Source organism: Siphateles boraxobius, unplaced genomic scaffold (assembly GCF_051911475.1).
Source record: "Siphateles boraxobius isolate OS27281-9 unplaced genomic scaffold, OSU_SipBor_1 22, whole genome shotgun sequence".
Classification (NCBI taxonomy): Eukaryota; Metazoa; Chordata; class Actinopteri; order Cypriniformes; family Leuciscidae; genus Siphateles; species Siphateles boraxobius.
Genome location: NW_027508833.1, coordinates 2,405,529 through 2,693,886, shown reverse-complemented (window position 1 = coordinate 2,693,886; position 288,358 = coordinate 2,405,529). Strand labels below are relative to the sequence as shown.

Sequence of the window (288,358 nt, the reverse complement as noted above, 5' to 3'; positions counted from 1 at the left end):
TCGAGTATCTGATGTCATGTGACAAGTCAAATGAGCTTTTTCCACTCTTGCAAACAGAGGGAGTTTATGAGGTATGGAGAGTCATCATGTATCATTGGAACATGAACAGACAGGGTCCAAGTTGTAATAATTCTAAATAATACAATGCAATTAATATAAACTTTCTGACAGTGTGTGGGACATCCAAAAACCTTCCAAGAAGGAAAGAACTGATTTACAAATATCACGATAAATATATACAGTAATTGAGGCAGTAGCCAATGACAGCAGTAGGAGCTGCAGGATTATGTACGAGTATAGAAATATGTACGAGTATCGTACAAATTTGACAACTTATATGACAAATCTTATGAATTATTAAGACTTTGAGACTATGTTTGTACTGATTTGGCTATGGGTTTTGTAAGAAAAGTTTTAAGAAACAACAATTGCTTGATAAAATATTTGATTAAGGGTTAAAACCAACACACCATTGCGAATATTTGCCGTTGCAGCTTTTCGTCTCCTCTGACTTTTGGTCTTTTCAGCTGAAAAAAGAGAAAAGAAAATATCATTATGTATAATATATGCCCCTATATGATACTGATTTACCTAACAAATCTTGGATTTTTCATTATTAGGCATTAAAAGCATTCTAAGTGTTGTAGTTACTATGCAATTACAACAAATATCACTTTTAAACTACCAAAACTGTGGTAAATGCATGGTTAGTTTTGTGGTTACTATCCTTTTAATACACCTATCACAGTACAAATAAGGTTGCTGTGGTAAAAGCATAGTAAGTGTTGTTTTACTGTGCTTCTACTACAAATACCACTTTGGCACTAATTGTACTACTAACCTGATATGAATATGATTAACTGGTTGAAGGTCTATAGTACGTCACGTGACAGACATTGTTTAATCACCGTAGTTTAGTAAGGTGTTTTAAATTAGAAAGCAATGAAACGCAAGGCCTCTGTGGAGATGACAGATATAATGCAGTGACTGAACATGCTAATCTGATTAATATCGACAAACAGAAAAGACATTATAACAAACATTATTTGGACAGCGTATTTACGACTACTTACCAACATCTGGCAAACGTGAACTGATGTCAAATATCACGATGTGATCGGAAAGAGACTTCTTCAGCGCCATTTCCTACTGATAAAATTTGCATCTGTTGTTGACGCCACAGGTTTCCCATTGAAAGCAATGGAGTTCCATATTCTTCCATAGAGTGATGCAGAGGGGAGCCTTTGACATCTTCATTGTGACGCGGGAAGCGCTTGACCATGCTTCAGTTTTTGAATCCTTGGGAGTGAGAATGGGTTGGGATACATATCAAGTTAAAAATAGTGTAACCTTAAAAAATACATCTCAACACTTGTTTGTGTCGTCCATCTAGCTGTTTTTAAACAGAAGAAGGAGAACAAACAGAAGAAGCCCAGCGAACAGGAAATGTTCTCAGAAGGAAATGGGACAAGGTTCTCTCAAAGTTATAAACAAATGTCAAGGTAAATTAATAGAATATTTGTTCAAAGTCCTTTTATAATGTTCTCAAGAAAACAAAAACGTTATTAATATGTTTATACATCGTTCATGGCATGTTTTCCCCCCTGAAATGATTTTAAAAACAATTCTACTTGATTCTGAATGACCAGAATGACCCAGACCATTCAAATGTAACAATCCCATAGTGTTCAAAGAAATATCAAATTTAATTTGTCCTTAATGAAATAAGAATAAACTAATGTTTTTTAAAATGTAATAACGTTCAGAGAACATTTAGAAATTACGTTTTCATAACTTAATGGGAACATTAGCAAAACATTCTCAGAACATATTTGTGTTAGCTGGGAGCATTATTAGGCTATACAATGCTTCTCCAAGACTGCTTTACTCTCTGACTATAGTCGATTTTGAAAACTTTTTTTGTTTACCTGCAAAAAGTTCTGTTTCAAAGGGAAAATGTGTGAATCAGACATCACTATGTAGAAAGCAAGGAAAGATTTTCAAATTGAATTATCTTTCAAATTTGCTTGTCACACAGTGCTATATGTCTTAAGACGACTTATATAGGTTCATATCGCACTTACCTAGTCCTTTTGGAGCTTGACAGCACCAGGCCTCATTCACTTTCATTAGGGAAGACTTACATTTGGTAACATTTGTAATTCAATGTTGTAAGCGTGCTATATAAACAACTATTCCTCCATTTATCTGCTACAAATGAAAACAGTAGAAGTTCAAGTCCATAACTACCACATCCTAAAAAATAGTTCCTATCCTCCTTGTCTGTTCAGCCAGGATTTTTCAATTCAGTTCAGTTCAATTTTAAAACTGCAGTCCGCAACCCAGCGGTTAATAAACAGAGCTGAATGTGTCTTGCAGCCAGAGCTCATTCTCTTTTTTTCTGTCTATGACGAGTCACACAGGTACAGGGCTACTCCGCAGCGGTGCCAGACCAAACTAGTCTAAAATAGTCCAAATATAAACACTTATTATAGGTGTACCATAGTGCTTCAGGATAAGACAAAAACATGGTTTGGAAAATGGATTCATGATGTACTCGCTTATTATATTTGAACACACACAAAAAAGTTATGAACTGCAGCTTAAATTCAGTCCATCTGCCATTTCTTTACACATTGAACAGTAATCTTGATGACATTCTCTCATTTTTTTGTCTTATAAACCCTTCATATTTGTACAAAGAGACTTACACCCTCTAATGTCAGGAGGATGTTGGTCATTTATTATTTCATCCCTGTACCTATTCTCTAAGTTAAAACTTGTTGTTATATCTAACCCCTTGTTACAGCCATCTCCATCTCTATTATAAATTAAAAAGAGTGACCTTGTTATTCAACATTTGTGTTTCACAGAAAAAATAAGTAATGTGAGATGACGCAAGCCAGTTAATAATAACAGGTTTTTCCTTTAGGAAGCCTTGTTGGGGACAGCAGCACCAGAAGTTCTACAGTAAGCCTTCATTTAATAGCGTCTCATTGGTATTAGTTGGTGGTGTACATGTTCAAGTTTAGCATTCATGCTGCAGTTTGCCTCTGGCACTCTCTGAGAACAGAAGTTTCTCTACAGTAGGACTATGTACACTGCATGCTAATGTAAATAACTACACGTGTTGATCCTACCCAAATCACGTTGCACACATGTCATTATTTAACCATCTTCATTTTGCATGAACCCAGCAAAGCCCTGTGTTGCTTCGCCTTAAGTAAATGTGAAAGCACTCACAGGAGCAAAAATATGATGGAGCTGTAGACTTGCTTGAGATGGTGTAGTCCATTTTTATATTACTTCATCAATAAACTATTGGAGCTCTTAAAATGTTCAACGTTATTTGACTCTCTAAATAAACGTGATAATCCGCTTGGTGTCAATGCCGGTCCACTCATGGCTTAGATTTGGCTGTAATGACTATATGAATCACTTGATGGCACTGTTGGAGAAAGGATTTGAAACAGACTTGTCTGCACAAATGATTGCTAAAGGGTTCCAACTGAAAGTCTAATGATGTCCAATTATAAGTTGTGATGATGTAAATTCAGAAAATTGATCAATTTCATTAGATCAGAATTGGGATATCAGAGATGTCAAAGTTTGCATTCTAAGGATCCTAAATGTATAATTGTCCCCCAACATTGTGTTTTTATTTTTGTTGTGTGTGTGTGTGTGTGTGGGGGGGTAATTGTTTTTTAATTACAGTAGTAATGGAGGCTTGGCCTCTTCTGTTCAACAATCAACGGACAGAATTGAATCCGTCGCCGAAGAAAGTATAGTTCCACAAATAAGAATTTTTTTTTTTTTTTTAAGACGAACTGTTGTACATAAGTACTATCACACTTGCAGTTGTGCGATATGGCTCTTTATCAGCAGGCTGGCCAAATCACAGCTGCACTCCAGCTAAACCCCTTTACTATTATTATTTTCTAAATTACACCCATTCCCTATTGAAAATTCTGAAAACCAGTTACTGGTGGACGTTACACACACTCACAAATACTGTTATGTTAAGGGCAAGACGTGAATTTCATTCATACATCACATACTATACAGTATGCGCCTTTCCAAAAATGCACATTATACAGTAACATTCCCTAATTCTGTAAGAATTTTCACTTTATCCTCTAAGAATCTTATTGTATATTGTGAGACCTGTAACAGAACTCCTCTTGTTTTGTATGGGTGTAATGTCTTTCTGCTAGACAGGTAAAGGAAATCACATGGGGTTTTCTGTAAACCTTTTGATATCTAACAGATCTCTTTATCCTATCAGTATCATGATAGTCCCTTTGGAAACAATGTGTTTTGCAAGTTTTTTGTTTCTTTGTGTGCGCTATGCTGTGTTTTGTTGTGTTGTATTGAAATTCTATAACAATCATCATAGGGTTCTTAAATCTCATTATCTCTAAAACATTAAGTTTTTACCTCTGAACAGCACCATGCCTTGTTGCTTGACTACAGAGCAGAACAGAGCTGAGACTGACTTTTTAATGTTTATTCTCCTCATTTACAGTCTGTCAAGACTCTCTCAACACTCACATTCGTCTGCACTTTCATCAGGAGTTTAGGTGAAAGATCACTCACTCTCTACACTTGAGTGATAGTGACACGGAAGCCCATTGAAATGTCACCAACTCCCCAGGGTCGGGCCAAGGAACACCAAACTCTCGTTCTGCTTCTTTCTCTTTATCTACCAGCTAAATTTGTATGCCTGGAGAAGGGCCACTTCCTGTCTCATTCACACTATTCAAATAGACCTTCATTAATTCACCACTCAAGACTCGCTTCATTACTGAGTCGGTATTAAAAGTACACATAAAAGAGAGACAGAGAAAGTCAAAGAAACTTGATATCATTATAGCGACTGAACTGATGGAATCACTGGTTTGTGTTAAAGTTGCTTGCCTGTTTGCTGATACATGCAAATCAGTTACAGTTCTCTTATAATAAGGGTCATCTTGGGACTTGGCACCTATTTTGAGCAGGCACAAGTTGCAGTCCTAGTTCACCTGATCCCTTATGTAAGCTGTAAATATAAATAGATTTTTTTTTTTTTAACAGATAAACTTAATAGCCTATTGTGCTTTACAAGGTAACATGAAATAAACGGATTTCATTCAAGTCAATAATGATTATATCTGACTATATCAACCTGCCAAATTATATCAACGGAAGTAATTTTTGTGTTGGATTAATAACAAACATACTGTATTACTGCTATCCTCTCTCCACTGGCTGCCGGTTCAGCACAGGATTGATTTTAAGATTGTACTATTGCTTTTTATAGCACTACATATGCCCCTCAATACATTACTGACCTCCTAGAGTTTTACACACCAGCAAGGATGTCAAGGATGTCAGCAAGTTTTTACACACCAACTCTGAGATCAAATCAAATGTTGTTGGCTGTTCTAAGAAGAATCAAAGGGGGATCGAGCCTTTATAGTAGCTCCTAAACCGTGGAATGATCTTCCCCTCTGTATTCAGAAGGCCCCATCAATCAAGGTTTTTAGGTCTCTGTGGAAAATCTATCTTTTAACCCTTGCATTTGAAGTAAGGGATTCATGAGTATTAGAAATGTTTGCTTTAAAACTGATCTCATGTGGCATGCAGCTTTTTGTTTGTGAGTTATACAGTTTAACGTGTGTAATTATAGTATGTTATTTTTTATTAGTTTATATATTTTCTTATTCTTTTTAAGTACATTGTGAAGCATTTTGGGCAACTAAGTTGGTTTTAAATGTTCTATATAAAAGTGAAAAAAAGAAAGAAAGATGTATAAGGCACCATATATACACATATAATTAAGTATACAGAATTTATCAAGGATATGGTGCTTCTTACAGAGCTCCTAAAGGGACATGGTGACGAAAAAAATATTTTTAGCATTCTCGCAAATCTTTTGTGCTCTTTGAGAGTGAACGCAAAGTTTCTTGTGGAATGCAAGCATTTTGTGATAAATTTCCTTCCAATCTCATTTTCTTTCCTTCACCACTTCCCTTTAGGGGCTCCATAGCTGCTAGTCAGCTGATCTGGAACAACTTGTCATGGAGCTTGTAAAAGTCTATGGTGGCTCAAGCTGTATTGTGGCTTCAGCAGTTTTTCTCTTCTTGGGTCCCTCCTACTTGGAACTTGTGCTGAAGCTGCTGTATTATCAGCTGTGTTCACTAACCATTAGGCTATCACCATTCAATAAAGACAAAAGTGGGTGTATATGATGTCAAAACTGAAAATACATCTATAATGGAAAGGGCTGGGAAGAGCAATCTAGTGGGCCGTACAGGTCAAGACAACCTGTTTCATCAGCTTCCGTAAAGCATCCAGCTGTAATTGTGCACTAAGAAATATCAGACATGTCAAGGATTTCAGGTCGAGACCAACTGTTACATCATCTCTCAGAATAGTACTTCGTTCAGAATTTTCTAGGTTAGACACTGTGAAATGTCTTGTCAAACACAACTTTATGTACCATGCTAATATATTTCTTATTGGACGTTGGAACAGGACATATATTTAAAATCTCCTCCCCATTTTAATAATGGGATGGGCAATGTCGGTCCTAGAAAGGCAGTGTCCTGCTGAGTTTAGCTCAGACCCTGATAAAAACCCACCTGTCTGTAGCTTTGTAGTGATCGTGAAGACCTTGATTAGCTTGTTCATATGTGTTTGATTAGGGTTGAAGCAAAATTCTGTAGGACAGTGGCCCTCAAGATCTGAAGTTGCCCAATAGTGTTTAGTTTACGTCACAACCATGAGTCATGATTTGTTACTTGATTTGTTGCTACACTGAACAAAATTAACCCAGCACTTTTGTTTTTGCCCCCATTTTTCATGAGATGAACTCAAAGATATAAGACTTTTTCTATGTACACAAAAGGCCTATTTCTCTCAAATATTGTTCACAAATCTGTCTAAATCTGTGTTAGTGAGCACTTCTACTTTGCCGAGATAATCCATCCAACTCACAGGTATGGTATATCAAGATGCTGCTTAGACAGCATGATTATTGGACAGGTGTGCCTTAGATGTGGCAGTCCTGGGCTAGTGTGGTTACACATGGTCTGCGGTTGTGAGGCCGGTTGGATGTACTGCCAAATTCTCTGAAATAGCTTTGGAGACGGCTTATGGTAGAAAAATTAACATTCAATTCACGGGCAACAGCTCTGGTGGACATTCCTGCAGTCAGCATGCCAATTGCACGCTCCCTCAAAACTTGCGACATCTGTGGCATTGTAATGTGTAATAAAACTGCACATTTTAGAGTGGCCTTTTATTGTGGCCAGCCTAAGGCACACCTGTGCAATAATCATGCTGTCTAATCAGCATCTTGATATGCCACACCTGTGAGGTGGATGGATTATCTCGGCAAAGGAGAAGTAGGAAATAATAGTGTACACAGAGGAAATAATAGTGTACAAATATTTAGCTAAATTACTTATTTTCTCAATAATAAAATCTTCTACACAAGTTAAAGGGTTAGTTCACCCAAAAATGAAAATGATGTCATTAATGACTCACCCTCATGTCGCTCAAAGCCCGTAAGACCTCCGTTCATCTTCAGAACACAGTTTAAGATATTTTAGATTTAGTCCGAGAGCTTTCTGTCCCTCCAATGAAAATCTATTTCAGCATTGTATTGTCTTCCGGTTCTGTTGGGGATCCGCGTTCAGTGACGCTGCTGACGTAAGAAGCTGCTGACGTGTGTCTGGTGCGCCCGAGCTTCGTTTACAGTCTGAGGGAGACGCACCCTGGAAACAAAACAATCTTCACAAACATGTCTAAGGATTTCCACACAGAGGAAGACTTATTTATTTTTATATTTATTTGAACCCGAATACACGGACGCACCAGATACACGTCAGCAGCGTCTTACGTCATCAGCGTCACTGCGGACTCGTGAACGCGGATCCCCAACAGAACCACAAGACAATACAATGCTGAATAAAGTCGTAGTTTTTGTTATTTTTGGACCAAAATGAATTTCCGATGCTTCAAAACATTCTAACTAACCCACTGATGTCACATGGACTACTTTGATGATGTCTTTATTTCGTTTCTGGACAAGCACAGTATACCGTTCATACATTTTCAATGGAGGGACAGAAAGTTCTCGGACTAAATCTAAAATATTCTTAAATATTCTTAAACTGTGTTCTGAAGATGAACGGAGGTCTTACGGGCTTGGAGCGACATGAGGGTGAGTCATTAATGACATCATTTTCATTTTTGGGTGAACTAACCCTTTAAGGTTACAGGGGTCCAACTATACGTGACTTCACCTGATTTACATAATTGTACCTCTTTCATGTGTTTTTCTTTTTAAACTAAAGTGAATAGTATATATGCTTCTTCCTGAGGAGGGAATGTATTATCAGTATGTTTTGGTAGTTTGTCCTAATGATAGTTAGCTCAGGCCCTCTTCAACCTTGGAGAAACTGCGATTCCCTAGTGCTTTTGTGTGTGCGTTGGATGTTCTGTGCAGGTCTTGTATAGGAGCTATGGGACACTTCAACATGCAACAACAGACCCGAAGATGCCTTTCCCCGACCTCCGAGGTCACCGCAGACCTAAATCTTGGAATCGTGCGACAACTATCTTGACTAATGGCGACATACTCTCCTATCTATCCATGTGTGGAAATTTGCTTAGACTATGTGTTCTTAGCTAATCAGAAACTGCAACCTGAAGCAAGGACTTAGCTTAGACCTTGGTGAAGGGTATAATTGCTGTGATCTTTGTAACTGTAAGGGGTGCGGCCTACGAACTCTTACTGCTTTTTTCAGTCACTAACTAGCGTTTATCCAGAAAGTTGTCACATTTTCAAAACTCTAAACACAATTAGCACAGCATCGGTCTTTGGTGGCCATGTCATTCACACATTTCATGTTGTTTTCGCACGATATGCAGTCAGTGAACACATTTCTTGCACCTTGCCATTTCTTGAACAATGCTTACATTTTCTTAACAGACAAGCTATACCTCCCAACAAAATTATGGATTGTTTTTGTAGTATTTACAAATGTTAACACGCACCATCCCACAATAGCAAACACAATATTCCAAACCTTAGATACAATATAAAAACCTCTGCTTCTGCAATGATATCAGTTCAAAAACAATATATCTCAGCTGATAATAAACAAACAATTGAATAATTGACACACAGATGATTTATGTTGGGTAAATTGGGCCAACCATAGCTGATTCCAGTCTGGCTTAGACTCAGGCTGAATCCCAATTCTCTGTCTTACCCCTTCCCCTTACCCCTTCCCCTTCGTCTTACCCCTAGCCCTTGTCCCTTGAAACCGAGTGGTAAGCGCTAGTGCAAACATACCCCTATGAAATGAGACACCACTCGGTTACGTCATGGTGAGACGCCACTTGGTTGTGTCATCTTACATCGTCCTTAACCGGCGTCTGTGTCACCCGGGGCGACAAGCGTTTATCACAAACTTCTCAAACTTCTCGAAACTTTCAAGATGCCGCCTGCAAGTATGTTTATGTCGATTGCGTGGGTACTGGAGATTTATTTGCGATTGTCAGCAACAAATCGCAGAAATCAAGGGAGAAGAAGAGGTCTACGACGCCTACGAATGCTGGTGGATCCGCTTATGTTATTTATGGTATGTATGGATTGGTAACAAACAACGTTTACCGAACTAACCAACACAGTAAGCTGAGCTGTTAGCTAACGTTAAATATATATATTTTTTTATTTCAGTTCAGCCCTGCTAACGTTATGTGCTTTGTTTGATTCTTTGATGAATAGAATGTTTCAGAGGTTTCTGAAATAGAAAGCTTTTGTAACGTTATAATATAACGTTACTGTTACAAAACCTTTCTATTTTGATTTGTGTGTAATGTGAATTTTTTTGAGATTCAGTGGAAATGACATAGGCTACACTGTGAGATAGCCTACAGTACAAATATTATGAGTGTCCCGTATTTTTCTATTAAAAAAAATTACTATTTTGAATCTTTATCTGAAGTTGGTAACCCTGGAGACAATTCTATTCACTATGTGCTTTTTTTTGTTGACGTAGCTGTAGCCATTATGTTGTGGCAGACATAAACAGTTTGAAGGGGTCAAATATTTTTCAAACTCAGCCCATTAATGGTGTGAAAGGTTTTCTTTTCCAGACTGGTACTCCAACGAGATACTGTGCCATAAACCACAACATGCCTATACTGCGCATGTGGTTCAACGCTGAAACTGAGCTGAGGCAGGATTTCCGACTCACCAGAACAGCGATGCACAGCCTACAGAGGCTTTTGCAAAGGGAGCAGGACCATGGCTGGGGTAATGAGCTTGAAGTACTCATTTACACCTATTGGCTGGCACATGGACTCTCTTATCGGGTGGTGTCCAGTGCCTTTAATGTTCCGAAGGCTACAGTTCACCGCATCATCCACAGAGTGGCCCAGCACATATGGGACAATCTGAGAAGAGCAATCTTGCCATGGCAGAGGCAGAGGCAGAGGTAGAGGGTTCTGAACTGCTGGCTGCAGAAGTGCTGGCTGGGGATGAGGGCTCAACAATCTCCTAAATAGTCAAAATGTGTTATTCAACAGAATAAACAGTCCCTGGACCACAAAAATGCAGTACTAAAGTATTAGTAAATGTTGAAATTAACATGAACAAAGATTAATAAATGCTGTATAAGTGTAGTTCATTATTAGTTCATGTTAACTAATGTAGTTAACGTCTCGGTTACGTATGTAACCCTCGTTCCCTGAGTAGGGAACGGAGACGTTACGTCGGATGACGACGAATGGGGTTTCGCTTAGAAAGCCTATCAACTTCGAGTATTACAAAACGAGCCAATGGCAAAGAAATGCCATGGGTCTGCGGAATTTGCATGACGTAACTCCGCCCCACCTCGTGGGTATAAAAGGAGGACGCCAGCAACAGGCAGATATGTTTCTTCGCTGAGGAGCCAAGACTGAGCTCAGGCGATCCCCGCGGTACAGCGGAAAGTGGCAGGCAGACGTAACGTCTCCGTTCCCTACTCAGGGAACGAGGGTTACATACGTAACCGAGACGTTCCTTTTCGTTGTCACTCCGAGTTACGTCGGATGACGACGAATGGGGTTACCAGTCTAATCACGCCACCTTCTCAGCTGTCTTCCAGTGCCCTGCGTAAATCTGAGATCCCTGTCGTGAGACTGGCACGGACGAAGGACTCCTATTTAGCACAGGAATACCAAGGTACACTGGGGAGCATATCCCAAAGTTTAGGGGAAATATGCAATTACTGCCAACCCAGAGGGGGGGGACTTAGAGAATACACATATGACCCGAAGGAGACATATGGAGAACACTGGGGTGTCCAGCCGCAGGTGGAATATTTCAACCCCAGGGGAGGCAAGGTGGCTTGCCAAGGGAAAGACACATGCTCAAGAGGCTTACAGTGGAAATACACATGTGGGGGTCGCTCAGGGGAGGGACCATGCACACGGGAGGCACCTAGCCGACGCACAGGCAATAGACACTGGCGCCAACGTCAGGAGTGCTGGAGGAACTCAGGGCTTTTCGGGGAAGCTCACCTGAGGAGAATATCGCACGTATCCAGTCCGTGGAGTGGAATGGCGAGCAAGCGAAGACACCTGAGCGGGTCCAGTACTAGCTGGTTGAAGCGAGTACATGAGAGGACACTGGCTCCACTCGGAGATTGTAGAATCTGGCGAATGTGTTAGGTGTCGCCCAGCCTGCAGCTCTGCAGATGTCTGTTAGCGAGGCGCCATGCGCTAGAGCCCAAGAGGATGCCACACTCCGGGTGGAGTGGGCGGTCACACCAAGGGGGCACGGTCGACCTTGCTGCTGGAATGCCAAGGCAATGGCGTCCACTATCCAGTGAGAAAACCTTTGCTTGGAGAGAGCCTTTCCCTTCAGCTTCCCACCATAACAGACAAAGAGCTGGTCTGAGGTCCTGAAACACTGCGTCCTGTCTACATAGGCGCGGAGGGCGCGTACTGGACAGAGCAGTGCCAAGGCTGGGTCTGCCTCCTCCGGGGGCAGCGCTTGCAGGTTCACCACCTGGTCCCGGAAGGGAGTGGTAGGAACCTTGGGCACATATCCAGGCCGGGGTCTCAGGATCACGTGAGAGTAAGCCGGCCCAAATTCCAGGCACGCATCGTCAACGGAGAATGCATGCAAGTCCCCCACCCTCTTGATGGAGGCCAATGCAACCAGGAGCGCTGTCTTCATAGACAGGAACTTAAGCTCCACTGATTGCAAAGGCTCAAAGGGAGCACTCCGCAGGGCAGTTAGAACCACTGAGAGGTCCCAAGAGGGAACGAGAGGAGGACGAGGAGGATTCAGTCTCCTCGCTCCTCTCAGGAACCTGATGATCAGGTCGTGCCTTCCAACAGACTTACCTTCGACTGGGTCATGGTGTGCGGCAATAGCGGCAACATAGACTTTCAGGGTGGAGGGAGACAGCCTTCGCTCCAGCCTATCTTGAAGGAAGGAAAGCACGACACTAATCGAACATCTCCGGGGGTCTTCTTGAAGAGAAGAGCACCAGTTGACGAAGAGGTTCCACTTCAACGCGTAGACGTGTCTCGTGGACGACGCTCTAGCGGAAGTGATGGTAGCCGCCACCGTAGGTGGAAGGGTACTCAAACCTGCTTCGTCACGTCCAGGAGCCACACGTGGAGGTTCCAAAGATCGGGACGAGGGTGCCATAGGGTGCCCCGTCCCTGAGAAAGGAGGTCCTTCCTCAGGGGAATCGGCCAGGGAGGTGCTGTCGCGAGGAGTACTAGTTCGGAGAACCAGGTCCGGGCGGGCCAGTATGGCGCGACCAGAATGACCTGCTCCCCGTCCTCCCTGACCTTGCGCAGGGTCTGCGCAAGAAGGCTCACTGGGGGAAACGCATATTTGCGGCCCCGTGGCCAGCTGTGCGCCAGTGCATCCGTGCCGAGCGTGCCCTCGGTCAGGGAATAATACAGGGCGCAATGGGTCGAGTCGTGAGAGGCAAACAGATCTATCTGTGCGTCCCCGAACTGGTCCCAAATCAGCTGAACCGACTGGGGATGGAGTCGCCAATCTCCCGGGAGGGGCTGAAGCCGTGAGAGCTCGTCGGCTGCACAGTTCAGGGCTCCGGGGATGTAAATGGCATGAAGCAACCTCAGATGCTTCTGACTCCATATGAGGAGGTGGCGGGCGAGTTGCGACATACGGCGGGAGCATAGACCACCTTGATGGTTGATGTACGCTACAGTGACGGTATTGTCTGAACGGACTAGTACGTGTTGGTTCTTGAGCACGGCCCGGAAGCGGCGCAGAGCAAGACGTACGGCCAGCAACTCGAGGCAATTGATGTGCCAGAGGCGGCGGGGTCCTGTCCAGGAGCCCGCGGCAGCACGTCCATTGCACATGGCACCCCAGCCCGTGGAGGAGGCATCTGTCGTTACAACAACATGCCGCGAAGCTCGTTCCAGGGGCACTCCGGCCCGTAGAAAACTGAGGTCCGACCACGGGGTGAAGGTCTGACGGCAGGACGGAGTAACAGTTACTCGGAAGGTGCCGTGTTGCCATGCCCACCTCGGGACTCGGTCGCGAAGCCAAAGCTGAAGCGGTCTCATATGAAGCAATCCGAGCGGTGTTGCCACGGCTGCAGATGCCATATGCCCCAGGAGCCTCTGAAAGAGTTTCAGTGGAACCGTACTCTTGCCCTCGAACTGTCTCAGGCAAGTCAGCAGTGACTGCGCGCGCTCGCTCGTAAGCTGCGCGGACATGGCGACCGAGTCGATGTCCATACCGAGAAAAGAGATCCTCTGCACGGGGCAAAGTTTGCTCTTTTCCCAGTTGACCCGAAGGCCCAGACGAGCTAGGTGCCGGAGCACTAGGTCCCTGTGTTCGCATACCTGGTCTCGAGAGTGAGCTAGGATCAGCCAGTCGTCGATGTAGTTCAGGATACGAACCCCGTGTTCCCGAAGGGGAACAAGGGCTGCCTCGACGACCTTCGTGAAGACGCGAGGAGACAGGGCTAGCCCGAAAGGGAGAACCGCGTACTGGTATGCCTGCCCCTCGAAGGCAAACCGAAGGAACGGTCTGTGTCGAGGGAGAATGGAGACATGAAAGTAGGCGTCCTTCAGGTCGATTGCTGCAAACCAATCCTGGGGCCGCACACATCCGAGAATGTGTTTGGCAGTGAGCATCTTGAACGGCAACCTGTGAAGGGAACGGTTCAGCACACGCAGGTCCAGGATTGGTCGTAACCCACCGGTTTTCTTGGGGACAATGAAGTACGGGCTGTAGAAGCCGGTCCTCATCTCGGCCGGAGGGACGGTCTCGATCGCACCCTTCGCCAGCAGGGTGGCGATCTCTGCTCTCATGATAGGGGCGTTGCCGCCGACCAAAGTGGAGCGGACTCCCCTGAAGCGGGGAGGAGACCGCGCAAACTGAATCGCGTAGCCGAGCCTGATCATCCGTGCGACCCAGCGGGACATGAGGGGGAGCTCTAGCCAGGCTCCCAAAAACTGTACCAGCGGGGTCATACGGACCACAGACTTCCCACCGATGGTGCAGCAGGGCGGAATGACTGGCCCGGACGTGGACGGCATAGCGGCCCGGTGTGGGGGCACAGTCATTAACCGCGCCCTGACAGAGGAGACCAGGGAAGGAAGAACGTTCCACGGGGGTCTGCTCTGCCAGGGGGCTGGCGACAGAGGCGGAAGGGAGCGGCACGGTCCGGGGACGGCGCGCACTGCCAACCGGCTCTGGGACAGAGGGGGACGAGGGGAGCACGGCTCGGAGGCGGCGCACCGTGTCGTCCGAGAACTCTGTGTGCTCAGGGATGGGAATGTTACTTCTTTCTTTAACCACATTAGGGTGCTGCCCACCCGTGGGTGAGCAGCGGGGAGTGGAGAACAAAAGATTCTCCCCCGGCCCTCCACCGGGGGAAGGAGTGGTCCTGCTACCATCTCCTGAGAAGTAATTTTCAGCATCCCTGAGCAGCCCGTCTCAGGAGCGCCGCTTGGCCCGGCGTTTAGCGGGGGGCGGGGCTGGAGAGGGCTGGGACGCCTTCTTACGGCTTCCTCCGCGACCGGGCCTGGGTGGAGGCTGCTGCTTGGGCCGGGCGGGAGGGGCGGGAGCCGCAGGAGGGCGCCGTGGCGGCGAACAGACTGAGGGATCTGCCCGGTCGGCTGGGTGGAGGCAGCAGCGGGCCGTCGGGGCAGAATGTGCCTAATGGCCTCAGTCTGTTTCTGGGCGGTGGAGAACTGTTGGGCGAAGTCCTACACTGCACCACCGAATAGGCCGGCCTGGGACTTTGGGGAGTCGAGCAGGCGAGAGCGCTCAGCGTCCCGCATGTCAGCCAGGTTCAGCCACAAGTGTCTCTCCTGGACCACAGCTGTGGACATCACCAGACCCAGGGAGCGTGCGGTCACCTTCGTCGCCCGGAGGGCGAGGTCGGTGGCGGCGCGCAGCTCATCGAAGAGTCCTGGGTCCGTCCTACCCTCGTGCATGTCCCTTAGCATCTGCGCCTGATAGACCTGCAGAGTGGCCATGGCATGCAAAGAGGCAGCCGCCTGTCCCGCCGCTCTGTAGGACTTCGCCACTAGGGTAGACGAGAACCTACAGGCCTTGGATGGGTGCTTAGGCTCGCCGCGAGAAGAGGCACTCTGAGGACACAACTGCATCGCAACAGAGCGCTCAACCGGGGGGAGCCCAGTGTACCCACGGGCGGCTGCCCCATCGAGGGGAGGAAAGGCGGATGAAATCAACGAGCGGTCCCGGGAAGACATGGGAGTCTTCCAGGACTTCGAGATTTCATCATGCACGTCCGGGAAGAAAGGTATTGGGGCAGGCTGAGGACGGGAAGCCGCAGCTGCACCCAAAAACCAATCGTCCAGCCACGAGCGCTCAGGACAGGGTGGAGGGTTCCACTCCAAACCAATGCTCGCGGCCGCCCGGGAAAGCATGGCCGTCATCTCTGGATCAGACTGAGCCACAGCCGTATTCACACCCGAGGGTGGCAGCTGTGACGAGTCGTCACTTCCAGACGAATCAGACCCGCCTAGTGATGCTGCGATCGACATCGCATCTTCCTCTGGAGCGCCAAAGGACACCCGCGGGACCTCAAAGGACGGTCCCGCGATGATCCCCTGAACGCTCGCGGGTTGCAACACTGGAGAAGGTGCTGCGGGGCACGGACACATAGTCGGCGCTTTGTTCCACACAGTCACCCTCAGATCACCCTGGCCACCAGCCGAAGTAGAGCCTCTCGAGGAGGCGCTAGATCGGGGTGTGGATGAGGGGACTCTCACTCTTGCGAGATCCTTGAGTCTCGATCTAAGTGTTGCGATGGTCATGTTCCCACAGAAAGAACATGACTCATCCACGAGCGCTGCTTCAGCGTGATCAAAGCCCAAACACACCAAGCAGCGCTCGTGCCCATCAGAGTCAGACACCAGTCGACCGCAACCAGAAGCGCACGGGCGAGGCATCTTTAAAAAGACGTGCCGCGTGCAAGCTCTTTTTGTGAGAGAAACTCAGTGCTGAAGCGCCCGCGGAGAACACACTCGCTGGCAAACCACGCTCAGATAAGCAGGAAGTGTGCACTCGCCGGGAGATCGCCGTCACACCAACACTGGAGAGTTGCTCGTCTCGTAAGAAGCTGACAATCAGAGATAGCTTAAGGAGTGAAGAATTACACTTGGCTCCGAAGCGAAAACATATCTGCCTGTTGCTGGCGTCCTCCTTTTATACCCACGAGGTGGGGCGGAGTTACGTCATGCAAATTCCGCAGACCCATGGCATTTCTTTGCCATTGGCTCGTTTTGTAATACTCGAAGTTGATAGGCTTTCTAAGCGAAACCCCATTCGTCGTCATCCGACGTAACTCGGAGTGACAACGAAAGGGAACTAATGTCAACTAACGAACCTTATTGTAAAGTGTTACCATTTTTGCCTTTGTAGGGCAGAATGAACCATTCATTCATCAACTGAAAACAGGATGACTAATCGATTGTTGGGATTTAAGAATCGATATTGGTTCGTAAAAATGAGAATAGATTAAAATCGAGAAATTTGTATTTTTTTACCCAGCCCCTAATATATATATATATATATATATATATATATATATATATATATATATATATATAAGAGCATTACAATAAGAACATGTTAACATGTGCTGCATTACATACCATGAGGATTGTAATGGGATCCTCATAAAAGGATGCAACCACCACAGGAGGGTCCAGTGAGGGCCTGGCACCCAACACCTCATGCATATCACCATAATATTGCCAGGTTGCAGCGGTCACTTCCCCCCTGTCTGTACCTGACCCTGTTTTGGGAGTTCTTAGTTCCTGGAAGGACACACAACACACAAAAAAAATTAAATAATGCCTAGAACTAGGACTTTATTTAAGAGTATTGATTGGATACTAACAACCACATGTTTGTGTGTAAGCTATCTGACCGATTAGGCACTATCAATTATGTTATTTTCATAATTGTTGGATCTTATTTCCATAATCGTTGGAAGTCGAAATCTAATACAAAATACAATAATAACTTATACAGTATGCATTCATTGCCTTGCATTGAGATTGAAGATGTATGTTTTTTTTCTTTAACAGAACATCACATAAGTTACCTTGTATCTTTGCTTTAGATTTTCCCACTTCTTTGATGCCTGTTGGCCAGAAACCCTTCCCTCCAAACCCATTTCTTTCATCAGTGTCCTGTATCATAACCAACAACAATGTACAGGTGCATGAACAGGAATGAATTACAAATGATTAAAATAATACAATACAATAATGAATGGCTACAACATGAACGCATGACTCACTCCCATAGTTGCTTTGCAGTATATTTTGATCGTAAAAACTTCAGCTCGTTTTCATCCCGAAAGTGTATCAGCTGCCTGGTTTCCTCATGCGTCCCTGTGTGATACAGAACAGTATATGTAAAGCACGTATTGATGTCTCCAGGGTGACATACAACGTCTTCCTTTTCCCGGACATGTCGCCTGGATTTCGGGATCGCTCAAAATGTCCGGGATTCGGCTTTTGCTTTCTGCCTTCACTATTCATTATGTTTACATGCACAAGGTGTTGTTTCAATCGGACTGAATTCGTTCATTTAAATCGGTGAATCTGAATGTATTGTTTATCTAATATTCCCGTGTTGATCGTCTCCAGTCGGGATCCGTTTGAAGCTGAATGCATCACCTGATAAGCTGATCACGTACGTGTCATTTTCAAATAATGTACAGATAATGAATGGCAACTGTAGAAAGCAAAAGCTGAATCCCAGACATTTTGGGTGATCTCGAAATGTGGGACTGATTGTGCAAATCAGCAATGTAACGTTAGGATAGTCTAGCGTAGCAAACTAGCGATTTTTAAAAACGTTAAAAACGTTTCAAAAAACAACATAGTTGCAAATATATATGTACATAACTGTGTAGAGCACAAAACAAGACTGTCATACATTTTTTATCAATCATTTAACCCTCTAGGCGCCACGGTCGAGTTTACTCGACAAGATGCGGCACTGAATAAAACGGCCGATTTTGTCAAATTGGGTGTCAAATTTCATTCGACCTCCCCTCCACTGGATGGCAGACATGTCATACTTCATCCCCGAATCAAAAAAACGTCATGTTTCTATACAAAATGTTCGAGTTAGAGCGCATTGAATCAGTGCGATCAAAAGCGGAGCAAGTGTGCATTTTATCAGATCCTCTCCGCAATCGCGGCGACAGTATTGTGGTGGAGACTTAGTCTAATACCACTGGGTATGTTAGACAAGGTCGAAGTATTCATAGGATAGTTAGGAGACAACGTGGAGGCAGGGTGAGGAGTCGCAATGACAATGACAGTAGTCCGAGCTGTGCACACTCGGCGCGCGCGCGCGCGAGGCAGATCTGACCGCGCTGCTCGTATCATCTCAGTCATGATCTGTGCCTTGCCGTGGCGAGTGAGCGTTTGAACTAAACAGGTCTTGTCTACTTGTGTTTGTATGTCATATGAATAATATATATGTGCCCCATACATGGAATCAGAGTGCCTACTGTATTTAGTAAATGGAAAATCTCTAAAGCAAAAGGCCAACCACTACATGCATTCGGTTTGTTTCTACCATTTATTAGTAATGATTTACACAGTTTGTTTACTACTTACTATATACCTGAGCATTCAGTATTGTGCAATATAGCATACAGAAGGTGATGGACATTTTTGGGGGAAAGAAGTGCTGCATTTTATCATTTAAACATGTGACTTTTCATGAAAATTCTATAATCCAAGATTGCCACCACCATATGACGTCATAATATGCAAATTAGATGGGAAAATGTAATCCCTACATAAAATTTGGGTCATCGTTAATATTTCTCTAATTTACAGAAAGTCTCTATCTTTTATCACTTTTAAGATGTAGCCTTTTGAAATTAAGATGTCAAAATCGAACGTTTTAGGAAAAAACCTCTGGCGCCTAAAGGGTTAAGCCGAAAAAACTTACATTTATGAGACACTCTGGATGGTATGTCCGCCATTGTTGCCAGTTGCGCTGTGCATTCTGGGTACCCCTTGGTTTCAAGTAAGCTCGCGAAAATTCTTGGTCTTAAGGGGTAAACACCCCTTCCCCTTACCCCTACCCCTAGATCAAAATGAGAATTGGGATAGCCCTTACTCTCACGTGAACGTGCAAAACTAAGGGGAAGGGGTAAGGGGAAGGGGTAAGACAGAGAATTGGGATTCAGCCTCAGTGGCAGGGGTTATTTTTTTCTATTACATTGATACTTATACAGTAAAAGGAGGACTTTGAGGAGTGATGTTTTTGGAAACAGAAAAAGACAAACACTGAAATTCTGAATGAGGAAGAGTAAGAGCAAGGGGCCCAGGGAGAAGAGCAGGCCCAGTGAGAGATGCAGCGAGAGATGCAGTGAGAGATGTAGTGAGAGATGCAGGTGCAGTGAGAGATGCAGTGAGAGATGCAGTGAGAGGTGCAGGTGCAGTGAGAGGTGCAGTGAGAGATGCAGTAAGAGATGCAGTGAGAGGTGCAGGTGCAGTGAGAGATGCAGTGATAGATGCAGTGAGAGGTGCAGGTGCAGTGAGAGGTGCAGTGAGAGATGCAGTAAGAGATGCAGTGAGAGGTGCTGGTGCAGGTGCAGTGAGAGATGCAGTGAGAGATGCAGTGAGAGGTGCAGTGAGAGATGCAGTAAGAGATGCAGTGAGAGGTGCTGGTGCAGGTGCAGTGAGAGGTGCAGTGAGAGATGCAGTAAGAGATGCAGTGAGAGGTGCAGGTGCAGTGAGAGATGCAGTGATAGATGCAGTGAGAGGTGCAGGTGCAGTGAGAGGTGCAGTGAGAGATGCAGTAAGAGATGCAGTGAGAGGTGCTGGTGCAGGTGCAGTGAGAGATGCAGTGAGAGGTGCAGGTGCAGTGAGAGATGCAGCGAGAATGCAGTGAGGGATGCAGTGAGAGATGCAGTGAGAGGTGCAGGTGCAGTGAAAGATGCAGTGAGAGATGCAGTGAGAGGTGCAGGTGCAGTGAGAGATGCAGGAGCAGTGAGAGATGCAGTGAGAGATACAGTGAGAGATGCAGTGAGAGGTGCAGTGAGAGATGCAGTGAGTGATGCGGTGAGAGGTGCAGGTTTAGTGAGAGACGCAGGAGCAGTGAAAGATGCAGTGAGATATGCAGGAGCAGTGAGAGGTGCAGTGAGAGATGCAGTGAGAGATGCAGTGAGAGATGCAGGAGCAGTGAGAGGTGCAGTGAGAGATGCAGTGAGAGATGCAGGAGCAGTGAGAGATGCAGTGAGAGATGCAGGAGCAGTGAGAGATGCAGTGAGAGATGCATGAGCAGTGAGAGGTGCAGGTGCAGTGAGAGATTCAGTGAGAGATGCAGTGAGAGGAGCAGGAGCAGTGAGAGATGCAGTAAGAGATGCAGTGAGATATGCAGGAGCAGTGAGAGGAGCAGTGAGAGATGCAGTGAGAGATGCAGTGAGAGATGCCGTGAGAGGTGCAAGTGTAGTGAGAGATGCAGGAGCAGTGAGAGATGCAGTGAGAGATGCAGGAGCAGTGAGAGATGCAGTGAGAGATGCAGTGAGAGATGCAGGAGCAGTGAGAGATGCAGTGAGAGATGCAGTGAGAGATGCAGGGCCAGGGAGAAGAGCAGGCCAAAGGAGAGGGCAAGGTAGAGGTGTAAGAATGTGTGGTGGTGGCATTCCAAGGGCTGCAAGAACAATAGTCAGTGATGAAATTAGTGCCACTATCATTGACCATGTAATCAACCACGGTCACTAAGAGAGGCTGGTAAACAGTAAAGGACAAAAAAATATATGATTTGCTTTTTACTGGAATGCTTTTGAATGTGAACATTACTGTACATGTGGACATACAGTTCCCAACCAAGAAATTTAGTGTAAAAACGGTGGATTGCATGTTTTGCATGCAAATACCTGTAAAACTGAAAAACAAAAGTCTATGAAGTTTTTGTAATGTCAACAATAGCCAGTATTTTGCAACCTGGTGTACTTTGATTGACTGCATGTACCTTGTGAAGTGAAAATAAATGTGTTTCTTTGACAGAATAATCAAATTTCAGATTTCCAGTGTTTTGGTAAAGTTAGTGTGTGCAGTGACAGATGTGTAAAGCTGACTTCTGCTGATGAAACTGCAAACTATCTTCACTAAAACTTTTCTTCAATTTATTATAATTCTGACTTAGGGTCTTCTTTCAAAACATCTGGTCTATGGGTCCTAAACTGTTACCCCCTAATAGTAGGTACTAACCCTGAACCTACCCCTAAACCTAAACCCATGTAGTTATCTAATAAAAACAGTATTTTATTTCAGTGAGTACACATATACTGTAAAATAAATGCATCCATCTCAACTGCTCATTCTCTGAATTTTTTTCTTAAAAGACCACCAACTTTCTGTTAAGCTGGCAAATATGAGATAGAATATTTTAAATGTCTGTTGAATTAAAATGAACAAACCCATGAATCAATATGAATAAACAGTAGAATATATTGTATTCATATTAATATTACTTAATGTTCACGTTTTTTTGGGTTTTTTTTTTATCTATTATGTTAGATTATTGACCACACATCACCTGAGTTCAGGCAAAACAGATCCCAGCTGAGCACTGTGTTATTGGATTATCGTTTGCTGTTTTCTTGTCTACAATTCCTCATGCGGTTTGCTTGCTCCTGAATGAGAATAGCGTGAGTAATTACACTTGAGGGAATGAATGCATTTGAATGAGCAATTATATTGGAAACTAATGTGTTGATCAATAGATCTGCCTGTTGAGCGTTGTGTGCTCTGGTGAAACAATCCCTCCATTCCTCAAAGATTCATTGTGGCTTTGCCAGGTACTGATAAAATAAAATATGCTCTCAAAGAAAAGAGACATGGAAAAAATAAACCCTGCTCCCTGTGACTGGCATTCATTGCTTGTGGTTTGGCATTCCGATTTGGAATCATGTGTAGACAAATTATCTCATGTGGTTAAACGCATGCGTATTTCATCACTTGAACCAAAATGCCATAAAATTAATGTTGGTGATTGTGTGACTTTGTTAAATACACACCTGTTTCAGGCTGAATGATTGATAGCCAATGTTCATCTAATATTAAAGTAATTCATCAAATGAGATTAAGAAATCCACCAGTGTACTTTAAGTTGGATTGCAATTTATGAATTCTCATTTCAAAGCATTCATTGGATTTAATCAGGTAATACATATATGCAGGGCACATATATTTCATCTCCCCCATGAGTGAGCTCTGTATGAATGTTTAAAACATTCACAAAAGAACACAATCACAAAAAAACTAACATCATGGAGGAAAATATGAATTGCAGTCTGATCACACTGTGTTGGAACACAGATTGGAATATTTTGTGCATCTATTCCAGCTAAGCAAATTTGTGCGCTAAACCCAAGCAAATAAGATTGTTTTCACACAAGAGCAAATACGTGTGTTTGTGTGGACACCTAAAATCAATAAAAGCAATCCCTTCTCAAGTCTGACCAAGCAACCAGAAAATGTCCTACATGCAGTGTTTTTTTTTCTTTGATGACACTAAACAAGCAGATGACCGGATCGCAGTAAGTGTCTTTAAAATAAGTGAATGCTTTTGAGAATAAGTCACAAGTCTCATTTACTTAAAGGGATAGTTCACCCAAAAATGAAAATTCTGTCATCGTTACTCAGTCAAGTTGTTCCGAACCTGTATGAATTTCTTTCTTCTGCTGAACATAAAATCGTTCTTAAAGTGATTCCAACGATATCGTTTATCTGTGCCGTTATCGTTATACGGTAGCTGTGGTGTGGACTCTGCTATTCTTTAATATTGAGAACGATTTTTAGAACTACATCTGTATCGTTATATTTATAGTAATCGTCCTTGGTGTGAACAAGCCTTTAGTCTCATTGACAACAGTATGTAAAAAAATACAATGGAAGTCAATGGGGTCCATATCAACTGTTTGAACTATCCCTTTAATGGAGAATCATCACATCTAATCAAAGACAAAGATTGGTTTTATTAGTAAAAAAACTTAAAATACTTATCTACCATATAGTGTATCTACTGTTATGTTTGCATGTATACAGAAACAGTACACATACATTCATCAACAAAGATAGAAATTGCATTTTATAAATAATATTTTAGTGTTATTTTGGTTATAAAATCAATGTTTTAAGTCTGATAAAACTACTTATTATTATAAACAATGCCAAGGTTCTTTTAGCAAATATACATTTGATTAATCTGATTAATTAATAAATAAGCATATTATAAAATTTATTTTATTAATCGATTTATTCAGCATCCCTATTTCGCATGGTTGTGCAACATTCAGAAGTGAATTGAAAATGCCTTTTAAATTACAGTTTAATACTTATTTACAATTGAATTTGAACTGATACAGAATTGCAATTCAAATTTTACTGTAATTTGTAACTCGGTAAAGATTGCAAATCCAAACTGAATGTTGACAGTTGGCTCGAGAGTGGTTCTGTCATGATTGTAGTTCTGTCATGATAACTCTCAGAGTGTTTGGCATGGTAATGGATATGACTGTAACGAGTCAGAAGGCTGAGGCAGACTCATTTGCAACAAGTTTAATAACAGAAAGGGCAGAATAAAGGAATTCTTGATGGGGTGCGCTGAAAGCGGAGTCGAACCAGATAGTAGGTAGGAGGCAGGTGACGAGCGAGCAGAACCAGGGACAGGTTAGAGTTCAGGGCTGGCGGCGGGAATCAGAATCCGGATCAGGCGGAGGGTCGAGAGGCAGGCTGCAGACAATCAGAGAAGTAGGATAGCGAGGGTCAGAAACAAAGGTTAACTTGATCACAGAAACAGCTTGGACATGCACACGTAGAGGGGCAATACTTCGCACAGGACGCTCAGTTAATGAGGCAGATAAAGGCTTAGAGATGAGTAGTAATACAGAACAAGTGACAGGTAATCACCGCACAAATGATGCATACTAATGGGAAAGTATGCAACCCACTAGAACTCAGGAGAGGGCTCTCGTGATTGAGATATGGCAGAATCAGGAAGACTAGACGCCGTAACGATGTCTTCTGGCAAACCATAAAATCGGAAAACCATATTACAGAGGTGTTCAGCAGTCTGTAGGAAGTTTACTGAGGGGTATGAGGCGGCAGGCCTTGGAGAAGCGGTCAATAACGGTAAGAATGGTGGTATGTCCGTCTGATGCTGGCAAATCCGTAATAAAATCAATCGCAATGTGGGACCAGGGTCGTTGTGGTATGGGTAGTGGCTGGAGAAGTCCGGCAGGCAAGAGATGGGAACCTTTCTGAGTGTTCCAGGTTATGCATTGCTGAACGAACCGACTGGCATCCTGGGATAGAGTGGACCACCAGTAGCAATTCTGAAGAAGGTGGATGGTGGTGGTTATACCTGGATGTCCAGAGCTGGGCAGAGCATGAACATGCTTTAGCACCTTTTCTCGGAGGGCTTCGGGTACATAGAGTCTTCCTGGGGGACATTCGGGAGGGGTTTCGATGTCAGCGTTGGCCAGTTAGAAGCTCGGTCTCGATATCCCTTTGTGTAGGACTGACTACAATATCTGGATTGAGAATGGTCTCTGGGGTCTGGATGGTCACTTCTGAATCAAACTGACGAGACAAGGAATCCGCCTTAGTATTCTTCGAGCCCGGACGATAGGTGACTGAGAACTGGAAGCGTGAGAAGAACAAGGACCACCTGGCCTGACGGGGATTCAGCCTTTTAGCTGTGCGCAAGTACTCCAGGTTCTTGTGATCGGTCAGAATGATGAATGGATGTTTAGAACCCTCCAACCAGTGCCTCCATTCCTCAAAAGCTGCCTTCATGGCTAGTAACTCATGATCACCCACATCATAATTTCTCTCCGCAGGACTGAGCTTCCTGGAGTAATAAGCACAGGGGTAAAATTTGAGAAGTGAGCCTTGACGCTGAGACAACACCGCACCCAGGCCGGTATTTGAGGCATCCACTTCAACTATAAACGGTGACTCTGGATCGGGGTGATGTAGGATGGGAGCTGTAGTAAAGGCCTGTTTGAGACGGTTGAAAGCCCGAGTGGCCTCGTCACTCCAGGGAAGACGAGAGGTACCCTTGCGAACCATGGCGGTGAGGGGTGCCGCCATCGTGCTGAACCCTCTAATAAAGCGGCAATAAAACTTTGCGAACCCCAGGAAACGCTGCAGTTCCTTCAATGTAGAGGGTTGGGGCCAATTCACCACAGCTTTTACCTTCCCCTCCTCCATCTCCACGCCTCCCGGACTGATGATGTAGCCCAAGAATGAGATAGAGGTTTGGTGAAAGTCACACTTCTCAATCTTAGCGTAGAGCTGGTACTGGATGAGCCTCTGAAGCACTGCACGGACGTGCTGGACATGAGCTTCTAACGAATCTGAGTAAACCAGGATGTCGTCGATATAGACGATAACGTGGCGCTGGAGCATGTCTCGAAAAACATCATTAATGAAGGATTGAAACACTGCTGGACTGTTGGAGAGCCCGAACGGCATGACCAAGTATTCGTAGTGCCCTGTACACGTTGAAAAAGCTGTCTTCCACTCATCCCCTTCGCGGATTCGGACCAGATTGTAATCACTCCGCAGGTCCAGCTTGGTATAGTACCTTGCTTTGCGAAGCAGCTCCAGGGCAGCTGGAACCAGGGGCAGTGGGTAGCGAGACTTAACGGTACAATCATTGAGCGCTCTGTAATCAATACATGGCCGGAGTCCTCCATCCTTCTTCTGGACGAAGAAAAAGCCGGCGGATGCGGGAGATGTGGATGGTCGAATGAAACCCTTGGTGAGCTCCTCATCAATATATTTCTGCATGGCTTCAGTCTCGGGCTGGGACAGAGGGAAGATGCACCCCTTAGGAGGCGTGGCGTCTGGCAGGAAGTCAATGGCACAATCATAAGAGCGATGGGGCGGTAGTTCAGTGGCTTTAGATTTGCTGTATGTAGGAGGCAGGCGACGAGCGAGCAGAACCAGGGACAGGCTAGAGTTCAGGGCTGGCGGCTGGAATTAGAATCCGTATCAGGCGGAGGGTCGAGAGGCAGGCTCCAGACAATCAGAGAAGTAGGATAGCGAGGGTCAGAAACAAAGGTTAACTTGATCACAGAAACAGCTTGGACATGCACACGTAGAGAGGCAATACTTCGCACAGCACGCTCAGTTAATGAGGCAGATAAAGGCTTAGAGATGAGTAGTAAAACAGAACAGGTGACAGGTAATCACCGCGCAAATGATGCATACTAATGGGAAAGTATGCAACCCACTAGAACTCAGGAGAGGGGGCTCGTGATTGAGAGATAGCAGAATCAGGAAGACTGGACGCAGTAACAATGACAATGTTGATATATTTGATTTTGGTGGAATAGATCTGCTACACTTCTGCTAATATTATACTGTTAGCAGTACGGGACATGCTACTGCCAAATACACGTCACACTGCTGTGAGTAAGTAAGACATGCTGCTGCTGTACAATATAGCGCACATGAATTACTCATAGCAGATCTATACAAGTGGTGCTAGGGAAGGTGGGGGATTTCTGAAAGCGTGTTGCAATGCTACAGAAAATGCTAACCAAGTATTTGAAGGTTGAGCAGCGAGCTCATTGGCTACTGATACAGCAGGAACCAATCAGCTGTGCCCTGTAGAATGTGATTGCAAACAGAACATAATGGTTACTTCACATCATAACGGTTACTATATTGTGTTTTAGCATTGCTGAAACACTGTATTGTCCATCTGCATTCAGAAACAATGTATGTTACAGTAATATTCAACAAACTAATGATTCCTATAAGTAGCAATTAGCAAAACATGTGTCCATTTTCCAAATATGTATGTGTGCTAGTATAAGTGTATTTGTGTGTTCATGTCTGCACTTGAGAAGCTCCTGCTGAGAATAATTACTGATAAGGAACATTCAGTCTGTCAGTCGTCCATTCTATTAATTGAAACACAGTGCTTGGAAGCAATCACTTATTAGTGCACTGCCAAAGGGCTTTGCTGAAGCCCCACTGCCATGATCACTTCAAGAGTGTTCAGAAATACATTTAGCAAATAAAGATGATAGAAGATAAAGATGTCATAAAACAATTAATGTGTCCTCACTGCCTCTGCAATTAGGTAATACCTAAAGTAAGAGTTGAGTGCTTCAGGAGATTAATAAGCTATACTCCATGTTTCTCTCATTCTGACAGTAAACACAGCTAGGGTGTTCAGCTTCTAGGACGTCTTTAAGGTTCTGGGAAACTAGTTTTCTCTTTGTGGCTTGCTGTCAGTCAGCTTTTTCCACAGTCACACTTTGTCTACCCCTGCTGTGTCAAAGAAGCTGCAGAGTTTTTAATAGACTTGGCATTTCATAAGCGGCAACACATGGCCAGGACCTCCTTTCAACAATATAGCATTGTTTCATTTCTGTTTTGATGTTGACAAAAAATTAGATCCACCCTCCTCTGTTTTATTGTCGTCAGAATTTATTAGTCTGTAATGACCTATTTTTGTACACCCAAGAGCCTTTCACATTCTTTTTGAAAAACCATCCCGATTATGTGTGAGTGAGACACACAGAAATGTTCAAAATGCAGTCAAAGCTGTGAACAATTCATAGCTTCCATTGAACTCTAAAATCATACCACAACTCAAGCCCCGACGAGCCAGAGCTTCACGTCAATCACGACGAACTCGAGTTTAACGTCTGCCCAGCCGAGCCCGTGCTTCACTTCAGCCCTGCCGAGCCCGCGCTCCACTTGAGCCTTGACGAACCACAACCACATCTGAAGGTTCAGTTTCTCAGGGACTGTCAATGATGTGTGATGCTGTGGCATCTAAATATGCAAGACCATATGGTGTCTCTAACGTTTGTTTCAAACAGGCCAATATAATTCTCAAGAAATCCAAGCTCAAAGCAACAGCAGTTAACAGTGAATGCTGGATATAACGGCTTGCCATGTTTCACTACTGTATATCACATTAGTACTCTTTAAACAATTTGTATTCATGGCCAGATGGATGTTTATGAAAGTGATTATTATTAGTCCTGTTTCACACCACACGTAAGCACTGCATATTTATTTTGGTTCCTATATTAACAGGTTACAGTATTCACACTGTCCTCATAAGCAGCGAGGGTCTGTAGCAGGAACTGCTAAAGTGCAGCTGAAATTACAGTTTCAGCGCTGAGGTTATTTTTCCACATATCACTTTGAACTCAGTAGAAAACATGTTAGAAATGCTCTATTAACCTAGAGTATTTATCACCACAGTATTTTGCAACATAGGCTTTTATGAAGCAATATAAAATAATGAATTAAAATAGATTCATTTATTTAGTTGTTGTTGTTTTTTTCTCAGGATATTACCATAGGCCAAGTTGTTTGCACTGGTTTTGCATTCAAATGTGGATTTTTATTTTAAATTCAACACATTTTGAGAATTTAAATTTGACAGCCCTTTAGGCGCAACATGAGAATGACAGTCACACATACAGCACTTTCTTATCAGTACATATGACTTAATCCCGATTATTTAAGTAGTTTGCAGCAACAGTTTGCAGTGTATTAAACATTTGCTTACACTTTATTTTAAGATGATATAGTTACATTGTACTTGCTAAAATAAGTACTGAGTAAAATTAATGAATTAGGGTTTGTTTTAGGGTTAGCTACTTGTAATTATGCATAATTTACAGCTATTACTATAGTAAGTACATGTAGTAATGTGTAACTACATCACCTCAAAACAGTGTTAGCGAAAATGTTCCCAAAAGATGAGGTTTGTAATAGTTTTCAGTCATCCACTCCAATTTATGCATTTAGCAGACATTTCTATTTATGAATTTACAGCAGACGTTTTATCCAATGCGACTTACAACAGAGGAGCATAAGCAATTTGTCAAAGAGCCAGCAATGTTTGCACGGTGTTAAAAGCTCATTCCCCCATGAGAGGGTGAAGCTTTTGGAAAGTGACTCCAAAACTCCTCATTGAGGGTACATTTTATAATAAAGAAAGTACTCTATGTAGTGAACATTGGAAGCACAGCCAAAGCATACAGCACCACTAACACTACCGCTTATTCAGTGTGAAACAGGCCTTAGTGTCCGAACCAGACGTGAGGCCATATGATTTGTCCACACCAAACATGATCAGACTATGAGATGTAACAAAACCAATCAAAAACCACACCCAATCAGAAATGCTTTGTCTTAGAATATACTTGTTTTTTAACCTATAGTTGACAGTTTGAATTCATTTTTCCAATCCATTGCCATCTATAAAAAGCAGACACAATTCAATGAAATTGTAGCTTATACTGATAAGACGATATGGCCAATAACCAATAAATTGCCAATAATACAAATCTATATAGCTTTGTTGAAAAAATAATAATAATTAAACCACAATACAACAATATTTTAACATCCAAAGAGCAAATATTTGCCTTAATCAATTGTATGCATTTATAAAAGATAATTAACTAAATCCTAAAAAATTCAGAAACAATTACATATCCAACATTGGTCAATACTGATAAATCAATATCGGCCAATAAACAATATGCACTAGTTTCATAATATTTGTAATGGTTCCTCATGCAAATATATTTGTCTAATTTAAGCCTACATTTCTTTGTGTTGTGTTCGCTGTGATTTCACTAGTGACTTGCACAGACACGAATGAACAGACACATCCAGACTTACTATCCTAGACACCTACAGTGTTAGCCTCTTACCCAGACTCTCAAAGGGAGTCTCATTCGGCTATTCTTCCATTCTCAAATGCTTCTAAATATTGTATGCTTTGAAAACTAAAACTAAAAGTAGCAACATGTCTTGCACTAAATCCTAAATCCTCAATCCCAACCACTGCTCAGCAGGTTTCAGTCTTACAGCAGAGATGGTTTCCATTAGGGCCACAGATCCCCTGCTTTCTCTGAGGTGGCCTTCATGCTTTCTAATGGCCTCCTATGTTCCCACCAGCAGACATTTTTTCTTTGATTGTGTAAGTCTTAATTGGATGTGAACCACAGACCAACCACCCATGGGAGAGAGACCCATGCAAGCTAAACTAATTAGCCTTTCACATGACTGCTGCTTCAAACCCAATTGAATTTCAGGGTGACCACCTGGAGATTGCTCTGTTGCAGGACAGTAGATGTGATTTTGTGGGATAATGCAAAATCCACCTTTTTTTATGAAAACTATGTCAGTATTGCTGTAGCCTGCAGTGACACACTCTTTGCACTCCAGTTCATGATGCTGTTGTAAATGGGGGAAGCAATTTGAAGTACTTCACTTTTGGATGGAAAACATTTTATCAAAATTATTATTTTATACAGAATTATTAAAGTACACCTGTTCCACACGTTCAGTACTTAAAACTACGCTATACTTTCGTTTGGTACACATGCTGCTGAACCGAAAGACTCTTACCGAATATGTGTACCCTAGTGAAAAACATCTACATCTAACCTAACCTAATCTAAAAACATCTATACCAGAATGTATTTAAAATATATTTATTTCATACTAAGCATACTACAAATCCATTAACATATTTAATGACATGTTGACTCTTACTGATATAAATGTTACAATTAAACTTTATTTGGAGTACTTCTTTATTGCACAATGCACATTTCTCAATATTACAGGTTTTTTTTTTTCGATTGCTAAACGACAGTGAGCACAACTGGAGCTACATGTCCAAAACTCTAACTACAGTCTGCACAGCAGCAGTTCATGTGGACCAAACTCTAGTTCGTTTTTCATAGCTTGAACACAATTTTCAAAACTCTACACACTTATCCCATGACTTTAACCACAACCTGCACAACACTGTGGATTTACAGCACTTTGTTCAAATGCTAACACACTGCTGTCAAAACTGTGAACCACACATTCAAAACATTCAGTGTGTTCTGAGTGACAGTGTGTGTTATCTCAGTGAGTGTTGTGTAGTGTTTGGCTGCACTGAGCCTGTTTTGAGCCATGTTTTAAGAGTTGTGTTGCTTGGAATGAGTTTTGCAGGTGATGTGAAGTGTTTAGCTCAGGTGACTGTTGGTAGTGCAGACTGTAGTTAGAGTTTTGCACATGTAGCTCCAGTTGTGCTCACTGTCGTTTAGCAATCGAAACAAACTGTAAGTACATAAATATGTAAATGTATTTGTAGTATACTTTGCTTAAGATAAATGTTTTTAAAATACATTTTGGTATAGGGTACCATTGCACCCTTGCTCTATCATTAAATACTGTTGCATAGTTGTAATTGTCTTTTTTGGCATTTCCCCCTTTGAAACATTTGTGTCTGTTTGTGTGTGTGTGTGTGTGTGTGTGTGTGTGTGTGTGTGTGTGTGTGTGTGTGTGTGTGTGTGTGTGTGTGTGTGTGTGTGTGTGTGTGTGTGTGTGTACCTACTTAACCATATTTTGGAGAAAAATATTTTACAGAGAAGTGAGATGAAATTTTTGTCTTTTTTTAACCTCATTTGTATAAAATAAAGTAAATAAAGTTGCAGTCTTTGGAGTGAAGTCATCATCTATTCTCATTCATTTTAATACATTTGCTTATCCATTAAAGTGATAGATACGCCCAACAAATGAAAATTCTGTCATAATTTATGATCTTTACGCATTCCTCATGTTGTTCCAAACCTGTATGAATTTCTTTCTTCTGCTGAACACCAAAAAAGAATACATTTTGAAGAATGTTGGTAACCAAACAGTTGAATGGACCCTATTGGCTTCCATAGCATTTTCCTACAACCACCAATTTAATAGTTAGTTAATAGTGAGAATTGGACCCAAATGTAAAATATGACCTTTATTTCTAAACATAGCTTAAAAGTTACATTAACCTTTGTACCAATGAACAAAGGACAACACATTGTACATATAAATCAGACTATTCACTCTTCTCTTCATACATATTTCTGAAATGATCTTAAGCATACACCCTTATTTTCATCAGACCTGACTTAAACGTGTGTTTGCAAATCATGTCTGGCTTGACTAGAGTCGCTGCAGGTATTGCGGTTTTGTATTATGTGCCAAATAAATAATTGTTGTTTAAAGGGCACCACTTATCATGTTTTTTTAAATTATTTATTTTACATTTCCTTTAGTTTGTAATATATGTGTACATAAACAATCTGCAAAGTTACAAAGCACGAAGTCCACACCAAAAGAAAACAGTTGCCTGATATGTCTCGTTTGTAGACTTGCCATTATTTTTGTGACACAGCTACATCACCATTTTACACGTTTGCATAACATCAGCCTACTGACTTGGCCCGCCCTTAAAGAGCAGCTGGGAAAGTGAAATTGCTATGCACTCTCATTATAGAAATTGGGTTCAAACTGGTACGGCAATATGAACGTTGGTTACTGTAAATATAATACTGTATACAGCTGCTTATAAAGCCTCTGGAGCAGAGACCCCATTATGGTGAAGTTACATTTCCAAAACACGCTCCACTCACGCCAGACAGGGCCAGCTGACCAATCAGAGTAGGCATTTTCAAAGGCAATGGCTTTAAAGAGAAATTAGTTCAAACAGGCAGCAGTACAGTATGAGCAAAATGTTTTTTTGACCATTAAATCATGTAAATGTATTATAGCAGACCCCAAAAATCTAATTATGCCACTTCAAACAAATGTGTCTAAAATATTTTCAAAAGAAAAAATATAATCTCTAGAACCTGCATTCTGTTCCATCCAGTTTCTCTTTCTATGTGTTTGAATGTAAAAACATCCTGTGTGTGCTATGCAACTTGTTAAGTGCTGTTACTGCACCGAACTGAAAGGCACCTTGGGCAGTGTTGGGACGCAAAGTACAGAGTCAGAAGGCATGGAAGTTGCCTGACTGATGTGGAGAAAGCTGTTCAGTTTGTAGAAGATAAGCATTTTCTTTCTTATGTTTGGTGCATTTGCAACTACCACAAGAATGAGAGATTCTACTGTGCTTAAAGACTGTTAAGAATTTCAAGTGCCAGTTCAAGATTTTTTACTGCCACTGGACCATATATATCCACCTGGAGTAGTAATGGAGGAGGAAGTGTGGATTGTTCCCTGCCTGAGTCATAGTTAACTTTGCTCCATGCAGTATTGGGTTGACTCACTCGTTGTTGACTCAGTAGTAGCAAAAACACCACCCTTCTTTCAGGCATCTTACGACTTCATTGATACCATTTTAACCTTATAAAAATCATTTTCATTTAGTAGAGATACCAGTCTTCTACAGTAGTGGTAATATCAAGTACCAAGTAAGACTTCATGCGACATGCGCGCGTGCACATGTATGTGAGGGGCGCTTGTACCTTTCACTGTACCTCTGACACTAATGTACTGCAAGTAAGTCTCACAGTAGGTTCGTGTCAAAGGAATTGTTCACTTAAAAATGAAAATTCTGTCATAATTTACACACGCTCATGTTGTTCCAAACTTAACTGGCTTCTTTTTTCTTCTCCATTACAAAAAAATAACCCATAACGTTCAAGCTCCAAAGAGGACATAAAAGTAGTGAGAACGTAATCATGTAATCCTTTATTCACTCTCAGATCCAATCAAAACGTTGATCATTGTCCACATAGCCTACTACTACATCAAACATAGTGACATGAACCCCAGATGTCATGAGGTTTGGTCATTTAACATTCAAGAACCAATGAGGTTAGATGTTTCTTGACATTTCAGGTTTGTGTTTCCGTAATTTATGTGTTTGTACAAGCTTTGTGTTGCAGAGATGCTTCAAAACAGTAGTTCCCACTGATGGTGTAACAATGTTCCCTCATGTCTGTCTTATTCCCCAGGGTAACAAGGACACTGTTCTGAAACCATGACCGCTTTGAGAAAATACATGATGGAATTGCACCAAGTGGAAACATCTTGTATAATAGCATGCTTTGGGAGGCCTTGAATATCAGGTAGGTGGCTTTGCTCTGGCTTTGTTGGATCTCTAGATGATTCCAAATATTCTTTGTCAGACAGATGACATAACATACGCTCTGGCAAACTTTCAAGGAACTTGTTACCACTAAGTAATGTGCCACGCATCAGATGTGGTCGTAATTAGTCATGGCCCTGATCATATTGCTGGTTTAATCAGTTACAAAATACTCCACAGAGAATCTCGCTCTCATATCTGTCTGATAGGGAAAAATACCATCTGACCAATATGTTCCTGAATGTTGGCAACATGGTGACCCTCATTTAACAAATCCATTTGCAGTAGTGCTGTCATGTTCCAGCACCTGCCTCCCTGACTGCATGGCACAGTCGCCTCCTCAAGGGCAAATATGCATTTACGGAGAGTTTGCTTGTCCAGATGTCAGTTGTACAATAGACAGCTTGTCCCACCACAAATTCAATTGTCATTTTCACCTTATTGTGCACCTGTTCACTATGAGCTGGGGGACAAATCTATGTGCAAAGTGAGCCAGAGAGGGTATTTTGTTGTGGGGGAATGACAAAAGCATCATAACACACTAGAATATAGTCTTAAATCAGTACAAATCATATCATAGATGGCATTGGTGATTTGAATTGTTACTGGGTGATTGGGGAGGTATATGTTTGTGCATAAAATGCAGACATGATTTGGAAAGAGGCAGCACTAATGTATGACTATGTGCTTTTAGAGAAAGACCTGGGCGTAGAGACTGGTGAGAGGGCAGTAGGGTGCTTTAAATGCATATAATTATGTTTTGAAGTACTTGGATGTTAAATATCTTTGCTGTGGTGGTTTTGTATGAATTGATTGAACAAATAGGGCTTACATTTGTTCAGACTGAAAAAAAAATGACTGCATAGTATTACATGTCTTCTCACCAACTGAGACTGAATATGTGTTGTCTGCTGTGGATTGCTCTGCCTCATCACCATATTCACATGACATTGGAACTGTGTGCATCTAATGCCTGCTAGAGACATAATTATCATGCCAATTTTGCAAATGGAGCTTGAGTTAAGTAGTTTTAAGTTTTAGCATCATGTTGCAATGATCAATACACCATTTCATTTTTTATTGGCTAGTCAGTAGATGTTGGTCGTAGCAGCAAAAACTGAGTTGATTATGCTACTTTTATCACACTGACAGAAAATAATCGCAGACTACATTTGGTCGCAAGATCATGACAACTGCCATGTTTGAACCTTTCTCACTGTATGACGTTTAGGAGCCACGACCATCTTTGGTCATCTTTCATCTGGGACAGCCCAAAATGATACAATGTGTACCGGCATAAGAGGTTGGGAAGTCCCTTTTCCTATTCTAATAAAGAACAATAAGATAGTAGAGTGACCACGATGAAGATTTGATGAAGATGTTTATCGTGCTTTTTAACAAAAATATTTTATATTTTATATTAAAAATTAAAAACTGTAATCGTGAGATTTAAATGAGAAATAAAACTTATACTTTTAGATATAAAGTCATACTCTGAGATATGAAGGCAATATAAAGGGTTCAACAGTACTTGCCCACTTTTTCAGCGGTGTTGGTTTCGGAAGTATTTTTTCCTATTAATTTCTCCCATAGGGATTTTTATTTTTTATTTTTGTTAAAGCGTTATAAGCCATGAACCAAGCCAATCAGCAACAAGATTACAAACTTTAATTTGAAGCAAAAAAGTATTTGAAAATCGGACAAAAATACAAAAGGTACAAAAATGCGTACCTAACAGCTTTAGTGAGAAAAAAGAACTACAATCCCATTAAGCATTGCGTTAAAAACGATGTAGAAATATAAAACTACTCATTTAAAAATGTTGATTATAGAAAAAATATATTTTGGTCATTGCAAATATGCACATGCATACAAATTTAAGTATTTTGAGAGCGTAGGGAGACAGACTCGATTATTTCATTCACAGTGCCTCGTGGGAGTGGGCGGGGCTAAAGAGCTCTTTTGGAGGGTTTTGCTTTTTTTTGACTCTCTGATTGGTGTAATTTTCTGTACATCATGGGTAATATAGTTTTTCAGCAGGAATTTCACTGTTAAACACGATTATTTAAAAAATAGCCTGAAATAACTCAGGCTGAGTTATTCGAGCCCGTTCTCATGCCATATGTGACGCCATATGACAAAACGGCGAAATACTACGCACATGGCACCCTTTAGCGTGAATATAACACGCGAACCCAAGGCGTCATAAAGTTGACTGGCATCCTTTAGCGTGAATATGAGACGCAGACCCTACCCCACACCTAAACCTACCCATCACAGTGCGTGTTATAATGACGATAAAGGGTGCCATGTGCGTAGTATTTCGCCGTTTTGTCATATGGCGTCACATATGACGCCAAAGGATGAGAATGCGTTAGTTATTCAGAATAAACAAATACCGATTAAAAATCTCATAGCTCACAGTAAGACTGTGAATGTTTATAAGTTAAAGGTTCATAGGTTTATAAGTTATCATTCAAAATCAATTTAAATTAAAATTCAATTAATGGAGTTTTTACCTCCAGAACCCAACTATTGAACACTATTGTGATTTATAGTTTTTTTTTTCTTCTTTAAGGCAAGAATGAGCTTCCATAGTGTCTCGATGTTATGCTGCTATTAAAGAGGTTTAGATGTACTATGATTTATAAGCAGTTTTTCTCATGAGGACAGAGAAAATCTCCCCACAAGGTCAAAGATTTGTCCCCACAATGTAGGGAATACTTGAACCACACACACACACACACACACACACACACACACACACACACACACACACACACACACACACACACACACACACACACACACACACACACACACATAGTGTGGGTGTTATCCATTGGTCTGTGAAATCGGAGCAACTGAATACTTTCAGACCCTACGGCCTTCACACACTGTATTGTTAATTGGCGTTTTGTATCAGAGAAACACGGACATCTGCCAAGACATCTTATGTCAACCCATCAGCATAAATCACTGGGGACAAAAAAGTGGCCTTTTTAGTGTTTCCATGGAGATAGTGTACAACAGTTTCTTAGTCACTGTGTTCTGCTGGAAAACTGCTGAATAATTGTGAAGCTTCAGTGAACTAATGGGAAAATCATCATTATAACACATCAAAATAAATTACAAGGCATTGAAATGATCTAGTTGCAGGCTAAACGAACTGCTAAGCAACAAACTTAACCTGAGGAAATTACCTTGAAATTGAAATTTATGCTCAAAAAACATCACCATTGCCAGCCAAAACAATATCTTACACGGATGAACACAGAGAGATTTTATGTGCAACACCACTTGGAATGAATGTTTGAAAAAGTCAGTGTATTACTAAAATAATAACATTTGTTCAAATGTCTGCAGACAAATAATGTGACAAAGCTAAAGCCTTTGAGTTAACTGAAATGAATGAATGTATAAAACAAATTTGGGGGGAGATTTTTAAGGACATTTTGGTTTAAAAAAAAAAAAAAAGTCACACTTTAGGAATTAGGGTCCAATTCTCACTATTAACATTTTTTTATTTTATTTTTTTGCCTCAATAAACTCCTAATTACTGCTTCTTAATAGTTGGTAAGGTAGTTATTAAGTTTAGGTATTGGGTAGGATTGAGGGATGTAGAATATAGTCATGCAGAATAAAGCATTAATATGTGCTTTAAAAGTACCAATAAACAGCCAATATCATAGTAATATTAACGCAATAAGCAATTAGTTAATAGTGAGAATTGCACCCTAAACTAAAGTGTTACAGAAAAAATAAAAATAAAATAAAAACTCTTGCATCTCAAAATCCAGTAGCATCAATCTTAATAGAATGCAAATAAAATATGAAATATAACCTCTGTGTCCTATACATCTAGGGAATTTAAGATTTTTTTTTTCATGTTGCTTGTCTTCGAATTCTAAATGACTTAGCAGGAGATTTTTTTACTGAGTGGGAAAATATTTTCAGTGTATTTCTGTCACGGAAGGTACACACAAAACACGTAAAATGTACAACGAATCAGCACAGGACTGCAGACACAGGGAGATTAAAAAGGCCAACAAACGGACAACCAATAATGAGATAACAAGATGGGCGGGGTTAGACAATAGACAGGAGAGCACATGGCACAAGAAATAACAAGACAGTCATGTGCTCACAACAGACCAGAATAACACAAACACATGACAATGTGACAATTTCAGTTTAACCAGACACTTTTACCTAACTTGTATATAATTTCTTCTGCGAATCTGGCTCTAAAACGGCACAGGCAATGGGAACAAATAAACTGTTACGTTTGAGCTACTTATGCAATTAATAATATAATGAATACTAATAATAATAATACAATCCCTGAAGATTGGTTAAACACGACACCTGTTTCTTTTGTATCCCCATAGTGTTCAAAGATCTTAATAATAAGGATGCAAAGGAATACTCATTTATTAGAGTAAATACAGCTGCTCTGTTCTGCACAGTGCCCTGAGCATATGTGCAGTAGCTCCTCTCTGCACGCGTGGCCTCATTGGTGCTCCTCCAAGAAGCAAAACTGCATTGTTAATAAATAAGAATACCTCTCAAAGGACCTTAAATGCAAGATAGAATGTTTGCCTGTGGTTTAGTGTGATGGAAAAAAGCAGAACTACCAAGCCTTTTGAGTGTTCATTAGCAGGATTAGGCATTCTTTGGCATTATGTTTCCTCTGCCGTTAAATTACTCATCCTGTCAAAATAAATCATGTGTTTTCCACATTAAATAATCAGTGCCCTGAAATCAGAAGCATATTTACTTTGCAGAAGTGGTTTGTTTACTTAGTCTAAAGGGGATTTACTTGATTTTAACATGATTTATAGCTTTCACATATCTGTAGGTTTCTTTATACCTACATCATAATTCCACGCATATTTTAAACAACGGTAACACTTTAGAATACGGTTCCTTCGTTAATGAATAACTACACAAGAACCAATGAGTAACACAATATTAACAATCTAGTAACTATTATTAATTAACAAGAAACTCTGATTAACGAACTAGTAAGTAATAGCGCACAGATGAAAGTGGTAGTTCACTATTAACTAATCAATAACTACTATTTTTTTAATGCTTCCCAGAGAACTACTGAAAAAGTTTATTAACAATCTAGTAACTACTATTAACTAAAAATAAACTCTGATTGACGAATTAGGAAGTAATAGTGCACATATGAAAGGGGTACTTCAATAAGTACTATATTTGTTATGCTTCCCAGAGAACTACTGAAAAATTTCATAATTCATACAAAACTAATCAATAACCAATGCAGGATAAATGACTAGCACTACATTAACATTTGAACTGCTACTGTAAACGAATACACAAGGTTGTTTACATTATCAATATGTAATAGCACAGCAGACTGTTAATAATTGGCCTATGCTGTCTATTTATCAACTGAATAATTTTAAAGAAATTGATTTTTAAATACAGTAGTCTGGACCTTACTTGTCCTGTGGCAAATTTTCCTGCATTCCTCTGGACTGACATTGAATCACTAGAGTCACGGTGACGACTGGAACATATTGAGTCATCAGCCATCCAAATACCATATAGAGTGAATTTATTATTTAACTTACCACACAAAAAAATATGTTTTTATGTATGTCTCCTAGCTTATATATATATATATATATATATATATGTGTGTGTGTGTGTGTGTGTGTGTGTGTGTGTGTGTGTGTGTGTGTGTGTATGTGTATGTGTATGTGTATGTGTATGTGTATGTGTATGTGTATGTGTGTGTGTGTGTGTGTGTGTGTGTGTGTATCTTGTGAGTGAGAAGATTCTACACTTTATTGGCTTTTCATTAGTAACTGTAAGAATCATGGGAACAAACTAGTAATGACTCAAGTGTTACTACATACTTCTATGGGAATTACTAATTATTTGGATCCGTATTGTAAAGTGAAGATCATGGTAACTAACTAGTAATGACTCAAGTGTTACTATACTTCTAAAGAAATTTTCTAAAAGTATACTAAAGTTCACCAAAAATCTCAAACGCTTGAAATGACTTTTGTGTTTGGTTGCACAAATCATGACTAGATCATGTAGTAGCACTTGATTCATTACTAGTTAGTTTCCATGATCTTCACTTTAGAATACGGATCCAAATAATTAGTAATTCCCATAGAAGTATGAAGTTCCACTTTCATCTGTGCACTATTACTTCCTAATTCATTAATCAGAGTTTATTTTTAGTTAATAGCAGTTACTAGATTGTTAATAAACTTTTCCAGTAGTTCTCTGGGAAGCATTAAAAAATAGTAGTTATTGATTAGTTAATAGTGAACTACCACTTTCATCTGTGCGCTATTACTTACTAGTTTGTTATTCAGAGTTTCTTGTTAATTAATAATAGTTACTAGATTGTTAATATTGTGTTACTCATTGGTTCTTGTGTAGTTATTCATTAACGAAGGAACCGTATTCTAAAGTGTTACCTAAACAACTACTAGCATTATGCAACCCACATTAGCTCATCATTGTTATGTTTAATTAACCCTTAAATGCATCAGCAATCCATATTACATAGTCTTTAGCGACCCGGATGTCTAACCAGACTGATCTCATGAAATGTGCCTCTATAGCACGCATTATATTTTTCGTTTAATTTATACGTGAAAATAATTTTTTCCCGTGCATATGATATGCAGTTTTCGCGTGCGGGCACTTCATGCCGTGTAATACACACGTACCCCACACCACTAATCCTACCCAAGGGGTTTACAGTGCATATCGTATGCACGTTAAAAATATTTTTTGCGTATAAATTGCACGATAAATACAGTGCGTGCTATAGAGACGCATTTCATGAGATCGGGTTGATCTAACACAGATGGATCTCTAACTGCTGCAATAGTATACCAAATCTCTCCTCATATTTTAATAACAATTACGAAAAAAATGTAATAAAGCATATTTCATTACCTTTTGGTTCTAGGAAGGGTTCAGTGGTAGCAGATGTTTTCTAGCATCATCACTGTCATCACCAGAGCTATTTTTCCCATTATACTTAGCATCAATTTGGTTACGTCTTACTGTTGTTGAAAGTAAAACTAATGTCCTTTGTTTCAGTCCCTTTCAATATAAAAGTCTTTGCTACTGATTCACCCATAAAGACAGTCTTTTGTCATCAACTAAACTGCACTGAAGTCTCAATCACCAACACTAACACAGAGCGTTTCTCAATACCAAATACTTATATTAAATACTTCCATTATTTATATAAAATATGATTTATTGAACAATTTGTATTTATTAAACAACAATCGCCATTATAAAAGTTGCAAAGCAATTCAGTCAAAAGTACAAAGGCAGCGCTCTGAAACAGAATTAAAGCAATTTGCTTTAAACTATTTGCCCTGGAACAAATAAAAGATTGAGACCAAAGTTTTTCCATTAGATATACCCAAAACAAATTATATCTCATGTTTAACCAATATAGAGACATCAGAGCCACCTGTAACTGATGCATGTGTGTTGTTTTTGTTTTAGTTTTATTTTTTATTTTTTTTATTAAAAGTATAAACTACCAACGGGTATGTTCTTCAGAAAGTTGGCCAAAAAGGTTTAAATACATAATAAGGCGCACCAGACAACACAACAAAAAAATCTTTGCATCCATATTTTATCACGGTATTCGGTGAAGGTCAAAATAAAAGACAAGCATTGTGAAAAAACAATAGTCATAGACATTTACATCTGGACGGATATTACTTGCTTCATAGCTTAGACTGAGGTTGTGTGAGAATAAGACTGGTGCTGGATTCAGACTAGATTGAAAACAAAATACAAATTGTACTTGACCTTCTCAAGGGAAACGAATAGGGTAAGCTGCAAAAACAGAAACCTTCAGCCATTAGCACATTTTGATCGAGACGACAAAATCATAGTGAAGTAATAAGGAGGAGGACATTATTCCTAAACCAGAAGAATGTACTATTATTCCATTTGGTATCACACAATACTGTGACATTTTCCACCAACCCTTTATCTTACAATAAGAGAATTATAACTAGTATGTGTTTATTGCTGTTAGATTGCACCTGCGTCACTGCATAGAGGGTCCCAACATTGGTCAGATGTTTTGTTGATAAACTGTAAAATTCTGTAAAACAGTATTAATTTAATTTTGACCATAATAATTGAAACATACTGTATATATATTCATAATATGCACATATCAGTGCTTTGTTTGCAATTGTGTGATTGTTACTGGAGGGCAGTGTAAACTGTGATTGGTTCATTCCAAAAAGAGTTTCAATATTACATTAAGGATGGGAAAATATGTCATGACTACTTTGAATCTCAAGAAAACTATATTTTTAAAAGGGTTGTGTAGACTTTTCATACCCCCTGTATTTGAAACAAGGCAAATTACTGAATAAATAATGTTTAATCTGTATAATTAATCTCTCAGAGGTCTCATTTATTATTATTTCTAAAGCAATGCATCTTTCAGTAATTCTTCTGACCCATGTCCTATGCAATCTCTCCATTCTGTGCGAGTTTGTGACCTAAACCAACAGAACAGAGCAGCTGTATTTACTCTAATAAATGAGTATTCCTTTGCATCCTTATTATTAAGATCTTTGAACACTATGGGGATACAAAAGAAACAGGTGTCGTGTTTAACCAATCTTCAGGGATTGTATTATTATTATTAGTATTCATTATATTATTAATTGCATAAGTAGCTCAAACGTAACCGTTTATTTGTTCCCATTGCCTGTGCCGTTTTAGATCATGGGGTGGTGATGGCGTAGTGGATAAGACACATGCCTTTGGTGTGAGAGACCCGGGTTCGAATCCACTGTGAGACACCAATGTGTCCCTGAGCAAGACACTTAACCCCTAGTTGCTCCAGAGGCGTGCAACATCTGACATATAGCAATTGTAAGTCGCTTTGGATAAAAACGTCAGATAAATGTAAATGTACATCAAGTTCATTCTGAGTTCATATTCAAAGGAGCCATTCTTTGGCCACAAGTAAAGCTTTTTTTTATTTTCAGGTAGTTGAGTCTACAAAAACAATGGGGACAAATGACCCTTTCACAAGTAATGAAATCCACACTCATTTAAAGACCAATGAATCACCTAACCAATATGCAAGAGACAGAGTTAATACAGTCAGATGGACAGGGCTTTCACAGGGATGGGCACAACATCAATAATGTGGACCAAGAATCCTATTTTCATCGTAATAGGATAAAGAGAAAGATAAACTTTTCCCCAGGGCAAAGAGTTTTCCTCACTGTCTGCACATTCCATGTCCAAACAGTCTTACCACATATTAACTGAGAACTTTGGGAAATTCAAACTAATAAGCTCATGAATCCAAGAACTTCTGTATGTCAGGGCCACAGGGATTGTCTGTGGGTGTTTACTTCATTCCCAACAGGGAAAGGCTTGTGAGTCTATTTATATTGATGTTCTGCAGCACTAATCACAGGAAAAAAAAACGAAAAAAAAAACTTGTAGACAAGACCTTCTTTGTAGGTTTGTAGTGATTGCCTAAAAAGTGTGATACAAAGTGATTCTAATTAAATTAGTCGTCCGAATGCCTTTCCAGCTTTTGCTATTGAATTCAAATGATATAATACTGGTAGCCTGGTTAAAACCAGACCCTTCTCAGTCGTAACTGAGTTAGGGTCTGGGGAAGGTTAATTCACAGCTCATTTCCAAAGGGGCGTCACCAACGGACGTCGCTCAAATGCCTCTGTAAGCAATTAAATAGACCTTAAAACCAATCAGAGCGATCGTCATCTTGTAAAGCCCGCCTCAACGTTTGTGATTGGTGCCTCGATTTGGAGAGATTGGAAATGAGTTTGAATGGGCTCTTCGCCAGACTAACTTGCAGAGCAAATCTAAATTTGCCGGAAGTTCGTCTGGGTTTTCCCAGGCTATAATAATGGTGCATTTTTAAGAAAAGAAAAACAGAAAACTGGAAAATGTACTGATCATTTTCTGCTATAAGACATTATCCATTTCCTTTGACCTTAAAATGCAACACAATGCAATGCATAATTCAAAATACAAGTAAAACACTTCTGAAAAATCAATACAGAAAAAAACCTTCAGCATTGGGCCCTATTTTTTACACAACACCGTTCTCTTACGAGAGTATATCTCGTACTGCGTAATATCTTACGCTATGGGGAAAACCTCTTTTCCACGAGATATTGAAGCCAAAAATTATCCTTAATTTTTAATCAATGTAAAACGCTTTGCGACAGCATGCAGACATAGGCAAGGCAGCTTGCGTGCCTACTGGCTGACCTGTGGCAAAAGCAACAGCCTATCGACAGAGGCCCTGCGAGACATGACACCCAATGGGGGCACTTCACGCCCATATATGTCACGTCCCGCCAGAATAGGCGTGGCCTTGGCCTATAAATACAGATCGATAGGCTGATACAAACTGATTTTCATCTCTTTAGCGAAGCATCTGCATCGCTGGATCCGGAGTGAGAAGCCGCGCCGTCTGAGGAAAAGCATACAGCGGGACGAGCCTTTGAGTCTGAAGTCGCTGACATCGCCGTCTTTAGCCGCCGTACCTGCTACGCTTTCTGGCGTCATATCCTTTTCATTACAAGTGTGTGTGTGTGTTCGCCGCTGCGACACACTCTTTTTTCACTGTTTCTCTCCCTCCTGAAAGAGCTGCGTCTTTTTCAAGATGCATAGGTCCTGCGGCTCGTGTCGAGCCACACTCAGTGAAGAGGATCGCCTCATCTGCGTTTCCTGCCTGGGTGAGGATCATGCGGGTCTCGCTCTCGTCGACGGCGGATGCCATCACTGTGAGCTACTGCCTATGGTGACTCTGAGGACTCACCTGGCATCTTTCTCAGAGCCTGCACTTCAACCCGCTGCAGCGCCGCGCCGTAAAAAGAGCTGTGCCCAGCGCGGCCCCGAGTCTTCTCCTGCCCGCCAAAGCTCGCCGGTTCGCCTGCCAGCTTCGCCGGCATCGCTCGAGTCCCTCGGCGACGGACAGCGGCCGCCGTCTGCCGCCGCTTCCGCCATTGAGGTTGACGAAACAGCCCCGAGCCTTCTCCAGCCCGTGATAGCTCGCCGGTTCACCCGCCAGCTTTACCAACTTCACTCGAGTCGCTCACTGACGGACAACGGCCGCCGCGAACCACCGCTTCCGCCATTAATGACGACGAGATAGCTGCATCTGTAGAGAAGGCCAGCTGCTCTATCCTGGCGTCGGACAGTGAGGATTGGGCGACCTCTGTGGACCTCTCCCCTTCTGCCCGCAAGTCGTCAGGGAAACGGGCCAGCATCAAAACCGCGGATAGGTTTCTTTTTACGTTATAAGAAAGCTACCCCGCCCCCCGTGGGCATGCTTCACTGGCGAAATGAGGAAAGAGTGTGTTTTTAGTCCCGCTGAGGCCGGACCAATCTCCATTTCTCAAATATTTCTCAGCTCCTCTTAGTTTGAGCGGCTGAAAATGTCAATATTGCAGCAATGAGCCTGTTGTATAACACGCACGCCTGCAAACAAACGCCAAAACACACAAAACTGTGATGACGCTCTCTTATGTGGTCGAGCTATTTTAAGCTTTTGTCGTTTCCCCTTGTGGCTCAGTGGCGAAACTCAAAGCCTTTGCACGGGACACCCGTTTTCGATCCCAGCTCTCTCGCAGGAGATAAAATTTAGTCTCTCCGCAGCCAGACTTGCACCGAAACTTTTCGCTCGTTCAGTTCCAAGAAAATGCGACTGTTCCAGTGTATTTTGCAGTAAACAAGCCGGTACCATGGCCCGCTTGCCTGCACAAAAATGCCGTTTCCACGGCGACCCAGAAAAATCTTATAAGCAGTGTAATTTCTGGTATTCCGGCCACAGCCGATGGTGTTATGAGGGTAATAAAAATGCCCACTGCCCAGTGTTCATTTCTACACACAAACACAGCCCGCCACAGTGCAGGGCTCGCACAAATGAGATAAACTCATGTCATTGTGCATTAAATGTAGTGAATTTGCCCACAACCCAGTGCCCACAAACACTACACACTGTATGTGCCACGTTTTCTGTGAAACGAAACCAACGCACATACAGTCAGCTAAGACCCACGGTGTTTAAGTCTCGCCGCGGCCAGACTCCACTGAAACTTCTCGCTCGTTCAGTTCCAAACAATGTGACTGTTCCAGTGTATTTCGCAGTAAACAAGCTGGTACCACAGCCCGCTTGCCTGAACACAAATGCCATTTTTACGGTGACCCAGATAAATCCAATGAGTGTATTTTCTGGTATTCCGGCCACGGCCGATGGTGTTATGAGTGTGGTAAGAATGCCCACGTCTCAGTGCCCATTCCCACACACAGACACAGGCCGCCACAGTTCAGGGCTAGCACAAATAAAATCGACTCATGTCGATTGTGCAAAAAAATGTAGTGAATGTGCCCACAACACAGTGCCCACAAACACTACACAGTGCGTGTCCCTTGGTTTCTGTAAAAACGAAACTGACACACATTCAGTCAGCACAAGCCAACGGTGTTATCAGTGCAGTGAATGTGCCCGCTGTCCCGCGCCCACATTCCCTCACAGACACGCTCATCCCCACGGGGTTTGTCCCACTCGCTCTCTCTCCACAACCGGTCATAGAGAATTCGAGCACGACCAGGCTGCCCGCCGTGATCGGCGCGCCTCCCGCCTCGCACACTGTAAACACAGTGTTTATGTCTCAGCACACCGGAGCTCTGCCACCGCCGCAATTCAGCGGCCAGAGCCCGGATTTCATTCTACCCCTAGCTATTCACGCAGATGCGTGGGCAAAGCTGCCCGGGGTATCAGAGTGGGTGTTGAACACTATAAAAAGAGGCTACTCGCTACAGTTCGCTCGACGTCCCCGCCGTTATATGGCACGAGTCGAAACCACGGTGAACAATGAAGTATCTCATCTACTTCGAGCTGAAATAGCGAAACTGCTGAGAAAACAGGCTGCAGAACCTTTATCTCAGGCTCAGAGCGAAAGGGGGCTATACAGCAGATGTTTTCTGGTACCGAAGAAAGACGGGAGTCTCAGACCCATTCTAGATCTGCGACAGCTGAACAGAGTGCTTATAAAGCGCCAGTTCAGAATGCTGACAACCAGGAAAATCCTCGCGCAAGTGTGCCAATGAGACTGGTTTATGTCAATAGATCTGAAGGACGCCTATTTCCAAATACAAATAGCGTCACGTCACAAGCAATTCTTGAGATTCGCCTTCGAGGGCCAGGCTTATCAATACAAAGTCCTACTGTTCGGCCTGTCTTTTGGCACCCCGTACATTTACGAAGTGCATGGACGCGGCTCTCGCACCCCTGAGACTTCGGGGCATGCGAGTGTTGAACTACTTGGACGATTGGCTGATTCTAGCTCGTTCACATTCAGAGCTCATAGAACACAGGACCACATTGCTCGAGCATCTCGAGAATCTGGGTCTCACAGTCAATTGGGCGAAAAGTTCGCTGTTTCCCAGCCAGAAAATCTCTTTTCTGGGAACAGTGCTGGACTCGCTGTCCATGACAGCACGTCTATCGGCAGAGCGAAAACTGGACATTCAGTGCGCCACAAAATCCTTCCGCCGCGGCTCTATAGTCCCGCTCAAAAGGTTTCAGAAGATGCTGGGCCTTATGGCTTCGGCATCGTCAGTGCTCCAGCTGGGCTTGCTTCGAATGCCCCACTGTCCCCAGATAAAGGGCCACCATGTCTTAGTCCGGTCAGACAACATGTCAGTGGTGGCATACATAAATCACCAGGGTGGCGTCAGGTCCCGAAACCTTTACTGTCTGACGGAACGCCTCCTGGTCTGGGCTCAGCACAACCTGCGTTCACTGAAAGCAGCGCATGTGCCTGGTCGCCTGAATCTGGGACCAGACTGTCCAGAAACAATATCCCAGCAGGGGAGTGGTCACTGCACCCGCAGACGATCCAACTACTGTGGGACACATTCGGCAGAGCACAGGTGGACCTGTTCGCGTCCCAAGAGAACGCTGACTGTCCGAACTTTTTCTCCAAGAGCAGGGATGCGCTGGCCCACGGATGGCTCCGCTGCCCCCTCTATGCTTTTCCCCCCGTCTCGCTCCTGCCTGAGGTGATAGAACGGATCAGGGAAAACGGATGCCCAGTGTTTGTCGTGGCTCCGCTCTGGACAAACCAGAACTGGTTCCCAGTCTTGATGCGGCTCACCAGCACTGCCCCGTGGCCGATACCGGTGAGGAGAGACCTCCTCTCTCAGGCAAAGGGCTCGATTTGGCATCCTCGCCCGGATTTATGGTACCCGCTAACCTCCCAGAGGGAGTGTTAAATACAATAACGCAGGCTAGAGCCCCGTCTACTAGACGGCTCTATTCCTCAAAGTGGTCAGTGTTCTCTGCCTGGTGTCAAGCCCAGGGCTTTTCACCCGCAGACTGCGGGGTGACGGAAGTGCTCTCCTTCCTTCAGGAGCTGTTGGATAAGGGCAGGACCCCATCCACGCTCAAAGTGTACGTGGCGGCCATAGCGGCGTTTGCAAAACCGAAGTCTGGCCAGTCACTGGGGAAAAACGACCTGGTCGTGCGATTCCTCAGGGGAGCTCGGAGGCTGAATCCTCCCAGACCCCCCTCAGTCCCTGTTTGGGACCTTTCTACGTTTTTGGAAGCCATGAAAGGTGCCCCATTCGAGCCAATCCATTTGTCAGACATGAAACATCTGTCTCTCAAAACGGTATTCCTTATGGCTCTCGCTTCAGTGAAGCGTGTAGGGGACTTGCAAGCGCTTTCAGTAAGTGCATCATGCATGGAGTTTGGGCCTAATGACTCGAAAGTCATACTCAAACGAAGGCACGGGTACGTGCCCAAATCTCTCAACACACCGTTCAGGGCCCAGGTTATATCCCTGTGCGCCCTCCCGGCTCGTGATGAGGAGGAGGATGCGAGTCTCCTCTGCCCTGTCAGGGCACTGAGAGCTTATGTGTCCCGCTCGTCGGTCTTCAGACAGACAGAGCAGCTCTTCGTTTTGTTTGGCGGACGCTCCAAGGGACTGGCCGCATCAAAACAGAGCCTATCCAGATGGATAGTTGATGCCATAGTGCTGGCTTACACTTCTAAGGGCCTGCAGTGTCCTTTGGGTGTAAGAGCGCACTCCACGAGAGGTATGGCCTCGTCGTGGGCGTGGTCTAGCGGGATCTCCTTGCAAGATATCTGTATGGCGGCAGGCTGGGCCTCGCCGTCTACATTTATAAGGTTTTATAACCTAGAGGTTCCCGCCTTACAGGCTAAGCTGCTGTCGGTCTAGAATTCAGTATCATATGTCCCGCTGCGCCGGCGCAGAATGCTGAGTCGTTGCTTATGCACACTGATCGAGAGAACAGCTCCATGGGTGCTGAATAACCCGTACTGTTACCCAGTTCAGGCTAAACAAGTTCACCCTGTCTGTGTGAAACACTGTTAAGATAACTAGCTATATGGGCCCCGGGCTACTGCCCTCGGGACTTTAGTGTCGGATACCAGTACGCACGGCGTGTTGCATTGTGTTCCCCCATAGCGTAAGATATTACGCAGTACGAGAGATACTCTCGTAAGAGAACGTACTTGGTTACTAACATAACCTTGGTTCTCTCTAGAGAGGGAACGAGTACTGCATATCTTGCCGTGCATACTACAGCTTGGTTCGCTTCAGCGATGAAAACCAGTTTGTATCAGCCTATCGATCTGTATTTATAGGCCAAGGCCACGCCAATTCTGGCGGGACGTGACATATATGGGCGTGAAGTGCCCCCATTGGGTGTCATGTCTCGCAGGGCCTCTGTCGATAAGCTGCTGCTTTTGCCACAGGTCAGCCAATAGGCACGCAAGCTGCCTTGCCTATGTCTGCATGCTGTCGCAAAGCGTTTTACATTGATTTAAAATTAAGGATAATTTTTGGCTTCAATATCTCGTGGAAAAGAGGTTTTCACCATAGCGTAAGATATTACGCAGTACTCGTTCCCTCTCTAGAGAGAACCGAGGCTACGCTAGTAACCGAGTACGTTTTCAACTAAAAACTGAACACATTTTATGCATTTTGGCTGTTCATTTATACAACAACGTCTTTTTTGGGGGCCTGAAAACGTGAACTTTACAAAACGGGTTTCAAAGTGCAGGGAGTTGAAAACAAAACCGTTATTGTCTCTGTGTAAACTACAAAAAGTGAGAATTTGTGGGAACGGTGACATCATCGCATTACGTGTTCAGTCTGTAGTGTTTCTTTACAAAGTGACATTGCCAACTACGGGCCTGGCAGCAGAATACAGAGTTTTTTGTCATTTTTGTGGATCCATGTGAACGGGTATCATTTTGAAAACGTTGTTATTGGTGCGCGAAAAACGCACGTTATTGGTGCGTTTTTTTTTTATTACATCGTTGCTGTGTAAACGCAGGCTTAGCACATGCTATGTAAAGAGAGCTAATACCTCATGGTAATATGGCTGGGTGCATGGACAGTTTTTTCAAAGTAGCGAAGAAAAATTACTGCTGTTAGTTCGCTTAAAACATGGAAAATATTGTGTGTTATTTGAGCTAACTCACAGTGCGAGTACACTATCACATGGTGAGATTGATTGATTGTCAGAGACGTCGGATTCAGTGGCCAAGAGTTGCGTCGTACAGTAAAGAACTTATCTGAAGCAGCAGAAAGGAGCAGCAACTGGCTGTGGTTGAGACAGAAAGATTCTAGCTGGCTGTGTACAGGCCGCCATGCTACGGTTTCGTAGAATTCTTGAAAACTTGAAAGGTCTGTTGGTTTATTTGTATAGGTTGTATAGTATTTACAGTCATTACGTTCCTGTGTATATTGCGTGAATGACGGGTGGTTGGGCAGATATTGTGTTTTGCGGTAGGTGGTATGCCATACGGAACCGTTGCCACTGAAACTGCATATTAACGCACCAGTGGGGCTCGACAGCCTTAGTCAAACGGGTTGGCGCGTATGGTTGGGTTGCGGAGAGATTGTGAGATTGTGGTTAGGTCTCAGCAGCAACTGTTGGTTTATTTGTATAGGTTGTATAGTATTTACAGTCATTACGTTCCTGTATATATTGCGTGAATGACGGGTGGTTGGGCAGATATTGTGTTTTGTGGTAGGTGGTATGCCATACGGAACCGTTGCCACTGAAACTGCATATTAACGCACCAGTGGGGCTCGACAGCCTTAGTCAAACAGGTTGGCGTGTATGGTTGGGTTGCGGTGAGATTGTGGTTAGGTCTCAGCAGCAACTGTTGGTTTATTTGTATAGGTTGTATAGTATTTACAGTCATTACGTTCCTGTGTATATTGCGTGAATGACGGGTGGTTGGGCAGATATTGTGTTTTGTGGTAGGTGGTATGCCATACGGAACCGTTGCCACTGAAACTGCATATTAACGCACCAGTGGGGCTCGACAGCCTTAGTCAAACGGGTTGGCGCGTATGGTTGGGTTGCGGAGAGATTGTGAGATTGTGGTTAGGTCTCAGCAGCAAGAGGGAAGTAGAGGTCAGTAAGCTGGGCTGAGTTGAGTGGGGGACGGAGGGGGGTGACTCTGGGACGCCAGAGTCACTGTCGAGCCCTCTTGAGGTGTCGTGGGCTAGTCGACGAAACACTGAGGACGGAAGGTGCCCACTTGAAGACCCTAGAGATGTTCCCTACTCCGCTCAATCCAGAGGGTTGTTATGGGGGACCGCACTGTGGTTGCAGCCGTTGTGTGTGCTGACGCGCAATACACTGAATTAACACCAGACAGAAGATTCACGTCACTAGATGGAAAGAAGCGTAAATGGATGGAGAAGCATAGGTTACTGTAAAGCTACGTCTTAGTTGGTGATTATCTTGGCGAAAGCCGAGTACAAATCAGCATGAAGTTTTAACATCTACTCTCGTGTAATGGAAATCAATTATGGACAGTGTAGTGGAAAATATGAACAGAAACACAGAGGTCTACAAATAATAATTGATTTTATTTTTACTATGTAGTCTATAATTGATTCAGTTGTAACTAATTTATATATGACACCATTTGTATGTGAATACTTACATCACATAAGAAATGTATTGCCGTGGACTTCAGTGGGCAAACTACAGTAGTTCACTGAAAGAGGTAAAGGGTTGTATTTGCCTTTGAACACAACCATTTAAAATATCTAAAATTGCTTTCCTATATAGACATATCAGAGAGGCTTATCTATGTTTTTCTTTATTTTTTTTTACCCAAAACTTATTTATTTCACGGAAGTGAAAACATGACAATTTGTTTTGCTCTAACATAGAATGAATATGCATTAGGAAGATTTGTGAAAACGTGGAAAGCATTGTAAGAGAAGAGGAAAAGTATAACTTAGCAATAGTGATTGCTTTAAGTCTCCACAGGAAGCCTGCCTCAAATTGCACCAAATCATTTATAAATAATGTATAGGCTATATTACTCTTGGTGTTATTCAATATCTGTAATTCAATATCTAATCCACCCTACAGAAACTATGTAAGTCTGTAAAATAAGACTGTAATTTAGAAGATAATGTTGTCTGCTTATTGAACATGTTTTACTATTTTTTTTTAACATACTGAGCAAATATTGCATTTTGATATTCACATAGGATGTCAGATCCAATTAAGATGGACTGATAGTATATGAAATGGTAATCTTATTGTACAGGTGAAATCTCCAGAGACTGACATGCGATTATTTATTTATTTTTGGTTACTGTGAAATTAACCTCAATTTGCTGAGTGGATGCGATGAAACAACCGGACAACCTAAGCTATCAAATGCCACCTAGTGCATAAGTTTAACATGTATTTATTAATTTATTAATTTAAATGAAGAGTGTATTCCTGGCAAAGTGCATTTTCTCTTCACTGGCCCACATTTACCTTTTATGCATAACATTTACTTCCAAATGTAATTGATAAATAGTCCAATATAAATAAATTTTATAAATTATTTCATAGAATATTTTAGCTAACATTTGTGTGTACAAGATATTTTTATGCTTATTAGAGTATTGTGCCATTAGCTTAGCAACATGCTAATGGATTAAAGTCTAAAGTGTATTGAAGTCTAGTGTCTTAAAAACGTTCACATATGAGGTTTCATCTCTGTGTGCATGTTTTGCTGTTCTTGTGGGGTCTATCGTATGAAAATGTCTAAACAAAAATAGCAAAACCTGATGAAATCACCTTGTCAGGGAGAAAAATAGATTTGAGAGAGAGAGAGAGAGAGAGAGAGAGAGAGAGAGAGAGAGAGAGAGAGAGAGAGAGAGAGAGAGAGAGAGAGAGAGAGAGAGAGAGAGAGAGAGAGAGAACAAATCCCTTGATTTTCCCCTGTGGTTTAAAAATGGGTCGAGGTATAGTCCCCATTGCTGTGTGAAATAACATACTTTCAAAGAGCGTGCTGATTGCTGATAAAGAATGTCTTTCTCAACTATAAATAAAATAAGTATACGTACAATCAGGACATACTACAGTATATTCACCATGTCAGCATATATTGTGACCAACACTACAAAATCAGCCATTACGCCGTTCCCGTTGATTTCTGTATGTTAACTCCTATCCCATGACTGAATGGTATGGTAAAGTGTCCATTTGTTGCACAATTCAGAATCTGGGCAAAAGCAGAACAGGTAAGTTATTTGAATATTCATCACCTAATATTGTATGAAACATTTGTTATCTGACCCACTGCATATTCGAAGGGAGAATATATTGAAGTGCCTCAAAATCACATGTTTGGTTGGGCCAGCTGGGCTGGTCAAAAACAGATAAATATTTGGCCGTAGCCAGCTATGAGGTCACCGGACCTCTGTATTTTTCCGAGGTGTATATAATAAAGGTTGTGAAATAATTGCCCAACATAGTATTAACTCGGTCTTGGTGCTGTGCACTATACTTGCAGCACTACAGTATTCTCACCTGAGCTGCCTCAGCGGTCAGTCAGCACTCGTCAATGTCAAATTATTTGAGAGGACCAATTAAATCAAAGTAGGCAGGCTTTATGTTTACAGCTAAATACATTTTGAGATAAGATGCAAGTACTGTAGTTAAACTAAACATTTCCTATTTGACAGCTGTTTTAGGATAGAAATGTTAAATAGATTTAATTGAAAAGAGGCATATCATTTATGGGATTCATGGAATGTATTAATTAGTAACTGTCATTGTGAGGGGACAAGAAACGAAATTCGGTTACTAACGTAACCTCGGTTCTCTCTAGAGAGGGAACGAGTATTGCGTAAGTTTAGCTTACGCTACGGGAAAGATTCATCTTCTCGAGATATTGAAGCCAAAAAATTATCCTTAATTTTGTATTCATTGTCAACGCAGTGCAGCAGCTAGCAGACCTAGAGCAGGCCATCTCGCGTGCTCATTGGCTGCCCTGCGGGCAACTGCTGCAGCCTACCAGTGAGCCCGGCGTGACGTCACGCCCAATGAAGGGCGCCCGCGCCTTCATAGCGTCACAGCCCGCCAGAATGGGCGTGGCTTAGCGTATAAAAGTAGGGACTGTAGGATGACTTCCCTGGTTTTTCGCCGACTGAAGCGAAGTCGCTCGTGGCGCGAGCACGGCCGGTTACGCAATACTCGTTCCCTCTCTAGAGAGAACCGAGGTTACGTTAGTAACCGAGTATCGTTCTCTTACGAGAGGTTCTCTCGTATTGCGTAAGTTTAGCTCACGCTACGGGAACACTTTGTCAACGCCGTGCGCGCCAAGCATCCACCATGAGACCCCGAACTTTCAGGGGAACCCCATAATTGGAAAAAATAAGGTGGCCAGCCACGCGGGCCATCACTTGTACAAAAGCACACATAGGGAATACAGAGCAGCGCGCCGTTCTGAATAGGCACATGGCACATACCCTACTAGTGCAGGTCAACCAGGAGACCTGAGTCACGTGAGAGTGATCTGAGCAGGAAGATCTGGGCAGAATACACCTCTCCTTCAAACTGACAAAAGTTTAGCCTGCAAGGCAGGAACTTCTAGGTTATAAAACCTGACAAAGGTAGACGGAGAGCTCCAGCCCGCCGCTACACATATGTCATGGATAGAAATCCCACTGGACCACGCCCACGACGAGGCCACGCCTCTCGTGGAATGAACCCTGATGCCCAGAGGGCATTGCAGACCTTTTGACGCGTAAGCAGCTGCTATAGCGTCCACTATCCATCTGGACAGGCTCTGTTTCGTGGAGGCCAGACCCTTGGTGCACCCACCAAACGAAACAAAAAGCTGTTCTGAACGCCTGAAGGAGGCGGAGCACGTAATGTAAAATCTCAGCGCCCTGACAGGGCAGAGGAGATTCACCTCACTTTCGCTGTCAAATGCTGGCAGAGCTGTCAGATTCTTACAGACAGCGCATGCAGGTCCCCCACACGTTTTACTGACGAGAGTGCAGTCAGAAAGACGATTTCCAGTGATAGATATTTCAACCCCACGGAGTCTAGTGGTTCAAATGGAAAGGCTTTCAGGGCCTCGAGGACCAATGAAAGATCCCACATAGGAACCGACGGGGGGCACGGCGGGTTCATTATTCTAGCTCCTCTTAGGAAGCGGATGACCAACTCATGTCTTCCCAGTGACTGGCCGTGCGTCGATTCTGCGAACGCTGCCACGGCCGCCACGTATACTTTGAGTGTGGATGGGGACCTCCCCTTATCCAACCGCTCTTTTAGGAAGGTGAGCAGATGCGCCACCCCGCATCTCCGTGGGTCCAGCCCTCTGTCGGTGCACCATCCAGAGAACACCGACCATTTAGACGCGTAGAGCCTTCTCGTGGAAGAAGCTCTAGGCTGCGTGTTCGTGTTCATCACTCCTTCTGGCAGGGCAACGAGTACCCGTTGATCAACCATGCGTGCAGAGACCAGCGCTCTGGATGGGGATGCCAGATCGCGCCGCGAGCCTGAGAGAGGAGATCTGCCCTCACCGGAATCGGCCACGGAGCTGTAAGTGACAGCCGTGCTAGTTCCGGGAACCAAATCTGGTTCTCCAAACGCGGGGCTATGAGGAGCACCGAGTGGCGCGTTTCCCTGATTCTCTTGATCACCTGTGGTAACAGAGAGACCGGAGGGAAAGTATATAGTCTTCTGGTCTTTCCTAACAGAAGACTAGGAAAGCCTCAGGCCCAGACGGCATCTCATCTGCTTGTTTAAAAGCCTGCGCTGACCAACTGGCCCCGGTCCTCACGCAGATCTTCAACAGATCATTGGAGCAGTGTGAAGTTCCCTGCTGCTTCAAACGCTCCACTATCATTCCTGTCCCCAAAAAACCCAAAATCACTGGACTTAATGACTACAGACCTGTCGCTCTCACGTCTGTGGTCATGAAGTCGTTTGAAAGACTGGTGCTGGCCCACCTGAAGGACCTCACTGGACCCTTGCTGGATCCCTTTCAGTTTGCTTACAGAGCAAATAGGTCTGTGGATGATGCAGTCAACATGGGACTGCATTATATCCTGCAACATCTCGACAGACCAGGGACTTATGCAAGGATCCTCTTTGTGGACTTCAGTTCGGCCTTCAATACCATCATGCCTGGTCTTCTCACAGCCAAACTGACCCAGCTCTCCATACCATCCTCGATCTGTCAGTGGATCACCAGCTTCCTGACGGACCGGCAGCAGCGAGTGAGACTGGGGAAACACACATCCAAGACACTCACAATCAGCACCGGAGCCCCCCAAGGGTGCGTTCTCTTCCCACTGCTCTTCTCCCTGTACACTAATGACTGCACTTCTAAAGACCCCACTGTCAAGCTCCTGAAATTTGCAGATGACACCACTGTCATCGGTCTCATCCAAAACGGTGACGAGTCTGCTTACAGACTGGAGGTTGAACAGCTGGCTGCCTGGTGCAGTTATAACAACCTTGAGCTGAACACGCTCAAAACAGTGGAGATGATCGTGGACTTCAGGAGGAACAGCCCAGCACTCCCCCCACCCACCATCATGAACAGCACTGTGGAAGCAGTGGAGTCATTCAGGTTCCTGGGCACTATCATCTCTCAGGACCTGAAGTGGGACAATCACATTGACTCCACTGTGAAAAAGGCCCAGCAGAGACTGTACTTCCTTCGCCAGCTGAGGAAGTTCAACCTGCCACAGGATCTGCTGATTCAGTTCTACTCAGCCGTCATTGAGTCTGTCTTGTGCGCTTCCATCACTGTCTGGTTTGGTTCAGCTACCAAATCAGACATCAGGAGACTACAACGGACAGTCCGGACTGCGGAGAGGATCATTGGTGCCCCCCTGCCAAACCTCCAGGACCTGTACTCTTCCAGAGTGAGGAAGAGAGCAGGTAAAATCATCACAGACTCCACTCACCCTGGACACCACCTGTTTGAACTGTTACCGTCAAGACGGAGACTCAGATCACTGGCCACAAGAACATCTCGGCACAGGAACAGTTTCTTCCCACAGGCCATTTCCCTCCTGAACAGTTAACACTCCTCCCAAGGCATATGCCTGTAAGTGCAATACTCCCACTGTTTAGTGCAATATCCTACAACTCAGGTGGTACTTATATGTAGATTTATTTATTTATAATATTCAAAACACTGTAAACAGGTTCATAATCTGTAAATCTGAAAATGTCTATTCTGACTAAACCAAACTGTGATAGTTTTTATTCTCATATATTTATATTTATATTTTTATTTTTTTTATTCTTATAATTTGTAGTATTATGTTTCATGTTTCATGTTGTATTTGTATTTGTATAGTCCACTGGAAGCCTCAGTAGCAAAACAAATTCCTTGTGTGTGCAAGCACACTTGGCAATAAAGCTCTTTCTGATATAGCGGGAGGCTGGGCCAAACCTGGGCCAGCGCGTCCTCGTCCTTCGAGAAGAACGTCGGGCATTGAGCGTTGTCTTTTGACGCAAATAGGTCGACTTCCACTCTGCAGAATAGGCGCCACAGCTTCTGGACCATTTGAGGGTGCAGGGACGATTCCCCTGGGGGAACATTGTCCCTGGACAGTTTGTCTGGGCCGTCGTTCAAATGGCCAGGCACAATGCGCCGCCCTCAGCGAACGCAGGTGCATCTGAGACCAAATAAGGAGGCTTTCCGTCAGATTGCAGAGATTTCTGGATCTGACACCGCCCTGACAGTTTACATAGGATACCACAGACATGTTGTCCGAGCGGACAAGAACATGTTTGTCCTGTATGAATGGGAGGAAGCGCTTCAGCGCATTCTCGAACGCTATCATTTCCAGACAGTTTATGTGAAAACACTTCTCTTGTTCTGACCACTGGCCGAAGACCGGTCTGCCCTCGAACTGCCCTCTGTCGAATGACTTTCCGATAAGAGATGGTTCCCATCATCACTCCCTGCTGGTACCAGTCGGCTACTAACCAGGGCTGCAGAGCCGCTATGCAGGTCTGAGTCACTCTGATTTTCTGGCCGCCAGAAACCCTGGCTCGGCGGGACGTGCGAGCATTCAATCAGCGTTGGAGCGGGCGCATGCGCAGTCGGCCCAGCTGAAGCACCGCTGCAGCTGTTGCTATACAGCCCAACATCCTTTGAAATGTTTTCAAAGGGAGAAAGCTGGCTTTCTGGAAAGATGCGGCTAGGTGGCGAACACGGGGCGCGCGCTGTGTCGATAAACGAGCCGTCATGGTCACCGAGTCCAGTTCTATTCCTAAAAAGGAAATTGACTGGCTGGGCAGTAATGAGCTCTTGGTCCAGTTGACCGTGAGACCCAAGCTTTCCAAGTGACTGAGAAGCACTGTTCTGTGAGATAGCAGTTCTGTCTCTGACTGTGCCAATATCAGCCAATCGTCCAGATAGTTCATTATTCGCAGCCACTGACTTCTCGGAGGGGGCGAGCGCCACGTCCATGAACTTCGTAAATGTACGGGGTGCTAGGGACAGGCCGGATGGCAGGACGGTGTATTGATATACCTGACCGTCGAAGGCGAATCTCAAAAATTGCCTGTGACGGAGCATTATCTGAATCTGAAAATAGGCATCCTTCAGATCTAGAGAAATAAACCAGTCCCTCGGGCGAACGTGCGCGAGGATTTTCCTGGTCGTAAGCATTTTGAACGGTCTTTTCGCAAGCACTTTGTTCAAATGTCTCAAATCTAGGATAGGTCTGAAGGCTCCGTCCTTCTTGGGTACGAGAAAATATCGTCTGTAAAAACCTGACTCGCTCAGAGAAGGCGGTACCTCTTCTATAGCCCCTTTGCACAGCAGCTATGCTATTTCTGCGTGAATTAGGTGTGCTACTTCCGCATTCACTATCGTCGCGGTCCGGGCTTGAAAGCGCGGGGGACGGCGAATGAATTGAAGTGTATAGCCTTGCTTTATTGTGCTCAGGACCCATTCTGAAATCCCTGGGATAGTTTCCCACGCAGCTATGTGAGCCGCTTTTTGAAACTGAATTTGCGGGCTTGTGAAACTGAACCGGAGCCGAAAGCGTGATGCGCCCACTCTCGGTTCTGGGCAATGGCTGCTCGCTGAAAGCCTAAACCGGCTGATTTATGTGAGATGTCCCAATCATAAGGGATGGGGAACATTCTTTTTTCACTTTTTGACGCGCGAGCACCGCTCCGGGCGGAAAAGCTTCCTGTAAGCGTGAGCGCGTGTGCGCGGGCACGAGACTTACAAGTGTATTTGACGCCCCGATCATAATGGACGCATAATGGCGTCTTATTAATGCCCTGCGTTTTGTGATAACACTTAAACGCGCGGGCGGAACCCGGGGGGAGGTTTGTGTTAGCAAGCGTGAACCCTCTGGCAGGCATGAGAGGGTGAACAAACCGGCTTGTTGGCTGCTAAATGAACCACTGCAGTAGCCTGTTTGAAGGGGACTGACAGGGAAATAAACTTTGACGGCGGTCCGGCCGCAGCGGGACACGCGCGTCTTTTCGGAGGCGATGTGTCTGTTAGTAAGCGTGAGCACTCGTGAGCGGGCATGTAACTTACATTCTTAACCTGACATGTATGAGGCTGTTCTGGCCGTGAGACAGAGCGGGCAGAAAAAAGGCGTGAGCACAGAGTTGTGGCCACGTTTCCTACATCTAGCACTCGAGCGGCATTTGCCAGCTTTAATAGAGTGGGCTCTGCGGGAGACACGGGGGTATCGTGTTTGTGTGTAAGGGTGAACACCGAGATGTGGGCACCTTTTCTACACTCAAGACACCAACGGCGTGAGCCGGATAACCAGACATTATACTCACTTGAGATTTCTCTGGGTCGCCGCGAGAACGGCGGATGTGTGCAGGCAAGCGGGTTGCATTAGCGGCTCGTTGGCTGCCAAATACACCGCTGCAGTAGCCTTATCCAACGGGACTGACAGGGCGAGACATTTCGACGGCGGCGCGCAAGCCCGTCCGGTTCATGCAGAGAGCTCGAGAGGGCTCTGCATGACGCGCGAACGGGGACACGAGGGCGGGGTAGCTCTCTTGTAACGTAAAGAGAGCTAGCCGCGTGCTCGTTGGTCGAGCAGAACTGTATAAAAATTTCTGCTCTTACCACGCATCCAGTACGCGCGTATGTATATGCCCGTCCGGGTCATGCAGAAAGCTCGAGAGGGCTCTGCATGACGCGCAAATGGCGGCGCGAGGGCGGGATAGCTCCCTTGGAACGTAAAGAGAGCTAGCCGCGTGCTCGTTGGTCGAGCAGAACAGGGAACAGTGTTTGTATGAGGGCGCGCGCACTAGTAGTGGGCACGGGACCTACATGAGACACAGATGATGCCCGTCCAGGTCATGCAGAGAGCTCGAGAGGGCTCTGCATGACGCGCGAAACGGGGGCGCGAGGGCGGGGAAACTCTCTTGTAACATAAAGAGAGCTAGCCGAGCGGTGCTGTGGTTAAAGACTTCGATTCCAGCACGCAGGGTCGACATCGGAAGTTCCTCGCAGTGCTCGCATCCTCCATCGAGAGGGCAAGGCTGCGTGTTCCTGGCCCAGGCAGAGAACGCAGATGGGCGGTCTCCAACGCTGAGCGGCTCTGCACGAGCCAAAGGAAGTACGAGATATCTTGAAAAAGACGTCTCGCTGCTCTTTTAGGAAGTGTAGAACACGGAATACAGAGATAAAAGGATATGTCACCGGATAGCGTAGCTCGCACGGATGGCTGAAGGTGGCGAAGACGGCCGGCTTCCTCAGCGCTGTCCTAAGCTGGCTGTTTCGCATGTTGGACGGCGGCGGTGGCTTCTCTCAGATCCAGCGATGCGAAGAGCTCGCTGAAGAGACGAAAAATCAGGGAAGTCAGCCTACAGCCCCTACTTTTATACGCTAAGCCACGCCCATTCTGGCGGGCTGTGACGCTATAAAGGCGCGGGCGCCCTTCATTTGGCGTGACGTCACGCCTGGCTCACTGGTAGGCTGCAGCAGTTGCCCGCAGGGCAGCCAATGAGCACGCGAGATGGCCTGCTCTAGGTCTGCTAGCTGCTGCACTGCGTTGACAATGAATACAAAATTAAGGATAATTTTTTGGCTTCAATATCTCGAGAAGATGAATCTTTCCCGTAGTGTAAGCTTAACTTACACAATACGAGAGAACCTCTAGTAAGAGAACAGTAACAAAGCCGTAATATTAGGCATACGATTAATAATGAACGTGTACATATTGTGAATGAATTTAATAAAGTTAGTTACCTTTCCTGATAGCATTCCGTAAATTAACTTGTCTAAGGATGTGTGTCTAACGTTACCTCTGAGTGCAAGTTAGGACACATTCGAGTTGCATTCGGTGCTGTTGAAGCTGGAGTCCGTGGAGAAACAGATCTGTGATCTACTAGAGAGGCAAGCCGAGCTGCGAGATCGGCGTTCAGCGCTTGAAACATCATGCGCCGATGCTCACAAGTCCGTGGTTAGTAACTTTTTGACTCCGACCTCGTCTGCTCCGTGTGTTTCTTTGCACAGGACCCAAGCACCCAGGACGCGATCATCCCTGGCTTCATTCACTCCGGCAACGACACAACACCATGGACCCTGGATGATCCCACAGCGGAAGACACGAGCCAGGACCAGAGCAAGAACCTCTCCGCCACTACCGGTCTTCGAGATCTCCACTCGGAACCGCTTCTCCCCTCTTCACGAGTCGGAACGCAACGACGCCGTGATCATCGGCAGTTCCATCGTCCGTCATGTCCGCGCTACCTCGGGTAAAGGTAAGGTGCGCACTCACTGCTTTCCTGGTGCTCGTGTTCTAGATGTCGCTGCACATGTTCCCGAGATCCTGAACGGGGACGAGCGCGTCGGAGCTGTTGTGCTGCACGCGGGAGTGAACGACATCAGGCTGCGGCAGACAGAGGTTCTGAAGAAGGACTACAGGAGCCTGATCGAGACAGTACACAGCACATCGCCTGAAGCAATGATCATCGTGCCTGGACCGCTTCCCACGTACCGACAAGGACAGGAAAGGTTCAGTAGATTATTTGCACTAAATGAATGGTTAATGTCATGGTGTAATGAACAGAAAAACTGCTCTTTGTAAATAATTGGAATCTGTTCTGGGAGCGACCTAGGCTCTACTGTGCTGATGGCCTGAACCCTAGCAGAATCGTAGCGGCTATTCTGTCGGACAACATCTCCAAGACGTTAAACACCATATGACTAGTAATTCAAAGTCCAAATCACAGTCTTTGCTGTCCCAACTTAACTGATATCATATTAGTGTATAACATTATATAGAAACTGTGTCTATTCCTTGTTTAGGCCAAACAATAAATCTACTGTAGAATCTAGGAACAATCTAATTGTAATTAAACCAGAAAATCTCAATATCAGTGAACAAAAACAATTTCTAAAGCTAGGTCTTCTAAACATTAGATCACTCACACCTAAGGCGGTTATTGTAAATGAAATGGTCACAGATAATAGTTTTGATGTACTCTGCCTTACTGAAACCTGGCTTAAACCAAATGATTATTTCGGTCTAAATGAGTCCAGTCCACCAGGATACTGTTATAAGCATGAGCCCCGTCTGATCGGTCGTGGCGATGGTGTTGCAACAATCTATAGAGATATTCTAAATGTTACTCAGAAAACAGGTCTAAGGTTTAACTCGTTTGAAGTACTTGTGCTAAATGTTACGCTGTTAGATGTAAGAAAGAAATCCCTATTATCTCTTGCCTTGGCTAGTGTATATAGACCTCCAGGGCCCTATGCTGACTTCCTAAAAGAGTTTGCAGACTTTCTCTCAGATCTATTGGTCAATGTCGATAAATCGATAATTGTTGGAGATTTTAACATACACGTGGATAACACAAATGATGCGTTAGGGGCTGCGTTTACAGATTTATTAGGCAAGGCAAGGCAAGGCAAGGCACGTTTATTTATATAGCACATTTCATACACAATGGTAATTCAAAGTGCTTTACGTAGAATAAATTAAAATAATCAAAAGAAATCAAAATAATTAAAACAGTTTAGAATAAAAGATAAAATACAGAAATAATCAAATGAAATCAGAATAATTAAAACATAACATAAAATACAGTACAAACAGTCGGACGAACAGTGGCACAGTGCTCATTCAGTAAATGCACAGCTAAACAGATGTGTTTTGAGTCTGGATTTGAATGTTATTCAAATTATTAAACTCCTTTGGGGTCAAGCAAAAAGTCAATGGTCCCACAATGGTCCCACTTTTCAAATAGAAAATAATCAAAATAATCCAAGGTTTTTATTTAACACCGTGGCTAGACTAACAAATAAACAGACATCACCAGAGCAAAATATTCCGTTACAGTATAGTAGTAATGATTTTATGAATTTCTTCACTGAGAAAATAGAAAGCATCAGAAACACAATTGTAAATGTACAATCTCTTATGGTGTCTTATGATTCAGCCTCAATTATCGCTCCTCAAGAACAACTACACCGCTTTACAACTATAGGACAGGAAGAGGTAAATAAACGTATCACTGCATCTAAACCAACAACATGTTTATTAGATGCAATACCCACTAAACTACTGAAAGAAGTGTTACCTGTAGTGGAAGAGCCTCTTCTCAATATTATTAACTCGTCTTTATTATTAGGTCATGTTCCAAGAATATTCAAGCTGGCAGTAATAAAACCTCTCATTAAGAAACCACAATTAGATCCAAATTACCTAGCAAATTACAGACCCATTTCAAATCTTCCATGTATGTCTAAAATACTAGAAAAAATTGTGTCCGCTCAATTGTGCTCTTTCTTGCAAGAAAATTATATCTATGAAAAATTTCAGACAGGATTCAGACCGCATCATAGCACAGAAACGGTGCTACTTGAAATTTAATACAAATTATTTACTTTTAGCTTCTGACCAAGGCTGTATCTCAATACTAGTTCTACTCGATCTTAGCGCTGCGTTCGACACTATAGATAAAATACTCTTGGATCGACTACAAAACTACACTGGTGTTCAGGGACAGGCATTAAGCTGCTTTAGATCGTACTTATCAGACCGTTACCATTTTGTCTGTTTAAATGGGGAAAAATCGAAGATAACGTCAGTAGACTATGGAGTGCCGCAAGGATCGGTGTTAGGCCCTCTGCTATTCTCAATATACTATATGCTGCCACTTGGTAATATTATAAGAAACATGGAATATGCTGATGACACTCAATTATATATTTCATCACGACCAGATGAAAACACTAACTTCTCTAAATTGACAGAGTGTCTTAAAGATATGAAATGCTGGATGACGTGCAATTTCCTGCTATTAAATTCAGATAAAACGGTGGTATTACTTATTGGTCCAAAAAACTACCCACAAAACCTTGTACAATACAACTTTAATTTAGAAGGATGTCCTGTTACTTTATCCACTACAGTAAAAGACCTGGGTGTTATACTAGACCACAGCTTGTCTTTCGAAAATCACATCTCATATGTTACCAGAACAGCCTTTTTCCACCTTAGAAAAATTGCTAAGCTACGTAACATGCTATCTGTTTCTGATGCAGAAAAGTTAGTCCTTGCATTCATGACCTCAAGACTAGATTACTGTAATGCTTTATTAGCTGGCTGTCCTGCATCCTCAATAAACAAGCTACAGTTAGTGCAAAATGCAGCTGCTAGAGTTCTTTCTAGGTCAAGAAAATATGATCACATAACACCAATTTTATCATCTCTACACTGGTTACCTATTAAGTTCTGTATCATTTACAAAGTATTACTACTGACCTATAAAGCCCTTAATGGTTTAGCTCCTGTGTATTTAATGGACCTTCTATCGCCCTACAATCCATCGCGTTCTTTAAGATCACTAAATTCGAGGCTTCTGGTCATTCCTAGGATATCTAAGTCCACTAGAGGAGGGAGGGCGTTCTCGCATTTAGCTCCTAAACTCTGGAATAGCCTTCCTGATATTGTTCGAGGCTCAGACTCGCTGTCCCAGTTTAAAACTAGATTAAAGACACATCTCTTTAGCCAAGCATTCACATAATGCTTACCTTTTATACTGCTGTTGAATAAGATCGAATGCATTACTATTATGAACAGCAGCTTTGCTACTGTAATTATCTCCCATCTGCTCTTCTGCTGTTATCTCGGGATGCTAGTCCCGAGGTAAATAGCGTTCGTCAGCTCCAGTTTGTATCCAGCCTCTCACGGAGACTTCAGATCCCCCAACACCTGCGATGAGAAGATTAAACGCCTGTGAAGAGACGACTCGATGACTGTGAAGAGACGACTCAACGCCGGCGATATGTTATGCCCTAAATTAATACATGATTAACTAACTGTATTTTTCTATGTACATTTCTGAAATGCACTTTCTGTAAAGCTGCTTTAAAACAATATGTATTGTGAAAAGCGCTATACAGATAAATTTAAAATTAATTAAATTGAATTGAATTATGGCTTAAGGGAGCGCTATTGACAATCTAAATAATAATTTTGTTATTAATTTTATTATTACTGTTTGCAGCTGGTTTAGTCTAAAAATGCGAGGTCGGATCATGTTCTCACCACAAACGAAACGCTCCAGAGTTCGCTTGAAAGCTTATTTGGTCCGCTTTTTGTGCGCACCCGAGTGTGATTGCTGCTTTTACACCTGCCCAAACAAACCGCACCAAGGGGGAAAACGAACTCCAGTGCGATTCAACCAAACTAAATGAGGCAGGTGTGAAAGCACCCTAATAAAATGATTCATAAAACATATAAATATCAGTCGACCCTATGTCATAGAGACTGGTATTGACAAATAATATACTGCCCACTGACTTTATTGGCTTTAAAACATCTTGAAATGCACATATATAGATCAGAGAAATAAAAATTGTCTCAGGGAAGCATGCTCCCTTTCCCCCTAACTTGCTCAAATTTGGGACCTTGGTGATTATACAACCCTGCCTAGGGCTCTGCATTTTTATGAGAAATCAACCTACATATGCATGCTTTACTTAGTTAATTTTGTAAGTGTGTACTTTCGCTGCTGAAAAATTCAGCATTACTGGTCAACAGTAAAAGGTATGTTTTGCATACTAGGTTTGATGGTTTGCTCACCAGCATAGGACGAGAGAGTGCTGGTGGACCAGCTAAGGATTCAATTAGCACCCAAGTCATGTGAGGCATTTTAATAGGGATTCAATATACAAGTCTTATGAACTCACCCCACCACTGCATACCAAAGCTCATTTGAGTTAGTGAGACCAATTATACTTCCCTCCTACCACCACTTGTGTTATCCTCTTAGCTCAAAAACCCAGGGTTGATAGGAAAGTCCCCAGCCTTTCTGAAAACAGCTCTAAAGATTATTCAAATTAGTGCATTACATCTATTCTATATTAAGCCTCTGTCCTTATGTGTCCTGTTTACTTCAAGATTTTGAACTCCATCAGTAATCTACTATCTGGGCCCAGTCTTGGACAAGTAGTGTTTATTTATTGATTACAGTTCTTTTTGTGGGTCTGGCAGTTGCAGCTCAGATGCAATCAAGTCAGATTTAATGAGTCCATGCATACAAATAGACTTTCCCCATGCCCTGTTTTGACCAGTATCGATTAACTCTCCTGAGATATCAGGCCTATCTGCAAAAGGGATCAGTCATTTTGTTTGCATCATGGCACTTTTTCTGATGCTTGGGATTGTGATTGACTGTTCTTATCTGGGCAAAACTAACCAGGCACAGCAAATAGCTATGTTAGACTGCATATTTCAGCATAATGCCATAGGTGAGTGTAATAAATATTAAGGAAGATGGAGAACTATCCAAGACGACAATTGAAATTATAAGAATGTTGTTTCTGTTTTATTATTCAATCACCACTAGGCAAATTCCCACCAATATTTATGCTGTAAACGATCATGCTAATTTACATCAGTAACTCCACTTAAATTTCTGTTTCCAATTACATTTATTGATCATCTTGTTACTGTGACTGTAAATGTTAATCAGTTTCTTTTCCTTCATACCTTTGCGAGGAGCTTCTCAGAATTACTTCATGAACGGATCGATGTTATGTTATTATCGATCGCTGTTCCCAGGAGGAGAGAGAAAACAGTAACTCTGACACTAATATCAGTAGAAGAAAGACTACATTGCAGTTAGCTCTAAAAGTTCATTTTATAATTATAATTTTCCATTCATCCATTTTTCCAAACCACTTTTCCTATGTTGTGAACATAGGCAGGGAAATACCTTGGACACATGGCCAGTTTAACAACAGACTAACACACACATACACAGTCATTTAAGGTCCAAAACAATCTAACAGACTTACATCAGGACCAAGCATGTCATCATTGGTCAAGCAAAGGGATAATCATTGGCTCATAAGTGATATGAACAACACTAGATAATCCAATATCTCCATTTAAAATTGTATTTTATGTAGAGGTGTTTACAGGCATTTATATAGCTCAAGCAGTAGAATTTGGCACACGAATAAAAATTAAAAATGAAAAATCCTCTTGGAGGGATCCGAAGCATATCTAGGGAACATAATATTAATACACTTGAAGGAGGGATTTTCTTTCACTTATACGAGAAAACAACCACCCAGTTCACCCTATAATAAATACAGAGAACCTCTTAGATAATGCAAAAAGCCTTGGTAACAACAACACGCTTGAAACTTACTCCCGCTAAACGTTTACTCTTTGAATTCTTACACCCATGAACAACACAAGACAGCTATGTCTTGCTATGTCACAAGACCCATTGTGGCTAAAAGTTTACTAAGAAGTATTTCCTACTGAAGCAAGGTGGTATTTGACTCTGGTCAAGTGCATGCCCAGTGCATTATGGGTGTTGAATTTTTCTACCGGTTTGACAAAAGGTACTACCTCTGGTGAACGTGATTTTACCTAGTACCACATGTTCCTGGATCAAAATCTTTGTTGATCCTGGAACAACTTTCAGATCAACCAATCAGATTTGAGGGACAAGTTTACAGTTTATGTCAAGTTTAGGCTTAGAACCAGGGTAAGGTTCTTCAACATCAGTGTTATTCACCAATTATTTCCCTCTGATTTTAGGGAACAGTTATGGGTAGGAATAGGGTAAGGACTAAATTTTGGGACAGGCATGTTATTCCAGGATCAACAAAATATGTTGATCCAGGAACATGTCTTGGCAAAATCGCGGTGACCCAGGTCAGGTAGCACCAATTAATATTTTTTTTGCCTTTCTACTGCATATGCAGCCCATTTTTATTGAAAACCCATTTTGTAAGCAGTGACGTACCACTTTAATATAAAAAGAAATTAGCTTGTATATGCTTCTGGTTTGCGAAAAAAAAAAAAAAAAAAACTACCGGGATACCTAATTGTGGCGAGGGGGGCGTGGTCTCGCGAAATCTGTAGCGAGAGACGAGTCAGCGAGCTGTGCGGTGAGTAAGTAGGTCAAGTGCAGATGATGAACACCTGTTTCTGATTGCAGGGATTGGCGTGGAGACCGCATATAAGCTGCCAGGAATGAGTGAGCGGAGAGAGAGAGGCTTGGGACACACGCTGGCATCGGACTGAGTTTATTCAAGTGGAAAGAGTTGCAGATCAAACGGACTGAGTTTTGCTAAAGTGGAAAGAGTGGTCATCTGACTGAACTGTGAGAGCTGGAGACATACAGCGTGAGCTGGTACAGCGGGCAGAGTGTTTCATATATTGTGCTGTAGTGTTTCACTACGGTGAAGGCGCACGAGCGTCCCTTTTTGTTTCTTTTATTTTGTTTCTAAATAAAGTGCGAGTCCCAATTCCGCTGACCCTGTCTTCTTCTTCCTACACCCACGCTGAGTTTCACTACACTGGTGCCGAAAACCGGGAAGAAGAAGACTGCCGCCGCCATGCAGAACCCGCCAGGAACGCCATTTGCAGACCTCATCCAAACGCTCGCGTGTCTTCACAGGGAGCAACACCACGCCCTGCTGGCTGTAAAGGAGGAGCAAGACCAGCGGTTCCAGATGCTTCTCCAAGGCCAGCAAGAAGACCGCGAGCTGTTCCGGAGCTGGCTCGACCGGGAGATTCGGGCCGTCCCCGATCCAGCTACGATCCAGCTCCCTGAGCCCTTTTAGATTCCGGCCGACCCTTCGTCATGGTGCAACAGCTCCGGGACTCCTGCCGCAGATGGCTGATGGCCGACGGAGGCGACGTCGAGGACGTTATCAACAAGGTGGTACTGGAACAATTCATCTCCAAACTGCCCAAGAAGACTGCCCAGTGGGTCCAGTGCCACCGCCCGACGTCGCTGGACCAGGCCATCCACCTGGCGGAGGATCACATGGTGGCGTGCTCAGGGGTCGGCGAGCCCCTTCCATCTGTCTCTCTCTCTCCCTCTCTCTCTCTCTCGTCCCCTTCTCTCTCCAAACCTGTTCCCCTTCCCAGGTCTCGTGGGGGGCTGATGCCCCGGCCGGCACCGAGATGGAAAACGGGGGCTCCGGCGGAGCCTGACCCCGCATTCAGGGCCCCACCCAGGCGGGCTGCGTCCGTCGACCACTCCGTTCCGATTCTGGCAGCCCTGCGCTCTCCACGCCAATTCCTTGACCCGCTTCCCGCCACTGGGGCGGCGGGGAGGCCTGGGCCGGCCTGTTGGCATTGCGGGGACCCGGGACACTTTATCGACCGGTGTCCGATGATGGAGGTGGGGACACTGATCCGGGTTCCCGACGCGCCACAGGCTGCCCCCGATCAAGCTGGCCTGTACCAGATACCAGTGAGTATCAAGGGGGGTACTTATCAGGCTTTGGTGGATTCAGGCTGCAACCAAACCTCCATTTATCAAAGCCTGATTCAACCTGGGGCATTGGATAACAGCCGCATGGTTAAGGTGTGGTGTGTGCACGGGGTGGTGGTAAGTTATCCTATAATGCCTGTGGTAATTCAATTTAGGGGACAAAAGCATAGCGTAGAGGTAGCAGTTAACCCGCAGCTCCAGCATCCGCTAATTCTGGGAACGAATTGGCCTGCTTTTAGTAAATTATTGGGGTCTTTATGTGCGGATGCCCCTTGGGAAAAGAAACGCAAGGGAAAGACAGCGGTTGTTCAGGTGGGAGATGCTGAGCCGGGACCTCTGGCGTCTGCTGCAGGGGAACGGAGTACTCTGCAGAGAACTATCCACACAGAGCGCGATGATTTTCCCCTGGAGCAGTCCCAGGACGAGACGTTAAAACATGCGTTTAATCAGGTCCGTTCTATCGACGGCCAGGTACTCCACCCAGAAAAACTGCTCTCTTATCCCTATTTTGCTATTTTAAAAGATAAGTTGTATCGGGTGACCCAAGACACCCAGTCAAAAGAGGATACAACGCAGTTGTTAGTTCCTAAAAGCCGCCGGAAAATGCTTTTTCAGGCGGCTCACTGTAATCCCATGGTAGGGCATTAAGGTCAAACGGCGACACTAAACCGTCTCATGGCCCGGTTCTTCTGGCCGGGCATTCACGAGAATGTGCGCAAGTGGTGCGCGTCTTGTCGTGAATGTCAGTTGGTGAATCCACCGGCCAATCCAAAAGCACCATTGTGCCCCCTTCCGCTAATGCAGGTCCCCTTCGAACAAATTAGTATGGACCTCATCGGGCCATTGGAACGGTCAGCACGTAGACACCGCTTTGAGTTAGTCCTGGTGGATTACGCAACGCGGTACCCTAAAGCAGTCCCGCTCCGTAACATTTCTGCCAAAAGTGTTGCGAGCGCGCTCTTTTCATTAATCTCCCGGGTGGGAATCCCCAAGGAGATTCTCACCGATCAGGGCACGGCGTTTATGTCACAAACTATTCGCGAACTTTATGAATTGTTGGTCATTAAATCGATTCGCACTAGCGTCTACCACCCACAGACAGACGGCTTAGTGGAACGGTTTAATCGCACTTTGAAGTCCATGATTTGGAAGTTCGTTCACGAAGACGCCAAAAATTGGGATAAGTGGCTATAACCCCACTTGTTCGCTGTACGCGAGGTCCCCCAAGCCTCCTAAGGGTTTCACCCCTTCGAGCTTCTCTATGGGCGTCAGCCCCGCGGGGTGTTAGACGTTCTTATAGAAACTTGGGAGGACGGACCGACCGCTAGTAAAAACGAAATTCAGTATGTCTTGGACCTGAGAACAAAACTCCACACTTTGGGGCGACTATCAATGGAGAATTTGTTACAGGCCCAGGACAGACAGAGTCAGCTGTACAACAGGGGGGCTAGACTTCGTCAATTTGCACCGGGAGATAAAGTGCTTGTATTTCTCCCTACTTCCAGCTCTAAATTACTTGCAAAGTGGCAAGGACCTTTTGAGGTCACATGACAGGTCAACAATCTCAATTATGAAGTAGTTCGAACAGATAGGGGCTGACAACATCAAATTTATAACCTCATCCTCCTCAAAAAGTGGGTTGAGGCAGAGTCAGTGATACTTGCAACGGTAGTGAGCGGAGAGGAGGATCTCGGGCTAGAAGCGAACACAAAACCACAATCTCTCGCGCTGGCTCTTGGTGGAGATCACCTCTCACCCTCCCAGCTCACTGACATTAGAAATGTACAAGCTGAGTTTGCTGATGTGTTCTCTCCCCTGCCCGGTCGAACGGACCGGGCAGGGCTTGTTCGGCTTGTTCGGGGCTCCTGCGACTTTTCAGCGTCTGATGGACAAAATTCTCCGGCCGCATGCTGCATAAGCCTCTGCCTACTTGGATGATATTATCATCTATAGTAACGATTGGCAGCGTCATATGCAGCATTTGCGTGCTGTCCTGAAGACGCTGAGATGGGCTGGGCTCACGGCCAACCCGAAGAAGGGTGCGATTGGGCGTGTGGAAGTAAGGTATCTGGGCTTCCACTTGGGTCACGGACAGGTGCGTCCCCAAATTGATAAGACGGCAGCGGTTGCGACCTGTCTGAGACCTAAGACCAAAAAGGAGGTTAGACAGTTCCTGGGGCTAGCGGGTTATTACAGAAGGTTTGTGCCTAATTATTCGGACCTCGCTAGCCCGCTGACTGATCTAACTAAAAAGGAGGCACCAGATACGGTCCAGTGGATGGAGCAGTGTCAGCAGGCTTTCACCCAGATAAAGGCTGCTCTGTGTGGCGGGCCGCTTTTACATGCTCCTGACTTCTCTCTTCCTTTCATCCTACAGACGGACGCATCGGACAGGGGGCTGGGCATGGTCCTGTCCCAGGAGGCGGAGGGTGAGGAGCGGCCGGTGCTGTACATCAGTCGAAAGCTCTCTAAGAGATAGACGATGTACAGCACCATTGAGAAAGAATGTTTAGCCATCAGGTGGGCAGTTCTCACCCTATGCTACTACCTCCTGGGGCGGCTCCTGACGGCTTCCCGGCCTGAGTCGGGCGGTGGGGGTATGTGGCGAGGGGGGCGTGGTCTCACGAAGTCTGTAGCGAGAGACGAGTCAGCGAGCTGTGCGGTGAGTAAGTAGGTCAAGTGCAGATGATGAACACCTGTGTCTGATTACAGTGAATGGCGTGGAGACCGCATATAAGCTGGCAGGAATGAGTGAGCGGAGAGAGAGAGGCTTAGGACTCGCACGCGACCCGCAGCACACGCTGGCATCGGACTGAGTTTATTCAAGTGGAAAGAGTTACAGATCAAACGGACTGAGTTTTGCTAAAGTGGAAAGAGTGGTCATCTGACTGAACTGTGAGAGCTGGAGACATACAGCGTGAGCTGGTACAGCGGGCAGAGTGTTTCATATATTGTGCTGTAGTGTTTCACTACGGTGAAGGCGCACGAGCGCCCCTTTTTGTTTCTTTTATTTTGTTTCTAAATAAAGTGCGAGTCCCAATTCCGCCGACCCTGTCTTCTTCTTCCTACACCCACGCTGAGTTTCACTACACTAATGGTCAGATTTACTTCGGGTTATTTACCAAGTTGAATTAGTATAATTAATATATATATATTTTTTTTATTTTAATAATAAATTGATTTTGTTTCTTTCACATTTATGACTGCATCATTCGAGAGACCCATTAACAATCAAAATAGATGTATGGGTTTCCCTTTATTTTGATGGTCTATTTAACAAATTCTGTTGACTATATGCTGCATCTACATGTCTACTAACTGTCATTATGGTGTTAGTAGATTATTATTAGACTGGTAATAAGTTGACATGTAGGTGCAACGTTACTTCTAGTTAGGAGCATCAAAATAAAGTGTTAGCAGATATTTAGCAGACAGTCTACTAATAATCTAATGAGAGTTAGTTTACATGTACTGTATGAATGTGAAAGCACTTAGAACTCAGGTCTACAATTGTTCATGAAGTATAGTAAAATAGCATGCATATGCGTTTTAGCCGATGGCAACATCTTTAGCTTAAAAAAAACCCAAACAAAACGTACTCGGATGCTAACGTAACCTCGGTTCTCTCTAGAGAGGGAACGAGTACTGCGTAATATCTTACGATATGGGGAAAACCTCTTTTCCAAGAGATATTGAAGACAAAAATTATCCTTAATTTTGAATTAATGTAAAACGCTGTGCGGCAGCATGCAGACATAGGCAAGACGGCTCGCGCGCCTATTGTCTGCCCTGCGGCAACAGCAGCAGCCTATCGAGAGAGGCCCTGCGTGACACCATATCCAATGGGGGCATTTAGCGCCCATTTCGTCACGTCCCGCCAGAAAGGGCGTGGCCTCATCCTATAAATATAGCTCGATGGGCTGATACAAACTGGTTTTCATCGCCAAAGCAAAGCAGAGCGTGTTGTAAGCATGGCAAGATACGCAGTACTCGTTCCCTGTCTAGAGAGAACCGAGGTTACGTTAGTAACCGAGTACGTTCTCTTACGATGGTATCTCTCGTACTGCGTAATGTCTTACGCTATGGGGAACACAGTGTAACATGTCGTGCGTACTGCGATCCAACATTATACGAGGCCACGCCTCTCGTGGAGTGCGCTCTGACACCCAAAGGACACTGCAGGCCCTTAGAAGTGTAAGCCAGCGCTATGGCGTCGACTATGCATCTGGATAGGCTCTGTTTTGATGCGGCAAGTCCCTTGGAGCGTCCGCCAAACAAAACGAAGAGCTGCTCTGTCCGTCTGAAGACAGACGAGCGGGACACATAAGCTCTCAGTGCCCTGACAGGGCAAAGGAGACTCGCATCCTCCTCATCATCATGAACCGGGAGGGTGCACAGGGAAGGGCCCTGAACGGTGTATTGAGGGATGGGCACGTACCCGTGCCTTGGTTTGAGTATGACTTTTGAGTCATTAGGCCCAAACTCCATACATGACGCGCTTACTGAAAGCGCTTGTAAGTCCCCTATGCGCTTCACTGAAGCGAGAGCCATAAGAAACACCATTTTGAAAGGCAGATGCTTCATGTCTGACAAATGGATTGGCTCGAATGGGGCACCTTTCGTGGCTTCCAAAACCGTAGAAAGGTCCCACACCGGGACTGAAGGGGGTCTGGGAGGGTTCAGCCTCCAAGCTCCCCTGAGGAGTCGCACGACTAGGTCGTTTTTCCCAAGTAACTGGCCAGACGTCGGTTTTGCAAACGTTACTATGGCCGCCACGTACACTTTGAGCGTGGATGGGGTTCTGCCTTTATCCAGCAGCTCTTGAAGGAAGGAGAGTACTTCCGTGATCCCGCAGTCTAGGGGTGAAAACCGGGCGAGGATGCCAAATCGAGCCCTTGGCCTGAGAGAGGAGGTCTTTCCTCAACGGTATTGGCCACGGGGCAATGTTGGTCAGCTGCATCAGGACTGGGAACCAAGTCTGGTTTGTCCAGAGCGGAGCCACAAGCAGCACTGGGCATCCGTTTTCCCTGATTCGTTCCAACACTTGAGGCAGGAGCGAGACAGGGGGAAAAGCATAGAGGGGACAGCGGGGCTAGCGCATCCTTGCTTTTGGGGAAAAAGTTCGGACAGTGAGCGTTTTCGTGGGACGCGAACAGGTCCACCCGCACTCTGCCGAATGTCTCCCACAGCAGTCGGATCGTCTGCGGTTGCAGCGACCATTCCCCTGCTGGGACATTATTTCTGGACAGTCTGTCTGGTCCCAGATTCAGGTGACCAGGGACATGCGCCGCTCTCAGTGAAAGCAGGTTGTGCTGAGCCCAGACCAGTATGCGTTCCGTCAGCCTGTAAAGGTTTCGGGACCTGATGCCGCCCTGGTGATTTATGTATGCCACCACTGACATGTTGTCACGGACCAATACGTGGTGACCCTTTATCTGGGGAAAGAAGCACCGTAGCGTGTTGTCGACTGCCATCATTTCCAGACAGTTTATGTGTAAGAGCTTTTCCCGTTCTGACCACTGGCCAAAGAACGGTCTGCCCTCGAGCAGCGCTCCCCATCCCGAGGTGGAGGCGTCCGTGGACACCACCTTCACACTCGAGGGAGTCCCCAGACTCAAACCTCAAACCTTGTTACTTTCCAAGGTTCCAAAGCTGAGACGCATTTTAGATCGACCCTGAGGCAAAACCGACCAGCGGTCCATGCCCGGGGCGGAACTCGCGCTCTCAGCCACAGCTGCAGTGGGCGCATGCGAAGCAGACCCAGCTGGAGTACTGAAGCTGCTGAGGCCATGAGGCCCAGCATTTTCTGAAACCTTTTGAGCGGGACTATCGAGCCGCGGCAGAAGGATTTCACGGCGCGCTTAACTTGGTCCGCGCTCCGGCGACAGACGCGCTGTCATGGATAGCGAGTCCAGCACTGTTCCCAAGAAAATACATTTTCTGAGTGGGAGACAGCGGACTCTTCGCCCAATTAACTGTGAGACCCAGATTCTCGAGATGCTCGAGTAATGTGGTACTGTGTTCTATGAGCTCTGAGTGTGATCGAGCTAGAATCAGCCAATCGTCCAAGTAGTTCAAAACTTGCAAGGCCCGGAGTCTCAAGGGTGTGAGAGCCGCGTCCATGCAATTCGTAAATGTACGGGGTGCCAGGGACAGTCCGAATGGCAGGACTTTGTATTGGTATGCCTGGCCCTCGAAGGCGAATCTCAAGAATTGCCTGTGATGTGACGCTATTTGTATTTGGAAATAGGCGTCTTTCAGATCTATTGACATAAACCAGTCCTCAAGGCGAACTTGCGTGAGGATTTTCCTGGTTGTAAACATTCTGTACTGGCGCTTCGCGAGCACTTTGTTCAGCTGTCGCAGATCTAGAATGGGTCTGAGACCCTCGTCTTTTTTCGGTGCCAGAAAATATCTGCTGTATAGCCCCCCCTTCGCTCTGAGCCTGAGATAAAGGTTCTATGGCCCCTTTGCTCAGTAGTTTCGCTATCTCGGCTCGAAGTAGATGAGATACTTTGTTTTTTACCGTCGTTTCGACTCGCGCCGTTCAACAGCGGGGACGTCGATCGAACTGCAGCGAATAGCCTCTTTTTATAGTGTTCAGCACCCATTCTGATACCCCGGGAAGCTTCGCCCACACATATGTGTGAATAGCTAGAGGTAGAATGAAATCTGGGCTCTGGCCGCGGCATAACGGCAGCCGGAGAGCCCCGGTGTGCTGAGAAATACACACTCTTTTTGCAGTGTGCGAGGCGGGGGGCGCGCTGATCACAGCAGGCAGCCCGACCGCGTTCAGCTTCTCTATGACAGATTGTGGAGAGAGAGCGAGCGGGACAAACCCCGTGGGGTTGAGCGTGTCAGTGAGGGAATGTGGGCACGGGCACACTCACTGCACTAAGAACACCATCGGCTTGTGCTGACTGAATGTGTGTTGGTTTCGTTTTTACAGAAACCGTAGACATGGATCGTGTAGTCTTTGTGGGCAATGTGTCTTGGGAACATTCACTACATTTATTTTTTTTTTTTTTTGCACAATCGACATGAGTCGATTTTATTTGTGCTAGCCCTGAACTGTGGCGGGCTGTGTCTGTGTGTGGGAATGGGCACTGAGACGTGGGCATTCTTACAACACCCATAACACCATCAGCCGTGGCCGGAATACCAGAAAATACACTCTTTTTGGGATTTATATGGGTCACCGTAAAAATGGCGTTTGTGTGCAGGCAAGCGGGCTGTGGTACCGGCTTGTTTACTGCGAAATAAACTGGAACAGTCACATTGTTTGGAACTGAACGAGCGAGAAGTTTCGGTGGAGTCTGGCCGCGGCGAGACTTAAACACCGTGGGCCTTAGCTGACTGTTTGTGTGTTGGTTTCGTTTTACAGAAAACGTGGCACATGCAGTGTGTAGTGTTTGTGGGCACTGGGTTGTGGGCACCTTCACTACATTTAATGCACAATTGACATCAATCGATCTCATTTCTGCGAGCCCTGCACTGTGGCGGGGTGTGTTTGTGTGTAGAAATGAACACTGGGCTGTGGGCATTTTTATTACACTCATAACACCATCGCCTGTGGCCGGAATACCAGAAAATACACTGCTTATATGATTTGTCTGGGTCGCCGTGGAAACGGCATTTGTGAGCAGGCAAGCGGGCCATGGTACCGGCTTGTTTACTGCAAAATACACTGGAACAGTCGCATTTTCTTGGAACTGAATGTTTCGGTGTAAGTCTGGCTACGGCGAGACTAAATTTTCTCTGCGAGAGACTAAAAAATCTGCTGCGAGAGCTGGGATCGAACCAGGGGCTCCCGTGCACAGGCTTTGGGTTTCGCCACTGAGCCACAGGGGGAAAACGACAAAAGCTTAAATCAGATCAGGTAGGAGAGAGATAGGAGAGATAGGAGAGAGCGTCATCACAGTTTTGTGTGTGTTGGCGTTTGTTTGCAGGCGTTCGTGTTATACAACAGGCGCATTGGTGCAAGATTGACATTTTCAGCCGCTCAAACTAAGAGGAGCTGAGAAATGTTTGAGAAATGGAGATTGGTCCAGCCTCGGCAGAACTAAAACACACTCTTTCCTCATTTCGCCAGTGACGCACACCCACGGGGGGCGTCGAGCAGATAAGAGAGCGTCATCACAGTTTTGTGTGTGTCTGCGTTTGTTTGCAGGTGTGCGTGTTATACAACAGGCCCATTGGTGCAATATTGACATTTTCAGCCGTAGCTTTCTTATAACGTAAAGAAAGCTAGCCGCGGTTTTGATGCTGGCCCATTTCCCTGACGACTCGCGGGCAGAAGTGGGGAGGTCCACAGAGCTCGGCCAATCCTCACGACGCCAGGATAGAGCAGCTGGCCTTCTCTACAGATGCAGCTATCTCGTCGTCATAATGGCGGAGGCGGCGGCGCGCGGCGGCCGTTGTCCGTCAGTGAGCAACTCGATTGAAGCCGGTGAAGCTGGCGGGCGAACCGGCGAGCTTTCACGGGCTGGAGAAGGCTCGGGGACCCGCTGAGTACGGCGCTTTACGGCGCGGCACTACAGCGGGCGGGAGTGCAGACTCGGAGAAAAAAATGCCAGGCGAGTCAGAGTCACCATGGCAATAGCTCGCAATGATGGCAGCCGCCGTCGGCGAGCGCGAGAGCTGCATGATCCTAACCCAGGCGGGAAACGCAGAAGAAATGGCGGTCCCCGTCGCTGAGTGCGGCTCGGCACGAGCCACAGCAACGAAGCATCTTAAAAAAGACGCTGCTGTTTTAGATAAAGAGAGAGAGAGAGTGTGAGTCGCAACGGCGAACACACACTCTCAGCAGAGTAAAAGGATATTGACACCGGAAAGCGTAGCAGGTACGGCGACTGAAGGCGGCGAGGTGAAGGCCAGCGGCTTCAGGTTCAAGTGCTCGTCCCGCAGAAGGCTTGTGTCAACGGCGCGGTTTCTCCCTCTGGATCCAGCGATGCGTGAGCTTCGCTGAAGAGATGAAAATCAGTTTGTATCAGCCCATCGAGCTATATTTATAGGATGAGGCCACGCCCTTTCTGCTGGGACGTGACGAAATGGGCGCGAAATGCCCCCATTGGATATGGTGTCACGCAGGGCCTCTCTCGATAGGCTGCTGCTGTTGCCGCAGGGCAGCCAATAGGCGCGCGGGCAGTCTTGCCTATGTCTGTATCCTGCCGCACAGCGTTTTACATTAATTCAAAATTAAGGATAATTTTTGGCTTCAATATCTCGTGGAAAAGAGGTTTTCCCCATAGCGTAAGATATTACGCAGTACGAGAGATACTCTCGTAAGAGAACAAATGAATGGCTTACAATCAGCTGTCTCCAGGGCAAATGAAACAGTAATTGAGGAGTCAAAATATAGTTCCAGTTGAGATTCGGTCAGTATCGTGCTCTTAAGTAACTAGTAAATCATATGTTACTACTTTGAGTTTAAATTGTATTAAAAGTAGTATATCTTTGATTTATTTATAATTAAACTTTTGATTATATATATATAATCTTGCAGTGAAAAGCAAGACGACTTTAGAACAGAACAGAGTCTGGAACTATCTTTGATGTATGATTTTTGAAAAATAATTTAGCAGTTTTAGTCAGTTTTACAATGAAGGTCTTGGCATAAAGAGCTAAAAATGTGCTCAAACGTCTGTCAGTTACTGCCTACATTTAAAGACCAAATACATGACTTAGCACTTGGAAAACTGCACTGAAAGCATTTAAAACCGGTGATTGTTGTAGAATACAAATAGTAAAGAAAGGGATCACCAGTAACTTTCAAACTTTATTTAATTCTAATATATTTATTATGTATTGTATTGTCATCTCACACATCATGGATCTGCATTCAAATGTTGTTGTTTTTTTTTCCTTTTTGAAATGTGTTGCTTTCTATACTATAATGTATTTCTATAATAAAATGCATATGTGATATTTATTATTATATAAGCATCAAACAAACAATATAATTATTATTCTCAGTGATTGAAAATTACACATTGAACAAAAGATTGCATAACCACCCACCAGATGGAGATATGCACTAAGTATGCATTAAGTATGTAAATCACCATTAAACAAAAGAAGGAAGTAATATTCTTAGCGTCTGTTTCCACGGTGACTCATTGATTCATCGACACCGGCGATGAATGGACCTGAAACACTCCCGCATCTTAATCTTGCAGTTCAATCAATTTAGAAGCAATTATGTGAAACTGTCATTTCCACAAACACATTTCTTAAAAAGGTGAGTTGTTATGGTATTCATAATGGCATGTTTTTTGTGAAAAGCAAAAAGTTTATAGTGTATTCTTTTGTAAGCTGAATAATATTGAATGCTATCTTAGTTAACTTTTTAACAGTCGTCACATATCAGTACTCAACATTCATTTTAAAGGGACAATTTAGGAAGTTCCCGGAAGGCTTTTATCTTTGATTACGTTTTAGGACTTTATATTCAACCCCTATGACAGTAACCTACCCACAGTCCTCAACAAATGCCACAAGATTGGTAACCAAAATGACTTGCTTTAGGGCCTGGTGGTGTAAAATGAACACCTGTTGTTTCTGATGATCAAGAACTTAAATCCACTTTGAGCGGCAATGAACAGTAATCGGAACTTACTAATTATTGAAACTAACTTAATAACTGACTACTGTAACTGAACATCATGATTTCATTGCCTTCAGTTTATCAGCTGTTCAAAACTATTCAGATTTTCCAACAAAAAATCTAGCTTTTCCAACAAATTCTCAAACAAGTAACAGTGTACTGTAGGGTGGCAAAATATTACATCACTTTCTATTTCCAGTCCCTGTGAGTCAATTCAGGCTTATTGTAGCACATTTGTTACATTTTTAATAATTTGTATACACTTACATACAAATTAGAATGCATTTTAGTAAAGTGTCCTTATTGAGTCAATTTAAAATATGTGGGGGGGGGTTCCGGGGTTGCTTGCATACTCATCGTACAGTCAGAAAAAAAAAACTGCACATCTATCATTTGAAGGGACAAATAGAGACAAAATGGTCCAATACACAGAACAGCAGGATAAGACAGCATAATGATTCCCCCCAAATAAATGCTTTTGCGTGACCAACAGGAATCAATCATGAATGAAGCTCAATTTGATAAAAATTGGCCCAAGTGTTTTCAGGGCCCATCAGTTATCTGCTAGAAAAGAGCTGGAACATAAAGAACCAGCTGTTATCTCTGCTGGGGTCGAGAACACGTGTTCACCCGTGATGGAATCAATTACAAGAAGTCAGCCCACTCACTTAGAAGACGTCACAAAGATCCGCCAAGTGTCAGGCTCAATTAATTCCCATCAGCCTCTGCCTCATGGAAAATGCATTTCTAACCTGCACAACAATTTATTTTGGTAATTTAGAGCTGCAAGACAAAGGTTGGAGACAGATGTGGTGTAATGCATCATATTTACTCATAATAACAAAAGTTATTATAGCACCAGGATCACAAAGGCTACAGAGAACACCCCCAGTTCATTCATGTAACTTGAGTCAATCGATAATGAGGACAATGTGTGATAATTATATTAAGAATAAATTAATTGAGGAGTCAGAAGAGATTTAGTCGTCGGGTAAACCTGCAAAGCTAATTAAGTTCCTGAAGCAAACTTTCCAATCAGCACAATAATCCACAAGCTTTCGGTCTATTATAGGAAAGATTAATTGGTTTTCTGTTATCCCGGAGGCTTTCACTTCAAATAGAAGGCCTGGGGGGGGGGGGGGGGGGGGGGCTGTATAGCAGACTACAGTGGGTGAGTCAGTGAAGCTGGAGAGATATGCAAAACCATGCGCTGCTTCCCCATCATTGCTCTGTCTGGTTTGCAGCAAAGGTCTTTCTAAGATAATAATAAGCAACTATTTGTACAGTACAAATGAGAATAGTGTAAATATTGCTGCTGTGCTGACAGAGAAAAATCCTTACGTAAGGAATTTAGCGATTGAACTCTTCCTTAACAGTGCTATTAATAATTCATTATCGAATTATTGATTCTATCTTTGCATAACTGGACATACGGATGCAAACAAGTTGTAGGCACGTGTTGTGTTCAGAACAACGTTAAAGTCGTAGTCTGTGATCCGCAGTTGTTTACAGTATGATATGATGCCCAGTTTTTTTCCTCTGTAACATTTAACAAAGTCAGCAAGTCTATAATTCTTAGTGTTTTAAAATCTGTACAGATTGTAAAAGTCGTGGAGTATATTCCAGTCCTGAGTCATTTCAAATGTTTTGTTTATATACTGATTCCGTCAATTTAATTGATACGTATTGGTTTAAAGACTGATTATTTTGTTTGTTTGTTTGTTTGTTTTAGTTGGTTGACAGCAAATTGGTGAATTGAATTTGTCATCTCATCCATATTTTTTTTTTGGTTTAGATTTTTCAATATTTTTACTTCCACTTTCATTTACACTTAATTTACTTAAAAAAATGTTGATTTAGAGACTGATTCATTCATGAGCGAAACACAACATTTGCACCCTTGCCTGAAAGTACAAAAGTGAGACTCATAGAGGTCATAAAACTTATGACGTTTCAGGAAATCCCTTAACTGGACAAAGGCATTAAGATATCGCTGCAGCTGAATAAAATGCAGATATTAGAGATGTTTTAACTGATGAAACATTAAGACAATAAACACACCATTGCAATGATATATATTTTATCTGTGTTCTTCAAGCCAGCTCTGTTTTTTTTTCTTTTTCATAAAATTATTATTCATAAAATTTCATTGTAAAATTACAATCTAAAATCAGAATATGAACATCTCTCACTTACAGACTAAAATGATGAAACGTTAGTGATTCTGATGTAGCACAGTTGGATAGGCTTACTTTAATTTTACACAGACACCGTTGCTCTGTACTACAAGTATTTTGAAATATGAGATGAAATGGTATTGTATTCTTTTTTTTTCTTAAATGTCCAACAACAACACCAGGTTTTAAAGTTCCGCAAGCCTCTCTTGAGTCCCCAGAGTTTTAATAGACCCCCTGATGTGTGCGGGTAATAGGGTGCTTCAGGCTGGACTTATTTTTGTAGGCCAACCCAGAAGTTACAATCACCTTGGTGCCCTCAACAAAAAGCCAATAGGATTTTTCAATTGGTTTTTGGATTTTTGCAAAAATCAAGCTGTGACTAAAAAAAGTTTTAATTCTTGCACATTTTGTTTATCAAAATAATTCGCACAAATAAACTGAACCTTAAATACAATCAACATAAGCAAAAAGGTGAAATTAGTCAAATTAGTCTTTTCGCATGAGTTTAAAGTCCCCACCACTAATCTTCTGACAATGTTGAATCGTTATTTAAAAAAATAAATGATTAATAACAATAATCAGGTTCCCTCATAAGGATTTACTGATATTGTGGGTGAATCGGCCTCCTGACTTTTTTTGTGTGCGGTGTGTGTGTGTGTGTGTGTGTGTGTGTGTGCGGGAGGGGGGGGGGGGTTGGTTCCATGTGTCCATAATACATGCATCCATTCATCTCTTTTGGATAGTTTTTTGTAAAGATGTTTTTTTTTCGGCTTCTACAGTTTAAATATGTTTTTTTTTATTGGATTGATTGAATGATTGATTGATTGATTGATTGATTGTGACTACAATATTTTTAAATTCATGAACAATTTTAAAATGCTGAACAACATCATCGTGCCTTGCAGAGACTTGTGGAGTCCATAGCAGTTTGAGCACTTTCATAAAGCAAAAAGGGGACAAACCAAATACATGAAATATTTGATCATTTTGTATTAAATGAAAAAAAAAGGACCTGATCGTGTGTTCTCAATATGTTGTAAGCATGAATTAAATTAATTAATGTAATTGTTTATGTCTAACCTTTTGTCGAATTGTTGATAGAGATTTGATAAGCAAGCTAATGAAATATTAAATCTGGATCAAAAGAGATTATGACACTGCATAATCCAGCATCATGTGGACACTGATCTGATAAAATGATAATGATGGATACTAGAATGACAGCCTTAACCAAAGTTAGTCAACCTCAGTGGCCTTTTTTAAATCGCTCCAGAGCTTTAATCATGGATATCTGGGCATCTTATGATGGGGTGTCCAACCAAATTTCCTGATAAATTATTGTCTGAAGTGTCCCCTATAGAGGTCATTCAAAAGGTACAAATGAAAAATGAGTATCAGTATTGCACACCTGGCAGCAGGAAGACTTGCCAAGTTGTTCATGGTCCATTGTTGGAAAGGTTACCACATCATTGGAGCGATTCATTCGAGAAAGACACTGAATTAACAAGTCATAAATATATATGAATCACATTCCGACAAGGATTTCTATAAACTAAAACGATTTACAAACCTCAGGCAGGTACTTCTGATAAGTAATAGGCTAAAAGTATGTTACTTGCGACTACAGTGTAGCTTAAATATCAATATATTGCTCTGCAAATCATACAATACATATTAAAATGACTAATTGGGTGATTATTTGAATTGTAATTTTAGTATTGCTGGGTTGAATCCCATCTAGAACACATTTGTGGTCAAACTCATCTTGGAATATTTTGGGCTAGTCTTCTTGAAAGTGAAGCTACTGTCACATTTCTGGCTTCGCCTCATTGACATAAACTTACTTGGGTTTCCTTACTTCTAAAAGTCATTCCAATGCACAGCTTTCAAAAGTTACAAAGCAATCCAATAAAAGGAAGGCACATTCCTCACACAAAACAAATGGGCAAGAAAACAGTAAAAGTGTCATAAAAAACAACAATGAAGTGTTATTGGCCTCCTGTTGTGTTGCAAGGGAGGCCTACTGTTGTGCTAAACAAAGAAACCTTGAAAGACACTGTATGAAAATATCGACTTTGAAAACATATACGCTGGTGGCAATCTTTTAAATGTGTAATTCAAACTCGTTGTCAGATGGTGTCTGCTGAAGTGTTTCAGCAAACACAAGTTCACATACATTAGTACAAAAAATATTTACACTAATTCACACGGCCCCATGATAAATGCAAAAAAAACCTGCAATTTAATGTGATTAAATGGATTTAAATGTGATTCAAGGCATGACTATTTGTCTGTAATTCTGCAAAATCCCAATTCAAAAACCCATGTGTGCCTGTAATTGGAAATTGTCCGCACCTTGCATTCCTTGTGACACAATGTGCTGTAGCATAGTCCAGGCTTGCTGTCCACAGTTTGAAAACATGCCTTCCATTACACACAAATGTGAAACAATTAACACATCTGGACGCTGTAGGGGGATTAGAACAGACAGATCTAAATGAACAGGGCCTTTAACTGATATGGAATCAATCACTGTGTCACAACATCGCATCACACAGTTTGAAAATCTATTAGTGGTGTTTTTAATTGTTTTGAAACCAATCTTCGAAGTGTTCACTGCACTGACTCGTGTATAGTAAACAAATCAGAGACCAGACAAATCACCTTATATGGTGTGCTGTGACAGAGCGTATCATTGAACAAATACGCCCTTGCACTGAACGAATTGGCGATTTGAGTGTGAATGAATAAGTGGAGTAGCACTGAGCAAGACATGTAATTTGTGAACAAACTGGACGGATGTGGCATGTTGAGTAAATGAACTGATGAAAATGGAGCATTTTGTTCTTAAACGAACTGAGATTTGGTTCAGCAACGAATGACTGATCGTTGAGTCAGGAGAAAGCTATCCCTTAGCATTTCCATTCATCTCAATGACAGTTGCTTCGCTGACACAGAACGCTCCGGAAGAATGCAGCTTCAAATCTGCCATCTTTGCTCTTGCTACTCAGTTCTGGACACAGTTGTTTTTGATCTTTCAGAATGAATTATCCTGAATGACACGAAAGTTTAGGAAGAAATCACACATGTAATGTAATAAAATAACATACAGTACATGCAATGTATATTATGTCACACATCTATTTACAATGGTGGACAGTATTTTTACTGTGTTACTGTACTGAACATTTTGCAAGTATCTATACTTATTCAAAGCATTATAGTTTTGGGGAACATTTACTTCCCTACATTCCAAAGCATAATATTATACTTGTTACTCCAATGCATTTCGTAAAAACAAATTGTTATCCTTGAAATCAAAATAAAGTAAATGAATGTCCATGCTTATTATCTGCTGTTTCAAATGATATACAATTTGAGTTCTGTGTATGCATTTTGCCATTTATGAGGTTTCCTTTTGCACTATTGGCCACCATTTGTTTTCCCTTTTATCAATATTATATAAGTAATTAAAATTTATAATAGTGTTTTTTTTTTTTTTTTACAATAAAATGTTTGCTTATTTGCAGATCAATAAATATTGCATTTCAACTCTAATCTTCCCTACTGACTAGTGCTGGCTAGAATAAATCATAAACATGCTTCATCGATCAGTAATTTTATACATAAATACTTAAATCAAGTATCGTACTTTTACTTAAGCAAAATTGTTTCAATGATAAGCTTTTCAGAATGTTGACAATGAAGGTGTGAGTTGATTTGTTATACAGTAACTTGCTTTTTTAGTCTCAATATACTGGTTGAAATATTGAGTTGCAGCAACTTTCACTTTCTGATAAAATGCTAAAGTGACAAAATCTGGCATTCTCTCATACAAAATGCTGTGGATGTCCTGTTTGGAAGATTGTGGAGAATATAAACCAAATGTATACGCAACATTACACTGAACATTTCAATTTGTGACAAATGTGAGTGCTGGTTTAAAGAAGAAAAAATAAAGATATATACCATTACAATTATTATAATTTTTTTTACAAAGTTTGAGCAGTGTTTATTCTGTACGAGTATAACTGTAACGTAAGAACTACGGAAGCAATTGCAAGTAACAATATTTATTGGAAAGCTCAGAACACAGTCCACAGACAGGCAAGGTTGAAAACTCAGTACACGATTCACAGACAGGCAGGTAAGTGGCGCAGGGACTCGATGGTCAGATGGATACAGTGCAGGTGAAGTGAGGTGACGATCAACAATACGAATCCAGTACATCCACAGGGAACAACGAAGGATACTGGAACGTAGAGGGATCAAACACCGGACATCACAAACAACGATCTGACAATGGAGATGAGAAATGGGTGAGATTAAATAGACCGGGATGATAGACTGCAGCTGGTGATGAGTGATTACTGAATGAGCTCTGATGAGCAGCCACGCCCCTCTAATCAGCACACACACATATGTAACTACAGAAACACGAGACATGAATGAGACATAGGATTTACCCACCGTGACAGTACCCCCTTCCCTAGGAACGCCTCCTGGCGTTCCCAGACTCCCTTACCTGTCGATTGTAATCATCGATAAGGGAGTGATCCAGAATGTCTCTAGCTGGCACCCAACTTCTCTCCTCCGGACCGTAACCTTCCCAGTCCACCAAGTACTGTAATCCGCGTCCCCTCCGTCTCGAGTCCAGAATACGATTAACCGAATATGTGGATTCCCCATCTACGAGGCGCGGCGGGGGGGGGAACCGGGACTGGCGGATTAATGCGAGCATAAAAGACGGGTTTAATTTTGGAAACATGAAAGACGGGATGGATTCTCCTGTACACTGGAGAAAGATTCAGGCGGACTGTCACCGGGCTAATGATTTTGGTGACAGCAAACGGGCCAATGAATTTAGGTGCAAGTTTATTCGAAACGGAACGGAGAGGAATATCCTTGGTAGAAAGCCACACTTTAGAACCGACGACGTATACGGGAGGCTTCCGCCGGTGGCGATCGGCTTTGGCCTTGGTGCTCGCCCCCACTTGGAGTAGAGTCTCACAGGCTCTCGTCCAAGTGCGATGACACCTCTGGACGAAGGCGTGGGCGGAGGGGACCGCGACTTCGGATTCCAGACTAGGAAAAATTGGTGGCTGGTAACCTACGCTACACTCAAATGGTGATAGGCCCGTGGATGACACTGGCAACGTATTGTGGGCGTACTCCACCATAGAAAGTTGCTGACTCCACAAGGAAGGATTCTTGGACACTAAACATCGCAACGTTCGTTCCAAATCCTGGTTGGCTCGCTCAGTTTGACCATTGCTCTGGGGATGGAACCCAGAGGACAGACTCACAGTCGCCCCCAGAAGTTTACAAAACTCTCTCCAAAATTTGGATACAAATTGGGGTCCTCTGTCAGAAACCACGTCTGTCGGGAGGCCATGAATCCGAAAGACGTGGTCAATGACAATGACCGCTGTCTCCTTGGCTGAGGGTAATTTGGGCAAGGGAATGAAATGGGCCGCCTTCGAGAACCGGTCCACCACGGTCAAAACTACCGTGTGACCCTGGGAGGGCGGTAATAAAATCTAGTGCGATATGGGACCAGGGTCTCGAAGGCACCGGCAGCGGTTGGAGTAACCCGTCCGGAGATCGATTGGAAGTTTTACCTGTGGCACAAACTGAGCAAGCCAATACAAAACTGCGAACATCACAAGCCATGAGAGGCCACCAGAATCGTTGCTTGACTAAAAACATAGTATGATTGACTCCTGGGTGACAAGCCACATTGGAACAGTGACCCCAATGAATAACGCTGGACCGTAAACTCTCCGGCACAAACAACCGGTTCGGTGGGCAACGAGTCGGAGGCGTTACCCCTTCTAAGGCCTTCTTGACCTTCGATTCGACCTCCCATGTGAGTGTAGAGATGAATAGATTCTCAGGTAAAATGCACTCGGGAGTAGACGGGCGATCGGAACGGTCAAAAATGCGCGATAAAGAATCGGGTTTGATGTTTTTAGAACCCGGGCGGTACGAGAGAGTAAAGTCAAAACGTCCGAAAAAAAAGAGCCCACCGAGCCTGCCTGGAATTGAGTCTTTTAGCCGTACGAATGTATTCCAAATTCTTGTGATCGGTCCAGACGATAAAAGGTACCCCCGACCCTTCTAACCAGTGGCGCCACTCTTCCAATGCTAACTTGACTGCCAACAACTCTCTGTTGCCAATGTCATAATTGCTTTCGGCAGGGGACAAACGATGGGAAAAAAAACGCGCAAGGGTGCATCTTGTCGTCTGAAGGAGAGCGCTGGGATAACACTACACCTACCCCCACCTCTGACGCATCGACCTCCACCACGAACTGACGTGATGGATCAGGGGTTATCAGGATGGGAGCTGAAACGAAGCAGCTCTTCAGTTTGGCAAACGCAGCTTCTGCTGCGTCTGACCACCTGAACGTCAATCTGGGGGAGGTCAAGGCAGTCAGAGGCGCGGCTAGTCGGCTGAAATTGCGAATAAAACGCCGGTAAAAATTGGCGAACCCCAGAAACCTCAGTAGGGCCTTACGGGAATCAGGACTTGGCCAATTTACCACAGCCTTAACCTTGTCAGGATCCATGCGCATTCCCTCAACCGAGATGATGTGACCTAGGAAAGGAACAGACTGTGCATGAAACACGCATTTCTCCGCCTTGACAAAAAGCCCATTCTCTAACAACCTCTGAAGCACCTGTCGTACGAGTTGCACGTGTTCCTGGAGAGACGATGAAAAAAATCAATATATCATCCAGGTAGACATATATGAATTGATCGATCATGTCTCGCAACACGTCATTAACAAGTGCTTGGAAGACCGCTGGGCTATTGGACAAGCCGAAAGGCATGACCAAATATTCAAAGTGCCCCCTAGGGGTGTTAAATGCGGTCTTCCATTCATCCCCCTCCCTAATGCGGACCAAATGATAAGCATTTCTTAAATCCAATTTCGTGAAGACGGATGCTCCTTGCAACCTCTCGAAAGCTGAAGACATCAATGGCAAAGGAAATGTATTCTTTACCGTGATGTTGTTCAGCCCCCGGTAATCAATACAAGGTCGCAACAATCCATCCTTTTTCCCCACAAAAAAGAACCCCGCCCCCGCAGGAGAAGAGGAAGGGCGGATGAACCCTGTTGCTAGAGAATCAGAAATGTATTTCTCCATGACCTCTCTCTCTGGGACAGAGAGTGAATATAATTTGCCCTTAGGCGGAGACGTACCTGGCAATAATTCTATAGCACAGTCATAGGGACGATGTGGAGGAAGAGAATCAGCCCGAGACTTACTGAACACCTCCTTCAGATCCCGATACTCCGTGGGCACGTTAGATAAATCCACTGTCTCCTCCTGTAACACATGAACAGAAACAGACGGACAAGCAGAGACAAGACAGGACTTATGACAAAAACTGCTCCAAGCCGCTACGGATTTGAGTTGCCAGTCTATTTTGGGATTGTGACGAGTGAGCCATGGGTGACCAAGAACTATGGGTGCAAGCTGAGTGTCCAGGATGTAGAATGAGATGGTTTCTGAGTGATTGCCTGATGTGGTGAGGATGATATCTTCAGTAACCAGAGATATGGTGGGGAGTTTCTGACCGTTGAGGGCGTGCACTGCAATCTGATGGGTGAGTGGTTTGAGGGGAACTTGGTGCTTGAGTGCAAAGTTGTGATCCATGAAGTTACCCTCGGCGCCCGAGTCCAGAAGTGCATGACAATCGTGACGGTGGTTGGACCATCGGAGTCTAACCGGAAGGAGAGTCGATGAAGTCTTCTCGGCGGAGATCCCACCCGATAGTAGCCTCATACTTACTACAGGGCTGGGCCTTTTAACGGGCAGTTGTAGGCAAAGTGTCCCGCTCCTCCACAGTACAAGCAAAGGCCCTGGGATCTCCGCCTCTCCCTCTCCTCCCGGGAAAGCCGGGCTCGACCTACCTGCATGGGCTCGGGATCGTAGACGGGGCTGACCGCGTCCCAACCTCCAGCACGGTGACCCTCCGATTCCGCCGAAGAACGGTAGTTGGGTCCTCTTCGCTCCACACGAGACAGTCTGGCGTCCACTCTCAGTGCTAGCGCGATTAAATCGTTGAGTTTCGGTGGTAAGTCCATGGCATAAATCTCCTTTGGGACGCGGTCAGCCAACCCATGCAGGAACATATCCCACTGCGCCTCCTCGTTCCATTGGCTCTCCGCCGCCAGGGTCCGAAACTCGATCGAGTAGTCCGACACGGATCGATGTCCTTGACGTAACTCAGCCAGCAATCTGGCCGCTTCTCTGCCTCCCAAGGCACGGTCGAAGACCCGTTTCATCTCGTCGGAGAGCGCTTGGAACGAGGTGCAGCAGTCTTCCTGGTTTTCCCACACCGCCGTTCCCCATAGTGCCGCTCTCCCAGTCAGCAGCGTTAGCACGAAAGCCACTTTAGTTCTTTCCTCCCGGAAGGTTCTGGGCTGGAGAGAGAAATGCATGGAGCATCTAGTTAGGAAAGCTCGACAAAAATTGGGTTCACCTGAGTATGTCTCTGGGGCTGGTAATCGTGGTTCCGACTGGGAGGGGTCCACTGGTGGTATTTGGGGAATCGGCGGTGGGACCGGCGCAGCGGGAATACGCAGCTGTTGGACTTGCTGGGTGAGCCCGGACACCTGCGCCACTAACGCCTGAACAGCACGAGCGGTGTCGTTGATATTTCTCTCTTGATTCTCCATCCGCCGTCTGCTGTTATTGACGAAATCCTCCAACGTCTCAGGATTGTCACTCGCTGCTTCCATTTCTGGTCAGATCGTTCTGTAATGTAAGAACTACGGAAGCAATTGCAAGTAACAATATTTATTGGAAAGCTCAGAACACAGTCCACAGACAGGCAAGGTTGAAAACTCAGTACACGATTCACAGACAGGCAGGTAAGTGGCGCAGGGACTCGATGGTCAGATGGATACAGTGCAGGTGAAGTGAGGTGACGATCAACAAGACGAATCCAGAACATCCACAGGGAACAGACAGGAACAACGAAGGATACTGGAACGTAGAGGGATCAAACACCGGACATCACAAACAACGATCTGACAATGGAGATGAGAAATGGGTGAGATTAAATAGACCGGGATGATAAACTGCAGCTGGTGATGAGTGATTACTGAATGAGCTCTGATGAGCAGCCACGCCCCTCTAATCAGCACACACACATATGTAACAACAGAAACACGAGACATGAATGAGACATAGGATTTACCCACCGTGACAATAACATGATGATTTCTGGCATTTTTCTATGGCCTTTTGCTCAGCTGGTCTTGTTTAGCATGTTGCCCTTCCGCTCAGTATATATTTTTGTTTGGAAGAGGCACCTACTCATACAATAGAAAATCTTCGGTGTCAACACATAAAGAACATACTTCTAAGTCCATTACTCCCTGCAGGATGTTGTTCTCTTATCATACCCAAACAGAAGGTTTTCATGTGGAAATACTGCTCATTGGTTATTCATACAAACCACAAAAAATCATCATATCCAGACACCTTTGGGAGCATCATGTGTTTGATTTTAAGATCAAGTAATGAAATCCAGAGATTCTCATGCTAATTAAATGAAGCTGTCTTCAGGGGATGTAAAGCAAACATGGTGAATTTGATGTGGCTGAGTAGTCACTACAAAATCTTCATTTTCATTCACGTTTCTGCAGATGTCTCTTACCAAAGCAGTACAGGCCACCCATCAGATTACTAGCAAATAACAGTACTGACAGTTGACGATAATACACATAAAACCCGTTGAAATAAGGAGTTGCCACAGGACATATCAAAGGGATTTGCCCCTGTTTTCAAAAAAATTAAAGATAACTAAAATAAATAAAAAAGACAATGGCGTTTAGTTTACAGTTTACTTATAGACAGGGCTTGCCTTGATATTAACATTTTTTGCTCCCCAGCCACTGTTGCTAGCAGTTTTCCAAAGTTAGTAACTCAGCATTTTCACTATAGGCAAGTCAAGGCAAATGCCTAGTGGCAAGGCTAGCCACAATTTTGACACTTAAACCATGGGGAAAAACTGCCATGGAGATATGTTTAATATTATCTCATAATTTGGCACCCGGTACATTAGGCTGCTGTCCCTTCAGAACTGACGCTCGGATCCATATACCGTTAGTACTGAGGCGGCTTTATGTGCATGCACTTTGAGTGTGAGCACACAATCTGTGGGAATGAGTACAATTATGCACAATCCCATGCCAAAATGAAAGCCCTGTAACATCAACAATATTCATCCGGTGAGCGAGAAAGTGCAGCTGGTATCATGTATCTATTTTGCGTAAAATTAGTATTGGAAGTGTTTCAGATTTCAATATCAATATGTATCGAAAAATCTATATTTTTGACAACACTTTTTAGAAAAATTGATAGGTTATATGATAAATAAATTTCAACCCTCTGTGAGGGACCAAGCTGGCAGGCATGAGAAGTCAAAAAATAAGTTTCCAAAAAATGTAAGTTTTTATTTACAAAACAAAAAAAACAACTAAGTTACAGAAAAAACTGAAAGTTATGGGCCCATAAAAGAGGTCAACTTAAACAGAACATAACAAAGGCTAAACACATGAAGTAACTTAACAGACCTACTAGACTAACACAGGGGGGAAACTTATATAGTGGCTGATCAGGCCATTCTGACACAAAAGGGGGTAGACAAACACATAATATATAAACAAACCACAATAACTACAACACATGTTAAACCAATGCTACCTAATATGAACTAAAGATAAATCAATTAAATAATCATAACAACAAAGTATAACTAGCAAAGAAAAGAACACAACTCAAAAATGAAATACTCTGCCACCCCCATGATTTGGGAAAACATGGCGCAGTCCAATCATCCATTCCCCTACTTAACCCCTTGAGCCGCAGGGATCCCTGGTGATCCCGAATTTTACATTCAAAAAAATTGTGCATTGTTTTTGAGCTGCTTTATCTCTCTATTAGTAATTGCTAGAGCAATTCTGAGTTTTTCACAGTAAACTGTCAAGTGTTAGCTTTTAAATGATACCTTGGTTTTGTGTATAGTCAGAAGGACTCCTTAGCAACAACCATTGTATTATGGGTATGTCATTTTGCACTCGATTGCCAAAAAGGGGGGCGACTGGTAAGTAAACAACTTTGAGTCAGTTGAAAGTCCTTTTGCCTGTCGCCTGTCAGCCTGCCAGTGAACCCCCCGCAGCAACTCCCCGGAACTGGTAACTCAAAAAGAAAAGTATTAATTTCACAGAATGTAACTTAAAGATAAATGAACCTAAAATTAGCCAAATTGACAAAGTTAACTAAATGTGTGCACCCAAATGGAAAACTAAGTCAAATAACTAATAAAACTGTTTTTAAAACTAAATGTGTCCAGTTATTTATTTGTATGATATATAATGTGCTCAAAACAAATGAAAGAGCTACCACCGCGAGTTGTTTCCATGTGTGGCTGCTAGTGCAGCCCTCACACCCTCTTAGGTGGCTAGTAGGAGTGACTGCGACACACGCCACTGCTGAAATACACCAGAATTTTGCGGGTTGGTGGGTGTTCATGTGAAGCCCTGCTTGGAGATAAGCTTTATTGTAGGAAGTAGATGGGTTTCATCTGTGCATGAACAATGGAATGGGTCATTTGGAGGTAATAATTTATGTAATAACATTAATGGCTATGCATTTAAAACAGTCAAATGGAAATGGAATGTTTAAAAACATTTATATACTGAAATACTGGCAACACAACCACTTTTGGGATGTGTAGCAAATTATATGGCACAATATATGGAAATTAATAAGAATGAATATTGCAATGACCAGAATTGTGTTGTAAGGTGTATTGTTGCTATTATGTCTGTGAAGTACAACAAGCAGACTTTAATACACGTCATATTTCTCAAACACAATGAAAAATTTATTCCACATAAAATAATTCTAATTATTTTAAAAATATTAGTGTCAGTGAACCAAAAAAATAAACAATAACCCAAATGAATATTGAGAAGCTACATAACTTGAATAAAAAATGAAGCATTTATGTTGGGATAAATGTGGTTAGGAAACCTTTTTAGTTTTTGTCTTTTGTCCTTATAATAAAATGATTGTCACTCCAGATGAAATTGGTGACCACAATTTATCACACACACACACAAACACACACACACACACACACGCGCGCATGCACGCACGCACGCACGCACACACTCTCAAACATACATGCTCACACACGAGAGCTCAGAATTTCAAACACACACACGCACACAAGCACACACTCTCCAATCCTGTTGTGTCGTTCCTGAGATAAGAGTTGAAATTCAGTTGGTGGATGTTCATTTCAACGAAGAGGACTGGGATACCTCAGGAGAGAACACAAAGTGACAGAAACTCCCATGTGGCTCTTTATGGAGTTTTCCTGAAAACAAAGTCAATATGAACTGTGTTTCTGCCATAGTATTGACTAGCTGTCTTAGACCATGAGGTCTAGGATGCGAGGAGGGAGGTGAAGATAGAAGGAATTCTCCTTCAGGAATGGAATAAGAGAGCTCTACTACCCATGATGCTTCTGCTCCTAGACACAGCTGGCACTGCAATTTGTCTCTGCATCTGGCAATGGAAGATCCTTCTAGCTTACACTTCATTATACAGTCTGTGGAATTTATTTCTATAGTGTTCCGAAGACAACTATGTGGATCATTGTGACCACTTCACTTCCCAGTGGAGACCATATGCATGAAAGTGTCAGACTGCATGACGACTCACCTACAGAGAAGGTCCTTGGTAACCGTGATTTTACCTTGAAGATATGCTCCTCATCATCTATTTTTGCTTCTGGGGCAATAATACTGTCAAAAAGACAGTCTTATCCCTAATCTGAAAAGAGGTTCTGTTCTTTCTTTTTATATAACGGTAGCTGAATATTATTATTTTATTTTTTTAATGCTGATGGGGGAAAAGTATTTGGCAAAAATTATCCCAGGTCTGGGGTAAGCTAAGTCAGTTGCACTTTATTTCGATAGCCACTTTTGACATTCTACTAACTATAAGTAACTTTGCTGCTACGTGCCAACTAACTCTCATTAGAGTATTAGTAGGCTGTAGTAGACTGTCCGTAGACTGGTAGGTTATGTTTAGGTGTTAGGGTTCGTGTTAGGAGAATAAGTTGACTTGTAGTTTCCAAGTTATTTATAGTCAGTAGAATATCTTTTGGAGGACCAACAAAATAAAGAGTTAGCAGATATTAAGCAGACCGTCTAAAAATACTCTAATGACAGTTAGTTGACATGTAGCTGCAAAGTTACTTATAGTTAGTAGAATGTCTAAAGAGGACTATCGAAATAAAGTGTTGCCGCTAAGTCAGTGAGTAGCAACATTTACAGTACTTTATGGCAACTGCCAGCTGCCTAATGGTTAGAGAGTTGGCCTTGTTACCCGAATGTTGTGGGTTCGATTATCAGTACCGGCAGGAAACGACTGAGATGCCCTTGAGCAAGACACCTAACCCCCAGTTGCTCCCCGGGCACTGCAGTGAATGGCTTCTCACTGCTCTGGGTGTGTTTGATTTGCAGTAAAAAAAATAAAAATTCATTTAAATAATGTGATACAGTCTCTGGGAATGACTGCTCAAAAAATGTCCAATTCTTTACCTAAGCAAATATAAAATAGCTAGAATGTTAATATTCAACTTTTGCCCTGTTTTTGCCCGTGTATAGCTTTAATCTAACCTAGGACAAGGAAAGAAGAACTTCTAAATATGGACATGTGATTACTTGAATTGCATACAGATTGCATTTGAATTTAGCAGTGACTCAGTTGTGTTTTTAATGAACACTTCATCTTACATCTCTCTCAAATCCAAAACATTATCTCTTTCAGAGCACTAATATAGAGCCGGAGTAGACTGGAATATAATCCAGGATCAAACCCAGCAGGAAGAGTTAACCTGGACTATAGCAGGGTAGATCAAAAGACAGGGTGATGGTACGGGCAAGTTCAAATGTAGAGGTGTCAGAGGTCGGGAGTAAAGAGACACAATTACACAGAGTCTTTCTTTCTTTTTCTCTCTCATAAAGACATATGGAGTGGCAGAGATGTGACTTTAGAGGTGTGAAATGAGTTTTGGCAGAGAGATCAAAGTAGTAAGGCTGACAGTGATGAGGGCGGGAAAGCCATGAGTTAATGAATCAATCTCTGGAAGACTTATCCCACTCACTCCACCATGACCCCCTATCTTTCCCCCTTTCTCTTACTTTAAATCTCTTTCTTTCTTTGTTCTTTCCTTCTGGGGTTAACAGCCTAATTTAACTTCACAAGTGACGATTAGGTGACCTTGTGTAGGCTCTTCAGGCTGTCGCTTGCAATATTGCAAATTCAGGTCCTTGTGTAGGATGATTTTTATGATATTACATATCTATCTATCTATCTATCTATCTATCTATCTATCTATCTATCTATCTATCTATCTATCTATCTATCTATCTATCTATCTATCTATCTATCTATCTATATATGTCATCTTTAAACTTTTTTAAACAGCTTCGTCAAGACATTCAATATTTGTTTTGACTACTCTTTTTCTCTAGTTATAATTTACAGTATACATTTTTTTAATTCTACAATAAGTTCAAGCTGACATTCTATGGCGGCATCATGTGACAGTGGAAATAAATTTCACTGGCCCATAATATGTTGTTTCAACAAATATTCAGATTTCAGTTGCATTAAATACTCTTATTCTACCATTGCATGTTCTGTCGCTAGTCACAATCAGAGCTTGTTAAAGGAAGAAAAAAAAAAAAACTTTTAGTGCTTGTTGGTTCATTGTTTCAGGATACAGTGTCATGGTATGAAACTAAAGTTGCATCAGAAAACATTGCAAATCTATTGATTTGCAATTTATGGTGCATCACAAAGACACAAAGAATGCAAGTGTGTTCTCTGATAGTATACCACTTCTCAGGTGTTTCAAACTTTATTTTACCCCTAAGCATAGAAAAAACAACAACATTGCCATGAGTATATCCGGAAAACTTTTTCATGTTTTTTTAATACATTTATTTAATGTTTTCGCCGTTAATTTACACGACAACTGTGTTTTGGGGGCCTGAAAACGTCTCGGTTACGTATGTAACCCTAGTTCCCTGATAGGGAACGAGACGCTGCGTCAAGTTGTGGGAACGCCCCTGCGTTGTGCGTCCTGAAGCACGTATGGAATCAGTCCAATGGAGAGACGGAACGTCATAGGCGGGTGACGTCATCGACCAGGAAACTATAAAGCACCCCCAAAGCACAAGCGCGACAGCTTCTGATAGGCCTGAAGGAAGCGCTAACGGGCATGCTGGGAGTATGGCAGAACGACGCAGCGTCTCGTTCCCTATCAGGGAACTAGGGTTACATACGTAACCGAGACGTTCCCTTTCAAGGGAACTCGAGCTGCGTCAAGCTGTGGGAACGCCAATACCCACGTCGCCATAGGAGCAAATGACCGTCATGTGGGAACTAGCGCACAGAGGACGAGAGCACCTGCGCCCCAGGAGTGGAACTTAAGTCCAATTCATAGAACTTAACAAATGTATGCGGTGAGGACCACCCAGCCGCATCACAAATATCACTTAGCGATACTCCTGACAACAATGCCTTAGAAGCAGCCATACTCCAAGTAGAGTGGACTCGTACAGCCAAAGGTGAAGGCTGACCAGCCGACTCATAAGCAAGTGAGATGGCCTCAACCACCCACTTGCTCATTCTCTGTTTAGACACGGGACACCCTTTCCTGGGAGGCCCAAAGCACACAAATAACTGTTCTGATTTCCTCCACAGGGCAGCTCTGTGGACGTAAGCGTCTAACGCCCTAACCGGGCAGAGAAGGTTAAGTTTCTCCTGATCTGATGACACAAAAGGAGGAGGATAGAAAGCCTGCAGCACTGTAGGTCTAACAGCATTAGTAGGGACCTTAGGGACATAACCTGGTCTAGGGTATAGAAAGGCCTTAACCATACCAGGCGAAAATTCCAGGCACGAGGGTGCAACCGACAGAGCCTGCAAATCTCCGATTCTCTTAAGTGAGGAGATTGCAAGCAGAAAAAGAGTTTTATAAGTGAGAAATTTCTCAGAAACTTCCTCAATAGGTTCAAAGGGGGCCAAAGAAAGGCCCATTAGTACAATGGCCAAATCCCAAGTCGGCACCCTCATACGAACTGCAGGCCTCAGCCTCAAAGTGCCACTAAGGAAGCTAGTTATAAGTGGGTGTCTCCCAAGAGAAACTCCACTGAAAGGGACATGGTAAGCAGCTAGTGCCGCCACATACACCTTTAGTATGGAGGGGGATAACCCTGCAGAGAAACGATCCTGCAGAAACTCCAGCACTGCACCCACTGGGCCGTTAACTGGGTCCTGCCGGTGTTCTGCACACCAAGAAGTGAAAAGTTTCCACTTCAGGGCATATAACTTCCTCGTGGACGGAGCTCTGGAGTGAAGGATGGTCTCAACAACCTCAGTTGAGAGACCAGATTCTATGAGCTGGGCCCCCTCAGAGGCCAAGCCCACAGTTTCCACAACTCTGGGCGGGGGTGAAATATCGTACCGCCCTCCTGAGAGAGTAGATCCCTCCTGATCGGAATATCCAAGGGAGAGCCGTCCAGAAGAGATATTAGGTCCGCGAACCATACTCGGGCCGGCCAGAACGGGGCTACTAGAAGTAGGCTGACCCCGTCCCGGCAAACCCTCTCCAGAACTCCTGGTAGCAGAGCAACCGGGGGAAAAGCATACAGACGTGACCTCGGCCACGGCTGTACCAGAGTGTCCAACCCCAGAGGGGCTGGCTGACTGATGGAGAACCACAGATGACAGTGCGTTGTCTCCTTCGAAGCGAATAGGTCCACCTCGGCGCGACCGAAACTCAACCACAGGAGCCCCGTCCTCTGCCCCTGCCTCGACAGGGAGTCTGCTACCACATTCAAATAACCAGGAAGATACATAGCTCTCAGAGACCGTAACTTCCCCTGGGACCACAGGAGGATCTGACGGGCCAACTTGTAAAGTGGACGCGACCGCAGGCCCCCCTGATGATTTATATACGAGACCACCGACATGTTGTCTGACTGAACTAGCACACGATGACCTCTGAGGTCTGCTAGGAAGTGTTTCAAAGCTTGGAACATCGCCAACATCTCTAGACAATTTATATGCCATGATAGATGATGGTCCTGCCACAGACCTTGGGCTGGACGACCACTCATGACCGCCCCCCACCCTGTGAGGGAAGCATCCGTCGTTAGTGTTACGCGACGACAAAGAGCCCCCAACACAGGCCCTTTGGATAGGAACCAGGTTTCTTTCCACATGACCAGAGCACAAAGGCAGCGCCGCGTGACTTTGATCGTGCGGAGGGGATTTCCCCTCGGGGAGAATCCCTTGGTCCGGAGCCACCACTGCAGTGGTCTCATGTACAACAGGCCGCAAGGTATAACGTTGGACGCTGCTGCCATCAGACCCAACAGTCTCTGAAACTGTTTTACATTACGTAGCTGGCCTAGCTTTACTTGTTTCATAGCTGAGAGAATCGAAGCGATGCGGGTCGGAGAAAGTCGCGCCCGCATCGAGACCGAATCCCAAACGACGCCCAGAAAAGTGGTCTTCTGAGAAGGAGATAATACACTTTTCTTGCGTTCAGCCTCAACCCCAACTTTCTTATATGACCGAGAACGACATCTCGATGCCGAACCGCCATCTGCTCTGTCTGAGCTAAAATCAACCAATCGTCGATGTAATTGAGGATACGAATGCCCTGAAACCTCAGGGGCACTAAAGCTGCATCCATGCATTTCGTGAAAGTGCGGGGAGATAAAGCTAGGCCAAATGGAAGAACCTTGTACTGGTACGCCTCGCCCCCGAAGGCGAACCTCAGGAACTTCTTGTGTTGTGGAAGGATGGAAATATTGAAGTACGCGTCCTTCAGATCTATCGTGACAAACCAGTCCTCGGATCTGATTTGTGACACGATCTGCTTGATAGTGAGCATCTTGAATTTTAGCTTCCCTACCGAGCGATTCAACAGGCGCAGATCTAAAATTGGACGCAACCCCCCATCCTTCTTTGGAACGATGAAATATCGGCTGTAAAAACCTGACTCCAAACTGGGAGGAGGAACCCGTTCTATAGCCTCCTTTTGAAGGAGCGCTTTCACCTCTTGTTCCATTACCAGAGCCTGCTCGGGGCCCACCACTGTGGGCAGAACCCCTCTGAATTTTGGTGGACGACACCTGAATTGGATAGCATAACCCTTCTTTACTGTGTGCAGAACCCACTGAATTATTTTTTGGAAGGCTTTTCCACTCTACCAGAAATACTACTAAGGGTACCAGTCTCTCGAGACTGGCCTCTGGTGTAGCTTGAGCAGCAAACACAGCGCCCTGTAACGGCGCACCGGCAGGGAACGACTGGCTTAACTGCTCTGAGACCCTCCTCAGAGGGGGCGAGCGTCCCCCGGGAAAGCGCTCGCTGGGACGTCTGTGCCCCGGCATGAAGGCGGGGTTGGCAGAACGGGCCCCTGAGGGCACCGAAGAAGAGCGGGCACCGTGTAATGCGGTGAACACCTCTCTCCCACGGCAGGGACCACCCTCAGCATCCTGACGCCAGTGGCATCAGGACTTCTTCTTTGCCGAAGCCTTCTTGGCCATAATAACTGTCCTCAGATCAGTTTTGCCAGAGGACTTCGGCTGAGAGTGCCGCGTCTGGTCCCACTGTTTGGAAGGGGGAGCGCGAGACGCGACACTCTGCTTCTGTTGCGCCCTATGTGAGGAGCTGACTGACAGCCTGGACTGCTCCAGCCCAGCAGTACCGAGGACATGAATTTTAAGAGGCATACATTTCTGAAACGCTGCCGACTGTTTCTTCTCTTCCTGACATCTATCTATGACAGTATTGACAGAATCACCAAAAAGACCATGAGGAGAGAGCGGAGCGTCCAAAAGAAAAGCTTTGTCTTTTTCTTTCATGCCAGAGAGATTTAACCATAGATGCCTCTCTGCGGCCACCAGGGCTGCCATAGTACGGCCCATTAGCTTGGCCGACTCCTTGGTGGCGCGCAGAGATAAATCTGCAGCCTGACGCAGTTCGCCAACTACGTCAGTGCTGACCTCTTGAGTGTCACTCACATCCTTTAATAAGTCAGCCTGGTATGCCTACAAGATGGACATCGTGTGCAGGCACGCCGAGGCTTGACCGGCCGCCGAATACGCCTTACCCACTAAAGCTGATGTATTTCTAAGAGGCTTAGAGGGTAAAAGTGGTGCTTTAAAAGAAGATGCAGCTTCAGCAGAAAGGTGACTAGTAAGCGCCTCTTCTGCTTTGGACATCGCCCCATAACCATGAGATTTTGCCCCCACAATGTTTGAATAATTGGACGTTTGAGGGCTAAAAACACGATAAGAGACCGGCTTTTTCCACGATCTCAAAACCTCTGTGTGGAGATCAGGGAAGAAGGGCAAGCACCGGCGTGGAGGTTGAGAACGGGAAGGCAAAAATCTTTCATCTAATTTAGATTTTTCTCTAGACTCCTGCCTAACAGCTGGCCACCTCGATGCTTAACTTAGAAACAGCACGAGTGCCTCCATAAGCTCCTCACTTTCGGGAGAGCGAGATGGCGAATCATCGACATCTCCCGCATCCAGACTAACAACATCCAGATCCTCAGAACTGGATAGTTGCAGTACTGGGGCCTCAGTTCGGGGGGAAGAAACCGCAGAGTGTGCTTCCGAACCCGAGACTGAGGCACTGGATCTAACAGGTAAGGGCTGAGATAGGGCAGAGCCCATCTCAAGCCCCGCTGTTAGATCCATCTGCGATCCCCACGAATGACGTCGCCGCTCAGCCTCGGCATAAGCGGGACCCGATCCGCGGGGATCGCGAACCGAACCACTCTCCTCAAAGAGTGATCGGCGGGAGCGGAGCGTTCTAAGAGGCAAACGCTCGCAATGCTCACAATCAGCCCCCTCGAGAGCTGACTGGGCATGCTGCACTCCCAAACAAACAACACATAAGCTGTGTGTATCCCCGCTCGTTAAATAGCACGAGCAGGGAGGAACACACTTCTTAAATTGTTGTTCGCTCGCCATTGTCTCTCAATATAACACATATATATATATATATATATATATATATATATATATAGTTTTTTGAAATAGTGAAACTCCTGCTTAGTGACAGACAAAAACACTTGAGACAGATCCACATATAGCGCTTACTGAAGGCATAGAAGCTGTCGCGCTTGTGGTTTGGGGGTGATTTATAGTTTCCTGGTCGATGACGTCACCCGCCTATGACGTTCCGTCTCTCCATTGGACTGATTCCATACGTGCTTCAGGACGCACAACGCAGGGGCGTTCCCACAGCTTGACGCAGCTCGAGTTCCCTTGAAAGGGAACGCAAAGTTTTAAAAACATGTTTCAAAGTGCAAGTTTTTGAAAACATTGTTATCGTCTGTAAATTACAAAAACATGAATCAGTAAAAACGACGACAGCATGCACATGCATATTACATGCTTAGTCTATGCATGGCACGTTTGGGGCGAGTGCAGTGTAAAAGAATGCAATTTTAAGGAGAATATACTCAGCAATTGTGTTGACTTGTGAATTTTCACATGGTTTGTCTTAAAGAACATTAAAAACACCACCTAGAAACATAAACAACTTTAAAATCATGATTGTCACGACATGTGGTCTTGAAGGAAAGAATCGCACAGGCCAAAAAATTGTCTTGCAATTTTTGCATTCTCCGACTGGCCTTCATAGAGACCAACGATCAAACTATATAATATGATTATTGGCTGATACGTCCTCGAAATGAATCTTACACATTCCTATCCACCAAGAGCTTTCCGCAGAATGTAGTCTCCCACAAGAATTTCAGAGTAGTCCATTTCCATAACTGTAAAGTTACTGCATCCCCATTGCAGAATAATAGGAAACAAACACATTTTCACTACACTGGGCAAGGTAAGTAGAGCTCAAGGTCAGATTCCATTTGCCCGGCACGGAGAAACAGCACATAAATATTGCACGACACATCAAAGTGGGTCCACACCAACAGAGTTCCTGGAGCTCACTCTCATTCTGCCCATCTATACCGAGTGTAGATGGAACCGCTGTCCTTGGAGGGATGGAGAAGAGTGCATGTCACTGTTTCCTCTCAGGAGGCAAATGATATGGGTGACTATGGAGTTTGCATTCTGTTGGTGGAGCACTTTGTCCATCATGACACCCATGCCAAAAGTCATTACTTTACATACATTTGTTTGTTCTATTATGTAAAGCGCCTTGAGAAGCTGCTTTAAAGGCGCTATATAAAAATAAAGTTAGTATTATTATTATTAGCACATGCAGCATGAGGTCACATACATTTTCATGCTAGCAGGCAGCTAGTCAGGGGGGGATTTATATTCCATGTTCGGCTCTTCAGGCATGCATGCATGTATAATGCTACAGTCTACCCAGAATCATTTCAGTAATACAATGCAGAAATCATGTGGCTTGTGAGGAATGTAGGATGTGTTATGGATAGAGGATAGCGGTGTGGGATAGAGCTCCAAGAAGAGGGAATGCTAGCCTCTCTATCTTCTCTGTTGTCAGGCATTGGTAACGTGATTTGGTGCAATAGATAAATTAGTCCAAAATATTTTTATATACATTCATAATAATAGTCAGGCACATGTGTAAAATTAGTGTAAATTAGCCCCAAAATATGTTTGTACATTCAAATAATATTAAATACAACATATAAGGCAGATCTGGTTTTTGCCCAAAATAATAAAGTAAATGCACACTTAAAAAAAAAACAATTTGTCAATGTCACCAACAGTTGCAGGAAGAAGCACGGCGATGAACAATTAGATGCGAACAGTCTTTAATAATATATCCACAGGTACTTAAATATAAGGCAGACAAGGAAACACAACCGTAGTATAAACGAGACTGGACAAAACTCGAACGAAACAAGGACTTAAATATACAGATCATTGTGTGATTAAGGATGAACAGCTGAACTGAATCATGAAATAAAATGAGTAATTATGGTGACAAACTAAAGCCTTATTCGCATGGGATAAGTATTACCTGGTGACCTCTAGTCATTTGTAATAATTGCGGAGTTTGTCTGAGATCTTAATCCCGTGCGAATCGAACATGACTGTAATTTGTAAAGTTAAAATTCCCCCGCAAATGACCTACTGTATTTCGCCGAACACCGAGGTCCTGTGATAATATTAGTCCCGTGCGAATCGACATCTCTGTGATTTGGCCGGATCGTATATCATTTTTTCAAGGTTTTTGTTTCATGTGCGCCTTTTTATCCATCTTTCGTGAAGAATGGAGGCTGTGTTGGAGTGTTTTGATAGTATGTTGGGTGCTGGGTCATATTGTTGTACACAACTACACAATTGGCAGAAAGTGAAAGCTGAAAATCATCAGAAGAGCAAAAACAAAAGGAATGATTAGATGGAGATGAATGACATGTATAGCAACATGCGGTAAGGAACTTTATTCTGTTTATGTCACAATATGCAACTAGACCTATAACGAAAAGACATTTCCAAGCAATAGCCTATTGACGTCATATCCGGGAGATAAGTCAGTAAATTTGAGTAAAATCACAGGCTTCGGCTATCCCATGCGAATGAAACACATGAAATTCAGATGTGGGGGGGTAATTTCTAAATCACACGAGGTCCCCAGGTAGTACTAATCCCGTGCGAATAGGGCTTAAGGCGGGAAAACAGCAAAGAAAGTTCTAACAACATAGAACCCTGACAGACAAGGTCCTTTTTAACAGTTGTTTGTACTACTATAAGTAAGCTTATGAGTTTGTACTAATAGAAGTTGATCCCAAACAGAAATGTAATATATGTCAATTATGTAAATTACATATATAATGTCAGTGCCCATGGTATGTCTGCTGCCTATATGAGAATATATGCAAAATTCATATATATAAAACACATAGACATACATGAAACATGTTTCAAAATATAACAAAAATGGTCGTTTTCATGTAAGTGCCATATATTTTCCTGTATATGCAAATAAATGTGAAATATATATGTAACACGCATAAATGTATATATGGATATATGTACTTATTTCAATGCATCAGTATCACATGCATGTATGTTTACATACATTTATTAAATATGTGGGAAACAAATATGTGTATCACATATTTATACTGACATTTGTCCATATATGCGAGAAACCAATCCTATACTGTAATATATGCAGATATATGGTATCATATATGGATGAACTCAAATATTTTCTTCACATGTTTGGACACATAAATGTTCATATATGTTGCAGGCATATAATGTGTTGTCAGATAAGTCAAATATATGTATAGATATATGTCATGCTATTTAAAATATAAGTACATATATGGCCATATATTACATTTCTGTATGGGATAATACGAAAGATAATTTACAGTCAGGTTTTTGGCCAGTAATATACTTTTAATGTTTCTTATTTAATATAGAATGTCAGTGTTGTATATACTGATATTTACTATGGACCTTATGTGTTGACATTTATCCAGTCTAGTCCCAGACTAAAATACATGTTTGAGCTGTTTTAACTGAAAGCAACTTGCACCGACAGATCTTAAAATATGTCAGTGCCATTGTTTTGTCTGTAATGTTTTTTTGTTGTTGTTGATTTGTTTTATAAAATGTCCTATTTTTTTCTACTCTGTGAAACTAGGCCTTGGTTGACTTCCCGTGGACACTGTGAACTTGTGGTTGAAAGTGGACAAAAGAGACGGATTAAAACACCAGGTGTTCACGGGTATGTGTCTCCCTTGTCTACTTGTGATCTGATCAACCAAAATGCATCTTAATACCAGGTGTGAACAGAGCCTGGAAGTATATTTATGTGGAGAGTGTGGTTCTCTTGTCTTTTGTTTCCTCTTCCAGCTCCTTCTCATTACTAGCATGAGATCCCGTTTATTCCCCACCGGCATGGCAAAATCAATTGGCAAGATGTAGAAATGCTGCTGCATGTTAATTTGACATGGATTTTCTTTTCTTTTTTGGGGGGCCCTGAAATAGAAACAAATGCATCCTGGAATAATATGAGTGTACTTCAATATTGACAGGTCTCGCACTTTAGTAGGAATCCAGTGTGGAAGCAATCACTCTTTCAGTTTGATTGCTCTGGTTGAGAGAGCTGAATAGTATTGCTCTTCAAAAGACCCTCCAAAGCTCCAGACTATTCCCATTCATCAAATCAGCTGACAGATGGAGATAAAGCTAAATTAATACTCAATATTTTCCATCGAACAATGGAATACTGCTCTTAACATCACTGTTTAAATATGCAACTAATGTTCTATATTCATGTCTAACAATGCTCTAGCAATATTTTCCAATGCAACCCCAAGACATCTTTCAGTGGCCATTGCGAAGGATTCTGTAGGCCTCAGTTCAGTGTTTTAATTGAGACTCTTAAGTCCCCTAGTAGAACAACGGAGTCCCTAGTCTTTTCCACTTTCCAGCACTTTCCACTTTCCCCTATCCCCGACCCGAAGGCGCAGGGAAGCTACCCTCTCGTTCACCGGGGTGAACTCCAACACATGACGGCTGAGCTGGGGGGCTATACGCAAACCCACACCAGCCCGCCGTCTCTCACCATGGACAACTCCAGAGTGGTAGAGAGTCCTGCCTCTCTCAAGGAGTTTGGTTCCAGAGCCTACGCTGTGCGCGGAGGTGAGCCGACTATCTCTATTTGGTATCTCTCAACCTCTCGCACAAGCTCAGGCTCCTTCCCCACCAGCAAGGTAACGTTCCACGTCCCTAAAGCCAGTTTCCGAGTCCAGAGATCGGGTTGCCGGGGGCCCTCGCCTTCGACTCCCGCCCGATCCACTATGCACCGGCCCCTTACGGTCTCTCTTGCAGGTGGTGAGCCCATGGGAGGGAGCCCCCAACTTCATTTTTATTATTTATTTTTCCCAATATTTAACATTTTAGTAAAAACTCTAGAAAATCTTTTCATGATCCTCTCATCAAATATAATTGAGATTTTTAACATGAGTATGCAACATATGAAAATATTTGTTGAGTCTAAAGATGTTAAACTTCTGATGTTAAATATGGGGTTTGTTATAGCAATGGTAAAGTGTTGTGATTTATCATTTATGTTTTAAACACATAAATGCTAAATCTAGGTAGCGGTATAATTTTGATCTGCAATATTTAAAACGAAGCCATTCACACAAATATACGGTATAAAATAGTATTTATGTTTTAATTATGAACAAAAGTTAATTTCTTCTAATGCTTTCTGGTATGTTCCTAAATTACTAAATACTTTTTGTGGATATTAAAAAAAATCTGGCTTATTACCACAAGGTAAGCTGTGGTTTAGCTTTCCACATCACATGGGACCTGTCTGCAACTTCAGAGGAAAGAACATAGATCAACATGCCATCAGTCTCAGTAATTAATAATTTAATAACTTCTCTCATGCTGATTTATTTTATTTTTTTATCCAGTTAATCCTGCAGTTCATATAAGATTTAAAGATTATAAAAGCAGGGGATTTTATTGTAGGATCTGTTATTATTTGACAATGGTATGCACCTCAAATGATCAATGTTCTGACTTTAGATTTAGATTTTCTGCAGATATTTCTTTTTTTATGGGTTTGTCAGACCTCTAAACCACCATCTGTTAAACCAGTGTTACTTCCAATATAATACATGCTCAACATACCATCTGCTATATGTAAGTGTGTTTGTGCTTGCAATGAATGTCACCCACATATTTTATGGCTTGGATGTTCTCAATCAAAGGTAAAATGATCCTGAATTTCCTCTGCAGATGGGCTGCTCTGAATTCCCAGCTCCTGATCCAATCCAATCAAAGCCAATCAAAACTGCAAACTGCAATTTATTACTGAATATTGTGGGAGAAAAAACTTGGGTACTTGGATTTTCTTTTCCACAAGCACACACTTTAAAGGAAATAACCTAGGGAATACTGGGATGATTATATCACTTTTGTTTTATCATATGAAACAATTAATATAATATAATATAATATAATATGATATAATATAACATGATATCAAACTGCTACCCAGAACTCACATTCTAATGTAATGCTGAATTTAAATTTCAAAGTAAATGATTTGAACGAAAATAAATGAATGAGTTTTTTTTTTTAATTTTAGAATATGTTTTTTTCAAAGTGTTCAGTCTATATATTTGTCTATATATCCATCTGTATATTGTACCTTGCCAGTTCCCTTTCGAAGGGAACTCAACAATACGTCAACGACGCTATGGGGAACGCCTCAGGCGTGACAGGTGTCTGAAATCACTATCAAATCACGTCAATCATATTGACCGGCGACAGCCCGTGAATCATTAGCGTGAATGATTAACGTGCGACCTGGAAGTATAAAGGGGCGCCTTGCAAACATGACAAATCAGCTCATCGTCTTCAGGGACTGTCAGTTTGAAAACGCTACTCAATGAAACGGTAAGAAAATGAAATGTACAGCACACGAGTGTGTTTTTTCCTGCCTGGGAGAAGAGCGCGCACGAGAGGTTCTCGAGGGAATCCTCTGTGTGAACTGTGAGCGTTTTTCTCTTAAAACGCTCCGCTCTCGTCTGGCCCTCTTCTCGAGTGAAGGGGGTTCAACGTCTGGTCCGCGTGGTCCCGCTCGTGCCGAGGCAGAGCGGCGACTTGCATCATGGGCTTCCAGATAGAGCTCATCGATCATCTTGAGAGTCCTGTAAACCTCTCAAATGATTCGACGGCTGACGAGGGCGAACTGCAGGCACCAATGGTTTCCTGCAGTTGCTGCTCTTCAGGACGAGCAGGAGATGGCTGAGGAGGTTTATAATCAGGTAGATCCTGAACCCTCTCAGCCACCCTGCCCCGTGTATGCAGACCTGGTGGATGTTGTGGAGCGCGCCGCCAACAGGCTGTAGCTGCCATGGCGACGCGCTAGAGGAGAGACCGCTCGCGGTAGGCTCAGGTGAGCCTTCCATTCCTTCCTGATCTTCACACGGAGATCGAGAGGGCATGGAAGAGCCCATACTCTGCCCGTATTCACCGACATCAGCGGGTTAATTTCGCTGATGTTGAGGGGATCGCAGAGCATGGGTATGTGTCGATGCCGCCCATTTGACGAGTCGTTTGCGAACTATCTCGTGTCTGGGCAGGCGTCGACACTGAGAGCTCCAACCCTGCCATCCAAACCGCTAAAGTCAACAGCACGTTTGAATGGCAGAGCATACACGACAGCGGTTCAGGCTGGTGCTTCCCTGCACACTATGGCGGTGCTGCAGGCATATCAGGCCGACCTGCTGCAGGATCCTGCATACCGCTGAGATCCGGTTCCACACCCAGGCAGGCGGGAGGGCCTGGCCCTTCACGGTCCGAGGACCGTAGACAGGGCCAGAGAGCCAGTGTCGCCTCTCGTGCGCCCCCTCCGTGGAGGAACAGGGCGCAGAAGAGGTGTGACTCCCGCAAGAAGAGGGATCTGAGGGAGGTTATCCAGCACAAGCGCACACAGTGTCGCTGATGGATAATCTCCCCGGAGGGCTTCATTAAAAAGAAATCCAGCCCTCTCCTCTCTTCTGACTCCCCAGACGTTCATTACATCAGGCCTGGGGCTGGGCCTATGATAAGAACGATGTTCCAATGGCCCGCCTAGGCTTGGCTAGTAGAAACGCCTCTTTCAGGCATGTAAAGTGGTGGACCCCAGGGTCATAAAGAACTATCTGGCGAGTCTTCACTCCGCACGCCGCAGGTGAGCTGACTGGTCTTTTAAGAGTAATTTTTTGTGAATTAAAATTCCGAGATGTATCTCTCTACAGACCTCGTTCCCTGTATAGAGTCATGGGGTCATGTCAAGGTAATAAGGTAAGAGAACTTTATTGGATTATCAGGGCCCTGAAGTTCCCCGTTGGGTGGCCAGAACGGTAACTGTGTTAGCCTTCGGGCTGCTAGCCACCTCAGGGTAGAGTGGTTGGTCTCTCTCTTTGAATTGTTTTACTTAGAGTGTTGACTGACGCTAGAGCTTCAGATAGATCTTATGTCCGGCCCACAGGTCCGTTTTGACTTCTTCCTGAGTATGTCGCCCCTTGAGCTCTGTTTGGGTTTTCATTAGGCTGAGCGATTCTGCAGCCCTTTGTACGGAATAATACAGACTATATTCTTTAGTAAGGCTGTGGCTCCTCCGAGCCCTCAGATAGATCTATGCTTGCAGGCTGGCCCTCACCAGGGCCGCCTCTGTAGCTGGCCTAGGCTGTGCCAGGGATATTAGAGGCGCTCTGCTAAAAATTTTAGCATTTCTTCCTCTGACCCTTCACTGTGTGAATGTTGGTTCCTAGCATCCCTGTATAAACAGCCTCCTCCCGTGGGAGTCGTTAGGCCAAGGCCCGCCCCCTTCTCTGCATTCTGGGGTGACTAGAGTAATGCAGCGTGGTGCTGAGGATGGTTTGTAAGGACATGGTAGGCCTCAAACAGGCCTCCGTGGTATATATGTCTTTATTGAGCAGGGTTAGGCCGTCTTTCGCTTCACGAAGAAGACTGGGTTTCCTGCCCGACCCTGCCATGCAGAACTGGCCTATGGATTTAGGCCGCCAGTTTAGGCTTCACTCACCTCGCTGAGCTACTGCTCGAGCGCTAGGTTGTAGGTGGTTGGCTTTCATTCAAGCCCCACTCCCCTAGGTGGGGCACAGATACATTTCTGTCACCCCTAGAGCCGCTGGCAGGCCCGCACCCTGATAACCTCAGGGTGAGGTGTGAGTATTCCCCTGTGATACAGGGTAGGTCTGAGCACTTCACTCCCAGTTCTGTTTTATCCCACCTCGCACCACTATGGCTCGGGTCGAGTATGAAGTAAGCTTCACTTCTTCTTTGGTCGAAGTACGCTCCCCTGAAGCCAGAGCATTGCCCTGAGCTGACGCCCATGCATAGATGGTAGGCCCCTGACTAACTGGGGCCTCCGTTGAGGCAGAGTGGCGTATGTTGTACTCCCCTTGTTTTAAGGGTACTAGCTTTCTTGCGGAGTACACTGCCATGGGCAATGTGATTAGGCACCAGGATGCTGTAGGCGCTGTGTAAACAGTTGGCAGAATATGACTTTCTATTAGCTAGTAGGCCCGACCAGGCCTCCCTGATAGGCGAGTCCCCAGCTGGCTGGCCTTAGCAGGCCACCTTATACTTTCACCCGGACTCAGGGCTCAAAGCTACCAGTGAGTTCCCACAGATAGTGGTGACCAGGTGGTAGGCCTCACCAGGCCTCCCTGAAGGTGAGCATCCCACGTACTGTGGTTATCAGGTAGTAGGCCTCACGTGCCTCCCTAAAGGATCAGGTAGTAGGCCTCTCCGGGCCTCCCTGTAACGCTCCCTAGTGGAGCTGGGTTTATGAAGCTAGTGGTCTCTTGCTATCAGTCTCAGCTAGCCTTAATAGGCAGCTGCTGGAGGCGAGCTTGCGCCCTGGCTCGCTAAAGTGTTCATTCTCTGCTAAAGGTTCCCTCCCGGAACCTTTTCTGCCTACAGCCTGGTTTGCCTACCAGGTAGACCTTGTGCTCCCCTCACGAGGGTCTCTATGAGCATGCGGCTTCCTGAGTCTGGTCAGACGGTCGTAGGCCTCTCGTGAGGCCTCCCAGTTAGATCAGCCCTTAGGCCTTCACAGGCCTCCTCAGTGTTTTGAAACACAGACACTGGGTTGATCCGTGGATCGAGTAGAGAAACTCCCCTCGCTAGCAAGGGTCGGAAAGCACTATGCTGAGTCATACTCTCCGGGATATCCCGTCTCTGAGATCCGGGCCGAGTGGTTCACTGCCAGCTTCGCAGTCCCTCGGGTTGGATGCCTTACTTAAGGCATTTGTCCAGAGGCTCTGTCTTCAGACAGACAGGATTTGGCCAGACTAAGTGTCTATGTACTGGCGCCAGGTCAGGCCGTCCTGGTGGCATTTCGGGGTGAGTACGTTCCCCTGAATAGTGACTGGCTGGGGTTCCCTTGGGTTCCCTAGCCACATTCCCTAGAAGGGACCCCTTCTAATTGGAAGCTGAGGTTCCAGGCCCGGAGCCGGCCCAGGTAGACCTTTCATTTAACCATGTTTATGAAGGTTTTTCTGTGAGGCTGTAGCTTGGGCTATGACCGTAGGGAATGCTGTCACTGACAGCCCAGTGTGACCTGAGGGTGAGTGGTTCTAGCGTTTCATTTGAAGTTGCTGGTTCTGACAGTTGTCACTGCCACTTGGCATGCACTCCCCTTAGCATGGCGGCGTTGGTATATCGTTCCCCATAGCGTCGTTGACGTATTGTTGAGTTCCCTTCGAAAGGGAACGTCTCAGGTTACGACTGTAACCTATGTTCCCTGAGAACAGGGAACGAGACAATACGTCTCCCTGCCATGCCGCGGGGCTTGCCTACCGTACAGTCCCTTCAGACGATAAGGTGATTTTTCATGTTTGCAAGGCGCCCCTTTATACTTCCAGGTCGCACGTTAATCATTCACGCTAATGATTCACGGGCTGTCGCTGGTCAATATGATTGACGTGATTTGATAGTGATTTCAGACACCTGTCACGCCTGAGGCGTTCCCCATAGCGTCGTTGACGTATTGTCTCGTTCCCTGTTCTCAGGGAACATAGGTTACAGTCGTAACCTGAGACGTTTTCATATCAGTGCAACTTGAAGAGACATTTATTCCGTAAAAATATACTATGAAAGCCACACACTGACACAGCTGGGTTTCATTAATTCATTTGGCTCTCTCAGGCTGCTCATCCGCAGCTGATATTGATGCATTTGCTGGCAGTCTTTTCCTCTTCCCAGGTTTTTCTCTCCCTCATGAAGGCACTGGAAATTGATGATTCCCAAAGACAACCTCTCACCTGGCAGACAGAGCCAGGAAAATATGATTCACCTTAACACAACAGTAGGATGAAACCCATTTCCTTGCCCATTTGCGCATGGAAAATGTGCCATAAAATATTCTTGATTGCTATCAGTGGGGCAACATCGCTCACCCTAGTTACAGGAGCAGTCTTTGTTGCGTTGGATTTCACACTAAGTTTGCCAGGGGATGCCACAACGGCTGATAGAATAATTCGCTCTGTGTCTGAGCCAATTCATCAGATGAAACAACAAAGGTGAAAGAAAATGCACTGCCAAGTGAGCCAAGAGAGAGCTACAATTATTCTAAACCAAAGACAAAAAATAGAGGCTTTCATTAATGCGTGTTTGGCGCATCACCAACGGTTCACTCTCCCTGTCTGCTAAAGGATAGCTTCAGTGACATGTACTTTCCTATCAAGCATTTGTCTTTGTGAGAGCGAATCACTTTTGGGAATATCGCTGTGTAATTCAAGAAAAATGGCAGGTTTATTAGGGGAGGATAAATTACAGTTGCCAAAGTCGAGGCTCTGAACACCATTACGTCGAGAGATGAGGTAAATCAATAAAAATGGATATGATTGCACCATTATAAATACAAAACATCCACCTGTAAGTGATTCCTCAGCACAATCATGTACTGTATGAGTGAGAAATTAATTTAGCAGCATCTTTATGAGAACATCTGCCAGTTACATTTGTGAAAGATTTACTGATATAAATAACATGTTTGCCTTGTGTCAGATGTCAGATGTTGTCTAAATGGAAAAATTACCAATTGACTAAATTTGGTTGTTTACACCTTGACCACAGAATATGTTATTCTATGTAAAAAGTTGCTCTTATACATAAATGCACTGGACTGAACAGAGATTTTTCTTTTATGTCACAATTTAACTACTAGACTAATATGTCTTCTTCCTAAATAAATGACTCAGATTGAACAATTAGGTCAATTTGTCTAACCTCGAAACCACCATCTGTCAAACCAGTGTTACTTCCAGTATAATACATGCTCAACATACCATCTGCTATATGTAAGTGTGTGTATATGCATAAATGTACCCCAAGGATAGTATGGTTTGGATTTTCTCAATCAAAGGTAAAATGATCCTGAATGGAATTGATTTGATTCTGATTTTAATTCCAATTATTCTGACTATGATCTTTTGCCTATAGGGCATCAAGTGAGTGAGGACTGCAGCTGGTGCCTCAAAAATATGTGGATAACACACCTTTCGTTATTATTCATAGGAAGTTGATAATGAAAAAATAGCATATATGTAAACACATTTTCTGTGTGCATAGACACTGCTACTTCGCAGTAGTTAAACATAGACAACTTCTAAACATGATGCATCTTACACATATGCAGCTTTGGAGATGTAAGAACCTTTTCTAAATCCTCGGTCATCATTCTAAATATAGAACTGCAATTGTAGGAATGTTTGCAAGACTTTGCCATGGCCCACAGGTGACTCAGACACAGTCCCGCAGTTCAATTCAGTAGCTGTTTATCAGCAAATGAAGAATTTGTGTCAAAATATTACCTTTTTAATGTGAATTTTATTTAGAAATGAAACCCAGATGGGACTTTTAAAGGTGAAGTCTTTGAAGTGTTTCTTTTTTTTAATGATGGAATTTTAATTATCTTCAAAGTTCCACATACATAGCTCATTATAAAATGGTGAAAACAACATTGATTTGTGTGTGTGTGTGTGTGTGTGTGTGTGTGTGTGTGTGTGTGTGTGTGTGTGTGTGTGTGTGTGTGTGTGTGTGTGTGTGTGTGTGTGTGTGTGTGTGTGTGTGTGTGTGTGTGTGCTCTCACAAAGGTTCTGACTGTCTTTAGAAGAACACAAAACAAAACTGAACCAATCATGTCACAAGGATCGAAACTCGTGAAGGATAAAAAAGGTGGCAAAGATGTAAGGGGGCCCGGCGGCAACTCTGGCTTCAACCCTGAACAAACACACCTGAAAAATATTCATGCCGCATTCAAGCCATGTCGTAATTATCAAATTAAAATTAAAATTTTGAATATTCAATGAATTTAAAAAAATTAAATCCACATTCGAATGGTGCAATTGAATTTTAGATGTGCGTCAGGCAGCCTTATCAGTGGCGCACGAGAGCGATTCTTACAAAATGTAAGAATATTTGTTGTGTGTTTTGATGTTTTTGACATCCAGTGTCATCCAGTTAGATAGGCATTGGTTGTTCAGAACATTGCACAAACAGAGAAGTTCAATGCTGAATTAAAATTGTAACCAAGTCATTCACACAGAACTAATTTTCTGCTCTGCTTTGCATTGTTTTCTAAGGCTGTGTTTGAAATCATCCCCTATATCATTAAATAGGACACTATTTGAGGGAACAGCCATTTGTAGTGGTGTCCACAACCATAGTGGACATTATCGAGTGCACTCATCCATAATGCACTGCAATAAAAACTGTACAACCAATGCGCACTCAACAGAATACCCATAATGCACTGTGAGAGTCGTGCACCAAATGAATTCCTGTGTGTTACGTTCCAAGTATGTTTTGCTCTTTTTTCTTTTGTGCTCTTGTTTCTATTCGTTCTCGTAGGTCGTGAATCATTGGGTACTCATCATATATGTGACGTCATCACGTTACGTATTTGAACTGACGTTCACCAATCCCTGGAGGTTTCCACCGGCTTAAAAGGCCCATTGACAAGAAGCGTGGCAGATCAGCGCCAGTTCTCAGCTAACACCCATGCTTTTATTGTTTGTTAGAATCAAGTTCATATTTATTCGCTGGTTCAGAGATTATTACTCTTTCTGGTTGTGTCGTTATTGCTATTGATGGAATGTGTTGTTTCAGATCTAGATTTCTAAACTCGACTAAATACATTGTGTGCGTGTGATTGATGACTGGATTGAACGCAGGTAAACTTATTCAAATACGTCGTTGTAAGCAGTAGCCCAACCGTAGATAATTTAGAGTGAAGCTTTGTTTGTATTGTGAGTTTGTTGTCTACTGATCATTCTGTCTCTACAATTACAGTATTTCTGAATTGCTAAAACACTCAAATCCATTTGCAAAACCAAAGTTGCAAGTGTACAAACCACTTTATTGATTGAATCACACAGTTTGCAGAACTTTAAACACTTCTCATGTGGTTAGACACAACTAGCAAATCGGAATCACTCTTTGTGCGAAACTGTAAACACTTTGTCATTCACAAAGCACATGTAGCATTGTGGTGCACTTCAACTCAGAATGGCACAACACAGCCCCCAAAAGTGAAACACAAGCAACACACTGTTGTGATTGGTAACACACAAGCACTCAAAATTGAAAACAACGGTTTCAAATCAGTAATGCACCTAATCAGTAATCAGGATATAAAGGCATGTCAAATCCGATAAGGATAAGGAGGAGTAGGAGGATGAGACAGAGGAAGAGGAGGAGGAGGAGGAGGAGAAGGAGACGGAGGAGGAGGAGGAGGAGGAAGAGACAGAAGAGGAAGAGGAGGAGGAGGAGGAGAAAGAGACAGAGGAGGAGGAGGAGATGGAGGAGGAGGAAGAGGAGGAGGAGGAAGAGGAGGAGGATGAAGAGGAAGAGGAGGAGGAAGAAGAGACAGACAAGGAGAAAGAGCCCGAGGAGGAGGAAGAGACAGAGGAGGAAGAGGAGGAAGAACAAGAGCCATCATTTCCAATGAAATTAGAGCAACAATCATACACCATGTTCTGGTTCATGGAATGAGTATGAGGGAAGCAGGACTACGTGTTCAACCAAATATAAGCAGGTTCTCTGTGGCCTCCATTGTCAGAACATTCAGAGAAGAGAACAGGTAAGTGTACTATCATTTGTGGTTCGTCAAACTTACAGTACAGTATGTACAGTTGTGGAACGTCCCAGTAAATTACTGTAACATATCTCTAAAAATTTGCCCTTTTCTTGCAGTATTACAGTAAAACTAATAGTAGTATTACAGTTTTTCTCCATTGGTTTGGCTCATTTATTGAAACAGAAATTACATTCTCAAACTTCTAAGATCATTTGGCAAAAGAGTCTTACAGTTCCCTTTCGTTTTCACTCCGAGTGACGTCGGATGACGACGAATGGGGTTTCGCTTAGAACACCTATCGACTTCGAGTATTACAAAACGAGCCAATGGCAAAGAAATGCCATGGGTCTGCGGAATTTGCATAGCGTATCTCCGCCTTACCTCGTGGGTATAAAAGGAGGACGCCGGCAACATGCAGATATGTTTTCACTTCGGAGCCAAGAGTATTTCTTCACTCCACAGTCATCTCTGACTTCGCTCTACGAGACGAGCTTCTCTCTCCGGTGTTGGTGTGACGGCGATCTGCAGCGAGCTCACAGTGCCTGCTGATCTGTGCAGTGATCTGCCAGTGTGTGTGTGTCTCTCCCTGTGCGCTTCAAAATTGCGGAGTTTTTTTTCTCCTCTCATAAAAGAGCTCGCACGCGGCATGTCTTTTTAAAGTCGGCTCGCCCGTGCATTTCTGGTTGCAGCGGACTGGTATCGGACTCTGATGGGCACGAGCGCTGTCTAGTGTGTTTGGGCTTTGATCATGCTTGAACATCGCTCGTGGGTGACTCATGTTCTCGCTGGGAACGTGATCATCGCATCATATATAGGTCGAGACTCGGTGAACTCGCAAGAGTGAGAGTCCCCTCATCCACCCCCCGATCTTCGGCTGGTGGCCAGGGTGACCTGAGGGTTACAGTCTGGATCAAGGCGCTGACTATGTGTCCGCGACCCCAGCCCCCCTCTTCAATGACGGTGCCCGCTAGTGAACTGCTGATTCCCGCGAGTCTACCATCTGGTGGCCCGCGTGTTTCAGTTGAAGCTACAGAGGAAGATGCCATGTCTGTTGCAGCATCACTAGGTGGGTTTGAGTCTTCTGGAAGTGAGGGCTCGTCACAGCTGCCACCTTCCGGTGCCTGAGTCTGATCCAGAGAAGACGGCCATGCTTTCCTGGGACGATGGGTTTTGGGTAAGGCCGCCGACCCTCGTCCACAGCAAACCCCAATACCTCTCTTCCCGGACGTGCATGATGAGATCTCGAAGTCCAAGAAGACCCCCTTGTCTTCTCGGGACCGTTCGCTGATCTCATCCGCCTTTCCTCCCCTCGATGGGGCCGCTGCCCATGGGTACACCTGGGGTCCCCCCGGCTGAACGCTCTGTTGCGATGCTATGTGTCCTCAGAGTCCTTCTTCTCGGCGCAATCCTAAGCACCCGCCCGTGGCCTGTAGTTTTTCGTCTACGCTTGTGGCGAGATCCTATAGCGCCACGAGACTGGCAGCCGCCTCACTGCATGCCATGGTCATTCTGCTGGTCCACCTGACCCAGATGCTCATGGACCTGCACGAGGGCGGGACTGATCCAGGGCTCTTCACTGAGCTGCGCGCCGCCACTGACCTTGCTCTCTGAGCGACGAAAGTGGCCGCACGCTCCCTGGGTCAGGTGATGCTCACCATTCTGTGGCTGAACCTGTGCTGGATGTCGAGCGGACCCGTCTGTCCGACATTCCCATATCCCAGGTCGGCCTCTTCGGCGGTGCGGTTGAGGGCTTGTCCAACAGCTCTCAGCCGCCCATGAGCAGACTTACGTTGATTCTGTCCCGACGGCCCCGCCGTCCACTCAGATCCCTCGGTCTGCCCACCGCCGAAGGCGCCATCCCGCGGCTCCCACCCCTCCCTTTCACGGGTCGGCTCTGGGGGCCGCGGGCGGATGCCCCAGCCCTCTCCAGCCCCGCACCCCGCTACACGCCGGGTTAAGCGGCACTCTTGAGATGGGCACTTCAGAGATGGGACTCAGTCCTTTCCAGGAGTTGGTAGCAGTCCCACTCCTTTCCCCGGGGGAGGGCCGGGGAAGAATCCTTATTCTCCAAAGAGCTGACTCTCCCGTCTCTGAGCACAGAGAGTTCTCGGACGTCACAGAGCGCCGCCCACAAGCCGTGCTCTCCTCGTCCCCCTCTGTCCCAGAGGTGGTTGACACGGCGTGCCGTCCATGGACCGCTTCGCCCCTGTCCCCCTCTGTCGCCAGACCCCTGGCAGAGCAGGCCCCCGCGGGACGACCAGCCTGGTCCTCCCCTGGCCCCCTCTGCCAGGGCGTGGTTGCTAACTGTGCCCCCACATCGGGCCGCTATGCCGTCCACGTCTGGGCCAGTTACTCCGCTTCGCTGCCCCTCCGGGGGGACGCCTGTGGTTCGCATGATCCCGCTGGTTCAGTTCCTGGGAGCCTGGTTAGAGCTTCCCCGTCAGTCCCGTTGGGTCGCGCGGACCATCAGGCTCGGCTATGCGATTCAGTTCGCACGGTCTCCTCCCCGCTTGGGGAGTCCGCTCCACTTTTGTCGGTGGTTATGCCCCCATCATGAGAGCAGAGATTGCCACCCTGCTGGCGAAGGGTGCAATCGAGACTGTCCCTCCAGCCGAGATGAAGTCCGGCTTCTACAGCCCCTACTTCATTGTCCCCAAGAAAACCGGTGGGTTACGGCCAATCCTGGACTTGCGCATGCTGAACCGCTCCCTTCACAGGATGCCGTTGAAGATGCTCACCGCCAAACGCGTTTTTCGAATGCATACGGCCCAAGGATTGGTTTGCAGCGATCGACCTGAAGGACGCCTACTTTCATGTCTCCATTCTCCTTGACACTGACCGTTCCTTCGGTTTGCTTTCGAGGGGCAGGCATCCAGTAAGCGGTTCTCCCTTTCGGGCTAGCCCTGTCTCCTCGCATCTTCACGAAGGTCGTCGAGGCTGCCCTTGTTCCCCTTCGGGAACACGGGGGTTTGCATCATGAGTTATATGGCTGATCATAGCTCACTCTCGAGTTCAGGTTTGCGAACACAGGGACCTAGTGCTTCGGCACCTAGCTCGTCTGGGCCTTCGGGTCAACTGGGAGAAGAGCAAACTTTGCCCCGTGCAGAGGATCTCTTTTCTCGGTATGGATATCGACTCGGTCGCCATGTCCGCGCAGCTTACGAGCGAGCGAGCGCAGTCACTGCTGACTTGCCTGAGACAGTTCGAGGGCAAGAGTGCGGTTCCACTGAAACTTTTTCAGAGGCTCCTGGGGCATATGGCTTCTGCAGCCGCGGCAACGCCGCTCGGATTGCTTCATATGAGACCGCTTCAGCTTTGGCTTCGCGACCGAGTCCCGAGGTGGGCATGGCAACACGGCACCCTCCGAGTAACAGTTACTCCGACCTGCCGTCAGACCTTCACCCCGTGGTTGAACCTCAGTTTTCTACGGGCCGGAGTGCCCCTGGAACGAGCTTCGCGGCATGTTGTTGTAACGACAGATGCCTCCTCCACGGGCTGGGGTGCCATGTGCAATGGACGTGCTGCCGCGGGCTCCTGGACAGGACCCCGTCGCCTCTGGCATGTCAATTGCCTCGAGTTGCTGGCCGTACGTCTTGCTTTGCGCCGCTTCTGGGCCGTGCTCAAGAACCAACACGTACTAGTCCGCTCAGACAATACCGCCACTGTAGCGTACATCAACCATCAAGGTGGTCTACGCTCGCGCCATATGTCGCAACTCGCTCGCCACCTCCTCATATGGAGTCAGAAGCATCTGAGGTCGCTTCATGTCATTTATATACCCGGAGCCCTGAACTGTGCAGCCGACGAGCTCTTCAGCCACTCCCTGGAGAATGGCGACTCCATCCCCAGTCGGTCCAGCTGATTTGGGACCAGTTCGGGGACGCACAGATAGATCTGTTTGCCTCCCACGACTCGACCCATTGCGCCCAGTTTTATTCCCTGACCGAGGGCACGCTCGGCACGGATGCTCTGGCGCACAGCTGGCCGCAGGGCCGCAGCTATGCGTTTCCCCCAGTGAGCCTTCTTGCGCAGACCTTGTGCAAGGTCAGGGAGGACGAGGAGCAGGTCATTCTGGTCGCGCCGTACTGGCCCGCCCGGACCTGGTTCTCCGAACTAGTACTCCTCGCGACAGCACCTCCCTGGCCGATCCCTCTGAGGAAGAACCTTCTTCCTCAGGGACGGGGCACCCTATGGCACCATCACTTCCGCTAGGGCGTCGTCCACGTGACACGTCTATTCGTTGAAGTGGAACCTCTTCGTCAGCTGGTGCTCTTCTCACCGAGAAGACCCCCGGAGATGCTCGATCAGCGTTGTGCTTTCCTTCCTTCAACAGGGGCTGGAGCGAAGGCTGTCTCCCTCCACCCTGAAGGTCTACGTTGCCGCTATTGCCGCACACCATGACCTCATCGAAGGTAAGTCGGTGGGGAAGCACGACCTGGTTATCAGGTTCCTGAGAGGAGCGAGGAGACTAAATCCGCCTCGCCCTCCTCTCGTTCCCTCTTGGGACCTCTCAGTGGTTCTAACTGCCCTGAAGAGTGCTCCATTTGAGCCCCTGCAATCAGTCAAGCTTAAATTCCTGTCTATGAAGACAGCGCTCCTGGTTGCACTGGCCTCCATCAAGAGGGTAGGGGACCTGCACGCATTCTCCGTTGACGAAGCGTGCCTGGAGTTCGGGCCGGCTTACTCTCACGTGATCCTGAGACCCCGGCCTGGATACGTGCCCAAGGTTCCTACCACTCCCTTCCGGGACCAGGTGGTGAACCTGCAAGCGCTGCCCCTGGAGGAGGCAGACCCAGCCTTGGCACTGCTCTGTCCAGTACCCGCTCTCCGCGCCTATGTAGACAGAACGCAGTGTTTCAGGACCTCAGACCAGCTCTTTGTCTGTTATGGTGGGAAGCTGAAGGGAAAGGCTCTTTCCAAGCAAAGGTTGTCTCACTGGATGGTGGACGCCATTGCCTTGGCATACCAGCAGCAAGGTCGACCGTGCCCCCTTGGTTTGACTGCCCACTCCACCCGGAGTGTGGCGTCCTCTTGGGCTCTAGCGCATGGCGCCTCGCTAACAGACATCTGAAGAGCTGCAGGCTGGGCGACACCTAACACATTCGCCAGATTCTACAATCTCCGAGTGGAGCCAGTGTCCTCTCATGTACTCGCTTCAACCAGCTAGTACTGGATCCGCACAGGTGTCTTCGCTTGCTCGCCATTCCACTCCACGGACTGGATACGTGCGAGATTTTCCTCAGGTGAGCTTCTCCGAAAGCCCTGAGTTCCTCCAGCACTCCTGACGTCGGCAATAATTGCATATTTCCTCTAAACTATGGGATATGCTCCCCCGTGTACCTTGGTATTCCTGTGCTAGATAGGAGTCCTTCGTCCGTGCCTATCTCACGACAAGGATCTCAGATTTACGCAGGGCACTGGAAGACAGCCGAGAAGGTGGTGTGATTAGACTGGTAACCCCATTCGTCGTCATCCGACGTAACTCGGAGTGACAACGAAAGGGAACGTCTCGGTTACGGATGTAACCCTCATTCCCTGAGTAGGGAACGGAGACGTTACGTCTTCCTGCCACTTTCCGTTGTACCGCGGGGATCGCCTGAGCTCAGTCTTGGCTCCTCAGCGAAGAAACATATCTGCATGTTGCCGGCGTCCTCCTTTTATACCCACGAGGTAAGGCGGAGATACGCTATGCAAATTCCGCAGACCCATGGCATTTCTTTGCCATTGGCTCGTTTTGTAATACTCGAAGTCGATAGGTGTTCTAAGCGAAACCCCATTCGTCGTCATCCGACGTAACGTCTCCGTTCCCTACTCAGGAAACGAGGGTTACATACGTAACCGAGACGTTCAGCACAACACTATAGCTCACTTGCAAAAGCTCATATCTCTCCCAAAACTGTTCACTCATGCTTCAAAACTAAATTCCTTTCCCATATAAAGAGTCAGTGCCACGAAAATGGCAAAGATCCTTCTCATTTGCTTTAGCTCATTTCTTAAAACAGACCGGACGTTCTCAACACTCTTGGTGCTTTTGCCAAAAAAACGTCGATGGTTCGGCACAACACCATGGTTCACCTGCAAAAGCTCATACCTCTTCCAAAACAGTTACCCCCTTGTGTCAAAACTAAATTTCCTTCTCATTTACTGTAAACAGTCAGTGCCCCCAAAATGCGTCGTCCCTTTGGCATTGTGTAAGCACGGCAAGTCAAAATGTTTAGATGTTTTGTCAGTATGGCAGAGGACCATTGAAATATCCCTCATGTCCACCTTTCAGTCTTAGCCCAGTCCTTCATTGACAATGGTTACTGTACTGTTTTTTGTCTAGCTAACAGAATACAATTGTGTATAAAACTGAAAAAAAGAAATAGGATTTTATGGTAAGAGTAGCCTCCAAGGTTTGACATCACACATTACACTCATACTGCCAAGGAAATTGTATCCATTATCATTCACACACATAAAGTAACTTCGATACATCAGAGTAAAAATAAAATGTAAACATCATAATATACTGTAATATAAACACACAAAAAAAAAACAATGAAAATTATATGCAGCCTACAGTGCTGTAAATAAAGCTGGAGTTTCACAACAAACAGTTCTTCACTGGTTGCTGTCTTCACCCTCCCTCTCCTGGCCACCGTCCTCACCATCCTAGCCATCCAGATGCTGCTGTCTGTCTGGCCACAGATTCTCGTCCACATAACAGCGTATATTCTCCCATGCGATGCAACGAGGGAAGAAACGGCGTGCATGTCGCAACCATCCCCTACACTGATCTCCTGTAATATCCTCACACGCAGCGTCCATTGCATGGAGCAGGGACCTCTGATCTTAAGCCCGATGCTCATACACTCTCCACCTTCAAGTGGAGAAATACTCCTCAATAGGATTAAGGAAAGTAGAGTAAGGTGGTAGGAAACACCATGACCATCCTTGGATGAGTAGTGAACCAGGCCCTGATGAGCGGGCCACGGTGGAAATCCACATTGTCCCATACAATGGCATATTGTGGTAGGTGAGGGCCTACGAGACCTCTCTCATTTTCAGGGATCAAATCAAAATGAAGGCAGTCCTAGAAGATGAGGAGATTCTGTGTATTGTATAGGCCAAGACTGGGGATGTGAGTGGCCACACCATTCTCAGATATGGCAGCACACATAGTTACATTGCCCCCTCGCTGGCCTGGGACATTCACCATGGCCCGGTGGCCAATAATATTACGGCCACGTCTTCGGCCTTTGGCCAGGTTGAAGCCAGCTTCATCCTCAAACACGAGGATCTGATGGGTCTCGTTTCCTTCCAATGCCATTATTCTCTACAATGGCGTAAAAAAAGAAAACATCAAATCAGTCATACAGAAGAGTCATACACTACAGTTACAGACAATTGCATAGGAATGTTCTATGTTCTCCACAAGTTCAATATACTACTGGCCACTACTCCAGTGGTTCCAAACCTGGGGTACATGTACCCCTATGCAGAGGTACTACAGAGGCTATTTGTCAGAAAGGGGAGGGGTAAAATCATCAATGACTAGACTTACTGAAATGTAACAGTAAAACCCACAGTATTAGATAGATTTACATGGGAGGTACTAATTGCAGCTCTTTGATCCCTTTTCTTATTGAATGTTATATTCTTCAAAATAAGGATTATAATGATAATTGCATCATACAGTAAGCTGAAGTTTTTAGGCAAAATGTTGAAGTCAGATAAATCAAATACTTGCATACCTGGGTAACCTGGATACACAAATCAGGTAAAGTTGGTAATGAAGCCAAAAAAGTTTGGGAACCACTGCTTAATTGTAAAAAGGTTATAATGATGGACAACCAGTAACTGACTTACATGTACATGCTGGTACTGCAGCTCTTTTACTCTATCAGTGTTCCTCTCAAATGGTACCCTGTAAATTTGCTTCTTTGTCATCTGATGCTTCTTCAATATCCGGTCTATTGTGGAGATGCTTATTGAGTTGATATTTTGGAATATCGCATTGTCTTGTAGGATTGCAGCGCGGATCTGTCTCAATGTGATGCCATTATTTGCCATCACCATGTTACAGATCTCTTCTTCTTTTTGTTCATTGAGAAGTTTTCCTCTGCCACCCGTGCAAGGTTGTCGTCCAATCCTAGACATAGAATTCAAAGGACAACACTCCATTCATAATGTATACCTTATGTATTCCTTACAGAATGTGTTACCTATGTAATTGTATTGTTGTTTTACTTACAGTAACTTTACAACAATTCTAATGCATCACTGCACAGTGACTGTATCATCAATACTGTAGAAAATAAACTATTCCATAGTTTATTTTCTCCAAAGTTTTTTTCTTGTCATTTTTAGTATCATAACATCCCATTGAGGTAAGATATTACTGTAGGCCTATCACACACACACACACACACACACACACACACACACACACACACACACACACACACACACACACACACACACACACACACACACACACACACACACTAAATGAATAGGTAAATGTGTAAATAAATATATTTCTTGCTCTATACACAGTGTCCTGTCCTTTACAACATATAATTCAATCACTGACTGACCACATACCTGTTTTCCTGCGAAAGGTTTGGATGATGGACGAGACTGTAGAGCGAGGCACATTAGGCTGCACTCGGCGACCTGCCTCTGCCATAGTGAGGCCATGGTTGATGACATGGTCTATAATTGTGGCCCGAATTTCATCCGGGACAGCATGGTGTCTTCGTGCTCCTCGGCCTCTTCCCCCATTCCACCACCACGCACCCTTACTCCTCCTCCTCCTCTTCTTCTTCTTCTTCTTCTTCTTCTTCTTCTTCTTCTTCTTCTTCTTCTTCTTCTTCTTCTTCTTCCTTCAAGCAGGCAGTTGCCCTTTTTCATTTTCTTGGCCAGGTGCCTCCATGTTCAGAAATTGTACTAGTCCTGCATGGTCAAGCTCTTAACGTACCTGCTTGGCAGCATTCACAGTCATGGAAACTAAACATACTGTTTGATTGGTCATCTGAGATGTGTGAAACTCCTCCTTCGTAGTCAAGTTCTAGTTTCACCTGACTGTCAATTGCTGTAATAAATGTATCCAATATTCCAAGGGATTCATATATGGTATTCATGGTATTATGTTCTTGCCTAATTTTGACAATTGAACAGACTATTGTGCATGTGATGACTTATACAATGAAATGACGCTGACATGTTTTGGAGCGAACAACCATTAGACTGAGAATCAACAATCAGCCCAGCAAACAAATTTAGGTTCTGGGAACGTTCTGGGAACGTTAGTTTTTGGTTCCCAGAACGTTCCTAGAACTTTCCCTTAACGTTAGGGGAACGTTCCCGGAACGTTTTCCTTACGTTATAAAAATGGAACCAAAAAATAACCTACATGGAACGTTCCTATAACGTTCTTGTTTGGTTCCCAAAAAAATAACCTCATGGGACCATTCGGGAACGTTAGGGGAACGTTCTGTGTTTGCTGGGAGTTTAGATCAACAAAATCTATTCACTTGGAAATTCTGCTAAATGTAGGCCACCTGAGCTTAATCATTTGGAAAGATGTATGGAGACATTGAGACATGTACTTAGACATTGGCAATTTGATGAAATGAATGAGAAATTCAATTCTGTTGTGAACAATTGCCAAGTGGTTTGGAGGTTTGTCCATGTTGTTTTGAGAATGTAATTTCTGTTTCAAGAAATGAGCCAAACCAATGTAGAAAAACTGTAAAAATACAGGTTCCCTGAGAGGGAACTCGAGCTGCGTTGAGACGCGGTGGGAACGCTCTGCGTGAATGCGTCGTGAAGCACGTGTATAATCAGTCCAATGGAAGAACGAGACGTCACCGGCGGTGACGTCATAGACCAGGAAGCTATAAAGCACACCAGAAATCAGACCGCGACAGCTTCTGTTGCCTTCAGCAAGCGCTCTCTGTATACTGTCCTTGTCTATTTATTGTTGTCTGTCACAAGCACATTATCTATCTATATATATATATATATTATGGCGAAACAAGAATTCAAGCGTTGTGTTGTCCCTTGCCCTCGTTTCATCACGGGTGGGGACACACATCAGCTTTGTGTTGCTTGTTTGGGAGTGGAGCATGCCCAGTCAGTTCTCGAGGGAGCTGACTGTGAGCATTGCGAGAAGCTGTCCGTGAGGACGCTCCGCTCTCGCCGGGCGTTCTTTGAGGAGGACGGTTCGGTTCGCGCTCCCCGGGGTGCGGGTCCCGCTGCTGCCGAGGCACAGCGAAGGCTTTCATCTTGGGGTTCGCATATGGATCTAGTAGCGGGGCTTGAGACGGGCCCAGCCCTTTCTCAACCCTTACCTGCTGGATCCGGTGCCTCTGCCCAGGAAGGAGCCCGCGCTGCGGCTTCTCCTTCCCAGGTTGGGGCACCATTGTTGCGGCTATCCAGTTCTGAGGATCTGGATGTCGTCAGTGTTGATATGGGGGATGTTGAGTTTTCGCCAGCTCATGCCTCCGATAATGATGAGGAGCTTATGGAGGTTTTATCTCGTGCTGTAGCTAGATTAAATATTGAATGGCCAGCCGATGATTCTTTGAGTGTTACTAGAAAAAGTTTATTAGATGAAAGATTTTTACCATCTAAAACACAGCCTCCATGTCGGGGACTCCCGTTTTTTCCCGATCTCCACAATGAGGTTTCGAGATCGTGGAATAAACCGGCGTCATTCAGAGTATTTAACCCACAAACTTCCTGTTACAGTAATGTTTTGGGTGCATCTGATTATGGTTATGTTAAGGTGCCTCGGGCTGAAGAGACGCTCGCGAGCTATCTCTCTCCCGAGTCATCGTCATCATTAAAAACCCAGACGTTACCCACCAAGCCATTAAAATCTACATCTTCGCTGGTGGGTAAAGCTTATTCGGCAGCAGGTCAGGCTGCGTCATGTCTGCACACTATGTCTATACTGCAGGCATACCAGGCTGATCAGCTGAAGGATATCGATGAACGTGAGGAAGTCAGCGCTGACGCAATTCGAGAATTGCGTCGCGCAACAGACCTGTCTCTCCGGGCCACCAAGGAGACGGCCAAATCAGTGGGCCGTTCTATGGCAGCCCTGGTGGCCACGGAGCGGCATCTTTGGTTAAATCTGTCTGATATAAAGGATAAAGATAGGTCTGTTCTTCTGGACGCGCCACTGTCACCTTCAAGTTTGTTCGGCGACGCTATCAACTGTGTCGTCGATAGGTTTCAAGAAACGAAAAAACAATCGGCTGCGTTCCAGAGGTTTCTTCCTCGACGTTTCAATATCCCCGAGACTGCTGGGCGAAAAATGATTATTAAATCCGAGCAGTCTCATCCGAGTACAAGCTCCTCACAGCACAGAGTGCATCAAAAACAGAGCGTCGCCACTCGGGCTCCTCCACAATCTGGGGAATCTGGGTGGCGGTCGCAGTCCAGGCCAGCTAGGGGTAGGCAAGATCTGAGGACTGTCATCTCTAAGAAGGCTTGGGCTAAGAAGAAGTCCTGACGCCCAAGGCGTCAGGCTTCTGAGGGTGGTCCCCTCCGAGGAGGGACGATTTCGAGAAATCGTTCATCCTCGGCACCCTCTGGGGGGCGATTCTCTGAGGAGAGTCGCAGCGCTGCCACATCGGTTGTTCCCTGCCGGTTCGCCGCTTCAGGGCACCGAGGTGTCAGCGTCCCCATACGATTCTCCGAGGAGGATCGTAGAACGGTCAGTTCGGTTGTTCCCTGCCGGTTCGCCGCATCAGGGCACCGAAATGTCCGTACAACCGTATCCCGAGGCCAGTCTCGAGAGACTGGACCCCTTAGTAGAATTTCTGGCAGCGTGGAAACTACTGCCAAATATTTATCAGTGGGTCCTGCATATAATAGAAATGGGTTACAGAATTCAGTTCGGTTCTCGTCCGCCCAGATTTCAAGGGGTCCTTCCCACAGTGTCGGACCCAAGGCAGGCTCGGGTCATGGAACTAGAAGTACTGACGCTTCTGCAAAAAGGGGCTATAGAAAGGGTTTCTCCTCCCAGCAGAGAGTCAGGGTTTTACAGCCGTTACTTCATCGTTCCCAAGAAGGATGGGGGGTTGCGTCCTATTCTAGATCTGCGTCAGTTAAACAGCAGAGTTCAGAAACTCAAGTTCAAGATGCTTACACTCAAACAGATTGTATCACAGATTCAGTCCGAGGACTGGTTTGTCACAATAGACTTGAAGGACGCTTACTTTCATGTATCCATTCATCCTCATCACAGGAAGTTCCTGAGGTTTGCTTTCGGGGGCGAAGCATACCAATATCGGGTCCTTCCATTCGGCCTAGGTTTATCACCCCGCACCTTTACGAAATGCGTGGATGCAGCGCTGGCTCCTCTGAGACTCCAGGGCATTCGCGTATTAAACTATATCGACGACTGGTTGATCCTGGCTCGTTCCGAGCAGTTGGCAGTTCGGCATCGAGATGTCGTTCTGTCTCACTTAAAAAGGTTGGGGTTGCGGCTAAACACCAAGAAGAGTGTGCTCCTCCCAGCCCAGAGGACCACTTTTTTAGGGGTGATGTGGGATTCGACAACTATGCAAGCACGATTGTCTCCAGCTCGTATTTCTGCGATTCTCACAGCCGTAAATATGGTAAAACTAGGCCAGTCACTCACTGTGAAACAGTTCCAGAGACCGGTGGGTCTCATGGCAGCTGTGTCCAACGTAGTTACTTTTGGCCTTCTGCACATGAGACCCCTGCAGTGGTGGCTCAGGACCAAGGGGTTTTCTCCGAGGGGAAATCCGTTTCGCACGATCAAGGTCACGCGGCTATGCCTACGTGCCTTGGTCATGTGGAAGAAACCTTGGTTCCTCGCCCAAGGCCCAGTATTGGGGGCTTCTTGTCGACGCGTAACGCTATCGACGGATGCTTCCCTCACAGGCTGGGGGGCGGTCATGAGTGGCCGCTCGGCGACAGGTGTCTGGCAGGACCATCAGCTTTCGTGGCATATAAACCGACTAGAGATGATGGCGGTATTTCAGGCTCTCAAATACTTCCTGCCAGACCTGAGAGGCCATCGTGTGCTCGTTCGCACAGACAACACATCGGTGGTCTCTTACATCAACCATCAGGGGGGTCTGAGGTCCCTATTATTATGCAAACTGGCTCATCAGATCCTCCTATGGGCCCAGGGAAAATTACTGTCACTCAGGGCAGTTTATATTCCAGGGTATTTGAATGTGGGAGCAGATATCCTGTCAAGACAGGGGCTGAGGCCCGGGGAGTGGAGACTTCACCCCGAGGTGGTGGAGCTCCTATGGGAGAACTATGGTCAAGCTCAGATAGATCTTTTCGCATCTTACGATACAACCCATTGTCCACTTTGGTTCTCCCTCACATATCCAGCTCCTCTCGGACTGGACACTATGGTACAGGAGTGGCCGAGGCTTGCACCTGTACGCATTCCCCCCGATATCATTGCTTCCGGGAGTTCTGGAGAGGGTTCGCCGGGAGGGGGCTCATCTATTATTAGTAGCCCCGCACTGGCCGACCCGAGTGTGGTTCTCGGACCTAGTGCCCCTTCTGCACAGCTCTCCCATGGAGATTCCTGTCAGGGGGGACTTGTTATCTCAAGCAGGGGGGCACGATATTTCACCCTCGCCCGGAGTTGTGGAAACTGTGGGCTTGGCCTCTGAGGGGGCCCAGCTCTTAGAATCCGGTCTCTCGACTGAGGTCGTTGAGACCATCCTTCAATCCAGAGCTCCTTCCACGAGAAAACTATATTCATTGAAATGGAAATTGTTCTCTACATGGTGTGGAGAACGTTTTTTAAATCCTGCTAACTGCCCGGTTGGTACAGTTCTCGATTTCCTTCAAGACCGTTTCTCTGCTGGATTATCTCCCTCCACCTTAAAGGTGTACGTAGCGGCTATATCTGCTTATCGCTCCCCTTTGGGGGCTTCTTCTCTTGGGAGAGATCCTCTTATTACTCGTTTTCTCCGTGGTACACTGAGGCTTAGGCCTGCATTGCACTCTAGAGCACCGCCTTGGGATTTGGCCATTGTACTTGAGGGTCTGGCCCTGGCTCCCTTCGAGCCTATTGAAGAGGTTTCAGAGAAGTTCCTTACACTAAAAACTCTATTTCTTCTCGCTATTTCTTCTATCAAGAGAATTGGAGATCTGCAAGCCCTGTCGGTGGCTCCTTCATGTTTGGAATTTGCACCTGGTATGGTGAAAGCATTTTTACACCCTAGGCCGGGTTACATTCCTAAGGTCCCCACTAATGTGGCGGACCCTATTGTGCTGCAGGCTTTTTGCCCTCCACCTTTCGTTACCCCAAATCAGGAAGGTCTCAATCTGTTATGTCCCGTTAGGGCTTTGGATGCCTACGTTCACAGAGCTGCCCTGTGGCGTAGATCAGAGCAGTTATTTGTCTGCTTCGGTTCAACCAAGAAAGGTTGCCCTGCATCTAGACAGGTAATGAGCAAGTGGGTAGTTGAGGCTATCTCACTTGCTTATGAAGCGGCCGGACAGCTCTCACCTATGGCTGTCCGCGCCCATTCTACTAGGAGTATGGCTGCCTCTAAGGCTTTAATTTCAGGGGTTTCCCTGCAGGACGTTTGTAATGCGGCAGGCTGGTCCTCACCGCATACATTTGTCAGATTCTACGACCTAGACCTCTCCACTCCCGGGGCTAGGCTGCTTGTTTCTTAGTGTGCGCAAGGACTCCACACAGAACGGGCATTTCTCATTATGGCGTAGTGGACATGGGGTTCCCACCGCGTCTCAACGCAGCTCGAGTTCCCTTGAAAGGGAACGTCTCAGGTTACGTATGTAACCCTGGTTCCCTGAGAGGGAACGAGACGCTGCGTTCTCCTGCCATACTTCCTGCATGCCCTGATCGACTTGCTTCAGGCCTTTTCAGAAGCTGTCGCGGTCTGATTTCTGGTGTGCTTTATAGCTTCCTGGTCTATGACGTCACCGCCGGTGACGTCTCGTTCTTCCATTGGACTGATTATACACGTGCTTCACGACGCAATCACGCAGAGCGTTCCCACCGCGTCTCAACGCAGCGTCTCGTTCCCTCTCAGGGAACCAGGGTTACATACGTAACCTGAGACGTTTTTTTCGATTGCTTACACAGTGAAATTAGAACTTTCCCACAATTAGCAAAACCTTACACTCAAGGAGCAAAACACTGGCCTAGATTTGCACAACTGTAAGCACATTGTCAGCTTCACACTTTTTGCAAAACATTACACAGTGATTTGCAAAACACTAAACACACTTGTATGCATTTGACACAGAACTTTATCATGATGTAATTTCCTTGCAATTTCAAAGCAAAGGCTTTAAAATGAATACACCCATGGACCAATTGGTTAAACACAGCCACCAGGTGTGCACACACACTGGTGCTTAATTGTAGACACACCAATCAGGAGGTGGAGGTGGAGGAGGGAGAAAGAGGGAGAGGGAGAGGGAGAGGAAGACCTGGAGGAGTGGTAGGACATGCACAACGAAGAAGACAACCAAATCTGTGTAACAAAATTCGTGCAACAATTGTGGACCATGTAATAAACCACGGACTAACACTGAGGGAGGCTGGACTGAGAGTACAGCCTAACCTAAGCAGGTACACGGTGGCATAAATAGTTAGGACATTTCGTCAAGAGCACAGGTGAGAGACTTCTCGTCAATCAACAGAACATCCATTGGTTACTGCATGTATCATTTTACAGTAAGCTATGTATTTTGTTTGGCAAACATAGGATTGAACGTCGTGAGCACCAAGGAGGGAGGGGCCCCATATTCACACAGGAACAAGAGAGAGAGATCATAAACCTCGTTTTGGCCAATAATGCAATCAGACTTCGAGAAATTCAAGCCCATATTGTCAATGATCACCTTATTTTCAATAAAGTCCAACAGGTCTCTCTGTCAACAAAGCCTGCATCCTTAAAAAACATCAAGTTCTGATGAAAGAACTGTATAAAGTGCCATTTGAAAGAAATTCAGACAGGGTAAAGGTCCTGCGGCGTGAGTATGTGGTGGTACGTTTTGTTCACTGACTGTAGTATTGTGTACTGCACACATAACCTTTTTACTGTACGTGTAATTTTACTATATAGCAGACCTACAGTATATTGATCTACACAATGTGATCTTTTGCTGTATTTCAGAGAGTTTTGCAAATGGATGCCGTGGAAGTCCCGCATGAGTTTATATACAATGATGAGGCTGGATTTAACCTGACAACAGTGCGAAGAAGGGGAAGAAACATCATTGGCCACAGGGCTATTGTCAATGTACCACGGCAACGTGGGGGTAACATTACCCTTTGTGCTGCCATTACACAGAACGGGGTCATCCACCGCCATGCCAACTTGGGTCCTTACAACACTGTCCTAATTCTCACATTTTTAGACTACACTATATTATCACAGCAGCAAACCGAAGGGACCAGATGCAATACATTGTCATCTGGGACAATGTAGCTTTCCATCGTTCTGCTCTGGTCCAAAACTGGTTTCATCAACACCCACAATTTACAGTTCAGTATCTTCCACTATACTCCCCCTTCCTAAACCCCATCGAGGAGTTCTTCTCAACATGGCGGTGGAAGGTTTATGATCTCCGGCCCTATGTCCAGATGCCACTCATTCAAGCTATGGAGGAAGCATGTGATGAAATTGAAGCAGCATCCATACAAGTGTGGATTCGTCACTCGAAAAGATTCTTCCCACGCTGCCTTGCAAATGAAAATATAGCCTGTGATGTTGACGAGGCCCTGTGGCCAGAACCAGCTAGGCGGAGAGATGTTTAGTACTGAACTGGATATGTAATTTGTTACAGTATAACTGTAAGCTTACAGTACAATGGTACGTTCAGTAATACTGTATGAAAACTGGAGAAAAACAATTTGTTGAAATTTTCAGTATTGACTGACTTGAGTACATGAAAAGAAATAAATATTTTCATTAGTCTGCAAAATTTGTGTCATGTGGTGTTTGGTGAATTTATTTTTTAATTTTTTCTGTAAATGCTAAAAGTGTTTTATGTTGAGCCCAGGAGTGTTTAACTGATTCAAACAGAGTCAAACCATATGATGGTTGTGTTTATGTTATGACAACAAAATAAGGTTTTTATAAGACATTGAATAGTTTTGACAAAAGTGTTCCATTTTGCAAATGATCTGAAGTGTTGTGCTACTTTGGTGTAGGGTTGTGTTAATTGTGTGTAGTGTTTTGACAAACCGGACCCTGTTTTCAAAATTGTGCTTACTGTAAGCAATCGAAAAAAACTGTAATAGTATTTTATGTATTGTACATATTGGTGACATTCCAATGCATTAGGCCTGTCTGTACAATTCTAAAAAGAGGTTTTATTTGCTAGAATTGAAAGACTGCCACATGCCGGTGGAAGGAGAGGTATGTTCTCACAACAGCAGGAGACCATTATTGTCAATATGGTCCTTCAAAATAATCTCATTTGTCTGTGTGAAATACAACAGTGAGTTGAGGAAGACAATGTGAACTTTGAAGGAATCAACAGTGTGAGTCTCTCCACAATTGACCGTGTCCTGAAACACAACCTGATAAGTCTCAAACAAGCCTACAGAGTACCATTTGAGAGAAATTCTGAAAGGGTAAAAGAGCTACAATATCAACATGTACAAGTAAGTAATCATGTCCAGAGATTATACAGCACTATTGAGTTACTGTACATCTTTAATGTGTTGAATGTAATGCAACACATGTATACAGAGGCATGAAGCCTGAAATGCTATGTCATTTACATTACTTCAAAAAAATATTTTTGTTCATTTCTATAGAGAATGTTTCAACTGGATTCCATGGAGAGGCCTCATGAGTGCATCTTCTTGGATGAAGCTGTCTTCAATCTCACCAAGAGGAGAAGGAGAGGCCGCAACATTATTGGTCAACGTGCTATTGTAGAATTGCCAGGGCAGCGTGGTGGCAATGTCACCATATGTGCTGCCATCAGCAGCTACGGGGTTATTCACCGCCATGTGACTTTAGGGCCTTACAACACTGCCCATCTTATAACGTTTCTGTATGCTCTACAGGACGCACTACTGAGACGTGAACAGAGAGATGATGAGCAGGCAGAGCATCCCATGTATGTGGAAATCTGGGACAATGTGAACTTTCACCGTGGTCCTAGAATTCGTGAGTGGTTTGAAAATAACCCACGTTTTATAAATGTGTGCCCCCCACCATACTCACCCTTCATTAATCCCATTGAAGAATTTTGTACTGCATGGAGGTGGAAGGTCTATGACAGAAATCCTTATGCACAGGGAAATCTCATTCAGTCAATGGATGCAGCATGTGACAACATCGGAGTGGAAGCAATTCAAGGTTGTATTTGGCATGCTAAAGGATTCTTTCCCCGTTGTTTAGCAAGAGACAGGATTGCCTGTGACGTTGATGAGGTCCTGTGGCCTGAACATGCACAGAGCCATGATGCTGAGGAAGAATGATTCCAAGACATCGCTTGCTATCGATCTACTGCATATTTTGTTTGTGACTACATTTATATGTGTGCAGGATTGTGCAAGTACTTTATAATAATATAATAAATATAATTTCCCCCCTCTACCCTGAGTGCAGTGTTTTGCATTTATCTCTGTAGTGTGTAAGGACTGCTGTGTAGTGTTTATGCATTAGCTGGATGTGTGTGTTATCTGAAAACAGTGTTTGGTTTTGGGTAAAGATAACATAGTTCTGAAGCAATTGTTTGATTTAGCAAGACAAGTCAAATGTTTTGACAGTGTAGCTTAAGTTTGGTGATTTGTGTTTAAGGTTTTGAGAAACCGAGAGAAACGTTCAAAAAATGTGTTTTAGCAATTCAGGAATACTGTAAGATCCCATCTGTAAAGACCACAGTACAGTAGGTAGTATTCTTCTCTGTTAGGTAGTTGGAGAGTGGTCGTCACCCATTGTTGTTTTGTTTATTTAGATAGTATAGTTTATGTAAGGCGTCAAATACGTTGAAGATTGCGGGTTGTTTTCTACATTTTCTTTCTGGTAGTTAGTTCTAGAGGTTTTGGGTTAAATAATTATGGGTGTTATGTTTTGATTATTTCGTTAATTTGGCAACACTCTTGTTTTTCTGATTATCCATGTTTTCTTTTCATTCTTATCATATGCTTTGTAACGTCCTTACACCTCTGTGATTTAATAAACGTTTTCAACGTTAAGACCGGTTTCCATGGTTGTTTTTGCCACTTTCCCACCTAGCAACAGTACCTCACTTAAATGTTACGTAATCATCCCGCTAACCTCTTTAAACATGTAACACTGCGTTTGACCAGAAGATGGCGCCCACAGCTGAAAGATCCATCCATTTTACAAACCGCTGGTCCAATGTGGCTATATAACAAAGGTATAAATTCCTTTTTAATTGATTGTTAAATTGTTTAATTAAACTTTATACATATAGTTTCCATGACAGAATTTGAGATTAATCTTTTTATTACTGGAGCTGCAAGTTTGCTAAGTTTCAAAAGATTGGAAACAGCAAGCAAAAATTACATAGAAGTGGCCTTCCGGCTCACTCAGTGTCCGAATTCAATCACTCATTTACATTTACTCCTTCAAGTGCACTATATTAGTGGACTAAAGTAGGGATTAGTGAATGAGGGTATAGCGGGCAAATTTGAACAAAGCCTAAACATGCACTAGACGGACATCTTTGACGGTTGCACTTGTGTCTCAAAAGAGAGCCACATGTTTAGAAAGCCATATAAGGTTAAAATGAAGTTCAACTTTTAAAAAACATGTGTCAAGACTTTGTGGGAGATTTCTTTTCATTCAACTGCATCTCATCTTCTTAAGCACAAAAAGGACCTTTTTGAGCACTTCGTCTCTTTGCATTAAACTAGGCCTACACAATGCTGTTTATGCAATTTATGAAATTATGTTTGATTTGTACATGTTATGCACTATTGCGGTGGATTCATATTTTGATCATTGTGCCCAAATTGTAACCAATTTGCTATTGTAAACAACCAAAGTATAATTCCATAATTCAATATTATATGAACCTCATCATTGGGTGTGTAGCAATTTGTAGCAATCTAAAGTTGTACATGGGTAAACAGGTTTACGCTAAAGAATTTATTTTTAATCATTTAGCAGACGACCATGCCGTGGTTTCTGGTTTAAAAATGTTTTGTTCAGTTTGTCTAAATAACACTGCTTATGAATATATATATATATATATATATATATATATATATAAAAAAACTTTTGTTTAAATAGTATTTTCACTTTACAACAGAATGTTAAATGGATAGTTCACCCAAAAATAAAGAATCTGTCATTATTTACTCACCCTCATGTCGTTCCAAACCAGTAAGACTTCCGTACATCTTCGAACAAAAATTAAGATATTTTTGATGAAATCTGAGAGATTTCTGTCCCTCCATTGACAGCTACACAACTTCCACTTTGACGCTTCAAAAAGTTCATAAAGAGATAGGTTAGGTAAAACTAATCCATATTAACTGAGCGCTTTAGTCCAAATTTTCTGAAGAGACACGATCACTTTACATGTACAGATTTAGATTAGGCTTTTAATCACATAAAAACATTCATCAACTCACACATCAGTTGTGGTAAATGGAAGCTCAAGCTTGACGTTTGAGAACGAGTGAGGTTCATTCTCGTGTTATGCAGCACGTTTGAGCTTCTGTTTATGTTTGCTGATCAACGTCACAAAGTAACGTGGCTTATGTCTAAAGAAAATAGATTGTCTAGGTATATGGTCTTTATAATAAATAATACTTTAACTCAATAATTAACCTTATTTTACTTTATGAATGTTATTGTCTTTTGGGAAAAATAAATAATTCCAATAATATTAAATTCAAATTCAGGTTTGAACCAAACCATTCATATAATTCTGAAATCTTAAAGAAGTGCTGACCTCCTAAGATCTGACCTAGGGCTTAATCTGGTACAGCAGCATATGTGTCCCATATGTGTCCCGTAGATGGTTAGCAATTAGTTAGAACATAACTAATTAATAAATAAGTTGTGACAAACTTATTAACTTATAAAAAAATGAAGAAGATTAAGAAGACATTTTTCACAGATCATTTAGTTTATTTTGCCCTCTATCATGACACACCAGTGGTCTGAGTTTAATCCAGTCAGTAGTACAAGCTTCTTCTTGGCTTGCTCCTAAATTACCTCATTCTTACTGCTGCAACAATCTCTTGTTTACTGTTTTGACCTTACTCAACCGGATAACAGTGCTCGGGAACAACATAACTTTCGAAGGACTCCTAAAACATTATATCTATGGAGACCTAACAGTCTAGGGTAAATGTCACGATTCTGCTAAATGTGACACAATGCTGCAAAGGTCAGCACAACAAACCCTTGGAGAACAAACAACAGGAGAATACTGGAGAATACTTCGAGTAGACTGAGATTTCTAGGTCTCATGTTGATGTCACGTTCGATCTGTTTGTGTTGACTTGAGTAGTTTAGATCGGTTTCCTTTGTCTGTGTTCATTGGTTACCATGTTTTTTATTTATTTTTTTATTTACCCTCATGTGTCACACCTATGTTTAATAAATGTTCTTGTTTCATCCCTAGTGTTTATCCATGTAGCCCTATTTCCAACAGGTCTCGTTAACTTCCCTAGGCACTTCTCCTCGGTGGAATCCCCATCGGCATTTTGATGTGCGTTCAACTTCATCAAGTGGCAGCCCCTTGACCTCTCGATTTTGACCGAGGGAGCCAGTGTACCCAATATGTACACTTTAGGCAGATCCACAGACCACGATGCACCATGATTGTGACATTGCGGCAGGTTGCGTTAAACAAATTAATAATTAAAATAACTGTAAATAATAAATAAGCTCCATAGCGGATTCCAAGTGATCAAGGGCTTAGGGTGTTCCATTTAAACACATTTCAAGGGTTCCTCCAGTAGTGGCCACTCTTGCAACATTAGCAATGACTTACATCCAAGTGAACGAGACGGAGGGAAGTTTGCAAGGGAAGGGCATAAAAATAATAATGTAGAGACTTTCGCTGCATCCGAAATCGCATACTATTTAGTAGGTACTACACTATAAAAAAATTATCATGATTTGAATGGTAAAAGACTGTAAAAATGCTACAGTGCAAAACTGTTAATTGGTTAACATAAAGTTTCCTTACTATATACGGTAAACAACTGTGATAGATCTAACAGTACATTTAATGTAATTTTACTGTAAAATACCGTTAAATTTACAGTTTTTGAAAGTGAAAAAGAACAACTCATTGTATAATTTACAGTGAAAAAACGTAAATTGACATTCCCACAATTCCCTGCGTGACACTTCACATTTGATGTATTTTTGTTGAAATAACTTTGTTTCTTCTTAGTTTTCTTAGTTCTTTTCTAATCAGTTATGTACATTAGGGTTTTATGTTATATTTAATGTTGTTAAATTAATGTTTATTGCATTTTTAAAATTTCATGTGTGTTACCATGATGGTGTTTAATGTTTGTGCGAATCACCATGCGCAGCTTCTATATAATAGTATTAACTTTTTTTGTGGAAAATTGCTTGTGATGAGCTTTGATTTATCCTGTGACTCTCATCCCTGCTGTGATGATTGTTGGTTGTCAGTGTATTACAATGGTACAAAACAGATATTAATACTTCAATAGGTTGGTAAATTAACATTATATCAGATAATGAAATACAGTTTATTACTGTAAATTTTAAGTTAAGTCTCTAAAACCAATAAAGTTGATACCGTATTTTTGACGGTAAAGTTCTGGTAACCACAGCTGCCAGTTTTTTTTTCCATAAAAACAACGGAATTTTTTTTACAGTGTACATTTGGTCTGGAACTTACTTCGCTACACTTAAAAAAGCATGCTCTATAAAGTATAAATGTGTGTAGTATTAATCATTTACTGCTACATTCACCATGTTGTCATTGCATTGTGACCTACAGAGTCAGTTGTGTCGCTTTACTTCCATTCATAAATCCTCTCCTGTGGCCTCATAGTGAAGTGTCCATCGAAAACACACTTCAAAATCTCGCCAAAAGTAATAGTTCATCCAGGTACTTTTCACTTACTGCTTATGAATACTATGAATTCGGACATACTACTCGGCTCACATACTGTTGTTCGTCTACTATATTGTATGGAAGTACAGCAATGGAATACTGAGAAACATCAATGTTTGCTGCAACTGAAAATTGGACTCGATCTACTGCACGACCCACATAATCTAACCGAACGCTGTTTGTGAAGATTATAACCGTGTGAAGTATTGCTAATCTTATTATCCTACAGATTACATGTGTTACTCTTATTCTATGGCCTGGCCTGCACGAGTATCCTTCCTGGTAAGAAGGGCAGTGCTGACGTGACCCTGATTAAGCATTAAGAACCTTGTTCTAATAAGGGGAGAATCTCTGGTGTCCATGTATATCCTTTGTCGAAGACCTCTTTCCTAATCTTTACAGCTGCCAAACAAATGCAGAACAAGTATTTAAACTTGTAGTCAAGGCTTTTTATTACTACCTTTATTTTTCCTCTCTTATTACCCAATTAACACAATAAAGCCTATACTCTATCACATTTGATATACACATTTTTATGGCCTAAAATTATCAATATGATTAAACGTTTACTGTAAAATGTGTTGTACACAATCTAAAATATGCCGTCTTTCATCTAATTGATATTTATACATTAATTGGCATTTTAGTATATTTCTAAAAATGCCCCCCTTCAGGTTGTAGTTCACCTGTCTTTTTGCTGTGAGATATTTAATGACTTTTAAAAAATAAACATAATAATAACGTTTATATTATTCGTAATATTTCAAGATGAACACTTGCTGGACTGAAACAACTACAGGTTTTTTTTTTTTTTCGGACTATTATTTAATTTGTTTAATTTGTCCGGCTTTACAGGGTTAAAGTTTCTCTGCCAATATTACTATGTTTAAAACCCTCTTTGCATGTGAAATAATGATTTACAGTCAGGTTCAATTCTTCAATAACAGCCTCTTTTTACACCTTTATAACTCAGTATTACACAAAACAATCTGCTCTGAAATGTGCCTCAGAAACTGCTAAAGGACCGAAATCATCTAGGATCTAGTTAAAAGTAAACTTAACCTTCTCTTTCCCAGCGTGGAGTTTGACAGACATCATTTTCCTGTACATTTTGCTCTTATTAATTGTAGTGTTTAGGAATAATTGCATCAATCCCAAATTCCTTTTATCAATCAATGCAGCAGGTCAGGCTAAGGCTCAATTAATACAGGTTGTCTTATGTTAAAGGTAGGAATGGTAAATTACATTTAAAAGGACATTTCGGAGAGGCTAGCAATAGCAAGCTAGCTTTGAAAGCATGAGATGCTACGCTCCCTTCAGAGTGTCTCCAAAGCCACGCCTCCTCAAAAAATACATGACCCCTCGAAGCAGAGTCTGCAAAGAGACATGAGCTACACCATTAAATTACCTCATCTCTCAAACCACAAAACAATAATGAACATAAACAATTTAAAGCGCTCTTACTTGTATCACCTGACTACTGCAGATTTATTTCGCCGTTGATAGTGTTGACATAGAAACGGATAAAAAGTCTGAGGACGTGAACAGCTTCGGATAGAACGTCACGGGTTTCCATCTCATAATGACGGTTATGACATGGCATGAACACAGCATAAGCTCGTTTTTTTGGTTCAGGAGGAACTGTAAAAGTGGCTGCTGTTTGTTTGTGGCTCTCGGTGACTGACGTCTGTTTACAACTCTGCATAGCCTTACGCACTGATGACGTGTGATGTCTGCAAGCAGGTGTGTGGAGGTATAGATATACATGTTGAAGGGACATGGTATCATTGCATTCGAACCAAACATTTTTTGGTCCTGAGACTTCCACATTAGATATGTGCATTTTTTTATATTTAGTCCACTTCTATTATTGATTGCTATCAGGATGTGAAGAGAGATTCAACCAGTATACCAAAAAAAATTTTGCCTAACCTACCTTTCATGTTTTCATCTCATGTTAAAAATCCAAGAATTTAGGAACAAAACATTTCTCCAAATAAAAGGCCATTTTGGGAAGGTTCCAGTATGAAAGTTCCAGTATGTTTTCATATCCAGTGAGCTTCTTTATTTCAAAAGATGAAGGAGCATTTGATTGCTCATGGCTTTAAATAATTGTGACCCATGACAACATGCTAAATGAAATGTGTAAAACATAAATTTAACTCTGTGGATGGTATCTGAGGCAGCAGGCATACTGGATGACAAGTACGTTTGATATGAGATTACACGTCATGGTAAGAGTGTGCATCTCAGTGGGCAGTGTGTCATATTTTAATGTTAAATGACTTCCATAGTCTATACTCTTAAGTTTTATTGTGCACCCCATGAGTGACTTCATCCAATCTTTGAGGATATCCCCTCAGAGGAAATTCATTAAAACATATGTCTTGCTAAAATTATGTGAGACTGAAATCCCCAATTGATTCAGACATGAATAAGACAAATCATTCTGTTTGAGAACACCTTAAGGCAGACAAGCAGAGACAATAAGCAAACACACCAATAACAAAAAATAAACTCTCGGAGGCTGAAAGGCAAGCAGACAAAAAACAAAAAAACAAAAAAAAACCAGACAATTTTAAATATTATGAATTCTGTGTGTTTATCTTGTTGTAGCAAAATCTTTTGAACACAGAAATGGTTTAGAATGATTTAGTCTTTTTTTTTTCTACAACTCCAAGTGAAAAACGCGACTATGCTGCTTCACATTTATGCATATGTCATAACGATACGTTAAAGCACCTTCTCATTTTTTTCTGACCAGGAAAATAAGAGGATCACTGTACAGAATACCATCATACATTCTTATATATTTTTTTATACAAAACAAGTCATAGAAAGAATCATATACCAAGAACAGCAAGAAATTATAAATGATGGATGTTGCAAATCTATAATGTGTTTGGTTAAAATAAAAATAATACTACCAATAATAATGAATAAAATAAAAATGCTATGTTTGCATGTCTTTTCTGTATACATCTGTAACAGTAAAACAATCTAAACCATAAACAGTGGCATTGTTTCAGACAAAAGAAAGGCAATAAAACAGTTAGCTTTTCACAAAATAGAAAAATAAAGATTTTTCAAAATAAGAAAAATAGACATTGTGTGTTATGATCCTTTGGGTAAAACTTCCTAGGAACACCGGATCTATAATACACACCTAACTAAATTAAATACAGGCATTAAGATGTCTGCAATGTAAATTAACACTGAATTGACTGGAGACTTTTTACAGATAATAATTCTAATTCAAATTCTTGCTAATTTGATCTATAAACCATTACAACAAAACAATGCTTCATACAGTATGTAAGAGAACTCGGGACAAGATCAAGTTAAAGGAGAACTCCGGGCAATTTTTAAGTTAATCTTGATCGTTAGACCTTTGTGAGTACTGACTATAGAAAAAAATAACGAACCGGATTGGTGCTTGCTACGCGGAGCTGCGACCGCGAATGCCCAGAGCTCCCACCCAGCTAAAACGGCAGCTATGGGGGCATGGACATAAAGAGCGTTTTTGAGCCTCTTAACAGACACAAAATGCAATTTAAATGTCTGTCCAACATGAACAGGGACCCTACATGTGAACAAGATGCGTTTAGCAACTTAGCCATTGTTTCAACTCACCTAAATAGTCTTTTAGACGGCAAGCTGTAGTCTCGCGCTGCAGTCCCGTGCTGTAGCCGGAAAAGGTAAACAATGTCCAGATGGGAGGAGCGTTGATCATGTGCGACGAGTTAAGATCAGAGTTGCTTACAAGTGAAGAAGAAATGGTTCGTGTTTGTGCCTTTCCAAATTGTGGCAACAGAATGCGAAAATATAAGAGTTTAAATTTTCATCGTCTTCCTTTTAATGACCTCAAGATTCTGCAGTTGTGGCTAGTTGTACTTCAACTTGATGTGCAAACTCCCGTAGTACTACGCTCTAAAGATCACTGCAATCGCAGCGAATACAATTACAATACAATTACAATTCAAGTCGAAGAAGCTATTGAAATAATTAAAGCTTTGTAAATAAGACTACAAAAACATTCATGCACATCTCTCCACATGCCGTGTGTGGCCAAATGCAAGGATAAATAAATGTTACATTACCTCCACCGTGGTTGCACCCGTCTTCGTACATGGAATGGCATTTTTCTTCAAACGGCCCCGCTGTGTTGTGTAGTCATCCTTGTCCAAGTGTTCGCTGCAAATGCGGTAATCTTTAGAGCGTAGTACTTCTACGGGAGTTTGCACATCAAGTTGAAGTACAACTATAGCCACAACTGCAGAATCTCAAGGTCGTGAAAAGGAAGACGATGAAAATTTAAGCTCTTATATTTTCGCATTCTGTTGCCACAATTCGTAAAGGCACAAACACGAACCATTTCTTCTTCACTTGTAAGCAACTCTGATCTTAACTCGTCGCACATGATCAACGCTCCTCCCACCTGGACATTGTTTACCTTTTCCGACTACAGCACGGGACTGCAGCGCGAGACTACAGCTTGCCGTCTAAAAGACTATTTAGGTGAGTTGAAACAATGGCTAAGTTGCTAAACGCATCTTGTTCACATGTAGGGTCCCTGTTCATGTTGCACAGACATTTTAATTGCATTTTGTATCTGTTAAGAGGCTCAAAAACGCTCTTTATGTCCATGCCCCCATAGCTGCCGTTTTAGCTGGGTGGGAGCTCTGGGCATTCGCGGTCGCAGCTCCGCGTAGCAAGCACCAATCCGGTTCGTTTTTTTTTCTATAGTCAGTACTCACAAAGGTCTAACGATCAAGATTAACTTAAAAATTGCCCGGAGTTCTCCTTTAAGATCACAGAAACGTAATCCTATACAAATCCTCCACCCAAACCCTTTCCCCCTGTGTGCAAGACAGAAGCAATAAATTGTCATAAAACCTCACTCTTGTAATAACATTGACAACTACTTTAAAATATATGCATAATGCAGTATAGATGTGTCCATAGGAAGTATTACCAAATTTCGAACTGGTAAAATTTGACATAATGACTATACGTGATTTATCAAGGTCTTAAACATCATATAACCAACACTTTTCATCCGAAGCAACTTGACCTACGCTAATAGGAGAGTCCCCGTGGAGCAACCTGAGGTTAAGTGCCTTCGCTCAAGGGCACAATGACGATAGACAAGCTCAGTTTCACTCCATTCATGATTCACCTCTGTGTGAAATCAAGCTTGCCACCACCATTTGGCACTAATGAAGGTTTCTACGCAAACCTGTGATCCAGATCCTGTCCTAAATATCTGTCTTTCACAACACATTGTCTGGTGTATCACTTTGACCTACATTGTTGTGAAGAGTACAAACGTAAATCACCAACACTAACAAACTAATAGGGAATAGATGTATAGTTCGAAATTGATAATTGAAGAGGGCAATTACCATCATTAAATATCTGATAATCCTAAAACTTTATCTTACCCTTAGATTATGCAAGCAACATATTTTTGCGAAACCATGTTACAGTGATTGTGTAAGATGGTAAATAATACCACACTCTAAAAAATGCTGGATTTCAACCCATGCTTGGGTCAAATATGGACGAACTCAACAGTTTTTATGAAATGTTTAAACCCAATGGTTGGGTTTGTCCATATTTGACCCGAAAATGGGTTGAAACCCAGCTTTTATTAGAGTGCATGTACTCACTGATTCTCGCATTCACATACAGTACCATGGTATTTACTACGAGATACCAGTAGAGAATACAATGGTATTACAACCAGCTTGGTATTTACCATTTTTATACTTTTTCATTCCTTTTTAGGGTAGACCAAAGGGACATTGCACAGAGCATCTTTTTGGTTGGGTATGCAATGTATTGGTTGGGGTATGTAATATTTTGTAAATATCCATTTATACAAATAATATGTACCTCAGACAGACTGACCAGCACTGTTCTGTACCAGTTATAAACGTTAATTGCAGCTTCAACCCATGTTCGGGTCATTTAATCAGACGACAGCCAGCTTTCAAACTTAACTAATAACATGCACTGAGACAAAAAGAAAAAGAAAAAAAAAGAAAAGAAAGTCAGGCACATAATGTTATGATCCCGGAAAATTAGCAGATTAAGTTTGCAGATATGATTATGACAAAGAAATCTTCCTGAATTACAGATTTGTGTAAAATAAGTATGACATTGTATTGTGTTCTTCAGAAAAAATATTGTTTCTGAATCTGATGTAATTAATTAAACAAATTAATGGTGTAACACTGGGGTACAACACTAGAATTATCTTAAAAAGTAGAAATGACAAAAGAAAAATAAGAACCTACAAAATTTCATTACATTTTCATTTCTTTCTCTTTTTTTTCATTTCAGCTGCTAAATTATGTAGTCCTGTCTCGTGAGAACACTGTCTCATGAGAACACTTGGTCCATTGTGATGCACATCCACTTAGCTGAAGAAAATCCTCTTGGTAAACTGCAGTGCACAGTCAGATAAATTATCTCTTTTATACCCCCTGCTTCTCTGAAGTTCTTGGGTATTAATTCATATCTGCAATAATGCTTGAAGGCAACTGGAGATATCCTTCATCCAGGTCTCAATAAACAGGACCAGCCCTGGCCTCGGCTGCTCGCCTAACTCGGACACAAACCTGTGAACTTCTTTGTGATCAAATGAACAGAAGGACAATATTGACATGGAAAATCATGCATTACACAGTCATGGCCACAGCTGAGGTGTCTTTTCATTACAGCCATTTGAGTCCTTCTTGTCGTCATATGATGCAGCGAGTTCATATCCTTTTCACCTGACGGGTTCGGAAAATGGGTTATTTTTTTGTTCGTTTTTGCCAGAGGTAATCCGATGTCTCTGTCAGACTGTACTCTCCATGACCCACTCAGAGCTATCAAATGTTGGTTTCTCACCTTCCCCCTCGCTCTCGTCACACTGCAGGAGCATGCCGTTTACCGAGAGACTCCTCTTAGTCCAAATGTTGCTAATGCGTCGTGGGTAGCTAAGGCACTGCGAAGCACCGAAGTCGCCCATGTCGAATGAGTGACTGCGCTTTGGCTTGTTCTCTGATGGCAGCATTACATGCTTCCCTAGCTTGGAATCTCCTCGGCCTAGAAGAGGCTCCTTGTCAGTGGGGGGTCTCATGGCCATCGCCATGGTTCCTGAGGAAGACGGTCCTCCCGGATCTCTTGCGGGAACCCTCAGGTCCAGAGAGGCAAATGCCCCGAGTAGGTTATCCAGGTTTGGCCGTGCCTTGGTTGACGACTGCTTCCACCGGTTAGGCAAGGTGTTGGAATCCCCATGTCGGTTGTAGGACTCGACTTTCTGGCTTCCAAGGGAGTCAGCTGAGGAGGATGAAGAGGACGAGATGCTACTCTGCAAGGAGCCACACTTAAACTCCACCACCTCGTCTCGCATCACCACTACAGTCTTTGGAGCCTGTGGTGTAGGAGCGGCATTGTTAACTCGTTGTGCGGCCTGTGGTCTCCCATTGGTCTGGGAGTAGGTGTTGCTCACCGTCACTAACTTTGAAACCTGCAAACCGCTGTTCACTTTATAGCGGACCATGAGGATGACGATAAAGACCAACAAAGTGGCTACGATCACTCCGCCAATCACCAAGATCATAGTTCCTCCTAGAAACTGACTGTTCAGTGACTGACAGCGGGGGTACTCGTCACTTGTCTCGAATTGCACACAGCCAACTATGTTAGTCGCGGTGAGTGTGGTGGCGGTGTCTTCCCAGATGGCCAACACGCACAGGTCATACTGCATCCCTGGCATCAGGTTGTTGACCAAGAAGGATTTGCTGATAGCCGGAATCATCCTGTGAACAACAAGACATTGATGTTAATACAGACTCTCCAAAATCATTAAATAGATGCAGTAGCTTGAAACCACAGGTATATGACACTGAAGGTAGTTATTAAAATGCTCAGACTGATTACTCATTGCTTTATTGTGGATGCACACAATGTTCTGTGAGTTGGCAAAAAACAATCATTAATCATTTTATTATGGAGAAAACTTAATTACTTGGAAAGCACTGATCGTATCAACCTTGGAAGTTCATTTAGATTAAATGATTTTGAAATGAGGTCTATTGTGTAGTCAATGGATCCAGAAAAGAAGTAGTTTTTGACTGACAGGAAGCAATGTAGGGATTACGTAAATTTTTAAATATACTTCACACATGCAATTCTTGTCAACACTGAATCATTTAAACAGAACACATTTTTCTTTTGGGGTTTTGGATCGAATAAAATAAATATATTTTAAAAAACTTGTAGCTTACTTGATTTGTTAGAAGAAAGATCTGACTTATGTTAATAAAAACATATTTCTTTAAGGTCATTTTCTGTAGTACTTCTCCACTCAACCTCTAAAAAGCATATCGAGTACAGGGGGCATGTAATCACAATGATCTTTTTCTGACTGCATTGGCTCATCATTATCTAGAATATTCTTTGCAGATACCTGGCAGTGGATGTAGACTGAGAATACTAATTAGATTACAATAATTTATCCAACTACCCTGCTCTGTGAAGGTTATGTAATTGAATAGAAGTGTCTGAGGCTTTTTTCTTCTTCTTATACTCTGGACAAATGGAAAAGAAATTGTACAATTTCATATATATGATGATTTTTATTTCACAAGTTTAAATTACAAGCAAAAATAATAATGAAATATAGCTGCAAGCTGCGATTATCGGGGCCAAGCCAAAAGAAGACGATAAGACATGCCAACATGGCGAGTCAGACCAACTGCAACAATGAGAAATGAAAGACATTTAAAGATGATTTTAGGCAAAATGGCTGAACAATCATATATACAATAACTAAAAATATGATTGAATGATTTAAGCTTTTTTAATGTTTTCTCAGAGAGAGCCCATAAACAAAAAAAAAAAAATTAAGTGCTAATTTACAACGTTGCGCTAACCATAAGGCGAAACCTAGCATGTTTGGTATTGTTGGACTCGGCAAGGATTCAAGAATGTAAGGAGATGACTGCTGTGACAATAAATCAATCAAATCCAAAGTAATAAGCATGTAAACAAGTTTTTTCAACAATAGGCGGCGCTGGTCCGAAACTTCTCAGGCTCCTTCAGGGCATTGCACTGCTGACCCATACCCAGTTTCGTAACGATGCGTTCATAAAATACAGCATTTTGGTACAAAATTAAAAATGACCGACGTCTAAAATGGTCGATATGGAAAACTTGGATATCAGTCAACTCGGCACGACTCCTTGAATCTAACAAGACCACTTTTTGAGTTTTGGACAAAATGTTCAGAAGTTATAAGCAAAGATAGCAATTTTTTTGTATCTCCGGACCAGTAAGAGGTCACATGTACCACGTTTGGTCTGAATACGATAAAGCGTTGCAGAGATACAGCCTTACATTTGTTTTCGCAAGCACTATGTAAATTTAGTTTGCGTGGTATTCGAGAACGGTTTGACGAATCAACATGAATTCAAGAATTCAAAATGGGGGACACATTTTCATGATGGAAAATGACGTCATAGGGTGCAATCGAATCATCTTGAGCCAAAGAATCAGATTGATTTTGTTTCTAGCCTTATGGTTCCAAAGTTATTTGCTTAGTTAGTTATTAACCTTGGACAGTTGGTGGCACTAGAGGGATTGAGTTAGAGACTCTATTGCTATGGTGACAGTTCAGACTATCCTCTATCTGTGTGCCAAATTTCATAACTTTCCAGCAAGCAGTTCTATGGGCTCCCATAGACTTCCAGAGTGGAAGGCCCCTAAAGGATGGATTAGCCCCTAAAATTAATAATAATTATTTGAAAACAATAATATGTGCAGGGTGTCATGGTGGAAGATTAAAAACCCCATTAAGAACAATGTGGATTAACCTTTAATCTGTTACATATTTAGATATACAATAAGAGCAGGATGATAAATCAGCCAATGTGTTATTATAGGAAAGAAATAGAAACATTTGCTAATTTAGTTGTTATAGCACAAAATATTAAATATTAAAAGAGGAGTAAGTTGGCCCCCTACCTGAGTTAAGAAAAACAAAACAAAAACTATAACTTCACAAATCTAAAAATATTGATGTGTCCTCAAATCCCTCTTTAACAAATAGATACAAAACACTTTGATATTCAACATACAGTCATAATCACTATTTTCCAGAGACAGAAAATTAGATCAATTAACCTCAAAACAGTTTTGACTGATTAAATCTTACAAATGTTGATATTCAGATGAAATTTCTAAATTAAAAATATAGTAGCCATTCATCAAGGGTGCTGAAATGGGATTTTGTGCCATCTATGATTAGGAGAAAAAATTAAGTTAGGTGGGCTATCTTACGCCATGTTACCCTATTTACTGGGGTTCTATGCAGAATAAGATTAAATTAGTGACCGAAACAATTAAAATGTTGTGATTATTTACTTGCCCTCATAACAACCCAAACCTCTGACTTTCTTTCTACTGTGGAACACTAAAGTAGATATTTTAATGACTTTTCCATTTTCTTTTTCATGCAGATTAGTGAATACATTTTCAATAAACTGTTTACACAATAAATTGTTTACACAATAAACTGTTTCAATTTACACAAAGCTGTCGTATGGATTCAGAAGAAATAGTGCATGATTCAAAATGTCACTATGCTTTTGCATCCTTTGTTCAAGCTTGAAAGTCCCCAGTCATTGTAAGTGCATGGACCAGAAAGCATAGTCTTCACAAGTTCAGCTTGTGTGTTGCACAAAATAAATAGTCATGAAAAAGTAAAAAAGTGATTAAATGAAGAAAGAATTTTTATTTTGGGGTGAATGAAAAAAAAACATGTCTGGTTTGACAAGCAATTGATATGGTTCATAATTGTATGCTTTTTTTGGAACTACCATATCATGGGATCCCGTATTTTGTGTTAGAGACATCCTTTACAGCACTAAAACCACATCTAGCAGGGCAGCCTGACACATTGTCTACGGTAAGCCTGTATGCCAGCTAGTCCATTACTCATTCATAATTGCTTTCCCATCACAGGAGAAGACGCTACATTCTGTGGTGACAGCTTTACGAGAGAGCCCAACCTTTTTCCACTCTAGCCATAGTGATTGATTTTTTTTTGCTTTGTTATTGCCAACATCCAGGTTAACACTGCTCTTCTAAGACAGAAGGAAGAAAGCATATCTCTGAATAATACTACATGCAGCTCAACATCACGCAGGCATTAAGTAATAGAGAGGCACCAGTAAATGAACAGTTATACTCATATTGTGTATATTATATAATCTTTCCAAATCATGAAAATCTCTGTTCTTCGCATGTCAGAGAAACTAGACAGCCTAATGGTTTAAAATGTAGGCAGTTTGATAAGGGAACCCATCACTTTGATTATAACGTGGTTTAGATCATGTAGATATAAAGAAACGAAGTAAGGAACGTGAGCTGAAATGAAAATCAAAAGAATAGAGCATATTCTAATAGCTCCTGTTGCCTCAGGCTTGTAATAGAGATGATCATGCTGGTTTATGTTAAGAAAAAAAAGGTGATATGGGCTTTCTACACATTCTTTATTTCACATAGAGAAATTGTTGCAATCGGGTTAGATGGTGATATCGATCGTTCAACACTTAATAGAGGTTAATTTACATTACAAATTACTGTGGCACCTCTGTGCCTTGTGACCTTCACCTTTAACATTACAAACAAATCTCTATTCTTGTCCTGTTCTACAGAAGAAAAAAAAAATCTAATCATCCTTAAGATATGAACTATAAAAAAACAATTTATTAACAAAAAGTTCAGAACTTAATTATTTTAAGTGTAAACAACCTTTCAGACCTCTATAACAAACATGTTTTTAATTTAGCAGGTATACGATTTAACAAAAACCTCGCTGGGAGTAAGTTTAAAGTGTTTCATGGAACTGAACTGGACACTGTCTATTACATAACTTTAAATCCACATAACAATCCTAAAAATTACTCCTAGAATAGGAAAATTGATCAAGTGCTGTTGGTGCATTTTAGACAGAATTTGTACCTAATTTGCCTTCGCTATAACAGTCACAGAACACAATTAGGATGAGCCTATAAGTATGCACGTGACTGGTCGGTTGAAAAGATGCCAAAACAATGTCTCATCATAAGTGATCCGCCTTTTAAATGTCACTGCATTAACTATCTTCAGCATTAACCTATTGAACCTATTAACATTATCTGCTTAAATTAAGTGAATTCCAGGTAATTTACAAGACTGAATTTAGTTAGAATACATTATTTATCTCTAAATAAAATCTAATGATAATTTCCACAGATATCCAGTGAGAAACTAAAGGGCAGGTGAAAGTACATGTCTAATTAGTGTGTTGTTGGGTGGTTTAAAGGGAAAAGAAACTGAATATTTACCTATAAATCAGGACATCATCTTCTGAACAGTTGTATTGGAGCTGGTACATTTTGACTTTGGGTGCCACTTTGCTAACTGCCCACTTGATCAGAGCAGAGACTGCGGTGACCTCTGACACTGACACTATCTGTTCTGGTAGGGCTTTGGTCTCCCCTTTACCGGTTTTAGTGGAGCTGGTGATGTCAGATAGTCTTGACTTTGGCTGAGATGTGCGGTTAGTTCCATTGCTAAGGTGGGGAAGCTGAATAATGGAGAGCTCAATTGAGGCTGTTGATTCTCCTGCTGCGTTTGCAGCAATACAAGTAAACGTCCCGTAATCCTTAGAGGTGGTGACCATAATGTCTAAAGTACCATTTTCATACACTATAGCCCTGGATGAGTTACTGATTAGTCGGTCATCTGGAGCAACCCAATGTATGAGAGGCATAGGGTCACCCACAGCCTTGCAGCGTAAACTGGCTGTCTGTCCCTCCAGGACCAAAAGCTTATGGGTATGCTGGGTAATTAGCGGTGGTTCACAGACAAAATCTTCCTCTCGAACATACCAGAAGTAGCGACCTTTCAGACTTGGAGGGGAGGCGCATGTTTCCATATCGTCCTCTCGCTCTAGACGCCGCAACCACAGAATCTCACAGTTACAGTGAAGAGGATTCCCACCAAAGCTGAGAGACAGAATCGGGGCAAATGGTGTACTAAGAATGGTGTTAGTCTGTGAGCGAGCAAAGATGGGATCTGGCGGAAGCTTCTGGAGACGGTTTGACGTAAGATCCAACCTTGCAAGTTTTTCAAGATCAGTAAAAGTGCCCTCAGCAATGTGGGTGATGAGGTTGTGGTCCAGGCTTAGTTGGTGTATATTGAGCATTTTGCGAATGGCATCCCAGGGAACACCCCGCAGGTTGTTGTAGGAGAGATCTAGGTCTTCCAAGGTGAGCAGCAGATCATCGAAAGCTTCTTTGGAGATATGAGTCAGTTGGTTGTTGTTTAGGATGAGGTGTTGCAAGTTCACCAAGCCTCGCAGGGCATCTGGGCCAAGCTCTGTCAACCGGTTACTGTCCAGGTGCAGCGAACGCAGTGTTTCAAGATCTACAAAGGAGAAGGGCTGGATGAAGCTGATGGTGTTTCGTGACAGTGTGAGGTCCACAAGGCCCGTCATGTTAGTGAAGTCCTGCTGGGTAATTTTGATGATGTAGTTTCCTCCCAGACGTAATTCCACGGTTCTTCTGTCAATGTCGAGGGGTACGAACAGCAGACCTTTGGACGGGCACAATGTGCCCAAGGACTCTGAGAGGTTCTGACAGACACAATATTTAGGGCAGGCGCTGGTCATCATCACTGCGCTTCCCAGGAGAAGGAGGCTGCAGAACACTTTGGCCATGGTAAATCACAAGCAGGGACCTGGACAGACAACAGAAAAAAAACAATGGTCAGTCCTTTCTGGTCATACAAAAACCAAATGATTGAATGCTTCAGCAGGGGCTATATGATGAATATAGTCCTCATTATGAGCAATTTTTAGTCCCCATTCTGAACCAGTTTAGGATTATCTTAGGCTCTTAAAGCAGGGAACTTGGAACACATTGCTCTGGTCTTTTAACAGATTTTAAACCCTGAGTAAAAAACAAAACAAAAAAAAAAAATCCTTGTGAAAAGCTATTGTTTGGATGTGCCTAACGCCAAACTATGGGCTTTAAAAGTTGTGCTATTGCTTTTGTCAGCTAACAAAAGTCGCATGTGCTTCATTTTAACTTTAATAAGATAATAACTGAAGTAATTATGAAATAATCCTCAAACCCCTGTCAGAGCATTGAGAAGACACTGAGGTATAACACATGTTTTATAGTTGCTGGAAGCAGAAGTGTTTGATGTTGTGTCCATATGTGAAATCCGCAGGAGGCTCCATACCTCTGACACAGATAGAACGGATGACAGCGCTTGGCCTCAAATGACAGCCCATAATTCCTCTAGACATTTGTATCATCAATTCCAAACATACTCAAAACTTAAATCAATTTTAATCAGCGCACTGCCAGACTGATTCGCTAATGGTAGGAGCTGTTTGGTGGAGCTGTTTAAGGTGTGTGTGAGAAGGAGAAGGGGTGATTTTTCATTTCCAAGGATTAAAGGATAATAGTTCTCCCAGCTGGCAGCATTCATACAATAAATCTTAATTGCTTTATCAATACCTTCGGTTATATCTTCTATCTAAGATTCCTATAAACCCCAGTACACAGAGTTCTGGTTGGAACAGCTTATGAGTTTGCAAGCACATCTTTCTGGCGAGCCTCAAGTTTATTGCATGTCACATCAATAAACTTACGAAGAGAAAGTATGCAGATCTCAGTATTTTTAGAAAACAGGGAGCTATACAAAAGTTGACTGACATTGGAAAGTTAGTCTAAAAACCAAAGAAAATCAGCACGCGTAATATTGTGATTACCCTAACCATGTAATCAAAATTGTCTGCAACAAAACAAATAAATTGGCACATCGAGAGGATGGATATTTTCACTTTGACTGACATGCAATCAGTGTCTGGTAATGCCAGATATTTATGCCAGGGCTGTGTTTTGCTAGAAAGCAAATAGATCATTTATCAAAACTATTTGCCCTTCAAGCTACTACACAACAAACTCAGAAGACTACTAGCACATTAACACTCGACTTCTTGTTTTAATGTCTGGAGAAATGCAATAAAAAAAAAAAAGGATTTAAACATAGGAGGAAATTTCCAAGTTAACTGAAAATGTGATGCATCTAATTTTCTAGTCTATAATAATTTCACACTTAAAACAGACATCTTGCAGAAAATGAAAAATAGTTATGTTTTCTGAGTAAGAATATATTTCCTTTTCCTTTCTTGTAAGAATATTTCTCAACTATGAATCACTCATTCTCAGGAAATCAGATTTTTTAAATTTTATGAAAGAGCAACAATGCTGTAGACCCAAGTGTTGATAGCACATACAATCCGACATGCTCACGTCTCAAACCTATTTCCTTTCTTTCCTCTCCATCTCCGTTTTCGTGTACAACAAAAAAAGGACAATTAACAGACAACAGAAGTAATATGCATACGAATGCAAAGTACAAAAATCAAAAATAAACATTGGCACATTGGTCAAGCATGTGAAAGCAGTGCAGAACAACACACACTTCATCTTAATAAAGAGATGAGGAAGCATGTTAAACCATATGCATTTGCAACATTTCATTAGTGCTAGGTTATTTTGAATTTATGACCACACCATATTGGATCAACTGAAATATACCCTCTGCTGAATAAAACTTCATTTTAATGTTCATTCAGGACTCACTGCATAGCATTTTGTAAAGTTATGAGAAATATGCTTGGGACAAGGGGATATTTGTCATGTTTGACAGCTAAAACCTGATTAGGCTGAATACAGCAGAAGCTTGCCCTTTAGCAGGCCCGTATTTCTGAGGTAAGTTTCCTGCATTACCAATTCTCTCATAACTGCTTGTCAAGCCTCATCTTTATTCATTCCTTTTGGAGCCTGCTAACGGCACAACCACCCAACACATATATAACAATTGCTGAGGAACTCAAGCCCTAAGAAGATTCCACATATCTGCATTTCATCCAAATCAGATGGAAAAGGACGGAATGGCGGCGTGCCAAATGGGGAAGGGAATTTGCTTCCCCTTATCAAATGAGCCAAACATCTCAGCTCGTTTGTTGGAGAAAGTGTTTAAATGAGCTTAGCCGGGTCACCGCTAACTTCAAGGAAATCAACAAAAGGAGATCTAAGGGATGTGAAAAATCAGAGAGCTTTCTTTTTTTGTCAGTTCAGCAGACACTAAGGCCAAAGAATCATAGCTTTAATAAATGAAAGAGTAAGAGCACATCAAAAAGTCTTTTATCAAGCGAAGGAGAAGGTGCCCATGAAACAGCAGGACGTGGAAAACTACAGAGACTGCTAAACATCCAAAGACGAGGTAAAAGCTTAGGCTTTTGCAATCATACAGTGCTGAGGCGCAAGATGAAGGTAGAGCTGCCATGATATGGAGGGCCATTTACTTGAGATCCAGGGGAGAACTCCCCAGTGCAGACCCCTGATTGGACATGGGCTAACCATTATGACAGTAGGCAGTAAGTTTGACAGCGCTGCTCTGAAATCTTCATGACGTGTGACTGCGTGATGGATTCTGCACCTAGCATAATATTTGCGCAATGACTTAGATTTCAATGTTTTTTTTTGTCTCAACAGCAGTGTCTTCTACTTTTACTTTATTATCGTACAGTATGATACAATATGTATGATAGAGTTCCTATTTTCAGGATTGAATATACTTTTTTTTCAGTCAGGACATTATTAGTTAATTATTATTATTATTATTATTATTATTATTATTATTATTATTATTATTATTATTATTGTTCAATTGAATCACTGGCCTACAGTCCAGTAGTACATTGTGTTTTTCAATCAGTAAATTTTCACAATTTCTTTTTCTTGTGGGTTAATTATTATTTTGCTGTCTTACAAAACAACAACAACAACAACAACAACAACAACAACAACATGTGGATTGTAGTTACATAGAAAATGGTAGGTATAACATCATTGCCACTATAAAGCCACTTCTGGCACCTTTCTAAGAGTTGTGTGACAAAGACATGAATAAAACTTAGGCTAAATAGTGAAGTTTGTTTCTTCTTGTTAGTCTGTTTCGCTTGTTTCTTTGACACTTTGAGCTTGCAAATTAACAAGCTGCTCTCCGACAACACTCTAAAAATGAAATCCCAAGTGAGGAAGCACATACATTTCCTGTGAAATCAACATGTATAAGCTTGCCAAGGTTACGGTCTTATTCAGTTCACACATTGTCTTGGACTACCTAAAGTTCAGCATATACTTCATTTCATCATTACAGTTCTATATAAATCCTTTCCTTATACATTAAAATAATACAGTTGCAGTAAATGTCATGCTGTCTTTACACTCTGCCAATCATGTTCTTAAATCAACACTTCTGCGCTCTTTTAAAAGTCATTACTCTACCTTTGCAAAGATGATAAATGGAAAAACAAATGTAGAGGAGAGTATAGTGTTGGAGAGAAGGTTAGTAGACAATGGTGTCCCAGAAGAAAACTTTCTTTTGAGTCACTCAGGGAAGTTTGGTAAGACTTTATTTTGATGGTCCACTTTCTACTAACTATAAGCAACTTGCAATTAACTCTCATTATTAGTATTACTAGACTGTCTGCTTATTATCTGCTAACTCTTTATTGTGATGGTCCTCCAACAGACATTCTACTGACTAAGAGTAACTTTGCATCTTCATGTCAACTTATTCTACTAACCCAAACCCTAACCTTAAAGTAAACTAATACTCTGAAAGTAGGGCTGCCCACGACTAAAGATTTACCTAGTCGACCTGTTTGTAGTTCATTTAAGCCATTTGTCGATAAGTCAGGGTAGAAATACTAAATTATAATAATGAGCATTTAAAATAAATATTAAGTGCTCAAGGGCGCACAAAGCTTGCCGCAGCGACACCATAAACATTGCATTAACTTTTATGAGATCAGAACACCAACAAAATAAATAGCCTATAATATAAACAACAGCCTTATCTTAAAAAAAAAAGAAATTTTACGAAAATATTTTTACAATGTTGGACATAAATATAAATTATAAACAAACGAATAAATAAATACACTGCAAACTGAAAACGTTAAAAGATAAATCAGTTCAAACATAATCAGACTGACGGATAAGTATAGACTTAACATTGAATGAAAACTTTTTTTCAGAAGTTAGAACACAAACAAAATAAATATACATTATATAAAAATTAATAAATAAATATGTATATATTTCGCAGCAAAATGAAACAATACAACAAAATGGACAATTAAGCTATACCTGTGCTTCTACATGGAAGCTCATGAAACATATTGTGCAGTAAGGCAAGCTTAGTACTAATTTAGCTACCAAACTCCACACAAAACACTTGGAATATGTGCCTAATATTAGATAATTTATTTAGGTTACCATTAAAGAGGGAGGTCAAGTAAAGATTTAAATGATAAGTTATGTTTGAGGTATAAGTCACCTTTTTGTGGTCATTCTTTACTATCTGGAAATATCTGGAAAGTATTGACAGTATAACTAATTTTAATCAAGTTTGACTTTTGAAAATGTATGAGACACAAATCACACATATATTAACGTTTCTGGATGTGGTATGACTAGAAAAGCTGTATATTGACAGAAGGGCTAATGATCTACATCTCGTCAACATGTCCTAGCCTTCATTCCACCACAGATTATTGTCAGAACAATTCAATGGACTGTTTCCACCAGAGACATGAAAGCTGGGTGAATCTTGGTGTTACCTGAGGTAATCTATGCTCAGAAGCTCTGGAGATAATGGCTAATCTTTGTGAAGTATGAGCAAACTACTGTAAGTAGCTTTTGGGGTGAACGTCTTAGTTCAGTGAATACCTTTTCATTCTCTGCAGCTCAAGTCTTTGGCAGAGTTTCACAGTTAGTAATAAGTTTTACATAATGGCATGAATTCATGCGCTCTATGACGACAGCTTTGAACTAGTTGGATTTGCTTAGAAGCTTTTTTTATTTTTTTATTTCTACATCTCATTTATTAAAAAGCTACACATAAACTCTAGGCAATACCCAAAACTGGAAATCATGTAAGAGAATATATTTTGAAGAATGTTTCCCATTTTTGCACATGTGAAGTCACTTCAGAAGACATGTAATATATATCAGCCGATCCTTAGCTATTTCTACCAGATCTTACCCTTCAACTTAGTTTTGTTGGTGTAACCTAATATATTTAGGCTGATTCAGTAATGTTAATATTTTTTATTTATTTGAATAAAATCTATTTATTTAGATGTTACTACATGAAGCACATTTTTTAGGTTTCCATTTGTTTTAGTGTGTAACGAATAAAAACAGTTTTCTGCTGCCAGGCCAGTAGTTGGCGATGTCACTTTGTAAAGAAACACTAAGAACCTGAAAGACTGAACCTGCAATCCGCATGACGTCAACGTTTTTACAAATTAGCGTTTTTTACACTGAGACAATAATATTATTTTTGTCAAAAACTTGCTTGTTGAAACCCGTTTTTAAAAGTTTGCATTTTCAGGCCCTCAATACGCTGTTGTAGGGTAAAGGAATGGCCAAAACGCATTCAAAAGTGTTCTGTTTTTAGGTTTTGTGTAAACAGCCCCAAAGATGGCACCAAGTTTATTTTGAGTGGCTGTATCACATCAGTTACCCTAACAAAGGTGTCCAGAGTATGGGCTACTAGAGATGCGCGGATGGGCTATTATTTCATCCGCAACCGCATCAAAAGAAACTCATCGTCCGTCCGCCATCCATCCACACCAACGTTTTTGACCAATTTTCAAATCCGCACCCTCCCGCCATCCGCTGATTGGGCGATACAAGGATCTGCTGATGACAGCCGCGAGACTAGAAAGCTCTCAGAATATCAGCAGTGAACTCCGTCTCCGATCGACGCGCAGGGATAAAAATAAATAAATAGCCTAAATTAAAACGCATTTCGGCAAACCTGACCTTATCTGATAGGCTACTGTACAATATTTTCATTGTAGAGTTTGTCACGTACCACCTTTGCCGGCATTGCCATCTCTGATAATAACAAGCAGTCTCTGCATAGACTCGACTAGCTGCCTGATGAAAATTTGCCTATTTCAAAGTGTGCTCGATTTTTTTTTGGGATGTAGGTAAAGTCAGATAACAAGATTTAACAATTTATACATATATTTTTCATTTGATTGGTTCAACCGCCCGCCACCCGCCCGAGTTTAATTAAAATATTTTTTCCGTCACGTCATCCGCCCGATACGCGGTTTATCCGCGGAGTCCGCGGCTGTAACCGCCAACCGCACATCTCTATGGGCTACACTGAAAAAGTGAAACAACGGTTTTATTTAGTGCATTTGCATATATTGGTCCAATCAAAATCATGGTTTACAAAATCAAAAACACATTCTAAAAATGTAATTCTAACAATTATGAAAACATTTTTCTGGACGGTCATAAATAACTAAATGCATAAATACATGTAATGTTGTCAGTCTGATGATGACACGAAAGTCAGAGAAGACCAAATATAAGACATTTTGTTTGAATAAAGAAAAGTAGACTCAGATAATCCAAAGGATAGAAATAGCAATGAGAAAACGTGTATCACACAATACACCAACAATACCAGACAACTGAAGTGAGCGCACAGAGGAACTTAAATACACAGAGATAATGAGACAATGACAAACAGCTGTGACAATTAATGAGTGTCCATGGAAACTGATGGTGGCGGGAAACTGAACAAAGGAAACAGGCAACAGATGAATACAAACTAAAAGTCCATGAAAATTAAACCATATATATAAGATAAGATATATATATATATATATCATCTTATTTTCCTGAAATGAGTTTTGTCTTAATTTTGCACATATTGTTTTAACTTTTAAACTTTTGTATCTTTTAAACACCGCAACATTTTTTTTAATTTTAATAAAGATTGCTTGCTTGTGAGACAGTTAAGGAAAGAATAGTCTCTCTCCACAGCGCTTCCATTTTGTACTCTCAGGTCATTCGGGCAATAATTCAAACACATCGCCTCATGTATATCCATATCCAGAAACTTGACCAATTGTATTTTCCTCTCAACCGCCGAATCCTCATCCCCTCAGACGTCTCATCTTCAGCACACTGGCATTCTATCTCACCGTTGCCTTGCAAATGGTCTCATTGCCCCTCGCTTTCATTTATTCCCGATGCCAGCATCTTTCATAACAAGTGCACAACAGAAAAGGTCAGATTTATTAAAAGCTCTCTATATATATATTTTCGACCTCCCTCTCTTCCTCTATCGGTTTAGTCACATCCATGGCTGCTAATCATTTTCGCCTTTACACACAAACATCCTGTGTCCCCCTTTCCTTTGATTAATGTGCAGATGACACGCAGCGCCATTTTAGCGGGAAGTGATGGAAGCACTGAGAAGGAAAGCGGAGCGCAGCCAAAGGGGAGGGTGACAATGGGTTTATTTCATACTGTGGCCAAATTAATTTTCACAGCAGGATGCGGGGGTTAAAAAATCAGACGTCAGGCTAATTAACCTTAGCAGCTTATGTTGTGTCTACATTACACTAATCGAAAATTTTGTGTCTATTGTTGCTAAAGTGTGCGTATGTGTGTGCGACTCTTTCACACGCCATAAAAAACACACATTTAAGTGCCTTCAGTCTATAATTTGCTTGTTGATAATGAGATAATGTAACATGGTAGACATTCAGAGCTGATAAAGATTGTGTTTTTCTATTAGCATTACCATTGTGTGACAGAGAAATTAATATACATTTTACACAGTTAACAGCAAAATGTTAGTTTTATAGCCACGAATGAATGTGGCATCTACACAACTGGTACCCGCATTAAATTCCCACTTCCTCTTTCTCTGACTAAATATACGTAGATATATTAATGGATGAATTCTGCCTTCAGGAAAACTTTAGACAAACTCTTTTTACCTACAATAATCATGCAACTTAATTATTAAATATACAAATAATATTTAATCAAACGCCTAGGGGAGGGCAGAAATAAAAAAAAATAAACACTTCACCTTGGAATGCATCTTTGTTAATGTTATTTGAAGTGCGTGTTATTACACACCTACATCTAAAGCAAAGCCTCATAAAAGTGTATGTATATAACAGGACAAACAGTAATCTATCTGCTCCCTTTAGTCATTAATCAAAAAGAGTTGCTCACAGGAGACACATTTATTTAATATTACGTCCAGAACACAATCATAGGGATATTTGTCTGATACTGTCAAGCCCATGAAAAAGGGACGAGCAATGTCATATTTTGTACTCCAGGGTATACTTTGTATTTCCCAGGGTATGTTTTGAAAAGTCAATTTCTGTACACACATACCTTAGAGGAATGGCTACTAAAATAGATTTTGAGCAAGTATGTTATTGCACATAGGAGAAAAAGGGGGGGGGGGGGGGGGGTTGTTATAATATATGAGGCAAGTTGTCACAGTGGAACATGCCAATTACAGGAATTTGAGGACAAATTTAAGCAGTGAAACTAAATTTAAAATCTATCATATCATTGCTTTAGCTAATAAATGTTTTATTTATTACAGTTATAACATTGAAAACACACAACAACTTGCAACTAAGAGTAAAAAGCGATTGGACTAAAAACTGATTTTTTTTTCCATTTCCTTTTTCACGTACAGACGACAAAGTTGCCAAAATGATCCAATTTCACATGGATCCGGGTAAACAAATAAATACACTGTATTCTGATGCCAGGCCAGTAGTTGACAATTTCACTATGCGCCTATAGACTGAAAACAGAACACACATACTTTTGGTGGTTTACACGGAGACGATAATGGTATTGTTTTCAAAAACTTTAACTTTGAAACCCATTTTCAAAAGTTTACATTTTTTTATTAACATGCAAAACGCAAACAAAGTTTTCCATTTTTTGTTTGAAAACAGTGTTGCGTGAGCAGCCCCCTAAAAATTTAGCAAAATCCCTTGAGAACATAGTTTAATCATGTGTATGTATGTATATATATATATATATATATATATATATATATATATTATACATACATGAGCCTTGCCAGAATGTATGCTACTGTGGAAATATCATTCAACCAATTGTTTTTCTATTTAATATGTTTTGAAAGTGCTATGTATTCCTGTGATGCAAAGCTGAATATTCAAAATCCATTACTTCAGTCTTCAGTGTCACATGATCCTTCAGAAATCATGTGCTGATTTGGTGCTCAAAAAACATTTCTCATTAACATTAAACATTTCTAATTATCAATGTTGAAATCAGTTTTTTGAAAACAGACAAAAAGTAGATAGATAGATAGATAGATAGATAGATAGATAGATAGATAGATAGATAGATAGATTCCTAACGTTTTCTTATGGTTCCTAACACATAGCACATGTGACAGCTTCCCTGTGAGACATCTAGCCCCAAGTCTGCACTATTAACATTCATGTTTTCTACTCTTATGAATTCTCCATGCAGTCCGTATAGTGCCATATTCTCCACATCATTGAGTTTTCCACCAGGAACCTCAGAACCCCTGAAGCATAACAGAGTGAAGATCAGAGGGCAACAGACCTCTTAAGCACAGCGGACATATACGCGTATGAGTCTGTGAATACTTTTGACAGCATTCTAACTGTGCATTTATGGTGCAGAATGAAAAATGGAAACAAATACAGCATGCCCATTTTTTACTGCATAGCGCTCTTTCTGTTGCCTTTCAAGCAGAGCGGGCTGTTAGCGGCATTATCAATGGATGCATGCTCTCGTGTGTTGACAGCTGAATAATGGATCCCAAATTTCAATTTGAGGAGCTAACAACTGTCTTCATTTTCTCCTGTCTTCTCCTCATCCAATCCGTAAGCTGATCTGCAAGTAAGACATCTGCCATGACAGATATGGCTCTTTAGGGAAAAATAACCTGTCTCCGTATTGCATTTTGGACAATGACTCCATTTGGTTGGTAATGTAATGTATAAAAAGGGCACTAAACATGAATTAAGAAGTTCCACTGCGGGAGGTGAACGACAGGTCGCATATAATCACTGAGCCGTCCAACTCACTGCAGGATGAACCACACAGAACAGTCAGTGGCCTTCATCTGTATTTGTCCACAAAAACAATAAACTACTGTACTCCTCACCGCAGAATGTGCAACATACTCAAATAGTAGCAATAGTTTTGTAAATAGTTCACAGTATTGACAGTAAATATTTCAAAAAATATGCTACATTTTCACAAAACAAGCTAATCTTTTTCGTCTTTCAAACAACCTCATTAAGTGCATGTTTAATTCAAGGAGGTCTTTAATATTTGGAGAAAGTAATCTGTCAGCATTCATATGTATCACAGATGATCATCTGGTGCAAGAGATTTCAGACGTACTATGTACAGGGCTGGATTCAAGTATTTAAAATGTAATTTATTCCTGTGATGCAAACTGATAGTTACGTACATTTTACATGTATTCATTTAGCAGACGCTTTTATACAAAGCAACTTACAAATGAGAACAATAGATGCACTTAAACGAACAGTAGGACAACAATATGCAAGTGCAATGACCCATCTCAGTTTTATCTAACCCAGTACATGTAATTATTGTTATTATTATTATTTTATAAATAGAAGAGAAGAGAAGAGAAGAGAAGAGAAGAGAAGAGAAGAGAAGAGAAGAGAAGAGAAGAGAAGAGAAAGTGTTAGTATTACTGGATCAAGTGCTGCCGAAAAAGATGCGTCTTCAGTCGTTTCTTGAAAGTGGCTCCGGACTCAGCTCTGGTTGAGATGGGCAGATCATTCCTCCAGCAGGGAACAGTCAAGGTAAAGGTCCGAGAAAGAGATTTTGTGCCTCTTTGAGAAGGCACCACAAGACGACGTTCACTTGCAGAGCGCAAGTTACTGGATGGCACATAAATCTGAAGTAATACGTTTAGGTATAGGGTGCCGAGCCAGTGGTTGTTCTGTAGGCAAACGCCAGTGACTTGAATTTGATGCGAGCGGCTATTGGCAACCAGTGCAATGTTGTGTGGAGAGGAGTGACGTGTGTCTCTTCGGCTCGATAAGGACCACTCTCGCGTCAGTATTCTGGAGCAGTTGCAGAGGTTTGACAGAGCAAGCTGGAAGGTCTACCAAGAGAGCCTTTCAATTGTCAAGTCTGAATAGAACAAGCGCTTGGACAAGGAGTTGTGTAGCATGCTCTGATAAGAAGGGCCTGATCCTCCTAATGTTGTACGAGGCAAATCTCTAGGACCGGGCAGTTCTAGCAATGTGCTCTGTGAAGTTCAATTGATCATCAATTACAACTCCAAGGTTCCTAGCTGACCTTGATGGAGTTATGGATGACGAGCCAAGCTGAATGGTGAAGTTGTGATTAAGTGTTGGGTTGGCCGGGACCACAAGCAGCTCTGTCTTCATAAGGTTTAGTTGAAGGTGGTGGTCCTTCATCCAGCCAGAAATGTCTGTCAGGCAGGCTTAGATGCGAGCATCTACCATCCGATCATCAGGCTGGTAAAGTAAGCTTTCTATCTGACCCTTCAGAACTGCTGCGAATAAAAGTGAATGGTACTGCGTTTGCTTTAGCTAAACTGTATCACATACCAAAATATCAGAGACCTTGCATCAGTTCATAAATATGAACCGTCGGGAAGAGTTAAACGAGGGACTCTTACAACAGACAGAGGAGAAATGGACAGGCTCATCTGAACAGGGGAAAATAAAATAAAATAAACAGGGGGAAATAGATTTATAGGTGAGTCAGAACCTTTTAAATTGTTGTTTGGTAACAGGGTTAACTAATGCATCAGCTCAATTCAAACAATTAACACTTGAAAAAAAAGCTGCCTGCTTAGTTTAGTTCATTAAAATGAGCAAAAAAGACACAATGTAATTTTAACATTTGTTTCCATTGTCATTTGCAAAGAATTTCATCATCAATCCACTTAAATGTGTAAAATAAAAGTTAACTTAATCTTGAGAGATAAACCCTGACAGATCTTAAAATATCTCAGTGCCATTGTTTTGTCTCAAGATGCACACCAGAAATATATTTTTAAAGGCACGTTTCAAAAGCAAGTTAAATGTCCCAATTGAACTAAGGCCTAATCCTGGCTTAATCTAAGCTGTGTCTGTGAAACCAGGTCTAAAATATTAGATTATATATTTTATATATTTACCTGCATGACACGTGGCCTGGTGGCCATTAACCGACAATGAACCGAGAACATGCAAATGTTATTTAAATATTAAATGTACAAGTAAATCTTTTATCTCCAAGGGGTTCGACTGACAAAAACAGAATGATGACATATCATCAGTATGACGATAAGAGGGAGCAATGGTAGAATATCAGCCTCCATGTTCCTTTTTTTTTTATTTGTAATGCTTTAGCAAGGGCTCTGGTACGTAACTGCCTATAGGCGACCCTCCCCAACCAGGTACGCAGTACATTGTACACTGTAAAAAACCAAATCCCGGGGGATTTCCTGTCACAACCGTGCTGCACAAGCACCAGTCTCTACCACCCACGTCCTCAATAGATTTTAGCACAGCACCATTGATGCAGTCCATAACACTTCCCCCCCTCCAGGTCATGCGGGTGGGAGAACCAGGTCCTGCTCTTATCTGAGGCTGCCAGACATCAACCTACCACGAGCATCCCACGCACAGCCTCCAGACATGCCTCGGCATGAAGGGATGGCACCCATATCACAACCACTCAGAGAGAGAGTAAAAGCCCGTTGCCTGAGAGGGTTTGAAAATGACAAAAAAAAAATCCTGCTTTTCCACTCAATGGAAGATCCTGGTTCTGTAGGAGGAGATGTTGGTCCACCCCCTGCCGTTTGGCTAATCTAATATGGAGGAATGGCATAAACCCCCCCTCACGCTTTGAGAGAGCACGGCACAGCACGTTCTTAAGTGCTGTGATTTATGGCTGTCACTCGAACTCTACAAGTCCTCTATATCGACAGCAAAGATGCAGATTTAGGGCAGACCTAAAAGCTCCATCCATCATTCTCTATACCTCACTAACATATAACACCTCTGGCAAGACACAACTCACAAGAGGCTTTGACTCAACAAATGAAGGCGAGAGAGCCGTGGCGAAGCCATAAGCTGACACATATTCTGCGTATATTCTATATTTAACCGTAAACGCTTCTAGATATGTTGTTCTGTTTTGAAATGTCAGAACGCAATGCATAATCCAACAAAGGCATTGTTTTCTCAGCATTTTCGCAAGTGATGCTATAATGTTGCATTATAGCATAAACTATCTTTTTACAGTAATTTTTTCAATATATCTAAATATTTTTTTATTTATATGTATATGCATTTCTTCAGTGTGATAAAATTTATACATTCATGCACACAATACAATACATCTAAGATGAGTGTTTTTATTTTTTAAATAAATTCATTTTTTTAATTCTTTAGGGTCCATAAAGTAACAAATGTCAGGTTTATATGTATGTCTTGATATCATTAGGGAAACAGCTTAGTTAAAATAATTAAATTCAGACTACAGGAGTTTTTTTAAATCTTAACTGATTGTGAAATCTGGTTGCATCACGCACATAAGGAGAATCATCACAGATTTCCTTCTTTCAAATCACAAACCGACACAATTTGAAAATCACTAACCTAACACTATCATACCTACCCATCACAGAACACATTTTTTGAATTTTTACATTTTCAAAAAAACTCATTCTGATTTTAGTGTGCACTCAGGTCAAAATCTCCACCCCAAACACACACACACACACACACACACACACACCACACACACACACACGCACGCACGCACGCACACACACACACACACACACACCAAAAAATACATCAAAATGTTCCATTTAAGTAAAAAATTTAAATTACTATTTGTTATATTTACATGTATGTGTGCATTATATATAAAATGGTCAATCATTTTTGTCATTTCAAGATTCATCGCCTTAAGCAAATAAATGAAACCGCATTCGAGCTCCTCTTTGCAAGTGTTGAAGCTCACAGAACTGAATATCCCAAACTATTTCTATTCCAATCTGCCAAGCCATCCCAAAATCCCTTTCTCCACAGCCAGCCCACTTCTCCTAGTTCCACTATCATTCTACTAGAAAAGCTAATTAAAAACTGTCAGAACACCCTTTCAAACACATGAAGCTGAGCTTGTGAGAAAGAAAGATGCGAAAAAAAAGTGATATAGAGGAATACAGATGGAAGATGAATCCAGAGTGGATAAGAAAGAGAGGAGAAAATATAAGACTGCAGAGATGTTTATTGGTAAAAGATATAATAGCACGCTAAAAGCTTTGCCTTTTGCGACTTCAGGCGGGAACTACCAGGAGAGGAAAGCAATCGCAGTCTCCTCTATATGGAAGGTTCCCTAGTACCTTGTTGAGACAATCACAAATGCGATGCTTTCAACCAAAGGTCTCAGCGCCCTGCTCCATAATTGAGGCCGTGTAGCACAAACAAAACACGTTTGGCATCTACAGCAGCTGCACTTGTTGTTCATTTGTGAGCCCCATGTAGTTCTGTCGCAGAATCTGTTTGTTTATGCAAAGATAGGCAGACCAGACCCATGGGAATGATGTTATATAATTAACACTGCAGATGCTTGAAGACACAGAATCCAGTAATAAGGGACAAACAATCCATAGATTTGCATGTGGTGCTCTGCGTGGTTTTAATAATAAACAAGATCGTAAGCAAGACTGTCAACACTGCGGTAAACAAACGTTGGTTCATTCTAGATTCTAATTCCTCTCATGCTAGAGTAGCAAATACTCAACAAATGCAGATCTCCATATAATTAATAGGTGGAACAATGCCCTTTTTTTATGGATAATTGTCTGGTCATCAGAGGAGAAAGAATATAACAAGGTCATGCTAACCTGCCAAACCTTGATCCCTTGACTGAATCCATGAGATATTTCATTTCTAGTGACTGGTCACATCTATATTTAGTCCATTTAATGTAGATTAATAGCCTAATTGAATTTATGTGAATGTAATTTTATAAATGGTGGAAACAGTCTGTTCACATGGGCTCAATCAGAAATAATATGTTGAGCCAATGGAAAAAATGTAGTTTACTAAACTGTGTTGTTGGTCCAATTAATTGTAGTAGCAATTTATTTCTGTGTCCCAAAAGAAGAAGAAAAAATAACATGAAAAACAAACACATTAAGCAAAATAAAGTACAGGCAACAGGGTTGACATTTTATCACATCGCTTTATTAACAAATCAATGTGGCACTGGTTTAAAACCTGCAAATAAAACTAAAAACTAACATTAATGACAAAGTTCCTTTGCATCACATCTGGCAAGTTAAAGAACAGAAGTTACAAAATTACATAATGAGGATGAGACTTGTATCTACTGTACTCTATCTAATCTACTCCATGTAGAATTTGCTGTGTCGCTTATTACCAAATCATACTTAATCATATTATCATATTATCATACTTAAATATGTTCTGTGAATATACATTTTTATTTTGAGTGAAGACCCAATATGATTAGTACAATGCATCTTTTTGCATGGGGATAATTATTTGGAAGTGATTTATTGAGCCAATATGTCATTGATAGTTTCCACGATTTTTCTAAATTAAAATTCTTGGTCACACATTAGATTAGGGTCACATTTTCACTGTTAACTATGATTTTTGCCCTACACTCTTAATTACTGCTTATCAAAAGTAAGTATGATAGTTGTTAAGTTTAGCTATTGGGTAGATTTAAGGGATGTAGAATATCATGCAGAATAAGGCATTAATATGTGCTTTAAAAGTTACAAAATACAGCCAATATCCTAGTAATATGCATGCTAATAAGCAACTAGTTCATAGTGAGAATTGTGCTCTAAACTAGTGTTACCAATGTTTGTTTTTTTTTTGTCTTTTTTTACAGTGTATTTCTAGCCTGGATGCCAGCCCAAACCACGCCCACAAAATTTTTTGGTCGGGAAGTTCGGTCTGGACTCGATCCGTTGAGGAGCTATTATGCCCGAACAGAAAATTGTTCGGATCAATCAAATTGTCAGGGCGGGCTTTATACGATGATTGACAGATGACCAACGGTAACATAACCATCCACGTCATCAGAGCGCTTGGGTTGAATTCATGGCTGCCGCTGGAAAATTGAGTTGTATATTCCGCTATCGCGTGTGTTATAGAAGATATAGACAGCGCATTAATTTTAGAAGAGGAACAGAGAACCGCGATCAAGGCATTTGTCGATGGGAAAGAAGTTTTTGCCGTCCTTCCTACTGGATTCGGAAAAAGTTTAATCTATGAACATAATCACAGACCAACGGAGCAGTTTCAGACTCACATTCTGACTAGAATCTGAGTCTGACGACGTCAGGCTAGTGTATTTCCTCATTCCCTAAATCGCAGGTTATTACGTCTCTCTTAAACTAAGAATCATTTCTAATTTGCTTTGACATTTTGAAACAAATGTTAAAACTGCAAATTAGTATGGTTACTGAAACTTAATCTATAACCACAGACTGTTTTCAACAGACCACAAATTCATATTCACAGATTTGTAATAAGTTTTAAGTGTAATAAGTTCTGTTGTAAAAAGTTATATTTCTACTAATAATAATTTAAAATGAGTATTATAATTCTTTAATAAAAAAATAAAATAAAATGTATATATATATATATATATATATATATATATATATATATATATATATATATTAAATTAGCAAATCAGGAGGTTATCTAACGATCAATCAGTGCCAAACAATGTGGTGATTAATTATCATGGAGATATAACTGATATAAAACAAGCATGCTAAAACTATGCAAAATGTAACCTCATTATACACCTGTAGGTCATTCTATGAACACCCCATGTAATGCCATTTGTACAAAGCCCTCACACTCCGGTATGTTAAGTAACAAAAATAGTAGGCTTAAGTAGGCCTATGTTCTGGAAAGATGTTACATGAATATATTCATAGAGAGCATTGCATAGAAGAAGACTATAAAAGGCTGACACACCAAGTGCACATTCAGAAAGCCGGCATGCCCTGTTTTCAGCAGAAAGGAAAACTAGTCTCTAACTCTTGCATGTAGCCAAAAGTAACCCCTGTTTTATTGGAGTTCAGCTTAAGCAAACAAAGGTTCTTGCAAAGACACTGGGCAGCAACCGTGGCATTTCTGGTGCATTAGTTTCACGCTGATGCTTTTGTCACACTGATTCCCCGGGATAGAAAACTTATGCAGCTTTCAGTAGATCAATGACGCTGCTCCTCCTGGGGAATTTTTGAATTGTGTGCACTGCTGTGAGAAAAAAATAAAAAACATCAGTGGTGGCCTACTTTTGTGATTGTTCTTTCCCGAGTTGTTTAACTGATGAGCGCTCTATTGGAGAGGAATTAAAATGGAGGGAATTGTTTTCTCTGAGACTGATTAATTACCACGGAAATAATTATCCCCTCAAAAAAAAAACAGAGCAATCTCAAGTAATAAGATGCAATACCCTGTTGAGGTATGACTAAGGACTTTTAGGTGGATTAGTCATTTTGCAGAGTCAGAGTCTTTTTGTAGGTGGTAGCAAAATATAATTAAGACTTATAAAGAAAAAAATATTACAAAACAATTAATCTCTTTGCAATTTGTTAATATTATTTGTATATGGTTTGTTAATAAATATATTGCTCCAAATCAATTGAAATCCATTAAGGTTTCAATTCAACATAATTGTGTATGTTTGTATAATATTTGGAAAATATTGTGTATGATATAAAGCAAAACACTGCAACACTGCCATGGAACTGTAACGGGTGCGTGTAGACAAGGATGAATAAAGTTCCAACACACAGTTTAATAGAATAGCCCCTACTGGTATGCGTCTAAACAGGCAGGAGGGTACAAACACATAACTTGAAAGTAGACCAAACAGGGAATGAACGTGAGGGATGAACTTATAAAGCAAACTCAAACGAGGATAATTAATAGAACACAGCTGACACAGATGAACATATAATGACTGTAACCAAGGAGATAGATAAGTGGCGGGATTCTGAACACAGACATGTGACAAATGACAACATCCTGAAAGTCCACGAAAACAATACTAAACAGAACATTATGTGACAGGAACATTCAGTTGAAGAAAGACAAAAGCTAACAATAGAAATGCTTTAATATGTAATAATATTATATAAGATGAAAATTATCTGTGATTAACACCTAATTACAACAGTGTCTCTTTTGTTATACTTCTTCTAATCCTCTTTATTGCTATAAGACTATACTTCTACAGTATAAATTTAAAAACTCTTGTGTTCACTTAATTTAATTGCATACAGTAAGTACCAAGCAGAGGATACTTAACAACTGTATACACTAGTTACTGTACACTATGTCCCAGTCTTGAGTACAGGCACACTGAGATGTAGTTGTGCTTTCTGCTTGTTTTATTTACGAGGACGGCTACTCTACATCCTTCTCCATTCCTCAAGTGAATAAGGATGAGCCTTCAATATGAAATATGAATGCAAATCTTGAAATGGTCACCACAGGGTCCATAGCACAACAACACATGTCAACACAACAATATCACAACAGAATTAATAGAATGTTTCTGCACTGTTATAGAATATAATCTTTATTTATTGACATGCAACTGATGTAATTTTCCACAGTTTAACGTCAGAAAAGAACAATGAACACTTGACAGACACAGTCCCCTCTTGAGAAAGCTGGGGTTAAGTGACTTGCTCAAGGCCACAATTGTGATGGATCCGGTCTCATTCCCACAGGGATTTGCGAGGGGTCAGGTTAAGAAAAGGAGCAGTAGCTGGATTCCTGAAAGTGATTTGCCTGCAGTAATTTGACATTGAATAGAGACATATTGCAAGTCAAGGAAAAAAATCAGTAGACAATGAGAGTGTGTTTATAAAAGGTTTTGTAGACATTAACATCAAAAGCAACTGAATTGATTGAATGGTTGGAGCATTTCCTGCTGTTCCTGAGACATTAACTGCACTGCACAACACTGCTAAGTGATGTGTATTGGTATTTATATAGATTTTTCTTTGTGTTTACTTACAAACAGCTTTATAAGTTCTTCAGGTTGACTGGTTCTGGAGTCTTGTGTCAGTCTAGCTGGTGCTTTGAGCCACTGGGATCTTTCCTTCTTCTACTCTGAGCTTTTCTGATGTACAGTATTTGCTAGTGCATTCATTATTCACCATGTTTGACAAGAGTTTCATTGTTAGTTTTAACAAACCTCGGGTGCATTTCCCAAAAACATAGTTAGCCAACTATTGTCGCAAGTTCCGTCATTCCCAACATTGTTCAATTATTCTGTTTCCTGCAACCACAGTTCCAACTTACAGGAACTGACGTTGTTCAAGTGACGAAGGTGCAACCATGTTACTACAGTTTTGAGAAATGTAGCTAGATAATTTATTCATCATGATATTATGCTACCGTGTTGAATCAGTGAGTTGCATTGTTGTATGTGAAACACACACCTGGTTGGAAGCCTAAAAGTTGGCTAAGTTGGTCTTTAACCAGTAAATATGGACCATCCAGGTCCATGCCAGTTTATGCTGGTTTGGTGTTAGTCAGCCTGGTAGACCAGCACAGTTCACTAGCAAAAAGAAGGGAGAGTGATAATCATTACTGCATCTTTCTGATGAAGCTGTTTGATCAAATTGGTCCGGCTAGTCAAGATGAAGCAGCACTTAGTGGTCAAATAATGATGTGGTATTGATTTAATCAGGCCAGTTTTTGTGGTTGAGCATGGGGATAAACCAGAACACTCGAATCCAATGCTGAAAACCGACATCAAAAACACATGTAACTAGCCACTTAAAGTAAGGACTGTTTTTTTTTTTCTTTCCAGATATCTCTGCCCATCTCTCCCCATTTAGCTACTGTGCATTAGAGAGTTGTGTGTTAAGGTTATTTGTGTACATGTTTTTTTTTTTTTTTTTTTAATCTGTTGCTGGGTCTGCTGAGGGTTTCTCGTGGTTTACTGCAGCCTTTACTCTGAATCGTTCTTTGGAGAACAATGCATTTATTCTTTTAGCCTCTGATTCTTTAGCACATTTTCAAATCCCTAGTGAAGTCTTAGGTTAGGGAGTGTCAGCTATAAATATTCCATTGAGTTCTTTAGCAGCCAGGTGCTTTCCGTAGACAATAACCTTATGTTTCTTCACAGCTCCCACAAGTATGTATCTTAGTTTATTTTAGTGTATTTGCTGCACTTATGTATACCATACATCCCTTTGGATAAACGTGTCTGTGAAAATGTAGCCTATATGCAGCTGTATTTCCTGCACTGAGAATTGAAGGTAGGTACGTGCAAAAAACGCGCCGATACTAAAACTCAAGCCGTACAAAGTGCTGATTCTTTGCTTAAACACTGCGATTAATTCCCAAAGGTTTCCACATGCATGCGCTCGTAGTCCATGAAAGTTTAACCAGTCAAGGACATAGTTGACCAAAAGCAGAGGGTGGTAAAGTAGGAATGCCTGCAAGTGACATTTGAAGCTCTATACAGAATATGAGGACTACAAATTGTTGACAACAGCAACTTCTCAGCCTCCCAAAACCTCCTTCAGCCTAATTAGACCAATGCTGACAGGTTTTTTTGACAGCTGATAGCTGAAGCAAAGCAAAATAATGTGTCACGTAAAATAAAGATGGTGAATGAATGACAAGGAAGGACAAAAAAAATAACATACAGTACAAAAGAATACATACAAGTGTTAGTCACCAGCAGCACACCGGCTCCAGACAAACAATGACACTCAATACTGTGCTGTTACTAGATCTAACATTACAACAACAGAACATCTTGGTTCTGTGAAACAGCCAAACCAATGGAGCAGAAACAACGCATCCTCATGTCTGTTTTCAGGCCTTCCCACTGGAAAGCTTTTCTAATATTAACGCGGGTCCTAAAGCTCTTGGCTGATCATAACCCTTCTTTTTCCAGTTAAATTCCTCTGAGCTTTTCTCTTTTGTAATGTCTCACAGCCATCTCTCTTTCTACAGTCTTTCTTCAAATCTCACTCTCTCTCCTCCTCCATTATGAGTGGACACGCCCCCCACTGCTGATTGGCTACAAGTGTGTTGTGCTGCTCGGTCCGATACACTTTCAACAGTGTTTCTCAGAAATCGCCTACTGCACCTTTAACCCCCTGAGGTCGGATGACGCGTGGGCGCGCCAACTTGATGTTTACTAAATGTTTCTATTAATATCTCCGCGATTGTGCAGAACACATAAATGGTTCTGATTTTGCCGTAATCGATAGATTCTCAGCTTCAACGTCCTTATTCAGATCATACGTGACTTACACAGAGAGCAAGAGGGAAGACAAGATGGTCGTTCACCTTGCGTGATTGGTGGGCTAGCTTGCCTGTCTGCATTTTGTGTGAAACCAACCAATAGATGCGGTTGAAATCCCTAAGTACTCTCCCATCTCCTCACAGTGAGGAAAATACCAGCTGACATGGATAGTGGTGGGTTTCTGCGTTATTTCTAATATATAGTTCATCTTTGGTTTAAAAAAAAATGATGAAAAGTTGACATGTAATGTAGTCAAGAAAACATGAACGTGTACATTTTGTGAATATTGTTAGTACGTTTTTTCAAAAAGTAAATGTTTTGCTTGAAAGAAAGACCTGTTGTAATGCTACTTTTTCATTTGCACACATCCATCAAGCTTGATATGTAGTAGGAAGTTATTTTAGTCCTATTTTATCTCAGTCCCTCTAATATTTGGTGAAGGTAGTGTCACAAACAAAACTTGTACTAAAAAACGATTTTTCAAAAATGTCACTTTAGACAATTATTATTCATTATCTACTATTTTATTCATATATTACACTACTTTTGTGACCCTAAGACTTTAGGAAACCCATTTCGTCCACATGAGTAATGGTATGTTTCCACAAGAGATTTGAATAATTTCAAAAATCTGACTTATATTTTTCACCTTTTAGATTTTTTTCACCTTTTGGGTTACATGCTCCCAAACTCCACGCCTGGGTGGTAAAACACGATTTCACTTTTCTAACTTTAGCTAGTGTGTAATGTTGCTGTTTGAGCATAAACAACATCTGCAAAGTTACAATGCTCAAAGTTCAAAGCAAAGGGAGATATTTGCTTTTAAAGAAATCAATTTCTAAGGACTACAGCAAACAGCCGGTAGGGACTACACGACATTCCTCCAGGGTCGCTGACATCACTAACCCCACTAAAGCCCTCCTCTGAGAATACTAAATAAGGCGGCGAGGCCATTTTATATTGCGTTGGAGAAGAGTTGTTGTGGTATAGTAGGCTGTTTTTGCCGCAATGCCGTCGAAACGCTGTCATTTTTTTTATACGGATTGCAGGTTCACTTTGTTCAGCCTTCCTAGGGTCGGGGGAGTTAGGGATCAATGGTTAAAGTTTATTTTTAACTCGGTCCCTCATAATTATTACCCAAATCTCGCTCTCTGTGCTGCACATTGTACAGAGAAAAGCTCCCACAATCTTGGCGAGTTCAATGCAGGAATCGCACAACGGCTTGTCCTGAAAGATGGAGCAGTTTCAACTTTAAGAACAGAAGCTGTTGTTTACGGGTCACAACCTGTAAGTATGATTTCTTTTTCGTCGATGTGTTTTCCTGTAATAGTTTGTATTGTTAATTGTACGTTGCAGCAAGGAAGTAAACAAATGACAACGCTGTTTGGCTCTGCAAACCAGCTTGTTAAATGCTCATTCATACTTAAAGTTACAAAAGTTTTTTTTTTAAATCTCACCAGCGAACTTGGAATTAGTGTAAATTATTCTTTGATTAGAGCTTTTATGCATTTATCTACATGATTGTTTATCTACAGGCATGCTAAACATGGTTCTGTGTTTGATTTGGCTAACCGTAGTAACGTTAAAGCCAATGTTTAGTTTTCGTTTTGGGTTAATAGTTCTGTCGACAGAAATTTGGCTACAATTGTTCTAAAAATACAAAAGTAACGGTGCAATACAGTCAGTAATGATCACTATAGATCCGCAGTCTTTACTCAAAAAAATCCCTTTGAGGACTTTAACGTTAGTATAATTTGTTAGAACGATTATATGAAATTCTTGTTTATGAATATGAAGCTTATTTTTTGTAATACTATAATAATTAGTACAATTTAATTACAGCGTATCTAAAAAGTAATGAGACAGAAACAACAACAAAAAACAAACCTTTCTGAAACGTCGTTTAACAGCCGTTCTTGAACAGGTTCTGCTCAATTATCTTCACTAACATTCTCTGGATCCGATTGACGCCATTGTTTGTAATACACCAAAGCACAAACTACCGTTAAAGGTAAGGGGCGTGACGTTTCCGTTAGCGAATCACAACACACTGAGCCAGCAAACCAATCTGAGCCCATTGCATATTTTTGAGGGACTGGCTTCATAGAACCCGGAAACCATCAGACCGTTTTTACAAGGATGGACAGAGCAGTGTAGAATAAAGGTAAAATATTGAAAAATAATGCAATTTTTTTAAAAACGAAGCATGAACACATGTTACAGTGCACCCCACAAACACAATCAAGCCTTCGAAAAAAAATTGTTTTACCACCCCTTTAAAGAAAACTGTGCCCACCCAGCCATTTCTAATGTCATTCAAAACTAAAAATCAAGATCTTTTCTTCTCTGCATATAAACTGAATGTAACTGATCTGTTCTGGCAGTTTTTGTGCCTACACAAGCTAATTTGCCACAGAGAAGCAGAAGAATGTATTCTTGGAAAAATAAACATTAAAAGGTTAGCTGTAAAAGGACTACTGATGAAATTTTTTTTAAAAATATCTAAAGGCCTCTTTGTAGGTATGTTGATGCTTTTAAAAAAAACCTCCATGTTATTTCCCCTGATGGCGCATCTGTTGATGCGAAGTTAGATCTGTCATAGCATAAGACTTTTTGTGGTTTGGAGTGACGATGCAAACGGAGAACAACAAACAATTCCCAATTTAATTTGATGTATACTCAAAATGCTCTAAAGGTAAAAATATATGTGACATTGAATTTTGAATTGAAATATGAACATGTATAACATCTCTGATTATGAAATAAAAATCCCCTGAACTGAAAGAACAGAGTGAAACATCCACTGCTGTTATTTCAGTCACAATGAATATTCAACAGACCTTTTTTTCTGACAGTTGACGGGCACAGAAAATTGAAGAAGCCATTGTGATACATTTTCTCATGCTATGTGGACTTCAATAATGTGTCGTGTCACATTATTACCAAAAAACTACCATGACAGAACACACGAACTGATGGAGAATACAAAAGTATCCTTCTCTGCTAGCTTTTGTTCCTGCTCTACAATAAATAGCAGGGAGACCAGTGGTAGCATTTTTTCTTTTATAACTCAAAAACTACATCTACTACTTATTTTGGTATAAGAACCATTTATATGTTCCAATAGTGACTGATTAATTAATAGGCTTATAAACAGATTAGATTATAATTTTAAATTTAATAGAAGACCTAGTGTGATAATAACCCCTTCAATATGGGCATAGTTTGGAGCAATTGCAAAATAATTGCAAAACAATAATAAAAAAAAATCACCTATTATAAAAGCACTATTAATACACCTGCTCCTCTAATATGTTTAAGTATTACTATTTACAACATTATGGGATTGTTTCCATTTTTATATATTTCTAATTGTTTTATCTGTCAGTAATAATGTTAAGTGTGTGTGTGTGTGTGTGTGTGTGTGTGTGTGTGTGTGTGTGTGTGTGTGTGTGTGTGTGTGTGTGTGTGTGTAATATGATGCAATCTTCTTTTGTGGGAAACTCATACGTTCTAGGAAACGTATGTTTAAATCTCACTATGATCCTAAACTATGATCCTAAACACACACACACACACACACACACACACACACACACACACACACACACACACACACACACACACACACACACACACACACACACACACACACACACACACACACACACACACACTTCCATTGCAGGCTAGTATAGTCCCCTGTTGGTAAGGTAGATATCGGCCAGAGTTTCAGGTCCCCAATTGGCATTTTTTTTTTTTTTAAATAAAACAAAGCATATTTAAAGTTATATTAGGAAAAAAGACCTTAAAAGAAAATTTTGTATGTCATTTTTGTTTCTTCAAAGTGACCAGAAACACTAGTCCCCTCTTGGCCAGTGTAGAGCGATAGTCCCCTGTTAGTAATATAGACGTGTATGTGTGTGTGTGTGTGTATGTGGGGACAACATTCTTCCACGAAGATGGCAGTATCCAAAACCCTTGTCCTTGTGGGGAAATGTTTTGGTCCCCATGAGGAAAACAGTTTATACATTATACTAAGTGATGTGTGGGTTGTGTCAAGGGGTAGGGTTAGGTGATAAAATATACAGTTTGTACAGTGTAAAAAATCATTATGTCTATGGAAAGTCATGGAAACCCAACATGGTAACTGTTACTAGCAACAATGTAAGTAAACATCTGTCATTCATGTTATCTTTTACCCAACAACTTTGAGACAAAATAGACATTTGTTTGAATTCAACGATATGGAAATGTTGGAAATCGTAGTAAAGTGCACGATCACACTTCGTTTGCACAGGGAGAGAGAGGACTTTACTGAGCATGTACTGTGAAATTCATTTTGTTCTTGAACTTATTTGAAATTGAATACATGTAGTTTGCTACATTTGCCGCTGTTATAATTTCCCTCAGTCTCCCATACATTTTGTATTACAACAATCACACTGGTTAAAAAAAATGGCTTAACATCTGTGCATCCTGCTTTTGAAAAATTAATGCAAGGAGACAGAGCTACTTGTAGAGAGATAGTGGTCTCTCTGAACATGTCTATTACTCTTGATGGTAAACTCATCTGCCATTGCTCCCAGTGACTTTTATCTGTGGTTCGTTTTCTTTTACTGTTAGTAGGTCGAAGGGGCCGATGCTAAATTGCCATATGGATTGATATTTAATTGTATATTGCATTGCATCTCTGGATGAATATGAGAAATACGTCAGATTTACTGTCACAAATATTTCTGTGGAAAATGATGTGGATCAAAATATCATCAAACTCATACTTTTAAGTAAAAGATGACGGCAAAATCATTGATAACTTGTGATGTGAGATGAGGGATTATACGTCACTGACGTTATTATATTAAAATGTGTGGAACAATGTTAATGTAAATTTTGAACTGCCTTCATAAATGGAGTTTGAGGCTATTTTTTCCCCAGGCACATGTATACTAAAAGTATAAACTAATATTATTTCAAAAATATTATTGGTGCTTTTGAACAGTTACACTTTGTAGATATATGATAACAACATATTTCCTACAACTACAGCTTAGAGAGAGCAATTCCTCAACCTTGATCCTAAAGCAACCAGACATGGTCCATTACATATTCTATTTAATATTTCATTATATATACATATTCCATTCACAAACCATGTCTATAAGGTGATTAAAAATACATTTCCAGTCCCAGAAAAAAAAAGTAAAAAAAGTATTGTTGTAATATGCTCTCTAGTGTCAATCACAGATGTAACAATCCTAAATGCTTAATTGTCCTTAAAAAAAAAGAAAGAAACCCTAACTTGACCACTAATTCAAGTTACAGTTAACTAATTTTAGGGACCAACGAGAAGCCAAGTGCCCTGCTCAAGAGGACAGTGACAATAACATGATCTTTAAAATAATCCAACTCATCTACAAGGTCTCTCAAACAAACAAAAGAAAACTATTAAGCGATGTATAAGCTTAAACTGATAACATCGCTCCACCTTTCTTCATCACTGTCATAAAAAAAAAAAGCACAGGTAAAGCAGGTGTAAATTGGCTGAATCTAAGGATGTGAATAAATGCACACTTCCACATCAACAAGTACTTCATTCTTACCTATATTGTGCTTTGTGCCATATGGTTCCTTCTCGCAGCCTTGATTTCAGACACTCTCTGACAGCAGGCTCACACCTTAGTATTCCACAAAAAGCTCTGTCTACAACAAAAAGGCAGAAACATATCATAATTATTGTCGTTCAGCAATGCATACAGTACATGTTAAAAATAAATGCCAGGATGTTTGAATTTAAGAGTCATGCTATCTTTAAAATGGTGATTTATTTTCCTTAGACGTCCATTTTGCTTCTACAGCAGTGTGATACCATTTAAATCCCAAGGAAGTCCAGATAAAAGTTTATTTATTAAATTACATTTTTACAGCAGGGTTTTAAACAGCAAAAAAAATGCAGCTTTGTGGTCACAATAAGATTTATGTTAGCTCAATATAAAGTATTATGTAGCATTCTCCACAATGTCAGATGGCCTGTCTATCACACTTCTATTATAATGGAACATGACACGCTGAGGTGGAGGGAATGTCTTTTTTTTATTTGTTTGTTTTTTTTGTTCTTTTGTGTAGTTATGTGGACACAGTAATGTGCCATAATTTTTGTACCTCACTGGTGAGAGTCTCTTCACTTGTCATTGCTGGACAAACAAAACACACTCATTTCCAAGAAATGTTAATTTGAAAGAGGGAGGATGTCATTCCAGATGATGAGACCAACAATAAGAGGAGCTCCAGTAATATCCTGTTTCTATGAATTCTTATCTTATACCTCTTCTGTAATAATAATGCCCAGCCTCCCTCACTCTTTCTTTCTTTCTTTCTTTCTTTCTTTCTTTCTTTCTTTCTTTCTTTCTTTCTTTCTTTCTTTCTTTCTTTCGACAGTAATTTCTAGGGCAAGTATCCTCATGTTACTACTTAATGATAATGCATTTTCGAGGAAATACTGTCTATGTTATTCAATATAATAAAGTCATGGACTTTCAATATAATGAATCAGGATTGTGACTGTCAACCTTCAAAACCTCTATATTCTGCACTGAAAATGCATTTGGTTTAGTTTATATAAAAGCAAATGATACTCCTAAAATAAAAATAAAAATAAACAATTTTTCTTAATTAATATTTTCTCTTCACGGTGTTCATGTGAAAACATACTGTATATATATATATATATATATATATATATATATATATATAGTTATCAGTGACTTTAAAACCCGCCTTCTGAAAAGCATAGTCTACTCCAGCCCATTCTCATCCCAAGGCGTCATCTAACTGACGCTGTTGACCATGCTTCAACATCCGACGCACAAGGCACCCTTTAGCGTCAATATGAGACGCTAACCCTACCCCAGACCTAAACCTACCCATTACGGAAAAGTCATGTAACTGACGCTAAAAACGGAAGCGTCATCTAACTGACGCTAAAGGCGTTAGATGACGCGCGAGGATAAGCGTCATCCACCTGACGCTAAAGGGTGCCATGCGCGTCGGATTTGGAAGCATGGTCAAAAGTGTGAATAAAATGACGCCCTGGGATGAGAATGCGTTGTCTACTCTCATTGGTCCGCCAGCCCCATTCTGTTGTGATTGGTCTCCCACTTAGAACATGTGTCGGAAATGTAACGACACTGTCATTACACTATGGTGTTACTGTATCAGTTTAAGCCCAATTTCGATAATGACAGTCAAGAACAACAAGCTGATCGACCCAAACTGCCCTCGCAAGCTCAACATCTTTCACATTGTTCACTTTTTTTTATTTTATACCTCTCTTACATTTCAGATGTTAGGTTATGTAATTTCTCTGCATCACTGTAAAAACTGCATGGTCCGTTAATACACTGGACTGCACAGTTTAGAAAGCAGTCGTTTTAAAAATAGTGAGAATACAACAAAACACTGTGGTTGTACTGCTGAGGAATAGTGCTAAAAGATGCATTTAACCGCTGATTCTTCAAATCTTCTGCCTTTGGAAGTCCATGTAACTCCAGGGCCTTATAATAACCTCCGTTTGAGGGCTGAATACATACAATAGAAATGTAAGCAATTATTCACTGAAAATCTTCCAAGACCATCCACCCATTTCTTCTTGGCATGCTCGTGAGAGAAATAGTGATTTCTCGTTCATGAACAGATCATTTTATTGAGTCAGATCTTTTCAATAACTTGATTGATCCAGTTCATAAAAGTAGTCTGAATTAGTATTATTTTTTTCCATGAACTGAACTGATAAGAGTCTTGAGACTCAATATCCCATTTGCAGTGTTATCAACCAGCTGGAGTGAATTATAGATTATCAGTGAATAATGTATTGAATTTTGGTCTGTTCCTCACACAATCAAAGCTTCAGAAGTCTTGTAACATTATCATGAGTCACATGTACAATATTTATAATAGTATTATTGCACATTTTTTTGTCAGTCCTCATTTACCATCTGGAAAAGAGTGGTCATGATTTTGTGTATTCATGCATTGTGTTCCAAAGAAGAAAGTCATGCAAAAACAACATGAGGGTGAGTAAATAATGACAAAAATCCATTCTATCCAAACATTTGTTTGTGATCCTACTTTATCAAATAATTCCAGCGAGGATGCCGATAAGAGCAAAACATGACAATTTGGAAAACAATTTCCACACTCCTCCATTTGCATTTCTTTTTGCTCTGAGACATCAACAATTTCCATATGCTCATAGTCGGATTAGCAGCACGCTTTCTCAAGTCTGGCTGGTGTTCTTTTTTTATTTCCTTCACACCAGTTTACCGCATCACATGTGAAGCGTATTCCCTATTCGGCTTCAAGTCAGTGCAGTCATGCAGGCGAAGTAAGATGGGCTGGGTATTGACAGCTCTTTAAATAGAACTGTGTGTGTGTGTGTGTGTGTGTGTGTGTGTGTGTGTGTGTGTGTGTGTGTGTGTGTGTGTGTGTGTGTGTGTGTGTGTGTGTGTGTGTAATATGATGCAATCTTCTTTCGTGTGAAACTCATACGTTCTACGAAACGTATGTTTAAATCTCACTATGATCCTAAACTCAAGCTCTGTGATATGTGAACTAACATAAAATGGTTGACCCGCACTTAAATGCATTTATGAAACACCAAAACAAAAAATAAAAAATGACTACAAAAGAAAACAATTTGTTTGTAGTGTGTTGAATACCCACAATTAAATGAAACAGTACAAATTGCTTGTAATATCTAAAAGCACCAGCATCTAATGGAGGGATTTGACCTTTTTAAAGAGACTTTAGAGATAAATGAGAAAATATGCTGTAAAGTGCTCAGTGACATTCAGAATAAACAAACACCTCTGTTTGGCTAAAAGAGGCTCTTGAGATGAACACTCAGTTGCTAAGCCTCAAGGGACCAACTGTTGAAATATCATCAATTAACATTAGATTAAACTTAAAAAAGAAAAAGGAAAACACCCTAGGCCTTTCACACTTTAAGACGACAGATTTTCCATAACAGCCTGTTCCATGTCATTACACACCGCCTGTTTTGCATGCATCTTTGTGTTTTACAGTCACAGGGAGAAAATTCTGACATCCATTTGATGGATGACTGGCTCAAATCCAATGATACCAATTTTTGCTAATATGAGAGAGAAAAAAAAATCCACATTTAAATATTTGGTGGGTCACCCCTTATTCACAATAAAAAAGAAGAAAAAATATATTTTTGATCTTAGTAAACTGAACTTAATTTATCGTGTTTATCTAATTGATTTGTCCAGTGTATTTGAATTGATGAAATCATAATTTAAAAAAAAAGTTCTCAATATCTCATAAAGCTCATGCAAAAAAGAAACAAAATATAAAGAGTTGAGATTTTGTACGGTGTGTCTTGCCACCATGTTGATATCAAATGGCCGTTTCATGCAATTTACTGAGTTATTACTAATAATAATAATCACAATGTTTAATTTACAGAGCATCAGCTCATTGTGCTTTACAAAGCATGAACATAAAAGTGCATCAAAAAAGAACAAACCAAGTTGTAACAACAAACATAATATACTATACGGTAAGACAGGGTAAGGGGACCATCCCACCACCTTAAGTTTTTTTTTTGTCACTTGACCATACACTGTAAAAATACACATATTTTTTTAGAGTGTAGATGGAACAACATCCCTTCTGATGAATTGATGATGATGTCTTCCCTTTTACCAAATCGGTAAGAAAACTGCAACACCCATAATGCACTGGGCATGTTGCTATCCAAGGCCACTCCCACCAGTCTGCTCCTATTGGATATGCTTGATCAGAGTCAAATACCACCTTTCTTTATAAGGAAATACTTCTTAACAAACTTTTAGTCATAATGATATCGACTTATATTGTTCTTGAATACAAGAATTTAACGAGTAAACGATTATCAGGAATGAGTTTCTTGTGTGTCCAGTGAAGGATCCAGCAGCTGCAAAGAATCGTAAATACAGAGAGAACTTTGAAACGGAAAAACTGAAAGTGTTTTAGACTACACGAAACAAAACGCCAACACCAGGGACGTGCACAGGAATTATGAGGGGCAGTTGCTCTGACCTGAAAAAAGGGCTTCCCCTACATTCAGTTGTGCTTCTTGCTCGTATTCAGTTCTGATGGTAGGCTACGGGCAACTACGCATGATTTGTAGTATGATTGCGTAAAGGGAACAGGAATTCCGGTAGGCAACAGAATCGACTGCTAAACCCAGGGCCGATCCTGAACTCCCCCAGGGGCCCTAAGCAAAAGGGGCCCTCTACCTGACCTGTGACGCCGTGAGCTATGTAAACCATTTGCCATTGCCACACAATCACACCTGACACTTCAGTGCTCCCAATACAATCCTCCCTCCTTTAAACAAAACAGTCAAAGAATAAGTACAACAATATAGAACAGAATGAGGTTCAAACAAACAATATTTATTGAATAGAGTATTTTCTATAGAATGTTAACATAACAAGTGAATATTAACGTAAACATAAATAAGAAGAAAATAATAAATTATAACCCTGAGCTTTGGCTTTTGGGATTAACTTTGGTTCTCTCTACAGCCTGGGTATTTTCTGCATCAGTATGATTTTTTATTTATTTATTATTATGCATGTTGAAGCAATTCTTGATTTATGGTTATTATTTACTGAGGGATGTGCATCCATATTGACCAGTAGGTCCAGCTAATCAACATTTTAAATTCAATATAGCCTATAAATCAATAGTCAATCAATGTCAAATTGTCAATACATTGCTTTCTATCTTGCATAATTAGTGCAGTTGTTTAGAGTTTTTAACTACACTGAGACTAGATAATCAGTTTCTTGTTTTATAAATGTGACTTCGATTGGGAGTGCCATCATTCACGTGCATGTATTGTACAGTATGTCTGGTCTCCACATATTTCTGCTTGAAAAATGCGAGTTTCATTTCGTGCACGCGCATATGAACGCACGATAACACACGCGACGCGGTTATGTTTTCCGAGCTGCAGTAAACAAACACCGTTGCACTTTGTCGTTTATCAAAAACAAACGTAATAATTTTTTTAATTTTACTCTCACTTTTGTCAGGCACAAAGTGATGCAAGAGATGCACTGCCTGCCCAGCTAGGTTAGCAAGACCGAAAAACATCAAACTTTGCTGACATCAAACTTAGAGAGGAGAGAACACAAGTTTACCTGATTGTTGTTCCCGCAATTCACTCTCATGGGTTTTTTCTTCTTCCTCTTTTCGTGACCAGAAGGAAAGTTTCGCTTCATTTTGTCATGGATGTTGTACACATTAACTGACACGCTATGACACGAGATGGAGGCGGGGCCTTAAGTAATTTGTGGGGTCTTACGCACCGGTCGCGTGCAGCGCTGCAGCCACGTAAACAGTTTGCCCTTCCCTTACTGACTTTCAAGTTCGGTGCACGAATGGAAGTGAATGAGGCTTTGCGATTTAAAAAAATAAAAATAATAAATGTATGTAGGCCTATGTGAAATTCTGCAGCCATTGTACGATTTTTTTTTTTCCTCGGAAGGGCAACTTGAGTCGAGAAGGGCATATGGGCAGTTGCCCGGGCAACCTGAGCAACCCCCCTGTGCACGTCCCTGGCCAACACGTACAGGTCAGAAAGCTGTCCATTTTTACTGTTTAAAGAGTAGACAAAATAAGATGACATTTTCAGTGATAAACCTTACAATAACTGTTACTCTGTTATTCTGTTAATAACACTCTATTTATCCGACTGTCCGTGAGCGGGGATACAGATATGCCGATGTATAATTTATAGTTTGTATTTTGAAGTGAAAAGATAAAATTAGGCCCTTAGAGTATTCCCCAACCCAGAATTGTTGTGTGTGGACTTATTTGAATCAAGACAACCTGTTATAAATAAAGGTATGTGATTTACTATGGTTTACTAATATTTTGCGTAGTAAAACCCTAACGTGGTGCAAAAGCCTCATCTGTATACTGTTATATGTGTGTTGGTGGCGACTTTTTTATGGTTTGACATCATTAAATTATAATCGGTTTGTGAGAGATTGATTCATAGAATGTGATTATTGGACGATTGATCAGAGCATCCCTAAACACAATGTTGATTCAAGATTCGAAGTAAGTAGTTTCAAAGATTCAAAATAAGCAGTTTCTTGAAAAAAAACGAACAAATAAATTACTAAAAAGGCACCCATTGATCAAGAATACTGAGAATGGCGCATCTGAAAGAACAGTCTGTTCCACATGTTCTGTAGACAGCCTCCATTTGCCTGTGTCAATACAGAGGCTTTATGAGGGTCAGAGCTCTCAGAACAGGCTGCGCACACAAATCCAAACACAAAATGAGAGTTGCTCAGCCACCTGACAAAAAACGAGCCCACTCTTATTATAGAAGTAACCTGGGCTAACCTGTGCGCCTCTGCTCAATAAGTTACACTGGCTGAGCTAAGAAACACAGATGTTATTTTCCTCAACTCTGGAGGCATACAAAAAGTTTCATAGCATGAAGCTAATATGAAGTTATTATGTGGCATAGAAAAATAATCAGGAATACTGTAAGGGGATTACAGAATCAAGAAGTATAAGTCTGTTTGTGTGACATTTATTTCTTAATGTATTTCCCATTATTAAGTAAATATAAAGTAAAATAAATATAAATTTAATTTCAGCAATTATGCATGTGTTTTTACTATCTTTAAATTAGTTTGACATTTAGGCCACAATAATATATCTGCAGATTTGGACTATGTCGGCATTGGCCATCAATAAAATCGATATCGGTCAACCACTACATTTAAAGGTAAAGCTTTGATACTATGGAGTCAGATAGTAACTAAAAATTGTACTTGTCATGACATCAAAAGAAATGCCTTTGAACAGAATCAATATCATGAAGTGACCATTACATTTTACGTAGTTTCATTCGGCTTATGATCTTGTGTTTGGTCTCAAGAATATTGATGTAAAGCTAGTTCCACAGTGTTGCAGCTTATATAGGGGAACATCCTCGGGGAAATAGATACTGGACATGTAGAGACACGCTATCTCCCATGGACATTCATTTATAATATTATTTTAAACCCCAGTGATTGTTTTTTATATATGCTGTGTAGTAACTATAAAATAAAGTACATTACATAGTAGGGCTGGGTATTGGCACAAATTTCACAATTAGATTTGATTTCGATTCACAAGCATGCAATTCATTTCGATTCTGATTCGATTAAATTCAATATTGATTATTTTGGATATCAGGAAGGCTACAATACATGGCACATTCTCAAGGAAAACAAATCTCTTAACTAATACTGTAAACTGTCGGAGTCAGTTGTGGCCTACTAGGCTTCATTAGCCTACTATGATATTGAAGGTAAAAATGTACTGATTTGTATACAAACACTTAAATTACACTTTTATATATTTTTATAATAATAAAGTTATATGAAAAATAAACATTTAAATGGTGACTGTCATAAAAAACTTGCCAGATTTATTCAAACATGCATTAAATATTGAAGAACATTAACAATTATAATGAATATGTTATATGGTGCATATATGTAGCAAAATACTCCTCTCTAGAGTTATTTTTTCTAGCTGACTAACAAGTTAATGGTCACTGGATATGTTTTTTTCTGAGTTAAATGTGACGTTACATGACATTGTTTGCAAGTTGTTTTACTGACGTCTTTCCACGGTTGAAACACTGATTGAGCGATTCCATGTGACATGACATGGATTTCGATAAGTTGTACTCTATCTTTTAACACACTTTCAGATGCTCATTCATGTTAATTCGCACTGTAACTGGTATTAAGGCGGAAGAGAAGATCATGTGCGCTCCGCGCTGCTTCTCTTGAGCCGAGCTGCGCCAGAGAGATCTCATGCCACAGCGCCAAAAAGGTATTTATGTTTTTGAATTTCGTAAGAAAATGGACGTAATTTGAAATCTGAGACTTTGTTTCATATCAATAGTAACAAAACACAAAGATTATTGCGATTTATTGGATGGGATGCGCTCTACACTGTTCTATTCATTCATCAACTGAAAACAGGATGAGTAGCCTAATCGATTCTTGGGATTTAAGAATCGATATTGATTAGTTAAAATGAGCATCGATTAAAATCGAGAAATTTATATTTTTTACCCAGCCCTATTACATACAGTAGTACATAGATACAGATAACATTGCTCATATCTCTCATAAATAGATAATACACCATTGTTATTTTCAGATTGCAATACAATGGCAAAGTTGACTTTTCAATGCAAGAACTCAGTGCAAGACCTAATGTAAGACATAGCCTTAGTTCAGGAGGCTGTTTTTACGACTACCTAACACTCTTGGTTCTCCTGTAGAGAGGTGTAATCACATTTTCCAGTAGGTTTGGGACAAGTGCCCCTCAGATAAGAGCTTATCATATTCCTCCATGTTGTTATTATGTGCCTCTTGCCTGAGGCCCATGGGCTTGTCCACTTATCTAGGTTCTGCAATTTGAGAGGGACTGCTGGGTTCAATGCGATGTCTCTTTTCTTGCAGCATGTCGGAAAGAGATGTTACTTGGGATCAGTAATGCTCCCTGGGTAATAAAATAACCTAGAAATATAATGTGCTTCCTATTGAAGGAAGGCCACAAAAGTAATAAAAACCAGGCTCACACATTCCATTAATTTATTTATTTAAATACCACATATTCTTTTCTAATGCTGCAGTTCTTGAGGACTACCATGCTGGACTGCAAACATTCACTGTATTATGGGCATGTGTATATTATCTCAAAGAAATACATACTGGCAAGCTTAATGTCATCAATTCAATCAATGTTTAATGCATAATAAGTATTTATTCTACAGTACCACATCCATCAAGCACCAAGTCAGAGGCAATGGTTCTCATTTTGGAAAGGGTGGCTTGCCCACTTTAGGTTGGTGGAGAGTTCCTGCCTCAAGTGGAGGAGTTCAAGTATCTTGGGGTGTTGTTCACGAGTGAGAGAAGGATGGACAGACGGATCAGTGCAGCTTCTGCAGTAACGCGGTCAATGTACCGGTCTGTCGTAGTGAAGTGAGCTGAGCTCTAAGGCGAAGCTCTCGATTTACCGGTTGATCTACATTCTTACTCTCACCTATGGTCATGAGCTGTGGGTCATGACCGAAAGGACAAGAACCCGTTTACAGGCGGCCAAAATTAGCTTTCTCCACAGGGTGGCTGGGAGATCGCTTAGAGATAGGGCGAGAAGCTCGGTCACTCGCGAGGAGCTCAGAGTAGAGCCGCTGCTCCTCCACATCGAGAGGGGTTAGCTGAGGTGGCTCGGGCATCTGTTCCGGATGCGCGCGACACACTGGGAGCACACCCCGGGGAAGACCTAGGACACGCTGGAGGGATTATGTCTCCCGGCTGGCCTGGGAACGCCTCGGTATCCCCACGGATCAGCAGGAGGAAGTGTCTAGTGAGAGGGAAGACTGGCCGTCTCTGCTTAGACTGCTGCCCCCGAGACCCGGCCCCGGATAAGCGGAAGAAGATGGATGGATACCACATCCATCGGGTCTGAATATAACATGTACAGAATATAATAAAGAGGCTTCATTTTTATTTGTAGTGCAATATTGGTGACCCCTACCTGAAATGCTGAATATAAATCTAGGTAGGATAACACGGTTCTAGATAACAGCAAATTCTTATCATGAAAAAATGAAGCCAAACTGAATTCTCATTTGACTTGACACATGCCATCTTTCTTGGTTGTTTGTATCGATTGGATTGCAGTAATACTTATTTAAGTGTATTGTGTGTTTGTTCAATACACTGCAAGAGATTAAATAACCAGATTTACATTTCCAGAAGGAAATACTACTGCTTGCAAGGCAACAATTTTGTTAAGTTTGAGGTTATGTGTAAGCAAATGTTGCTTATATTTTTCTTTCTTTCATCATGACATATACAGTATCTTGTTTTCTGTTCGTTACCTTGAAATCTGTAATGTGATTAACAGCCTTCATATGCATGACAAGGTAATGGATACAGACAGGATGTTAAGGTTTGGCTGGATAGCATCATTAGAAATAGCCCCCACTGGTATTCAACTACATGAGTGAAACATCTTTATATCTAGACCAGAATGATGAAATATGGGGCATCTCACAAAGCCAAGCTGTTATAAAGTCAGCAGTAACCTGTAATAAATTAAACCAAATTGCAGGTGAACAGAGAGTGTAAATCATAACCATACCCAGACCCAAGAAATGATCCTGAAAGTCGCCTTGTCCATGATTTACTCTGTTTAAACCACAAAATATCCAGAGGCTCATTTTATTCAAGAACAAAATAAAGGGGTTGATTTTTTGTCCTGCAATAAAACTGCCAATCGAATAACTTTTTAACGTTTCTGTTGGGAGATTTCAAAATGACGCTTGCTTTGTAGGTTTGTGCCTGTTTTACACATCTTCTAATTGGTGCATATTCAGTTTGGCAGCCTTATTGTGTTTTAAACACTTGTTTAAAGTGCACCAATTATGCTATTTTAAAGATTCCTACTTTTGTTTTGGAGGTCTCCTACAAAAGTTTTACATGCATCCAAGGTAAAAAATTAATTAAAATAAATTAAAAACACACCTAATAATATCTACATTGCACATCAACTCATTTCTCAAAGAGTCTTATAAAATGGTTTATTCAAAGATTCAGTTCCTCTCCTTTCCGCGAGAATACTCTGCTCTGATTGGTCAGACGGCCAAGTCTGTTGTGACCGGTCTACCGGTTAGAGCACATGTCGGAAACAATCTGAATTTCAGCTGGGAGATTTTCAAAGCGATACAAACAGGAACGATGGCGTTCTGCATGGTTTGTTACAGGAAGCAAGACTTGAATTGCTTACTCTTTTCGGCAGTTCAGAACCAATTCTTTCTTTTAGGAGACAACATTATTTGTCATGCATTTAGTTTTTACGAACTTTGCAGACCTTTTACATTCACAAACAGCTATATTCCGCACTGCATCAAAGGACATTTTTGAAAAAACATAATGGGACACTTAAATGTTGAGGCTTTTTTTTTGCTTTAAGAGCAAGGAGGAGAGAAACAAACTTTATGGACAATGGGGACTGGATTTGTCCATGAAAATCTTTAGGTTGTAACAGTTTAATATTTTACTATGTTGTCGTCATACCACCCAACAATAGGGGGCGCTAATCTTCTTGTTTGTTATGTTTATATACAGGTATGTCCTAGAAGATAGACATATCTGTTTGGGAAGAGGAAAGCTTGGGTTCCCTCTTGCATTGTCACATTTCTCTGCAATTACTGTAAAATGACTGCTTTACCTACTTTTTATCTCACCGCTGTTTGTCCTCTATATTGGATACTACTCATGAGGATAAGGAGTAATTTCTACCTGTTTGTTGGAATTGATGTGTGGATTATATCATCTTCTTTGGGCCTTCAAGTACGTACTACAAGCTTCATTACATTAACCATATGCACCAATTCACGCTCCTAGCAGAACTATTTAGTTTGAATATATTTGAGATCATTTGTACGATTGGTATATTGAACATTTATGATTGAAGTTGGTATGAAGATCCATCAAAAAATAATTTTAGATGTATAGCAAACTCTTACTCATAGAAGTGTGAGTTTGTTATACCTTTGCTTGAGGTCTTGGCAATGGGAAATCTTGTGTCAAAGAAAATGAAATTATATTTCATGTTTGTATGCTGAAATAAATCAACTAGTGTTGGGTTGTGAATTGAATGTGTGCCCCCTGGCAACCAACACAAAAACCACCGTTAAAGAAAAGCCAGTAAAGGTGGGCTTTCGCAGCATGCAACATTAAGTTGACATTTAAGAAGGGAGATTTTTTTGCAGCATAACCACACAATACCTTTCAATTTATTTCCACTTGCTAGCCGTCCCCCTTTCCCTCCCCCAGTTCTGTGTAAACTATTTAAAGCCTTAAAAATGGCATGCAGTGTGAATAAGCTCAATCCAGCATGTTGACGGGAAGATGTTTAGTGGGGGTTTTCTTTCTAAGCTCCTGATATGCAGCACTTCAATGCATTTTCTCAGTCTCTTCTACCGAACCCCAACTTACCCACCCTTCAGACTGGGATGTATTACACATGGATTTTAAACCCCAACACTTCATCCCTTTTTTCTGTGGAGGTTTGAGAAAAGCTCCTCTCCAAGACTTTTTAAGTAGCTCATCTCATCACTCTAAGCATATTTGTAATACATCGTATAATCTCACTTAACTTTCTGATAGCTCGTCTCGGCGGATTACGAGCAGCCAGCTGCCACTTCTTCTTGCCTGATGTAGTCTACCAATTACAGCAATATGTAACTTTGATTTATTAGGACTCCACAGTATAAAGGCTAAGCATACTGAAAATTGTGGTTGGTTTCTTGTTCCTAGAGTTTCCTTTGAGCAAGTCACGTCAATGATGGTTTCATGAAGCATATGCGGAACGGCTGTTAAGATGCTTTCACTCCAAGCTCGTGATGGTTGCACTTCTTGTGCACTTACAGGGTATTAACCCTCTAAAGTACTGAGTAATATAAGGTAACTACATGGGTTAAGATTAGATTTAGATGTAGGCTCAGGGTTAGTACCAAGTTATTACCCAGTTATAAGTACATAGTATGCATATGCAGAATTAAAATAACAGTTCTGTGATTAAAGACAGCAGGGCCTATCAGATGTGTCTGCTGAGCAAATATTGCTTACATTGCTGTATTTTAGACATTCTCTTGAAGAATTGCAATCAATGGTTTCTTTATCTATTATAGACTCACATGTTAGGTACAAGGTAGGTATTGTGTTGTATAGCAGGGTTGTCCAAAACTGCTCCTGGAGATCCACTGTCCTGCAAAGTTTACTTCTAACTTGCCTCAACACACCTGGCTGAACGATTATCTGGTACGGGTTTGTTTAATCAGGGTTGGAGCTTAACTCTGCAGGACAGTGGGCCTCCAGGAGCAGGATTGGATACCCCTGCTTTTTATTTATTTATTTATTTGTTTATTGTGCAAAAAACATTTGCGGGATATGGAGGTAGGATATGGTTAAGGTTAAGGACAGATGTGTGGTGTGGCTAGGTTTAAGGGTGGTTTAAGGTTTAGGATCAACAGTGTAATTATAGCTGTAATTACAGAAATTAATTATAGATTTAATTTCATGCAGGTATTTTTTTTTCAAATACGAGTATGACATAAAAACGTGTGTACACAAATGCATTGTATCAAATGATTAGTTTAAATGCTAGTACATAGTTAAAGAAACTTAATATAACGTAGTTAACATTATCACCATGGCTCATAATTATTAGGTGACATGACATTCACTTGGACGTTGTACTTGATTTTACTGAATAGCAAGTAAGTGGCCGCTAGCCATGTTAGGATTACGAATAACCAATTGTAAGGTCATTAGATGAACGAAAAATAATTATTTGTCTTAAAGCTGTTGTTCCATGTAACCAGATATTATGTATTTCACTATATGGACAAGTAAAATACCGCTCTTATAGTAATCATTACACAAGTAGTTATAAAGGTTGCTACACCCCCCAGAATTAGTATTTTTCTTTAAGAGCTGGTCAAACTGATTAAACAAACATCCATATGTTGTCATATATCGGTTATGGAGGAATTTGTGTATGTGGCCTGAGCAATCAGATTAATTTGGCTATTATTATTGGCTATAATATTAAGTTGCATTTGATATACATCTCAAACCACATCCTCCTTGCTGTCCATCTCAATCATGTCTCAACAGGCATTTAAACTCTGTCTTTTAATGCTCTGATTGCTGCCCGATCAGTAAAAATGTGTGGAAAAGTGACCAAGTCTAAATAAACCCCAAAATGTCCAAGATTTGTGTTTTTGTTCAACCAATTACTGCACACCCAGAGGACTAAAACAAATTACCCTAGTATGCCTGTATAAAATCATCTTGTTCTACACAGATGCTCGATGTTGTCATCTATGCCCTGCAAAAATGGATTCTGCTCTCCAAGTGACACTTGAAAATGCGGGTGTCCTGAAGATATGAAATGTTGCAGATTGAGTATGTCTGTGTGGGAGTTTATGCGTATATGAGAGAGAACGAGTCAAAGAGCGAGGCGGAGAAGGAGGGAGAGAGACTTACTGTGCAGTCTTAACAGTGGCATGTTTGTTCTTCTTTCAGTATGTGTGATGCCTTGAGACATCAGTGAGCTCACAGCTGCAATGCTTTGGACACCGGCAAATGAAATGTCAGACACCCGGGGACAAGACACAGATCTCAGCCTCAGCGTATCGGAATATCAACACAGCCCCAAGCTAGATAAAGAAATGAACTGCTAAGAAAGGCGTGTTTTCCCAAGATTCTAGTGAGATGATTTCCCTTTTCATGCATAGCAATGTCCTTTGTGTTGAGAGAGATGGATGACTTTAGTTCATAGTCGCTCTACCAGTTACAGTCTCTTTACGTGGCTCTGACCATCCTTGTCCTGGTCAATATCATACTGGCCGTCTCAGGTCACATATCCACCAGATCATACACTATTTATGTCTCTGTATCAGTCCAAACAAATAATTTCAAAGTATATTTGACTATCAACAAATTCTAATTACATTATCGCAGTGCAAACAAAATACAAAAGGTTATACAAAATTATTTCTGCTCATATTATAACGCAGTGCACTGCAAAATAGAGTAATTCATGTTTTTATTATTTGTTTAAGTTTTTTTTATTTTATTTATTATTTTGTATTAAGTCTCATGCTCATCATTTCTTGTGCTCATTTATAATACAGAAAAATAGCAAAATACAGTAAAAACTGTAATTTTATCATTTAATTTAATAATAAAACAGTACCATTTTAAATAACTTTTCTATTTTGATATATGTTTTAAAATGCAATTTATTGTGACGGCAAAACTGAATTTTCAGCAGTCTTTACTCCAGTCTGCAGTGTCACATTCATCATTCTAATATGCTGATTTGGTGCTCACTTATTATTGGTGACGTGATTTACCCTGATGCGCTATCGATTTGAGACAAAACTCTCTCCATCACTTTCAAAAATATAGCAAACCAGTTCAGAGAGGCTGTAACACAGAGCGGCTCTGCTCAGTGGGAACTGTGACCAGAATACCAGATGTAACTATTTAATTCATAAATTCAATGCACCACATCAAATTCTGCTATTACCCTTTGCTAAGGAGGATATTTAATTATCAGTGTGAATATTTATGCTTTTCTATGCTTGAAAAAGGCAGACGGACTCATTCTTGAAGGGGAGAATAAGAGCTTGTCTGGTCTCCAAACAATTCCGGCGAAATCAGAAAATGTCTGTTCCAAACAAGTTATAACAACTGTTATTTACACCAGACTTTGCCTCAGTAAATGGAGGGTGCCTATTTCGTGTGTTGTCCAAATAAAAGCTGCGATCTAGAGGAAGCTTGAAATATTTGAGAGGAACGATACGGTTCAAACACTGCTTTAACAAAACCTCCTTTTGAAACGACACTGCTGCCTTTTAAAAGCTTGTGCTTTTTATATGAAGCCTGGGGCTATATTTGAAATCAAGCAGCATAGCCAATAATCCTATGAGTCCGACACATTACACATTACATCGTTATCTCAGATGACTAAGACATCAGAGTTCTGACATGAAATTACTGTGACAATACGCATTTGTATATTCATAAGTGCAACTCAATATGCGGGGTATGAAGCAGAATTAGACAAATACAAATGTGTAAACCTGAGGCAGATCTTGTGCCTAAAGTTGATGGTCAGGAAACCTGCCGCAGACATCTTATAGCTCACCGGAGGCCATGAAAAGAGGCACTGGCATAAAACTGATGGATGTCCCTGCCCACATCGGGGAGTTCAGAAAATTGATAGAGGAACAGACGAAAGAAGCTCAAGATTTCCATCACGACTGTAGTAATAAACTATGGTGTGGATGAAATATTTGCATGTTATGAAGACAGTGTGCCAAATTTATGCCACTTAGCATAATGTAATATTGAATAATTTTCTCTTCATTTGTAAGATAGACCAGAGGGGAAAATATATCCAAATCGTATAAAATGAGCTACATTTGAACATGTGCCCTAGAGCTGCAACATTTTTTTTATTTATTTTTTATCAAAATAGAGATCACGATTCTCCCACGATTCCGAAGTGACAACTAAACAAAATAATGTAATGCAATGTAAATAATGTAATTTACTAGAGGTTCTGGCTAAATATTAATTCCTGCAGTATATTTAAAAATGTTTAATTCATTTGAATAAATGACTTTAAATAAATAGTTTGAATGAATGATTCAATGACTCACCCATAAATACTTCACTTGTTTCATTACTGGATGAATCAGCGTTTTTGAATGAATCTCTCGAATGAATGATTCAGTGACTAATACATTCTTTTAACAGTCACTTGTTGCCACCTTGTGGCGAAACAATGTAACTGATACATCGTTATTTAAAGTGCCAGATAGGTGATTTGTTCTATTATGATCGCTACTGTAGACATCAGTGTTTATATCCGAACTATAACGTTTATCTCAGTACACCTGTGATAATTTGATGTTTGTAATGCAGCAATAACAATACTGTGTAGTTGAAAATACTGTTTGTGAATTTGTTTCATACCTATATTTGACAGCTGCTCTCCCTGGGTCAGTAAGCATGGGTGCTAATTCAGGACAGAATGTCACTTAAACTTGAATTGCATGCACAAAATTATTTTTATTTCCATGATGATACCTGGATCCCACTCATATACAATGTGATGGTTCATGTGACAATAACAGGTATGTTTGCATCCACTAATGTTTGTCAATTGGAATGAATCCAATCAGAATTCAGATGCTGAAAGTTCTGTTTATATGAACCCTAAACATTGAAATATGATTAACATATTAATTTATATGTGCATCACATGTATTCCAAACAAAACGTCTCTGGTTACGTATGTAACCCTAGTTCCCTGAAGGGACGAGACGCTGCGTGACAACGCTTTGGGAACGCCCCTGCGTGAGTGCGTCATGAAGCACGTATGAAATCAGTCCAATGGCGAGACGGAACATCATAGGCGGGTGACGTCATCGACCAGGAAACTACATAAGCACCCTAAAACACAAGCGCGTCAGCTTCTGATAAAAGTGAAGCAAGTACTCACGGGCATGCTAGGAGTATGGCACAGACACGCAGCGTCTCGTTCCCTTCAGGGAACTAGGGTTACATATGTAACCAGAGACGTTCCCTATCAGGGAACTCGAGCTGCGTGACAACGCTTTGGGAACGCTAATACCAACGCCACCATAAGAGCAAGTGTCCGTCGTGTAAGTCAGAGCGCACATTCGGACGAAAGTACCTGCGCCCCTGGAGTGGAGCTGAACTCAAGATGATAATACTTTACGAATGGATGCGGTGAGGACCATCCTGCCGCATCGCAAACGTCCTGAATTGATACTCCTGACAAAAAAGCCTTAGAGGCAGCCATACTCCTGGTTGAATGAGCCCGGACAGCCAAAGGAGAAGGCTGACCGGCGGACTCGTAGGCAAGTGAGATGGCCTCGACCACCCACTTGCTCAACCTCTGCTTAGATACTGGACAGGCCTTCTTAGGGGGTCCAAAGCAAACAAATAGTTGTTCACTCTTTCTCCACAGGGCAGCTCTGTGGACATACGCATCTAGAGCTCTAACTGGGGTAGCAGATTTAGTTTCTCTTGGTTCGATGTCAAAAATGGAGGAGGACAGAAAGCCTGCAGTACAATAGGCCTGACCACATTGGTTGGTACCTTGGGAACCCTCGTGCGAACTGCTGGCCTCAGCCTCAGAATGCCACGAAGGAAACGGGTTACAAGTGGGTGTCTCCCGAGAGAAGCTCCACTCAAAGGGACGTGGTAAGCAGATAAGGCCGCCACATACACCTTCAGTGTGAAGTGGGATAACCCTGTGGAGAAACGCTCCTGAAGGAATTCCAGCACTGCACCCAATGGGCAGTTAACTGGGTCCAGCTGGTGTTCTCCACACCAAGAGGTGAACATTTTCCACCTCAAGGCATATCATTTCCTAGTGGCCGGAGCTCTCGAGTGGAGCATGGTCTCCACGACCTCAGTCGAGAGACCAGATTCTATGAGCTGGGCCCCCTCAGAGGCCAAGCCCACAAACTCCATAGATCTTAGCTGGGGTGAAGTATCGACCCGCTTGCCTGAGAGAGAAGGTCCCTCCTCATTGGAATCTCCAGAGGAGAGCCGTCGAGGAGAGAAATTAGGTCCCCACACCAAACTCGGGCCGGCCAGTACGGGGCTACCAACAGTAGACTGCCCCGTCCCGGCGAACCCTCTCCAGAACTCCTGGGAGCAGAGCAATCGGGGGAAATGCGTACAGGCGCACCGGCAGGGAACAACTGGTCTGACCACCACGCAGGCGGGGTTGGCAGAACGGGCCCCTGAGGGCACCGAGAGAGAAGAGGCGCTGTGTACTGCAGCGAACACCTTTCTCTCTTGGTGGGGACCACCCTCAGTACCCTGACGTTTCTGGCGTCAGGGCTTCTTCTTCGACGAAGCCTTCCTGGCGACAATAACCGTCCTCAGATCGGCCTTGCCCCTGGAAGTCCTCTTCTGAGAGCGCCACGCCTCGGCCCAGTCTAGCTGGGGAGGAGCACGAGATGCGACAATCCTTTTCTGTTGTGCCCGCTGTGAGGAGCTACTCGACGGCCGGGGCTGCTCCCCCCCAGCAGCCTCGGAGACATTTACACGGAGGGGGAGAAATTTCTGGAGCGCCGCCACCTGCTTTTTCTCTTCCTGAAAACTCTCGATGACCGAATTCACTGAGTCACCGAAGAGGCCAGCAGTTGAAAGCGGAGCGTCCAGGAGAAAAGAATTTTCCTTTTCCTTCATGTTGGATAAATTCAACCATAAGTATCTCTCCGTTGCCACCATGGCTGCCATAGAACGGCCCACTGATTTGGCCGTCTCCTTGGTGGCACGGAGAGAAAGATCTGCTGCCTGACGTAATTCTCGAATTAAGTCAGCACTAAGTTCATCCCCCTCACTCATATCTTCTAAAAGGTCTGCTTGATATGCTTGTAATAAAGACATAGTATGTAAGCATGCTGCCGCTTGACCTGCCGCCGAGTAAGCTTTGCCCACCAAAGCCGAGGTATTTCTTAATGGCTTTGTGGGCAATGCCGGTGTATTAAATGACGATGCCGTATCTGGAGATAGATGGCTCGCTAGCGTTTCTTCAGCCTTAGGCATCGCCCCATAACCATAATTCTTAGCCCCAGAAATATTTGAATAAACAGATGTTTGCTGGCTAAATATTCTGGATGACACTGGTCTTTTCCATGACCTCGACACCTCGCTGTGGAGGTCAGGAAAGAATGGAAGACACTGGCCTGGAGGTGCAGCACGAGACGGCAGAAATCTTTCATCTAGTTTACTTTTTGAACGAGAATCCTGTCTATCAGCTGGCCACTCGATGCTTAATTTTTCTACAGCACGAGTGAGCACCTCCATAAGCTCCTCACTAGTAGGAGACTGAAGTGACGAGTCCCCAGTCTCTGCTGTATCAATACTTTCAACATCCAGATCCTCAGAACTGGATAATTGAAGTGATGGTGCCTCAGCCTGGGGGGAAGAAACCGCAGCGCGTGCTTCCACACCCGGATCTGAGGCACTGGATCTACCAGGTAAAGGCTGAGATAAGGCAGAGCCCGTCTCACTCCCCGCTGATAGATCCATTTGCGATCCCCACGATTGAAGCCTCCGCTGTGCCTCGGCAGCACCGGGACCCGAACCGCGGGGAGCGCGCACCGAACCACTCTCCTCGAAGAGGGCTCGGCGGGAGCGGAGCGTTTTCATTGACATACGCTCGCAATGCTCGCAACCAGCTCCCTCGAGAGCTGACTGGGCATGCTGCACTCCCATACAAACAACACACAGATCGTGAGTGTCCCCACCGGTGATATAACTTGGGCAGGGATGAACACACTTTCTGAACTGCTGTTCGCTCGCCATATTATATATATATATATATCGTCTCTTTATATATATATTTTTTTTTTTTTATGTGAAAAACTCCTGCCTAGCAATTTCTAAGGACAGACAAAAACACTTTGAGACACAGACTGATATATTCACACACAGAGCGCTTGCGTTTTTGGGGTGCTTATTTAGTTTCCTGGTCGATGACGTCACCCGCCTATGACGTTCCGTCTCGCCATTGGACTGATTTCATACGTGCTTCATGACGCAATCACGCAGGGGCGTTCCCAAAGCGTTGTCACGCAGCTCGAGTTCCCTGATAGGGAATTAAGTTATTGTCAGAAGAGCTTTTTAGCAATTATTTAGAAAGCATTCGGTCTCAACCAGCAAATAAAAACACATGCATTTGAATGACGTAAAATGTATGTAAACATGCATCACACTAATGCATGTGTGCGCAATGTATTTTTGAATTTGACTGAGATAACAGTCAGATTCAAGCGTTTTTACATACTTATTTTTTTCTGTGGGTTCGAATTTTTCAGGCCCACACCAATCGGATCGAAACAAAGTGTTTCCATGAAGGCTTTTTCTGAGCAATTGAGCCATCAATCTGATTATATGCTATATATAATAAAAATAATACATACTGTTTCATTGTTGTTTTTTTATGTCTTAGGAATTATTCAGTTTATACTGTGCAGTATCCAGCAGGCAATAAGCAAGTATTCCATTCCGCGCTTCATTTTCATTTTGAACATGGTTCACATCTTTATCATATACATGAGGGAAAACCACTCAGCTCTGCCTTAAAATTTGCTGTCCATACCAGTTAGCAACATTAGTCAACATGACTTTGACTTATATCAACGAGACTACTCTGTCATTAAGACTTTAAGGCACATTTCTCCATGCCAACAAACCCTGAGCAAAATAAGCCAATCAGTTCCCCTGCCAGCACTATTCAGTCTGACATCTCAATCTAGACGATATGCCATGCTTCAAATTCTGCCATTATCTTTGCTCAGAACTTCTCGCAATCCCAGCATCCCATAATCAATTTCCTCTGGGGTCGCTATGATCCTCTCTATCCATCACCTGCAATACCTTACCAGTAATACAAGCAAAATAAATAAGCTAACATAGACTACCTCAATGCCAGCTGGTTTTGTTTCCTCCGCCTCGGGGGAAACATTGTGCCCCGTGGGTAAGTTGTTTAATAGGTAATTCAACATGGTTTTCAAACTAGAGGAGCTTGTGGGACAAGGCCTAGGCCAGCTACCAAATTTAGTAAGAAAGAACTGGTCAGATCTGCTGACACAAGCCCTTATACTGATTTAAAATAATTCATATTGTCCATTGACAGCAAAGCCAGTGGTGTAACTTCTAGCAACAATCCAATCAGTGAAAGGCTTTGTTTTTAAAGGGGATGAGAAATGGAGAGACTGCATTAGCTGGCATGTTCTTATGTTTAACTGAAAAATGACTTTGGCAGAAATTTTTCCTTGCCCCAGTATTTTGCTGTGCAAAGCTGTTTCAGTGTCCAGGGACTGTACTATGTTGGGCAGAGTTTGATGGAGCAGATCTCTGATACTTTATCATCTGCTCAATAATTGCATTCATAATTACATTTGAGGCAGCTATTATCCTGAAAGAGTTGATCCTGAGAGAATGGGCTAAAGCGGTGGTTTTAAAAGTGTGAGGTGTCAGTGTATAGGGTATCAGTGAAGAAATGAGGTGAAAAAAAGTAAACAATACAAAATTAAATAAAATGATTCAAAGTGAAATGTAAATTCCAAGAATACTGATAAGATCAGCTTGTTAGGTCATAACTCTACCTCAGTGGATGTGGTTTTGTGTGAAAATAAATCCTGGTTAACCAGGGCTGTACGGGCAACGAAAAAATCTAAATAAATTTACCACAGTAGCACACATGCAATTCAGTTTTGCATTTGTGTGAGGCAGAGCCGTTGATTTTGTGATGAATAGATGTATCCGCGGCATGTTTCATGGTAAAGCACAGCACTGTGAATTTTTTTTTTTTTGCACTACAAATACAGATCAGAATGTATGTTAAAAAAACGTAGTTTAACATTAATTAGAGATGTATCTTTCGTCTTTCATATATCTCGTTCTACGCCAAAAAACAACTAGTGGTTCAGTTTGGTTCCGTACACACTGCGTAGAAGTTTTGTAAATGCAGTTGTCACCTGCATTTTTCAGGAGTTAATTAACTTCAGGAGTTGTCACTCCCGTAAATTACTGAACTGTGTGTGTACAGAGTGTGATTAAAAGGGGAATTGACAACCAGATTTAGCTGCAAACTGGTAGGTTTTACACCTAGACATGCTGTTAGAATGTTGCAGGACATATTGTTTTTGCAAGTACCTATAGCTTGTCAGAGAAGAAGCCCACTACCTAAGACTTTGGAAACTCATATAGTAATGAATGTTAAAACATACTAAAGGGCTTTTATACCCTTCATATTTTCAGAGGAATCAATATCTAGCAATATTGGGTGTTCAAAACAGTCTTAGAACTGCTGTTCTGTGTTATTCCTTTGAAGTGTATATGTGGGTTGTTAATGCAAGATCAGGTGTGCTGACCTGCTACTGAGTCCAGGGTCTCCGCTTTCACACTTTGCCAAACACTATTACCATATTCTTTTTTCAAGTGGTGACCACTAAGTAGGAGAGAAGGCATCAAGCATTGAAGGGAAGACAGAAGCCTATTCACTAACACCTACTTTTGAAAGAAGCTGTCTGTACTTGCAGTGCATTGAATAAATACAAGCATTGTATCATGCTGTAAACTACTTACTTTAACTTAATTTGTGCTACAAATCTCTGTGTCTTAGGTCCTCTCTGTGTCCAAAAGTCTCATATAACGAGGCTCTAAGTAAGGATTAGCTAATGAACATCGGTTCCCTTAATTCAGGGCAAGACAAGGACCAAAATAAATCAGTAAAATTAGGTCTGTTATACCTTCATACTGTGGTGCCATCCATGCTCATGGGCTCTCATTTCCAGAGACATTTCTTTGAACCAATCACAACAGGAATGACGTCCCGTCCAACTGGCTAAAGTTTGATTGGTTGATGGCTCCACACGAATGTGCAGAGCCCTTCACTACCGACTATTCTGAAATGTTATGTCAAAGGCAGCAGACATGGAAGTCTATTTCAAGGCTTTAATATTCCTCCAGTAAAATAGTTCACTGGCAATAGCCTACATAATAAAGTGAAATATAGATAATTGTATATTGCTCACAAAACATGTTGATAACTTCTGAATGGCTTCGAATGGAGATAAATCAGAACATCAGAAATCTGCCTGCTGCCAAAAAAATCAATTTAAATTTGCTTCAATTACTGAACACATACTGAAATATAACAGCTCTGTTCCAAGTGAACTGACTGCCTACATAATCCTCATGTTAAGTTATAGAAAGCTTCCGACATGAACTCTCTTCTGAAATGTAGGCAACTTAATTATGCTGCCTCATGCTACATGCTTATTTAAAAGGAAGGATGGGAATTATTAAATAATTTCTTTATCCAATACGGATGTCACTTCACGTGACAAAAGAACGAACGACTCGAGACTCGAGAGGTGAACTAATCATTTCTGTTACCTGTACAGAGCCTATAACCCTATGCGCAGTGAACACACAATTAACAAATCGATCATGATCGACCCATCAATGAAAACTTAATTTGGCCAGCTTCTAAGACAGCATTGAATGAATATTTGATGGTGAAAGTGATTCAAGAATGCTTTGCAACAATCTCAGTGAAAATAAATAAATACATTAAAAAAAATCCTAATGGTTAGTTATATAGCACTTTTCAAATCTGGTTTCAAATCTGGTTTCAAATCAGCTTTCAAAAAAAAAATCATGATTTTAAGGTTTATAATAATATTATAAACCTTAAAATCATGATTTTTTTTCTTAATTTATTAATGGCTTATACTTGAATTTAGTAGATTAGAGCTGGGCGATTATATAGTGTACATTTTGTGACAAAACAAGCAATCAAGCATTTGAGATTTGCTATGTATGCTATGTAGTATATATATATATATATATATATATATATATATATATATATATATATATATATATATACATACATATATGCACTGTATATATACAGACACAGTTGTCATCGAAATTTTTCAGCCCCCTTTGCAAAACAGGTTTATTCTCAAAATTATTCGACCCCCTGAAAAGAATCCCTCTCAAGTACACCCGATGCAACTAATCAAGGGATTCATTAGTTGCACCAGGTGTGCTTAAGCTAGAATACGTGAAATATCTGAACTGGCTAGGTTTGTTGAGTTGCACCAGGTGTGCTTAAGCTAGAATACGTGAAATATCTGAACTGGCTAGGTTTGTTGAGTGTCACATTTGACTGCATGTAAGAAATAAGTCAAAAGAATGGTCCAAAAAGTTAAGAAAGAGCATATCATCGCCCTTCATAAACAAGGAACAGGATACAAAAAGATAGCGAAGGCACTACATTTTCCTAGAGACACAGTTGGAAGCATAGTTTGCAAGTTCTAAGCTAAAGGAACAGTAGTTTCACTGGATTAGGCAGAAAAATAAGCTATCAACGGCCACAACCAGATTTCTGAAAAGGCAAAAGACCTGCAGCAAAACCTGGTGGCAACAAGCACTGAGGTGTCAGCTTGCACAGTAAGGCGCATAATAAACACATGCGGTTTCCATGTCAGAACTCAAAGACGTACACCACTACTGACCAAAATCATATAAATAAGCCACAGAAGTTTTGGGATTCCGTTCTGTGGAGCGATGAAACAAATCTGGAACTTTTATGCCCTATGGATCAGCGGTATATCTGGAGGAAGAAGATTGAACCATATGCTGGAAAGAAAACTACAGTTAAACATGGTAGTGGCTTGGTGATGCTCTGCGGCTGCTTTGCATCATCTGGCACTAGAAACCTGCAGCGTGTGGAAGGCAATAAGGATTCATTGAAGTATATCAGGAAATTCTAGGAAAAACAACTTCATGCCGTCAGCGAGGAAGCTGAAGCTTGGGCGTCACTGGACCTTCCAACAGGACAATGATCCCAAGCATCCTTCAAGTCCAGGAAGATTCTACAGTGGCCATCACAGTCACCTGACTTTAACCCCATATAAAATCTCTGGTGGGATTTGAAGGTGACGGTTGCAGTAGGCAAACCCAAGAATATTACTGAACTGGAGGACATTGCTCATGAGGAATGGGCTAAGATTCTTCAGAAGTGCTGCCAGAATCTGCTTATACATCTCATTAGCAGCAGGTCATAACAGCAAATGGGTGTTCTACTAAAGTACAGTACAGTACAATCTATCCAATACTAAATACTGTTAATAAATTATTATATTTGAGTGTGCCATGTATTATGCATGTTAGCGCTTCACAATAATTAAGCTGCCCATCTTTTGCATGACAAGTGGATCATAATCTTAGCAACACTACATTGCACACTATACAGTATATAAACTATTTTGGAATCAGTTGTAAGTAGGGGTGTAACGATACCCTCATGTCACGATTCTATACATATCACGATACCGAACTCACGATACGATATTATTGCGATACTCCAAGACATATGATAAGGTTAACAAAAAATGTACTGTTGATTAAAATGCTAACTTTGATATTACATTGTGGGTTTAAATGAATAGGCTTGGACTCTGTGCTTTTAAACCAAGGACAATGGTGAAACCGGAATAAAAATATTCATGATTCTGAAGCTGAAAATACAGAATTATTTTAGACGAATATTCTTGCACTTTTTCACTGACTAGATATATTTCAAATAATGTTGGACACTTTGTATTGGTCTGGTAACATAAGACATTTGGTATTATCAGGATCCACAAATATTCCCCCATTGCATTATTATACATTATGTCCAACATTATATATTGCAGTTTGATGTAGTACTGACACTAAAACTCTGAAAAAAAATTTTTCTCACACAGAATCCACAATACATATTGTCACTATCCACGATACGTATTGTTGCATTTTTGTGTTGCGATATATTGTGGCACGATATATTGTTACACCCCTAGTTGTAAGTGAGCTTCCTATGAGGAGTGCTATTTGTGTGCTGCATAATATAGACTGTTCCAAATAGTTACTTATGAGGATTCCTCTCACACATATGGTTAAGGCACCTTAGAAAGCAGCTGCCAGATCACAAGGTTTTGGAACTGAACAAATTATGCAGGTATTACTTTATATAATATGAGTTCTACACAAACGTGGCAATTATATTTTTATATATTAAGGATATGGTCGTAAAGTATATATATATATATATATATATATATATATATATATATATATATATATATATATATCATTTTTATTTTATTATTATTTTTTATTTTTTACCTTCACAAAAAGACTTGAGATCCTATGAGCATACCAGGGCTATAACAAACCTGAATATAACCCCAGCGTTTGGGTAACTTAAGTATTTAATACTTTTGGTTCCTTATATTCATTGAAGCTCAACTCCAGTATTCAAGACATCTCTGATCTGCCAAAGCCTTTTAACTTTCGCTATTCTAAACAAATCTTGGCATATCCATCTGTCTGCGTGGCTACTAACATTTGCAGTGTAGAACGCCCCAACACCAGTCATGAGTGAGTGACCGCTTGGCAAATCAAAGTGACGCTGTCACGCAACATAATAAGACTAGCAGTGGTTCCCAGAGATGCCAAGCATAAACAAGTCTGATGTGCTTCTTGGTATCACTGTGATTACATTTGACTGAGATTTTAATTTTTTTTTTTGATTTGCCAATACATTGAAAATGGCAGGGCACTTGCATTGTTGTTCACTCTTGTCACTTCAAACTGTGAGATGGAATCGATCATAGATTTATTTCTGCCATGCAGGTGCTAAATGATATAGCGCCCACTTTAATATGTAAAACTATTTAACAGCGCATTGCAATCAGGTACATGGAAGAACACATCTTGTTGTCTAATGAAGAAGTTATTTTGACTTGCAATACATTGTTTAATATTGCTAACTAAGAAATAAGAACAGAATATTTAATACCTGGTTTATAAATATATCTACACATCATCCACATAGGGTTTTCATCTACATGCTAAAAAAAGCAATATCATAGTTGACCAGACTGGGAGTGTTGTAAGATTTCACATGATGTGTGCACAATATATAAGCCTACATTTTCAACAAACGCGACACAATGTTATAGTACACACACATTGTATATTAAGTTTTAATTAAGAAAAACCTTAATATGCTTAAGTCAGCACAGCTGTTATCACCTGCGGCGTTCAGTGTGCAGCCTTGTGTCTATGGACAAATTGAGATCACACTGATTTTCAGGGTTACTTACAGCACAATTGCAAGTGTAATATTGGCCAGTAAGTTCCTATATACCTTCTGTCAAAAAAAAAAAAAAAAAAAAACTGTTCTAAAAGAAGCCAAAGCATTAAATGTTGTGTGTCACCAAGCAACACACATATCTTGAACCACGTATATGAGATTGGTACAACTTATACATATATACCCCCCCCCCTCCTCAAAGCATTCTATTATAGGCTAAAACTCAAATGTACATGTACTTACAATGCAATTTAGTTAAACAAGTTTTCCAAATCCCATCTCTCCCCTTCCTAGAAGGGAAGCAGGTTGCTGGTTGCTGCAACAAATGTGTTTTTACATTTGCTTTTTAAAACTATGTTGATGTTTCGTAAAGTTTAGTGTAGGTGGTAAATAATTTTCAAACGTGATCAAGAATTAACCTTTTAGCACCACTCACCGGACATTTAACTTCAAAATTTGAAACAATACCCACAACAACCAATGTAATAAAATATTCCCAGATTCATGTTAATTTAATTTGGATAAAACTGAGCTTTTAATGCCACTAACAGCACTTTTTTACTAAATTTACACAGTTTAGAAATAAGCAGTATATTCCTAAACTATTATAAATTGTACCAGATTAAAATAGGAATACTATATTCAAGTTTGACAGACATACAAATACAGACATTGAAACAAACTGTGACAAATTACAGGTTATTACCTACATCATTATGTAATCATGTAAAAAATATATATACATTACGTAATTAATACATCTTAATTTTATGATTTAACAGGATTCATATTAGTTTGTAATTTAGCATTTTGTTGTACCCTTACTAAGCTTTTGAGCGTCCATTCAACATTGGTAAAGACCAAAGTAAAGATACAGAATAAAAAAATCAATCTGATAATGTAAACACACTCTCCACACTCACAAAGAAGCTTACAGGGCATCCTACTGTTTTCTATCAAATCAAATACACTTGCATATGATATTGTGGGTGCAAAGGACTGATAGAGGGCATGATGAACACATTTCTAGCCTGCATGCGTCCAGAAGAGATTTGATGGTGAGCTATCAGGATGAGGCACAATGAACCCCTTTGAATTGAAATAGCTGATGTCTTCAAAGAAGCTGCTTTCCAGCAGTCACCTTATGGTGTGGCGTCTGATCTCAAAGACAAAAGCTTGGTTGCGGTGTTTCCATATGGAAGGCATATTATTAGTTTCCATATTAAATTATCACTTTGAGAGGGAGGGAGGATTGTGAGAGGAATTACTGAGAATGTCAGTATTCAGACGCACTGTCCAGGTGGTAATTTAATAAGAAGTGTGGCAGTCAGGAAAATGTGTCGAGTAATTTCCACACGTTTCTTTTCAGAATCCTGTTATAACCTTAAAACAATCACGCCAAACAATAATCAGCTCCATATGTATGGCTTTTCTGATGTAATTTACTTGCTCAGTAGCTCACCTGGTACAGCCTTGCACTTGCAACTAGAGCGGGGTTTTATTAGGGGTGTGAACCTATGGTCTCACGGATCGGTTAGATTACGATTATCATGTCATCGATTCTGCTGTCGTAAATCATTTAGCCTACTGTCGCATGCGCACGCTCTCTGTTTATCCAGCACCGGCTTTGGAATCAACAATGGCCACAGACAAGGTAGAGTATGATGCATGATTTTATGAAAGACATCACAAACGAAGAAAAACTATGTATGCCGTAAAGCAGTCGAATTTTCTAGTTCTTTTTGTGCTCCGGTTACTACCCGAAACCCGGTTACTACCCGAAAAGCGTTACAGAGCACGTCAGGCTACAGCAGACGTGTCATTTAACCTATTGTAAGTCAATGATGAACCATCACAAGTGTCTTGGAAATATATTATGAAGGTTGAAAAACTACATAGTGTTACTTTAAAAAGTGATGTGTGCGTGCGTGCATGCGCGCGTGCGTGCGCGCGTGTGTTTGCGTGTTCGCCTGTTTGGGAAGTCGCAGTGACAGAAACAGTGACGTTCCAGTTTAAGTTTCAAGGGAGTAAAGTCTTTTTATGTCATTTAGAAAATAAAATTCTGTCAAATCAATTTTGTTTTGAAGAAATCAGCGCTCATTCATCAATGTATAATGTTACCCTAGAGATGCGCGCATCAACCGTCGCCGAGTCCACTGTTGAAGGTGAATCACGCGCAACAACACAGAATACTTGTGATTTGACCATCGGGTGGGAATACTTAAATCAGAGAAAATTATTGGGGCGGGAGGATGATTTGTTTTTGGCTGTGGATTCGGGTCACATCTGCTTACTCTAAGTCAGACTCTGCCAGCGTTAACAGCTCGGGGTGAAAACGGCTAACATGGTTTATCAAGTTAGTGTTATTACCTCCTACATATTCTATTTGTGCTTGACATGAGCGTACACAGGGTCTGTCTTCTCCACGTCGTGCTTACCAGGTTGTTCATAAAAGGCGAAATGTGCCCAGGTGTAGGCTTTTAAAGTAGTTGGAGCATTTTTAATTACTCACACTCGCGTCTCGCCTCCCTCTGCCATTGTATGCTACCATGACAAATGACATCAGAAAAGTGTCAGTACATTATAATCGGTCATAGTCTATTACTGAACCGATACCGAATCATCCTCGTCTGCATCGCGATGCATCGTAGAAACTATTAATTTCGACACCCCTAGGTTTTGTCGAGAAAAGTACAATTCAATGCCAAATTTATACCTAAAAACATAGATATATGTTAGTATTATAATTGATCTTAATTGCAGTTAATTGTCTTTTAGAAACGCGCCTGGGTGGGTTTTTTTTTTGTAAGTAAATTGCAACATTATATATATATATATATATATATATATATATATATATATATATATATAATTTACATTTTTTTTTCTGGAATAATGCAAAATTATATAACATAATAGCCAACTGGACATATTTATTTCTTTATTTACCATAGTCAGGGTTGATGATCAAATCTTTTGGAAAATGCCCTGCCTTGTCAACCATATGAGATGTCTCAATCAACATTCATGATAGTAATCTACAACATACATATTCAGCTGAGACTGCTGTGTATACATGTACAGAGAGTAATGAATGTTATCTCCAGTCTGTAAACTCAGCCTGTTCCTCACTGCTGTTGCAGTTGGATTTAATGACTACAGGGCTGGTTGGGGTGTACTTGCCTCCCACTATATGTAGAATTACACTCAACACTGTTGCATTAGTTGAGTGCTGTCTGATGCATTATTCATTTGCCAATGATGGAAACATGTAGCCCAGAATAACAGAGTCTCAAACCTTCTAACACTTTCCATCTAATAATGATAATGGTGTTTTTGAGATTGTGACTATTACTGTAAACAGCAATGACCGTCTCCTGGTATTAAAACACTTTTCAGTGCAGAAAGGTGGAGATGAAGTGAGAGAGTTTGGTAAAGATATAAATCTGATATTACTGTTTTTCATTTATTATTTTGTCCAAGCTTTTTCACTGCATTACGTACTTATGTGAATATGTCATTGTTTAGAATGTGATGAATCTTTTCTGTCAGGAAGACCTGAGAGCAAGCTGTATAAAGGTTGGCATTTTTAAAGGCCAGCTCATTCGGTTTTGCCATGACCTTTGTCACCTTGAGTTCCATTTGATTTCCAAAGGAAAAAGAAAATATAAACCACCACCACCACACAGACTAAAGTTTAATGACCTTCTTTGTAACTAAGAGTATGAAACTATGAATGGTCAAGGGAAAGGGGTTATAAAGTCAGGGCTATAAAGTTATAACTTGTTTTGTAAATGCTTTATACGTAAATAGTTTGCCGTCGTTCATTGAACATTTGAAGGACAACATTCAAAGCAAATTCAAGTAAATATTTCTGCCAATTATTGATCTCGAAAAAATGCAACAAAGCAAAAATCTAACATTATTTGTAACATTATTTTGCATTACCTAATTAAAGCCAGTACTACAGCTTTTTTACACAAAAAAACTATATTTTAATATGCAAAACCTTTCATGTTTTTTTAAAAATTATTATTTACTTCTCTTCATGTATACTATTATACAATATTATTTGTATTTGCTTCTTTCATGTTTGGTGGCACGTTAAATGTGAAATGTCCAATGAGTGGCAGTAAAACACTGGACGTCGGATAGACGTGCAGATCATGTCTATATAGGGTCCGTCAGTCCATGACCAATTCTGGACATCTATTTGGACGTCCAACCATGACCCATCCTTGACATCATGTTGACGTTCAACATTTGACCGTTGAACTGGGTCATTTTTTTGGACCTCATTTGGACGTCTATTACAGGTGCAGGAAATTTACATGATTGAAATGTAATATATTTTTTTTTTATTTACAAATATCAACATTGTTGTTATCAACATGATTAATATATATGAATACAGATTATTTATAATTATTTAAGATAATTTTCCAAAAACTCCATTTGATTGTCTCAAGCCGAAGGTGGTAAACAGTAGAGCGTTGGCACTTGTGTAGCAGCCACCTAGTACAATGCCTAGATCATGGGTTTGATTCCCAGGGAAAGCAGGAATGTAGATGTTTAATGTAATGTAAGTCACTGTGGATAAAAGCATCTGCCAAATGCATACATGTAAATACATGGTACTAAAAATGTCCTCTGCCCTTTTGAAACTTGGGACTACAGTTATAGAAGTTATAGAAGATACTAAATTTGATGTTGAAAAGACGCCCACAAATGACCACATTTGGTCTCACCGACGTCAATATTAGACGTGCAAAAGACGTCGAATAAAGACGTCACCTGGCGTTACAAAACAACCCCTTCAGTGGACCGAAATTGGACGTCCAAAAATTACATAGAAAAGACGTCACTCTGACGTCACATTTCGCAGTGGGAAGTGTTCTTCAGAATAGATGAACGTGAATAAGGCAACATTTTAACATTTGTACAGCAGTTTGGGAGGGAAATATCCAGTGAGTGATGTTAAATCAAGTTTGAAAATAACATACGACCAACACAAAACATACACTACACCTGAATAATAGTGTTAACATAAGCAAACATGTAATACAAACACATTTGCTGAATCAACCATGCCATTTTAGCTTGCTTCTACAAGTATTTGATCTCTTTTCTGAGCTATGACTCGTGTTTCATAACATAAAAATATGTTTTTATTAATCAATAATCTGCCCCTGGAATAATAATTTTGTGAAAAGGGAAAAATCTGTTAGTGTTTACTGTCATTAATGTTGATTTGAGCTGAAATGTATATATAGGTTTCTGGAGGGTTGCAAAAATGTAGGTAGAGGCACATTGTTTTAATAGGCCTGTGTTGTATTTACTATACACATTATATGATATGTGCATGTTATAATATGACAGCCACTGTATTTCTATCTATCAAAGGTGTCTGAAAAAGGTTCCCTGCTCTAAATTAAAAAAACAAGTGCCTAACCAAGTGACATGATTAATGACTTATCTGAACTATAATTTATCTGCCAAATTTTGTAATTGTATGGTAGCTTTAAAAAATTGCTAATTCATTCTGCTTTAAGTATCTTGATAATGCTACATTACCAGGGCCTGAAGTTACATTTTTTTATCACCTGCCACAGTAACTTTTTACAAGCCAATTTTTGCCTCATAAAGGTGAAAAATAGAAATCACACAAACATTGTTCTTTAACTTGTAAGAATACACATTTAAGTGCTGGCAAGTTATTAACGAAATCATTATAAGTAATAATAACTCTTAAGGGGGTCGCACACCGGATGCGCAGCACCTTGTTCAAAATCCTGCCGTGCCACAGAGCGCCGTTTACATAGTTTTACATTAAATGTAAATTTATTTGTCTCAAATCGTCGTTAATGTATACACTGACTTCACCCTGTGATGCAATAAACATTAAGTTGTACATGCATTCACAGAAATCAGCTAGTTGAATGAAAATTGCTGATGTTATCGGACAGACGCAAAAAAAACAACAACTAATGAATCACTCAATTCTCATTGGCTATCCGCCAATGTGGCAGGTAGATTGACAGTTTTACCGGCCAATTGCAAAATTCACCAGCATTTGGCTCGTGTTCAGGTGTTAATTTCAGGGCCTGCACATTACCCTTGTATTATTTTATACATATCAAAAACCACCAACCGCAAATGGCAAAATCCTTCCAAATTTTCAGTAACATGTCTGAGAAATTAGAGCAGTGCTGGCATTTGCCTTGTTCGTGTGATGCTTAGCTAACAGAGGATTCAGCCTTGAGGGAGACCTGGCCTCCAACCAAACTGGCACAATTGTAACCACAGTACTTCTGAGGGTGATCACGTAATGCAAAACCTGTTTCTGGCTTCACAAGTCTGGCTAGAGCTAAAAAGTGCCAAGCAGTTGGCAGATGCCCAAGTGGTTGGTAAAATGATGGGCCAATTCTAGGGGGGACAACAAAAAGGTATTTGTATTACCTGCCCTAAGGACAACAAGCATAATGTAATGCCATCAGGGAAGCACTTCCCACCACCTACTACATCAATCCTTTCAAGTTTCAGATGGAAGATCCCCCACAGTGGGAGATTCTTCTAATGCTGAACTAGGTGTAGCCTCAATACAACAGCTATAATTGTTGACGTAACAAACTTGGAACAACAATGAAGAGTGTACCACAAGTACTGCTGGATCCTCCTTCGTGGTTGTTCAGTGTCATGCATTCCATGCACCGTGTGAGTGGGTAAAGTTGTAACACAAACAATGTAACACATTTGTGGAGGAATATTACCTATCTGAATGCTACCAAAAGTGCAGGGGTGTAGCAATCATTTCAAATGCAACCACTAAACATTGACCACGCTTTCTCTAGAGTTGTATATTTTTCTTAATTGTCTTATAGGCAAGGGTGTCCCAAAACATCACCTTAGGAAGGAAGAATGTATCATTTGTTAAACCTGGGAGGACATGGAATTTACTCATTTAATTTACCAGAAGCAAGCTACATTAAAGAGGTCTTATTATGCCCTTTTACAAAGTCTTGATATTATTTTTGGGGTGTACTAGAACATGTTTTTATGCTTGATTGTTTTAAAAACGCATTATTTTGCACATATTTTACATTATTACAGCACCTCTCTCCCCACTCTGGGTTGAACGCACCGTAAAGTTCCTGCTTCGATGAAGCCCCTCATTCTAAAATATGAAATGTGTTATGATTGGTTAGCGGGCCCAGTGTGTTGTGATTGGCAGCGCTTAGTACGTTCGGGAAATGTCACGCCCCTCCATAACTGTGAGTTCTTCTCTAGTGTAAATATTGAGGAATGCATCAATTTTAAACCAATATGAGCCCGATTCTGACCCTGACAATGTTAATGAAAAAGAGGATTGGGCTGAACGGATTTCAAGCACGGACTTTGCAAGCGCGGATTTCACAGGACGTTTCAGAGTGGTATGTGTTTGTGTAATTTTCTTATTTAATCATGATATTTGTTGGAAAACTAAGGTAATACAAGCAGTAATAAAACACAAAACCATGGCTAATTATCCTAAGGAGCGGTGAACCGACTTACAAAAGCCCGAGCTTACAAAAGCTAGAGAAAACAAGTCGTTCTCCATGAAATGTGCAGCACACAGATAAATGTGATACAATGTTCAGGAACAGTGTTAAAAATAAATTAACCACTCTAAGTTTGTCAGCCTTAGGAAGGTGAAATAAATGAGTTCTGGAAATGTGGTGGAAAAAACAGCATCTCTTTGACATAGCGACATCTTCTCTAATGCAGCTCAACCAGGCCTCGTCCCCTTTTTTTGCGTATTTCATGGGCTGGGATGAGTAACATCATGTATTCATAAGATCAGGAAAAATTGTGTTGTAGTCCAAATGAACCGTTCATTGTAGTTCTTGAAAGGGGGATTCTGTTTGGACTTTTTTTTATCTTTTTTATGCTCAAACAGCAACATTACACACTGACTAAAGTTGAAAAATGGAAAAGCATAATGCGACCTCGTTAATGCAGTGCTTTATTACATTATCATTTCTCATATATTTCTCAAGATTGAATTGTTAAATGGCATCTTCCAAGCATGAGATAATCAAGTATGAATATACAAATATGCAGCAAAGTTCCCGTTTAAATTGGGCCATCCAACATTCTGCTATTCATCCAGGTTTATTTTCACCTTACAGTTAACACTTCCCCCACTATAGACAGAAATTTCTGTTATTTATGAGACAACGCTTCCCTACTATTGACGGAATTTTTTCTGTTTTAACTGTTATACGGTAGGGAGCGCTATTACACATCTTCTGAAAGAGGACTGAATCTCTTGATCAAAACATAAGTGAAGAAAAAGCAGAAACAAGTGAAAATGTAAGCAGAGGCATATGTAAAATAACACGATCATTAAACAGCATTTAAATCAAAACTTGCTAATGTTACTGAATGAAATGTCGAACCAGGATGAGCTACAAAAACACGTTTTTCCTTAGCTTTTTGCTCAAAATGTTGTTTTTTTAATGAAACTTACCCACATTTCAAGTGTAAAAAAGAATACATGACAAAACATTGTTTTTTTTTTTTGTTTAAAAGGAGAGGGTCTGTTTTTTTTTCTTTTGATATACTGCATGTTCAGATATTCATATGATAAAAAATGCTGGTTCTGGCTGGCAACTTTATTAAGAAACCGCTGACGGGGAAAGTGTTAAGGCACATATATACTTCAAAAATATCCTTGGCAAACACTGAATTATGAGTCATAATTTCTTTTAACAAAATGATTCAATGGAACGTGTGCTGCATTGATAGGTGAGGAGACGGTAAAGATCCCACAGTGAGCCATTTCTTGTTATGACTGTGACCTCCTACTAAACCATAGCTAGCAAGAAACTAAAGAACATCTTTAATTTGAAGTTGCAATGACTTCTGTGGGCTGACAGAAAGACCACCAGTGTGCAAATGTCTTTTTAGACATTTAGACAATAGATAGACATGCAAATGTTCCTCTGATATTCTTTTGTAGATGTCGGAGCCAGCAGTTTGACACCGGGGAACCTAATTGAAATGAAAGGAGCAGAGCTCTGAGGCAGTAGACTCAACTGCCTGCCATGCTTGTTTCTAATTATACCACCTTTTTAGACTATCAGGCAAAGGCCTTGACATAAATATGAGAACATTCTGCCACGTAATGTTTAACGCAACCAGTCTTCTTCCTCCACCTTTGGCTCACTTATTTCTTTTCTAGCGAATGATTCATCAACCCACTTTTTCTTCTTTTGTTTGTGTGACAAGGAGATTTGATTTTTAATTTGTTTGCTCCTATCATCTTTTTTGAGCAGTGGTTCTGCTTGAATTTCGTGACTTCATTGGCTGCCAGGTTGACTGTGATTCTCTCTTTACCTCACTTTCTCATCTGCACTTTCTATGCTTATTCACACAAGCACACATTCAGTTTTTATTCTGGCTGCAGTACTCTCCAGGAAGAGTGCTACCATCCAAGATAAGCATGTTTGAAGTGGTAAAACTAACAGCCCGGGGTTAGATAACCCTCGACCTATACTGACAGACAGGAACAAACAAGATGCAAGACCTCCGCAAATCATTTTATAAGACACTCTCCAATGGAGAAGTGTTGATCGATAGCAATAAGCATAAAATAAATCTCAGAGGCCATCTAACACTGCAAGGAATAATCGATTTCGGTAAGACAGGTTAGATCATTAGGGAGACAAGGTGGCTCGCTTTGTAGTGCTGTCGCCTCATAGCAAGAAGGTCCCTGATTCGAATCCTGGTTTGGAGTTTGCTTTCCCCCACAAACATGTACAGTAAGTGTGTGTTAGTACTGTAACGTTCTGGCCCTCCATCCAGGGTTTTTCCTTATGAGATGTAGGGATAGGCTCCATTCAAATTGGAAGGATGATAGAAGTTATATCATTAATACATCTGCGCTTGCAACACAATCATCATCCACATTTGATGTGGATGTAATGGACTGGATTTGCCGCTAAGTGATTCAATGCTACAAGCAATGGCGGCAGCTGGTCTTTCAAAGATGGGAAGCTGTATGAATGAATGAATGAATAAACAAACAATCTAATCTAAATATATATTAAATTCGATGGAGGAAATGTGGGAATTAGGTTAAACTGAAACAAGGAATGTGGTGTATAATTGTGTGAAATGTATGATGCAAATTGGCTAGCAATTTCGCCAAGCAAATACCAAGAAATAGGTTGCAGCAGTTTGTCTTTCGACTACACTTGCAAAATGTGTGATGGGACTGAGCTTGAATAGCTTTTTATAGTACAAAATCACTGTCAATCAAAATAAGATGCAGTCTTTCAACAGACCCTCCAATCATCAGGCAGAAGCCCGGAGTCCAGCCCCGCCCACTCCCCAGAGACGCCGAGCGTCCGTGGGCGGGACATAATTGCAGCATTTATCTAATGACCGTCTAGTTTCGAAGCACTGAAAAAAAACTGTTCAAAGCAGCCCCAATGAAGTCAATGGACGCTCGGCTTCAACAGGGAAATGCACTGTGACGCTCCGAGAATGTTTGAGAAAGAAATCGAGTCAGCCGACCTGCTATACAGTATGTAGCTGATTCTGAACGAACTAGTCTTCAAGATGAACGTGTTCTAATGCATTTTTAGTCAATAAAATGTTAACATAATTGTACATATTTCACTATTATTTATTTTTTTACATTATAGGGGAAGCCGAGCTTCCCTTGCAGTCTTAAAGTGTGAATTGCAAGTAAAAATGTTTACTAAGATAAGAACTGCCCACTATTGTTTTTTATGTTTTTTTTTATACCAAAATGCTGAATATAATATGAAAAGTTGGTACTATTTACAGTGGTTTTAAGCACTCCCTCTCCACTAGGCTGGGCGTGACGTCATAAAAGGGACTCCAAGCCTAGAGTTACCGATAGTCTAACGGCAAGTAGGCTAGCAGTTATATTGGAGACCTAACTCAGCTAGCAAAAATGGTGTTTACGAATGAAATAACTCAATTGTAAACATACTCGTGTGTGCTGGCTGCAAGAGGACCGTGATTCTGCCTGAAATGAGAGTAACGTTAAGCTATTCGCAAAACAAACGGGTTCAGGCAGCATGCCTCAAAACCAGGATGCTGCGTGAGGCACGTCAGATTAACAGATTATTTGATGATAATTTTTACTTTTCACACCGTTTTAAAAATAAAAACAGGCAGTACAGTATACAGTACTCATAACTTCAAATTTTATTATAATTGTATTTCATATAATATACAATAATGTCATTTTTACTTGTTATATCAATTATGATAATTGATAGTACATTTAAAATATCAAAATATGCTCCCAATAAACTTAACCTGTTTTAAATGAAATAACGATGTCATAATATTGTGAGATTTATATCATTATTATAAACAATAGAGAATGAATCGACATTCTCTGTGATCGATTCGCACTTGGGTAGCATTTTTCGACAAGGCAGCACAAATCGTCAGAACACAGGTCGCGGCTCGAGCTGCTCCAGTAAACTCCAAAACGCGTTCACCTCACGGCAGCACATACTCTCCACTGCTGATTCCATTGGGTGGCATAGCCCACACAAACACCTGTCAAACACAGCGACCTCTTTTTTCTTTCTGACAATGAGCATCGCTAATTAGTTGCGATTTAGCCCACACAATATCGCGTTCTGTCTACAGATGCCAGCAAAAGCGCCATTGTGCCTGTGCAATGAGTTCATCTCTACAGCTCTGATTAGTACTACAAACACCATGTAAGTAAATAATGTCTTAAGTCGTTGTCCCTCCTTGCTATTCTACATGATGACAAGATTTTGAAAAGACTTTGGCTTGTTCCCTAATGTTATCCGGGTTAGCACCAGGTTAACCTAGCTACTCACCAGGACACCTGGCCAACCCTCCAGTCATTTTCGTCACACCAAGCATTGATAACTCTTTGAGGGCCATGATTTCTGGCAATTTCCTTCCCTCTCTCACGCTTGACTGGTTCAAAATTGTCCATAGTCAAACCACAGAAACAGTAGGAATCTAGCAGAGCATCGGTTGCTACTCCCATTTATGACGTCATCACCTAGTTACGGTAAAAAACATGCTACCTTTGAAGAAACCCCAATAAATGTTATTTAACGCATTTTAAGACAGAAATGTTTAAATATTTACATATTGAGCACTTTAATCTACTACACATTAATTGGTTGTGGTGGTTAACCTGCAATTTACACTTTAAAGAAATCCCCACAGGCTACAAGCAACTGTCAGATGGCATTAGTTACATTTAGAGTATCTGTAAATGAACAGTGTGATTATTGTCAATGATAAGAGTAAATAATGTGGATTGAGATGTTTACATGATATAGGATAATCCTGTTTGAATGCTGCTTCCATTACCTTGATTTTAACTAAGAGTTATCTTTGTTTTCACAAGTTTTGTTGCTATTCCCTTCACCCAAAACAAAATATTAAATTCAAAAGCAGGTTTTATTTGCCTCAAATGCTAAACGCAGTCCTCAGACAATCATGGTAAGTCTTCAGTTGAGCTAGAGATGATCAACTAATCGCAATGATGGCAGCGATCTTGTTAATTTCCAGCATATCTGACACTGTTATAATGTTGAAGTGTGCAGTTGGATGGTTAAAATAGGCAGCCTTCACGCGCTTACTTTATACACAGACATGTTTGTCAGTTCTAGGGTACTCAGCCTCCCTCTTTTTGTCAGAAACACTACTAAAAATGTCTTTATTCTCGTGTTTCCGACCATCAATAAAGTACTTGACATCCAAGCATGAACTATTTGAAGGCTTCATCTGTTCAGTCATGCTTTTAAACCTTTGCATGAGCATAACATGTCATTCATCTACAGCAGTAACACAAGCATTCTTTTTTTGTTCCTGTTCCTGGAAGTGCGCATATGCATGTAAAGTGAAAAGAAAAACCCAGTTCTTCACATATTATGCCTCGATTATGGATTTTTATTATGGACTTAATTACATTATGATAATCACAGCATAGGCACTGATTTATGTTTCCACCGGTGGGTGCCTATACTCCATATAACCCTGTGCAAATTATTATTATTTTTTTTAAATTAAAGCACAAGCTTTTGTGTCAGATTGTTGACCCATCGGGATCTGATGCGAGATCCATGAATCAAAGAGGTTCCAAAATCACATTCAATTTATTAATTGGTTAAAACAAATGTTTTTTCATGGGTGAATCAAAGCATAGATTATCATAATCACATTCATAAAAAAGAGCATGTCCAGATGTGTGACTACCTTAAAATGTTGAACTCTGACTAACCACCTCCCGACCAAAGACAGGACCTTAAATGGATCCCAAAATTAAACATTTAAATTGCAGAAAGCAGTGTCAATTTGTGCACACTGACAACAAAAATAAATGCTTCCGTTGCTATTAGCAATTTTACTTTGTTCACCATTGAACTGCTCCAATTACCATGGCAACATATCTCTCAGGACAGCACACAAATAATCTCCACCGAACAGGACCACCACAAATAGTATGCCATTATGGGGTGGCCCAATGGACTTATATTATCTTCCAGGCCGTATTAGAAACAGGCAAATACAGGGGGGTGTGGCCTAACAGGTTGATGTAGATGTGTACAAAACCACGGTACTTAACCGAACGGGGAAACACACTGGACAGATGGCTAATCCATCACAGGACTAACATACACACAGATATTCACACACTTTTTCACACCTATGGGCAATTTATTATTACTAATTCACCTGGCCTGTGTGTCTTTGCACTTTGGGGGAAACCAGAGCACTCAGAGAAAAATCTTGCCAACACAAGGAAAACATGTAAACTCCACACAGAAAGGCCTTTTGACTCATGGTTCTTACATTAGTCTTAAAAATCACATCATATCATGCCATATTTGAGAAATGGGAAAAAATAATAAAAAGGTTTAAGTTTTGGAAAAAGTAATACAAAGATTAAGATTTTAAGTAAAAGCAGTGTACATGATATCAGTGTCATGAATGGCTGAAGATGAAGATGAAGTGAGACAAAGCGATCTACAATTCAGCAAAGTCTTTATTAACAAAGCATAAGAGTATATTACAAACACGGCAATCCAAAAAAACAAGAAAGTTAACGCAACAGTGTGCACTACAAACTAGTCTCAGCCTCAGACGTCACGTCCGCGGGCCGCAGGCTGAACGTCTGATACCTAGGGCACCCTTAACTGGAAACACCTCAGGATTTTTGAATTCGTCATCTGATGATGTCATCTGAATTCTACAGGATGACCGGGAGAAGTGTGTGTCATGTTCTTTAATGGTCCATCTGGAAACAAAGATGGTATAATGCCAAACCCCCTTATGGAAGAAGAAGAAATCCACCGTGTACACAACTGTGACAATGAGCGCTTGTCAGGATCAGCTAAACACTAGATTTTCAAACGTTATGTGAAGTATGTGAAGTTTGTGGCTTAGACTCTTCAAAATACGTCCAAGAGTTTTACACACCGGTCGGTTATTGTAGGGACATATACGTTACAATTTCACACCCCTGAACATGACATGGAACACAACGAACTGTGATTGGTTGCTTTACATGTCAGTCAGGTGGCCCTTGACCAATGAAAGCTGCTATGAAGTCAGTCAGAAGGTCTGGCTACGCAAGACCACACACAAACAACACCAGACAAAGAACGAAACGATTTGAGCACATTGTGTACAATGAGAACTAGTTAACTAGTGATGAACAGGTGTGTGATAATCAATAAAACAATGAATAACCATAGCAACAAGCATAAACAGAAATAAAATACAGGAAATGATGATAAACAAACTAAACTTCACTGAAAACATGACAGGTTGTGACAGTCAGGAACTAAACTAACAGACATGAACTTCATGCTCAGATTTTCCAAAGATTCCTTCCTAATAATTGATCTCATTAAAGCCTGCACTCAAAGAGAGCCAGCAATACTGGATTATGCTTTTCACAGTACCAGGAACTATTATTTCGTTGCGGCAGTTTGTACTCTCTCTGTCCCTCCTCACCAAGAGAGTCTGGCCTGTCACTCTCATTAGACCAAGACTGTTGCAAGTCAGATTTTTTCAAAATAGATATATTACATCTCATTCTGGCAAAGAACCATCCATTTTTGATAAGAAGGGACCACCTGATGCGTTAAAACGCAAATCACACCTCACTTGGTTTTACATGACTTTGGGGGTCATTAATAGGCCGGTATGAATTAAAAGTTCATACCTCAAACTAAATTATTGAATATCTTTAAAAGATTCTTATTCTTTATTCTTTTATTTTGGATAGCCCCTTGAGATGTACCATCTCATTTTCAAGGGGGTCCTTTCAATCACTTTTTGAAAATAACAACCAGAGCCACACATGCTCAAAACATAACAATACACAATAACATATGTAAAAAATAAAATAAAGATAAAAATAAATAAAGACCAAACTCAACAGGACATCATTCACAGCATGTTCCCCCCAAGACCCACCACCCCCCCCCAAATTATACAATAAATTACATGAATACATTGACAGTAATACGGCCTCATAGGGTGTTCACATGACACTACAGCATTCTAATGAGAAAATAAAATCCTCAATTAAAACATGTACATGGTGTTTTTAAATGTAAAAATAGTGCTGATTTAAATGAGTGTAATGATGTGATCTGATGACAGTAACCAGTAACCATATAATCAATGATTTAAGACACTTACATTAACAAGAGTAACAAAGACAATTTGTAAATCCAGTAACTGCTGCCCACAGAGGTGCTATCCTTTATAATAATGTTCGTTCTGCTCCGTTCATTAGCCAAGCTTTGTTTCAAGAGTGCTGATATTTTGTATTTTAATACAGCTGTAAATACCTGTGACTGAATCACATTTAGCACAACAGCACTAGTGTTTGTGTGATATTGCTAAAATAATTGCATTGAACATAGAACACCTTTTTTCTCTTTGTCCAAAGATTTGCCATTTTATTAAACAATTATACTTAGTACAGTTAAAAGTAATTTTATAAATAAAAGGCAGTAAGGCTACAGTTTACTTCAATGGAAATTACACAACTTCTGCTTTTAATTTACAGACTTAGATTTTGTTTTCACAAAGGTTCCAATTGATGTTCTTGCTGAGCGATACTTGTAGGACAATAAGCGCATTGTACATTGCTTATTTGATCAATTAAATATTTGAAAAACACTAATGCATATCTGATTGAAAAAGAACATTCCTAAAATTCAAAAATCTGTACTGTGATTTTTTTTCGAGCTGCACACATTTGAGAAAGCGTTTCAGGCTAAAACATTCTAAGAATTTTTGAAAACTATTGAAAGCATTGTAATGTTTTGTTACATTGGTATACAAATACCCAGATAAGAATTTTTTTTTTTTTTAGAGAACAAACACAAACTCATGCTGCTTTTTCTGAGAATGTCGTTATTATTTCTTAATGAATTTCATATTTAAGGAAATAGTAGATACATATTTAAACAGCAAAGTTAAGGCCACTCTGAACATTGGTGAGCCATTGGTTCTGTGTAAATGAGACGAACATTGTCATTTCTATGACAATTAAAACCTGGCAAAGCTTCTGATGGATGACTTAAATCTCACTTGATTTCAATAGTGTTTGACGTGTATATGTTTCTAAGCTAATGCCACAATACTCTAATAAGCATTAGTGTGTTTCTTATTTTTTGCTGGATGTCATCATCAATAATCCATCTTGTGTTTCTGATTCATGTGAACACATTTATGTTACGATAAAAAAGTAATGGTTTGCATAGTATTCCACCTGACTTCAGATTCAGTGCTGCCTTTGTAAAGATGGCATTAGACTCAGTTACTGAACACTGGATAATTTGTCTTGTGTTATTATTTCAACATTGTAGAATAACCTGCTGCTCATTTTCTGAATTTAAAGAAATGTACTTGATCCTTCCAATAATGTTCTTTGTAACTCTGGTGTTGATTATAGGATGAAATTAATGATATAATTTAGCTACTATATTGTTGTTTTGGCTTTATTTTTTAAGGAAAAATCCTTATAATATTATCTTTTTTTTATCTTTTTTTTTTGGTTTAGTTTGCATTCTTGAGAGAAAATGGGAAGGTTTTTCTTTTAAGTGCTGCACATTTTTAAAGTAATCGTTTTAGGCTTAAAAACAAAACAAAAAAAAAATCAAAGAATGTATTCCAGGAAAAATATAAATACTATTGAGTGTAAGCACATTGTTTCATTTCATGCATTCATAGATCATAGAGTTGTTTATTTTGTCTAGCTAATTTGATGTTTTTAAAATCAAACTAGGCACAGCTGGAAGGACAAAATGGACAAGATCTAGAAAATGTTTTCCCTTTTTATCACACCATATATTTAAATGGCACATGAGGACAATGTTCTGTTATCCAAACGAGAGTTTTATGTATTATTAATATTATTATATATTTTTTATGTGGTCAAGTTAAGAAATAAAGCAGATCTTTGAAGGGTCAGAAGATCAATACAATCTTGAAAAACTGGACAGCTTGAATTAAATTTACCATCCTTAATCTGCACATGCTGATCAGTTATGCAACAAGAGAGTGGTAGTGGTGACATACATTTATGGATTATTTATATATTTTTTACAGTAAATGATCATGTTAAATGATTTGTTCATAATGTAAAGATTATGAGTTAAGCCAGTACAATTACATGGCGTCACACAACCAGGGGGGAAAACAATGATGAAGCAAATTTAATCATCTTCAATGTTGGTAATCTTCTTTGAATTTTAGAAGTGTTGGCTTTATTTTTAATCAGAATTTCATATAATTCAGGCTTTTTTTTTTCTTTTGAGAAATAAGAAATGGAAGCTTTAGCGTTGTGTTCTGCCAGGAAGACTCAATTGCTACGTCATGTATTACCTTCTCATCTATCCAATCATGTCTAATACTTGCGGTATAAAAGTATACCGGTACTTAAAAGTATAAAAGTATACCGGTACTTACACATGTTTGAGTTCGCAGATGCTGACGCTTTCATTTACCTCCATCCTCCCCACCACCTCCAGGATGGTCCCTTCCCCTCCATCCTCCCCACCACCACCAGGATGGTCCCTTCCCCTCCATCCTCCCCACCACCACCAAGATGGTCCCTTCCCCTCCATCCTCCCCACCACCACCAAGATGGTCCCTTCCCCTCCATCCTCCCCACCAACACCAGGATGGTCCCTTCCAATACCTCCCAGGGGGTCGGCTGCGCCCCTGCCTTCGTCTTCAGGCAGGAAATGCAGAGTCCGGACCCTCGGATTGCGAGCTATGGACGGGCCCTACGCCAAAGAACGTTATTGCTTGCTGGGCTATCAATAAATGTATTTATTGTTACAGTATTTATTCTCCTGAGTCTTTCTGGTAGAACTGAAACATAAATGTATGACAAATTTTATGCCAACATTTTAAAAAGAAAAGAGCAAGAGAAAGATTATTTCTATACCCATAAAAATGTGCATTTGCAATGAGTCTCAGCGAATTGCATCATTATAGCACATTAATATAGTAACACAGTTGCAATAACTTGTAATATCATCAAACTAAAATTTATGAATGCAAGTATTTAACTTTACTAAAACATGCTGATACAAACACAATGTGCAAAACTTACGCATGAGGCAAAGGGTAGAAATGGCAAAACCAATGACACTCAAGGGAGATTGCTACTTGTGTGAAAAGCTCAAGGACTCAGTATGTGGGGGGAAGCACACACAACATCCCTCTTAGCACTCTAACGAAGCAGTTTTTCACACTCGTTTCTTGGAGGTTGCAGTGGAGCTGTTGTCATTTGTGTGACAGGTGAGTGCACTTAATCCCGTCTCAAGAGAGCGAGCAGTGCCAGATGGTCGAGAGACAGTGGTCATGTGGTGGACAGACTTCCACCCTCGGAGTACACTGACATACTGGCTGACTGTCAGCAGACAGCATGTGGTACGTAGGCAGTTTACTGGCAGGTCACCAGCTAATGGTTTACCTGAAGTGCTAAACATTTATACAGTCTCTTGAGGGGCTTTGACTAAGCTGACGGCTGACAATCAGCCATCATTGCAGTGTACTTTACAGCAGTCATAATTTAACATGTCGGATGCAACCGAAATAGTTCTTGGCAAAGCATAATATAATTAATTGTACAACATTGCTAATCATTTTACACTTTTGAAGAAAACCACATTGCTAATTGTTGCTGTTATTAGGTTTAGAGTAGTGGTGGCAAGTACTAAGCAGTTATTCGAATGTGTTCTTGTTAGTTGCATATATGTAAACGTGAACAAAACACCGTTGATTATCAAAAAATAGCACATTTAGAAAGTAGTATACCACAAATGACATTTGACTTTTTGAAACTGAAAATTACCAAAAAAGTGTTATGATCTGGTTTTGCTTAAACCTTTTAAGACATGCATTTAATAGTTTAAAGGGGACCAATTATGCCACTTTTTACAAGATGTAATGTAATATAAGTCTCAGGCAGGGCCGGCCCAAGGCATAAGCGAACTAAGCGGCTGCTTGGGGCCCCTTGGCCACCAGGGGGCCCCCCAATCGAGTTGAAAAATGGAAAAAACATTTTTAGATGACTTAAACAAGTGACATAAATGAATGAATTAATGTGAATGAATGAATGAATAATTAAAGACAAGAAAATTCAGATTTCATGATCAATATACCTGCCTACAACTGCTGCTGTGTCTGCCAGCGTTTAAGTCATGCGCATAATCTAGACACCTCGCGCGTGCATAGACAATTTGTGCGCAACTGCGCATAGTCACGGTAATGTTAAGCCATGTCACAAAAAAGGACGTATCCCTCTGGTGCCGAAAATAGAAAGAAGAAAATGACAGAGGAGGAGAAAAAAAGAGCAAGATAAAAGTATGTTTGCATGATTATTTACGGTATGTTTTGTGCAGCAATTGACCCATTCCTATCTACGGCAAGCCCCGAGGGGAAAAATACATTGCATACACACATATACAACGAGCGCCAGTACATCGTTACCGGTATTATAGTAACAGACTTTGTTGGATTCTGCCATGTACAATCCAACAAAGTCTGTTACAATAATAATAATAACAATAAAAAGATTTTGAGGACAGTTACAACGTATTGAGACAGTTGAGAAATAATAATATTTTTAAATTTTTCAACAATAATTGTCATTGTTGAACCCTTGCTCTTATTATTATGTTTCTGATTTCTCAGTTCTGTCATTATTTTAGCAAATAATTTATTTGATATGTTCTGAGAGTTTGTTTCAAGAAGTTTCAGAGAGTTAGTAAAAGAGTAAAGTAAAAGTTAAAACTTTTTTATTTAAGTAGGCTATCTATTTTTTATTAAGTATTTATTTTGTATTAATACATAACCTCATTGTATTCATTTATAATGTATCATTATTGCGTGATATTTGTGTCAATAATTGTCAAGCACAGGTGACTCCGCGTAGTGGGAGGGGGCCCCCAAATCATATTCTGCTTAGGGCCCCCAAAAGGCTCGGGCCGGCTCTGGTCTCAGGTGTTCCCAGAATGTGTCTGTGAATTTTCAGCCCATTTTTTCAGCTCAAGTTTCAACCCCACTGATCATTTATTAAACCATGTTATAAAGGGCCATTTTTGAGTGAAAGGAAAAATGCTGTTTTTGTGCATTTGTCTTTAAATCAAAAAAAGCTGCTTTCCAGAAGTGGGTGGAGCCTTTACAGCTTGTGCCTCAGATACTCTTCCAAAAAACTAAAACATCTGTTTGGTTTTGATTATCATCTCTAATATTGCGGTCCCGCTCACTTGACATTGAAAGTTTAATATCTGCATGTGTTTTAAAGCCATATCAGTCTAAATTCTGATACATGGTTCTCTAAGCACACACATCTGAAGCTAGGCACACAGACATCTGGCTGTCAGATGGCGTGTGATAGGTCCCCTTTAATAATTTAATAGTGTGTTATTTTGTCTTTAAATGTGTCTTAAGATGTGTTATAATTTGATATGCAGTCTCATGACTTTTAAAACAGTTATCACACTTACGTCTAGTTTATAATTGTATCATCTGGTAGGTGAAAATCCAAACCAGGCTCACTGGAAATATGTGACTGTAGTTGCGTTTCTGCCAAACTTCTTTGTTTTTCTTTTTAATTTTCTCCAAAATAGTTAAACACGACTGTATCAATATTTTATGAAGTTGGTTAATGCACGTATCTGGGCAGTTTGGAAATAAAATTCCTGGTGAATGTGCTGAAAGCTAAATTGGATTTGAAATTAACCTCCAATACTAAACGCTATACCCTGAGCCTAACCGATAGTTTGAGCAAAGGCAAACGAGAGATAAAAACACATTTGCTGAAGCAACCATGCCATTTTATCTTCATTATATGAGGATTTTAACTCTTTTGTGGCATGTCACAAGTGCAATTCTGTACCAGGTGAGCTACTGAGCACATTTAATACATATGGCAGGCAGGTTTAAGACATCATAAAAGTGATGCATATGGAGCTGGTTATGCAATGCAAATGTCAAAATGCATTAGTATACAAATCATGACCTGTGTTAAACGTGTTTTGAGGTCATGACATAGGTGCAAGGTGCCATGTGAAAATATGTCTTTATTAATAGATATTCTGCCCCTGTAATCATAATATGAGTACAAAATAAAAAAGTTAGTGGTCAACTCAGCTGGAGACTTCAGTGAAATGTATACGTTTTTGTAGTTCTGCAGAAATGTATCCAGAGTCCCATATTTCCTAGCAAAAACAGTGTGGGATGGCTTGTGTGCAATGACCAGTAGTATTAGTACTATTTGAGTAAGCAAGCCCAACTAACTGTATTATATGGCTGCTGCTGTATAATAAATATTAAACCTGACCATATGGATACACCATTTTTATAATGTCCTGTGTGTCACTTTGTTTACAAATTAATGTTATATAGAAGGAGTGGCCTTTTTATTTTGGAAGCTAGCCAACTCATTTCATGCACACTAGGAGGCAAACCTGTAAACATTAAAGCTTCAGAAATGTTGTGTTTGGTAATGCTTGATAAAGGTCATGAAATGGCTTTTCCAGCCCACACAATTAACCCGCTTTCTCTGTGAGCCAGCAATCTGTTGGGAGGCAATTAAAGCCCACTGCTTCCTGTCGCGAGTCGTCTTTATACTACAAGAACCAGCAGCAATCACCACTGCAATAGTAAAATGTTTTATAAACCCCTTGTTGGAGTTTCCAGTGAAGCAATACCTAATAAAATAAAAAATAAAATATCTGGAACTAGAAAGAAATAACTCTTAAACAACAAAAATGATCTATAAACCAGTGAAAATCCTGGTCCTGAGGACCAATCGATCTGCACATTTTGTATGTTTATCATTTATGACACACTGAGGCCCTTTTTGCACCTGGTATTAAGATGCATTTTGGTCGATCGGATCACAAGTAGACGAGGGAGACATACCGTTTACACCTGGTGGTCTCTTTTGACCACTTTCAACCACTTCTATCCTGATTTCTTCAAGGGCAGGGTCTATGGACGGGTAAATGTATGTGATTTTACAGATTTTTCGATCTAATGGACGAAATAAGCTCACTCAATTTACATATGAACACGACCAGAGACAACGAAAAAACATACAGAGAGCAGTAGCTTTTGTTTCTGTTCTGACAACAGCAAGACCAGCCGAACACGGTGAACGTTTGTTATAAATCAGGAATGGTGAGAGAACATTGAACTTTAGTGCTTTTTTCATCTTTTAAAAACAAACTTGAGTCTTTAGCCAACAAAGTTTAAATCCCATCTGTCAAGTGTGATTCCCAAAATGTTTACGCATTAGGTCAGTAGACGGAGAGTAGACAGTCCTTTAAATACATTCGACCACATGATGCGTTTTCAACTACCTCTGGAAGTGGTCGAAAGTTGACAAGCTCAAAACATCGTAGGCCCTTTTTACACCTGTATTTAGCATTGTCCACATGTAATCAGATCGATCAAAACGCATCTTGATACCAGGTGTAAAAAGGGCCTGAGGGTGCGTCTCAATCAGCTCCTTAATTCAGTAGTCAAGGCACTGATCAGTGAGTCGGCCATTTTAAAAGCAGTTTCAATTGCAAAATACTTCCAGTGAAGGACACTGTCAGAACATGACTGCAGGCTATCCTTCGTTGCAAGAACCTCTCTCACTGTAGGAGCACCGTTTAGGATCCACGACCACAGATTGGTCATCTTTTGTCCTGGACAGCACAAAATCGTAAAGAGTGCCCGACATAAGGGAGACGGGCTGATCTGAAAACCACTAATCTAAACAATTCACCATTATGTCACAAACTGACTATATGAGTTGAATGGCAAAGTATGTTTTGTTTTTGTTTTAAAGAACTTGTGGCCACCCATATTGAAATGTGGATTGTGGAATATAGATTATTTTTAAATATGAAATAAGAAGTGCCTTGATTTTACACAATATGCAAGTAACACAGTCTTGTTAGCCAGTCCACTGAATAAATCAGTCTGTTGGGAAATGATAGGCATCTGAGGTAGGTTGAAATAGTGTACGGGTACAGTAGCAATTTTTGATTTTGATAATGGACTTGTCTATAATATACAGGGTCTTCCATGTATTGATCAAATAAATTGTCTTACTATATAATAGCTGCTTTAAAACCATTATTGGTACTAATGTGTTCAAAGCTGTAACCAATTCAATAAATGTGTCAGTCTGTGCATTTTTCCTCTATTTATTTATTTTAAAATTGTTTTCCCCTACAGTTGTAGATCAAGGTCATTTATGCATAACATTTAATCATCATTTAAATAATTATTTTGACAAATAGTGTGAATGTGATTTTAAAATTTTGAACATACAAAATCTCATATTCCTGCTGCTAAGTTATCAAGGGTAAAATAAAAAAAATAAAATCACACTGTAACAGCAACTCTCATGTTCAAAAGGGTGTGCAAAAACTACAAACTTGCAAGCGATGTATTTGTCTCCAAATTGCATCATGTTTTCCCAAAAGAACAAAGCACAAACCTTTTTCAGCAGACCCCAGAGAAAATTGGAGGGAAAAAAATAACATTGTTCCCTTTCAAGGGAACTCAAGGTGCATTGAAACACTGTGGGAACGACCCTACGTGATTGTGTCATGAAGCATGTATGGAATCAGTCCAATGGCGAGATGGAACGTCATAGGCGATCCTGGTCATCTACCAGGAAACTATAAAGCATCCCTGAATTACAACAGCGCTAGCTTCTGTGCCTTCAGCAAAAGCTCTGTGTGAATCTTTGTCGGAAATGTGTTTTATGGATTGCGTCCAATTTTAGATCTGTGCCTGTTAAATCACTCAGTAGGGAAGCTCAAATTCAAAATGCTCACTCTCAAGCAGATTGTGTCACAAATCAGATCCATAGACTGGTTTGTCACGATAGATCTAAAGGACGTGTACTTTCCATGTGTCCATCCTTCCACAACACAAGAAGTTCCTGAGGTTTGTTTTCAGGGGAGAAGCTTACCACTCTCGTGTTGTTCCGTTCGGCCAAGCCTTGTCACCCCGCACGTTCACGAAGTGTATGGATGCAGCTCTGGCTCCGCTGCGACTCCATGGCATTATTTTACTGAAATAAAAAGACAATTGGTTGATATGTCTCCTGCTCGTATATCTTCGATTCTCTCAGCCGTGAAACAAGTGAAGCTAGGCCAGCCAATAAAGCATTTTCAGAGACTGTTAGGTCTGATGGTAGCAGCGTCCAACGTTATACCTTGTGGCCTGTTGTACATGAGACCGATGCAGTGGTGTCTCAGGTCCAAGGGTTTCTCCCCTGAGGGAAAACCCACTCCGCATGACCAAGGTCAAGCGGCAATGCCTTTGTGCCTTAGTCATGTGGAAAGAACCCATCCAGGGGGAACCTGTCCCAAGGGCCCGTGTTGGGAGCTCCCTGTCATCACATCCCGTCACAAGTTACACTTTATTTTCACAAGTCACATAAAAAGTTACACTTTATTTTGATAGTCACTTTAGATATTCTACTAACTATAAGTAACTTTTCAAATAAATGTCAACTAACTGTCATTAGAGTATTAGTAGACTGTTGTAGACTATCAGTAGACTGTTAGGCTATGGTTAGGTGTTAGGGTTCGGGTTAGGAGAACAAGTTGACTTGTAGTTGCTAAGTTACTTATAGTCAGTAGAATATCTATTGGGGGACCAACAAAATAAAGTGTTAGCAGATATTAAGCAGACAGTCTACTAATACTCTAATGACAGTTAGTTGACATGTAGCTGCAAAGTTACTTATAGTTAGTTGAATGTCTAAAGTGGACTATCGAAATAAAGGGCCCTATTTTAACGATCTGAAACGCAAGTGTCAAAGCGCAAAGCGCAAGTAACTTTGTGGGCGGATCCCGGCGCTGTTGCTATTTTCCCAGCGGGATAAATGCCTCTTGCGTCTGGCGCAAATCTAACAGGGGTTGGTCTGAAGTAGCTTCATTATTCATAGGTGTGGTTTGGGTGTAACGGGAAACAAACCTATAAGAGCTTTATATCACATTCCCTTTAAGAGCATGATGAACGAGGTGCGCTTGTTCCATGGCGCAATACTATTATAGCGCCGCATTTACCAGGCGCGCTTCAGAATCGGTTCTCAGCCGAGGAGATCGATGTTCTCGCCAGGGCCGTAAAAGAAAGAGTGGGGTTGGGACAAAATTAGCTTCGGTTAAACATGCATATACTGACACGCCTCTGCAGCATCGCGTGGCGGTCGGGGACAGTGCCTCTGGGATGGCAGACCGGGGTGGTGGTCCCTCTTTTTAAGAAGGGGGACCGGAGGGTGTGTTCCAACTACAGGGTGATCACACTTCTCAGCCTCCCTGGGAAAGTCTATGCCAGGGTACTGGAGAGGAGAATATGGCCGATAGTGGAACCTCGGATTCAGGAGGAACAGTGCGGTTTTCGTCCAGGCCGTGGAACACTGGACCAGCTATATACTCTCTACAGGGTGCTGGAGGGTTCATGGGAGTTTGCCCAACCAGTCCACATGTGCTTTGTGGATTTGGAGAAGGCATTCGACTGTGTCCTTCACGGCGGCCTGTGGAGGGTGCTCCGGGAGTATGGGGTCCGGGGTCCTTTGCTAAGGGCTGTCCGGTCCCTGTATGACCGAAGCAGGAGCTTGGTTCGCATTGCCGGCAGTAAGTCAGACTTCTTCCCGGTGCATGTTGGACTCCGGCAGGGCTGCCCTTTGTCGCCGGTTCTGTTCATAGTTTTTATGGACAGAATTTCTAGGCGCAGCCAGGGGCCAGAGGGTGTCAGGTTTGGGGACCACACGATTTTGTCTCTGCTTTTTGCGGATGAAGTTGTCGTGTTGGCCCCTTCACACCAGGACCTTCAGCATGCACTGGGACGGTTTGCAGCCGAGTGTGAAGCGGCTGGGATGAAAATCAGCACCTCCAAATCCGAGGCTATGGTCCTCAGTCGGAAAAGGGTGGCTTGCTCACTTCAGGTTGGTGGACAGATCCTTCCTCAAGTGGAGGAGTTTAAGTATCTTGGGGTTTTGTTCACGAGTGAGGGAAGGATGGAACGGGAGATTGACAGACGGATCGGTGCAGCTTCTGCAGTAATGCGGTCGATGTACCGGTCTGTTGTGGTGAAGAAGGAGCTGAGCCGTAAGGCAAAGCTCTCGATTTACCGGTCAATCTACGTTCCTACTCTCACCTATGGTCATGAGCTTTGGGTCATGACCGAAAGGACAAGATCCCGGATACAGGCGGCCGAAATGAGCTTTCTCCGCAGGGTGGCTGGCCGATCCCTTAGAGATAGGGTGAGAAGCTCGGTCACTCGGGAGGAGCTCAGAGTAGAGCCGCTGCTCCTCCACATCGAGAGGGGTCAGCTGAGGTGGCTCGGGCATCTGTTCAGGATGCCTCCGGGACACCTTCCCGGGGAGGTGTTCCGGGCACGTCCCACTGGGAGGAGACCCCGGGGAAGACCTAGGACACGTTGGAGAGACTATGTCTCCCGGTTGGCCTGGGAACGCCTCGGTGTCCCCCCGGAAGAGCTGGAGGAGGTGTCCAGGGAGAGGGAAGTCTGGGCTTCTCTGCTCAGACTGCTGCCCCCGCGACCCGGCCCCGGATAAGCGGAGGAAGATGGATGGATGGATAAACATGCATATAATAATTTGGGTAAATGTAATAGCTTTATGGCTATTTTCCCCATCATCATGGACACAACAATGATTTCCCTCGTGTTTTAATATTTTTCCTTATAATAATGTATCATTTGCAAAAAGTTAAATGCATCTGTGTAGATGAGAGAATCATCTACAGTGTATGCGCGTTGTTCACACTCTGTATTATGGCCAAGCATGCGCGCTTAAAATAGCATCTGAATGTACGCGCAACGCGCCATTGACTTTAGACTAGTTTTTTTCTGGTCAGTGGCGCAATTGTTTTATAGAACAGCAAAATAGCATGAGGGAAAGTTTGCGCCCGAACACGCCTCCTCTTTGCGCTGAACCGCCCCGGGGAGCGCAAGTGTATTTCTTAGTTAACCGATGTGTGTCTGTGGAGGGAAAAGTCCGCTTTGTGCGGGTGCAAAATAGGAATGATACATGCGTCAGTGTACAAAGTCATTTGCGCCGGGTGCAAGATAGGGCCCAAAGTGTTACCCATGGTCGCAGGTGCTTTTGTACGAATGTGCGCTCTGAGTTTACACGGACGGACATTTTCTCTTATGGCAATGCAGGTTTTAACGTTCCCGCAGCGTTTTGACGCGGCTCCAGTTCCCTTTGAATGGAACGTCTCAGGGTATGTAACCCTAGTTAGAGGGACCCTGAAGAGGGAACAAGACGCTGCGTCGCCCTGCCATACTCCCGGCATGCCCATGATCGACTTGCTTCAGCCTATCAGAAGCTAGCGCTGTTGTGATTCAGGGGTGCTTTTTAGTTTCCTGGTCGACGACGTCACCCGCCTATGACGTTCCATCTCGCCATTGGACTGATTCCATACGTGCTTCATGACAGGGGCATTCCCGCAGACATTCTCATTGCATTCACATTGTAACAGAACCAGAAAGTAGACTCAAAGTTCCTTTTGGTATTATGAGAAGGACAATATGATACTTTTTTGTTTTTTTTTTTACTGGGGCAACTTTAATATATTTTGTTAATACAATAAAACTGTATATAAAAACAAAAAATGTATAGAATAATATGAGTATGAAAATAGAGTTAATCTTTGACAATGCATGTTATAATGGCACCACATAAATTGAACTAAACTTGCAGCAATGCCAGATGGAGTTTGTGTCAAGCAAGCACCTATGGTGAGTTGCTCTAAAAACATTATATCAGGATGGCAGAACAGACTGCTGCCTGTTTATTTGCAAGCAGTAGACAATATGTAGATGATAAATTAGTTTAATTAAAATGCCCTGTGTGGTTTAAAAATCACACTATTTAGTATTGCAATTTCAATTTAAAGGGACTGTATGTAAAATTCAGAAACCCTTGTTATTTGTGACACAGGTGGTCGTTAAGTGAATGCAGCCAGCAATGTATTACTTGTGCTCGCACCTGTGAATTTGTGAGCCTGAGCGTGATTCAATGCCCCAATATGCTTACAGCATAGATATTTTTCGTTCTTCGCTCAGAAGATAATAACCTTTGCAGCAATATACAGTTATTTTAACTCTTTCCCAACCACTGATGGAAAACACTTCCTGTGTTTTCACTGTTATGTGGTAGGGGGCGCAATTAAAGATCTTCTGAAAGAGTACTGAATCTCCCGATCAAAACACAGGCGAAAAAAAGAAGCAGAAACAAGCGATAGCATATTTAAGCAGATGCATGTGTAAATAACGCAATCCCCAAATAAATCAAAACTGCCTAATGTTACTGAATGAAATGTCGAACCAGGAAGAGGTACAAGACTGTGAAGCTTTGGGAGTGTTGAAAACTGATTTTCCTTGAACAAAAATAAAGAGTAATAAATAAATTAATGAATAAATAAAATAGCTATCTGATAAATGGCCCATGCAATGGAAAGACACAATCAGGATATATATTCAGGATTGACCATTAAGTGTACCTATAATTGTCTAGAATTTACTAAATCATGATTTTGCTCTTAAAAAAGCACTGTGTTGCTACAGTACCATGGTAGGTGTTAGAGGGCAGTTTGATATATTCCAAGGCACTGAACGATTAGCATATTCATATGCCATGGCATTGAACGATTAGCATATTTATTTATTACAATTGTAAATCAAGGTCATTTATGCAAGACATTGACATTTACAAAGGCAAGAACATTTTTCTGGATTTTAATGCTGAACCTCTGATTTCATCCCCTTTGCTAAATTACAGCACCTTGTCAAGTTGTATTGCTTTTTTTTTTCTTTCCTCTCAATAACAAAATAAACACACAAAAATGACAGTGGTCAGAAAACAGCAGTTAAGAAAGAATCCGATAGTATAAAAGTAGATTTTAATCCTGCATCAGGTCTGCTCAAAGATCAAAATAATTCAAATCTTAATCTGTATTCATTGAGGTTGCATTCCTGGCATTTCAAATGGCAGTGTTTACACCGACAGCTGTCACTCGCTGATATATCAAGCGGGGTTCCAAACATCTCTTCCTTTGCTGACATGAGTTAAACATCAGGCAAAATGACACACTGCAGTCTAGTTTGTTTACTGACCTTCCCGTCTCCCTACTGGCAACAAACAATCAGAGATGTCTGTCTCTCTCCCTGTGCTCTCGGAGAACTGGGGCAAGGTGACTTCTCTTCCAGCACTCCGATAAAGTAGTATTCCACTTCATTGGGTCACTCGTTCACCTGCAAGACAGGGAAAATACATTTATCTGAACATGTGTTTCAAAAGCTGTGGTACTAGATCTTAAAAACTAGATTTTTACATTATCAGACATTTTTTTTTTTAGCTGAGTTTGCTTATGAAAAACCACTATCCCACTGGCCCAAGTCGACAGCTTCTATGCTTATCTGGCCATTTGCACCACTACCAAAAATCACTAAAACACACTGCAAGTAACACTGGCCTCATGGGATCCATTATCAAGATTATCTTCATTTAATTGGTGTGCAGAATATGCATCTGCTTCATTGTGTACCTATGGAATTTAGATGAACAAATAAACACCATGAAGAATCACAGCATGTCCATGGTTTTGAATAGAATGCATAAATTTTTTTTGTTTTGGGACATTTACCATGGAAGGACAAAACTGAACTGAGCTGGTTATTGAACTGAATTGAATCAACATTGAACTGACTGGAGTTGAATCATGACACTATTGTTTTCTGTTAAGGCTGCTCGTAGCTGAAATTGAACTTGTTTCATAATTGCAACATTGCTCCAATTCAGTTCAATAACTGTCATTAAAGTAAATTGAGCTGAATAACGAGTATATAATAATTTTCTGTAGAGTATCTTTACAGCCGGACATTTGTTTTCATAACTGATACATTTTACATTAACATTTTAATTGTCCTGTTTATTATATATGTGTAGCTGCTTTTAAACATGTATACCATGCTACATAAATGTGCCTTAAATGTGAAGTGTCATGGTTTTCCTTGGAGTCCAATGTAAATGCAAATTAAATATAAATATGGTAATAGTTCAATGCCAATGCATATGAATATGCTAATTATTCAGTGCCTTTGAATATACCATTTTGCCCTGTACCATGGTACCACCACAGTGCTTTTTAAAGAGCAAGATCACGATTTTGTAAATTCTAGACAGATATAGGTAGATTTAATAGTTGAGCCTGAGTAAAAAAAAACAACAACAAAAAAAACAGTTTTTCCATAGCATGGGCCATTTATCACCCACTATTATTTATTTATTTATTTATTATTCTTTATTTTGTTCAAGAAAAGTCTTGAAAAAAAGGCAGTTTTCTGCCACTGCCTTTCTTTTCAGGGACTATTATCCAGCTAGAGATTCACACTTTTGTGATAATGCTGCTATTATCAGTGTCACTTACACCTATCTGAAGCTGTAGTCGGTTCTGTGTTGTCGTGTGCTTCATTGACGTGGATATTCTTGCTCACCGTATCTCATGACAAAATGTCATAAGCTACACATTCTATTTTGGTATTAGCCATGACATGTTGATGTTCCGATCAAATGCTGCTGCGCTGATAACCCAAGAATTTGACACAATTTATTCCTGTTCCCTTTAAACACTGTTTATCGTTGCACTTATAAAACGTATATTATAAATATACATTATAAAACAATAAATATAGGGAACATTTCATATGGGTGTGACAATTGTATACAACATACTGTACATTGATTTTATCGTATGAAACACTACAAGGCAACACTGAAGTGCGTCATCAAAAATATGATGTAGTATCAAGGACACACCTGCAGGCAAACATGATTTATACTTTATGACGGTGTGCAATCTATCACTGGGGTGAAAGTCAAAGACAATTACAGTGCTCTGCTGTGAGGTGGAGACTCACCTCAAATATTCTTGGGATTTGATTTGATTTGAAATATTCTAATCAATTGTATCAGTATACTTATCAAAACTACACTTCAATATTATCTGGAGAAAATTTGAGCGGCGCTTGCAAGGGTAAAACGTGTTGTAGGTGGTTGCCAGGGTGTTGTCATGCTGTTTCCAAAATGTTTGGAGTGGTTTGGATTTTAACATGTTGCTTTATGGCTGCTAAAGCTTTGCTGAACAATCAATTGGTGACTAAGAGCCCACCTCAAATTTCTATGACCTTCTGATCTCTAGATATAATTTATTCAGTCTAAAGTATTGCTTTTACGTGTTTATTTTGTTCTCAATGCAGAAATCATAATTTGGTAACACTTAACAATAAGGTCCCATTAGTACACATTGGTCAATGCATTAATTAATCAGGGTGGTGATGGCGCAGTGGATAAGACACATGCCTTTGGTGTGAGAGACCCGGGTTCGAATCCATTGTGAGACACCAATGTGTCCCTGAGCAAGACACTTAACCCCTAGTTGCTCCAGAGGCGTGCGACCTCAGAAATATAGCAATTGTAAGTCGCTTTGGATAAAAGCGTCAGCTAAATGAATAAATGTAAAAATGTAAATGTAATTAACAACGAGTTAGATATTTGGGTTATATTTTATTTTAAGGAATCCTTATGTAATACACTGTAATTATGCATTTAATACACTGTAATTATGCATTTAATACAGTAATATTAACTAGCTGCATTAGGGTCAGTATTAGGGTTTGGTTTAAGTTTAGTTGCATGTAATTATGCATCATTTATAGTTATAGAGTACAGTAGTCGGGCTCCAGAAGTAAACACTTTTTGCTAAAGTAAAAAAATTTGTCCAGATAATTATTGATTTTTAATGATAACATGTAAAACTTTAAAGCCCTACTGTGAGCTATGAGGCTGTGAATCCATGCTATTTGCTTCTTTTGAAGCCGTCAGCCTGCATTTTATAACTCATTTTTAAAATAATAGTTTTTAGGAGCTGAATTCATGGTGAAAAACGACATTACCCATGATGCTGTACAGGAAACTCCAAATAATCAGAGAGTCACCACAAGTAACACTTGCAAAAAGAGCTCTTAAGCTCCGCCCACTCCCATGAAGCACAGAGAATCAATTCGGTCTCATTACACTCTCAAAATATTTACATATATGTGTATATATATTAAATCATGTTGGTCAAATATGATCTTCTGTGGTGTCGGATGAATAAGCCCATGCAACACACATAGCAAAGTCATGTGTACTTTCAAGAGCCTGTGTAGCTTTTAGAAAAATAAAAACACATAAATTCTACATACATTACAGACTCAATGTGACATTACTATTAATGGCCAATTAAATATAGTAAATTGAACTTTAACAGAATTTGAAGTTGCTCTCTCTCAAGTTGTGCAGATCCAGCAGTTATAGTGATTCTTCATAATAGCAGTCTCTTCCCTTCATTGTTCCTCCATCACACATCTCTCTGAAGTCAAGATCATGTGATAAATGAAGGAATGAAACCGTCATCACAGCATTGAAAGGCAAAGAAGTTATCAATATAAAACAGAGCATTTCATCAGTCATTTCAAAGTATATGTTCCCAAAACACATTCTGTCATCACCTTCACAGCTTTCAGATGAAAGCTGGATACTGTGATAAAACATTTTTTTACCAATCTTGCATATGTTCTTTGAAAATATGTTGTCATTGCCTTTCAAGGATGAGAGGTCAAACAAGCCTTATTGCACTGCTAATTTACCATTTCTTTTACAAGGCAAACCATTGAAATATGAGTGAATAGAACCACATCTGCTAATTAGGTGACATACACAGATGCCAAACATAGAGAATTAATTATAGTAATTAGTAATGTTGCTGGCAAAGCTTTGCCCAGAGATGTGATACTACACAGCATCCACACCCGGGAATTTTAGATAACTGAGACGCAGAAACGAAACGACATACATATTTATGATTTCTGAGGCATATCTTTACACACTTGTAAAATAAAATTTTCAAACAGCCAAGTTATGCCGGGGGTCTGAAATATTCATGAGTGATGATGGAGTAGTTTTTGGCCAGAGATCTAATTTTATGATATGATGCTTCACGCACAGTGATGGCCTTCATGATAGGCCAATTGCTGTCGATTTTTTACCATAGTGACCTACTGACTCGTTCATTTTGACAAAATGCAATATTTAGGCACGCATTTGAGCTTGATACATTGGATTTTGAAGAAAAGCACTCAGATACCATAATATTTGAGGTTAGAAATGATTTTGTCAATGATTGTCTTTCATCCTGCTTTTCTTTTTCACTGAAAACATCTTTTACCGCAAGCCATATTGCATACTCAGCGAGGCAAAGAGTAAGCTGATTAGCTATATTGTTGGATTAGTTCTAACAGATTTCATTTCTGGAATCGGGTCTAGATAATATGTAATCTGATTGAAATTGCACCTCAACTGTGGCATTTTATCTCAGAGCCAGATCAAACTACAAAAGCAAAGGTACCACTTAGAAAGTAAGCTCTTGTGTGATGTTTGAAAAATGACTAATCACAATAATTAATTCAGAAACCTAATCACTCTAATATAAAAATCACTTGTCAATGCTTACAAAAATGGCGTAGTAGTTGTGAAACGCACTGAGGGAAATTCTGTTTACATTGCATGCTTCATCAACACACCTTATACATCTACCACAACATGCATCCTTCAGGGAATGTTTAATAAGCACCATTACAATCTCACAGGAAATCATTTTATTATTGACTCTGCAATCAAAAACCCTACAAAGCAAGTGTCAAGGCCCAATTTGTCAGTTGTCTAAGGCATGGGGAACTCCTTGAGAATCCATAATTCAAACAATTCCCCAAAGAATCTGTCGTTCAATATGACTGGCAAAACAGCTTTTCCTGGTCTCGTTTGCTATCGCCACCAGCTGAGATGTTTCTCCCCTGTCTTCAGTATTGCGCTGTGTGCTATACTTGCTTGAAAAAACACAGATGCTCTATTGTATGGAAATATGTATAACAAAAGTAATCTCATTAGTATTCGTATGTATTGTACAGTGCAATGTAAACATATTGACAGGCCAATTCTGATATGCAAAATCTTTTAAAATATGTTCAAATGCTTAAAAATCCTAAGAGGTCCAGAGAATATTGAATGCAGTAGACATTGTTGTGTTTATATATCATATTAATTAAATGTTTAAAATGTTCAAATTAATTTAACATATCGTGTGATTTTTAAAGAATCATTGTAAAGGCACATTCAAATAAGCACACTTTTTTTAAATAATGTTTACAAATTATATTTTTTTCAGAGAGAACACAGATGCTCTGCACACTACACGGCTCACATACTCTGATGTGTACAACATCTCACTCTTGCTCCACCTCACTACTTTACTGTGTGACCTTTTCACCTGCTGATCATGTAAAATCAAAAGGAATTATGTTGGTGCAGCCATTACTGTCCGCCAACTAGGGCTAAACCTATGATCCTCCAATCTTACATGAAATAAAAACCTACTGAACAAAGAATCAAAGATTTGCCTAAGAAAACCAATCAAGCACATTCATAAGAAACCGCCACCTAATAAAAAACTCCAGTTTGCTCATGAAAGTAGGCTGGAACATCTGTGTGGAGAGTTTATTGTTTTATAAGTTAAGGCTGAACATTATGACTTTATGATATGACTGTTTTTGGTTACACTTTAATTTGATGGTCCACTTTAGACATTCTACTAATTGCTAAGTAATCATTCACTGAAGACTTTACCTTCATTACTGTTGTGAATGACTCTCACAAACTGCTGTACATTTCATTAGCATACCTTAACCTAACCAATGTTGTTAACAAAAGAAAAGGTGAACAAAAATTCATTTGTTGAAGCAACCATACATTTTAGCTCACTTCTTCAAGTCTTCTAACCTTTTTAAGCATGACTGTTCAGGTGAGCAACCATGTTAGAACAGCCATACATATGGACTTATTTGATTCATTTACAAATCATATGCTATGGTAAAACTGTTTTGAAGTCATAGTATTCTGCAAAGAACTATGCAAAAAAAAAGACTATTAATTGATAATCTGTAATACTTTTTGTGGAATAAAGGTTGCTGCCATTTTACTACCTTTGGCATTTATTTCAGGAGGAAACTGCCATGAATCGTGTGTAGTTTTGCAGAAATGTAGGTAGAGATATATGAGTTGGTGAGTACACTCAAGTTCACATAGACACAACATAGTTTGTGAGAATATGTTGCTAGTTCTTATTATGCATTCTCAATAATGAAATCTGCACTACGAGAAACATTTATAATTGATGTGAGTTTAACAAGATGTAACAGGATGTTTGAATTAGCAAAACAGAACGGCAAATGCAATGTCTGCAAGTTTCATTTAAAACACTTGAAGTGATCTCATCACATGTGAGTGAGTCACAATGCACTGTAAAGTGTAAGAAATTATTGTTTAGGTTCTTAAGTACAGAAACCCATTTAACCATGTTAAAATTATTGTAATACACATTCTAAACAGCAAGATGATAAAATATTGTTTAATATGTTCAATAAATATGTACATGTATAATTTATAATCATCAGAATCAACTATTTACATTTATTCACCAGATGCTTTTATCAAGAGCAACTTACAAATGAGGAATACAACAAGTGCACATCAAAGGCATAGTAATTTATGTAATATAGGTCATTAGTTCATAATTAAAGATTGTTTACAGTCAATCCTCACTACTAAGATGCTAAAGATACCACTTGGTTTTGATATATCACAAAACTAAGAACTGACAACCATATGCATCAGATCAAAATGCACTTCATTATTTGTGAGCATTTGTAAAAGTAGAAATTATTGTAGTATATAGTTATACTTTCATAGATTTTCTGTCCACCTAACTCCCTAGCTTAACCAAACCACTACTCAACAATATAAAACATGTAACAGGCCGATAAAAGTGCAATGACAGGTATTTATTGAAAAAACAAAAACACAAAACAGTATTACAATTGACTTGATTGCAAACCAAGCCATTAGATACCTTTATGTGAGGAGAAGAGTGAAACTTAAAGTTAATCACTGCAATTGGTCTAGCTCCTTGAACTCAGTTGCCTCTAATTCAAAATATAAATCTGACAAAAAGATAAAACTTTAGCATTATGCATTTGGTCATGAGACACACAAGAGCCAATCACATTTCACATAAGCTGACAACGCTTCTTCAGGCACCAATTTGTAAATATTTTTTTGTGATTTGAGCGCTATGGGGTCAAAAATGTACAGTATGCATTGATATGTGATACATTGAGGTCTTATGAAGCGAAACCATCAGTCTGTGCAAGTCTGAAGAAAAAAAAGTCACCTTCGTCTTGGGTGGCTTGAGGGTGAGTAAATTAAAAGCAAATTTTTATTAATGAGTGAACTATCACTTTAAGGCGCTTGACCCTGCTTCTGTTTTTGATGCCTTGATAGTAAGAATGGGACGTTACAGTTGACAAGCACCTCTCTCTGTTAATAGAATTCTACTGATATACAGTTAAATAAGTGCATATAATGGCTAATTTAAGATGGCTTCGTAGGCCAATCAAAATTTCAATCTATTGATTCTCTTTTTGCTATAGTATTTTGTGGGGCCCTAGATGAGATCATAAAAATTGGCGACAGTAGTAGGCCTATATAATTGTCATAAGATCTTGATATCAGAAATAATGCTGTGCTCATTTATTATAACCATCTTGTAGTGACCCCACAGCCATGTCGGGCCCCTGGGTGTCCACCGGCGGGGTGGGCTGGGCTCTCCATTTTCAACAGTCTCATATTAGTCAAAGAACCCTGGTGCATTCGTAAGCATGGAGAGACAGATCTAAGCCCTGCTTGGACACAGTCTGGCTTAAGCTTTGATGTTCACTTCATCCCTCACTGGCAGCAAGTCAAGACGAGCTTTACTTATAATAAGACAGCTTCCAGTCATCCGGACAAAAGAAGGAGCAGATGGCAGACTTTACACACAGGTGAGAACGCATCAACACACCAACACATTACTAATGTACACTCACATCACACCGCGTTAGGCTCACGTTAACACACAAGAAAAAAAAACTACAATCCATCTTTAACTACACACCACCAATATATAGCTCTAAAACATTTTCACTTTGATTCTGAGAATCCATTGAAATAAATCAGTTGTTCATCTATGATGTTAGAGTTGCCCAATTAATCGTTAAAGGATATCAATTCAAACACCCTCCATGATCTTATTCCTAGATGACAATGATTCTCCCATGTCTATTAAACCTTTGACAAAACCACACCGGGACATTCAAACCTGTGTTCACATTGCGTTGACCCAGAGAGAGCAGTTGTATAGGTATGAAACAGCTTCACAAACAGTTTTTTCTGCCACACAATATCATTATTTGTGAAAAATATGCTCAATATGCTCAAAAAGTTCAAAGACTTTTCTAAACTGATCTGATTCTAAACTGATCTAAACTGATTTCACACTCAAAATTCAAGTTCCCTAGTGTGTTGTCATGTTTCGATTAGCACAATATTTTTTAAAGAAAGCAAAAAGTATCTGTACAGTTACATACTGTCCCAAATTATATCGATTCTCAAATTGGAACTCTTTGAATTAATCTAACTGACTACATCTTTCTCTGCTTTACCAAAAAAAGTTGCAATGAACTTCTATTTACAAGCTGTCTGCTCTTTTCAAGCATGCCATCAATGTGACATTTTCATCAAATTAACAAAATAACCCAGTGGCTGACGAGAAAGTGGGATGACAGAGCTTGCACAAAAAGATACTTACAAGAGGTGACATGCTGTCAAAATAAATACGATATCGGAATTCTCTGTCTCCTGGGCGACACTTGGAGGTAAGAGGAAGCAAGACAGTGGTGTGACATAAGTTTAATGGAACAAAACAAGATGGGTAATATTTTACACAACGGGTATTGCCGTTATATAAGTGTACTTTCAAAAGGTGATATTTTTCACATCAAATTATTCCAATTAGGAATGTTCCGATCAATCGAGAGAAGATCGGTATTGCCCGATAATCACATTCTATGACTCAATCGGTAGTCACTAAATTTGGCCGATCTCACAAACCAATCCCAATTTAATGACATAAAATACGTGATTAATTCAAACTTTAGTGCCACAGTCCCTGTTATGTTCCAAATAACAATCACATGGAGGAACGTTTTTATGAAATCATTAGAAAGGATTTAATACAACAAATCTGATTCGCTGCTTCAGTCATCGGGGCTCACACACACACACACACACACACACACACACACACGCACACACACACACACACACAGAGAGAGAGAGAGAGCTGAGAGGGAAACGAAAACTGAACGTGTGATTACCTGTGTCTGTCCTTCTTCAGGTCAATTTATATATTCATGAAAGAAAATAGTTTACCATCAGTTGTCAGAAGATGAAACCGTTATCTTTGTTAAAGTATGCTTTCAACGTGTAAGGGGATTTCGCATGACTGGCGTCAGCGCTGTTCAATGCATTGTATCAATGCCATTGATCTCTACGAAGTGAAACATCAACTTCAGCGTTATCCAAGTGATGTGTTGCTCGTCGACTGAACATTGAAAAGTTGAATTAATTTCAACACCTTGTTTCACTAATGAATAAATCAGCGTTTTTAAACATTTTAGTTGAATGAACAGTTTTATGATGACTCCCTCATAAAGACAGTCTGCAATTATTTTACGTTTTAAAGTCTTGTAGGCTCTTCAATAAGCCCAATAATCCTAATATGGATAGTGTTTTGCATAAGCTCTGTTTTTAAAGGCCTATTAAAATGTTCATGGTAAAATTAATATTTGATATGCTTATTTATTTGATGTGCAACAATTACAGTATTACTGTATTACTCTTTCAAGGATGTATTGGGGGGCTTTTTATATACACTGTACTGCAGTCAAACATTGATATCAAAAGTATTGTTACGTTGGTGCAAGTTTGAAAACTAAAACGAAAAATGTAACCAGTTGTACTTGGAAGTATTGCTGAATATATGAACTATATTGACAGGTGGCTGAGTTTGAACAGTCAAATTTATATGCTCAAATAAACACGTATCTGTATCTTTATCAGTAGAGAAAGCACGGTGAAGTAACCTGAATGAACAATCTTATTTGTTATTAAATAACCAACAAAGATTTATAAATAATGTAAAACAAATATATATTCCTTATTGTTAGTTCATGTTATATAAATGCATAATAATTAATACTAGCTTAATGCAGAGTTTGGTACTGCTCTTAATTCATTGGTCTCTCTCTTTTTTCTTCTTGACACCAAAAACCCTGTTATTAACCTGTTATTAACCTGTTATTAACCTGTTATTAAGCTATTATTAACTTCAATTAAAATGTGTATGTTATTACATGAAAAACGTTGTCCTGGGTTCCTCTAATAAATAAATAGTTAAAATGTGATTACTGTATAAAACGGCACAGCATTTTACTATCACAAATTTCGCAATTTGTATTCTGTTCTGTTTCTTTTCCTTCCAAATTTTGTGCAAATATTTTCAGAAATGTTACTCACGGACACAGAAGACTATCATTTGTTCTGTGCAGTGTTTCTCAGATTATCACATCGATCAGCAATGCCTCACTGCACTCTCCAAACAAATGCAGGTAATGTAGAGGATCCTTCTATACAGAGTTAACAATAAGGCCTCATTATGTGCAGTTTAGCATGCTTTCCTCACCAGTACAGGGCATAGAAATTCACACTGCACATCCATTTGCAATGCCTTTCATTAAGGAACAAACAGGAATCCATGTAGAATCGATGAATCGTAGCAAACAAGTTCTGGCATAGAAAGAGCTTTGAACATTAATCTTAATGCTTCATATTGTGCATACTATGACCAGACAGTATACTGAAATGAGCTGATTTGAGTTGATTCACCATATGGATCTCTGTAAAAAGGGGAAGGAAGGAAGGAAGGAAGGAAGGAAGGAAGGAAGGAAGGAAGGAAGGAAGGAAGGAAGGAAGGAAGGAAGGAAGGAAGGATACACATTTTAGTTTATGTGCTAACCTATCCATCACTAGCAAAACATAGCTTAAGACATGCTATTATGCCAAAATATTCTAGAAATGTGCTAGCATTGTTTTAAAACAAGTGAGCAATTTTCTCAAACATGCAAGCAACATGCTAAAAGTGTTATAATCATGTTATCAACATAATACATGTTATCAGCACACTTACAAAGTGCTAAAATGTGTGGAATGTTGGACACTCCATGCACTCAACTTTCTCAGCTTTAATTATGAAATAGAGAGGGAGGGGATATGAGACTAACTATATCAAATTCATACACTACATTGTCACACATATTTCTTATATACAACCGGGTTAAGTGCATCATCAATCCCACGGTATATCCCTTGTGTGTCCAAGCACACTTGGCAATACAGCTCTTTCTGATTCTGATTCTAAGTACATAGTGAATAAGTTAATAGTGTATAGTGCGTGATTTGGGACATAACTATCATGTTTTAAGTGCATCATCTGGGTATTTTAAGTGCATTTTTTTCTATTTGGAATTTTCAGTGTGAATGCACTTTGTCACACTATTTATACTACAAAACGGCATTGTATACTGCATAACTACGTGGATTGGGACGCATCTAATTCAAAACATGGTAACTTGTGTTAGCTATTTTGTTAAAACATGCACGAAACGTGCTAGCACTCTGCTAAAAACAAGGTACCAACATTTTATTCTCATTTTATTTTCATTCTCTGAGTAAAATTTTCAAAACTTCAAGCTTTTAAAATTTATTTGAAAGTTTCAGACAAGAATCTGTCAGGCCAACATCAAAGTTTGTCATCAAAATGTACTCATTTGCTAAGCTTGTTACTACCTCTGATCCTTTAAGGTTAAGGTTTTAAACAAGCCCTAATCATAGTTTGTAACACGACCTGTCCTGCACCTTTTGTTCTACTGATATGAATAATCGAGTCAATGGGGCACATCAGCTGTCTGTTTACCAACATTCTTCAAAGTATCCTCTTTTGTGTTCAGCAGAAGAAAGAAATTCATACAGGTTTGAAACATCTGGGTGATTAAATGATGAGAGAATTTAAAATTTTGGGTGAACTATCTGCTCATGTGTCCTTAAAAAATAATATCAGAGATGTGCAAACAAACACTTATTTATCCACTGAATTTGAATACAGCAGTTTCGTATTTATAAGCAAGAGAAAGTGGGTTTTACAACGCTGCAACAGCTTCCTCTTATCCCAACATGTGAGCCGGTAGTCATGTGTCTCTGTCTAATTAATCTGATTCTGAGCTTTGCCCCACTTTTCCCACCATAGCCTGGGCCATTACTAAATGACATCAGCACATCTAACAAATCCACTTCTGTAGGGGTCTCGTAGAGGAATGCCACAGCGCTAACGGAGTCATCATCCTACCCGCTAATGCCCGTGTGGCAGGAAATCTTTAATCCAGTCCTTCAACCCCACAGGACGACGGGCCCCTCCTTACACACAAGATAAAGTCTTCTCTCTCGATGCCCAAACATTATATTCCCTCTGTGGAATTCTCTCCTTTTTTTTCTGGTAAAGGCTTTCCAGCTCTTCCAAATTGAGAGCTGCATTGTCACTGCCGGGGAGGAGGAAATCTTTTTATGGAGTATGGAGTGGGCTCATAATGTTTCATTGAATTATCCCCTTTTGCCCATAGAAGTCAGTCAGTAAAGCCTCTTACACTGACTGTGGGATTCGCAATGAAGCCTGATGGAATCTGATATCTCCTCACACCATTTACAAAGCAGAAAGCAGCATGAGATGAGGATTTCAAGCCTGTGCAATTTCAGCCACAGAGTTGGTCCTGTAAAACTGTAAATTGTGCGTTCTCCCCATAGTTTGTAGTGTATGGGCTCACAATAAACATTTTTTGACAATTTTTTAAAAGCCTTCAAGATAGGTTTGCAAGATTTCCTAGAATACTCTAATTTACCTAAAAATTTAGCCAGACATCAATGTATAATCTTTATTTTTAAGTGACCAAAGGTTTACTATAAGTGGTTGCAGCCAATTTGAACCAGTAAATAACATGTAGATGCAAAGTTATGTCTAAATCAGTCTTTCGAAACCCAAAGTTTTCCACGGGGGCTTGTCTGAGCCATTTATTTGAAGGGTTTGTAAATTCTACCCACGGTTTGTGTTGGCCTTGCATGGGTTCACAATAATGATATGTTTGCAAGGAACTGAAGCTTTTAAGAGCCTTCAAGAAAAGCTTTAGTGTTAGTTTGTAAAATTAGAATGGAATAGACATGAGCCCACTGTTCACTACCATAGCCTTTAATGTTAATGACAAAATACTGTTGGTTTTTTAACCACCAGAACATATTTTGAAACATTAATACATAATGTTTCCTTATGTCTTTCCTAGTGCAGTTTTATGTACAGTTTAGACTAGCACTAAAGATGAATATTACAGAAAAACCTCCAAACTTTGGAGTTAAATTTCCAATTTACACAACAATAATGGCAGCATTCATCATCCAGAGAAAGAAAACAGCATTGCTCTCTTTTAAAGAGTGATGCCTTTGCCGTTTGAGTAGTACATTTATCTCAACCAAATATGCCTTTGCCAGCTTTGTAAATGTCACGGAAGTCATTGAGTGAGAAAATAAGGCCTTTGGTCTCTATTGTATTTATTTATGATTGTCTTGTGAATTGGCCCTTCTGATATGGCAAAGCAGAGAACAATTCTAACTCCATTATGTTTTAAGTTTTTGTGTCGACGAATGTTTGACTTTTTTTTTTAAATGCACAATCTTACATGAGTATGAAACACTTGCACGTTAAAATAATGATGACTGCTCTGTTCATTTTTTTTTCTGAGAGGTAAGAAGAAAAAGTTATCTTCTTTTAATGGTGTTTATTTCACTATTTTTCTCTGCAGAGTTATAGAAAAATAAACTGATGGTCGGATGGAAAATTGTGTAATTTGCGTTTTAAATATTCTAAATTCACACAATTAAATCATATTTTCACACTTACTGCATTGTAATTTGACAAAATTACAGCTTGATTGAAAATGATGCGCAATAAAATTACATCTGTTACGGCGCGTTGGCAAGGAGTGCTCACAAAGATGAAGAATAATAAAACGAGGTAGACTTTAATAATAAATGCTCAGGAATCAACAACGTAGACATTAACGAGAACCAACAGAAACGAAGGGAGAACACAGGGCTTATACGCATGCATGAAACAAAAGGAACTAATGGGATAATTGAAGGATGACAGGTGAAGGAAATGACTTATTAAGACAATTCAGGAAAACTAGGTCCCAGGACTAAACTAACAACACAATGAAACATAGAAAATAATACATATAACAAAACCAAACATATAACAAAATCTTAAGAATGTCATTTGCTGACACTGCTATCTTCTTTGAAAACCTTTATAATAGATATGTATTTTGAAATATTGAAATGGTTCATAATTATAGAAGGGTAATGTACATGTTCATGCGATTGGTTATTAATGGCATTTAAAGAGGGTATATATTTTTTGTCAGTCAGATACAGCTGAGATTCAGGTGTCCAGCTATGATATAAATATTAATTTCAGCATAAGTTTGCTATCCAAACTGAAAATGCACACATGCGGTTATTGCGGTGCCTCTTCCCTCTAGATAAGATTTATTAATCAATAATTCATTGAACCTCAATTAAACATTTACTTACAATGCGGAAGCTCTTAAATTCTCACCGATTAAATTGCAAGTTAAAACTATTTCCGAAAGAGTAAAGCAACAAATTAATATTAGTCCCTGCGGTGCTAGGTTCGAAGTTTATAGAGCTATCCGTTAACACTTAAAGTCTTTATATATAATGCATTATAAATCATCCATTAATCCTTGTATGCACCTTATAATGCATTGTATGGTCTCATTAATAATTGTAACCACAGTTCTAATACATTATATGATACTTATGTTAGACCTTTAGAATGTATATTGCATTAAAATACATGACAAACAAACAATTTCACATATAATGAGGAATCTGCCATTATTATAATGAATTTTAACTGGTTACAATTATTTATGAAAATATATCATGCATTATAACATTATGAATACCTTTTATAATGCATTATAAATAAAGACTTTGAGTAAACCAACTGTTTTTTTTTATAGAACTCTAAACACCAACTGGTTAGAGTGGAACACAATCTAAAGTTTTTTTGTTTTTTTATAGTAGACATATTAACTGTAGTAGGTATAGAAATATGAGTCAAAAATTATAAGATTCAGTTCAAATTTTAACTGTCAGATTAAGAATTATTATACTCATGCATAATTACGATAAGAATAAAACTCAGTCAAAATCAATGGTTCTCAACTGGTTTTGCCTCAGGATTTTTTTTTTACTGTGTACAATACGTATAAGTTTGGTTTCATTGGAGGTTATTAAGCCCAGTGTATTGGTTATGTGAGTTTTGCACAATGATATGATATTTTTTTTAAAGAACTAGGGAATAAACATTCCTCTGTAGGACTTTAAGATGTTCCCAATGCTGCAAAACCATTTTGAGTCTTTATTTTTAAGAGTGGCAGTGCTAGGACTCAATTTACCCTCTCTATAACATTATAGCATAGTTACCCCTGCCATCAAAACCATTCCTCCTGAAGCAATGGGCTATATGAAGCAAGCTTTTAAAAAATGATCACAGGTTCAGAGCTTCAGTCTCATTAATATATACTGATCTGTCCCTGGCAAAGTGCATTCTCTGCACGCTCATTGTTTCAGATACATGTATTCCCAGGCCCACAGGCTGCTTTATTATTTATAGCTGTGATATCAATGCTTGAGGCAGCAGTGGGTCAGTTCTCTGTGAGCCCGGCCAATGAAAGAGATACATGTCAAAATACAGCTGGGTCTCTGCAATTTCCTGCGGCGCATTGACAAAGCTCGAATTCCACAATGGAGTATGGGTCACACCAAACTTGCAAAATAACTATTTATAACAATCAATCATAATCTGTTTAGACATCTAACATCACACATGCACATTTGAGCTTAGCTAATTTGTTTAAAAAGCTAGTCACTAGTATTTATGTTGCTTTCAAGAAAGTATTTGCAGTCAATTAACTCATCCTTCATTCATAAATGTCATTTGCAATACAATTAAAGTTGATTGAACATTTCTTATTTCTAGTGTTTGATTTGTCTAAAGCTCTGTACAGTGAGATCACGCCGACATATAAATCCAAGCAGGCAAATTTACATTAGCATAAGATATCAAATGATAAAGGGGCCAAGTTCTGCACCATGCAATTGTGCTTATGAATAATTAACATATCACATGAATAATTAGAACTATTTGGTTGGATAAACTTATATAGATTTCCACAGCCAAGAGTAATCCCTTGTGTCTCTTTCCAAAGCTCCATCCTCCTCAACATAGATCTAAAACTCACATAAAAGGCCTTTAACTTCTTTTATAAGTTAAATGGGTATGAAGATCAGGAAAAAAAAAACTTGCTTTAAAAATCTGTTAAATCTCAATATCTGTACTAAATAAACATATCTAAAGGACAGATTTTGATGATACTGTATTTTCTCTTTTTGTATTATTGTTTTTAATTAAATTGTTTGTAATGCTTTGTGTACATGACTGTAATGGCCACTTGCAGATAAGTCAAAAGCTAAATAAAAGTATACAGCATTAATCAAATGAAATGTGGCAAGCATTATTTATTTAATATATATTCTCAGTATGAAGCAGATTTGTAATTTTTTTTAAGAACAATTAAAAAGAGAATAAATAAGGAAATGTATGGAGCCCTGCACATGGATAAGCAGTAATTAAAAAAAAAAAAAAAAAGTATATCGTGGCCACAAATTAACAATTCGTTCCCACGACTTACTAATACATCAGCACATTTTACTAATTCATGATGTCGTTTTGAATAAATCGTGTGCATGATATAAGAAATTGTTCCCTTGATTTACTAAATCGTGGCCACGTTGTGATGATTTTTTCCATAATTCACTAAAACAAGAGTATGTTCGTTGGAACGAATTATTAATTTGTGGCCACAATATATACAGTGTATATATATATATATATATATATATATATATATATATATATATGTATATATGATATACTAGATGATTCCACGATCATTGTAATATTGCTTTGGAATGACACTAGGGTGAGTCAATTATGGCAAAAGTTGCATGACTATGTCCATTTAATGATGTAATAATGTTTGTCAATATAAAATGAAGTTAGATTTCACTGTGTATGTGGTCATCCCAATAAGCATTACACACACATAATCTGTGTGGATATTTTGTCAATAAACCAACATGCTTCCAATGAGAGTCTCCTTAAATTATGTATTTGAATGTCAAAAGATCTTATCCCCATAAAAAACACACTTATTTCCACACAGACGCACATACTCACAGTAAAAAATAAATAAAGTTATGCTACTGCCAAGTAATTTATGAATTAATATGTCATATCTAGGCTATATATATATAATCTGTGGCCACAGGTCATCTCAAATTCCAACTTAAACATAATTGTAAACCTTCATACTGTCAGTTAAACTTCATTTGGCAATACAACATGATTGAAAGCTTCAAAAAAATGCTGGGGAAGGATCACATCTGAAATTCATTCATTCTGCATTAGCTCTGTGCGCATATACATGAGATTAGAGATGGGCTGTAAATTATAGAGTCATGTTTAAATGTTATTATACAGATGTGCAATAAAGATGAGGAGTCTGATCAAACTGACTGCTAAATGAAGTTGTTTTTTCATATTTAAAATGTCTCTACCTCTAGCCAAAGCTCAATGGCCTTGTCAAGAGAGAAGCAAGACTTGATGTTAAGACCATCAAATGGTCATGAGAACAACTCCACAGGTAAGTCCTGGCAAAACAAATAAGTAATAATAACAACAACAATGCACTCTAAAACAGCACCGACAGAATACATGAAGGTGTCCTGAGTTAAGTCTGCATTCAGACTGACTAACAGATTGATTGTAAAATGAACTGCTGTGGACTGAAGCTCAAAGATATGGAAACAAAACCAGCCAGCAATATATTGACTTCTATAAGCACTTTTTTTTTTGTCTTATATTTGTCTTATATTTATTTGCCACAATAATGCTTATTATTATTATTATTATTATTATTATTATTATTATTATTATTATTATTATTATGTTCACAGTGCAGCAAATATTGACAAAATAATTTAATTCAAAAATCAGAATGTTATGCAATTAAGTTAACATTTGTATGAGTGAGATTGACCACCCTAGTAAATATGTATAAATGTCATGCAATATGACCAAGAAACTCCTAAAGCAGATTTTTAACACAATAAAATGTTTTTTTTGTTTGTTTTTTTTTTTTTTTATGCTGTTGCTATTGGCACTGTATCACCTTGTTCCATAGTGGGTTTTCGTAAACAGTAAATAAAAAAACTATGAACCTCTCGAAACAGCTGCAGCTTGAAAGGCACGGAGCTGTGGTGCAGGCACCATATGTTCCTGGAAGTCTTCTAGCAACCATTCTGCTCCCTCCCCATAACCCTCTGCTGGGCCCCTGAGGAGCACACTGCACCCACACACCTCGTATATATATCACATACAATATGATTCCGCGAGGAATCGCTTAAAACTGCACATATTCTAGAGTAGAAAGAGCTGCTACTGCATCATTAGCTGGATTTCTTTTGCTTTCAAATTGCTGTCAACTGGCACAGCCTAAACATCACCATGGCCACATGGTTTAGCTGTTAGAAAAAGAAAAAAATATATAAACAATATTTTTGAGCTAGATTTCTTTTTTGTTTTTGGTATAGTAGGAGAAAGGACAGGAAATATCAGGGAACAGGGAAATATTTCTTGCATCCATATAAGCAAATACTTCCCAAACATATAGGCTAGTATTCAAAAAGCATTTGGGTCAAATGAGCAAGATGTCTGAATACACAGTAATCACTGAATATTAGGCTAAATACTTGTGGCATAAACCGTCTTTTAACAACACAAGGAGTGATTATGTTACACGGGATGGATTTATTTACATGTATTTCATGGAAATTGTGTTAATACTGTTTAAAATATTGATCTAGAGGTTTTAACTTGACCATTTCAGGTCAAAACTTGCAGTGTCAGAATTAGAAATGAAATCTGGAAAATAATTAACTATGGGAAACAATGAACGAGAACTAGTTTCCATCCAAAGTAGTGCATTTAACTTGGGTGCACAATTAGAATTAAACATTTGTGAAATAAACTGCGTTTCCATCCCATGTGTTCAATAGAACAACATTGTCATTTCCTAATAAAATTGGCACAAAATACTGTATCTGTAATACAAATGTAGCTGCAATCGGGGAAGCCACTGTGGCTCTTTTTTCTTCCATCATAAATGACTTGCGTCTCAGAGCGGCAGATGAAATGCAATAAACGCTTTCATGTTCTCTTGCGCTCGGATGCTGGTGTTTATGAATGCAATCGTGTGAAACGCTTAGACAACATACTAAGGTATTACAGAATGATCAAACCAAATGTTGAGATGCTGTGATGCGATTGGTCCGCTGGTTAGTCCAGTTATCCAATCACATACACTGTTGAGGCGAAGTCATGTGATTTTTGTGTGATGTAGTTTATTCGCATGTCTTCTTATAAGATAAAAAATATGTCCACCTCAGTTGATCGCATACGCAATCTTAAAATTCATGTGCATCTTTGCGTTTACATCCAGCGTTTTTTATGCAATATCCCAAAATAGGGCTGCCCCCTAATAGTCGACTTAATCTTAGTTGACTAGAAGAGGTTTAGTCTACCAAAATTGTATTAGTTGGTTAGTCACAGAAAAAAAAAAGCTTGTTTCGAAGTCACACAGTCTGTGAGGGACAGATTCGCCTATAGATAAATGTGTTCTATTTTTAGGCGCATATCTAAGTGTTTGTGCGGAGTGTGGAAGCTGAAGTACTGTATGTTTACTGCAGGACATGGAGGCTCCGGCACGATCACTTTCATTTTTTTTCCTGACAACAGCGGAAACAACTTAAAATACTCTGTCATTTTTGGTCATACAGAAAAGAGTAATACATCTTTCGAAACTGTAAAACTGTACTTTTATGTGTGTACACTCACAATAACAACATAATGTTGTGACTTTGTAAAATAAAGAAATCCCACAGAATGTGCTTTCACAAAAATTAACTGAAACTCAGCATATGCTACTTGCCTCACAGACATGAGAAATAAATCTATAGAAAGCTTAACATTTTTAATCGAACCAATTCGAATGGAAAACAAATACTCTCTGATTATGTATTTTCTTTCTAAAGGCGAGTCTACTGTACTGTGGAGATGACGAGTCAGCATCGTCAACTGACACAGAAAACACTACTTTATTAATAAATAATTAAAATATCTCCTTGTTATTTTTTCCCCAACAAATTCATAAACAAAGCATCTTGGTAACACACATGACACTAAAATAATCCAATAAACATTACCTTAATAACAGAAAATGCAACATCAAGCACCTTTAAACATTACTGATAGCAAAAATGAAAAGAAACTAAATTATTCATATAAAATATAATAATATGTGATGCATCACACAAGGACTTCTGGGAATGGAAATTTACCATTACTTATACAGTTACCCATCGTTTTAATTTGCAATAACCATTTATTTGAAAAATTCTACTGTATTATTACATCTAATGTGATGTTAAACCATTTACAGTTTTTATAATAGAATGTATACAGATATTCTCCTGTACAAATTACAAACCTTTTTACCCCATTTCTTAAGAGTTTATTTAATGTACAGTAGTTAGCTCTACCTGCTGTGCTAAGTGCTACCAAACTCTTTAACTTGTACAAAAACCTTGCATTTTAAATCCCATCTCTACTAATTTGCGTAGCAATTAACAACAATTAGATATTGCCATGGTATGCTAACCTGAGAAAGTTGGATGTTTTCATTGTAGACAAAATTGCACGAAGATGATTATTAGTTATCTTTGTAGCAGGAAGTTGTAGAGATCTGTTTTTGCAGCTAATTGGTTTTGCCGTAGGGGTGTGGCACCGCGCCAGAAGATCCACACTTCTGAATACAGAGCATGCTTTTGAAAGAGACGCTAATGAGGAATAAATCACTTGACATCACATGAGGAGAGAACGCATCTCGCTCAAAGGGGAGCGTGAAAATCGTCACTCTGTATTTTCAGCCCTTTGAAATTGATAACACGATTATTTCATAATTGATAATGCCAGCTTCGAGAGATGTTAAAAGATGCATTAGTTGAATTAAAATCCCTTTGAATGTCAAAGACGATGAGAACAACGGCACGACTTCATTTCTGGCTGTAGTCGACACCTCTGCTGTAGGTGACAGAGACAGACAACAAGCCACACTACTGGGACAAGTAATCCTTATAAACATTCCCATAAAAGCCTGCGAGGAAAAAGCTGTAAATTTGGGCGTAGGCAGCTTGAGTTCTTTAGTGTTCCGCAGACAGCAACAACAGGCTGACACAAACTGGAATTTATTTGTCTGGAGAAGTTTTGGCAACTCAACAAACCTCAAAACTCAAGATCAAATCATCATACTATAACAAAATTGAAAATCTCTCACTTGGGCATTCTTCTGTTTTTTGTGGGGAAGTCGTGTAACAGCTTTGTCCAGCTGAATCGATCAGTGGGACGGGGTCTGGTGTGGTAGCAGTGATGGACTGTCAGACATCAGCGATCACTGGAGTGGCACTCAAATCCTGGAGCTTGTTTGCCATCACTGTCGCATGACTGACATCTCAACAGGGCAAATGCTACACCCAGATGGGCAGCTGCGGAGCAAAGCAGGCGAGATGGCAGCAGAATACAGAGGAGTTGATTTCTCTGCCATAAGTGCCCGTTTGTGTGAGACACTGCTTAAGCCTTTGTTGTAACATGCCTGCCGTGTTTGTGACTGACAGTGTCAATAATTGCTGTGAGAGGGTGTTGAGCTACATGGATTGTGTGTGTGTGAGTTTATGTTTACAGACACCAGCAGCGATTTGTCATTGTTATTTGCTCTAAATCATTGCCTTTTTAACAGACCTTGTGATCAGCATGGACGTAAACACAGCTTCTGAAAAAAAACAAGCATGACAAGGAGACTAACATATTTGTGCTTTAGTGCTTGACGGAAATGTACTTGCTTGCATGTTGCATACAGCTCTAATGAATAAGATACTACAAATCACACTTTGACAAGTAATCCTCATTAAGCTTTCATTTAAATCAGTAACGCTCATGTATTAATCAGTGCTGTCTGCTTAAAATGTACTGTTTAACCATGATGCTAAAGCTTATTTTGGACAGCAATTACACTTGAAGAGTACTATCTTTCGTGGGTCTGTAACATTTTATTTCTCAAGATAATTCCATCTACTCTATCTGTTAGAATGCCCATTCATGTCAATTGCTGGTGCAGGACCCCCAAAATTACATAATTTCAAAGCTATATATATATAGTTTTGTATATATATATATATATATATATATATATATATATATATATATAGAGAGAGAGAGAGAGAGAGAGAGAGAGAGAGAGAGAGAGAGAGAGAGAGAGAGAGACTGTAAAATATTTTTCTTTCCAAATTTCAACTTAATTTTTCATGTTATACAAGATTCAACTAGACACGATTTCAAATTAAGTTCATAATGAGCCTCTCATTTGAGTTAATATGACTTGTGCAGCCAATGATTGATGGTTACACATACACAATTTAAGACAGCAACTGAAAGCATGAAACTTAAAAATGTCTATTCAGTGCCTATGTACACACATACCACAGGTATATGAGTGTATCTGTCCAAAGAACTACAGAACTTAAAATTATATTTAGATTTTAGCTAATTTATAATTTTTGCTAAGAACATGGAAGAAAGGGGGAAAAACAACATTATTTTCACTGTATGCGAGAACGGTTTTCTGTACACAATGCCATTATAACTGATATATATATATATTCTTTATCTTTGTTTTCACACTGGAAGTCAAGAAACCAAGGCACTGATATTGCTTAGTTGACAAGCGCACAGTTGTGACTACGGCGTCTGATGGAGACAAATGAGCATCATAAGTGTTGCTGAAAAGCTGCAGAAACATGCTCAGCAGGAGACACTGGTGAGAAATGCTATAGGCAGAAGGGTATGACCCCAACGTGTCAAGATTTTGTAGTAAAAACAGTGAAATTGATATTTACAGAATATCTGACATAGTAGCTGTAAAGCCTGTCTAGAACCATGACAATGTTAATGTTAAAAATTTGCAAATTGTGCAACACAAGTGGAATAAAATGTAATTGAATAGTTTCCAAACTATTTTTATAAGTCATCGCCTAAAAGTCAAGTCAAAAGTTCAAATGTTGGACATCTCAAACCACAGTATTTACACTTTTCAGAAAGCTACCAACAAATTACTGACATAAAGACTGTTTAAATCAACAAAACCACTTCCTTCTTTCTTACAAGTTCTCTTAAATTGTTTTGAAGATTAATAAGTGCTGCATTAGGCTTGTTAAAGTTCTAGAAAGCTTGTTTCTCTACTAATCTCATTAAGTTGCTAATACTATGTGGGACTGGATTTTATCCATCGGTTGTGAATTAGATTGTGAAAATAGAGCTACGTGTACTGGAAATGAGAATGTCATTGAAATGTAAAGCCACACTAGCCATCGATGTCAGCCAGAAACATTGTTTCTCCAAAAGTGCTACTTTTCAAGAAATGGAAAATACTTTTTTTTATATATAATTAAACACTGCATTGTCAAAGTTGATAGACACTTTACAATAAGGTTGTATTTGTTAACACATGAACTAATCAGGATGTATTAACATTTATTAAGGATATTTTAACATTAGTTAATCCACTGTGAACTAACATGAACAAACAATGAACAATAAGATTGTTTTAAAATTGATTACATCAACAAAGGTTAATAGATGCTGTAAATATATTATGTCCATAGTGAGTTCATGTTAGCTAATGCATTAACTAATGCATGCGATTTTTCTCTCCTTTGGCCAAAATCTCATTTTATAATGGACAAAGTGATATGCACAGGCTATTACAAACAGTTCTGACTATGACTCGACGACAAATGCTAGACTAAGAAACACTTCTTCACTCCTCAATACATACAACATTAGCCCATATACATAAAATGTTTCTTGAGCAAAGAAAACACTGTGCTTATTCAAAGAACCTGTTCTTTATTTACCGTTGCTTTGCAAACAAGCAGATATAACTGCATGTGACTCTTCATTCATGATAGAAGTGGGTGGAGTTATGAAGTTTGACTGACAGTTTGAGGAGCCAATGGAGTTATGAGATTTAGTCACAAGCTCTTTTTAATACTTCACATTGATTAAACCCACAGACAGACGCAAAGCGTAACCAACACTAATGATTTATGGACAAAAAAAATGGATACGAGGTTTCCGCTGACAGTGGCGACATAGCAGCAGTTATGACATTATGACTTTAAGATCACAATAAGAAAAATACAATATATGCATGGATGAATCATTCACAATAAGTTTAGTAACATGCATTAGAAAAATAGGGTCAATTTTGATTTAATGCCAATTTTACAATTTGGTACATAACTCATCCCACATTGTTTGTACTACAGACATGGATGACACATTAATTGTGTGATTCACGGAGGAGAGTGTACTACTTTAATAAGCAAGTACACTTATTTTACTTGGCAAAACATAAAACAAGCACCATTTTGAAAGCACCACTTTTCAGAGGTCAACCTACTGTACTTATGGCTTGGTTATAACTTTAAAGCCATGAAAACAACATGAAAAGTGAAATTGACTAAGTCCCAGTCCTATTCATCAGTGTTTCTAAAGGTAGGTATGCATTCACAATCTCAACAAAATGTGATAATGTAAAATTACTTTTACAGATATAACCAAGATTACACAGGACAAATATATACTCCAATATCATAATAGCCTAACATGTCTCACCCCCTCCAGATCCAATCAAATTCAAAAGGATAAAATCAACTAAATGCGTTATTCTCCAATGAATAGTGTTTCAATTTAAAACACCACATTATGCCAGTTAAATGTGCATTTGTTGTCGTTAATAGTCCTTCACAAGTAGCCTAGTTCTAGTAGCAACTGCAAATTACACTCTTGTCAGATCAATACATTTGTATTACTGTAATTGGATTCGTTTCAGCTTTTCTGTCTTGATTAACAGTGCAGCTCTCCAACCCACAAGACACACCCTGACACACACAGACTGAAATGTGGGTCACTATGACTGTAAACCGAAAACCTCAGCAACGCTTTTTAGACATATTGATCTTCTGGATTGTCTGTTCAGCTTTAGACAGAGAAGATCGATAATTTCAGTCCTGAAATATAGAAATAGTATGAAATTACTGTAGAGCCTCAAAAGTATTATACTGCAGAGTCTTGAAAAAGAAAAAAGAAAAACATTTCATGGTGTTCATGCATTTGGAATATTTATATGCCACAGGGGGGTTTGGCGCTTTGTTGGAAAGAGTCGAGTTACTGGTTGTGTTCCCAGGCACGGTGTCTGGAGATTTCTGTAGCTGTGCACGCCAGTATTTCTGCCCTCCTCCGCCTGTCAGCAATGTAACCCTGAATGGTGCACATAACCCAAATTGTTCTACCAAAATACATTCAGATCAGCTTGTTCTTAAGGAGCTCTGGGCCCACTCTGGAGACTTTCAGACAGCTGTTTTACAGCGGTGTTCCGGATTCCTCAAAAGTTACACCCACCTGATCATACGGTATGAAGAGTTAATCAGTGCGCCCACTTACTCAACTGAGCTAACCTCAAACTTGGAGGACGATGACAGTGCCTGTTCTCCAGAGAGCCGGTTTGCTTTGCAGAGACTCAGCATGCGGAACAGAGCATCTCTGTGTTTTTCAGAGCAAACAACACCCAGAGGCTCTTGACATGAAAATAAATGGAGATGTTTCTGTCTGTGTCCTTGAGCAGAGAATCATCTTACTGCTCCCTATATGCAACCCTCACGCCACTCCATTGACCCTTCACCACATCCACACCAGCAGGATGTTAACGCCACAGCGGAAATTATATCTGGGGGGGGGGGTAAACTACTTTATAAGCAATTAGGATTAATTTTACCTGGCAGATGATACAACAGGCAATGTTTTGAAAGCACCACTTTTCATGAAGTCAACAAATTAATGGTTACTTCACTTTTAAAGCCATGAAAACAACTTGAATGTGAAATTAAGTGTGTCCTAATAAGTGCACGTGATTCTTAAAGCTGAAACTTCACAGATGATCAACCCCCTTTGTATTCTTACAATGACGGTAGTAAATGTAAATTAACAATGTATACACATTATCCATGTTACCTGGACCGAGAAATTCACGTTTATTTGTAAAGCAAAACATCTCATACGGCAGATTTTTGAACAGTTTTAAGGTTACGTTTATGGACAAGGTCTTCATGGACAAGGCAATCCCAGAATGCACTGTGATAATTCGGACCAAATGCGGACAGATTTAGATAAATGTTTATGGTATACACTTTTATGAACACCTTTGTCAAATCTTAGTGGCTCATCTGGGACACTTGCCAACCTAAGAAAAAGCATTGGCCACCTCAGCATTTGGAATCACAGTATATAAAATATAAATGTTAGCAGTTTTTCCTGGTCGCTTTTCAGCAGCAGTTCTTCAATATGGTGACTTAAGACTGCATACCACAAATGAATGATAATAAAACAGTTCTCTCGATAGGTTGTCCTCATGGGCAGCACGCAGTGTTGACCTTTGTTGAGTACTGTAAGCGTTTTCTTGTGAGCAGATTATCTGCCACTTTTTTTTTTTGTATTAATAACATTACCATAATTAAGTGAAAGTCGAATTTTTTCTGTCCCTAAACTTTTTTTTTGTGCACTAAAACCTGTGATTTCATATATCATCCAAGTATGTAATAATGTATAAAAAAATAGTTGTGTCTACTGTATGTAGTAATGCTAGATCTAGTACTACAAGCTCAAAGACATTTAGAATTGGTTTAATAGATATTATTTTGGATATTGAAATTATGCAAATTCATGAACATGTTGTGTCAGGCCAATGAGGCCATAAATGCACTTAAACACCTCAAAGTCTTCATTCCCACCCCCTTGTTAAAATACTTTTAGTGAAGATAAAAATAGTTGTAATTAAAATGTAGGTTATATATTAAAACATTATAAAACTATATTTGTGTGTGCTATGTATTTTTATTATTTGAAGCCCATTCACACCAATAACTATAACAATAACTATTATCGTCCACATTATGCAAAAAACATTCTGTTTATTACAAGAATCCACTGCAGTGTATGTCAGGTGCAGTTTTAAGTGCTCAAACTCTTTAAAGTCAGGAGGATTCTGATTGGCTATCGATGTTTCTATCATTCATCAACTGCAAAAAAGTGCTGAGAAAGTCATTCTAACAATATTGTTCCTCTGTGTCATTATCGTTATTGCTGTGGTGTGGACTTTACTGTTGTCATAGAATTATGATTATATAGCAGTTATAGTGATTAAACAATACGTTATCGTTATATTTATCTTCCTTGGTTCGAATGGCTCTTTATTATAAATCACGTTGTTAGCTTAACAACATGCTAACTTAAAACTTCTGTAAACAATCAAAAGTTCAGTTTCGGATGCACTTCTTGTGAGTTATAGCCTATACTGAGTGTTGCAATTCAGTCGCTAAATTAGGTTCCATTTCAGTTACGATTCAGCCTTAAAATGAAAGCAATGCCAACGCTATCTCACGACCAATTCGTACGAGTGATTAAAAAGTGGCTAATTCGTATGAATTCGTACTACCTCACTCATACGAATTTGTACGATTTGTCTGAACCCACGTGATGGGTAGGTTTAGGGGCGGGTTCAGGGGTAGGTCATTCGTACAAATTCATACGAATTGAGCAACTCGTAAAATATATAGGATTTAGCAAAAATCTTACTAATTCGTACGAGTGAGGTCGTATGAATTCGTACGAATTAGCCACCTTGTAAAATTCGTACGAATTGCCGTGAGATCGGGCTGGCAATGCAGCACTCTAGGTTTTGGAATGGAGCTTATGTGTGTTTATGTAGTTAGCTATTTTTCCCTCACAGAGTGTCTCATCCCTGGAGCTCTCTCTCTCTCTCTCTCTCTCTCTCTCTCGGTGTGACGAGTGTGAGCAGAGCGATTGCGAGTGAATCTTTCTTTTTCTTGCTTTTCTTTCTTGTTTGGGTTATTGTTAAAAAGTGATTTTTTTTGTTTGTTCCGGCCGTGTTCTACCGTTTTCTTTTGCGGGCAGCATGACGGCCCCACGTATGCAAGGTCTGAGTAAATTCATGCGGCGCCATGGAGTGAAAAGTGCAAGACTGTTGCCTGGCTGCAGGAGTGGTTGATGGGCATGAAAATGTCATGTCGGCCTCCAGAATGAACAGTGCCACCGTCATCTTTCTTAGCTCTGTTGAAAAGGCAAACGGGTTAGTTGAGACTGGAATAGTTATTGAGAATCTTTTTTCTCATGTTCTCCCACTTTCCATGCCATCCAAAAAGGATTCAGATCTTTCACTGCATCTCAAAGTTGACGAGTTTGACTATGTTATTTATGCTACTACGGACAAGATGAAATGTTTCAAATGTAGTGAAGTGGGCCACTTAATTCGTGCTTGTCCTGGTAAAGCCTGTTTTATGTTTCTGCGTCGAATCGACGGCGTACCCCCCCAGACCCCTCTGCGTCGCCGCGAACCCCTCTGCCATAGCTCGACGTGCACCTCCAAAACAATTTAACTACGCGTCGAGGCGACGCAGACCACATGTGCTGTGATTGGTCAGATGCACCGCGATGCAACAAACCTGACGCAGAACCATAAAACGGCCATGACGCCGTAGGAGTGATGGTGTAGCTACGCCGTGGAGTTGACGCTGAAGCATAATGAGGCCTTAAGAATAAGAAAAACGGCTCAGTGGCTGATGACATTGTTAATAATGTTAGTGAGCCGGTCGAGGCTGGTCCGTCAAACGTGGCTCGGCCTGTGACAGAGACAGGTGCAGTGGAGGATAGAGCTGTGGAGAATCCAAAGGTAAATGACCCCAAAAATGCGGCTGAGGAAAATAGACCGGGTGATGCTGAGACATCGAAAATTCGTTCTCGCAAATCGAATATGCAGAAAAGTTATAGTGCACCTAATGTTTTGCTGCCCGATTTGTTTTTTGATGGCATTGAAATGGAGACAGAGCTGAGTGAATTCAAAGTTTCATCAAAAAGAAAAAAATCTGACGAGTTTCAAACGGTTAGAGCTAAGAAAGCTGACGTGGAAGATTTTTATGGTGAAAATGACAGTGAGTCTTCTGATTCTAGCGTCAGTCTCTCTCAGAGTGACTTCTCTAGCCGCGGTTGTGAAGTGGACGACATTAAACTTTTTTAAAAGCTACTAAAAACAGGAGAGGGGTGTCTGTGTAAATGATTATTTTTCTACAAACCAGTTTTTTTTTTATGTCGAAAGGTTTGTTTACAAACAAGGAGATATATCGATTAAAAAAGATAGTGAGAAAACTAACTTCTGAGAATGCCAATGAAGGTATTGAGAAAGTATAATAGCCTGGCTAGTGTGTGTGTGTGTGTGTGTGTGTGTGTGTGTGTGTGTGTGTGTGTGTGTGTGTGTGTGTGTGTGTGTGTGTGTGTGTGTGTGTGTGTGTGTGTGTGTGTGTGTGTGTGTGTGTGTGTGTGTGTGTGTGTTGCTATGTTTCTTAGTCGCTTTCATTTCTCCAAACATGAGTGGAGTGAATATTGCGACTTTGAATGTAAATGGAGCAAGGGAAATGAGAAAAAGAGCAGGGATTTTTGAGTTGGTTAAACAAAAAAGAATAGATGTTGTAATGTTGCAACAGACGCATAGTGATTTAAGGAATGCTGCTGATTTATGGAGTTATTTTTTAGTCAAAAGTTATGAGCGTGTACGACATGCTCACGAGCACATTATGTTATTTCACACGCGCAAAAATGAACCTTCAGCTGGCATGATAAAAGTACTCGCGCACAAATTCAACAACCGAGAGGTGTACAGGTAGCTGCGAGCGAGCGCCTGGCATACTCTCATAGGTTAACTCTGCTTGTACAGTGGAATCCTGCTCGCGCGCAGCGGGCTTCTGCTCGCGGAGTGCTGTTTTGCTCGCGCAGTGGATTCCTGCTCGCTCAGCTGATTTCTGCTCCCTCGAGTCTACATGACTTTTGACAATTTGGGGGCGGAACCAAGGAGGGCACTGACCCTCTTATGATTGGTCACTTTAATCGTAATCACAACCTCAGGGACATCTTTGTACTTTGATTGACAGCTCTCATTACAGGAAGCACGGAGTCAAAGTATCTGACGGAGTTTTTTTATTTTTATTGAAATACCAAGATTTACAGACAAACATGGCTGCATAACTTCCTTTTCTTTAGAATAGGATACAAGGACAATATAGTCAGAGGGAGCAGCTCTTAATACAACAAGAATATAAATGTAGTCTTAGTACAAAAATAAGGATATTTGTAAGCAAAATAAACATTTTAATAAATAAACGGTAAGGAATTATAATAGAACATGACATAAGGGGAGAATTCAGTCTTTGTTCATCCATTTATCTTAGTTGGGAAGTGTTTTAGGGTATCATATATTTTTTGTGCTTTAGGACCTTTCAAAGTTTTTAAGGATTTTATATACAGTTTAAATTCATTTAAAAAAAAAACTAAAAAAAAAAACTCCGTCAGATCCTTTGACTCTGACTTCCTGTAATGAGAGCTGTCCATCAAGGTACAAAGATGTCCCTGTGGTGGCGATTACGATTAAAGTGACCAATCATAAGAGGGTCAGTGCCCTCCTTGGTTTCCGCCCCCAAATTGTCAAAAGTCATGTAGACTCGAGGGAGCAGAAATCAGCTGAGCGAGCAGAAATCCACTGCTCGAGCAAAACAGCACTCCGCGAGCAGAAGCCCGCTGCGCGCGAGCAGGATTCCACTGTACAAGCAGAGTTAACCTATGAGAGTATGCCAGGCGCTCGTTCGCAGCTACCTGTACACCTCTCGGTTGTTGAATTTGTGCGCGAGTACTTTTATCATGCCAGCTGAAGGTTCATTTTTGCGCGTGTGAAATAACATAATGTGCTCGTGAGCATGTCTTACACGCTCATAACTTTTGACAAAAAAAAACGCCATACTGATTGGGCTGAGGAGTGGGATGGGGTCTCTGTATTGAGCCACAACACCTCATTAGCGGAGGGGTCGCCATTCTTTTTGCTAAGAGTTTCAGTCCGACTTCTTATCAGGTTGATGAAGTAGTTAAAGTTGAAGTAGAGATAGGCTCTTTTGGAAATTGTATTTTTGTTTTTATTTGCGTGTACATTCCAACTGCACCAATAGAAAGAATGTTGTTTTTAAATACTTTGTGTTCTGTTTTACAAAAATGCTGTGTAGAAGAATATTTATTCTTGGGTGGTGACTTTAACTGTTCATTGTCGAACTTGGATAGAAATCATATTGAACCTCACTTGCCCTCTCGTAATCGGTTAATCCAGCTTGTCAAAACACCTGAGCTATGTGATGTTTGGAGACAGTTTTATGAGACACAAAAAAAATATATATACTTGGACTCATGTTCGTGACAGTGTGATTTCGCTGGCAAGATTGGATCGGTTCTATGCTTTTAAGCATCACTGTAACATTGTAAGAACATGTTTAATTACCCCACTGAGTTTTTCTGATGACAGTATGGTGCAGTGTTCTGTGTTTTTAAACTCCATTAAGCCAATGAGGGCATACTGTCAGCTAGACACTACTTTGTTAAGGCGAGACACGGCAGGCAAAAACATCGTTTTTATTTTTCACTGTCCAATTTTGAGATTTTGGGATATTTGTCTTGTGGTGAAAAAAAGTCTGAAATACACATTTAGGTCTTTATTTTACTACACTTTGTCTGTACTACACGTTTGCGTCTGTAGATTTTAGCTAAATTCATCAAAAGTTAACGTTCTAAATCATCCCGCTGCTCCGCGATCTATACCCTGTCATCACACACACCGTTAGAAAGCGCTCTCTCTCCTGTACAATGCTGACGGATTCAAATAAAGGCTATTGACGGTATATTCTGATTTACAGGATAACAAAAGTAGATATCCATAAATCCCTCTGTAATCTGTATCCATAAATCCCTTTTTTTCCCCATCTAATATGTGAACACAATGAAAAAAGAATTTTGAACCTGGCTTTGTCCAATACTCAGATTTCGTTTTTTAAAATATATGCAAATGAGTGCATCTTTAATTAGATAATGCCTAATTTGCATATGTAAACATTGAATTACAGAAAACTTGTAATACATTTGTTTCTCATCTTAATGTACACTCACATAAAGGATTATTAGGAACACCATACTAATACTGTGTTTGACCCCCTTTCACCTTCAGAACTGCCTTAATTCTACATGGCATCGATTCAACAAAGTGCTGAAAGCATTATTTAGAAATGTTGGCCCATATTGATAGGATACCATCTTGCAGTTGATGGAGATTTGTGGGATGCACATCCAGGGCACGAAGCTCCCAAATATGCTCTATATGCTCTTTGTCAAATAAAAGGACACAATTGGCTGATTTACTGGGTATTAAAGCACAGGGGTCTCTGGTCAGGTCGAGGTTCCAGAGAGTGGACCAGATGAATGCACCATCCAGGTTCTTTTTCAACTTGGAGAAAAAGAATGGTCAGAGCAACGTCATCCATGCTCTGCATTCTGAGTCTGGAGGATTATTGACAGACCCTGCGGACATTCGTAAGAGAGCAGTTGTGTTTTATGAAATCCTGTATAAAAATGAACTTGGGGCGGAATACAGGAGTGACAGTGAATTTTTCAACGACTTACCTCAGGTGTCTGAGGAAGTAAATGGTGAGATCTCTGGTGCTTTGAGCATGGGCAAACTGTACAAGGCCCTGCAAGGAATGGAGTCTGGAAAGGTGCCGGGCATTGACAGCCTGCCAGTAGAAGTCTTTCTAGTCAGAACTGAAAGAGGGCCTTCTGGAGGTATTGAATGAAAGTTTGGCTGAAGGCCGGCTGCCTCTGAGCTGCCGTAGAGCAGTGCTAACCCTCCTGCCCAAGAAAGGCGACCTTACAGACATAAAGTGCTGGCGGCCCATATCACTACTCTATAGCGACTGCAAACTGCTCTCGAAAACCCTGGCTAACAGGCTAGCAGGAGTGATGGATGGTGCCATCCATCCTGACCAGACCTACTGTGTCCCTGGTAGGTCAATATTTGACAATGTTTCATTGGTTTGTGATGTTGTAGAGGTCTCCAAGATGTTGAATTTAGATTGTGGGTTAATCTCATTGGATCAGGAGAAGGTATTTAACCGTGTTGAGTATTGCTATTGGTTTTAGAGGCCTGTATAAATCGTATTAAAGTTCTTTACAGTGGCGTTGAGTGTATTCTTTAGGTGAACGGTGGTTTATGTGCTCCTTTTAAAGCTCATAGAGGTGTTAGGCAGGGGTGCTCATTGTCTGGTATGCTCTATTCTTTGGCAATAGAGCCACTTTTACAACAAATACGGGTCAAACTTAATGGTATATGTTTGCCAAACTGTAAAAATAATCTTATATTGTCAGCTTATGCCGACGATGTCATAGTCATGATTAGTAGGCAAAGTGACATACAGGTTTTGTTAGGTTTACTTAAAACTTGTAAAGGTTTATCGTCTGTGAGCATAAATTGGAATAAAAGTGAAACTTTATTATTAGGTAAATGGACAGGTGGGAAACCAGATCTCCCTGAAGGTTTAGTTTGGGGAAAACCAGGTTTTAAATACTTAGGAGTGTATCTTGGTGATGATTTTACAGTGCAAAAAAAAAATGGGAAGGAGTCATTGAAAAAGTTAAAGGTCGTCTGGATAAATGGAGATGGTTAATAATTAATATAGAGGGCGTATATTCTATAGAATCCTTCATGGCGCTGTCACCGTCAATGCTTTTATTTCAATTTTAAATCCTGAGATTGATGCTGAATGTCCTTTTTTCACTGAGAGAGAAAACATTTTTCATGCATTTGTAAATTTTGCAAGATTAGAGCCTTTATTTCTGTCTTTAGGAAATATTTTTCAGAGTTGTAATGACACTTTTTTTACAGTGTTATTTAATTTGAAAAAGAAAGTCGAACAAAATTTGGAGCAGAATGTAGTTGCTATGTTTTCAAATGTTGCAAGCAAGGATATTGATTGATTTTGCTTATTACAAGCATATGGATGATCTTATCACTTTTGAAGGTATTTGCTGTTGCAATGAGGCATTGGGCTCTGTGTTTGAAGGTGATTTGGTTTTACATATATCTTGTGAGTTAGGGGTTGCTCTTAATATTTATGCATATTGTAATTTAAATATACTGTGAAATGTTTTTATAATAAACGTTTGTTAAAATCTCTCTCTCTCTCTCTCTCTCTCTCTCTCTCTCTCTCTCTCTCTCTCTCTCTCTCTCTCTCTCTCTCTCTCTCTCTCTCTCTCTCTCTCTCTCTATCTCTCCCCCTCTCTCCGTCTCCCCCTCTCCCTCTCCCTCCAACACCAGGATACCAACAGATAAGCCTTGGATCCTTTCTAAATTACAGCCTCACAGAGCCAACGTCCCCAGCTGAGCCTGAATGTTATCGCCCCGCCACTCTACACGTAGCTCTCCATTTTCGGTCCGTAGAGCGAAACTGTTTTAACAATTTCCTAAGGGACTACAGCTCTTCCTCCTTTAATCCTTCAGAACGTGAGTCCGGAGAAAGGCAGTGACCAAACACATCTGATGTCTTTACTACACATAGTTCTGCTCTGATACAGATCTAAATATGAAAGTTAAATGCAACTGGATCCAACAGCCCAAGGCTTGATAATAAAACCACATATGAAACTCTTGCCTCCTGTCCAAACATGATGTGTGATCGTTTATATGCTGTAAACCCCTGGTGTTATTGCAGCAAACTGGTTTCTCTGGACATTATGAACTTAAGCATGAGTACACAAGGATCCCTCAGGGAATATAACACGGGAATAGGGCTTCCTATCACCACACACAGAGGTTGGCTTTTTGATATTTACTCCAGAACACACAATTACCCGGGCCAGCAGTTTATTTCAGCAAAAGAACCATATTTGATTATCAGATGATGTTATCAGATAGCATTGCTAATTTTAAGCGTTATTGAAACGTAATCTAGACAAACTGTTTCAGAGTGTGAGAGTTTTCAGTCTTGCCTGTGATGTTGCTAAAATGTCCTGTTACACTTTATTTTAAGGTGACATAGTTACATTGCACTTTATCCAATAATTACTGAGTAATATGTATTAATTACATGTACTTACTATAGAGTATGTACTATATTACGGTTAGGGTTTTGTTTAAGGTTAGTTACTTGTAATTATGATTAATTTGCTGTTATTAATATAGTAAGTACATGTAGTAACGTGTAACTGAGTCACTTCAAAATAAAGTGTTACCAAATGTCTGCATACTGACTTGCCTTAAAGCACTTGGATGCACATGCTGCACTTTTTCAAAACCTGAAGCCCTATTATTGTTAGCTAATATATATCAATAAATATATATTCATATATAAATAAAATATTTCTCATTCTCGTTTAGAAGTACTAAACTAAGGGTACGTTTACACGACAATGATGTACTAAATCTGAAAAGTTTTTCCTTTGCGTTTTCACGTACAGATAACAACGCTGTCAAAATAATCCCTGTTCACACGGATCCACGAAAACGACTAAAAACGCTGTATTCTGCTAAAAACGCTGTATCCAGGCCAGTAATTGGCGATGACATTATAAAGATGCACTATAGACCGAACACATTATACACTTGCACATGAACTCACCTTTTCCACAAATTTACGTTTTTGTAGTTTACATTGAGATGAAGTCATCAGTTGACTTAGCTTAAAAAAAGCTAAGCTTGACTTAAAAAATGTTTCCTTAAAATGACTTAGTAAATAAACAATGCGTAATTAAGTGAATTTGATTGTCAAGTGAACTTGACAATTCCACAAAACTTAATTTTTTCAAGTACGCATTAAGTTTATTAACTTAATTTTAAGGCAACGGGTTTCCTTAAAAAATGCAAGTTAAATCAACTGATCACTTTTTACAGTGTATTGTTTTCAAAAACTTGCACTTTCATTCCCCGTTTTTAAAAACTTGTGTCACAAAAACGCTGTCATCGTGTAAATGAACAGCAAAAACGCATTAAAAGTTTCCCGTAATTGGTTGAAAGCGGTGTCGTGTAAACAGCCCCTAAAACTCAAACTATAAAAATAACTAAAACATGAACTAAAATTAAAATTAAACTAAAAATGAAAACAAAAAAATAGAAAAATAAAATCTAATTCAAAATGCTAACAAAAACTATAACCTTATATCAATGACAATAACACTGAACCTATGTATGAAACGTGCACATACTTTGTTGCACATTCAGTGTTTCAAGCTGTGCAGTTTTTCAAAGAGTTGTGTGCTTTAATTAATCAGACTTTAGCAACCATACATAACACCCTAGCAACCACATCACAATGCAATAAAAACACTCAGTATACAATAGCAATTTACTCTCTGGCAGCCTCTCTGAATATGCCACTTTTTTATGAAAATGTTAACATATTGTGCATGCATTGCATATTGTTTCCTACACTATTCTCCCAACACCAATTTTAACACTGAGAAACTATTAATAATATTTGCACTAAACAATGCAATATAGTGCAATGTTAGTATTATTTATGCAAATAGCATTTGCCTGAGGGCCCATTTACACGGTGTGGGAATAAAGAAATGAAGTTATAAACCTGACTCCGTGCCATTCCTGAACGTGAGCACAAAGGCCTCATCTCTGATGGTGGGTGGGAGTAATGATGTTCTTATATTTCACGGTGAGATGAGAACTGCTCCCCTGAGTCCCTGGAGGGGTCTCTAATTCAGAGTGTGGCTTCAGGCCGCGGCCTAGCTCCTTTCCATTCACTGTCCCTGAGGTGCCATTGCTCCAGTTACTCTCTGCCTTTGTCAGAAATCAGCTCTTAAAAGCCATTCCTTCATCATCACTTTTATCACCACATCTGACCCGAGATCAGTTCATTTTCCCCAAAGGAAAGTGATCACAATCTTTTTAATAGACAGAAAAAAAAATGGCATGTGCTGAGGGCCACCACACTGGATCCAATATAGCATCAGGATCTAGATCAAAGGTATGCATATGCCATGTACTCACTCAAATCAGACCTCAAGATACTGGAATTCTCATTAACTGTGTTTCCATCCAATGTTAAGAATTTAACTTGTGTGCAAAATTGAAACATATAGCATTAAACATTTGCGAATAAAACAGTGTTTCCATCCCATGTGTTCATGAGGACAAAAACCGTCACTTCCCCGGAAATTGACGCAAAATATATGTAATAAAAATAGAAGTTGCTGCAAACTTTTTTCCTCCATCATTAATGACTTGCGTCTTAAAGCGCCCGAAGAAAAGCAATAAATGCTCTCATGTTCTCTTGCATTTGGATGCTGGTATTTATGAATGCAATCGAGTGAAACTCTTCTGGGAGAGAATTAAACCTTTGACTCAGACATTTCAAATGATCAAACCAACATTTGAGAGGCTGTGATGTGATTGGTCCTCTAGTTAGTTCAGTTATCCAATCACATCCACTGAAGCAAAGTCATGTTTTTTTGTTGCGCATTGAGGGATTTCTTTGGTAAATGTGTTTTTATTGTCATTTTATCGGATAATAAAAAATAAAGCACATATGTTTTTTTAGTTTTTTTTTTATGCAGAGTTACATAATTTATCTTGGCGTTTTTTTTTTTTTTTTATTTTATGCAATTTCCCAAAAGGCATATATAAAAATATGTCGATGGAAACAAAACTATTTTCAGTTTCCACTCTTAAAAATGTTTAGCAGGGATATTGTGGATGATTTAATATAAGTTATGTTGGGCATAAGAATAATAAGCTACAGTTCTGCTTGGCTTTATTATGCAATGAAAGCAGAGTAAGCGGATGTTTTTGTTCTGTGTAATTAAGGAATGTCTGGGAGCATTTCAAACGCCAATCAATGAGTCCATTAAGTTGTTTACTGCTGATATTCAAGAAAACAAGTACACACTCTTGCACACGCTTGCAAAACATACACATGTCCATTTAAATATGGTATTATTTCCACAACACCTTTTTCCCCACAATAGCCATGCACAGATAAATATACCTAGACTTGCCCAAAAACACTGCTACATGTTTACAAACACACTGCATTTTCTTCTGTCACAATGGCTATAAAAAATGATTGCATCTCCCTCACTATCTGACCTTGTACACTGTAGAACACTGGAAATATTATCAGCTCTGATGGTCATGATCTCTGGCCACCCAAGAAGGAATTACTGCTCATGACACAGTTTTATAGTAATAACAACATGCTAGAAGATGACAGATACTTACAGAATTGACAAAGGAGTTTGTCCCTAAACAACAGGTTTTTTTTTTATCTCTCTCTCTATTCAGAATACACACACATATATATATTACTGGTTATGCCATATTCATTTTATTACGAATATAATTGAAGTATAAGAAAAAAAATTATATATATATATATATATATTCTTTTTTTTTTTTTCTTATACCTCATTTCTAAAATACCTAAATTCAGAATAAAATTAATGTGGCATGACCAGTAATTCCTTCTTGAATGGCCAGAGTTCATGGCCATCAGAGCTGAAATTCTTTTACAATTTCAAATTAGTAAGTTCCATTCCATTCCCCCTATTTAAAATAAACTTTCTGTTGAGTGTGACCAATCTTTAAATTCTTAAATGTGCCCAACAATTTTTAAACACCCTGATTTTACCATTACTTCCAATCAACTTAAACACAAAGACAAATTTACAAACTTAGGGTTGCCTTTTCTTGAGTTTCTAAATGATTACCACTTATCATACACAATGTGCAAAAGCTTAAGTCAAGTCAAGTCACCTTTAATTATGTAGTGCTTACATACAGATTGTTTCAAAGCAGCTTTACGCTGAAATAATGCATTTCGGCTGTTGTTCAGCTGAAGTCAGTTCAGTGCTGATTTAGTTCCGTTGTAAATATCATAATTTAATAAATTAGTTAATTTTGTATATAAAGCAGTTCTGCCAAAGATGATGTCATCATCCAGCTCAGTTCAGATCTCATACAACAGTGTCGGTACAGTCAGAGCAATAACCAAGTCAGATCAAGTCTTCAGATAACCTAGACGCCTGCCAACCCAACAACAACAAACAATTAACATATAGGAGTCCTGCAAAGATATCCTCGATCATTTGCGTAATGCTCAATCCAGACTGATGCATTTATATGCAGAGTCCAGGGTGCTTCAAAGAGGGCTGTGTAAATTGGGTCCAGTGGGTGAGAGGCTTTAACTGTAAATTCATTAGGGAAATTTCCCTAATCCCCTGTGGGCTAAGGCAGTGTAAGTATTTTACTGCCAGTCACAGAGATTAGGCTGGCAACACTTCTAGCCTGCCGTTCCTCAGATTGAGTGGACGTCAGTTAAGAACCCAGAGGTCTCTGCAGAATTTTTATAGTAGACTTTAGTTGAATCTAAGTCTGGAGGGCCCTTTCAGTGTTTGCATAATCTCGGTCTTATGAGAATTCAAATTATAATTGCCCGGCAGACAGAGATTACACTGTCTTAGTTTGGTTAATGTCAGCTCCTTAAGATGAGCAGTACACCAGGGAGCAGATGAATTGAAATTTTCAATCAGACATAGTGACCTCATACACATGTCCTCACATATTATTGAACTGCTGAAATGGAAACCGACATTCAATACGCCATTTGGATCCCTTTCTATAAAACAACTGCAAAATTACAATTTGCATATAGAGAAGACAAATGAGGCTGGGTTCAGAGCACACTGGCATACAAATGATGGTGGCATCATGGGAAATGTGTGTCAACTCTCTTACGCTGACACCAGCTGAGGGGGGACAACAAGTACACGAGCCCGCGGGCAGCCCGTGAAAAGATGGTAAACCATCTGTCCAGCCCACTGGAATGGTAAAAGAGCCTTTTAAGTGGCTAAGTCTAAGTTAAGAAGGTGGATGTAAGGTTAATCACAGGCCAATTGGGAGTAATTGTCTGAGAGGTGGACCATTGGTTTGAACTGTTATCACTTTCCTGACCCTATGGCTTACATGTGATGGAATAGTGAGGCTTTTATTTGGAGTGTTGTGCATCATTGTTCTTATATTAGGGGTCAAATAACAATTGTAATAATGCATTAACGAAATGTAGAATTATAGATACAGCACACTGATTAAGGGCTCTTAAGGCTTGATTTGCTGTTATATTTCACTAATCATGACAATTGCAGCCTTTGTCCTCAGTTATATTTGGAAAGGCTGTGAAAAGGTACACAAAAGGGAGGGGACTTATTAGAGCTGCAGTGCACGTGAGCCCTAATCAAATTGCCTTTGTGCTTGAAGCTTGTTCGTCTAATGAATGTGTTCCTCAGACATTGACACGCTGCATGAGCTGGCCCTCAAGGTGAATGCTCTTTGTGCCCTTTCAATCATCACTGACGTCTGCCAGAGAGTCTCATTAAGGTCCCATAAAAAAATGCTCAGTCAAGAGGCATCTTTGCAATCGTTTGTGCCATCTGTGCAATGCAAATGGAAGTAAAACTAGACTGGACAGGATCTGGGAATTTCAGTACCATGGACAGCACGTCCATGGTGCTGAAATTCCCAGCTCCTGTCCAGTCTCTCTGTTCCCATGTGCACTTGTGGTGTTTCGCAAAGACTATAATTATCTGTGCCAGTGTGAACTTGGGCGGTATTATGCCACTTGATGGCCACCCTGTGAATGTGAACTATATGATTTGCAAGGTTATATTAGCATTGTTCAATATAAGTATATAGCCATTAGAAACGCATCCACCACTCCCATGAACACAGGTAAGTATAAAAGATCATGTATGCACTGTATACACAGAGCTTGCATAAGCTTACTATATATACAACACAATATGAATTAGATATTGCTCTGAAATAACACAAGGAAAAACAGAAAATATTGATAAGCCATCTAATTTTTCCTCTTAAACAACACAATCAGATCAAATATTTATGCCAACGGAATTACAGGAGAACATACATTGAAACATATACTAGGTCGTTATGACATCATATAGAAGTAATGGAATTGTGAGTAATTTCAGCAGATAATTATTGTTAGAAGCAAACCTGAATTGTCGGCTGATTCGTAAACGGGACCAGTAATGGACACATTTCATATTATTAGAACCTTCAACTTTCTTTATCACAATTATCTACAAATCTCTGAAAGTGCGCAAATCCCTTCTTCAGGATTTGTGGTGATTTATTGTTAAAGCGGGCACGTCGAAGGCAGAGTTTCTAACTGTAACTAATTGAACGCGTTAACCGATATAAAAACACTAAAAGCCGAGTCGATGTATTATTAGTGGTGTTTTTCAAATCCTTTCACAAATGGCAGGTGCTCGATAAGCAGCGTGACAAGCCCAGCACTTACCTTAATCATTGGAAACGTATCCATTCGTTTTGATTGCACTAAATTCTAAACAGATGCGCTTAAAGCCTCTGCTGTTTCAACACATCTTCCTTCCCGTTTCATGTAAAAGAAAAGCAGAGAAACGAAGGAAGGTGCATTCTTGTGCACACCGACCTGCGCTGATATCCGAGTTCTACCACACCATTCATGTGTATTTTCCACCAAGTTGAGCTGAAAACGGCCACACGCACTTCTAGATCAGATCATTATCCCCAGATCTCTCGTTAAATTGTTATTCCTCTCCGAACGCCACTCGTTTATTCTCGTGTTTCAGTTGCTGTCTGTTTCTTCATTGTTTTTGTAGTGAATCCAATAAAGAGTCGGCAATCCCGTTCGCAAACTAAAGAGATGTATCCAGATAACCCCCGAGGAAAGAGCCCAGTTTGAAAAAGAATGGGTCGCAAGAAGCGCAGTTCAGTTGAAACATGTAGGCTACAGAACGTGTGTAGACGGCGATCATGAGCTCTCCAGAGCCGTGCAAATCTGTAGATGGCACAAACGAGTCAGAACGGACATGGTGCGTTGCATGGACAACTCCGAGAAGCTAATCAGGATAACAGTAATGCACAGACGGACGCATGTCGCATACCAAGGCGTCCGGATTTACGCATTCTAATTGTACGCATTATAACACTGAAGCTTCATAATTAGTCTTTGCGGGAAATGCTCTATCTGAGTTGACTGCGCTTAGACGCAGGATGTCCGATTGTGTCGGATCAACTTGAACTGGGAGTATACGGATTATCTGTACAATACTTAACCTAGATGATTAGTCTTTGAGAGTTTGAGCAGATTTGTTACAATTAACTTACTGAAAATACATAGAACGCATACCACGTTTTAACGCCTAGAAAAACATATAGCCTATACGTTAAAGTCCACATGAAATCAAAATTGAAGTGTTTTTTTTATGCCTATAAATATGTCAGTCGTACTATCTATAAGCTAATGTGCTCCAAAACAATGATAAAATCCGCATTTAGAAGAATTAAGCATTCAAAACATACAGTCTCTCACTTCAGCTAATGTGGATCAATGATTTTGATGACAACACTCTGCACTTTAGCTTCTCATCAAATTTTCTGTCCAATCAAATGCTCTCTAGAATTTAAAGCGTCCTGCCCCCAGCATTATAAATAGACACTGAAGCTGCAAAATCGGTCACTTGTTCACACATTTACTATTTTACATGGTGAATGGGACACTAGAGGATAGGGAACGATTCAGACAGTGTAAATATGCTTTCCATTGGGGCGTTCCAGTCTGGTTTCACATTGTTGTCATGTGAACTGCGCAGCTCGCACACAGTCTGCTCCAGTCCAGAGACACAATGTGCGAGCATGGCACAGACCACATATCGGACCAATTTCAATTCCCAGAATGTTATATTTTAAAGCAATATATAGCAGATTAGGAGGAAACTGCAGCTCAACCAAACTCTACTGCTCTGGCCCAACTGTGACATAAACAAAATATTATTGGCTATTTTAAAAAGGGGAGGAGCTGAGCAATGTCCCGGCCAGTCTTACTGTTCCAGTGGAAATTACATCAACACATTGAATAATGCTGCACGTTCAAGGCACATCAGTCGGGATCTTTCATTATTGACTGTGAAGAATTTATATTTAAAGTGTTTTTACAATTGTCAATATTCCAATTTGCATTTTGTATCAATATTACAATTGAAATCTGATTGGTCTGAGGGTGTTCCATAAGTAGCCTACTGCATTTAAAACAGCGCTGTGACATTTCACTCTATGTCTGACTCGTTTCTGTTCAAAGCGTTTCAGACTGGTGCACATAGTGGAAGAAGACTGGTGGATTGATATGTCCTTTTATTTTAGACTGTTACTTGATGAGCTTTGCAATTAAATATGTTCAATATTTTCATACATACAGAGGTGAATTTGGTCCGTTATTTCCTTTCATTAAGAACAGAGCAACACATGAAGTCTACATCAGATTAGAATCTCTGAGCCGTCATCTCATATGGTCGGACATGTCGCGAACAAAGCATATGTTACAGCCATGAACCGTGATTTGCTTCTTGCTATTGCTAGTTCATAGCAGGTGGTATTGATGGACATAGTCATTCTAGAGCACATTTAATAGGACAAGATTACGCATCTCAATGCAAGATAATCTCAGAGCATCAATATCTTTGGACTGTATTCCTGCAAGTGAAATACTGTGTATATTAAATGCTTATGTGTGACAAAAAATATTTTGTAAGGCTTTACAATAGGGTCTCATTGGTAACATTAGTTAATATAGTAGCATTAACTGTGAGCAATTACATTTTTTAGAGCATTTATTAATCTTTGTTCATGTTCACAGCACATTAACTAATGTTAACAAACCTTTTTACAGTTTGTAATCTTGTCATTTGAGGTGCAACGTTCTTAATCGTGGTAGTATGAACTTTTGGTTTTGTTTTTTCAAATAATTAGTCTCATTTAATTTAATTTAATTTATTTATAAAGCACAAATAAACACAACAAAAATTGACCACTGTGGTGTACAAAGGAAGGAAAATAAAACAAACAAAAACACAGCAATAAAAGGCAATAAATCACTAGGTTCGAGTTAAAAGAGACCAAAGTTATAATTAATGAAATGCAAGGTTAAAAAGATAAAACTGTAACTTAGATTTAAATTCATGTACAGACGATGCAGACCTCACAGATGAAGGAAGACTATTCCTTATCCTAGGACTGGCCACTGAAAACGCAGTCTCACCTCGCAACTGCAATCTTGATCTTGTCCAATGGTAACATCATTTTTAAGTTATTGTTAATTTTATCAGTTATACCAGTCTGTGCTAGGCTTCCATTGGAAGTGCATTAATGGAAAAACACTTGGCTGCATCCCAATATTTGCACTAATCTACTATATAGTAAGTGAAAACAGTGTGTAAAAAAAAATAGTATGTCCGTATTCACAATATAGTCATGAACAGTGGTAAAATTGGTGTAACACACAGCTTCCCATGGCTTATTGTTGCTTTATAATGGAATAGTTTCTCCTTGTTATTTTTCAGTTGCTGTCAGGCCTCTTTCCATTCCAGGAAGATGATGTGATGGTTCTGTTCCCATGGAGTTACGTTATGCATTTGATAAATCCATCATGAGTGACACAATTTCAGCGTGAGATTTACTGTTCTTTATTCCCTTTCTGCCGCTGATATGGAAGAAATATCCCTGACACTCATATGGTTAAATGTCTGTGAATGATTAGGTGGAGAAGATATCTTTCACTGACAGCAGAACAAAAAAAAACTGTTTTGCTATTCTTTTTTTTAACATCATTATTCTCAAGAGGCTGTTTTCCCCCCAGAAAATTCAAGAATGGCCAGTTTTCAAAAATGAAAAAGTACAGAGAGAAAAAAGGATCTACTTGTGAATAGAAACATCGCTGCCATAAGATCAAGCTCAGTTGTTTTTTGTTAAAGATATTGTTGCTGAAGGCAGAATGAATTTGAAGAATGAAGTATGCAGAAACATCGGCTCCAACAAATGCCTTAAAAATCATTCACTGGCAATTGACCATGCAGTCGGACAGTGACCTCTAAAAAACTGCTCGAGTGGCCAAGGAGTTTAAGGCCAAAGAGCAGAAAGATCACCACAGGGCAATATAATAACTCTACTTCAGTTCGGCTGAGACTGAAAGCAAAGTGGTCCCAAAACAAATACAGCAGAACAGTCTTGACAGAGCATTGCTCTTTAAGATAGGGGATCCACATACGCTGCAGGATTTCACTTTCTAATTTTCTTTTTTTCTTTTTTTTGTTGCAATAGATATGCATTAAATATAAATATTAAATATTAGTTGCAGGGATTAAAGTTCTCCATCACTACGACGGATTTCCATCAATAGGATTGCAGAGAGGCCATGTGAGATCAGTGCAGATCAGGGTTACACTTTATTTGATGGTCCGTTTTAGACATTCTACAAACTAAAAGTAACTTTGCAACTACATGTGAACTAACTCTCAATAGTCTTAGTAGACTGGCTGCTTAATATCTGATAACACTTTATTTTGATGTTCCCAAACAGACACTGACCCTTTTGGTAACTTGTCAACTTTTTCTACTAACCCGAACCCTAACCATAACCTAACAGTCTACTAATACTATAATGAGATTTATAACAAAAGATTGCGGACATTGCGCATGTGCGTGCGGTTTGTGTTTGGAGCTCTGTCGAATTGATTCATAAATCCTTGATTTTCTTCTTTACCACTCATTTATAAACAAGAACTTTCTATTTTTACAGCATGTGAACTTATCTTCGATACTTTTCCTTATAAAAAACAGTCGGATTGCTTTGATATCGCTACTTAGATCCAACTTTCCGAATCTCCGCTACTAGCCTTTAGCCCGCTAGCATTTCACGCCTGGCCTCTCGCCTATCGATCGTCTCATTTATACCCTTTCACTGAAAGGATATGGGTTATATCCAGGATTTCAGTCCTAAATTAGTAGTGATATTGGTAGTATCACTACTAATTTACTGTTCATCTGTTATAATGGCGAATATATCGGATGTGTGTCTAACGTTACCTCTGAGTGCAGGTGAGGACACATTCGAGCTGCATTCGGTGCTGTTGGAGCTGGAGTCCGTGTAGAAGCAGGTCTGTGGTCTACTAGAGAGGCAAGCTGAGCTGCGAGATCGGCGATCAGCGCTTGAAACATCAAGTGCCGATGCTCACAAGTCAGTGGTTAGTAACTTTTTGACTCCGACCTCATCTACTCAGTGTGCTTCTCTGCACAGGACGCAAGCACCCAGAACGCGATCATCCCTGGCTTCATTCACTCCGGCACCGACACAACACCATGGACCCTGGGTGATCCCACAGCGGAAGACACGAGCCAGGACCAGAGCAAGAACCTCTCCGCCCCTCCCGGTCTTCGAGATCTCCACCCGGAACCGCTTCTCCCCTCTTTGCGAGTCGGAACGCGACGACGCCGTGATCACCGGCAGTTCCATCGTCCGTCATGTCCGTGCTACCTCAGGTAAGAGTAAGGTGCGCACTCACTGCTTTCCTGGTGCTCGTGTTCTAGATGTCGTTGCACATGTTCTCGAGATCCTGAACGGTGACGAGCGAGTCAGAGCTGTTGTGCTGCACGTGCGAGTGAATGACATCAGGCTGCGGCAGACGCAGGTTCTGAAGTAGGACTACAGGAGCCTGATCGAGACGGTACGCAGCACATCGCCTGAAGTGCGATCATCGTGTCTGGACCGCTTCCCACGTACCGACAGGGACAGGAAAGGTTCAGTAGATTATTTGCACTAAATGAATGGTTAATGTCATTGTGTAATAAACAGAAACTGCTCTTTGTAAATAATTGGAATCTGTTCTGGGAATGGCCTGCACCCCAGCAGAATCGGAGCGGCTATTCTGTCGGACAACATCTTCAAGACGTTACACACCATCTGACTAGTAAGTCAAAGTCCAAATCACAGTCTTTGCTGTCCCAACTTAATTGATATAAGTACTGTAGAACATTATATAGAAACTGTGCCTACTCCTCGTCTAGTGAGGCCAAACAATAAATCTACTCTAGGATCTAGTTAAAATCTTATTGTAATTAAACCAAAAAATCTCAATATCAGTGAACAAAAACAATTTCTAAAGCTAGGTCTTCTAAACATTAGATCACTCACACCTAAGGCGGTTATTGTAAGTGAAATGGTCACAGATAATAGTTTCGATGTATTTTGTCTTACTGAAACCTGTCTTAAACCAAATCAGTATTTCGGTCTAAATGAGTCCAGTCCACCAGGATACTGTTATAAGCATGAGCCCCGTCTGATTGGTCGTGGCGGCGATGCTGCAACAATCTAAAGAGATATTCTAAATATTACTCAGAAAACAGGTCACAGGTTTAATTCGTTTGAAGTACTTGTGCTAAATGTTACGCTCTTAGATGTAAGAAAGTGTGGTGAGGGGGGCGTGGTCTCACGAAGTCTGTAGCAAGAGACGAGTCAGCGAGCTGTGCGGTGAGTAAGTAGGTCAAGTGCAGATGGTGAACACCTGTGTCTGATTGCAGTGATTGGCGTGGAGACCTCATTTGAGCTGCCAGGAATGAGAGAGCGGCGAGAGAGAAGGGCTAGGGACTCGCACGCGAACCGCAGCAGATATCAGCAGAGTTTATACACGGAGTGGAAAGAGTTTGGACTGAATGGACTGAGTTATTTATGAATAAATTAAAAATTTACAAGCTGAATTTGCTGATGTGTTCTCGCCCCTGCCTGGTCGAACGGACCTCGTTTACCTGAACACAAGAAAAAGGTAGTTCAGACGAATTAGAGGCTATGCTGGATATGGGGGTAATAGAAGAGTCCAGCGGTGACTGGGCGAGCCCGATAGTTTTAGTTCCTAAAACCGACGGCTCGGTCCGGTTCTGTGTGGACTATAGAAAGGTGAACGCGGTGTCTCAGTTTTATGCTTATCCAATGACAAAGGGTTGACGAATTGCTTGATCGGCTGGGTACTGCTCGTTTTTATTCGACACTGGACTTAACAAAGGGTTATTGGCAGATCCCCTTGTCTAGAAGTGTGCGATTGGGCATGTGGAAGTAAGGTATCTGGGCATCCACTTGGGTCACGGACAGGTGCGTCCCCAAATTGATAAGACGCCAGCGGTTGCGACCTGTCCGAGACCTAAGACCAAAAAGGAGGTTAGACAGTTCCTGGGGCTAGCGGGTTATTACAGAAGGTTTGTGCCTAATTATTCGGACCTCACTAGCCCGCTGACTGATCTAACTAAAAAGGAGGCACCGGATACGGTCCAGTGGACGGAGCAGTGTCAGCAGGCTTTCAACCCGATAAAGGCTGCTCTGTGTGGCGGGCCGCTTTTACATGCTCCTGACTTCTCTCTCCCTTTCATCCTACAGACGGACGCATCGGACAGGGGGCTGGGTGCGGTGCTGTCCCAGGAGGTGGAGGCTCCCCGGCCTGAGTCGGGCGGTGGGGGTATGTGGCAAGGGGGGCGTGGTCTCGCGAAGTCTGTAGCGAGAGACGAGTCAGCGAGCTGTGCGTTGAGTAAGTAGGTCAAGTGCAGATGATGAACACCTGTG

The 288,358-nt window shown here is 40.9% G+C and overlaps 1 protein-coding gene across 2 annotated transcripts; it reads right to left on the bottom strand.

Annotated features, from left to right (window-relative positions):
* Positions 1–146,964: 146,964 nt before the first annotated feature.
* On the bottom strand, positions 146,965–281,457 carry LOC143746499 (leucine-rich repeat and fibronectin type-III domain-containing protein 2). 2 transcript variants are annotated; one of them, XM_077238321.1, is made up of 5 exons: positions 281,237–281,457; positions 239,638–239,775; positions 182,124–182,223; positions 153,568–154,963; positions 146,965–148,995 (listed from the first exon to the last, which is right to left on the bottom strand). In XM_077238321.1, exons 4-5 carry the CDS (start codon positions 154,941–154,943, stop codon positions 148,029–148,031), a joined length of 2,343 nt encoding a protein of 780 aa, XP_077094436.1. In that variant the 5' UTR covers positions 154,944–154,963; positions 182,124–182,223; positions 239,638–239,775; positions 281,237–281,457; the 3' UTR covers positions 146,965–148,028. The 2 variants fall into 2 exon arrangements, with proteins under 2 accessions (XP_077094436.1, XP_077094437.1); XM_077238322.1 differs by lacking the exon at positions 281,237–281,457 and having other exon boundaries at positions 147,887–148,995; positions 182,124–182,219; positions 239,638–239,743.
* Positions 281,458–288,358: the final 6,901 nt, after the last annotated feature.

What these genes read in the sequence shown, in the direction of transcription:
- LOC143746499 (XM_077238321.1), bottom strand. Translation starts at nt 154,943, where the DNA reads ATGGCCAAAGTGTTCTGCAGCCTCCTTCTCCTGGGAAGCGCAGTGATG. An exon ending in GATGATGTCCTGATTTATAG is followed by an intron (nt 148,996 to 153,567) that starts GTAAATATTCAG and finishes TGTTGTTCACAG; the next exon opens with GATGATTCCGGCTATCAGCA.